Consider the following 288,358-nt stretch of genomic DNA (forward strand, 5'->3'; position numbering starts at 1 on the left):
TGGGATAAGCATAGCTTAGTATCTATTCTATTTATTGCTGGATTCAGTTTGCATATATTTTTGTTTTATATCTGTGTTGGTGAGTGAGATTGTGCTTAGTTTCTTTTTTTAAAAATCCTAACCCAAGGATATGTTGTTTGTTTTTATATATTTTATTGATATTTTACAGCGAGGAAGGGAGAGGGATAGAGAGCTAGAAACATCGATGAGAGAGAAACATCGATAGGCTGCCTCCTGCACACCTCCCACTGGGGATGTGCCCGCAACCAAGGTACATGCCCTTGACCGGAATCGAACCCGGGACCCTTCAGTCCGCAGGCCGATGCTCTATCCACTGAGCCAAACCGGTTTTGGCTGTTGTTTGTTTTTAATTGCCGAGAGAAAGAGAGAGAAACTTTGATATGAGAGAGAAACATTGATCAATTGCCTTCTGTATGCACCCTAACTAAGGATTGAACCTGCAACCTAGGTGTGTGCCCTGACAGAAAATCAAACCCACAACCTTTTGGTGTATGGGTTGATGTTCAGGCCAACTGAGCCACTTGGCCAGTGCTGTGCTGTAACACACTCTTCTTGTCTGTTTGCCATTTTGTATGAGTTATAAATATATTTACTATAAGAAAAACTAGCGGGCAGGAGATCTTGGTAGTGAGGTTCTCTTTACCCTTTACCCAGTTTCTTTCAATGGTTACAAAGTATGTGCATAGTTTTATGCCATTTTATCACATGTATTGATTTGTACCAATGAAAGTTTCCTGATTTTGATATTATACTATGGCTAATTGAAAATCTGTTTGCCATCTCTAATTATGTATTTTGAGAATGTAAATAGACCCATACACTTTGTAACCTTTGAGATTTGGCATAGCACCCTTAATATCCATTCAAATCGTTTCATGGATAGTTTGTATAAGTAGTTTGTTCTTTTTTGATTGCTGAGAGGGAAGTCCACAGTTTGTTTAACAATTCATCTATTGAAGGACATTTTAATTGTTTCCCGTGTTTGACTATTACAAATAAAGCTGCTATGAATATTTATCTATATATTTTTGTGTGGACACAAGATTCCATTTCCTTGGGATAAAAGCCCAGGAGTACTTTTGCTGGATAATATCGTAAATATATGATTATTTTTAAAAAGAAACTGCTAAATTATTTCCCAGAATTGCTGTAACATTTTACATTCTCACCAGCAATGTTTGAGAGATCTAGCTTCTCCATATCCTCGCTAGCATTTTTTTTAAGCTCTTCTAATAGCAGTGTTTCTCTAATGGCTAGTGATGCTGAATATTTTGCCATGTGCATATTTGCCATCTGTATATCCTCTTCAGCGAAATGGCACTTCATGTATTTTCCTATTTTCTAATGAAATTGTTTTCTCTTTTACCATTGAATTTTGAGAGTTCTTTATAGATTCTTGATACAAGTCTATTGTAGGATGTGTATTACAAATATTGTCTCCAGATCTACTGCTTGCTTTTCCATTCTCATAACAGAATCTTTCAAAGCAAAAGCATTAATTTAAAAAAAGTTTTTTTCAATTACAGGTGACATTCAATATTATATTAGTTTCAGGTGTATAACATAGTGATAAGACATTTATATAATTTATGAAATGATCCCGCAATAAGTCTAATACCATCTGGCACCATAGGTTGTTAATGCTGTATTATTGACTATATTCCCTATCTCTCTACTCCTATAAGTAATCAAATGACGTAAAACATTCCGTAAGAGAGCACAAGGCTCTGTGGCCCTAGGCTCCGCCCTTCGGGACTGGCTTTGTCTATTCTGGATTCGGTTGGGGTCTTAGGGGCTAGGCTGGCTGCTAGGGTGTATCTATATTAATATGGAGAAGGTCCTACTGTATACCTGACTGAATAAGCATATTTCCTCTGGAGCATACAGAATGAAACCCATATACTTCTCTGGGGAATTTTATTTTCATTTATGAACTGTTTATTGACTCTCAATAAGCAATACAGGCTTTATTTTGTTTGCATATGTATTTTACCTTACTAGTTGACTTTTTCCCATTTAGTTATCTTGTACCATCATTTATTACAGTATTATATGTTTATCTCCAGTGACATTTATAGATCTGTAAGTCTCTGACTTATAGATTTTTATATAGATCCTTCTCCCTTAAAATTGTTGAAACCATAAAAGGCATCAGAATATAGGTACTCATACTATACCATAAATCTTTACTTTTTACTCCTAAGCAGATAGAATTCCAAACTATTTTAGATGATAATTTATTATCTGAAATGATTAATCTACCCATTCTTTACACATAGCTATCTGCATGAAACAGGTGCAATAGGTGCAACCTCTAAATGCATGAAGAACTCATCGCAACATGATTCCCTTCTTTGGGTCTGTGATCTTAGGATCTTTTGGACACCATTCTCCTCATGAAGAAAAAAAGTGTTCACTCGCAAGAGGCCCTTAGGCATAACATGACATTTATGATGTATAGAATGTGTATTTCATGTTTATTTCTCATGTATCTCTTTTGGTTAAAAACTGATATGCAATCTACAACATTCAAATAAATGATTTGACATATTTTATATAACACATGTTCAAGTAATTAATTTTCTCATGGAAATGTCATACCATTTAACTCGTAGTTATGAGCCAAATATTTGTGCAGTAGTTTGTAATGAATATATGCATAACCACAAATTGCCCTACTTTCTATGTACTCAAATATAATTTAAAGGGACAGACGCAGGGTGCAGTGGACTTCACATTATTTAATGCTTGATGCATATTAGGCTCTCAATAACTCCTTGTTGGATGAATAAATACATGACTGACCAGTTGGGCAGATGTTATCAAATCCTGAGTTTAGGTTTTGGTTAGTATTACTGGAGTCTTATAGTTATACTAGAGGCCCGTTGCACGATATTCATGCAAGAAAAGGCCTTCCTTCCCCTGGCTTCACTCCCAGCCACCCGGGAGCCGGCAAGTCCCCGCTCCCTGGCTGTCCGGAGCCGGCAAGTCCCCAGTCCCGGGCCAACCAGGAGCCAGCAAGTCCCCGCTCCCCGCTCCCCCGGCAGCTGGCAAGTCCCCACTCCGTGGCTGCCCAGGAGCTGGCACCTCCTCGCTCCCTGGCCGCCTGGAGCCACAAGTCCTCGCTTCTGTCTGAAGCACCACTACAGTAGCTCCCTCTGCTGTCCCCTTTCCCCTCATAGCAGGCTTCACTCCGCTCCACGCCTGCATATGCAAATTAACCTCCATCTTGGTTGGGTTAATTTGCATACTCACTCTGATTGGCTGTGGGCGTAGCGGAGTGATGGTTAATTTGCATGTTTCTCTTTTATTAGGTAAGATCACTAACACAATTAATTGTGCTATTTTGAAAATACTTGGTTTGCCAGAAAGCATAGCAAAAATAATTATGGATATATGGTGAGCAAAAGATCACATAAAACCAATCAAATAGGGAACCCCAGTACCAGTCAGATTATTTCCAGTGTCAGGTGACAGAAATAAGGCTCAAACTCGCTTAAAAGTAAGACTATCCATTACCATACCCAAAGGTAATACAAACTCCAGGCACCATTTACAGGGCTCTGCTTTCTTTCTCTCAATTTTTTTTTGGCTTTGCCTTCCTTCATGTGTTTCTTTTGTCCTCAGTCTGACTTCCTTCCTGATTGCAAGGTAGCCGCCAGTAGCAGCAGCCGCTGGGACAATGTGCTTCTTGCTCATTTTCAGTGGGAGAGAAAGAAAACATCTCCCTGCAACCATAGACTAAAAGTCCTTTCCTACAGTGTGATGGGCTGGGCTAAGGTCATGAAGCTACAGTTGCCTAGGGAATGCTATGCAATGAATGCCCATAAACCTGGGTTTTTTTTTAACCAATTGCCGGCAAGAATGATGGGATCACCCGATTACCTGAGACTAATTAAGACCTATTCCTGGAGCTGAGGAATGGATCAGCTTCTCTTGAGTCGGTTGGGCTGTGTGGAAGTAAGAAGGATGCTTGAACAAAACTGATTTCTGTTAGGAAAGGGGAAAAGGGAAATGGATACTCTGTAGGCAAATAACTGTTCATCCTAACACTACACTGAACAAACTTTTATTATTGCTATTTTTCTTTTGAAAAATCTTTAATTAAAGACTTCATTTTTCTGCAGCAGTTTTAAGTTCACAGCAAAACTGAGAGGAGGATATAGAGATTTCCCATATACTGCCCCCACATATGCATAGCCTTCTCCATTAGCAATATTCTCCACCAGAGTGATACATTTTTTACAACTGATGAACTTACATTGATACAACATTATTACCCAAAACCTATAGTTTACATTAGAGTTCATTCTTTGTGTTGTACAATCTATGGATTTGGACAATCATATAAAAAGTATTCACCATTATAATATTACTAGAGGCCCGGTGCACGAAATTTGTGCATGGAGAGGGGGTCCCCTCAGCCCAGCCTGCACCCTCTCTAATCCAGGACCCCTTGTGCTGGCAGTCGGACATCCCTCTCACAATCCTGGACCACTGGCTCCTAATTGCTCATCTGCCTGCCTGTCTGGTCACCCCTAACTGCCCCCCTGCTGGCCTGGTTGCCCCTAACTGCTCCCTCCTGCTGGCCTAGTCACCCCTCACTGCCCCCTCAGCCAGCCTAATCACCCCCAACTGCCCCCTGCTGGCCTGGTCGCCCCCAACTGCACCCCTCCTGCCAGCCTGGTCACCCCTAACTGCCCCCCCTGCCAGCCTGGTTGCCCCCAACTGCCCCTGTCTGCCGTTCTGGTCGTCCCTAATTGCCCCCCTGCCAGCCTGGTCACCCCCAACTGCCCCCCCCTGCCAGCCTGGTCACCCCTAACTGCCCCCCTGCTGGCCTGGTTGCCCCTAACTGCTCCCTCCTGCTGGCCTAGTCACCCCTCACTGCCCCCTCAGCCAGCCTAATCACCCCCAACTGCCCCCTGCTGGCCTGGTCGCCCCCAACTGCACCCCTCCTGCCAGCCTGGCCACCCCTAACTGCCCCCCCTGCCAGCCTGGTTGCCCCCAACTGCCCCTGTCTGCCGGTCTGGTCGTCCCTAATTGCCCCCCTGCCAGCCTGGTCACCCCCAACTGCCCCCCCCTGCCAGCCTGGTCACCCCTAACTGCCCCCCCCTGCCGGCCTGGTTGCCCCCAACTGCCCCTGTCTGCCAGTCTGGTCGCCCCTAACTGCCCCCCCTGCCAGCTTGGACACCCCCAACTGCCCCCCCTGCCAGCCTGGTCACCCCTCATCCCCCCGCACCCCTGCTGGCCTGGCCGCCCCATGCAGCCTGCTATTCAGTCGTTTGATCATCTCTCACTAACCCCCCTGCTGGCCTGGTTGTAGGCAGTCATCTTGTGAGGGCGTGAGGGTTAATTTGCATATTACCTCTTCATTATATAGGATACAGCATAGTATCACTGCCCTAAAAATCCTCTGTGCTCTGCCTATTGATTCCCCCCCCCCTCAACCCCTGGAACAACACCAGTCTTTCTCAAAAGAGGAATTGAAAGAGTCAACGAAGCAGAAGTTTTCCTAGATTTCCATAAAAATTAGGATTGAGTTTCTCCTAAAGTTCCATTCATCAGTGAAAGAAGGAAATGAGGACAGAATGAGAGAATGTAGTCAGTCCCAAGTTTTTACTTTTTAAAAATACACTTTCCCTTTGATTGGTATCTATGAAGATCCCATAAGCTTTGGTTCTTTTTACCTGCTACCTATTCTCTTACTCTCTTTTTCAAGAGTGATCATCTTTTTTATGTTGTCTCTGGAAAAAAGTCTAAGAATCACCAAAATAATCCCTTTTGCATTTCCTACAGGTTTTGTACCTTCTTCAGCTAAAGTTGATCTTGAATAAAAAAAGCCTTTCCATCCCCATCAATGCTTATTAAAAATAATGTGGGCTTATCAGTTGCATTCTATCAGGTCTCAGCACTCTCATGGTCACGTAACTTTTTCTGAAATTAATTAGAGTAATGACTTGGATAGATAACGCTATGCCTACAGCTTGGATATCATGATTGATCACATCTGGTTGAAGAAGCAAAGAAATGGTGGGTTATTGGCCCACTGAAGAGCAGGCTAACAGGGCTCTGGTAACTTGGACAAAGAAACAGAAACCAAATGAGAGGTCTGCTGAATCAAACAGAGGGACTTTGGGAAGAAAACAAAACAGGCTTCCAGGGTTCATTCATTTTCTGTGCAACCCGGTACAGAAAATGATGACCATACTAGACAAATAGGTACAGCTTGTGGTTTTCTGAAAGAATGTTTATCTTTTATTTACAGTCCTGCTTTATGTAACAATCAGGACCAGACATCAGGGAAGGCAAAATCTCTTATGTAGAAAGAAGAGCCTATTGCCTTTAAAATTTTTAAAAATATATTTTTATTAATTTCAGAGAGGAAGGGAGAGGGAGAGAGAAAGAGAGATAGAAACATCAATGATGAGAGAGAATCATGGATCGGCTGCCTCCTGCACACCCCAGTGACGCCCCACACTGGGGATCAAGCCCGCAACCTGGGCATGTGCCCCTGACTGGAATCAAACTTGGGACCCTTCAGTCCGCAGGCCAATGCTCTATCCACTGAGCCGAACCAGCTGAGGCGAGCCTTTAAAGATTTTTGAAACTTCTTCATCTTATTCCATGCATATGGAAAACATTTCCTATGAAAAACAGGGCCATTCTTATATATAGTTTTGTGACTTTCCTTTTTCACATTTAAGCATTTCCTCATGTTATTAATCTTCAGAAAATTATTTAAAGTAGTCATGTCATAAGCCATGTGATGTAAGTCGCACAGTTAATAATTATCTCCTTTTTATTCTTTAAAACATTTAGTTTAAAATGGAGATATAATTTACAGACTGTGAAATGCACAGATCTAAAGCATAGTTTGATGGGTTTTGACAAATACAAACACATGCTAATCAAGATAAAGACTATTTCCATCACCCTTAAAAGTGCCCTTGTGCCTCTTTCCATTCAATATTTTATTTCTCCACAACTAGTGTTTTGATTTCTATCACCACAGATTCATTTTGCCTATTCTTGAAATTCATATAAATGGAATTATACCAGATACTCCGTTATGTCGGGATTTTTTTTTTTGCTCAACAATTATTTTTAGATTCACCTATGATGTTGTGTTTATCAGTAGTTCATTCTTTAAAATTGTTAGTAATATTCCATTGCATGGATATATAACAGTTTGTTTATATATTTACCAGTTAATAAACATTTGGGTTTTCCCAATTTGGGTCTATTATGAAATATACTAATCTAAACATTTTTTCAAAGTAATTTTAGGGGGGGTGAGAAATGGTAATAAATGATAGATGGATCAGTGATTATTTTCTTTTTAAGGAGAAGATAAAGAGAAGCAGGGGATACAATTGAAAGACGAGGGATGGAGGAGTGATAAAAATGAAACAAAAGGCCCTTTGAGAAAGGTAATCCAAGGGGAAATTAATTAAAAAGAGAATTAAAATGGGCCAGGAGCAGAAGAAACAAATAAATAACAGAAATGAGAAAAAAGCCTATAGAATCAGAAAAAGTAAAAAGAATTAGAACCATGAGACTTCTGTTTCTAATAATTTTTTTGAGGACTCTGGGAGGAAGATAAACTTTTGAGCCCGCTCCATGCAGATTTAGGCCCCTCACATGTTCCTGAAGCTCTGTTTTACACGAATGTTTTCTACAGGCAACACTCTTTCCTTTGCCTGCCAGAGCAGAAGAATGTTCAAAGCAGCTTTGATCAGGGCAGTACACTCAGGACAGCCTGTAAGGGAGGAAGCCAGGAGGCTTTTTAATTTAAAAATAAGTGCTGCTTTGTCTCCCATGTTTTCTTAATTGAGGCAGAAGCTGAATCTAGGACACAGCCTAGTGGGAGATTGGCTATGGCATGATAATGTGAAGATTGGATTATAAGCCAGAAAGGAGATGGTGAGCACCGGAAAGATGTGTGTGTGTGTGTGTGTGTGTGTGTGTGTGTGTGTGTGTGTGTGTGTGTGTGTGTGTTTTGTGTGTGTGTGCATGTGTACAGTTACAGGGAAGTATCCTCAACTGTCAGGCCTGTTAGATTAGGATGTCAGATTGGGTTCTAAGGGAGAGATATAACTGTGCCCACATTAGCTGTGTTATTTGGTTCTGTGGACATGTTGCAGAAGGATTTAAATGCCTTCAACCAGCGATGGAGGAAAGCAAAGAAAGGAAAGAAGGTCCAAGATGGCTGAATTGTTTTTGTCGTAAAGGGACTCTGCAGGCCCGAGAGTTGAAAATTTCTTTTTTACTATGATGTTGCTGACATTTTGACCTGGAATATTTATCTTCTCTTGAAACCAGGGAAAAGGCACAAAAATAATTAGAAGAAATGGTAGAAAAGAAGGATGAGGAAATATATACGGTATATGTGCAGATATTGCTGCTGGAGTTTGATGGTGTTTTATGGCACTTTTATCCTTCCCCCTGACTTTTAAATGGGTTTGAAGGGAATTTGATAGACAAAAGTATGAAAGGCGGGAGGGGAATGGGCCATGGTTGGGTCTGGTCTACAGCCATTGAAAGGTGTTAACCCAAAGGAGGGATTCATTTGGTCTATTAATCCCCAAGGATCATAACCATGAGAAATACAGTGTGGTTTACAAACATTCTGATCAAAAAAGTGAACACTTTTTTTGATATGAGAACTATTGGAGTACAAAATAAGATACTATGGATTGACCCATTTAGAGGAGTAAAAATGCTGCACAAATTCAAGGAACCATTATTATTTAGCCCTTAAGAGAGATGGTGCTAACTCCATCATTAAAACACATCAGAGCAGTAATATAGATAACTGATCCCTCAGTGGCTGCAGATCCCAAAGTACAGGCCTGGGACCAGAGGAGATCATAGTGTGTGTTGGGGTCTCCCGGGGAAGTGAAATATTCTGCTTCCCTGATGTAAATGGCACTTATGTTGAAAAATCTCAAGAGATGTATGTGGCTGAGGACCATCTGCTTAGTTTCAGGTGATGAGTTAGGGCAGACTTTAACCGTTAAAAAACTTGGTGAATTTTCATCTCATAAATGTTAAAGCATGTTTCTTGCAGGAATCAGGCTGGAGTATGGGGCATTTCCATGTGTGGTGTTGTGGTGAAATTGGATCTGTGCATATGAGTGTGAAAAAGAGTTCTCTTTGGGAAGCCACTTCAATAGAGAAAGTACAGTTTCTTTTTCCACTTCATGGTCTGGGGGAGGCTCACAGTAATAACAATCGAATCCACTTTCAAGTTCATCTTACATTCTAGGCCCTTTATACCTATTGTTTAATACTCACAACAACCCTATAAAGAAGGACATTACAAGGAGTAAACTTGGACTCCGAGATAGTATAGAACTTGGCCAGGGTTATAGAATTAAGGTACAGACTTTGGCATTAGAATCCAGCCTTATCTGACTCTAAAGCCCCAGGGGATATTGGTTGCTTTCCTCCTGGCACTTGGCCTCAATGTTTGTGTCTTCGTTTAGGTTTCCCCAGAAGCAACTCTGAGACAAGGATTGGGAAACAGGTGGTTCATTCAGGAGGGGATCCCAGGGGTAGGGAAGAGGGGAAGCAGACAGAGGAGGGAAGACAGCCAATAACTGGTCCATTATTGAGCAAGTTATCACTGTGGGCAACTGGGGCTCAGTCCTGTGGGGGAACATGGAAAAATGAATTATCTTACCTGGGGGGCAAGGAAGCTGGTACATTTTAAAAACTGAGGTTTAATCAACATAACATTACTTACAATAGCCAAGATTTGGAAGCAGCCCAAGTGCCCATCAGTAGATGAGTGGATAAAAAAGCTGTGGTACATTCACACCATGGAATACTATGCAGCTGTAAAAGAGAAGGATCTCTTACCCTTTGAGACAGCATGGAAGGACCTGAAGGGTATTATGCTAAGTGAAATAAGCCAGTCAGAGAAAGACAAGTATCACATGATCTCACTCATATGTGGAATCTAATAAACAAAATAAACTAATGAATAAAAATAGGTCCAGAGACATTGAAGCATGCAACAGACCAATGAATTTCATAAGGAAGGGGTTGGGGGGGGGCAAGAAGAGGTTAGCCAAATAACTTATATACATACATGTATAACACCTGGACAGACAACCGTGTGGTGAAGGCCTGGGGAGGGGGCGTGGAAAGGGTCAATGGGGGAAAAAAAAGGGAACATCTGTAATACTTTCAACAATAAAGATACATTTTTTAAAAAAAGTAGAAGTGGTATATACATATATACAATGGATAATTACTTGGCCATAAAAAAGGAATGAAACCTTATCATTTGGGACAACGTAGATGGAACTCTTTTTTTAAAAAAAATATATTTTATTGATTTTTTTACAGAGAGGAAGGAAGAAGGATAGATAGTCAGAAATATCGATGAGAGAGAAACATCGATCGGCTGCCTCCTGCACACCTCCTACTGGGGATGTGCCCGCAACCAAGTTACATGCCCTTGACCGGAATCGAACCCAGGACCTTTCAGTCTGCAGGCCGACGCTCTATCCACTGAGCCAAACCGGTTTTGGCCGTAGATGAAACTCTTGAGGGTACTATCCTATGTGAAATAAGTCAGTCAGAGAAAGACAAATGCCACATGATTTCCCTTATATGTGGAATCTAAAGAACAAAATAAAACAGAAAAAAAAATCATAGATACAGAGAACAAACTGATGCTTGCCAGATAGGAGGGGTATTAAGGGGGTCTGGGCAAAAAGGGGAAGGGAGTAATAAATACAAATGGTTAGTTACAAAATAGTCATGGGAGTGTAAACTACAGCATAGGGAATATAGTCAATAATATTATAATAACTATGTACGGTGTTAGGGGGTATTAAACTTAGCAGGGATATCACTTTTTAAGTTATATAAGGTCCAACTTGAAACTAATATAATATTGACTGTTACTATAGTTGGGGAAAAAAGAAATGTGGTAAATCTCCACCTGTAATTCAAACCTATGTCTGAGGCACTTATTCATGATGAAAACAGAGAACAACTATTGATCGTCCTCCATACTATTCTGTTTCCTGTGATTTGAAACTACTTAAAAAATATCCCCCACCTTCCATTTTTCTCTCTTCTTAGAAAATTAATTCCGGTTTTTAAAGTTTAGTCCTTTCTTTTAAGTCTTAGGCCTTTGGATTCTAGTAAAGTGCATTGGTATTTTAAGTTAAAGTTTGTTTTTCAGGGAAGTTACCGAAAGATTCATTTTTTTGCTTAAAAGTTGGTAAAGGGTTACAGAATCTTTTTGCTTTGTATGTCTAATTCCAGGTTTCTATCTTGTTGAGAACAACCATACTGTTTTATCTATTTACCCTTTCCCCCCCAAAAAAAATTAACTTTCTTATTGATGAGTTTTTAGGAAAGTTGCCTGAAGTATGGGGCCCTGGGGGAAGGGGGAAGCAAGTGAGGCACATAGGCCCTAGCAGGGGTCCTCAAACTACGGCCCGCGGGCCACATGCGGCCCGCCGAGGACATTTATCCAGCCCGCTGGGTGCCGCTGCCTGTCCTGCTTAGCAGCCGACGCATCCAGGGCCCGCAGTGCGCATAGGAATTTGTTCATAGTTTTGTTTTTTTAAACTATAGTCTGGCCCTCCAACGGTCTGAGGGACAGTGAACTGGCCCCCTGTTTAAAAAGTTTGAGGACCCCATGGTTAAATATGGTTTTGGCTGTAGGCTGGAGATGAAATAGAAAACTTCCTGGGTTCTTCCTGTTCTATGGGCCAGCATTGACTTATTCTTTTGAACTAGGAGATGTTCACAATAAATGACGTTGACTCTGGGGGAAAACTAGTTGCTTTTTGAAGAAAACAGGGTCTACACATATTAAAGGAACATTTTTTTTTCCCTCACAGGGATTACGGCCAACACAACTCTCTCCAGTGGGAAGTGAATTAACTCAGAGCATCAACCTCCTAATTAGAAGAGCCAAGCAATGGTTCTCAAGAGAGGAGGGCATGTAACAAAATCACTAGGGAGCTACACACATCACTTTCCCCCTTTTCCTGCCTCGTAGAGTCCGATGGAGGTGATCATGTCAGGATGGTCCAGCGGGAATGGGCGCAGGTGGTTTGGTAAGTATCCCAGGTAACACCCAGAGGCAGTTCTCTCTCTCACCCAACTGGGAATCACTGGGGAAAGACCTAATGCCATTTATGAAAGTTTGAAATACACACTATTGACTCCACTTCTTAGGATCTATTATGCAGAAACACTTGTAGACACGCTCAGAGATAAATGCACAAGGATGGGGAATTATAGCACTTTGTAATAGTAATAATAATAATAATAACAACAACAACAACAACAATACCTTAAAGTGCATCAGTAGGGGACTGGTTAAATGTCTGGTCTAGCCATAGTATGGAATTTTATGCCTTGGTTAGCACGATCAAGGTAGGTCTTTATGTACTATCATGGAGTTATCCGCAAGGAATATATTTGAGTGGAAAAGCAAGTTCCACAGCAATATGTGTAATGTGATATTTTTGTAAAACTAAAACAAACAAAAAACAGTAAAATCATCTTTGTACATGTTTAAGTGTCTAAAAATTTCTGGAAAGAGATACACAAATTCTTAACACTGATTACTTATAAAGATGGGAATAGAATAGGGGGGAATTTTCAATTTTTAAAAATGGACTTTGCCACTTGACCTTTTTTTTTTTTTTACAATTCACATTAATTAGCATATTTTTTTTCCAATGAAAAAATGATTAAGAAAATAAATGCTCAAACAAGTCTCCTTTGCCTCACATGGTGCTCACTCTCCTCTTCACTGCAGCCTCTTCCGTTATACCCACACCCACACCCACACTGCGACCATGACCATCATGTGACACGGGAACAGAGGGAGTTAAATAAAAATTCAAGATAGGGGAAGGAGAAAGGAAAATGTCCCCAAGAACCTATCATATGACCTGGCCATTCTCTGCTAGACGATGGGTGTGTGTTACTGAAGATGATCCTGAGAGACAGCATTTAAAAAATGTTTTCCAAGTCCATCATAGTCTCTCTGTTTTGAATACAGCTTAAAATACGGACTTGAATTAGGAATAAGTAATTCTATCCTTAGATCAGACCCTCCTAATCCTCCATTGGGATTAGCCAACATCTTCCTAATTGGACTCAATGTTTTCTGTTTCAACACCCTTCAGTTTCCCCAAGAGGTGTTTTTTTTCTAACATAAACCTCACCATATCTCGTTCTTGCTTAAAATTCTTTAAGGATTAAACATTGCCACAGGACAACATCAACATTCGTAAGCATAATTTTCAAGTCCCTTCATGATCTGGCCGCTGACCATCTTTTCAATTCTATCTTTTGCCACATGCCCCACCCTTTAGCAAGCTAGTTTCACTAAGCTACTGGCAATTCCTTGACTAGCCATGTTTTTGTTGTTTGGGTCATTGCATATGCAGAATATTGGGAGTTCTCTGATGAATTCCTACTTATCTTTCAAGACTAAATTCATGTATCTAAAACCTGTTCTGACCCCCTTGAACTATATCACCTCTACTTACGCCATGCCCTGCATACCTTCTGTTTCATAGATATTTGCATTTCTTAACCTGTTTGACTTTCCTATTAGACTTTTAATTCCTTGAGGACAGTGACCTTGTTTTCTTTATTATTTGTATCCTAACACCTAGAAGGCATGTGATATACATTACACAAATGTTTATTCCATGAATAAAAAAAAAATAAATACAGAATCCATTGAAATCAGTTTTGGGAAATAATGAATTGAAGAAGATTGTATGCAGGAGGGTCATTATTTGAAATAATCTCCTAGGAGTAAAAATTGAGGGTCATTGATCTGTAAAATTTGGGCATCAGATGATATAGAATAATTTCTCAGGAAGTGAGAGTCTTATTTAAATAACATGTGATTATCACTGACTTCAAATATTTCCCTGCTTAGGAAGATTTTACTTTGCTTTATATAGGATTATGTGTTATATACACATTAAACAAAGAAAAAGAAGTAAAATTCCGACTGACAAACACAGTACTAAAAATGTAGTAATTGTTCCATCTACAACAGATGAGTTGTGGACCTTAAAGAAAAAAAAATGTGATTGAAGAAGAAATATTGCTCAAAGGTATATTTTTTTTGTTCTCTCCTTGAGTACCTGCATATAGAAAACTGATGTTAAGAGCAGGTGAAGCAAATTTTAATGGCCAAGGAATGATTTAAAAATAGGACATTTACAATAGGCCACAACAGTTTCTTGTAATTACTCATCTATGTAAGGACTTCATAATGTATTAACCATAAAGGAAAGACTCCAAACATTTGCAACTCAAAACATTTAGGCTGTTTCAGGTACAATAACTATTTTAAATACACACACACACACACACACACACACACCCTCAAAGCCCAAATATATGTTGATACAACGCTATTAATAGGTCTTTGCTTTAGATATTAAGAAACTGGAATGATAACACAACTTATGAAGAAAGAAAAAAGCACTCGTGGGAAAAATATTGTTCTGAATTCAGAAAAGAGTTAGCATAGAATGCCTAACTGGTCATCCATAGAAAGGCCTGCTTACAAATTTGGCCCTTGGCTGAAGTCTGGGAACTTAGATTTCAGGAGCATTCTACCATTTCCAGAACTGATAAGTGTGGCGCACTGTGCATAAACTGTTTGTACAAGCATTAGGTTTATGCTAAACACCTGCTTTCCTTCTGGGAGGCTGGAATGTGAGTACATGCCAGGCAAGGGGTGCCTACGTGACCAGCTCCCAGTGAAAAATCCTGGTGCTGAATCTCTAACAAGCTTCCATAGTTGGCAACATTTTCCATGTGTTGTCACACTCCTGATTCTACTGAGAGAGGACTCTTGGAAAAGTGCCCCTGGTGTTCCCTGGACTTCACCCTGCATGCCTTTCCCCTGAGCTGATTGTGCCTTGTGTCCTTTCACTGTGATGAATCTTAACCATGAGTATAATTATATGCTGAATCCTGTGAGCCCTCCCAGTAAATCACTGAACCTGGGGTGATCTTGGGGACTCCCGCCACACCCTCAAACAACAAATGTGGATGGTTTTAGGACCTTACTTGAAAATTATTTCACTTAATAGTCTCAGATCCTCTCCAGCATATCTGCCTCTTTGAAATGCTGCAAATATCCAGTCAAAAAGGTGAAGGGATTAAGCAAATGAAAACAAAACAAAACAAAACAAAAAACCCTCATAGACACAGACAACAGTATGGTGATTACCAGAGGGAAAAGGATGTGGGGGGAGCTAGAAGAGGGTACAAGGGAGGATAAATGGTGATGGACGGAGACTTGACTTGGGACGATGAACACACAATACAATATACAGATGATGCATTATAGAACTATACACCTGAAATCTATATAATTTTATTTTCCAATGTCGCCCCAATAAATTCAATAAAAAATAATAAAACCAATCTCATTGTTATATACATAGTTCTACAAAACAAAATACAGTTGACGCTTAACAGCATGGGTTTGAAGTGCATGGCACACTTACATGTGGATTTTTTTCAATAAATACTGTAAATATATTTTCTCTTCCTTATGATTTTCTTAATAACATTTTCTTTTCTCTAGCTTACTTTATTGTAAAAATGAAGTATGTAACACATATAGCACAAAATATTTGTTAATGGCTGTTTATGTTATCTGCAAGGCTTCCAGTCAGTAGTAGGCTATCAGTAAATTTTTGGGGTGTCAAAGATTATACTCAGATTTTCAACTGTGTGTGGGTTGGTGCCCCTAAACCTTACCTTGTTTAAGGGTCAACTATATAGTTAGAAGTTGAAATATCTTCAAATTAGCCAGCTAGTTCTGTTGAAACTTAAAGTATCTAAATATTGTAACAATGAAAACGTCTGCAGGTATGTGAAGCCCTTTGGGGATATTTTGTTTTGATATCAAGATACCCGACTCACTTTTTCAAAATGTGAGATTTCCTGCCAAAACCGGTTTGGCTCAGTGGATAGAGCGTCGGCCTGTGGACTGAAGGGTCCCGGGTTCAATTCCGGTCAAGGGCATGTACCTTGGTTGCGGGCACATCCCCAGTGGGGGGTGTGCAGGAGGCAGCTGATCGATGTTTCTCTCTCATCGATGTTTCTAGCTCTCTATCTCTCTCCCTTCCTCTCTGTGAAATATCAATAAAATATATTTTTAAAAAAATGTGAGATTTCCTTTTCTACCAGACAAACCCTTGCTCAGCCTTCAAGATTCAGTTCAAATGTTACCTCCTCAGTGCAGCTTCTAAATGGTGTACAGGATGATGCTCCCACCAACTGAGCAACACTGGTCAGGGCTTGATGATGATGATGATGATGATGCTGCTGCTGCTGATGATTAATCATTATCATTGAGTTTTTAGTATTACTATAAAAAATACAAGCCCTGGAATTTTGAAAATGTGAAGTTGAGAGTCACTGTTCTAGCTCTTGCTAGCACTAGTGTGGAGCCAGACAGTATTTCATCCTTTCAGAAACGGATCAAATATTACCCCAGAGGAAGTGGCAAAGAGCTAACGGTTGTAATACTTCAATGTAAAATACAACACAGATGTTAAAGAGAATGAGGTCATGCCTTGACATGAAAACTTGTCCAATATATTTTGAGTTCTAATGGGTTACAAAACAATGTATAGGGTCCCAATTTATGTTAAAAAACAAAACACTCACCTTCATTTTCTAAAATACTGTTTATTTTTTTAAAATTTAATGGCAAAACGTTGACAACTGTTGAAGCTGAGTGGTGGGTACATGGCGAGTCATCACACTGTTCTCTCTACTTTTATATACGTTTAAAATTTCCCAAATAAAAAGGGTGTTTTTTTTTTTCTTCTTGAGAAAACAGAACAAACCAGGTAACAAGAAAGCAATATTGGCCAGTGGTGCTAACTCTTAAAAATCAGCAAGGAGCCCAAACCGGTGTGGCTCAGTGGATAGAGCATCAGCCTGAGGACTGAAAGGTCCCAGGTTCGATTCCGGTCAAGGGCATGTAACTTGGTTGCGGGCACATCCCCAGTAGGAGGTGTGCAAGAGGCAGCTGATCGATGTTTCTAACTCTCTATCCCTCTTCCTTCCTCTCTGTAAAAAATCAATAAAATATATTTAAAAAAAATCAGCAAGGAGCTCCTACTTACCAAGTACAGTGGCCCTTTCTCCTAAAACTCCGCAGTGTCTGAATCTGCTGCCTTCTTGCTTCATGAGACTTTCTTTCTTATCTTTCTAGGACACCTTTCTGTACTTTCATGTCTGGCTTTCCTTTTCCCTTACACCCCTTAAATATGCTCATTCACTCATATTCTATCCATGGCCTTCTTTTCTTTCTATTTCTTCCCTTGGAAAACAAGATACCTAACAATTACCAAGCATTTGCTATTTAATTCAATCCTCAAATTATTATGTAAGTAGTAATATTATCCCCATTTTATTTTATTTTATTTTTTTAATATATTATATTAATTTTTTACAGAGAGGAAGGGAGAGGGATAGAGCAGTGGTCGGCAAACTCATTAGTCAACAGAGCCAAATATCTACAGTACAACGATTGAAATTTCTTTTGAGAGCCAAATTTTTTAAACTTAAACTTCTTCTAACGCCACTTCTTCAAAATAGACTCTCCCAGGCCGTGGTATTTTGTGGAAGAGCCACACTCAAGGGGCCAAAGAGCTGCATGTGGCTCGTGAGCCACTGTTTGCCAATCACTGGAATAGAGAGTTAGAAACACTGATGAGAGAGAAACATCGATCAGCTGCCTCCTGCACACCCCCTACTGGGGATGTGCCCACAACCAAAGTACATGCCCTTGACCGGAATCGAACCTGGGACCCTTCAGTCCGCAGGCAGACGCTCTATCCACTGAGCCAAACCAGTCAGGGCTATTATCTCCATTTTAAAGATGAGGAAACTGAGGTACAAAGAGATTAAATAAGTAGTCCAAGATCACATAGCTCATAAGGGGAGAGGCTAGGATGGAAACTTAGCCTGGCCCCAGAGTCCAGATTCTTAACTACTCCATCACCCTTTCTAGAAAGTATCACAAAGTAAGAACCTTTGGTTCAGGGTGTGGAACTCAATAGCAGTAGAGTGCTGTGGCTGGAAGAAATGAGGATTGGCTGTTTTTGTGTGAATTCCTCAAAGAGATCTCAAAATCAGTCTACTTATAACAAAAACCACCTTTTGCTCTTAAGTTGTGGGACCAGGTAACTGAAAAACATCTTGGTAACACTGCCCCCAAACTAGTTCCCTTATGATTATCCTATATCTGGTATTGATGCTATTACAATGGTGGAGGCTTCACTGATGACATAATTGAACTCTGTACTGTATCTGTCCAAAGTGACCTTTTAATTCTCCATTTACCCTTGGTGTGATGGACATATTACAACTGCTGTGTATTAGCACACTGCTGGGCACATTGTCAACTTTTGTGAAAAATATTACAGAATAAATGAACACATTTCTGCCAGATTGGGTAAGTATCTGAAAAACAGGGGCCATAGCTCTCCTACATTGCATTATGTAAGGTACCCACTAAGTAATCCTTCAATTAGCTGCATCTCTTAAATTGCATTGATTGGAATCAAACTTTTTAGATGGGCACATTTGAATGCAGTGGAAAGCTCATTTCAGGATTTAAGAAATATTTGCATCACTTTTAAGGAGCTTATTAAATTCTAAAAGCAGCCAATTTAAAAGCCTTTTATTGAACCAAGAGCAAAAGTAATGAAAACTAATTTTGCAAAGCTAAAAAAACAGTGAAGCTCTTAATAATAATTGTTTTTGAACTCCCCATTGCTTAATTCAGTACATTTCGTTTCTGAGTAAAACTTTTCTTTCCTCTTGGGAACTCTCTAACCATTCCCAAAGTTACACAGTAATTGAAGTTGTTAACTTCTCTGCCAAATTCACATCATCTTCCTGGGAGCCTGAATCATTTTCAAAGCTCACTAATGCTCCTGGTGCAGAAATGTTCATGGATGGTTTAGAATATTCCTGCAGACTCACTTCAGTTTTTCTCTCAAGTTAAAGTATTATTAAATTTCATCTGTTTTACTAGACATAGTATGTGTAGTCCAACTGTATTGTTATGAAACTATTTCCGGCTATATGGATTGTTATATTCTCCATGTTATATGTCTCCATCATTGCATCAGTTTCCATGTGGTGGGACTCTGGGGGATTTGCAGCTTTCTTCTTGTACTTTAATGTATTTCCTGTCAGTTTTTAAAATAAGGAGCATTTCTCATTTTTTATAAATCAATATGTCATTACTTGATTTAAAGAAATTTTACTTCTTGTGTTTCATACTTAGTTCAAACAATGTCTGCTGAGCTTCTATTCTATGCTAAGACACAACACCGAGTAAGATGGGGTCTCTTTCCTTAAGGAGTTTTCCTCTCAGTTGGAGAGAAAAGCACATTACCTGGACAAAAATATGTATGCTGGTGGTCTGTGCAGGGGACTATGGGAACAGAAGAGTACTCTTGGAAAAGAGAACCTGGGTATGACAAAGAGGACTAATAGTAACTGACCAGGAAGACAGGGGCAGGAAAGGCAAAGGGGACAGCATGAGCAAAGGTATATTGTTATTCACTAGTGATCCCGGTGAGGCCTCTGCTTTAAAAAATAAAATACGCAATATTAACTTTCTGCTCAAGATAAATCATTTTTATGATGTCTGACCTTCGAATCCATTAATTCCATTGGTAATTCAAAATTGGACATTGTAAAGTGGGAGCTGTGTGCTGAATCCTAGCTCCACGTGTGAGTGTTATTTGTGCCTTATGATTAAACAAATGAACCAGTAAACACCAAAGATTTTGCATTAGAATCTGGATTTCCAAATGCTCTTAAAAATTAAAAAAATAAGACAATACTGTATTTCCATGTGGTAACACTCAATTAGATGCGAATAAGTGGTGGCTGCCTGTTTGGTTTATGACTGTTTATTATAAAAACTTCAAACAATTTCAAAGATAGAAGAGCATAATGAGCTCTCAGATATCTATTGTTGAAAATTCAGCAATTATCGACTCATGGCCAATTTTGTTATGTCTATTTTCCCTGACCCTGGATTATTTTGAAGCAAATCCCAGGCACTATATAATTTTATTCATAAGTATTTTAGTATGTATTTCTAAAATATAAGTACTTTTAGAAAACATAGTCACAATGTTATTGTCATATCTAAAACAATTTAACAGTAATTTCTTAATATAATAAAACTAGAGGCTCAGTGCACAAAATTCCTGCACTTGGGGGGTGGATCCCTCAGCTGGCAGGTAGACATCCCTCTCCAGCCTGGGACCACTTGCTCCTTACCACCCACCTGCTCGCTGCTCCTGACCGCTGGGCTTGCTGCTCCTTAGCGCTGCCAAGGAGGCAGGAGAGGCTCCCGCCACCATTGCTGCGCTCGCCAGCTGTGAACCCGGCTTCTGGCTGAGCGGTGCTTCCTCTGTGGGAGCACACTGACCACCAGGGGGCAGCTCCTGCGTTGAGCATCTGCCCCCTAGTGGTCAGTGCGCATCACAGTGTCACAGTGACTGGTCATTCTGGTTGTTCCACTGTAACAACCACTTAGGCTTTTATTATATAGATACCCATTCACTATTCAAAATTTCTCCATTTTCTCACCTTTGTTTTACAGTGTGTTCAAATAAGAATTCAAATAAAGCCCTTACATTGCACATACTCGATACATTTCTTAAATCTCTGAGATTTAATAGTGAGATCTATACCAGCATTATCCAAAAATTTTATCCAATGTGGTAACTACTAGCCATATATGGCTATTGAGCTCTTGAAATGTAACGAGTGCAACTGAGAAAATGATTTGTTAATTTTATTTAATTTTTGTTAATTAAAAATGTTTGCAAACAGCTTTTTTGGGGATAAAACTCACATACCACAGGTACACCTTTTAAAGTATACAATTTGAAGGCTTTTAACATATTCAAAAGTTATACTTTGATCACTATTTATCCCAAAACATATCTCTCCTAAAAGAAACTGATTAGCAGTCACTCCCCATTCTGCCTGCCCCCAACCTCTAGCAACCAACCACTAATCTACTGACTTTCTCTATAGGTTTGCCTATTTTGGATAATTCATATGAGGAAATCATACAATATGTAGCTTTTTGTGTGTCGCCATTTTCACTTTGTATAATGTTTTCAAGGTTCCTCAACTGATGCAACATGTATCAGTTCATTTATTCCATTTTATAGCCAAATAATGCTCCATTGTATGCATACACATAGTTTGCTTATCTATTCATCAATTGATGAACATTTGAGCTATTTCCACTTTTTGACTATTATGAATAATGTTACTATGAACATTCGTGTACATGTTTTTTTGGTAGACATATGTTTTCAAGTCTCTTAACTATATACCTATGGATGAAATTTCTGGGTCATATGGTAATTCTGTGTTTAACTATTTGAGAAACTGCCAAATGGTTTTCCAAAACAGATGCAACATTTTACATTTCCATCAGCAATGTGTGCATGTTCCAAATTCTCCACATCCTTACCAACACTTGTCATTGCTCATCTTTTTGAGTATAAGCTATAGTAAAAAATCAATTGACTATAAATTTAAGAGTTTATTTCTGGACTTGAAATTTTCTTCCATTGATCTGTATGTGTATCCTCATATGAGTACCACACTGCTTTGATTATTGTAGCTTTGTGGTAAGTTTTGAAACTGAGAAGTGTGAGGCCTCTAATTTTGTTCTCATTTTTCAAGATGGTTTTAGACTATTCTGAGTCCTAGCATTTCTATATCAATTTTCAGATCAGCTTTACCATTTCTGCAAAACATGCATTTAGAATTATGATAGTGATTGCATTGAATTTTAGATCAATTTGAAGAGTACTGCAATATTAACTATATTAAATATTCCAATCTACGAAATGAATATATTTATTTAGATCTTCTTTAGTGTCTTTCACTGACATTTTGTAGTTTTCAGTGTACAAGTCTTCCACTTCTTTTGTTAAACCTATCTCTAAGTATTTTATTCTTTTTTATGCTATTGTAAATAAAATTGTTCTCTTAATTTCATTTTCAAATTGTTCACTGTTAATGTATGGGAATAAAATTGATTTCTGTTTATTAATCATATGTCTTGGAACCTTACTAAACTTGTTTATTTCTAGTAGGTGTGTGTGTGTGTGTGTGTGTATTCTTTAGAGTTTTCTATACACAAGGTCATATCTTCTGTGAATAGATAATTTCACATTTTATTTTCAATGTGGATGCTATTTATTTATTGTTTTATTGCCTTGACTAAAACCTCCAGAAGTGGCTTTTCCTGATCTCAGGGAGAAAGCATTCAATATTTCACCATCAAGTGTGATGTTAGCTGTGGTTTTTCATGTATGGCTTTTATTAGGTTAAAGAAGTTCCCTTCTATTCCTAGGTTGTTGGATTTTTTAAAAAAATTAAAACAAGATGCTGGATTTTTTCAAATGCATTTTCTGTGTCTATTGAGATAATCACATGATTTCTGTCTCTTATTCTAGTAATATGGTATATTACATTGATTGATTTTTAGATGCTGAACCAACTTTGTATTCTTAAAATAAATTCCGCTTGATCATGGTGAATAATCCTTTTTACATATTGCTGGATTTGGCTTGCTAGTATTTTGTTGAGGATTTCTATGTTTCTATTCATAAAGGATATTCATAAATTTTCTTTTTTTGTGATGCCTTTGTCTGGTTTTGGTGTCAGGGTAATACTGGCCTAATAGAATGAGTTTGGAAGTGTTCCCTTCTCTTCTATTTTTTGAAAGTGTTTGTGAAGGATTGGTGCTAATTCTTTTAAATGCTTAGAATGAGGACTTGAAATGTGGATGCAACCCAAGTAAGCACAAAATAATAAAGAGTGTCAGCTTTCAGGAGCTTAGAGGAATGGGGCAGTGATATTTATGAGGACATCAGGACAAGGGAGACTTGAAAGACAAAGCTTCAATGGAGGAGTAAAGGAAATTCCCACAGAATTGCTGTCAAGGGCACTCCCTCCTGCTGCCAAGGTCTCTTACATCTTGTAGGAAGGCTCTAGATTGCTGGATGACCTCATGGCTCAAAAGAAAACTTCCAACTGGGCAAATATTTCCTTGCTCATAGGCCAGTTTGAGCTTGTTCAGAAGTGTTAGGTCTGCTGACCTCCCCTGTGCTTTCTTCTATCCATGGGTGTGTGTAACAGATTCTTTGAACATAAATAACAGTGCTTCCTAGTGTTGGTCCTGACATGCCCCAAAGTGTCTTCAGTTATTTCAGGGGGCGTCTAGTTTATTTTCAATTTATCTGAAAAAGAGATAGATACATGCATTTCAGATGTTCCTTTGTGGTAGATGTGTCAGGGGAGGTGAAATGGGAAGATAGGTGTCATGGAAAGTAAACAAAGCAAGAAGATAAATTGCAAGTTACGAAAGACTGAAAATCTCATATCTGGGTTGTTTAGAAGTGTTCAGTCTGTCCTAATCACTGGCTTATCCCTATTTGAAAGAGGTCCTGCTACATCAGAGTAGATGCTCAATAAATATTTTTTAAATGAAAAACTATTGAATCAGCTCTGGCTGGTGTATGTCAGTTGATTAGTTGGTTGGAGATCCGCTGATGTGCCAAAGGGTAGCGGGTTCAGTTCCCAGTCAGAGCATATGCTCAGGTTTTGGTTTCTATCCTGGTTGGGGCCCATACAGTAAGCAACCAATCAGCATCTCTCTCTCTCTCTCTCTCTCTCTCTCTCTCTCTCTCTCTCTCTCTCTCTCCTCTCTCTCTCTTTCTCCTCTCTCTCTTTATCCTTTCCTCTCTCTAAAATCAATGGAAAACATACCCTCAGCGAGGATTTTTTTTAAAAAGAGAACCCATTGAATCAATACCGTATTATAAAACTGTATGTGTGTATGGGAGAATAGACAGTATGTGGGGAGTACCTACGGAAATACAAAGGTGGAAGTATCAGTGCGCCCAAAGGAGGTAGCATGTGTGAACAGGCAGGGTAATAGATGGATGGGTTATGGAAGCCTTGGCTCCCAGGTTTTTCAGACAGCTCTAATTTAAAATATTCTGTTCTATAAATTTTTAAAAGGAAGTCATTTTTATTAGAATTGTTTTTTTTTTCTGTGGGAAGGGGGGAGGGGGGAGAGTGGGAAGACATTAACCAAAGATCTTATATGCATACTAGAGGCCCAGTGCATGGATTCATGCACTAGTGGGGTCCCAAATATCCTCAATGTGGAAGGCAGAGCCCTTGTGTGTGTAGAGTGTTGCTGTGACTGGACAGTAGTCAGTGTGTGATATAGCATCTTAGAAAGGACACTGGGCTAGACATCAGAGGGTGGGAGGCCCAAACTCTACAACTTGCCACATAGGCGAGATCACCAGAAACATTTATAAACACACGAGAGAACAACCTGCCTTGAAGGGAGTCAGAACACAGGAAAGAGGATAAGTGGCACCCTGTGAACATAAAAGAGTAGAACTGTTGGTTAAGGATTCTAATCTAAGTATGTTTAAAATGATTAAAGAGCTAAAATAAGCAAGAGAAATTAAAAGTAAAGAGCAGGATCCTGTTTAAAAGAAAGAACATACAGATTTAAAAGAACAAATAAAACTTCTGGAATGAAAAGTTCATTTTTTGAAATTAAAATTTCAATGTACTGGCTATAATAACTTTTTGAAATGTAATATTACTTGGTAAAATTGAAAATGTTCAATTATTTGAAGATGTTATAATTACAAAAATAAACACTAGAACAAAAACGCAAGCTTTCCTAGATAGAAAAAGAAATTTATAAATTATAATAGCAAAGAATACACATCATGAACAAAAATATCTGTCTTCAATAAATGTGAATGGGCTTAACTCATATACTATGAGGAAAATATTTTCTATATGGCTCACAAAGCAAGAACCAGCTATATGTGGTGTACAGGGGATATATCAAAATCAAAAGGATTCAGACAGGTCAAAAATAGAGGCATGTGCAAATGGAAATTATAAGTAAGTTGGGGCTGTGATTCTTTATATCAGACAAAGTAGAATTCAGGCCAAAAATAATTAAACATGATGAAAAACATTACTTTATAATGCTAGGCCACTTCACAATGTAGGTATAACAATTATGAAAATCCATGCATCAAATGACTGTCTTTAAAAGAGCAGAGACTACAGATGCAAGGAGATACAGATAGAAACAGACTGCTGATAGGAGACTTTAACACTCCATTTCCAGTGCAGAACAGATTAAGTGGCAGAAATATAAATAACGATATGGAAGAAGTAAATGACATAATCAATAGAGTACAACTCATTGATCTATGCCAAACTTAAAACATAATAATAAAGAATACACCATCTTTCTCAACTGCTCATGGAATAGTGACAAAAAATTTATCAAATATTAGTTTACAAAGAATCCTATATAAGAAAAATGTAGTATGCAAATTGTCCCCTTGACCTGGAGTTCTTCTGGGAGTTTGACCAGGGGGTGGGGCTTGCCGGGGGAAGGGAGGGAGGCCCTGGCCGGTGGTAGGTGGCCAGAGGAAGAAAGGGAGTACCTGGCTGGCTGCTGCCAGCCACTAGGGGCCCTACCAGTGCACAAATTTCATGCACTGGGCCTCTAGTGTACTAATAAGTTATATTGGAACAATCTATATACCTGTATATAAAAGCCTAAGTGACCGTTTGACCTGTAGCTACAACATGCACTGACCACCAGGGGGCAGACGCTCAACACACAGGCATAGAAACATGAAACAGACTGATGAATCTCAGAGGGAAGGGGGTAGGGGGGAGAGTGGGAAGACATTAACCAAAGATCATATATGGATACTAGAGGCCCAGTGCATGGATTTGTGCACCAGTGGGGTCCCTTGGCCTGACCTGCAGGGATCGGGCCAAAACTTGCTCTCCAACATCCCCTGAGGGGTCCCAGATTGCAAGAGGGTACAGGCCAAGGGGCCCCACTGGTGCACAAATCCATGCAGCAGGCCGCTAGTGGAAATCTTATATAATAAAAGCCTAATATGCAAATTGTTCCCTTGGGTGGTTGTTCGACTGGGAGTTTGACCAGGAGACCAGGAGTTTAACCACTTGCTATGACGTGCGCTGACCACCAGGGGACAGCGCAGAACATGGTGGCTGTTGGTGAAGCCACTGCGACCTCTGGCCGGCTACCTGGGGGTGAGACGGGGACAGAGGTGGGGTGAGAATGTAGGGTGTCCACCGAGCTTGCTCTCATTCCCCCTGCTACCCTCCCCCGGGACGCCAGGGCTCACGCACCAGGGAAGCCCCCATACTCATGTGCCAGGAGCCCACGAGGAGCCCGCCCTGCACCTACACGGCCTCTTTCAGGTGACCTGGGCTGCGGCTTCTGGGACCACGGGGACTGGTTGGGCTCCCCATGGGTTTGTGCAGTAGCTGGTCTGTGAGGCCGGCTGGGAAAGAGCACACTGCCTGCCCAGCTTCCATGTGGTGCTGCTGGGCAGCCCAGAGGCCCATGCTGCACCCCGGCCCATGGCATCCCACTGCGCTCACCGCATCTCTGCGTGGGGACTCGGGTGCTGTGACTCAGGCAGAGTGGGGCACGTGGGGGCCCGGGGCCCAGGCGCTGCCCAGGGCCCAGAGGTCAGCTGGGACCTGCCCTTCTATGTCAGATGCTCACACTTTGAATGCCAGCCAGGCCTAGGGACCACACCTGTGCACGAATTTCATGTACCAGGCCTCTAGTATAATAATACTTTCTATTACAGTGCAATAAAACTAGAATTAAAAAAAACCAAAGAGCTCTTCCAATTAGAAATTTAAAAATATTCTATTAAACAACTCCTGGGTGAAAGGGAAAAACATGAGTCAAAATTACAGAATATTTACCCCCCCCCCGCCCCCCCAAAAAAACCATACACATGCAAATAATGAAAACACTACATATCAGAGACTACTGGATACATTTAAAGTAGAGATCAGAGGAAAATTCATAGCCTTAAACACATCATGACTGACTTTTTTCACTTAGCATAATGTTCTCAAGGTCCATCCATGTTGCTGCAAATGGCAGTATTTCATCCTTTCTGATGGCTGAGTAGTATTCTATTGTGTATATGTATATTGCATTGTGTATATGTAGATGTACCACACCTTCTTTATCCAGCCCTCTATTGCAGGGCACTTTGGTTATCTCCATATCTTGGCCATCTTGAATAGTGCTGCAGTGAACATAGGAGTGCATATCTTTGCAAATACATGTTTTCAAGTTTTATTTTTTTGGGTATATACCCAGGAGAGGGATTTCTGGGTCATATGTTAACTATATTCTTAATTTTTTGAGGAGTCACCAGATTGCTTTCCACAATGCCTGTACTGGTCTTGTTGTGGTTGCCACAGGAAAGGGGGTGGGGGAGTGGGGAGTGAAGGGGGCCTAATATATACCGAGTGGCTAGATTATTATGATCTCTGAATGCATAATAATCTGGCCACTCAGTGTATATATATATTAGAAGCCTGGTGCATGAATTCGTACATGGGTGGGGTCCGGCCAGCCTGGCCAGGGGGAGGGGACATGGGTGGTTGGCCGGCCTGCCTGCTGGTCGAACTCCTGGTCGAGGGGACAATTTGCATATTAGCCTTTTATTATATAGGATATACACTGAGTGGCCAGATTAGTATGTGTTCAGAGAACATCATCATCTGGCCACTCAGTGCATGGTGATGGAAGAAGATTTGACTTTGGGTGGTGAGCACACAATGCAATACATAGATCTTGCGTCACAGAAATCTATACCTGAAACCTATATGATCCTATTAACAATGTCACCCAATAAATTTAATAAAAAACACATCAATAAAAAGAAAAGAGTGAAAATGAATGAATTATTTCAACTTAAAAAGCGAGAGAAAGAAAAACAAATGAGCCAAAAGAAAGCACAAGAAAGAAAACAATAAAGGGGAAAGCAGAAAAATAATGGACATTAGGCATACAAAACAGTAGGCTCAAGTGAAAAATCAACTTTTGGTTCTTTGAAAAAAGTAACAAAACATATAAATCACTAGTAAAATTAATCAAACCAAAAAAGGAGCGCCCTGGCTGGTGTGGTTCAGTTGGTTGAGCGTTGTCCCATGCACCAAAAGGCCCCAGGTTTGATTTCAGTCAGGGAATTTGCCTGGGTTCTGGGCTCGATCCCTAGTAGTGGGTGTGCAGGAGGCAGCCCATTGATATTTATCTCTCACATTGATGCCCCCCCCCCTCTCTCCTCTCCCTCTTTCTCCCTCTCTCCAAAATCAATAAAAATGTTTTAAAAAGGGATAAACACACCTCCAAAATAAGAAAGACAAAAAGAAATAGATAAGGATGGAGCAAAAAAGTTAATGTGACATACAAATGGGAACAGACTGTTTTTCAAGTGAATAACATAAGCAGCATAAGCATTCTAAACAGGGAGAGAGGAGAGGAGGGGGAAACAGACCTTAGTCATCTGGGAGCACACTGTTTTGATTAAGTACATTGAGACTAAAGAAAAAAACCTGAAAACAAATACTGAACTCTAGCTAGTAGGTTTGTTTGTCACAATGACATGAGTTAGATATTCTGAAACTGTTATTGAGATCTTTTAGTGTGAGCAAATAAGTAAATATTTTGACAGTAATTGGAATCAGGTTTCTCACTGTTTGAGAAGGGCAATATACAGATATGGGAAGGGGAACTGGAGCATGTAGTCTATTGTGTTGATTGGAATTGGAGGTATAAGTATAAACTCATGGGTTTTAATATGCCTATTTCTACATATGTCTATATCTATCTATAGAAAAAAGGAAGATCTCTCTATCTACATATGCATATCTATATCTACCTATATTTATAGATATCTCGAATATCTTGTAGTGACAGAGCACATGGAAATGCTTGAAAAACGAGAAAAGGAGAGAAGAGTCACCATAGAGAGGCTTCCACTGACCAAATGTGGGATAATTTTAGCAGTAAAATTAATAATAACATTATAATCCGCTGAAAAAATAAGAATCTGTAGACCATTCTGAATAAATGAATGAATAAATAAATAGAGAGAAAGAAAAATTTGTTCCTTGTAGAAGAATGCCAACTAATATATATAGAAGGATTAGAGTGAATAAATCACCACTTGGCAGCCATCATGGTAAGAAACGATTTGGGCAAAATTGATGCTAGTAGTTTAATGAGAACTTTGGTATTTACATAGTCTCCAAATATCTCCTCACAAAACTCTTATTAATTGGAAACAATAATAACTTCGACCGCTATGTGAGTGGACAAGCTTGGCATACACCACCACCTTAACTGAGTGGTTAAAGGTTTTACCATTGATGGTTAAAATACACAGTATGTAGCTGCTCCTTCGATGGTTGAGAGGGACACAGCATTCCTCTTGTGGTGTTCCTGCTGAAAAGCCATAAACAAAGAGCTGTTTGGACCAGATTCCAAACTTTTAATTAAAATTTTTTTGCTAAAAAGAACATTTTGGGGATGATCGACAAAACTTGAGTATTTTAGATTAGAAAATAGTATTTCATTAATACTGATTTTCTAATTTTGGTTATTGTATTTCATTTATGTAAGAGAATATCCTTGTTATTATTAAGTATACACTAAAATATTTAGGGGGTAAAGGGGCATGAGGTCTATTTACGCTAAAATAGAAAAAAATGTGTATAGAGAGGCAATGATGAAACAAATGTCGTAAAATAAAAAACAATGGGGGAATCTGGATGAAGTGTAAACAGTTCTTTGTCCTATTCTTGTAACTTTTCTATTGGTTTGAAATGATTTCAATTTCAAAAGTAACAAAAATATTTAAAAATATTTGTGAGAACATGTAGGAGAATCATTTTGTTCTATAGGCTTTTTGAATTCACCAAGTACAAATCATAATGGGAAAGAATGCTCTATTTGAGTAGAGTAAAATGACACATTCATGCACAATAAAGAACTCGAAGCAGAGGAGTAACAGGTGCATTATGAATCATAGGAGATGGCTCTGGAGGCAAGATCAGTTTGAAAAACAATTGAAAAAAAAAGAAAAGAAAAAAAAAGGAAAAGAAAACCAGGGAGGAAATAATGGAGGCTCAACTGACACAGAGGAGGTAGTGACTGAGAGATACCAGCCTACCCAACCGGTAGGACTCAGGGAGGGCTTAGTGGGAGGTGTGGGGAGAGGAACTGAGGGAGCTGCTGGCCTGTGCATCTTGGGTGTATGATGGAGGGACAGGGGCAGCGTTTTGTGCCACCCGCCTCCGTCCCTGGCCAGCCTCATTGGATCAGGAAGGAACACCTTACAAATGTTTAGTTCAAATATGAAATGGACAGAGGAAGGTCGGAGGATGGGCTTTCATTGGGGGGGGGGGGAGAGGGGCGGGGGAGAGGGACCAATGAGGTCTGTGTGGCTTGGGAATTCAGCTGGAAAGTTGTAATTACAAAATAAAACCGGATGGAGATGTAACCTTTACTGGTGTTACATCTCTGTGAGCGCACAGGTGTCATATTTGTCATAGTGTTTGCTGCACTTTTCTGTGCATTTGAACTACATTTAATAACCAAATGGCAAAGCATGTTGTGACAAGATTGTGAGGAGCTGAAGGCCATGGGAAGCTCTGAGCTCTATAAAGGGGTTAAAGCAGAGAGCTGCGGGGGTGGGAACGGTGTGGCTGCAAGTCTTTGTGTGTGCACCAGGCTTAAGGAGAGAAAAGCCTCGGGAGACTGGCACCCGGCTGAGTGGGGGGGGAGCGCGTGGGAGGAGGTGCGTGCGGACCTTTCCTCCTAGCCCCGCCCAAGCCCCGCCCCTTCTCAGGCCCCGCCCAGAACCCCCGACCCGCTGCAGCCCCACCCTCTTCCATGACGTCACCTCCCGTCTCTAGGTAACTTGGTGGTGGGGAGTGGGGTGTCAAACAAAGCGGCCGCAGCGCGGCCGCTCCCTGCTGGCCCCTTTCCTCTCGGACCCTTGACCCTCAGACAGAGCCATGGCCCTGCCGATGCTACCGGGCTACGGCTTCGACCGCTATGTGAGTAGTGAGGGCACCCTGGCTGGGGTCTGGGTCCTGGACGTGGCCACATCCCTGAACCCTAGTGCAGACCTCCCGCCGCTGTTTCCCCGTCTGTGAATTGGGCTCAACTTGGACCAAACTTTGCAGGCTGGTGGAATCCTTACTTTCTTCTTCCCCTTCTCCCTGCATCTCCAACTGCACCTGGATGCGTTTGCTAAATTAGATACATAAGTAGAGTCCTTAGAGGTGGGAGGACCCTGGAGGATAGTAGATGGTAGTGATGATAACAATCATCTGTGGGCATTTAAGATATGAGAGGCGCTGTGCTTCAATCGCCTTACACAACATTGGATGTTCCCAACATCTCTTGGTATTAAGTACTATGTTTGTTCCCATTTTACAGTTGGAGAAACTGAGGCACTGGCCAGAGTTACACAGTCTCAGTGGTGAAACTGGATTTCTCTCAGGCAACTTGTTCCCACAGCCCTGTGTGAAAGAGATAGATACAGTTACTATTATTAAGTTGAAGAATAATAACAAGAATAATAACAAGGCTGGTAGGGGGCAGAAAGGGTTCCTTTATAGAGAGATGCACCCAAACTTGGAAGAGTTTTTCTTTATTTAGAATTGGGAGGGGTTCATTTCAAAACAAGACAAAGGTATAAAGCAAAAAAACAAAACAATATAAAAATCCCTGAGCATGAAAGGACTTTTGCCAATGAATAGCATCTTATTTAAACAACAGCAGAAAAATAATTCAGGCTTTTGTTCACATTAGTTAACTACTTTTACTTAGGTTTTCCACTGTGTCTGTAGGAAGAAGGTAAGTAACATACCAATGGGGGGAACCTAATTGGAGCCATTCAAGGTGTTTGTGTAAACCTCTGGTAAGTTTAGAAAGCAGGTGGTGGATTGCAGCATTGGATTTTATGGATTCTGAACAAAGTTGGGGGCCCTAATGTGCAAGGTTTCTTTGTAACTTCCGCCCACTGCATTCCAACTCCTCCAGGGGGGCTGACCAATCCAGCTTGCTTCTTGAACACTGGTTTGTTTATTTCCTGGCTGATGGGGAAGAGGCTGGCCTTCCAGCCTAGCATTGCCCTTTGGTAAGATTAGGTTGGCAACAAATAAGAAAGACCCCTGAGAGGCAGTGCATAAAAAGATTCCAGAAGTAAACAAGCATGCTGTGTAAAAGTAATGGTAATAAAAATGGAAAGTAGAGCCCACAGCTTTGGGCCCAGCAATACTTCAGATTACCCATGCCTACTTCTTGCGCAAGTACCACAGCTCTCAAATGCAGTGATTGAGTGGGAAGGAAAAACAGTGGTTGGATGAGATATTTTAAGATCTGCAAGGCTGTACCGAGTGTACTTTTTCTTTTAAACTTTTTTTTATTGTGAAGTACAACACAGAAAAATGCACAAAGGATCATAGAATGAGTAGCAAGAAATAAACATATTACCACTTGAAAAGCATCCCCCTTGACTTGAATTGCCATATTCAGCAAATAAAAACACATATCCCCAATATTGCATGGGACCTACTTATATTAAAAGACTAGAGGCCTGGAGCATGAAAATTCATGCACTGGAGGGGGGTTCCCTCAGCCCAGCCTGCCCCCTCTCACAGTCCAGGAGCCCTCAGGGGCAGGAGGCAACCCGGTGATCAGGAGAAGGTGACGCCCCATCACACCTCTGCTGCTGCCACTGCCGGCAGCACAAGCCTTGGCCGGCCCTGGTTACTTGAGCCTCGGGCCAGCCCTGGGCGGCTGGGGGGCTGAGGGGACTGGGCACCGCCATCTTGTGGCTGTGGGTACCGCCATCTTTGAGGGTGGGGCAGTCAATTAGCATATTCCCTCTTTATTAGATAGGATTATTCATTGTTCATCTGATTTCAGAGAGGAAGGAAGAGGGAGAGAGAGAGAGAAACATCAATGATGAGAGAGAATCATTTATCGACTGCTTCCTGCACACCCCCTACTGGGGATTGAGCCCACAACCCAGGTAAGTGCCCTTGGCTGGAATCAAACCTGGGACCCTCAGTCCACAGGCTGACACTCTATCCCTTGAGCCAAACTGGCTAGGGCTATTTATTTATTTTTTAATTTTAATTTTATGTTTCAATTACAGTTTCCATTCAATATTATTAAGTATTAGTTTCAGCTGCACAGCATAGTGGTTGGACCAGTGGTTCTCAACCTTCCTAATTCCACGACCATATAATTCAGTTCCTCATGTTGTGGTGACGCCCAACCATAAAATTATTTTTGTTGCTTCTTCATAACTGTAATTTTGCTACTGTTATGAATTGTAATGTAAATATCTGTGTTTTCCGATGGTCTTAGGCTACCCTGCTAGTGGTTCTCAACCTGTGGGTTGCAACCCACAGGTTGAGAACCACTGCTATAGAGCCTAAGACCATCGGAAAACACAGATATTTACATTACAATTCATAACAGTAGCAAAATTACAGTTATGAAGTTGCAACGAAAATAATTTTATGGTTGAGAACCACTGGGTTAGACAATCATGTACTTTACAGTGTCCCACCTGATATTTCCAGTACTCACCTGACACCATACATAATTATTACAATACTAGAGGTTCGGTGCATGAAATTTATGCACTGGGGGGGTTATCCCTCAGCCCAGCCTGAACCCTCTCCAATCTGGGACCCCTTGGGGGATGTCTGACTGCCGGTTGTCGGACATCCCGCTCACAATCCGGGACTGCTGGCTCCCAGTTGCTCACCTGCCTGCCTGCCTGATTGCCCCTAACCGCTTCTGCCTGCCAGCCTGATCACTCCCTAACCACTCCCCAGCCAGCCTGATCGATGCCTAACTGCTCCCCTGCAGGCCTGGTCCCCTCAACTGCCCTTCCTTGCAGGCCTGGTAGCCCCCAAATGCCCTCCCTTCCCTGCAGGTTCAGTTGTCCCCAACTGCCCTCCCCTGCAGGCCTGGTCCCCCAACTGCCCTCCCCTGCAGGCCTGGTCACCCCCCACTGCCCTCCCCTGCAGGCCTGGTGCCCCCCCAACTGCCCTCCCTCCCCTGCAGGCCCAGTCACCCACAACTGCCCTCCCCTGCCGGCCATCTTGTGGTGACCATCTTATGACCTCATGGGGTGGCCATCTTGTGTGAGGGCATGATGGTCAATTTGCATATTACCCCTTTATCATATAGGATTAGAGGCCTGGTGCATGAATTCGTGCACAGTTGGGGTCCCTCTGCCTGGCTGGCGATTGGAGCCAATCAGGCGTCTCGCCTAGTCCCAATCAGGATTGTTTGCCCCGGGGGGAGGACTGCGGGAGGTTGACTATGGGAGCGCACTGACCACCAGGGGGCAGCTCCTGCATTGAGTGTCTTCCCCCTGGTTGTCAGTGTGCATCATAGCGACTGGTCGACCGGTCGTTTGGTGGTTCAGTCATTCAGTTGCTTTTATATATATAGATTGTTAACTATATTCTCTATGCTGTACTTTATGTCCCCATGATTGTTTTGTAACTACCAATCTGTACTTCTCAATCTTTTCACCTAGTCCCCCTACCTCCCTCCTCTCCGGCAACAATCAATCTCTTCTCTGTGTCTATGACTCTGTTTCTATTTTGTTTGTTTATTCTGTTTTTTAGATTCCACATATAAGTAAAATCATATGGTATTTATCTTCCTCTGACTGACTTATTTCACTTAGCATAATACTCTGTAGGTCCATCTTGATGGTGTTTTTAATGAATAATTTTTCCTTTAGTTTAGTGCTTTTTGTTTCCTATTTAAGAAATAGTTCCTTGCATCAAGGTCATGATGATATTTTCCTGTGTTATTTTTGGAAATCTTGTTATTTTTTGCCTTTCACATTTAGACCTATACTCTAACTAGAATACATGTGTGTGAGTATGTATGAAAAGAGGTCATGTTGCATTTTTTCCTGTATGGATATTCAGTTGACACAGAACCATTTGTTAAAGAACACAATTTAACTGTGTAAATTTTAAAGATCTCGTTGGCTTTATTCAATGATCCAAGAGTGGGGCAGTATCCTATCTAGCAGACAGAAAGGAGCTCTGAAGAGCTATACAAGGCAATATATTTTTGTAGGCAGAGGGAGCAGGAACCTGTTTGACTATTGCAAGATTACTTTCCTTATAGGGGATGGGTTTATCAGGCAGATTACTTTAATGCTGATCAAGAAATTCATGATTGGCTGGTTCAAGATTCTATTTTTGGGAGAGCCAAAACTATAATTAAATTTCAGTTTGGCGACATGGGGCTTAGAATGAGCAACTCCATTTTGGGTCTGTTGTCTTGTCTTCAATACATTTTTGAAGGCCAATCTTTCTCTACTTCTCTGCGAAGCTTGGTTCTCGTAAATTAAATATCTAAATATGTTTGGGTCTGCTTCTAGACTCGTGAGTGTATTTGAAAAATTATTTATTTACTTTATGCCTCAGATCAATAGTCATGTGCACGCGAGACAAAGAGAGAGGGAGAAGGAGAGGAAGGGAGAGGACGAATTAGGGAATGACAGTATACTTACTAGATACCTTGGATGGTCATTCAACAAATCAGTATTTATATATTGAGTATCCTAGTATGTGCCCAAGTCAGGTGGCTGCATTTAAACAATGATTGCTCTTGTCTTGGTACTAAATGTGATATGTGTTGCTACAAAATTAATATTACTTTAAAAACTTGTACCTGGTTAAAAGATTGAATGTTCTCTGGCATAGACTGGTCAGAAAGTCATTAAAGCCAAATCTGGCCTTTTTATCACTTCTCTCCCTCCCCTGCCTCAATTATAGAGCCTTGCTTGCTGAATTAAATTATCAAGTGAAAAATGTTGGCCTCCCGGAGATAGTATAATTACTGGCTGTTTGGGTTTCAAATTATAACACAAGCTAACTTTTACTGCTTTTTCTCAGAAATTAAAAAAGAGTGTGTTTTCTCCCTTAATTAGCTGCTGGTTTCTGTCCACAGCTAGCTGATGTGCAACCTATACTTCTATCTCTAAAATACAAGAAGTATTGTGCTTTCTAAAATATAAGCATGCGTACTTCTGATGACATTACATTTGGCGTGAATTAATTGAAAACCTTTGGGAAAGATCACAACTAAATTCCAGACTCAGTATCTTTCCCCAGCAATTTACATGCTGGATTTCTATCCAGCTAAGAGAATCTCAGGCATATTGTCAAAAACAATAGGATATTAAAGTTAAAAGGTACATTTCTAGTCAAAGCTGACAATCCTTTCTCCAGTATTTTGGACAGATGGTTGTATTGCTGATCCTGAAAGCCTCTAATGAATAATGAGAACACTTTCTGCTTTTTATGAAGCTACCTTGCCACCATCTTTGGAGTATTTATTGTAAATAGCCCATCATTGAATTTATAGTGAAACAACTGTTTGCTTAAGGAGAAAAAAATATTTGAATTTACAACAGTAAAATAAAACAAATTCAGGATCTGTCTCTCTTACAAAAAGGTTCAGGCAATACATTGAAATTTATTTTTATCTAGACTAATATAAGCCTACATATTAATATACTAGTGGCCCAGTGCACGAATTCATGCACTGCTGGGGTTCCTTGGCCTGGCCAGCAATTGGATTGGGGCTGATTGGGGCTGGCTGCCCAGGGAGAGGGACCACGGGAAGTTGGCCAGCCAGGGGAAGGGACCGCAGGAGGTTGGCTGTGGGAGCACACTGACCACCAGGGGACAGTTTGTGCATTGAGCGTCTGCCCCATGGTGGTCAGTGTACATTATAGCTACTGGCCAGTCATCCAGTCATCGGGTTGTCCAGTCGTAACAGTCGCTTAGGCTTTTATATATATAGATAGGGAAAATTGTTCCCTGGGAAATTTACCAGCAATTTAAATGATAAACACCTAAAAGAGAAAAGCACTATGGATAAAATAAAAGCGGCCAGAGAGAGACAGAAAGTTACATACAAAGGAACCCCCATCAGACTAAATTCCTTATTCCTCCATTACCCTCCACCTCCCGTTCATGCCCCCACCCCCCTGTTGTCTGTGTCCATTGGTTAGGCTTATATGCATGCTTATAAGTCCTTTGGTTGATCTCTCCCCCTTACCCCCACCCTCCCCTACCTTCCCTGAGGTTTGATGTTCTGATTGATGTATCTCTGTCTCTGAATCTATTTTTGTTCATCAGTTTATAAGGTTCTTTATATTCCACAAATGAGTGAGATCATGTGGTATTAATCTTTCACTGACTGGCTTATTTCACTTAGCATAATGCTCTCCATCTCCATCCATGTTGTTGCAAATGGTAAGAACTCCTTCTTTTTTACCGCAGCGTAGTATTCCATTGTGTAGATGTACCACAGTTTTTTAATCCACTCATCTGCTGATGGGGACTTAGGCTGTTTCCAAATCTTAGCTATGGTGAATTGTGCTGCTATGAACATAGGGCTGCATATATCCTTTCTGACTGGTGTTTCTAGTTTCTTGGGATATATTCCTAGAAGTGGGATCACTGGGTCAAATGGGAGATCCATTTTAGTTTTTTGAGGAAACTCCATACTGTTCTCCACAGTGGCTGCACCAGTCTGCATTCCCACCAGCAGTGCATGAGGTTTCCTTTTTCTCCGCATCCTCCCCAGCACTTGTCATTTGTTGATTTGTTGATGATAGCCATTCTGACAGGTGTGAGATGGTACCACATTGTTGTTTTGATTTGCATCTCTCGGATGATTAGTGACTTTGAGCATGTTTTCATATGTCTCTTGGCCTTCCTTCTGTCTTCTTTCGAAAAGTGTCTATTTATATCAGTTGCCCATTTTTTGATTGGGTTGTTTATCTTCTTTTTGTTAAGCTGCATGAGTTCCCTGTAAATGTTGGAGATTAAACCCTTACCGTTGACATCATTGGCAAATATGTTCTCCCATGCAGTGGGCTTTCTTGTTGCTTTATTGATGGTCTTCTTTGCTGTGAAAAAGCTTTTTATTTTGATGTAGTCCCATTTGTTTATTTTCTTTTTAGTTTCCATTGCCTTGGAGCAGTATCAGTGAAGAAATAGCTTCGGCATATGTCTGAGATTTTTCTGGCTGTGGATTCCTCTAGTATTTTTATGGTTTCTCGTTGTTTGTTTAAGTCCTTGACCATTTTGGGTTTATTTTTGTGTATGGTGTAAATTGGTGGTCTAATTTCATTTTTTTGCATGTATCTGTCCAATTTTCCCAACACCATTTATTGAAGAGACTGTCTTGACTCCATTTTATGTTCATGCCTCCTTTGTCAAATATTAATTGAGCGTGGTGATTTGGGTCGATTTCTGGGTTTTCTATTCTATCCCATTGATCTATATGTCTGTTCTTGTGCCAGTACCAGGCTGTTTTGAGAACAGTGGCTTTGTAATACAGCTTGAAATCTGGTATTGAGATCCCACCTACTTTGTTCTTTTTTCTCAGGATTGCTGTGGCTATTTGGGGTCTTTTTTTATTTCAGATGAATTTTTGGAGAGTTCTTTCTAGGTCTGTGAAATATGCCGTTGGTATTTTAATGGGGAGTGCATTGAATCTATAGATTGCTTTGGGTAGTATAGACATTTTAATGATGTTGATTCTCCCAATCCATGAACATGGTATGTTCTTCCATCTGTTTACATCTTCCTCTATCTCTTTTTTTCAGTGTCGTGTAGTTTTCCACGTACAGGTCTTTTACCTCCTTAGTTAAGTTTATTCCTAGGTATCTTAATTTTTTTGGTGTGATGGTAAATGGGATTGCTTTTTTAGTCTCTCTTTCTGTAAGTTCACTATTGGTGTATAGAAATGCCATAGATTTCTTGGCGTTAATTTTGTATCTTGCTACATTGCTGAATTCATTTATTAAGTCTATTAGTTTTTGATGGAGTCTTTTGGTTTTTTTATGTACAATATGTCATTTGCAAATAAGGACAGCTTTACTTCTTTTTTTCCAATTTGCATGCCTTTTATTTCTTCTTCTAGTCTAATTGCAATGGCTAATACTTCCAGTACTATGTCAAACAGGAGTGGTGAGAGTGGGCACCCCTGTCTTATTCCTGTTCTTAGGGGAAATGGTTTTAGTTTTTGCCCATTGAGTATGATGTTAGCTGTGGGTTTATCATATATAGCTTTTATTATGTTGAGGTATGATCCCTCTATTCCCACCTTGTTGAGAGTTTTTATCAAGAAAGGGTGTTGGATTTTGTCAAATGCTTTTTCTGCATCAATTTATATGACTATGTGGTTTTTATCTCTCAATTTATGTGATGTATCACATTTATTGATTTGTGGATATTGTACCATCCTTGCATTCCTGGGATAAATCCTACTTGGTGATGGTGTATGATCTTTCTGATATACTGCTGGATCCGATTTGCTAGAATTTTGTTGAGGATTTTGGCATCTATGTTCATGAGGGATATTGGCCTGTAATTCTCTTTCATTGTGTTGTCTTTATCTGGTTTGGGTATTAGGGTGATGCTGGCTTCATAGAATGAGCTTAAAAGTGTTCCTTCCTCTTGAATTTTTTGGAATAGTATGAGGAGGATAGGTTTAGTTCTTCCTTGAATGTTTGGTAAGACTCCCCTCTGAAGCCATCTGGCCCTGGGCTTTTGTTTGCCGGAAGCTTTTTGATGACTGCTTCAATTTCTTCCATAGTTATTGGCCTATTGAGATGTTTAGATTCTTCCTGATTGAGTTTTGGAAGGTTATATTTTTCTAGGAATATGTCCATTTCCTCCAGGTTGTCCAGTTTGTTGGAATAGAGTTGTTCATAGTATTTTTTAACAATCCTTTGTATTTCGGTGGGGTCTGTTGTTATTTCACCTCTTTCATTTCTGATTTTGTTTATTTGGGTCCTCTCTCTTTGCTTCTTGGTGAGCCTGGCTAGAGGTTCATCAATCTTGTTTGTTTTTTTTAAATATATTTTATTGATATTTTTACAGAGAGGAAGGGAGAGGGATAGAGAGTTAGAAACATCGATGAGAGAGAAACATCAATCAGCTGCCCCCTGCACACCCCCTACTGGGGATGTGCCCGCAACCAAGGTACGTGCCCTTGACCGGAATCGAACCTGGGACCTTTCAGTCCGCAGGCTGATGCTCTATCCACTGAGCCAAACCGGTTTCGGCACATGATCAATCTTGTTTATCCTTTCAAAGAACCAGCTCTTGATTTTGTTGATTTTTTGTATTGTTTTTTTTTGGTCTCAATGTCGTTTATCTCCACTCTGATCTTTATTATTTCCTTCCTTCTGCTTACACTGGGCTTTCTTGTTGCTCTCTTTCTAACTCTTTGAGTTGTAGAGTTTGGTAATTTATTACCATTGTTTCTTGTTTTTTGCAGTAGGCTTGTAGAGCTATGAACTTCCCTCTCAAGACTGCTTTCGCTGTGTCCCATAGATTTTGGATTGTTGTGTTTTCATTGTCATTTGTTGCCATGATGTTTTTTATTTCTTCCTTGATCTCTCTGGTAACCCAGTCATTGTTTTAATAGCATGCTGTTTAGTCTCCATGTGTTTGATTTTTTTGGATTGTTTTTATTGTAGTTGATTTCCAGTTTTATGCCACTGTGATCTGAGAAGATGCTTGATATGATTTCTATCTTCTTGAATTTGAAGAGACTTTGCCTATGACCCAACATATGGTCTATCTTTGAAAATGACCCATGTGCACTTGAGAAGAATGTATATTCTGTGGCTTTGGGGTGAAATGTTCTGAAGATGTCAATTAATTCCATCTGGTCTAGTGAATCATTTAGTATTGATATTTCTTTGCTGATTTTTTGTTTAGAGGATTTGTCCAATGGTGATAGTGGGGTATTAAAGTCTCCTACTATGATTGTATTGCTGTCAATCTCTCTTTTGATATCCCCCAGGAGGTTTTTTTTTAATGTATTTGGGTGCTCCTGTATTGGGTGCATATATGTTTACCAGAGTTATTTCTTCTTTTTGGATTGCTCCCTTTAGTATTGTGAAGTGGCCTTCCTTATCTCTTGTTATGTCCTTCACTTTGATATCTAATTTGTCAGATATAAGTGTTGCTACCCCAGCTTTTTTTTTCATTTCCATTCGCCTGAGAAACCTTTTTCGATCTCTTCACCCTCAGTCTGTGTGCGTCTTTTTTTCTGAGGTGGGTTTCTTGTATATGGCAGATATATGGGTCATGTTTTCTTATCCAATCCATTTCCCTATATCTTTTGATTGGGGCATTTAATCCATTTACATTTAAAGTTATTATTGATAGGTACTTATTTGTTGCCATTTTTGTTCTTTACTCCTGTGTTCCTTCTTCGTTTCCTATTTCTTTTTTTTACAGCAGACCCTTTAGCAATTCTTGCATTGCTGGTTTGGTGGTAATAAATTCCCTTAGTCCTTTTTTGTCTGTGAAGCTCTTGATTTCACCGACAATTTTGATTGATAGCCTTGCTGGGTACAGTATTCTTGGATTCAGACTTTTCCTTTGCATGACTTTGTATATTTCATTCCATTCCCTTCTGGCCTGATGAGTTTCTGTTGAGAAATCAGTTGCTAGTCTGATGAGGGTTCCTTTGTATGTAACTTTCTGTCTCTCTCTGGCTGCTTTTAAGATTCTTACTTTGTCATTGGTGTTTGCCAATTTAATTATAATGTGCCTTGGCATCGGTCTTTTGGGGTTCATTTTGCTTGGGACTCTGTGAGCTTTTTGGATTTGTGTGGGTTTTTTTCTTCCCTATATCAGGGAAGTTTTCTGTCATTATTTCTTCAAACAGGTTTTCTATTCCTTGCTCAGTTTCCTCTCCTTCTGGAACCCGTTTTATGCTGATGTTGTTTTGTTTTGTGTTGTCCCAAAGTTCCCTTAGGCTCTCCTCCTGCTTTTTAATTTTTTTTTCTAGAAGCTGCTCTACTTGGGTATTTTTTCCTACCTTGTCTTCTAGCTCACTGATGTGGTACTCTGCTTCTTCTAGTCTACTCTTGATGCTTTCTATTGAGTTCTTTACAGCAGTGATGTCATTTTTCATTTCTTGTTGGTTCTTCTTCATTTCCTCTTGGTTCTTACTCATACTGTCGAATTTGTCTTCCATTCTTTTCAGCCACCTTATGACCATTTCTCTGAATTCTTTCTCTTACAGGTTGCTTGCCTCCATTTTGTTTACTTCCTTTTCTCTATGCCTGCTTTTCTTTCATATGCAGGCTGTTTCTTTGTCTCCCCCTGGTCTCTCTTCTCTGGGTGTCTGGTTATATAGTTCTCTCTCTCCTTTCCATGGTGGACTGCAGAGCTCCTCTGAATCCACGTGTTTGTGCCAATTGGGGACTGGTGCTCTGGGGTTCGCAGCTGTTCGGTGGGTGCTGTAGTTGTAGATTTTCAGGCTTCCGATAAGCTCCACTTTCCCCTTCAAGATGGCGTGGTCTCCATGTCTGAGCCGGTGGCTCCGGGAGGGAACCCAGCAGCAGTGGGGGCTGCCCGATCAGGGGAGCCCCATCCATCAGTCCCCCACCTTTTCCTGGAGTGTAGTTGTCCCTTAACTCACCAACAGACACTCCCCGTGCAACCCTCAGCTGTTCTTTGTATCTGCTCCAGGACAAGGCTCGGGACACGTCTGTCTATTCTGCCGCCATTTTTTCCCCTCCTGGTTATGTTCTTAGTGGTTAGTTCCATTGCCTTAAAATAACTGCATCAGGTCCAAACACCTTAACCTGACAGCCTAGGCCTGTGGTCGGCAAACTGCGGCTCATGAGCCACATGTGGCTCTTTGGCCCCTTGAGTGTGGCTCTTCCACAAAATACCATGGCCTGGGTGAGTCTATTTTGAAGAAGTGGCATTAGAATAAGTTTAAGTTTAAAAAATTTGGCTCTCAAAAGAAATTTCAATTGTTGTACTGTTGATATTTGGCTCTTTTGACTAATGAGTTTTCCGACCACTGGCCTAGGCCATTAGAGTTTGCCACTTACTTTGTGCATGTAAGAAATTTAATGAAGCATGACAAACTTTGAAATTAGAATAGAATAAAAAAATCAGAATGTATTATTATTTTTTTAATAAATCTTTATTGTTCAGATTATTACAGTTGTTCCTCTTTTTTCCCCCAATAGTTCCCCTCCACCTGGTTCCCACCCCACCCCATGCCCTTACCTCCCACCCCCACTGTCCTCATTCATAGGTGTAAGATTTTTGTCCAATCTCTTCCTGCACTTCCCACATCCCCTTCCCCCAAAGAATTGTCAGTACACTCCCTTTCTATGCCCCTGATTCTATTATATTTACCAGTTTATTCTGTTCTTCAGATTTTTTATTCACTTGAGTTTTAGATTCACTTGTTGATAGATATGTATTTGTTGTCACTTCGTTGTTCATAATTTTTATCTTTACATTTTTCTTATTCTTCCTCTTCTTAAAGAATACCCTTCAGCATTTCGTATAATACTGGCTTGGCGGTGATGAACTCCTTTAGGTTTTTCTTATCTGTGAAGCTCTTTATCTGACCTTCCATTCTGAATAATAGCTTTGCTGGGTAGAGTAATCTTGGTTGTAGTTTCTTGCTATTCATCACTTTGAATATTTCTTGCCACTCCCTTCTGGCCTGCATAGTTTCTGTTGAGAAATCAGCTGACAGTCGTATGGGTACTCCCTTGTAGGTAATTAACTGTTTTTGTCTTGCTGCTTTTAATATTCTCTCTTTGTCTTTTGCCCTTGGCATTTTAATTATGACGTGTCTTGGTGTGGTCCTCTTTGGATTCCTTTTGTTTGGGGTTCTCTGCGCTTCCTGGACTTGTAAGTCTATTTCTTTCACCAGGTAGGGGAAGTTTGCTGTCATTATTTCTTCAAATAGGTTTTTAATATCTTGCTCTATCTCTTCTTCTGGCACCCCCATAATTCGGATGTTGGTATGCTTGAAGTTGTCCCAGAGGCTCCTTACACTATCTTCATATTTTTGGATTCTTTTTTCTTTTTGCTTTTCTGGTTGGGTGCTTTTTGCTTCTTCATATTTAAAATCTTTGACTTGATTCTGGGATCCTCTATTCTGCTGTTGAATCTCTATATTATTCCTTATTTCAGTCATTGTAAACTTAATTTCTGATTGGTCCTTTTCCATATCCTTGAGGGTCTCACTAAATTTCTCGGAGGTTTCTAGGAGATTCTCGAGTAACCTTATAACCATGGTTTTGAACTCTATATCCAGTAGTTTGCTTTCCTCCATTTCTTTCATTTGTGATCTGTTTCTTTGTCTCCACATTTTGGATGCTTCCCTGTGTTGATAGAGTGGCTTTGTGTGCTAGGTGTCCTATAGGGCCCAGTGGCTCAGCCTCCCCAATAAACTGAGGTGGACACTCTTGGTGCACCCCTTTGTGGGCTGTGTGCACAGTCTTGTTGTAGTTAAGCCTTGATTGCTGTTGGTATCACTGGGAGAAATTGACCTCCAGGCCAGTTGGCTGTGAGGACCAGCTGTGTCTACAATGGAAAAACTGCTGTGCTGGAGATACCCTTATGGGGCAGGACTTGCTTCAGTGGGACTTTGGTGCTCACTGAGTCTGTCCCTTGAGTGTGTCCCTTATGGATGTGAAGAGTTGTAATCTGGTATGTTCTCACACTGACCACTGGATACACTGGCTCTTGGATCTCCAAGGAGGTGCAAAGTCAGCCACTGTCTGGGGCCGCCCAGCAGGAGCTACAGAGAATTCTGCAGATTCCTCCTCTTTGTTTGGGGTTTGGAAGTGCCCAGATGAGGCCCAGCTGTGAAGCAAGGCAGGCTGCTGCTGCCGGGCCTTGGGCCTTCTTTTGGAAGCTTTGGAGCTCTCTGACTCAGCTGCAGTTTGTTAGGTTTTAGGCTGCAAAAGGACAGGCCATTTATATGGAAAAACCGCTGCGCACAGCTCGGGTGGGGTGTAAATTGGGTGGGGCGGGGTCTCAGGGAATCACCGGGGTGGAACAAACAGCAATGGCTTCCAGTCAGCCTTGCCCCAGAGAGGTCCCTGGGTCTCTGTGTCCCAAGGCCCCATGCAGGAACAATGATCGCTGCGAGCACCTCTGAGAGAAAGCTGCCCTCGCGTTCTGGCCGATGCCAGGCAGTCCAGTTTCTCCCCGTATGAGTCTGGGTCCCCAGAGTCTTGCCCGGAACTAGAGTGTAGAGGAATCGGGAGCTTGTATCTCCCTCTTGATTGAAAAAAACTACAGCGCATCCAGTTGCCAGCCCGTTTCACGAGCCTCTGTACCTCTGCACTTCCGCACCTCCGCACCTCCTACCAGTCTCAATGCACTTTTCTCTTTCCTTCTAGTTGTAGAACTTCCACTCAGCCAGCTTCCCCATGGTTCTGGATGATGTTTGTTTTGTCTTTTAGTTGTAGTTTTGATGTGGTTGTGAGTGGCAGCAAGTACCTATGCTGCCATCTTGGTTGTTCTCCCCAGAATGTATTATTCTTGTGAAGGATAAGTACTGTTTCACGAACTTTGGTTTCTTTCACATGTGTGCACGTGAACTGGGTTGCACCAAATGTATTTGTTATTGTGGTTGTAGTCAGAGTTTGAAAACCATTTCTCATTAGAGCCATCTTACCAATTCTTGCCTCTGTTTTAAATTCAGATCTTCAACTTCCTTAAAAACCAAATGTGGCTGTCATTCTTTAGGAAGCCTCAAAAGATCCTATTAATGATTTCAAAGTGTACAATTCAGTGACATTTAGTACAGTCACAGTGTTTTGCAACTATCAGCTCTAAATACTTCTAAGACATTTTCACTACCCTGAATATCGATCTTTTTACCCCAAAGGAAACTTTGAAATGATTTTCAAGTCTCAGGGAACTCCTGTGTAAAAATGATTTCTATAGCCAATGGTACATTAGTACAACCCATGAGTTGTAGATATATCTCTTTTGAGTAAAGAGTAATAGTTTTCTGTGGATTTGTTGATTTTGGTCAATTTATTCACCTACTATGTGTGATTTCCCTTTGCCACAATAGATATCAATTCTAATGCAAGTGGCAGTGTAGTAGAGGGAACTGTAAGGTGTTGTTTTTTCCTTATGGTAAAATTTCCTACTTAACATTTTCCCCTTATTGGAATAGGTCCAAGAATCCTCCAATAGTTTCTACTATAAAGGGTGCTATTAGATGTGAGATATAGTGTAGCATATGAGCAAGAGTAGGCTTTCCCCCTATTTAAAACTAAAAATGATTTGTAGCCACCTTTTCTTTTTTTAAAAAAACATTTTTATTGATTTTTAGAGAGAAGAGAAGGTGAGGAGGAGGCGGAAGGGGCGGGAGAGAATCATTGATTGGGTTGCCTTCTGTACATGCAACCCACGTATGTGCCCTCAACCAGGAATCAAACTGTCAACTTTTTGGTGCACAGGATGACTCTCAAACAACTGAGCCACCCAGGCCAGCCTAGTTGGCTTTTCTTGAGAAACAAATAAGTAGTTAAGCTTAGGTTACCTTTCTTTTCTTTTTTAATTTTAATTTTTTGTTAATTCTCACTCGAGGACACCTTTCCATTGATCTTTAGAGAGAGTGCAAAGAAGTAGGAGAAACACACACACAGAGAAACATAGATGTGAGAGAGACACATTGATTGGTCGCCCCCTGCACACGCCCCAACCATGTATAAAATTCTTAAGGCAGCATAATACATTTATGTTAAATAACTGTTTTAATCCAAGATAGGATTTACTTTTTCAAAAAGTCAGCTCAGTTGATTTAATTTAAATAAAGATTGTGAATTCATTTTAATTAATGCTGCTCACAACCTGAAAAAATATAAATATTCATAGCAGTATTTTTTATAATAACCAAAAGATGGAAACAACCCAAATTCCCATCAATAAAATATGTTATATCCATACAATGGAATATTGTTTGGCCATATTAAGGAATGAAATACTGGTATATGTACAACATAGATGAACCTCAAAAACATGCTACAAACAATATGCAAAGACTATTGATTGTATGATCTAATTTATGTGAAATGTGCACAATAGGCAAATCTATAGAGACAAAAATACATTACTGGTTGCCTAGACCTATGTGGGGTAAGGGAAAAAATGGGAAGTGACTGCTAATGGTATGGGGTACCTTTTTGGAATGATGGAAGTGTTCTAAAATTAGATTATGGTGATGATTACATAACTTGGTAATTATAGTAAACTCCATTGAACTGGATATTTTAGATGGGTAAACTTAATAATATACTAGAGGCCTGGTGCAAGTAATTTGTGCACGGGGGGGGGGGCTGTGTGTCCCTCAGCCCGGCCTGCACCCTCTCCAATCTGGAACCGTTCGGAGGATGTCCGACTGCCAGTTTAGGCCAGATCCCTTTCACAATCCAGGACCTCTGGCTCCTAACTGCTCACCTGCCTGCCTGCCTGATTGCCCCCTAACTGCTCCCCTGCTGGCCTGATCTCGCCCGAACTGGCCTCCCCTGCTGGCCTCATCTGGCCCCCAGCTGCACTCCCCTGCAGGCCTGGTTGCCCCCAACTGCCCTCCCCTGCCAGCCTGATTGCCCCCAAGTGCCTTTCCCTGCTGGCCATCTTGTGGTGGCCATCTTGTGGCGGCCATCTTGTGGCGGTCATCTTGAGGCAGCCATCTTGTGACAACGTGAGGGTGGCCATCTTGTGGTGGCCATTTTGTGATGATGTCACACAAGGTTGTGACACCACCTAGGCTTTTATTCTATAGGATAAGTTATCTCATTAAAACTGTCTATATCCTATCTAATAAAAGAGTAATATGCAAATTAACCATCACTCCACTACACCCACAAGCCACGCCCACCAGCCAATCAGGAACGAGTATGCAAATTAACCCAACCAAGATGGCTGCAGCCACAGAGTGATCAGGAGGCTTGGGTTTCCCCAGCAATGGAGGAAGCCAAGCTTTCTGCATACCCTGGCAGGCCCAGGCCTCCACTCATGGCTACAAAGTTTCAATTATAGAAGATAAATAAATTCCAACAAAAATGGTGGCAGCCACGGAGCTGGAGAGAGCAGGAGGCTTGGGTTTCCCCGATGATGGAGGAAGCCAAGCTTCCACAGCCCTAGCCTGCCTTTGCCTCCACTCAAGGCTACAAAGTTTCAATTATAGAAGATAAATAAATCCCAACAAAAACAGCTGTGGCCACGGAGCGAGCAGAAGGCTTGGCTCCACTCAAGGCTATGAAGTTTCAATTGTAGAAGATAAATAAATCCCAGATACCAGGGCCTCCACTTGGGTTGCCAGGGGGCGTGGCCGGCCTGCAAACCACCACAGGCCCCTCGCCCAGGCCGCCCCACGCCCCAAGGGAACTCCCACCCTGATCTGGGACACCCTTCAGGGCAAACCAGCCAGCCTCCACCTGTGCACCAGGCCTCTATCCTATCTAGTAAAAGAATGATATGCAGATTTACTATCACTCCAACACACAAGATGGCTGCCCCCATGTGGTCAAAGATCCTGCCCCCATGTGGACACATGATGGCTGCCACAGGATGGCCAGCAGGGGAGGGCAGTTGGGAAGGACCAGGCCTGCAGGGGAGGGCAGTTGTGGGCGATCAGGCCTGCAAGGGAGGGCAGTTGGGGGCTATCAAGCCTGCACAGGAGGACAGTTAGGGGTGACCAGGCCAGCAGAGGAGGGAAGGTGGGGGCAACCAGGCCTGCAGGGAAGGGAGGTTGGGGGGGACCCAGGCTTGCAGGGGAGGGCAGTTGGGGGGACCAGGCCTGCAGAGGAGGGCAGTTAGGGGTGACCAGGCCTGCAGGGGAGGGCAGTTAGGGGCAAACAGGCTGGCAGGGAGCAGTTAGGCATCAATCAGGCTGGCAGGGGAGTGGTTACGGGGTGATCAGGCTGGCAGGCAGAAGCGGTTAGGGGCAATCAGGAAGGCAGGCAGGTGAGCAGTTGGGAGCCAGCAGTCCTGGATTGTGAGAGGGATGTCCGATTGCCCGTTTAGGCCCGATCCTAGAGGGATGTCCGACTGCCCGTTTAGGCCCAATCCTGGTAGGATCGGGCCTAAACGGGCAGTCGGACATCCCTCAAGGGGTCCCAGATTGGAGAGGGTGCAGGCTGGGCTGAGGGACACCCCCCCTGTGCACGAATTTCATGCACCGGGCCTCTAGTATATGTATAAAACCCTCAGCGACTGTTATACCAGTTGTCATGCACACTCACCACCATGGGGAAGACGGGTGCCAGATGCTGGGCTCATGACTGGTGAGTGCAGCTGTAGTGGTGCGAGCCTCTCCAGCTTCCGTCGGCAGAGCTACCAAGTGGCAGGTGCAGTGTGGCCAGGATGAGCGGGAGTGGTGTGGTGCCCGACCCAGGCTTGGGCTCCTCCCCATCCAATTGCTCCTTCACGCACTACTACATACTCCGAGGGTTCCTGGATTTTGAGAGAGCACAAGCCAGGCTGAGGGACCCCACTGGTGCATGAATTCGTGCACCGGGCCTCTAGTTAATAAATAGCTAAAGATAGGAGTTGGTAGGGAATTGCTGGGCAGACAAACAATAGGTATTTATGGTGTTGCTTCACAAAATGGTATTGATTTAAAGTATTCTGTTACTTGTTCCCATTATTATTGAAATGTCTTGAAGATCACATTATTTCAGACCAGGCCACTTCTTTTTAAAAAATATATGTATTTTTATTGATTTCAGAGAGTAAGGAATAGGGAGAGAGAGATAGAAACATCCATGATGAGAGAGAATCATTGATTGGCTGCCTCCTGCACACTCTCTACTGAGGATAGAGCCCGCATCCCAGGCATGTGCCCTTGACTGGAATCGAACCCAGGGCTCTTCAGTTTGCAGGCCGACGTTCTATCCCCTGAGCCAAAATAGGGCGACCAGGCCACTTCTTGAAGCTGCCATTATAGTTTGGAAATGAGATAATATTCCATGGGTTCAGAAATCAGGGTCACTTTGCCTGTTCAGGGAATCAAACACCTAACTTTGCTCACTTTTGTATTCTGTCCTGAACTTCATATCTTTGCCACTTAGGATACTTTTGCTGTAAGTAACAGAATACCTGACTAACAGTGGCTTAAGCCAAATTAATGATCTCATATAACAAGAACTCTAGAGCCCTAACTGGTTTGGCTCAGTGGATAGAGCATTGGCCTAAGGACTGAAGGGCCCCAGGTTTGATTCCAGTCAAGGGCACATGCCGGGATTGTGGGCTTGATCCCCAGTGGAGGGGCTTGTAGGAGGCAGCTGATCAATGATTCTCTTTCATCATTGATGTTTCTATCTCTCCCTCTCCCTCTCTGAAATCAATAAAAATATATTTGAAAAATAAAAAAGAACTCTAGAGGGTGGCAGTGTCAGGTTTAAGCAGTGGCTGATAAATGTCATAAAGGATTCAGATTCTTTTTATCCTTCCATTCTGCCATCTTCAGAACATGCTTTTTTCTTTGTTAGACTTGTGTCTTCATAGTTGCAAGATGGTTGTCCCAGTCCCACATTTCACAATTTCTCATAACCATGTTCAAGATAAGCAGGAAGGAAAGGGAGAGAGAAAGGCTCTCATATCAGAAAACAAAATGTTTCCCAGCACCCCAGTTAGTTTCTGCCTTCCACCTTATTGTCTAAAATTGAGTCACATGGCTATCCTTTGCTATAAGGGGCGTTGGGAACTTGATTTTTCGCTATGTATTTTTGGATCTGGGAAAGAGTAAAGAGAGTAAATAATGGCTGTTGGGAGCCAGCAAACTTTGCCACACCAGCTACAGACTCAGTATGTGAGTCTATATGCTCTTTTCAGCCTTAGCATCCCTTTCTTAAAAACTTTTTGTTTGTGTTTTGTAATTATACAAGTGACGCATGAGTACATTATAATGGAAAACAACCCTAATACCCCAGTTAAACCAGTATGCTCACTGTCTGTCCTTTGAATATATTTTGGATTTTTCCACTCAATTATTGGTTTACTTACCCACTTCCCTGACAGCATGCTTTTCCTCTTTCCATACAGATCTTAGCCTTCCCTGGAAACTTTTCTAAAAAATATATTTACTGATTTTTTTTTTAACAGGAAGGGAGAGGGATAGAGAGTTAGAAACATCAATTGGAGTGAAACATTAATCAGCTGCCTCCTGCACACCCCCTCCTGGGGATGTGCCCCCAACCAAGGTACATGCCCTTGACTGGAATCAAACCTGGGACCCTTCAGTCCGCAGGCCGATGCTCTATCCACTGAGCCAAACCGATTAGGGCAAAAATACATATTTCTTGTTTTAGGAAGAGTGAATATAAAAGAGGAAGAAAGTCATTTGCTTTAGTGGGTTAAATAGGTTATAAGCCTCTCAGGATGCGTGCCTTATCTGAAGTGTCCTGGACAGCATGAAGATGTACCATGTACAATGCAACTCAAACTGTCTTTGGGGCCTATTGTGCCATGCAGAGAGACATCGCTTTTTCCCTTGTTGGTTTACAGTTTGGCTTTTTTTCCGGAGGCATCATATTTTTCTCTGAGCTTCCATCAGACAGGACCCCTTAGTAGACCAGTCTCCCAAGAACAGGATTACAGATACACACTAGTGCAAATGCGAAGGGATTTCTTGGGTTATTTCCTGATTTATCATGTTCCTACAGTTGTAGAAAGGGCAGAACCAGCTGTGTGTGTGTGTGTGTGTGTGTGTGTGTGTGTGTGTGTGTGTGTGTGTAACTCTCCAAGGCAAAGGGAAGGGAGAGGTGAGCATTTTTACTTCCTCATTAATCAGGCCTTAGAATACCTGAATTCCACCTGGTAACTCAACTGTGACTAAGTAACCAGCTTGGCCAGTTATGTATTTGGCATCCCTAAGGAGGGAATGGTCACAATTGCTAGAGTGTGGGGGGTGATAAGGTCAATTCACATGGCTTAATGGTTGATTTAGACCGTGTTTTCTTCTTCACATGAGCTTGGTAATTGAAACAGATGTTTGTTTGACAATTTATAGGACTATTTCCATCAATTTTTTTGTTAAGACTAGTTATTTATTGCTTATGTGTTCATGTTCATACTTAATACTTTGTGAAAGGCACCTGAGTGGGACCTCTTCCTAGTTATCAAGGAAAGTGGAATCTCTCTTTCCTTTTATTGGTGCTTAAAATTTTTATTGAGATCATTGTAAAGTCACAAGCAGTAAGAGATAATACAGAGAGATCCTGTGTATCCTTTATCCAGTTTTCCATTGGTAACATTTTACAAAACTATAGTATAATAACATAACTAGGATATTAACATTAATATAATCCACCAATCTTTTTTTTTAAAATATATTTTATTGGTATTTCACAGAGAGGAAGGGAGAGGGATAGAGAGCTAGAAACATCGATGAGAGAGAAACATCGATCAGCTGCCTCCTGCACACCTCCCACTGAGGATGTGCCCGCAACCAAGGTACATGCCCTTGACCGGAATCGAACCCAGGACCTTTCAGTCCGCAGGCCGACGCTCTATCCACTGAGCCAAACCGGTTTCGGCTAATCCACCAATCTTATTCAGATTTCCCCAGTTTTACTTGTACTAGACTCAATCCCTGAAAAGCAGGACAGATATTAGTACTGTAGAATGCCCTTTACAGCCACCAGCAGTGTGTGTATACTTAGTCTAATTTGTACATTTCACCACATGTGTAGGTTACTGCAACCATCACAACAGTGAAGATATAGAATGTTTCCATTATCACAAAGATTCTTCCTGCTACCCTTTTATGACCATATCTATCTTCCCATCACCCCTACCCCCATTACTCCACCACAACATCCCTCACTTCTGGCAACCACTAATCTATTTTCCATGTCTAAAATATTATTATTTTGTAATGTTATATAAATAGAAAAATAGAATCATAAACTATGTACCTTTTGGGATTATTATTTTTTTCATTTGGCATAATTCCCTGGAGATTTATCCAGGTAGTTGTGTGTATCAATTTGACATTGAAATGGGGACTCAGAACTGTTGGACATGGAAATTGGGACTCAAACATTTTTTGTTATTATATGTTTATTTCTAGTCTGCAGAGGCAAGATTTTTTAAAGGAATTTTTCATTCATTTTTATTGCTGAGTAGTATTCTGTGTATGTACACAGTTTCTTTACTGCAGGTAATGGCATACCTGACTAATAGAAGTTTAAGCAAGCAAGGATTTATTTATTTTTCTTCCCAAGCAGGAAGTCTGGAGGTGGGTGGTTGCTGGCATACATTTAAAGTCTCATCTTGGTCTGAGCCAGCATCCTGCCCATGATCCCAAGGTAGCTACTGTAGCTCTAGGCATCATGTATGCATCTTAAGGCAAGAAGAGGAGAGCGAGGGGCAGCGTCACCTGCATTTGTCCCTTGGCTTGAGAGGACAAAAGCCTTTTCCAGAACAGACTTCTGAACAGGAGGTGAGGACACAAGTGGAGTATTTAGCATTTTCTTAGTTATAAATGGTGACTGGCAATGGAGAAGAAATCTGGGAATGGATGTACTAATCAGCTACAATGAGCCAGTGATTTTAATTGACTCTTAAGGAAGTCTTTAGCATTCTTTTTATTGACTGGTGCTTTGAGTTGAATTATTTAGAGAAAAAAAATCAGAGTTTTTTGAGGAAGGGGCTACATATCTCTCTGGATCTTGTTGATTTAAATTGCATTTTCCACTCTACTGATTGAAGTACATTATCTATAATAATAAAAGGGTATATGCTAATTAGACCGGATGTCCTTCATGATGAAGCCAGGGCGAAGGGAAGCAGCCTGGGTCCCTGGTGCAGAGGGAAGCCAGTGCTGGCAGCCGGGGGAAGGAAGACCTACTCTTGCACGAATTTTCGTGCACCGGGCTTCTAGTTAAATATATAAAATGAATCTTATTGTTATATTTAGTTGATGGCTAAGAATCGTGAGCACAACACTTTTCCAAGTTAGGTTTGGAAAGAGAAGAAAATTAGCTTAAAAATGATTGAAGTTTTCTTTGACATGACTTTTTATTTTTACATTTGGGGTTTCTTTTTGAGTGATTTAGCTTTATTAATAAGTAATGATAGCTTTCATGCTTTTATGGTCCTGAGTTCTAAGATTTCACTTGAAGCAATTTTGTTGCTATTTTCTCTGGGAGGGTCACAGTATTTGCTGAGTGACTTATTTTTTCTCTATAATACGCAAAGGGTAAAAAGAAAAAATGAATTTCTAAAATAAATATGATATAGAAGGAGAAATAATAAACTATTCATGGAACAGAAGCAAACTAGTCCCAAACCTGATCAGGTAAGAGTATCTAAGAATGATAGTTTTAGGTAATTTTACATTTTATTTTCTATTACCTGCAAAAAGTAGTTAGAAATATATTGTTAACATATATTGAAATATAAATTATTACTAGCTCTCTTCAGTCCTCAAATTTTCAATAACTGCTGGTGGCTGTAAAAGGTTTTCTACAGCACTCTCTAATATCTGTCCTGCTTTTAAGGGATTGAGTCTGGGTATACCAGGTCATGATGGTGGTCATTTTATTATTATATTTGTCAAAAGCAAAAGTATTAATTAAACTCTGATGACTTAAACAAGGGAAGGTGTATCATCTCTAAGAGGGAATAATGAATGTGAGGCCTAATGCTTAAGGCTCAGGCATTGAGTTTACACCCTGGATTCATCACTTAAACTAGTTGAGTGAGCTTGGGAAAATTACTTAAACTCTCTGTGCCTGAGTCTCCCATGTATAATACGGGGATCATGAAGAAACATACTCAGGTAATTACTCTGAGAATTAAAATAATTTAATGCATCGAAAGTACTTAGAACAGTGCCACACATGTTAGCTATTATGGCGACAGGAATGATATTCATATGTGTAAAGATAGATCTCTAACTCATGGTGGCTCTAAAGAGCTGTCATGTTCTTAAGAAGCACCTCACTCTTCTTGCTTTTGTCCTTTGGTTGTTAAGCCTCTGAGTTTTGGAGTGCAGCCTAGAAAGAAACAAAGAGACTTTGAATGCTGGAGCTCTGAAAGAGAGGTAATAAATGAATAAACAACTCATGCTGATGACTACAGACTGATTCGCAGTTTGGGTTAGCTTTATGGTTTTCTATAGTGGCCCTGACAACTTATCGATTACTCATTAATCAATCCAAGCATGTGATGAAACTGCTCTTCCAATCTTCATTTAAAAATATATTTTTATTGATTTCAGAGAGGAAGGGAGAGCGAGAACGAGAGAGAGAGAGATAGAAACATCCATGATGAGAGAGAATCATGGATCGGCTGCCTCCTGCACGCCCCACACTGGGGATCAAGCCCACAACCCAGAAATGTGCCCTTGATAGGAATCGAACCTGGGACCCTTCAGTCCGCAGGTTGACGCTCTATCCACTGAGCCAAACCAGCTAGGGCACTCTTCCAGTCTTTAGCAACACGGAAGTGGTGGTTGTATCAGCTATTAATCTGATGTGAAACATCAAGGGGGTCTGGATTTGGCTGCTGTTTTTCCAGGAGCAGTGTCATAATGGGATGAGACCCCAGGGGTTGAGATAACAGGGGGTCCTGGATCTGGGGATGCTATGTTTCTGACATTATCATTTGCCAAGACATTTGCCTATTATCTTTGGAGTGAGAATGACCACCACTTCACAGTCACAAGGGCAAAGGGCAGGTTGTCATATGATCCTAAGAGATTATAATGGCCAGATCTCAAATTTGTGTGTGTGTCAGGAAGGGCAAACATTTGAAACAGATGCCTTATGGAATTTTACATTATACTAAGCAAATCCTCAAACAATGTTTTCAAAGTATAGAATTTTGAATTGAAATTTTTGACTCACTAGTTCTTTTATTCATTTATTTATTTTTAATTTCTTTATTGATTAAGGTATCACATATTTGTCCTCATCCCCCCATTCCCATCCCAACCCCCTCCCCACCCATGCCCCCACCCCCCTGTTGTCCGTGACCACTGGTTAGGCTTATGTGCATGCATACAAGTCCTTTGGTTGATCTCTCCCCCTTACCCCCACCCTCCCCTACCTTCCCTCTGAGGTTTGACAGTCTGATCGATGCTTCCCTGTCTCCGGGTCTGTTTTTGTTCATCAGTTTATGTTGTTCATTATTTCCCCTAGATGAGTAAGATCATGTGATACTAGAAATACACTTATAAGAACTGAAAAACAGACAAGCAATAATGGTTATGCTGAGAGGCAAATGAATCAGTCTGTAGTGAGTTTCTTTCTGGGCCAACAGTTCTTTTGAGTCCCAATTTCAATGTCAAACAGTTCCTTATGTGTACATGTCAGCAATGATATTTCAGTTCTGGATGGTGGACAAATGGTGGTAATGCAGGTCCGACCCTCTCTGGTTTGGTCCTGGGCATCCTGCCACGACGCATAGCTGCTGACTGCTAGTATGGCAAGGCGTTGTCAGCGTCTTCCATCTCTGGACTGTTTCAATTGAAATTTTAAGTTAATATTCTGATAGTGCAGAAATGGAATTTCAGTTCATATGCAGGCTCCACTAGTTACATGAAATTGTGGATATGCTAGTCTACCTCTCTCTGCTTTGGTTTCCTCATTGGTAACATGTCAGTAATAATACCTATAAACTAGTTTTGTGATGGCAAAGTTAGATAATGTATATAAAGCCCTTAGTAAAGAGTCTAGCTCATGGTAAGTGGTCAGAAATGGTAGTCATACTGTTTTTTTTTAAGTTTTAAAATTCTTTTATGTATCTAAATCTTGCCTTATAAGTAAGAATGTAGGTTTCTTCTTTAGGGCAAGGGTTGTGAGTCTTATGTTTATTTTAACTAGTATATCTGGAACAAATCTAGGAATATAGTAAATGCTTAAGAAACATTTACTAGTTTGAACTGAGGTGAGTTTGTGATTACTCCCAAAATACTTGCTTTAAAAGAGGGAATAAATATTGCTATAAAATTATGTATTCCAACATTCATTTTAACCAAGCCAACTTTTGCTTTGCTATAGTGATTTGGGACCAACTTGTGGTAACCTGAGTGTGTGTGTGTGGTTGTGAGTGTGACAGGGGGTGGGGAGACTGGTTGAGGTGGTGTCAATGGATTCTCTAAGGGACAGAACTAGGCTGTAGCTCACCATCCTAAGCATTGCCTCTAGCTTTCCTCCTGCAGCTTGAGCTGGACTGTTTATGTGCTTAGAGTAGCTGCTCGGGCCCTTTCCCATTCTTCTAGGCTGCCTTCACTACAAGAGGAAATGAGATCTTTGCCTTTTAATATTCTTTAGTTTATTTATTATTTTTATTGAGGTCTAATTGATATATAACACATTATGTTAGTTGCGGGTGTATAATGTAATGATTCGATATTTGTATATATTGCAAAATGACCACCACCATGTCTAGCTAACATCTGTCATCATACATAGTTACAAAATTCTTTTTCTTGTGATGAGAACTTTTAAGATTTACTCCCTTAGCAAGTGTATACTTACAATACAGGATTGCTCACTGTAGTCACTATGCTGTATATTACATCCTATGACTTATTTATTTTATAATGGGAAGTTTGTACCTTTGAGTCCCCTTTGCTCATTTCACACACCACCCCAAACCTTTCACCTCTTGTAACCACCAATCTTCTCTGTGTATCTGTGAGCTATTTTTTTTTCAGATTTCAAATATAAGTGAGATCATATGATATTTGTCTCTGTCTGATGTATTTCACTTAGCATAATGCCCTCAATGTCCACCTTTGTTCTATTATATGTACCATGTTTGCTTTACCTATTCACCTATTGGTGGACACTTAGGTTGTTTCCACGTCTTGGCTATTGTAAATAATGCTGCGATTTGAAAATGGGGATGTATATATTTTTCAAATTAATGTTTTCATTTTCAGGTAAATAACCAAGAGTGGAATTGCTGGATCACATGGTAGTTCTATTTTTAGTTTTTTTGAGGAACCTTCATACTGCATGCCATAGTGGCTGCACCAATTTATATTCCTACCAACAGTGCATGAAGGTTCCCTTTTTTCCACATCCTTGCCAATGCTTGTTATTTTTTGACTAGTGGCCCGGTGCACAAAATTCGTGCACATTAAAAGGGGGACCCAGAGTCAAGTCCCCACCCACCCACATGCGCCTCAAAATCACATGAGACCCAGACCCAGCCCTCCCACCCCCATTGGGCTAGATCCAGACCTGGCCAGTCCCACCCTTGTCAAGCCCCGCCAGGCAGGGGGCGTAGCCTCAGGTCCCCTGGCCTGGTGCCAGGACGCGGGGTATAGCCTGAGGTCCCCCAGATGGGGCGGGGGGCAAGCCCCACCAGGTGGGGGACATGGCCTAAGATCCCCTGTCAAGTCCCGCTGGGTGAGGGGCATGGCCTGAGGTCCCCCTTCAAGCCCTGCCAGGTGGGGGGGTGCAGCCTTAGGTCCCCTGGCCTGGCACTGGGAGGGGGGTGCAGCCTCAGGTCCCCCGTCAAGCCCTTCTGGGCAGGGGGCACGGCCTGAGTTCCCCTGACCCAGCACTCAGGGTGCACCTTGTGGTCCCCTGTCAAGCCCCGCTGGGTGGGGAGCACAGCCTGAGGTCCCCTGTCAAGCCTCGCCAGGCAGGGGGGTGCAGCCTCAGGTCCCCTGGCCCGGTGCTAGGGTGGAGTGTGTGGCCTGAGGTCCCCCAGCCTGGTGCCAAGGCAGGAGGCATGGCCTGAGGTCCCCCAGCCTGATGCTAGGGCAGGGGGCATGGCTTGAGGTCCCCTGTCAAGCCCTGCCAGGTGGGGGGCACAGCCTGAGGTCCCCTATCAAGCCCTGCTGGGTGGGGGGTGCAGCATGAGGTCCCCTGTCAAGTCCCACAGGGCGGGGGAGGGCATAGCCTCAGGTCCCTGCTGATTGCTCATTAAGGCTCCTTATGGGAACTTGGCCTCAGCTGTGGGTGCAGCCATCTTTGTGACGGAGTGATGGTCAATTAGCATATTCCCTCTTTATTAGGTAGGATAATAGCTATTCCACTGGTGTGAGGTGGTATCTCATTGTGATTTTAATTTGCATTTCCCTGATAATTAGTGATGTTGAGCATCTTTTCATATATTTGTTGGCCATTTGTATGTCTTTTTTGGAAAAATGTCTTTTCAGATCTATTTTTAACTTGGATTTATTTTTGCTCTTAAGTTATATGTGTTCTTTATGTATTTTAGATTAGCCCCTTATCAGATATATGATTTGCAAATATTTTCTCTCATTCAGTAGGTTGCCTTGAAACAAGAAAGCACAAACAAAGAGACAAAGTCTTTTTGAATTCCCATTCAGACTTCCCTGCCAGTGCATCATGCTTTGCAAGAGGCAATTGCCCTGGCTGTATACAGTCCTGGCAAAGTGTTCAAGTTCAAGCAGCAAATTCAGGATAATGATTACCTCTGAAGATGGAGGCAAGGGCATGAGCTCTGATAGAGGGCTTCAGTTGTATCTAAAATGTTATATTTTTATGCAGGGCTATGGAGTATGTCATTGTTCACTTTGATATGATATAGGCTATTTATTGTATCAGATATTGTATTATCATAGATATATTATCTTGAATTTTCTATTTATCATTTTTATGTCTATATTATCTATAATAATACTGTATTTTTTGAATATTTTCAGGCTTTATATATGAGGAATTATCAGGTTTTATGTTCCCTTTTACTACCTATTTTTTGCTTGAAATTCTTTGAGATTTGTTCATATTGATATATGTAATTTACACCTCTGTATTAATATTCCATTTTATAAAGAGAACACCATTGAAGTATCTTTTCTGCTACTGATGGGCATTTAGATTGTTTCCTATTTTTCACTCATAAAACACTGCTATAACAAATCCAATATATAGCTAAGGCGTCCTCAAACTATGGCCCGCAGGCCACATGCGGCCCACCGGGGACATTTATCTGGCCCGCCGGGTGCCGCTGCCTGTCCTGCTTAGCAGCCGACTCGTCCTGGGCCTGCAGTGCGCATAGGAATTTGTTCATAGTTTTTTTTTTTTTTTAAACTATAGTCCGGCCCTCCAACGGTCTGAGGGACAGTGAACTGGCCCCCTGTTTAAAAAGTTTGAGGACCCCTGATAGCTCCTTGTGCACAATGCAAAAAATATTTTAGAGGTGGACTTGGTAGCCTATAAGGCATATACATCTTTCAGTTTGCTCGGTATTGTCATAACTCAGAGGGATTCTTCTGCTTCACTCTCCTACTAGCAGTGTATGTGAGCTGATGTTGGCCCACATCTTTGTTAGTCCTTGGTAGCATACTCCAGGCTTTTACTTCTCTGCCCAGATCCTCAGAAAAGATGGGAGAGGAATGAGGAAGAGGGAGGGCAAGGTTCTACAATTACGTGGAGAACGTCAGCTCTGAGGAATATCCTGTTACATTTATTTTAATGAGCAAAAGTCTTTATTCTCTGTTTTGGTGAAAATAACGTTAGACTTCTGTGAGATAACTTACATTTTTACTCTGAAGTAGAGGAAAATGTAAGTTATCTCTTCCACCCTGCCCCGTTTTCACTCTTTGCGAATAAGTAGAATATGCCAATTAGCAGACTAATGTTCTAAATGTTCACTTGCTGTAATAGTTATTTCTAAGTGTTTTAAATAGCACGGAGCATTAAGTTTATTCTTATTGCTTTTCTAAGTTTTGAATTTGTTAAAATGAATTGAATTTAAAATGTGACACAACTTTATGGAGAAATATTGATCATAATTATTTGCCACTCTAATATGCATTTTGTAATGGGAAAAATAAATGACAGAAAATGTGTTTACCTTTTCAAACAAATAAGAAAAATCTTAAAGAATAAGCTTGGTCATTTTATGCTGTCTCTTGTGTTCACAGGTGGGAGAGGATAAGTACCAAAGAATTTTGGTGTCTGAAGCTAAACATGGAAGACGTGAAATGTTGCCTTATGGGCCAAAGAAGAAGCCTAATTACAGTTCATATCCTTCAGGATTGGGAAGTGCACTACCATCCTGGGTTGCTTTTGATAAACACGTAAGTCACCCAACATTGGGAGAAATGCAGTCTTAAAATGTTATATGTACTAAATATTAAGTAGATTTGAGAAAATTAGAGTCCTCAATGTAAATGTTAAGGCTAGTTTTTCTCAAAAGCCACACTCAAGAACAAAGTACCCTAAACAAAGAAACAAACCAATGATGCAGGACACCAAATGTTCACCTTTCTTGGCTAATGCTTATCAACCTTTATTTTTAAAAACTAATTTATTGTTTTCAATTACAGTTTGCATCCAATATTATTTATATTATTTGGTATTGGTTTCAGGTGTACACATAGTGGTTAGACAGTCATATAATTTACAGAGTGTTCCCCCTGATATTTCCAGTACCCACCTGGCACCATACAGTTACTACAGTATCATTGACTGTACTTTATATCCCCATGACTGTTTTGTAACTACAAATCTGTACTTCTCAATCCCTCTACTTTTTTTCACCCAGTCCTTCAACCGCCCCCGCCCCCCCCCCCCCCGCCCCGGCAACCATCAGTCTGTTCTCTGTGTCTATGAGTCTGTTTCTGTTTTATTTGTTCATTTATATTGTTTTTTAAATTCCACAAATAAGTGAAATCATATGGTATTTTACCAACCTTCTTCTCATCTCCTCTCTAAGCTTTTCTTCTATAGATACTAAGAGTCTGGTCAGGCTGTCACTTTTGCTTAGTGAGTTGTCATTAACTAAATAATTTTGTTTGACTTTGAATGTCCCTTTAGATAGCAACAGAAAGATGCCTTCTTTTCTTTTCTCCATACTAATTATGATCCCCCATCCCTGAGAACCAAAGGGTGCCATGGCAAGAGTTGTAGATGTGAAAGAAAGAGGACTGTTATTAGAAAAGAGTCTGAACTTCTTAATGTGTATATTTATATACATATCACACATATATATTTGCATATTGACAGTTGACAAATATCCATTTGAATATCTTAAAAAGGGACTAAGATCGAAAGGAAAAAAAACCTCAAGGTGACCAGTCATTTCTCATTGCTTTATTTATTGACAACCCTGTTCACTGCCCCATGTTCTGTTCTCCAAAACAGAGCCTGTTTAGATTATCTAGGTCCTGTAATTAAAACATAATTCAGGACTAGATAAAGAATTCAGACTTTAGTATGCTGTTTGCCGGGTGGTTTTTAACATGGATTGGTTGGCAATACTTCGATTCCATTGAAAATGTTTTCAAATTTGGTAGAAGTGACATATCCTATGTCTTCAGCATTAGGGTCCATCACTTAGAGCACATTATCTTTTTTTTTTTAAATATATTTTATTGATATTTTACAGAGAGGAAGGGAGAGGGATAGAGAGCTAGAAACATCGATGAGAGAGAAACATCGATCAGCTGCCTCCTGAACACTCCCCACTGGGGATATGCCCGCAACCAAGGTACATGCCCCTGATCGGAATCGAACCCGGGACCCTTCAGTCCGCAGGCCGACGCTCTATCCACTGAGCCAAACCGGTTTCGGCAGCACATTATCTTTTGAAAGCCAGTTCTGACACTTATGGAGATCTAACAGACTGCAGGGAAGCTTCTTTCTTGGGAAACCATCCCTACTTTGAACATGGACCAATACTTCTCTCTCAAAAAATTATTTTCAGTACCTGGCTCAGTGCTGGATCCAGAGTTCAGAAACAATTTCCTGGCTAATGTACTTGGGTGGATCATTTATGATTTTCTGTTAATATCAACTTTATAGGTGTTTGCACATCATCATTCTAGAATATTTAATTTGCAAGGGCCAAAGATTATACTTTTACTTCTTGTGTCAAAAAGAGGATTATTTACAATAGTTGAAGCTAATTCACTGCTGATTAAGTACTGTTGTAGGTCACAAAATATTTAACTATTCTCTTGAATTTGAAGTTAAAAATTCCTTTTATGTTTTTCTCAATATGTAATGTGTACCTTTCAAATTTATTTTGCAGACCTTTAGTTACTTACAAAATTATGTAGAATATTTCATGAAGTTGGAATAATTTTAGCTTCCAAGTACTTGAGAAAATGAAGAGCTTGCTCATTTCAGGCCTAACTAAATGCAACATAATTCTTTCAGTTATTTTATTGGTCAACTTCAATGAAATATTCATTGAGTTTTAAATGAGACACTAAGACTATGAAATATTTACATGCTATGATGAGATTGTGAACTACAGACTGGATCCTGGTTAATACCCTTTGCAAATTAAAAAGCACTTTCTAGATTTGTGGTTCAACAAAACAAGTCAACACCTGTTAATCATTTTTCTTAAAAAAAAATGAGACATCGGCAATAGTTTTTAATCATAGCAATATATCCAAGGTTACATTCTCAAACAGTACAAAGTGGAAATAAAGGCAGTTCCTTGGAAAGTGTATCAAAATTAATATTTGTAGTAGATGCTCTTGGCACCCATCCAGATCCACATTAATGGTAGGGCATTTGCCCGCCCCAACTGAAGCAAGTGCTTTGGCAAACAGTTTACATTTTTAACTCCCTTATGGAGTGTTGCTCTTGGCCAATGGGCATTGCAACCCTCAGAAAAGCCTGGGCGGTTACACTGGCCCCTTTACCACAAGAGGGGGCAGAAAATGGTTGACTGATTTGTCAATTGACTGATTTGTCAAGGGTAAAGAGTTTTCTTCTTCAAGGTGGCAACTCTTTATTCTGATACTAGAGGCTCAGTGCACGAAATTTGTGCACTTGTGGGCCAGGGTCCCTCAGCCCAGCCTGCGCCCTCTCGCAGTCTGGGATCCCTCAGGGGTTGTCCGACTGACCGCTTAGGCCCACTCCCCACCTAAGCCGACAGTCGGACATCCTTAGCACTGCCACAGAAGCAGGAGGGGTTCCTGCCACCACCGCTGTGCTCGCCAGCCGTGAGCCCAGCTTCTGGCTGAGTAGTGCTCCCCCTGTGGGAGCGCACTGGCCACCAGAGGGCAGCTTCTGCATTGAGCATTTGCCCCCTGGTGGTCAGTGCGCATCATAGTGACCGGTCACTCCGCCGTTTGGTTGATTTGCATATTAGCCTTTTATTGTATAGGATAGGCTCATAGTCCCTATGCATCCAGCCAAAGCCAAACTTCACATGAGAATGCATCCTTGCTTGGCTGCTCCCCCTCACTCCCTTCCAGGTTTCTCCTATGAGTATGTCCATAACAAATCACATGCACCTAAATCCGTTTCAGGCTCTGCTTCTGTGGCGCCTAGCCTCAAACAACATCCCAGTTTTTATCTATAATTCTAAAAGTGACCACCAAAATGCTCTGTTCAGGCTGACCATCAATTTACAAGCAGAGGAGATACTATTTGCAGTCACCAAAAAGAGCCAGTGTTTATTATCCTACTAGTAGTCCTGTGCATGAATCCGTGCGCCAGTAGCTTGCCAGTAGCTCTCTGCTGCCCTCCAGTAGCTCTCTGCCCACTGCCCTGCCTTCCTGTAGCTCTGCCCGTCCCCTCCCCCACCCCCCTTATAGCTTGCTGTCCTGCCTCCTCCTGTAGCTCTCTGCTGCCCACTTGTAGCCAGTAGCTCACTACTGCCCTCCTGTAGTTCCCCCCGTTCCCCCACCCCCCATAGCTTCTGCCCTGCCGCCTCTTGTAGCTCTCTGCTGCCCGCTTGTTGCTTGCTGCCCCACCGTCCTGCTGATCCGTGATCCGGTTGTTACGTGGTTGGTCGTTACGCTTCACGGTGTAATTACCATTTGCATAGTACATCTTTATTATATAGGATATGGCCCCTATGGCAGACATTTCTAGCTGTTTATCTTTTATTCTCTGACCCCCCTTCATCTCAAAGAGAGAACACCAGTTTTATTCATGCTGGAGATGTGACCACTTGCAAGTATTCACTGCCCCAGGCTACTTGCAGCTAGGGCCGGCCACGTGATTCACTTCTGGCCAGTGATATATGAGTTAAGATTTATTAGGTGTGGCTCCTGGGAAAGTTTTTTTTTTTTAATTAAAAGAGTCAGGCTCAGCTGATCATTTTTCCTGCCCTTTTCCCTACCTTTGTTTTTCTGTCTGGAACTAGGACATAATTCCTCAGGGCACAGCAGCTACCTTGTGAGTGCTACCAATATAAAGGAGATCTAGGGCTCTGCTGCCATCATGGAACCACTATTTCCAGGCCCAGGCTGTCTTTCCCTGGACTTCTTGTTATATGAGAAAAAATCAATCCCTATTTCAGAGATTCTCAGCCCAAGGAGGCCTTTAGAAATGTGGGAAGGTGTTTGGGGTTGTTACAATGACTAGGAGCAGCACTGGACTAGGTGAGGTGAATGAGGCACTTGCCTTGGGTGTAAAATTTAAGGGGCACCCCAAAAACTCAGTAATCAAGCCAGATAATATTTTAATGAAATATAAAAATCAAAATAATGCAAAAAATTCATGATGAACAAAATGCCAACTTAAATATGGTTTTATTGATTTCAGAGAGGAAGGGAGAGGGAGAGGGAGAGGGAGCTAGAAACATCAATGAAGAGAGAGAATCATGGATAAGCTGCCTCCTGCATACCCCACACTGGGGATCAAGTTTACAACCCAGGCCTGTGCCCTGACCGGGAATCAGACTGTGGTTCATACGTTGATGCTCAACCATTGAGCCATGCCGCCGGGAAAAATGCCAACATTTTAAATAAAGACAGGATCAGTAACTGCTATGCTTAGCTATATTAGAGCTGGAGGCAAAAGGAAAAATTAAGTAATACTGATTCTATCTTTATTTAACATTTGGCATCATGGATATTTTTGCATTAATTTTGATGTTTTAAATTACCTTGCTCTAAAGCAGCCATGGGCAAACTACGGCCCGCAGGCCGGATCTGGCCCGTTCGGCTGTTCTATCCGGCCCGCGGAGCCGAAAGAGCGGAGGGTTCTCTTGCTCTCCCCTCCGCTCCTTTACTTTGAATTTATATTAGTTCACACAAACACTCCATCCATGCTTTTGTTCCGGCCCTCCGGTCCAGTTTAAGAACCCATTGTGGCCCTTGAGTCAAAAAGTTTGCCCACCCCTGCTCTAGAGCCAGCCCTAAGTGGGAGGTGCTGCCGCTATTGGGTAGCTGGGGGCCAACTAGGATTTTACATCCTGCAATGTGGGAAGGGCATCTGCACACTGGAGAGAATGTTCTACCTAAAATACCAATTGAGAAACACAGTTCTACTTGATTAAAACTCCTGGCATTGGCAGAATGATGCAAACACCCAAACATAATTTTGCCTGATAACACACCCACCTTCCAAAGACTAATTATTTTATTGGATTCATTTAAATATAAACAAGCACCTATTCACTCACACCAGTTAGTTGCAGTCATCATCTCAGCACCTCCACAAGGAAGAAGCAAATCTGGATTTGTTCTTAATTCTATAAATGAGGAATTTTTTACAAGAAGTGGGCCAGGTGCCAGGGTTCTGAGGTTGTGTGCTGAAGGCCCTGGAACTGTCATGTAATGTTAACCTTAAAAATACAATAGGTAGTTATTTTACCAGTAAAAATGAGTTTATTCAGAAATGGCAGAGCAATTGCAATTTTGGACGTGCAAACTACAGGAAACCATAGGCAAGTCCAGAGAACAAAGGAGGGGAGTGTTGCTTTTTAGAGACAGAGAAGGAAGTTGGGAGGGGAGGTAATAAGCAAAAGTCCACTTGAGGAGAGTGAGACTTCAGGGTGGAGATGGCTTCTTATTGGCTGAATTGTGGCATTTCTCATTGGCTGGGTTGTTGCTAGGCAAGGAGAAAAATCCTCCTTTTTCCTGCTGGAGTAATAAAGTAAGCCTCTTCCTGTTGGGGAGTACAAAGTATGCTTCTTCAGGCTGGAGTCTGCAGAAGGCAGTGGGTGACTGTGTGTGAGAGCTCTCCCTTTAGGGCTTCCCAACTCTGATGATTTTAAAGGAGGTTTTTATTTTTATTTTCACATAGCTAACTAACTGTGATTGTGGCTTAGTCTCTTTATCTCTCTGCGCCTCATTTTTCTTGACTGTAATGTGAAGTTTGGCTAGCTGATTATGAATGATATTTTACCACTTGCAGCTTATGCCTATGACTAAAAGCAAATTAATTTCATCCTAGAACTGAGCCCAGACCCTGGATCTCCTGGCCTGGGGCTCTTTCTAATTACACCAGGCACTTATTGCTTCATTATTAATTTAAATTTGGCATTTCATAGTTTATATGCTGTTGTTGCTATTGTATATGATCTATCATTAGATGCTGTTGTAAAAAGTCAGACTAGTTAGAAATTTTCAAATGACAATGTTTTTATGTGACTTTTATCTAGATGTTAAGTAGCATTTACATCGACTCTACAATTATGCTCTCATTTCTTTTCATTTTTCAATGGCTCCTATTTAGCCTAATTTGTTTGCTGTTTTGCAAATGACTCTATTATAGTAAGTGGCAGGATAAAGGTTGATCCTATGGGATATGAATGCATTTAAGAATGTTATTTTATTTTTTCCATCTATTATGAATATAATTATATAATCAAACCTACTGACCACAGAAATAGAATTTTAATAACTTTGTATTCATTGGCACTGAGCTTATGGTGAGCTGATTATTTATGTAGTATTGTGTGAATCTCTATGCTTTGAACAATATAAAGATAAAATTTTAAAGTATAATTTGATCTCTTAGGTCACCTTGATTTTTTTTTAATTGAACGAGTTGGTTTATTACTCATTGCAGTAAGGGAAAACACACACTCTTAGTAACCACGGGATGTCTAAGTGAGCAGGTGTTAGAAGAGGTTTACCTATAGGATTGGAGCTTTTGTTAGGTAATTTTGGGGAGGGCATAAGGAAGGGGGGCCTTGCTCTGGATTGGTTGCTATTAAGAAACAGGGGGTACATCTCTGATTGTGTATCAATAAAACTCACTTATAGACTAGAGGCCCGGTGCACAAATTCATGCATGGGTGGGGTCCAGCCGGCCTGCCCCAATGGGGGCCCATCGGGCTGGGCCGATGGGGTGGGGAGGGGTTGCAAACGGTTGGCTGGCCAGCCCCACCCCCAATTTGAGTGTTGGGGGCTGATTGGGGGCAAGGCCGGCTGGGAGGAGGGGCTGAGGGTGGTTGGCCAGCTAGGGGGAGGGGCTGTGGGCAGTTGCCCAGTGGGCCTTGCCCCCGATTGGGGTTGGGGGAGTGATTAGGGGTAGGGCCAGCTGGGGAGAGGGGCTCTGGGTGGTTGACCAGCTGGCCACACCCCTGATCAAAGTGTTGAGGGCCAGTCAGGGGCGGGGCTGGCTGGGGGTGCCGATTGGGGCCTGGATCAGGCTGGTTGGCTGCCACAGTGCACATCATAGCCATCGGTCGTTCTGGTTGTTCTGCCGTTCTGGTCACTGGAGTTGCCAACCTTTCAGACCTCACAGACCATCAATGGTCTGAAGACCACTGGTTGGTGACCGCTGTTCCAAAGGTTTCCTTAAACCAGCAGTCGCCAACCTTTCAGACCTCACGGACCACCAGTGGTCCATGGACCACCAGTTGGTGACTGCTGGACTAGAGTAAAGCTACAGCTGTAATTGGGAGAGAAGCAGCTGTCACTCCTCTGAGCTAGGAGAGGGGGATGTTTGACATTTTATGACTGAGACAGTGTTCATGTTCAGTCTTTGTTCAGATGTGGTTACGGAGTGGTCTTGTTTTTGTCTTGATCCATCGTAGTCACAGACTGGCCTTTTCAGAGGTTGGTGTTCTCTGAAAGTATTCATATTCAACAGGAGAATACCAAAGCTTTTCTGTAGCTGCCAGCCCAGCTTGTAGCAACACCAAGGCCAGCTGATAGTGCCAAGTGGGCTCCTAAATGTCAGGGGCTACTTTTCTCTTTCTCATCCCAAACCAGCCAAAATTTTAAATTTTTCTACAGGGGGATCGAGGAGCAATCAAGTACATTAGAATTACATATGATTAGCAAAGAAAAATACATGAATATGGTTTCCTGAAGTTTTGCCTAAAGCCAATTAGGAATGTTATAAAATACTAGAGGCCTGGTACATAAAAATGTGTGCACTTGGGGGGTCCCTCAGCCTGGCCTGCACCCTCTCACAATCCGGGACCCCTTGGGTAGGGTCTCTAGGCCTGGCCTGAGATCAGGGCCTATCAGGGCTTTCCTTTCCCTGGCTGCAGGGAGCTGGCCCCATCCCTGCTGCTGCCATTGCTTGCCATCTGTGCAGTGCTGCCCCCCGCCCCCGTCACCAGTGGCCTCCCTCTGCAGGCAAAAGGCATGGGGTGATGGCTTGGCTGGTCTGGGCCTCCCTGAGCAGGGCAATCACTGGCTGGCTGCACACCTGCCACAGAGTTGCCACCAGTGGCTTGGGCCTCCCTCTTTCTTTGCTGGGAGGCGGGGCCAGCCCCAGGAGGGGCTGTCTGCCTACCTGATCACCCCTAACCACTCTGCCTGCCTGCCTGATTGCCCCTAACTGCTTGCTTGGGGGCAGAGCCAACCCTGCGAGGGGCCCTCTGCCTACCTGATCGCCCCTAACCACTTGCCTGTCTACCTGATCACCCCTAACCGCTGGTCTGCATACCTGATCACCCCTAACCGCTGGTCTGCATACCTGATCACCCCTAACCACTAGCTTGGGGGCAGAGCCAGCCCGGCAAGGGGCCATGGTGGTTCTGGTCTCTGGTCATTCTGGTCTTTATGCTTAATGTGGCTGGCCTTTTATTATATAGGATAATCAGATTGTTAAAGAAGATAGAGTTATTCCCTCTTTTTTAAAACCTAGAGTTCAGTTATTAGACAAAATTTTAAGACTCTGTCCTCAGACCAAACATTAACTAAAAGTTAAAATTGTCTTTTTGAGCTTAAACTTGAGTAGATACCACTACATACCTATTAGGATGTATATAATTTTATTTATTTAAAAAATATTTTTTTATTGATTTTTTTCAGAGAGAAAGGGAGAGGGATAGAGAGTTAGAAACATTGATGAGAAAGAAACATTGATCAGCTGCCTTCTGCACACTCCCTACTGGGTATGTGCCCACAACCAAGGTACATGCCCTTGACCAGAATTGAACTTGGGACCTTTGAGTCCCCAGGCCAACGCTCTATCCCCTGAGCCAAACCAGTTAGGGCACGTTGTATATAATTTTAAAAGACTGGCAAATACTAAGTGTTGGCAAGAATGTGGAAAAACTGGAACTTTCACACATTCCTGATAGGAATGTAAAATGATACTGCTATTTTGGCAGTTTTTTAAATAGTTAAACATGTAATGTTTACAACATGACTCAGTAGTTCCACTCCTACATATCTTTCTAAGAGAAATTAAAATATATGTTCACATAAAACTTCATGGCATCATTATTCATAATAGTCCCAAACAGGGAGCAACCCAAGTGTCCATCAACTGATGAATGGATAAACAAAATGTATTATAGCCACGTAATGGAAATTATTCAGCAATGAAAAGAAACTATGGTATATATTACAACATGGGCAAACCTCAAACACATACCAAGTGGAAGAAAGCAGATAAAGAAGACTTCGTATTGTATGATTCCATCTATCTGAAATCCTAGAAACGGCAAATACACCAGAGAAAGCAGATCCATAGTTGCCTGGGGCTGGCAGCGGGAGAGGGAATTTTTAGGGGGTGATGGAAATGGCCTCAATTGGATTGTGACTATATAAATTTATGAAAAGTTGAACTGTATCCTTACAAGAGGTAAATCTTATGCTATGTAAATTGTAGTTTAATATATTAGTTTACTAGGACTGCCGCCACAGACGGGGTGCCTTAAACCACAGACATTTATTTGCTGACAGTTCTGGAGGTTGGGGAGTCTAAGATCAAAGTGCTGGCAGGTTGGCTTCTCTTAAGGCCTCTCTCCTTGGCTTGCAGATGGCTGCCCTCTTGCTACCTCTTCACATGGTTGTCCTCTGTGCACACTGACTAGTTTTTGAACATAAAAATATTGGTTATTTGCAACATTTTAGTTCACAAATTAGGAACTAATAGTTGCTATTTGATTTGTTGACTTATAGTGTAAACTGATTTATATTATGTTTTGAATTTTTAATCTATAATGTTTATTTATGTACTTTCCCCTTCTAAATTCAGACCAGATGCAAGTTTATTGGGAACATTAAAAAATTATTTGCCTTCCTCAATTTTGTATTTGCAGGATTCTGCCCTATAGTAAGTTTACTCCTTTGATGGTGGGCGAGAGTTCCTATGCACTTTTTTCCCCAGCGTTCCCCAATGATAGCATAGTATATAACCATAGTGAATTATCAAAGCCAGGAAATCCATATTGGTATAATACTAAACTTGCAGACCTTATTTGAATTTCACCAGTGTTTAGATGTACTCATTTTCTCCTTAGTTTATAGTTCTATGAATTTTTTAATCGTCACCTAAGGATATGTTTATTGATTTTAGAAAGAGAGGAAGGGAGAGAGACACTGATGTGAGAGAGATACATGTGTCGGTTGTCTCTCATATGCTCCCTGAGTGGGAACTGAACCTGTAACTTAGCTATGTACCCTGACCCGGAATGAAACCCACAATCTTTTAATGTATAGGATGATGCTCCAACCAACTGAGCCATCTGGCCAGGGCTATAGTTCTATGAAATTTTATTATATGTATGGACTTGTGTGACAACCACCACAGTCAGGTTACAGAATAATTGTATTCCTTTAGGATTTTATTGTTTGAGTCTTTATTTTAATCAACTTTATTTTGGTAAACCTTATTTTAATTTTTCAAATCAACTTTATTGAGGTGTAATTTATACATGATGAATGTGCCCATTTTAAGCATATGGTTTCATGAGTTCCGACAAATGTGTCCATCACCAACGCAGACACCATATAGAATATACCTTCACCATCCAGAAAGTTCCCTCATGACCCCTTTCATTCAGCCCTCTGCCATTGCTGTGACTTTGATCATCATAGATTAGTTTGCCTATTTTGAACTTCATATAAAATGAAATCTTACAGTCTATCTTACATCTAGCTCACTGTTTCAGATTTAAGATTTGAGGCACAGCTTTTATAACATGTATGTATATATGCAAAGTGCAGCCAATTCAGGTAATAATACACCATAGCAGATTTCTGGGTATTTGTATAATTATTTTTCATCCTCTGGATTCATACCCCTTTATTTTTAAACATGCTGGTTTTATTTTTTCAAATAAATTACTCTCCTAAACCCCTTCAGAGGTTTTTAAACTTTTAAAGATGTTAGAATTGTCCATATTTTTCTACTTATTTTAATTATGACCTTCCATTTGAATACCTGTTTTGACTATGAAATTCATTGTGCTGTTTAGTATGTAATAGTTCTTTTACTAAAGAGGATTCTCTAGGGACACATGTCATCATCACAAACCATTTATCAGAAGTATAAATAATTGAAGGAGCATGGTTGTTTATTCTAGGGCATCAGAAATGGGAGATGGCAGGGAGGGCATGAATGCGACAGTATTCAAAGGGAGGCAGACATGCTTATCTTCATTCTTTTTTCAAAGTTTTCCACCCCTCCTCCTTGATCTCTCACCCTCCTTATTCCATTCCCCCATTCCCCTTCCATTATATATATTTTTTAATCCTCATCTGAGGATATTTTTTCCATTGATTTTTAGAGAGAGTGGAGGGGAGAGAGGGAGAGACAGAGAGAAACACTGATGTGAGAGAGACACTTAAATTGGTTGCCTCTTGCATGCCCCAGACCAGGGCCAGCAGCCTGCAACTGAGGTACGTGCCTTGACTGGAATTGAACCTGGGACCCTTCAGTCTATTTATTCTATCTATTGAGCCAAATCTGCTAGGGCTTCCCCTTACATTCTTTTGTTCTTTTCTCTATTTTTCTCTTTTACTGGACTTTGTCTGTCACTTCATCTTCATTATCTTTGCTTTCTCTACTTTTTCTTCCTCTGGTTCAGGCCTGGCAATTGCTGACTTCAACTCTTAGGAGAGTATAACCATCATCATTATCATTATTATTATTACTAGCGGCACAGTGCATGAAATTAGTGCACATTAAAAGGGTATTAATTAGAGGAAATATTTTAATATTGCTATTTGCCTTTTCTCTATAATAGAAGTGTCAGAGATGAAAGAAAATTAGTAAAATGTATATGAAAATCTCCCTCCTGCCAGAGTCTGGGGCATGCTGCAGAACCCAGAGTCAAGTCCCTGCCCACCCGCAACTTGAAATCACGTGAGACCCAGACCTGGACAGCCCCACCCCCGTCAAGCCCTGCAGGGAGGGGGGCGCAGCCTCAGGTCCCCTGTTAAGCCCTGCCGGGCAGGAGGCGCACCCTCAGTTCCCCCGTCAAGCCCTGCCGGGCAGGGGGTGCAGCCTCAGGTCCCCTGGCCTGGCACTGGGTGGGAGGCATGGCCCCAGGTTCCCCAGCCTGGCCTCAGGTCCCCTAGCCACGGCCCCAGGGTGGGGGCACGGCCTCAGGTCCCTCAGCCCTGGTGCCAGGGTGGCTGGCATGGCTTCAGGTCCCCTGGCCCTGGGGCGGGAGGCATGGCCTCAGGTCCCTTGGCCCTGGCCCTGGCCCCAGGGCAGGGGGTGTAGTCTCAGGTCCCCCAGCCCTGGTGCCAGGGTGGGTGGTGCAGCCTCAGATCCCCTGGCCCAGCCTCAGGTCTTTCTGCCTTGGCGCGAGACCATGAGGGTGTGATGACCATTTGCATATTAGCTCTTTATTATATAAGATTACCAGGGTTTTTTCTCTTTCCTTTGCCCATAGTGTTGGATGTTTCCCCAAACATAGTGTTGAACTATGTGTACAGTGGTTGGGATATACCTTGGAAACATGGTCCTCCTGCAGCACCCTCCTAATGTATAAATATTTGGTAAATTTCATATATATTACCAAATATTTCCTCTATATTATAGGTGTTTTATCTGTTGTATCTTTAATGTTTGAATATTCAGTTCTCTCTATTCAGTTTATGAAACTCTATGATTAGCAATGTGATTTCTGTTGGGTAGAATAACTCCCCTTTTCTAGTCCTAATTAATTTTCCAGGAAGTCTGATTTTAAGCAGTGGGTCTGAATCTCTTCTCAGTATTATCAAGTGTTTAATTGCATTGCTCAATAGATTCCACAAGGATGTAAAAAGACTATATATGGTTTTGACAATATTTTTAAGCTTCCAGCTTTGCATCCTACACTGATTTATATGTTATTCAATAGTTTTATATGTTCATTTTCTCTCCAAAGCTCTGTTATATCTGTATATATAATTTTCGTAATCCTGTAAATGGTACTGTACTGTCCTGTAGTTAGCAAGTACTGATTTTCTAATTTTGGCTGAAAGGTTAACTAGCAGACAAAGAGTTTATGTGGTCTGTACCAGTTATATGATTAATTAGTGATAAAACTAAAAGAAGACTATTCTAGCATTTTAGCTACATCTTTCCCCCTTTTATGCATTATAAAATCAGATCTTAAGAAGCAGATAAGTAAAAATAAATTCATTGAATGCTTATACTGTCCATATAGGTGCATTTCATCTTGAACCCTAGGTTTAGTCATGAAAATTTGAGCATGAATTATAGATTAAGGGTGATAATAGTTTGTAAAGCAAAAAATTATTTGGAAGTCATCTTTCTATAATTTGTATTTTTTGTCATTCATTTATTCAACTTACCTTACTGACCATCTCTTATGTTCAGCAAGCTAAATGAGATTCAGATTTGTAAAAACTGAATTTTCTTAAAATAAGATATGCCTATTTAAAGACAGTATCCATAGGAACATAAATTTATCAAAAAAGAGAAGTGAGAGAAAAAATGAGAATTTAGAATGAGATTATAACTTAAGCATTGATATTTAGATGAACCTCTCCACCTTCACAATCCCAATTAAAATGACTGCAAAAATTTAAAATATGAAAAAACCATATTAGTTAGTGTTGGAGGCCAGGAGTTCCATTTTCATGCTGCAAACTTTGAAGAATTTCCACCAGATAGAGTGCAGATGGAATAGTACTGAAGAAATATACCAAAACCAATTTTCAATTTCATTTCCTAAGAAGGTGACAAGAATTGAGTTGGGGGTTAGGATAACCTGTAGGGGCTTCCACTTGGATTACTTTCACAGCTATTGATGGATTAAAAGTGTCACTAGGCTAAGTCATACTGAGGGAAAAGCAGGCCCTGCGTTGAGGCCTTTCTCTGATGTGACAAGCATGCATATGAAGGACTGGCTATATGCGTCCTGTTCCTGGAGTGGTGGTCAGGTTAATTTCTATGGAAAATTTTGAAGTTTTTTCCTGCAGGAGACTATCCATGGCCCCAGCGTCCTCCCTACTTCTCTTGACATGCTGTATGTGAATTTCTATCAAGCAGAATAGATGGTGAAGGAAGGGAAAAGAAATTATCTACCCTATTTTGGGGGAAATACCAGCTTGAATAGACTGCTCTTTGTTCACTAACCCAAAATAGTATTTAAGAGGCAGAGGAAGAAAAAATATTTCAAAAGTATGTTTTCTACAGGAAAATTAATATTTTTGATAAGTTTGCTTTGTGCTTTCTATTGAGTGTAAGGAAGTAACAAAACAAAGTAAGCAGTTAAAGCAGACTCTGAAGTGAAGGCTGGCAGGAGAAAATAGAACAAGAGAATACATTCAGAATATTGCCGAGGTCGCTTATGTTGAAAGCAAGTGGAAGAAGATGACGCTCACCAGCTTTTTCCTGCACCTACTCAGCTATCTCAGGACCAGCTTGAGGCTGAAGAAAACGAAAGATCCCAGAGATCATTACAGACCCCACTGGTCTCCTCTTGAAGAGAACCTCCACCATACAGGCACTGGAAAAGTGGGAGACCTCAGTTATTAAAGGAATTTGGAGATGGAGGTGCTTTTCTAGAGATCATGTGGCCCAATATCCACTGGATACATGATGAAAGAAAAAAAAAGTCAAATGAACTGGCTAGTCAGATGGTTACTGAAGGAAAAATTAAGTATGATGCAAATAAGCCCATGGACATGGGCAACAGGGTAATGAAGACATGAGGGGCTGGAAGGAGGGGTGTAGAGGGAGGAAAGGGAATATATCTATAATACTATTAACAATAAAAATGTATTTATTTATTTATTTATTTATTTATTTATTTATTTTAAATGTATTTTATTGATATTTCACAGAGAGGAAGGGAGAGGGATAGAGAGCTAGAAACATCGATCAGCTGCCTCCTGCACACCTCCCACTGGGGATGTGCCCGCAACCAAGGTACATGCCCTTGACCGGAATCGAACCCGGGACCTTTCAGTCCGCAGGCCGACGCTCTATCCACTGAGCCAAACCGGTTTTGGCAACAATAAAAATGTATTTAAAAAGAAAAACAAATAATACAATTACTTGACAAGGACAGCCTAAAGACAAGATCATTTGCAATGAGTACACTGACCTGGTTCACAAGGAAGTCATGAATGCAGATGATCCAGACCTGTAAAGATCTGATGAAGAAGCTGCTAAAGAGATAACAGAGCCAAAACCGGTTTGGCTCAGTGGATAGAGCGTCGGCCTGTGGACTGAAAGGTCCCAGGTTCGATTCCGGTCAAGGGCACGTAACTTGGTTGCGGGCACATCCCCAGTAGGAGGTGTGCAGGAGGCAGCTGATCGATGTTTCTCTCTCATCGATGTTTCTAACTCTCTATCCCTCTTCCTTCCTCTCTGTAAAAAAGCAATAAAATATTAAAAAAAAAAAGAGATAACAGAAAAGACAAGGGTGGGCTTAGAAAAATAGGTATCACAGAAGGTTGCTGTGTCCACGCCTGTTTGAGCAGCTGATAAACTGGCTCCTGCTCAGTTTAGCTGATACACATCATTTCGACAAGGAGTGCCTTTCAACTCTGAAGCAAAACAGAGGGTTATTTGGATGGTGGAAATGCAGAGAGATCCAATGGCGCCTCCAATGTTCAAGAGTAATAAGAAAATTCCCCGGGGACCACCTTCTCCTCCAGCACCTGTCATGCATTCTCCTACCTGAAAGATGGCTGGGAAGGAATAAGAGTGGAAGATTCCTTCTTATATTTCAAATTGGAAAAATGCAAAGGGCTATACAAGTCCATTAGGCAAACATCTGACTGCTGATGGAAGAGGACTGAAGACAGTTCATATAAATGAAAATTTTGCCAAACTAGCAGAAGCCATCTGCATTGCTGATTGTAAGGCTTGTGAAACTGGGGAAATGCATGCTCAAGTAGACAGCTCAAAAAGAAAAGCAACACGAAGAGAAGTGGCCCAGAAAGCCAGCGAGAGAAGAGCTGGGATAAAAACCCATGTGGAAAAAGAGGATAGGGAGGCATGTGAGAGGGATGAAATCTGGCACGATAGGCAAAAAGAGAGACAGCATGACTGGAATCTTTCCAGGGCAGCTCCTGATAAGAGGTTGATACTGCAGAGAAATAAAAATCGAGATATTAGTGAGGTTATCTCATTGCTCTTGGTGTGTCAAGTCCTCAAACTTCCAATGAAGTTCAGTATGACCAGGCTGTTCAACTAATCCAAGGGTATGGACAGTGGTTTTACAAATAGAGAAGATGAAATTTACAATGTTTATGATTAAGTCTGGAGAGGTGGTAAATATATGCCTCAGAATATTTGCAGGCCCAGTAAAAATCTGGATAAGGACATATGTGGTGATTACCTAGAAGCCAGAATAAAAACCAACACATTTGTTCCCAATAAGTTTTCTGGTTTGAGTCTTAGGCAAAGAGGTCGAAAAGGAACAGTTCAGTTTGAGGAAGATACTTTTGGGTTGAACAAATCTTAGGAAGAAGCCAAACAACACTGTGGCTCTAAAAGATCCTTAGCAGCTGCCCCAGGAAACATGAACATGAAGGCAAGAAGAGCGGGAGTAGATACACCTCTCTTCAAAGTGAATGGACTATTATCCATAATGCGAATGATGCAAGTCATATGGGGGAACATTTTCTAAACGGGCCAGCTAAAAACCAAATCTGGGTTTCAGACCCCAGCACTACCTTTTATTATGGGAGACGGGGTATGGAAAATTCTACTTTGAACTATTAAGTTTTTTTTTAAGTGGGGTGTGTTTGTGTTTCTCTCACCTTTTGGAATTTATAGAATATATTAGAGGCCCAGTGCACGAAATTCGTGCATGGGGGGGTGTCCCTCAGCCCATCCTGCACCCTCTCCAATCTGGGACATCCCTCTCACAATCCAGGACTGGTGGTTCCCAACCATTCGCCTGCCTGCCAGCCTGATCACCCCCTAACCCAGCCGTGGGCAAACTACGGATCCGGCTGTTCTATCCGGTTCTCTTGCTCTCCCCTCTGCTCCTTTACTTTGAATTTATATTAGTTCACACAAACACTCCATCCATGCTTTTGTTCCGGCCCTCTGGTCCAGTTTAAGAACCCATTGTGGCCCTCGAGTCAAAAAGTTTGCCCACCCCTGCCCTAACTATCCTTTGCCAGCCTGATCAATGCCTAACTGCTCCCCTGCCAGCCAGATTGCCCCCAACTGCCCTCCCCTGCAGGCCTGGTCCCCCCCCACAACTGCCCTCCCCTGCAGGCCTGGTCCCCCCAACTGCCCTCCCCTGAAAGCCTTGGTCCCCCCCCCACAACTGTCCTCCCCCTGCAGGCCTGATCACCTCCAACTGCCCTCCTCTGCTGGCCCAGTCACCCCTAACTTCCCTCCCCTGAAGGCCTGATCACCCCCAACTGCCCTCCCTTGCAGGCCTGGTCCCTCCCACACACTGACGGCACCAGCCTCGCTTATATCCACTGACATTGCGGGGCGATTGGGGCCAGTGCCATCAGCAGGTGCAAGCGGCTCTGGTGCCAGCTACAGGTGCAAATGGGGCTGGCACCGGCAGTGGGTGCGAGCAGCAGTTCTGGCACAGGCAGTGGGTGTGAGCAGGGCCATTGCTGGCAGCAGGTGCGAGAGGCGGCTGCTGGCCCCGATTGCCCCTCAGAAGCAGGGGGAGGTGGAGAAGCCCTGAGGAGTGATCAGGGCCAGCAGCTGCCGCTTGCACCCACTGACAGTGCCAAGCGATCGGGCAGGCTCCATCCCTGGCCCTGTTCAGGGTATGTGTAGGAGGCAACCAATCCATGTGTCTCTCACTTTGATATTTCTCTCTCTCTGTCTTTCCCCCTCCCTTCCACTCTCTCTAAAAACCAATGGAAAAATATCCTCGGGTGAGGGTTAACAAAAATAAAAGCAAGTCAGGACATATAGACCAATGGAACAGAACAGAGAACCCAGAAATCAAACCAAGCCATTACGTTCAATTAATATTTGACAAAGGAGGCAAGAGCATACAATGGAGTCAAGACAGTGTCTTCAATAAATGGTGTTGGGAAAATTGGACAGATACATGCAAAGAAATGAAACTAGACCATTAAGTTACATCATATACAAGAATAAACTCAAAATGGATAAAGGACTTAAACGTAAGACAGGAAACTATATAAATCTTAGAAGAAGCCATAGGCAGCAAAATAGCAGACATTTGTTGTAGCAATATATTTACTGATACAGCACCTAGGGCAATGGAAACTAAGGAGAAAGTAAACAAATGGGACTACATCAAAATAAAAAGCTTCTGCTCAGCAAAAGAAACCGTGAACAAAACAACAAGAAAACCCACTGCATGGGAGAACATATTTGCCAATGTTATTTCTGATAAGGATTTAATCTCTAACATTTACAGGGAACTCATACAACTTAACAAAAAGAAGATGAAAATCCAATCAAAAAATGGGCAAAGGACCTAAATAGATACTTTTCAAAAGAGAACATTCAGAAAGCCAAGAGACATATGAAAACATGCTCAAAGCCACTAATCATCCGAGAGATGCAAATCAAAACAACAATGAGGTACCACCTCACACTTGTCAGAATGGCAATCATCAACAAATCAACAAATAGCAAGTGCTGGAGAGGATGCGGAGAAAAAGGAACCCTCCTTCTCTGTTGGTGGGAATGCAGACTGGTGCAGCCACTGTGGAAAAAAGTATGGAGTTTCCTCAAAAAGTTAAAAATGGAACTCCCATTTGACCCAGTGATCCCACTTCTAGGAATATATCTCAAGAAACTAGAAACACCAATGAGGAAGGATATATGCACCCCTACGTTCATAGCAGCATAATTCACCATAGCTAAGATTTGGAAACAGCCTAAGTGCCCATCAGCAGATGAGTGGGTTAGAAAACTGTGGTACATCTACACAATGGAATACTAAGCTGCTGTAAAAAAGAAGGAGTTCTTACCATTTGCAGCAACATGGATGGAGATGGAGAGCATTATGCTAAGTGAAATAAGCCAGGCAGAGAAAGATAAATATCACATGATCTCACTCATTTATGGACAATAAGGAACATTATAAACTGATGAACTAAAATAGATACAGAGGCAGAGAAGCATCGAACAGACTGTCAAATTACAGCAGGAAGGCTGGGGAGGGTTGAGGGGGAAGGTAAGAGATCCACCGAAGGACTTGTATGCATGCATATAAGCATAACCAATGAATGGAAGACACTGGGAGGGGGGGTGAGGGCATGTGCTGGGAGAGGGGAGGGTAGGGGAGGTCAGGGGAAGGTCAATGGGGAAAAAAGGAGACATATGTGCTACTATTTGTAATACTTTAAACAATAAAATAAAATTAAAAAATAATAAATGCCAGAAGACAATGAAGCACAAATGAAGCAGTATCTATTACTTTTAGGGGAAAATGTTTGTGAACCAGAAATTCTAGACTCAGCAACAGAAATATATTTTCAGATACGTAATTTCTCACAAACATGCCATCTACATATTTTTCCTGAGAAAGTTGTTTAAAGATGTACTCCAGCCAATTATAAAGCAAATTAAACAGTTCAGCCATGGGAAGTCATGAAATAAAAGGATTAGTGGTAAACAACGGAAGCAAACTTATAAGTAATTATGAAATAAATTTTATTTAAAGTTCAAAACAGAATGTAAACACTATAAATGGTTAAAGAATAATACTAATACAATGTATCCAAAATGCAAGATAGGGATATAAAAAGGAGAAGTATTTAGGTAAGTTTTAACATGTATTGACTTTTAGAATTAATACTTGAACTGACAAGTCTTTTAAAATTAAAAGTAACAAGAGAAAAAGTTTATATCATCTTTGTCTAGAACCTGTAAATGTTCTTTCTTTAACTCTACTTAATAAACAGATACACTTTGTACTTTTAACTCTATTTTTAAAAATGAATGTAAAACTACGCCAGAATGTGAACATTGTATGTAGATTGGTGGTGGGATTTTGTAGGATGTTAATCTTCAGTAAGTATGGGCGTGAAGCATATGCATTTTTAAAAGTATATATAATTTGGTATAGCTATATAATCACAATCGCAATGGGAAATATATTAACAAAACAGTGGGTTCTGGGTTGTAGAAATACCCTGCACCTCTTTCTGTGCATATTTTCATATCTTTATAATGCATATGCGTTATTTTGACAGTGGGAAAGTAAACTTCGTTAAAATAAAAATTCCTATAGATACAGCAGAGTTACAATTACAGGCAAATTTATGGCATTAAATGCTTTATTCGTTCCCTCTCTCAATGGAAAATAAACTAAGCATTTCATTTAAGCCATTAGAAAAAGCACAAAAAACCCAGACATCTGAGAATTGCAGGGAAAAAAACTCAAACTTAAAGGCAAAATTTTATAAACCAGGAAACAAAATAGATTTGCACAAGAAGTCTAAGAGTTGAATCTTTAAAACAAACAGAATTAGACTTCTAGCTTGTTTGTTCAGGAAAGTAAACAAAAATACACAAAGTGATCCATTTAAATCACAAATTTAGAGACACTAAAATGTAAAACTTATGCTAATTCTGAAGTGAAGTGAATATTATAGTAAATATTATCTAGCAAAACTGACTCAAAAACAATGCTGGGATTAGTCAATAATATTAGAGAAACTGCCAAAGAGCTACTCCTGTTGTTAAAGCGATTGTGTCTAAGTAGTAGGAGTATGGACTGTTTTTTCGTCCACTTTGTGCTCTTGAATAGTCTCAAAAATCTATAATAAACAAGTACTCATTTTAAAGTCATCTATGAATAAACACCAACGGAAACAAAACCAAACCAGAATCCTCTATCTCCCATCTCCCAAGACAAAGTGGGCAGTTTGTTCCTTTTTAGCTTTAAAGGTAGAAACAGCTGCCTTTCTAAAATGTAAGTGAAGCAAAATATTGACCCGCAGTGCAAGGTCTGCCAAGGTTCAGAGAGCCTGTTAATGGGCCTGAGATGCCTTGTGACTCCAGGCTGACTGATGGCCCAGGACCACTCACAGCAAATTGAATTTCTAGATCACCGGCTGCCTTCATGCTCTCTGATACCCCCAGAATGGAGTACACACACTGAGTACTATGCAAAGTACTTTCTCCATATCAAAAGATCTTAGTTTTGGAAATGAAAATTACCTCATGTGCATATACTCTATCTTGTTGAATGTGTCCTTATACATGCAGCCCTTTGCTCACACCCATTTTTTAAATGTCCACTTGGTAATGTCACTTGGTTAGAACCAGATAAATGACATTTAGTCCTCCATGGATCTTAGGTAGTGAGAATATAGTTGGCCTTTAATCACTGCCTTGCCTTTTGAATTAAAGAAGGGTGCTAGAAATAGGATGGTTTATTTCTGCATTCTCTTCCTAATATCGGCCCCCTCGTCCAAATATTGTCATTAACTCTCAGGTGTTAATGAAGTCTGTTATTCATTCACATGTTAATTCAAGAAATCTTTGCTCACTGCCTGCTCCGTTCCAGGCACTATTCTTACATCAGGTATATATGTACAGTGTGAACAAGACTGACAAGCTTATAAACTTACAACCTAGTGGGGAAAATAACCAATGAACACATAAACTAACAACACAGTCTCAGTGTTAAGTGCTATAATTCAATCAAAACCATAAGCCAAGGATTTTTCCCTCTCAGGTGAGAGGAACATTATAGATTGGTAGTCAGGGAGGGCTTCTCTGTGGAGGAGGCTTTTGAGCTGAGAACCAAATGATACATATTTAGATCTCATTAAGAATCAGAGCAATGTGAATGAACAGTTGCTATTATATACTGGTTACCAGCAGAGATTTGGAATTAATACAACTTTTGGGAGCTTGGTTCAGATTCAAAACCAGTTTGGCCCCTATCATTCCAAGCTCCTCCATAGCCCCCCCCCCCCACCTTGGCACATTATGACTATTAACCGACCAATTTTCATCTAAATCAATTTCCTTTTAGATGAAATGCTATTGCCGGTTTATCTTTAGAAACAAGAAATTGAAAGTTGAACAGTCACTGAATTTATGAATGTAACAACAAACCATATGGATTATAGAATTCCTATAAAAATAAATTTACAGAATAAACAGCACAAATCACCTAGCTCACTTTCAAACTTCAACATTCCTCGCTTTCTTTTCTTATTTTGTAAAGACAAGAAGGTGATTTTATTCACCAACTGCTCAAAAACCCTGGCTGCAGAGAACACAAATTTGGATTAGCAAACTCATACCCAATGGAATTCTTCTTCCCGAATGATTACGCTGGCACAATCCGGCTGGGAGGAAAAACCTTGATAAAATCAAGGGGAGATCCCCTTATCCCTCCTCCCATCCCATTGTACTGCATCCTACCAGCCAGAAGCAGAAGTCTTCTGAAGAGGTTTTGAGTTTGAAACGATCATGTCCTGTTTGTTTCTGTGCCATTGGGCTTGCTGAACACATCCTTGAGCTGGGATACAGGCAGAGTTCAAATCAAGTCTATGTTGTCAATGGGTTGGTCTCCTTTTTTTAGGAGACTCCTGACAGTGCTCTCTTTGCTTAAAGATTGTAGAGGCGAACAGCATTCTCACGCAAGGTGGCTAAGGTATGGTAGAGTGGCTGTTCTTTGATTTTGGCCATCTCTTGAATTGTATGCAGGGCCATGCCTGGATTAGAGTACTGGCAAAAGCCTTTGGGAACCCCACGAGGAAGGAAGTAGGGTGCATCAGTTTCCACAATAATTCTCTCCAGTGGGATCTTTTTCAGAGCATCCCGGGCCTGCCAGGCAGAAGGGTAAGTCAGGACTGCTGTGAAGCCCACAGACATGTTGGGAAAGTACTCCAAAAGGGGCTCAATGACTGGGTAACTGCTAGTGAAGCAATGCCTATGGATCTTGTAGTCAGGAGGCACACACTTTTTCATGATGGTCAGCAGATCGTGGTCAGCATCTCGGCAGTGGATCACCAAGGGCTTCTTTAGGGACACAGCCAGCTGCAGCTGTCTCTCAAATACCTTGTGCTGCTGCGGGATAGGTGTAGTGCACTTATAAGAGTAATCCAAGCCCATTTCTCCAAAAGCTACAGCCTTGGGATGCCGTAAGCCTTGCAAAATATTTCTTTCTTGATAGTCATTGTAATAACGTGCAAAATGGGGGTGACAGCCAAAGGCTCCCCAAACCAGATCCTCACTCAACAGCATCTCCCATAGGCCATCCTTCATTGTGCGAGGATCACAGAAATTAGAGACGCAGCCCTGAAATGCCTTAGGGAAGGAATTGCTATATACTTTTCGGAACTTGGCAAAAGTCCCTTTGAAAGACAACTTGGAATACAGCATATCCAAGTGACAGTGGGTATCAATGAAACCCTCCTTTAGGCTTTGCTCCCAGTGCCTCCTTGGCAGGGAACTACATGCATATCTTCCCCCAGAACATGATAGTGTCTGCTCTTGGAATGCTCTTTTCTCCATCACCATGGCTTCTGACCTTCTGGTGAAATGAAATGAGTAAGAATTCTGGACATAACCTTGCCCTGCTGCCTGCAGGTCTCTGGACCAGTTTTGAGAGCACACTGCAGGGTTGGAGGAATAATTCCTTAAGAAGCTCCAGCTGCTCTTCCCAGTCTGGGCTATATTATTGCTGCTGGTGCCCATGGAGGGATAGTGAGAAGGCTTTGGACTGCTGGTCCAGTAGCTGGCATAGTTAAGTAAAGGACCACTGTACAAAGGAGGCTGGTACATGACACGGTTAGCGGTGAAGGAGGAAGGCTTTGAAATTCTTGAGAGACTCAGTGAGCCTCGCCCCTCCTGACAGAATCTGACTATAGAAATGTCATTCACATTAGAGCATTCCCTTTCTGAAGAGGGGTGCTTAATCATGACACCCCTTTCAGTATGCTTTTGGATTTCTGAATGAGAGTCACATTTGCCCAGAAATTTTAAGGCCGTAGAGCCCTTTTCAAAAATGACTACTCTTGAGTCACCAAGTGGCTTCTCACTGGATTGCTCCTGAGGATATATAAACACTTTTCTGTCATTCAAGTTGCTGACATTTATTACCATCTTTTCCTTGACCCCTGGCCCCGACATGTGCTTTTTCTGAGGAGCAAAGGTGACCGCACTAGCTGGTCTTTCACCAGAATTGGGATGCTCTCCTATGCTCGGTTTGGTACTAGTGGCAGCCTCTCCTTTTTCTTTTGATACTGATTTTTCCAAGGTGCTCTGGATAGCTAACCCATAGGTCAGCGAAGAGCCTTGGTGTTGCCGTCTACCGTACCTTCTCCAAGACTTGTTTGGCTGCTCACTGTTACCATTTTGACTCTCAGCTTTGGCTGCAGATTCAGAGTTCATAGACTTATAGGAACTGTATTTGGAATTAGCTTTAAAGCTGTAGGCATCGTCTCGAGAAGCCATTTTTCCTAGAAAGGCGCCGGCAGGGCAGAGCGCGTGGCGGTTAGCGCGTACGGGGTGGGTGGGTGGGTCGCGGAGGGGGCACAGGGGGTTTCAGACAAAAGGAACCCAAAGCGCTCCGAATTAGGCAGTCTTTGGAGGCCGCTCCACCCACATCTGGGCCTGAGGAATAGGAGGAATTTCCCTGGCAGGCTGAGCCCCTGGAAAAACCTCGGCTTGAAGGCCACAAGGTCCTCCTCTGGGCTTTCAGTCACTCAGGGCTGCTAGCCTCTCCTGAATGTCAGGCAGAGCTAAGCGGTGGCCAGCTGGAGAGGGCCACATCAATGGGCTCCCAGAGTCATTTGCGTTTGCTTGGGGACCCTACCTCTGTGGCGTTCCTGTGGTGTTTGACTTTGCACCCGTCCGATGGCTACGGACGGGTCCGCTTTCCTTCACCTGCCCATCACAGTTCTCAGTGTTCCAGAAATGTCAAAGGCCTCGCACTAAATTTGTGATTTAATGCGTAGGAGAAGTCTCAAGGCGGATTCACCGAAGGCTCAGTATGGCGTCCAAGCCCACGGTGTGCTTCGAGATGACTCAGAACCTTCTTCTTCCGGTATATCAAAGCACTTCCAGGACATTCAGGCACTTCCGGTTGGGGATGGGGGTGGGGATGAGCTGGGGTCGGGGCGGGGGGTCCAAAGCTCCATGTGGTTTGAAATAGAAGACTTTTCTGAAATGTTGAATCCCTTGAAAATACTGCAAGGTGCCTTACAGGGCACTCTTAACCTGGGCTTAGAGGTTCAAGCCACCAATGTTGTGAAGGAGGACATTGCAGAATCTAGTTCCCGGAGGGAGGGGTGAGGGAGTAGAGCACAGCTCGCCCCACCCACCAGTCCTTTCCACCGGAAGCACTCACTTCAACCAAGGGGGCAAGGGGGATGGTGGCCTGCGTATGGAAGAATGGGGGGAGTCGGCGGAAGTGGGGGGAGTCAGGGCAGGAGTGGGGTTGGGGGGAGGGTATGGCAGGGAGCGGTTTGCGAGGAACCTTCCCGACTTCCCTCAGGTCAGTCTACCCCAGGAGCTGCCGCCATTGTTTGCCCTTCGTTCCCTTTCCCCCCCGTGTTCTTTTCAAAAAACATAGTTAATCAATAAAGAAATAAAAAAAAAACCCAAAAAACAAACACATAGTTACAGCTTTTAAAACATACGTGCTTTCAAAACCATAGTTTTTGTAGTATGCTGCCATTTTCAATCCTGTTTTTTTCACTCAACATTGCTACATAACCTAAATATTTTTTGTATTGCTGCATAGTCTTTAAAAAAATCATTCTAGTGCTTTCCTCATAATCCAAGAGTACATAGATGTGCCATAATTCACCAGACATTTCATTTCATTTTGGTTAACCATTTAAGTTCCCTCACTCTAGTTTTTTCTCTCTAACAAAAGTAAATGCTGCAAAGAACATCTTTGCTCATGTTTCTCCATATTTTGCTTTTCTTCTTTGGGTTTATGCCCAGAAATAAAGTTCCTGAGAAGTATAGGAATTTTAAATGTCTCTTTATAACACCACATGGTCCCAGAAGAATTGTAATAATTTAACATCCCATCCAGTAATCCTGCCAGGTACATTTAATAGAAGAAACAAACAAAATCAGTGACTCACTGTTATTTTAATTTGCAGTTACCTGATAATTTCTTAGAGTGAATATTTTCCTTTTATTTATTGACACACTCCTATATTTGCCCTTATTGTATTAATCTGTAAACATTTTTTAAATCTGTGAGGAAAATGCTGCTTTTTGTGTGTGTGGGTGGCTTATAACTGTTACGGATTTGAATTCTATTTGCTTGTATTTTAGTTAGAATCTTTGCTCTATAAATCATACGTAGTGAAATTGCTCTGGAGCAGTAGTTCTCAACATTGCCTTGCACATTGTAATCACCTGAGGAACTTTAAAAATCACTGATTCCTGGGCCCACTCTGAGAGATTCCGATTTCATTCTGTGTGTGTGTGTGTGTGTGTGTGTGTGTGTGTTTGTGTGTGTGTGTGTGTGTGTGTGTGTGTTCCAAGCATCAGTTTAAAAAGCTCTACAGGTGATTCTAATGTGCAGCCAGGGTGAGAATTATTGCTTCACAGTTTCCTTTTTTTTTTTTTTTTTTTTTTAATGGTAAGACTATCAGGCACTGCAATTCACCTTCATGCTATTTTATTATTTTTGGTATCCTGGGGGAGTTATATAATGTTGTGGAAATTTTCTTTCTCTTGAAAGTTTGAAAGAATCCATTAGTGAATCATATTGGTTGGAGCCTTTGTTGGGGCAATTATTTGGGTAATTTTTTTCACTTTTTATTTGGTTATTAGTTTATTCATGTGTTTTGATAGTTCACAATTCTTACAGAAATATCATCTCTTTAATTGTGGCTTTAAATTTCTCTTTCATAAAAGCTTGTATAATTTATCATAATAAGATAACTTATAACTTACTGCATCTCTATATGTCATGTACTACTTCATTATTTATATTCTTTCTTGATCATCTTTGTTAGAATCTGATCTATTTCATTTATTTAAAAAACTTGGTTTTGTTTGTTGCAGTTGTTTTTCTTCTTTCAAATGCATCTGTTTGCTTTTATCCTTTTTGCTTTCTGCTTGTTTTCCTTCTGACAAAGTTTTGCACTTTCAAAAATTTTTGTTCAGTTCATTGCTCACTGGTTCAGAACTCTGACTGAATTTCAGAATTACTTGGGGAACTTTAAAAATATACTGATGCCACTCTTACCCACCCCAAGATTCTGATATAATTTACTTAGGCGTGGCTCTGGTTTTTGTTTTTGTTTTTTTTTTTGTTTGTTTTTTAAGTTCCTAATGGGAAGTCAAGGTCGAGAATTGCTGTTAGCACATTTAACTAAGTTAACTTTCTTTTAAAAAATATATTTATATTGATTTTAGAGAGGAAGGGAGATGGAGAGAGGGACAGAAACATCAAAGATGAGAAAGAATCACTGGGGATTGAGCCCACAACCCCGGCATGTGCCCAACCGGGAATTGAGCAGTGACCTCCTGGTTCATAGGTCGATGCTCAACCACTGAGCCACGCCGACGGGGCTAAGTTCAAGTTCTCTTATATAGTAATCTAAATCAAATAATTTACCCAAGATTTATAGGTTTGCCTGTATCTTATAGGTTGGTACGTTTAAAACATTTTAGCCCAGCCGGCGTGGCTTAGTGGTTGTGGGCTCGATCCCCAGTGTGGGATGTGCAGAAGGCAGCGGATCAATGATTCTCTCTCATCATTGATGTGTCTATCTCTCTCGCCCTTTCCCTTTCTCTCTGAAATCAATAAAAATATATTTAAATTTTTATTAGAATTAATACTTGTATTTTTCAATTTATTCTCAGCACAATGATTATGTAAACCAAAATTAATTTTATAGTGTAATAAATAAAAGAAAGCATTTATTTGAACAAAAGAGCTGTAGCCTGGGAGACACAGATTCAGGTAGCAACCTAATTTGTGTTCCACTGAGACAAAAGAGAAGGCCACCTTTTATAGAGAAAGTTGCTGCCTTTTATAGAGAAAGGTTCTGCCCAAGTTGCCAATTCGGTCTGTTTTATGCAAGTTGGGGCAGGTCTCAGTTCATTGGTGAAAAGACAAAACCAGGAACATCCTTGCAGTGGTTGACTCAGAGGGTGTAAGCATGCAGGGGGATAGTACAGGGGTTGAAATCTCAGTCTGTGTCTTTTCCTGAAATGCAGAGGGCATCAGAGGCCTCTGTCAGCAATGGCTGCCACCTGTATACATGGGAGAGACCCCAGGTAAACTGGAACTCCCAGTAATGGTGCAAACCAACACCTTAAATATCATCTCTAGCTAAAAACACAAGGTGTGGAGGGAAGGGGAAGGCCAGTTAGAGGAGGTTATCGGGAAAGGCACAGTAAGCAAGGGGAAAGTTGTTGTGTAGATTTAAGTCATTCTTCTCTAATTGGTACAGAGAGAACACCCTTGCACATGGAGATTTTCCTTATACATGTAAGTGTTTCTTACAAAAGGGTAACTTTTACTCAGTTTTCAGAGCTTCCCCTGTGTCTGCAGTTTCTTAAAAATAACCACCCTAAAATAATCCTTATGCCAAATAGGCATATTTTGAGGTGACAGATTGTGCTCCCCTTCACTTTCATGGTGGAGTTCTGCAGCCCTGTATTCTCAGGGAACCAGAACATGAACTATCAGTATATCCCTCTTCTAGAAATATTGAAGCCCAGTCTAAAATGATGTATTTTTTTCTTTTTATTTCCATTTGGCATCCTTTACTCACTTTTAATTCATCATTAGATTGATGAATATTTAATGATTACATACATGACCGTGTTGTCAATTGATCTATGCCAGTTTGGTCATTCATCAATGTATATCAGTTTGGTCATTCATAAATATATATCATAAATATATATCAGTATATCATTCATAAATATATATTCACTAGGGGCCCAGTGCATGAATTCGTGCACCTTGAAAGGAACTGTGGGCTGCGAGGCTGCAGTGGGCACAGGGGTGGGTCTTGGCCCATCCTCCGCGCCCCCACTTGGCCCCTCCTGCCGTGGCCCCAGTCCCCCTGCTGGCAGCCCCACTCCCACACACTGACGGCACCAGCCCCGCTTGCACCCACTGACGTTGTGGAGCGATTGGGGCCAGTGCCATCAGCAGGTGCAAGCGGCAGCTCTGGTGCCAGCTACAGGTGCAAGTGGGGCTGGTGCCGGCAGTGGGTGTGAGCAGCAGTTCTGGCACCGGCAGTGGGTGCGAGCAGGACCATCGCCAGCAGCGGGTGCGAGAGGCAGCTGCTGGTCCCGATTGCCCCTCAGGAGCAGGGGGAGGTGGAGAAGCCCTGAGGAGTGATCAGGGCCGGCAGCTGCTGCTCGCACCCACTGACAGTGCCAAGCGATTGGGGCCGGCGCTGGGTGCTGGCAGCGGGTATGAGCGGGGCTAGTGCCAGTAGCAGGTGCGAGTGCCAGGCAGGACTGCGGTGCGTGGGAGCAAAGAATTTTCAATAACCACCAGAGGCTTGCCCTGATGACAGCAACCAGCACCCTGTCTTTGTCTGACGCCCCTGCTCACCTGCTCCACCATCCCACCACGGCTGATGCTGGCTATGTTCCGCACATGCCCCCTGGTGGTCAGTGCACGTCATAGTGACCAGTTGTTCCACCGTTCGGTCTATTTGCATATTAGCCTTTTATTATATAGGACAACTATATTTCAGGTCATTAATAAATATATATTCAATACATAGAAGTAGGTGAGAGCTATAAATATTTTCTCTATACTTTCTGACCCAATTACTAAAAGATAAATTTCAGAAAACTTTTCCCTTCTTCCTTTCTAGGTTCTTTGGCTAGTCTAGTAATTAAACTGATTTAAGACAGACTAACAGAAGGAAAACAAATTTTGTATATATGGCAGCCCCATAAAAATATGAGACTTCCTGGTAGAAAGGAAATTGAGGCTTACATCCATCTCGAGCTAAGGAGAAGAGGGTAGGGCTCTGGGGCTTCAAAGGAGATTGGAACAATTCACAGGAAGTTGGGCAGATCAAATGTTTGGTAAACAAATGTTTGCCATGCCATGCAGATAAATCTTTCTGATTTAAAAAGTTTTCTCTGATAATAGCTCTCTTCCTGGTACAGGGCCCCTATCTAAATTCTTTTAGGTAGTTAAGTGGGAAGTAAAAGTTCTTCCTGAGTCTGTTGGGCCCCTATTGTCCTGAGTCTGTTGGGCCCCTATTTCAAGTCTTCAGCTTGAAATAACCCACTTGCCAAAGTGGCACATTCTGGGGGGTGGGGGGAAGGGCACATTTTCTGTTCTCCCTTGCTACATTTACTGAAAGCTTAATAAAACCTCAGCTCTGTTGTCCTTTTAGGTGTTCCGGCAACATCTTCTCACCCCCTACTTTTTCTTACTGAGATATAATTCATACAACATAAAATTCACCATTTTAACATGTCCAACACAGTTTGGTGTCCAATATAATTTTTAATTTTTATTTATTTAAAATATTTATATTTGAAAGTACTAAATATGTTCCCTTTTTTTCTCCCATTGACTCCTTATAGCATACACCCACCCACCTGCCCCCAAATTGAGGTAAAATTTATATACATAAATAAAACATTAGTCATTTTAAAGTGTACAATTCAGTGACATCTAGTATATCCACAGTGTTGTACAACCATCACCTCTTTCTAGTTCCTAGACATTTTATTTTATTTATTTTTTAAATGTATTTGTATTGATTTCAGAGAGGAGGGAGAGAGAGATAGAAACATCAATGATGAGAGAGAATCATTGATTGGCTGCCTCCTGCATGCCTCCTCCTGGGGATCAAGCTGGTAACCGGGGCATGTGCACTGACGTGGAACCGAATCTGGGACCCTTCAGTCTGCAGGCCAAAGCTCTATCCACTGAGCAAAACTGGGTAGGGCATAGTTCCAAGACATTTTAATCACCCCAGAAGGAAACCCTGTATCCATCCAATAGCATCTTACCAGAAATATTCACTCAACATAAATATGACAATATTATAGTCGTGAGTTTAGCTAACGTCTAAATGGAATCAGGCCAGATGAATTCCCCAAGAAAGCAGCTGAACATGGGACCATCTTGGAATGAAGCAAAGGTGCCATTTGAAGGATATAAATCTCTGGGCTTACTAGATATTTAGAATCTGAACTGGTAAAGACAGTGCCTAGTCAATATTTGTAACTGATTTTTTTCATTTTGAATGTAATTATTTCACTAACTAAAACTCACTTCTATAATCCTTTATGGTAATTAACAAAGCTTCCTGTGTTGATCAGAGATAAACTACTGGCGCATTTTATCAGCTCCTTCTAAAGTGTGGGCTTTTGATAGAATTTTGCTCAACACTCCCCAAACATATACACTGAGTGGCCAGATTATTATGATCTCTGAATGCATAATAATCTGGCCACTCAGTATATATATATTAGAGGCCCGGTGCATGAATTTGTGCATGGGTGGGGTCTGGCTAGCCTGGCCAGGGGGAGGGGACATGGGCGGTTGGCCAGCCTGCCTCCTGGTTGAACTCCTGGTCGAGGGGACAATTTTCATATTAGCCTTTTATTATATAGGATATACACTGAGTGGCCAGATTATTATGCGTTCAGAGATCATCATAATCTGGCCACTCAGTGTATTCTTAACTAGGATAACTGACCACCCAAACAGACTCACTCATATCTATTATATTGTCCATTTTGAATTACCCTGATGTTACACCATATGCAGAATTAAATTTTGCAACTTTAATGATAAAAATTGGTAAAAAATGGGAGCAAAGGGAATATTAAAATGGAGCTTTCAAGTAGCCTGTGCCCCAGGTAAAGCTTAAAATGGTAGCCTAAATCTACTGTTCTCTTAGTTGTCCTCAATTACCATGTTTTTCTCAGTATGTGAGCATCTCACCATTTGATAATTATTCCAATCATTAAAGATACTTTACCCCCCCCCCCACCCCATACAACATGGCACCTAAGCCTAACGAAGCTATTTCAACTACTCTTCAACAAGAGGCCTTTGCTTCATTCAACATGGGAGAAAATTGGGCTGTGTTGTATTACTGAATGAGGCACAGTTTCAGTGGTTAAGGGTATTCAAGGGTATTTTTGACTATCTCTGATTTTTACTAACTACTTTATAATCTACCTTTCCTACCTGAGTGTCCCACCCACCCACCCACCCAAACACATAACACAATGTGAGACGAGACTGGGTCTGGCATTGAGCTGGGTTCTTAGAGGTTCCTGAAGAAGTATAAGGTGGGGTTTCTGGTATACTAGAAGAATTTTAGATATGCCTGTTGGAATTGCTCTCAAGGCAAGCAATCAGCAGGACCAGAAGTCAGGATAATTTTATCCTAGAACCAAGGTAGTTTTGTGTTATTTTTAATGGGGAAAAATGACAAAACTTATATTTATCTTATGAGAAAGAATATTATTTTGTTTAAAGCACATACATATAGAATCCCACTGTGAAATTACAAAGACAGACAGTTCAATTTATGGTAGAGATGAATGATGATTTATTGCTTTAATATCATTTACTCATTAAAACCAGATGGTGATGAAAATATAAAATAATGTTTATATATTGAAATCTGGATTGTATATTCATTATCATAGCTGATGTGTAGAATATCTTCTTGCAAAATAGCCTCAACTTTTTTTCTTCACAGTAACAAAAAGGCTATGGACAGTAAGTAGCTTTATTGATTTTAAGTTTGCTGAATTCTTTTATCTCTTAGTTTCTAATTATGATTCCAACAGGTATTATCTTTTGATGCCTATGAAGAAGCTGAAATGGATGATAAAAGGATAGAAGAGTATAGAATAAGACGCTATAAAATCTACTTCTACCTTGAAGATGACACAATTCAAGTAAATGAACCAGAGATGAAAAATAGCGGACTGCCTCAAGGTATCTATTTAAAGCAGAGTTATAGTTCTTTATTTTTAAACTTCTGCCTTTATATACTATCTTTCTGTAGCTTTTTAAAAAGACCTCATGCTGCCCTAGCTGGTTTGGCTCAGTGGATGGAGTGTTGGAGGGTCCCAGGTTCAATTCCCATCCGGGGCAAGTACCTTGGTTTCAGGCTTGCTCTCCAGTCCAGGTCAGGACGAGTGCAGGAAGCAACCAATTGATGTGTCTCTCTCACATCAATGTTTCTTTCTTTCTGTCTTCTTCCTCTCCCTTCCACTCTCTCTAAAAATCAATGGAAAAATGTCCTTGGGTGAGGATTAACCAAAAAAAAAAAAAAAAAAAAAAGACCCCATGCTACTTCTTATGTGTCTAACTTGTTGGCAATGGTGAATATAAATATACACATGCTATTAGCTTGTATTTACTAATAGTGACTTACCAGATTTCTTGCTCCCTACCTCAACATTGGCCACTTCTCTCACTCTTCTGTGACATACTTGTATCCTTTCAGATGATGTTCTAGTATGAGCAAACTCTCCCATGTCTGACTTCTTTCTTTAGATATTTTGGTCTTTTTGCTATGATCATATTACTTCCTTCACAACACTCTCAAGGGAAGAGAGAGGATTGTTTTCTACTGCCAATTCCAGATCGGTATTCACTCTTTTCTTGAATTTACTGCCATTTGCTTCAACTACCCTTTCATCCTCATACCCGTTAACCACAGACTTTGATGATACTTTGACAGAGGGTTATTGTTCTTTCACCCCATGTACGCCAGTCATCTTTATCCATACTCCACTTCTACCAGACAAGAGTTAACTCTGTGATGTGGCCACCTGAGAAGCTAATCCTGGGTGGCATTATTAGAAGCATGGCAGAGATCAAGGGAAGTGACGGATTTCTTCTATTTATGCTATTAGTCAATCACTCAGGACAATACTGAGTGCTTTATGCCTTCAGTGTATAGCAACCATGATGGGGAAAGAACTGAAAATTGTCATATATAAGGCAAATTATTGAAATGGAAAATCTTTAAAGGGAATACTTAGGTGTGCCTGATAAATGTCTTCAGAAATCTAAAGGGATATCATGTGGAGGAGGGGTGACCTAATTTTCTCTATCCTCAAGGACAGGTTCTAATAGATCAGAATCCAGTTCAGTAAGAGGAATAATTTTCTGAAAGAGAGCTGCCAGAACGTTTAGTGGATGGCTCTGAATGAGCATCGTCAGGCTTGGGTGGAGAAGGGAGTCACATATTTGTTTTGGTAATTGGTATAGATGGATGGTCCTGGGAGCAGGTCAGGGGTTATTTTTCACTAACAGTTAGTAGAGCTATAGGAAGGGAGTCACACGTTTGGTGTTTGGTGTCGATGACCTTCCAAGGCCCCTTTGATCTCTGACAAACCATGATTCTTGGGTATATTATTATCTCTTTGTCTTTCTGAGTATTGCCATCTCTAATAGCTTAGGCTCTGAAATTGCCTTCTCTGACTATCATCTCTACTTCATTTACTTTTCCTGTTGTTTATTCCCACCATCTTTGTTCTTTATTTTCATAGCAAAACGTATCTTGAATCTGTTCATGTTTCTCTGTCCCCTTTGCTACCATTGTAACCCTGGATAACCTTATTTCTTGATTAGAATAATGGAGTAGCTGCCTAATAGATCTCTCTGATTCCATTTCTGCGCCTCCTACAAAGCAGCCAGAGTATAGTGAGGGATATTACCTTGGTGCAATGGTGGCTTCCAATAAGCATGCATATGGGCTTTCCAGAGACCACAGAACAGAAGCCTCATGGGCCAAATTAAAATGCCATCAATCACATGATGCATTAAAATGATTTTAAATACATAGCAAGAACCAAGGGGGAAGAGATGAGGTAGATTCACACACTTAGGACAGGGTAAAAGCGAGTGGAATGACCACCTTGCCTGAATCTTGGGGTAAACAATGGTCCTATTTGTCTCTTTCTGCTGCATCAGCCCTTCCTGCTAATTAGTGTGGTTGGGAGACCAGAGTGGAAGTTAAAAAAGGACCAAAGACAGAAGGGATCTTTGGGTAATGGCACATAGTGTATCAGAGAGATGCAGGGACAGTGGGCCTGGCCACAGCTGCAGCTCACCAATACACCTGCTGAATAGTAGAGACTTTTTTTTTTGTTTCTTGGGCAAAGGACACATGGGGCCAGAATGTGTGTCACCAATGGATGAGTGGCCGAATTAAGGCCTCATGAATATTGAGTACTCATGAATATTTACTATATCTTGTAGATTAGTGTATGATGAATATTTAGAACCCAGGTGCCTCATGTATACTTAATATATACTGAAAATTCGTTATCTCTTGGTCCTTCCATACCTTTCTTTCTCTGTTTAATATATACATGCTTTACTTACTATTTATCATTATTAACACATTTTATGATTTTCTGCCTATGTCGAATAAACTTTTTGTTTGCTACTTATTGGGCTTAGTGCCTTCATATTGATATACTATGCTGGGTTCTAGGGGGAGAAATAGAGGAATTTGGGGACCTTGAGAATAAGCTGGTGATGAGTCAGTATGCAAAGGACTTCCTTCAATGCTCAAGGGATTGAGGTTTTACTTAATTTTTAAAAATATATTTTTATTGATTTCAGAGAAGAAGGGAGAGGGAAGGAGAGATAGAAACATCAATGATGAGAGAGAATCATTGATCAACTGCCTCTTGCGCCTCCCCCAATACAGGGCATGTGCCCTGACTGGGAATTGAACCGTGACTTTCTGGTTCATAGGTCAATGCTCAACCACTGAGCAATACTGGCTGGGTGATTGAACTTTTTCTTAGAGCATGGCTTCATTGTGTCTGGATGATGAATTGGAGTCAGTCAGCATTGCCAATGTATTCTCTGCCAGGCACTATGCTTGTTTTGGGGGAAATGGAAAAGGAATAAGACCTGTTATACTCATATCTTGTGGAGCTTATAGGCAAGCAGGTTTAGAGAGAGAGAAGGGAACAGGTGACTAGTCCAAGAGTTTTGCAATTGTTTAGGTTAGAAATGCTGAGTGTTCAGACCAGGACTTTGATGGTAGAAATAGAAAATAGGAGAAAGATTTTATAGACATTTGGTTGGCAGAGTTGATAGGCCGTGAGAAGTGCTTAAATACACAGTATGAGGAAGTGTCTACTTTATCATTATCTTACTTAATCCCCTAACAACCATCTAAAATAGGTCATTGTCGGTTTTTACAGAAAGGGAAACAGGCTTAGAGAGATAATTTGCTCCATCTGAGCCTTAAATGATTGCCTCAGAGCTCACTGTGTGGTTGATGCATTAATAAAGCCCAGGAGCATGGAGCAAGGAGCAGCATTGGGTTTGGGACTGAGGTATGTTTGGGTCATGAGGACTTCGAAAGTGTGTTGGGACATCTGTATGGTGATGCCCACCAGGCAGGTGGAACCTTGATATGTGTTTTCAGGGAAAAAGTCAAGACTAGAGATGTGGACTGTGAATTAGGGGTGTCCAGATCATGAATACAATTAGGCTTATTCCACCATGTTGGAATAGAGCTGCTGTTGAGGTGGTGGAAAGAGGAAGAAGATTTGATTTGGTGTCTGTGCTTTATTTTACTAGTGGAGGGAGAAGGGAGAATTGGTTTGAGGAGGCAATATGAGCTGTCCTCATTATTCATTGTGTTTTAACTGATATGTTCTCTACTCCCTGGTCTTTTCATTTGAATAACTTATGATTTAATGGTAAATCTTTTAGGAAATATTGAAATGCCTTTATATATATATATATATATATATATATATATATATATATATATATACACACACACACACACACACACACACACACACACACACATATACACACATACACACACACACACATACACACACATATCTATATTAATAAAAGGGTAATATGCTAATTAGACTGGGAGACCTTCCAGGAGACCTTCCGGACAAAGCCATGGTGGCAGGGCCAAGGTAGAGGCAGTTAGGGGCGATCAGGCCAGGAGGGGAGGACAGTTGGGGGTGGTCAGGCCAGTGGGGAGGCAGTTGGGGGAGAGTAGGCCAGCAGGCAGGGGCAGTTGAGGGTGAGCAGGCCAGCAGGGGGGGAGGCATATGGGGGCAAGCAGGCTGGCGGGGGGTAGTTGGGGGCAATCAGGCTGGCAGGGGGGGAAGTTGGGGGCGAGCAGCCTGGCGGGAGGGAAGTTGGGGGCAATCAGTCCAGCAGGGGGGCAGTTGGGGGCAATCAGGCCATCAGGGGGGCAGTTATGGGTGATCAGACCAGAAGGGAGGCAGTTGGGGGCGATCAGGTCAGCAGGCAGAGTGGTTAGGGGTGATCTGGCAGGCAGGCAGGTGAGCGGTTAGGAGCCAGCAGTTCCAGATTGCGAGAGGGATGTCTGACTGCTGGTTTAGGCCCGATCCCCCAGATTGGAGAGGGTGCAGGTCAGGTTGAGAGACACCCCCCCCCCCCCCGTGCATGAATTTCGTGCACCGGGCCACTAGTATGCATGCAAGTGTGTGTGTGTGTGTGTGTGTGTGTGTGTATTCCTCACCCAGACGTATTTTTCCATTGATTTTCATAGAGAGTGGAAGAGAAAGGGAAAGACAGAGAGAAATATCAATGTGAGAGAAACACATTGATTGGTTGCCTCCTCCACACGTCCTGACCAGGGCCCAGGCCTGGGAGGAGCCTGCAACTGAGGTAGGTGCCCTTGACCAGAATCGAACCTGGGACACTTTGGTCTGCAGACAGACACTCCATCCACTGAGCCAAACCAGCTAAGGCAGCCTTGATATTTTAAAAAAGGTTTTCACAAATTTTTAACTTTGAAAGTATGACATTTTATTTTGTAAATGGATAAGAGGTCTCTGACTCTTTAGAGTCATTTTTTAACATGTATAAGGCAGTTTTTAAAGATTTACAATAATGTATTAGAAAATGCTTGAAGAATTGTTTCAGAAAAGAAAGAAAATTTATAATTTTTAATTTCCATGAGCATGTATTTTACGTAAGTGTGTATATTAGGTAAGTGACGTATTGTTTTAGTAAAAAAAATGTTTTCTTGTAAGTTTACACTTAAATGCTTTACTCTGATATTCTCTAAATAAGCCTTCCTTATTTTTGATTACCTTCCCTACATGACACCAAATTTACACAAGTGATGGACAGGAAGTCTAGGACATCCCGAACCTGCATTAGTGACTTGCATTGATTTTTATTATTATTTTTAAGTGAAAACTCATATTCCTGGAGCTCACTGGCACCTGTCCAGTGAGTCTTGGTTTTATTAAACTATCCAAGAAAACAAATGAATTGCAAGATCCTTTCTGAGGACCTTGGAAAGGCTTTTATTAAGAGTTTTCAATTTTTCACCCTCTTGATTTCAAATCTCAGATAGGCAGACTCCAAAGGCAAGTTGAAGATAGTCATAATGATTTATTTGAAAGTAATTTTTATGTAAGTAGTAGGGAATGTTATTCATAAACATTCAGAAGAAAAAAAACACCCTGAGTAAAAGACAATTCTAAAGTATCCTTTGAAAATTTCAGAATTTCTGATTGGCTCATTCTGATCAGGTTATTTCCCTGAGTGAAGACACAGCTCAAGGGGTCTGTATAGGATACATAGTAATCATGATATGTAACGAGACCGAATTTGTCAGCAGAGTGAAGATACCTGATGGGCTCTAGCAAGGCCCGTGGAAAGCAAACACGAATAACCAAGCTTTGTTTAGTGAGAAACCAGTCTCTCTTGAAATTTAATATGATGATTTTTGTGAGGGAAAGTCTGTTTGAACAGAGGATACTCTGCAAGATAATTTAAATACCTTCTTTAGGCTTTTCTAAATTAAAAAACCGGCGAAAAGAAAACACACTTAATGAATCAGTGGCTCAGACCTGGGATGGGGTAGGTAGTATTTCTTTCAGTTGTGTCTTGAGTGGTCTGGGACTGCTTTTCATGTGCCTGTGGGCCCTGGGAAGGGGCTAGGGGTCACATTTAGGTGCTGCACACTGATGGTGTTCCTGTAAAGGGTTTCAATATTTTCCAAATGAACTAGGACAGTGGTCGGCAAACTGCGGCTCGCGAGCCACATGCGGCTCTTTGGCTCCTTGAGTGTGGCTCTTCCACAAAATACCACAGCCTGGGCAAGTCTATTTTGAAGAAGTGGCGTTAGAAGAAGTTTAAGTTTAAAAAATTGGGCTCTCAAAAGAAATTTCAATCGTTGTACTGTTGATATTTGGCTCTGTTGACGAATGAGTTTGCCGACTGAACTAGGAGATCACATACACTTGTTTGTTTGCTTGTTTTTTTTTTGTGGAGCAGAACGTTTAGAAATTCGTGCACCTGGATTTAGCCTCCCTTTTAGTTGCCTCTCCTATCATGTAAAGTTTTTAGCCAGAGGGGAGTTTAGAATAAGCCAAAAACAAAGAAGCATCCCTTAGCAAGGTGCGTAATGGGCATTCAGTTATATGCAGCTTCTAATCAGAACTTATTTTTAATGTTCCTGAATCCTGGCTGTCAGAGAGATATATGTGTATTATAAGTCAAATCACTGTTGCACTTCAAGGCTTGCTTTCATTTCTTGCCAAGACATTATTCTCTTTTTGGTTAGGTATGTTATATTTGTAGAATTTGTTGCAATGTAGTTGAAATAATTTACACTAAGCCAAGAATATCAGAGGTTAACCCCAATAGTTTTACCTCCAATTGTCTAACAGAAAAATCATTTGTCAAATACTACCAAGTCCAAACTAATCTATGCTAAAGAAATGATAATGATTAGAAATGTGTTATGATATTCTGATAAGGCTATACCAGTTTTCAGTTGAGAGAGATAATTAGAATCTTCTGGACCTACCACCAGAATTTCTGATTCTGTAGGCCTGGTGTCTAGAACTTGGTTCTTAGTGTATCCCTGGTTAAGAACACTGATCTAGGATGTCCAGTACTATCTATAATAATAAAAGTGTAATATGCTAATTAGACCAGGCGTCCTTTTGGATGTCTTTCCAGATGATCTTCTGGATGAAGCCACAATGGCGGGGGCTAAGCCCCTTGCACAAATTTCGTGCATCGGGCCTCTAGTGTTGAATAAGAGTGGTAAAAGCGGACATCCCTATCTTATTCCTGTTCTTAAGGGAAATGCTTTTAGTTTTTGTCCACTGAGTATGATGTTATCATGATATGTAACATTATATATGGCCTTTATTATGCTTAGCTATGATCCCTGTATTCCCACTTCAATAAGCAATTTTATCATAAATGGGTACTGGATTTTATCAAGTGCCTTTTCTACATCTGTTGATATGATCATGTAGTTTTTACCCTTCTTTTTGTTTATGTGATGTATCACGTTTATTGATATGCGGATATTGTACCAATCTTGCCTCTCTGGAATGAATCCCACTTCATCATGGTGTATGATCTTTTCAGTGTATTGCAGGATCCAGTTTGCTAATCTTTTGTTGAGGATTTTAGCATCCATATTCATCAGGGATATTGGCCTGTAATTTTTTTTTCTTTCTATTGTCTTTATCTGGGGTTGGAATTAGGATAATGCTAGCCTCATAAAATGAGCTTGGAGTTTTCTCTTCTCTTAAATATGTTGGAATAGTTTGAGAAGGATAGTTATTAGCTTCTTTGAATGTTTGGTAAAATTTGCTCCTGAAGCTGTTGGGTCCAGGACTTTTGTTTGCTGAGAGTTTTTATTTTTATTTTTTATTACTGCTTCGATTTCTTTAGTTGTAATTGGTCTATTCAGATTTTCTGATTCTTCCTGATTCAGTTTTGGAAGATTGTATGTTTCTAGAAATTTACCCATTTTACTCAGGTTGTCCATTTTGTTAGCATATAGTTTTTCATAGTATTTTCTTACAATCCGTTGTATCTATGTGGGATCAGTTGCTACTTCTCTTTCATTTTTAATTTTATTTATTGAGGTCCTGTCTCTTTTTTTCTTGATGAGTCTGGTTAAAGGTTTGTCAATTTTGTTTGTCGTTCAAAGAACCAGCTCTTGTTTTCATTGGATATATCCTAGGTCTACAATGTTACTAAAATGAACTCAACATACTTAATTCTGGGAGGTAAATTCCTAAAAACTAAATTTAGTGATATGAGCAAAGATCTAAAGCAAATCCCAACTGAGTGAAATGAAAACACATTAAACATAAAGGGATCTATCATCATTTTGATCTAAACCACAGGGAGATGTTAGAAAGTTAAAGCTTGCAGAGTATAATCAGATAGCAGGGCCTTTAAAAATTGGAAGAGGGATGTAAAATATCAAGATAAGGAAGAGCTTAAAAGGAGGTATCTGAGCCTGGACATCTGCCCAACTTGGGACAGTGCAGAAGGTAAACATCTAAAGATTTAAAGGGCAAATATAGTGCTTCTGTTGTTTTTCCATTTTGTACCATTATTTTTATTTTATACCCTGATGATCTTGAGTGTTTTTCAGTGTGTGCCAAAGACATGGCATCCTGCCCATTTCTTTGATATTCCAGAACAAATTCCTGCTGATGGGGTTTCCGTCATTTATCATGGAAGACTATAAACACACACATTATCAATAAATAGAAATTTCAATTCCCAAAGGACACAGTTGAGAGAACCCTTGAATATATTATTGAAGGCTCTCATGTGCAACTCTGCATTTCAAATGGCCCACATTCGTTTTCTGATTAACATGGAATTGTGACTTTGGATTTCTTGTTATTAAAGTTTTTTTTATTCAGCCTTAGACCTGCCTTCTCTTTCCAACCCTTGGATGGTCAGATCTGCTTCTGTTACCATGAAAAACTCCTGAAAACCATCTGGTGAAAGAAGTATGGGAGCTAAGATAAGAAAGAGTGTGGGGGCCTGGGATATGCAGGCTCCTAAGGGAAGAGCAGCTTGATCATCTCTCTCTCCTTTTCATGGTCGCTGCCAGTTCTCCCTATTTCTGTTCTGTTTTGCCTATAAAACTCCGACCTTCCTTCACTTAATTAATTTGTGGCTTCAGTACAGTGAGATATAGTTCAGTGCAAACTGTGGAAAGTAATGGTATTTACTTTGAGCTTGAAAAACCAGGTTGAAGATCATTTTCTGCCATTTGTTAGGGCGTGACCTTAGGCACGTCACAGCTAGTCCAGCTTTGGTTTTCTTATCCATAAACTGAATATTTATATTTCATGCATTATCTGCCTCATGGGATTATTGAAGATTAAATGAGAAAATGTACGTGAAAGCATACTTTAGGGCTATGATAATTATGATGATGATTATTATTTGAAAGCTCAGTAGGTAGGCTAGTTCTTCCCACCTAGGAAAATACAGGATTTCTATTTAAAATCTTTACTGAACAGAAATTGCTTATTTGGATTTTTATAATAAAGTACAAATGCAAGATAGATGGAATTTCTGAAGAAGCTCCTGGCTACTGAATAAATCTTATGTATTTTAAAAAACTGTTACAATGTAAGTATTTTTAAAGAGGTATATAATGGTTCCTGAAAATACCTGAAATGCCCATGCTTTCAGAGATGTGTAAGTATGCAATTTGTTTTAAATGTCTAATCTTGAATGATTAAGTAATTTGCATACTATTTTCAGTGGCATGAATTAAAGGCTAATTGAAATGTAATTTTTTGCAGTGAAATTATTTCATCTTTTATGTAGTACATTTAAAAATATTGAAGACCAGTTCTAATTTTATAGTTTTATTATTTTAATTTAATGTACCAAGTAATTAAAAATTGCTACAAAGAAAAGAAGATGAAAATGATTTCAGTAAATTTTCTTTCAACAGAGTGAAAAGATGATTAGTAGAATAATGGAACAGAGCTTAGCACAGTACCTGGCACATAAAGATATTCATTAAATGCTCCCTAATAAATTGTAATGAATACTTAATGAGTATTTCTAGACTTGGGTAAAGGTGCCATTCTGAGTGCTATATAAAATGAAGAAGATTGCTTAACATTTTTATACTGAAACACTTCTATACAGAGGTCACACAAGCCAATTTTTCTTGAGCCATTAGAACCTCAGTTTGCTATGCTTGTCTTTTCTCTTTTTTTGTAAAAGTATGTTTTTATTGATTTCGTAGAGAGAGAGGAAGGGAGACAGATAAAGAGATAGAAACATCAATGATAGAGAAACATAATCAATCAGCTGCCTCCTGCATGTCCCCCCCCCGCCGCCCAACTGGGGATGAAGCTAAAATCCTGGCATGTGCCCTTGTCATGACTTGGAATTGAACTGGTGACCTCTTGGTTCCTAGGTCGATGCTCAACTGCTGAGCCATACCAGTCAGGCCTCTTTACTCTTAAAGTAGATTGTCAGGCCTAAGTTAGTCAGCTATGTTGAGAGATAATTCTCTATGGGTATCTTGCAATTCTGTAGATCTTGTAAGCAGATGCACCAACTACTCTCTGTTCAAGGGTGTTTATATAGCAAACAGCTTTGGAAGACAAAGATAGTATCTCCCTCTGGAGTAAGTTACCGATTTGCTCATAACCTTGGAAAATAGAGGTGGTGTTTCATTCCATAACAAAGCGCAGACATGCTTACTCTCTAGTCTAATAAAAGCAACGTCTTCCTCTGAGACAAAAGGCAGGAATGATTGTTTCCCATTATAAAAGATTTGGATTCCCTAAGCTCAGGGTTCCTCTCCTGTAACCCACTGTGTGTTCAGGAGTTACCAGGACCTGGTATCACTTGTGGGAATTGAAGCTCAGGAAACTGGTGCAAAAAGTGCTGATGTTTTTGTTACTAGTATTGCTGTTAATAAACTGCCCTTTGTTTATAACCAAAGCATCTCTTGAATGTTTGGCAGGCTAACTCATTAGCTTTCAAGTAGGATAAAATCGCAAACTGTAAACAGTTCTTGACAACAGGTTTCATCAGTGTTTGGGTAAGTTGCCTGGTATGATGTGGTGTTGATGGACCCTAATCTAGGAAGGGAATCCAGTGGCAAACCGCCATTTTGAGTGTACTTAGGCGTTGGGGGTCCATATTTTCAAGAGGAGAAGTGAAGGGGCATTATAGGGTTGGAAGTAAAATATGGGATGAGATCAGAACCTTTGTCCCAGAGCAAAACTATGAAGCCTCTGATAATGCTCATTTTGTGGGTATAGTTGGGTGGAGGTAGATAGAAGCTATAGAGGAAGAAGAAGAGAGAAGAGGGTGGTAGAGGAAAGAAGATTCTACAAAGCTTCAAAGCAGCATGAAGTCATATATGCTTATAGGAGCTGTAAATCATAGTGTTGTCACCTACCATAATGCAGCTTATTACCTTATATTTTTGAGCCACGAGTATGCTTTTTGTGTAAGCAATCTGCTTTGGGGTCTTATTGCTTTGATTTTTGAAATGATGACAGAATTATTCAACACACTTTTTTTTTGTAAAAGGTAGAAGATGTATATGGTCTGAAAAGAAACCAGAGTATATCAACACATACTTTTGAATGCCTATTGTGTTCAAGGCATTGTACGAAGTGTTTAAGATACTATAGTGAATAAGTGAACAGAACAATTGCAATAGCAGCAGCTAACTTCCACTGAATGCTTATTATAAACTAATGCTAGCCCTAGCCGGCTTGGCTCAGTGGATAGAGCATTGGCCTGCGGACTGAAAGGTCCCAGGTTTGATTCCGGTCAAGGGCACATGCCTGGGTTGCAGGCTCGATCCCCACTAGGGGGTGTGCAGGAGGCGGCCGATCAATGATGCTCTCTCATCATGGATGTTTCTATCTCTCTCTCTCTCCCTCTCCCTTCCTCTCTGAAATCAATAAAAATATATTTTAAAAAATAAATGAATGCTAAGTGTTTTACATGTATTTTACTCAATCCTGGCAACAACCATAAGAGGTATCAGATAATTTGTATAGCAATCTTAGAGTTAAGAAATCTGTCATTAATCACACTGCTGGTGTCACATCAACTTCAGTGGCTTCAGCATTGAATGGCAGGGTACACACAGATGCAGACCCTCAGTTGGTGAGGATGTGAACCCTACACCCAGCACGGCAGGCCATGCAGCACCCTCCAATTCAGTTCAAGTGGATTTCTTCCAGTAACTGCCATTTAAGGTGGTCGGTGCTCACACCGTCAAAGTTGTTGTCTCTTCCTTCCTCTACAATGTTATATCAGAGACCTCCCACACCCTCCATTTCTCACAGCTTAGAACACAAGACCTGAAGGGACACCCAGAAACTGGGAAGAAAAAGGCATCATCGCAAGCTGTTGCCATGGCGAACTCTTAGTGCCTTTTTTAGTGTGCTCACATTGGGTGAAAGTGACCATGCTTGTTCTGGGAAAAGGCATGATGGCAGTGTCTGGTGTATTAGTTCACTTTTTATGCCTTCTTCTTCCCTCCTACCCTAGTCTTTATGGTTTATTAAAGTACTTCCCTAGTACCACTTGGGCAATTCTAATAATATGTAAGACTGGTCAAATAACTCTGGACCTCAGAAGTCTCAGCTTCTTCTGGCTTCCTCAGAGTTTGAACATACTAATGCTGCCTCCAAGAAATAGCCCTTTGCCCAGATCACTGTTGTAGGAAAGCATTCGGGGCTGTTACTGATATGTGCTGTGACCTCTTCCTTGTTAGCCGCATGATGAAACAATTGTATTTTATTTCACACCACAGGGACTTCCATCCGGCGTCACCGGATTCCTCTCCCACCTCCTGATGTTGAAAAGTTTTATACTGTATATGATTTCAATATCAACATAGACGTTGTCTTTTATGGCCGGACTTTCAAGATTTATGACTGTAATCCATTCACAAAAAACTTTTTGAAGAAAGTAGGAGTCAAATTAAACCCCCCGGGAAAGTGTCCAGATGATCCTTACACAAAGTTGCGGAGAGAGGTAAGAAGTTGATGCATCGTGAGTTCTTTTCTTCAGAATGAGTATCCCTTCAGTCAGTAGAGGGTATTGGTTACTTCTGATGCAGATGTGAAAGAACTTTGAGGGCAAGAGTTGCTGGAGTTGTCCACTTGTCCTTTGGGCTGGAGGGAACGCTGGCTGTCAGCCTCAGTGCTAGAAAGACTCACTCACTGCCCCTGGCCGCACTTCTCTTCATGGAGACTTCCTTCCAGGCAGTAGGAGTCTTCAGCGAGCCACCCACATGGGACAATTTCTAAGAGCCCACAATTGGTTTTGTTGTCTCTGACAGTGAATCCACACTTACCTGGCTTGTCTTTTCCCATTTTAGTTCCCTATCTCTGGGAAAAATGTTTGCTTCTTTTCTACTGATTTACTGAACCAAGCCTTGGGTACATCTTTGACTTTTTTCCTTCTTCCTTGGGACTCCCAGCTCCCCTTATGGTGGCATCAGATACAGAGATGTTCTGGAGGAGTGAGAAGGGCCATGATTCTGATGTACCCCCATTATGAAAGAAAAGTATGACCCCAATTAGTGTAGGGAGGAAAGAATAAGTGTTGGTTATATCATTGTTTTCTTTCTAAAGTTTTTTTTAATGACCCCCTGGTCCAAATATTATGCTTTCTAAAATAATCTGAATACCCAAAAGGGCAAGTGTCATGTAGAAGGTCACATACCTAGCCAATGTTCTTTCTAGGATTTGAACTCAAATTTTTTCCTTCTTACTTGATTTTCATTATTGCCATTTGTTCATATATATATATATATATATATATAATTGATTTCAGAGAGGAAGGGAGAGGGAGAGAGAGAGATAGAAACATCAGTGATGAGAGAGAAGAATTGATTAGCTGCCTGCTGCACAACCCCTCTAGGGATTGAGTCCGCAACCCGGCATGTGCCCTTGACCGGAATCAAACCTTGGACCCTTCAGTCTGAAGGCTGATGCTCTATCCACTGAGCCAAACCAGCTAGAGATTCCTTTTTTCTTTTTATTGAAGTATGGTTATACACAGTAAAATTCACAGAAATTAAGTATATAGTTGTATGAGTCTTAAAAAAAATACATACACCCATGTAATCTACACCCAAATCAAGATATAGAACATTTTTACCCTCCCCCCCAAAGTACCCTCATGCCTTTTTCTAATCAGTTGTTCTGCTCCATAGGGTTAACCACTATTCTCATTTCTGCCTCTATAGATTAATCTCATTTTTATTGTTTTTAAAATTTGTAATTCATTTCCTTGCAGAAAGATATCAAAGTTAGAATAAAATTCTCTTTTGATTCTGCTTTAATCTCTTGTTAAAAGCTGCATGTAGAATCATTCATCTGTTCTTGCCTTCTAGCCCCAGCAGAATTACTCTTTAATGTTGTAGGCATACAACCCTCCTGGAAAATATATATTTTTGATCCTGGAGTATCCAAGGTGAAATCTTTGTGGCATTATACCTGTGTACACTGAGTGGCCAGATTATTATGATCTCTGAACGCATAATAATCTTACCTCTAATATATATATATATATATATATATATATATATATATATATATATATACACACATACACACACACACACACACACACACACACACACACACACACACATATATATATATATATATATATATATATATATATATTAGAGGCCCGGTGCATGAATTCATGCATGGGTGGGGTCCGGCTAGCCTGGCCAGGGGGAGGGGACATGGGCGGTTGGCCAGCCTGCCTGCTGGTTGAACTCCTGGTCGAGGGGACAATTTGCATATTAGCCTTTTATTATATAGGATATACACTGAGTGGCCAGATTATTATGCATTCAGAGATCATAATAATCTGGCCACTCAGTGTATATTGGCATACAAGGAGATTAGTGGTTTTGGTTCATTTTTATTTTTTCTAAATGTCCTAGATGAAAGAGTCTAGATAAATACATCTTTAGAACCAACAGTAAGAACCTAAAAGAAATGGATCCATATGAATTATCACCCTTTGTATATAGCTGCATTCTTTCACTAACAGTTAACAGTTGGTATTATATGATAGTGATTGTGAATGATGATGCATTGTATGAAATGCATAGAGCACTGTGCAATTTCATAGGTTTATAAAGAAAAAAATTCTTTTGTGCCAGGAATCGAGAATAAATACCAAGAACATCCTAGAAATGTTTTAAGTAATTTCCTTTCCAATTGGGAGAATCATTTTAGCATTTATTCCCTCAGGGAGAAAGTTCTTTAATAGATAGAGAAATCTGTGGAAAATTAGGAGTTTAATAAGAGGCTTTTATATTGACTTTAATGCTTTCACTTCTCCAGTGTTTGCTGCAGTGAAACATAGTTAAATTTAAACAATTTAACTTGCCCTCGCTGGTTTTGCTCAGTGGATAGAGCATCGGCCTGCGGACCGAAGAGTCCTGGATTTGATTCCAGTCAAGGGCACTTACCTAGGTTGCAGGCTCCTCCTGGGCTCAGGCCCTGGTCAGGGCACGTACAGGAGCCAACCAATCAATGTGTTTCTCTCACATCAATATTTTTCTCTGTCTTTCCCTCTTTCTTCCACTCCCTCTAAAAATCAGTGGGAAAGTATCATCAGGTGATGATTAAAAACAAAACAAAATAATTTAACTTAAACTGAAAAGAGCCCCAATAGTATGTAATCAGTAATGAATGTCTTAGAGGCTTTATAATGCTGAAGAAGTATTCTTCCAATCAATGAAAGTAGAGGTCCCATAATTTCATTTAAATATCAGGGATAATACCGGAGAGCCACTGAAAGGCCATTATGTCTCCCTCCGTTCTTGGGATAAGTCTGCACGTAGACTGCCCTGGACAGGTACAAAATTTTGAGAACCGACACACCAGATTACATAAGTTGATGTGAAACTACATCTCCCTTGCCAATGAGCACTTCCAGTCCCATTTGGTTACATTAAATAGAGTGGAGCACTTTTGCTCCAAGACTGGGCTGGGAACGTTCCAATGGAGAAGAGTTGCACCAGGAAGACTGCAGAGCTAGTGGTTCCTGGGTTGGGAGACAGAGCCCAGGCAGTGGTTCTGTGCTGATTGGGAAGTTTTCCATTTGTTCTGCTTCTGTTTCCATGGTACTTTCAGATCCTCAATATCTAAAGCTTTTGAGCAAAATGAAACCATGACTATATTTCTTCCCTTTTACCTTCACAAAAACCTTTGGATGAATAAGAAGGATGTACAGATATGAATTTTCATTGAAAAGATAACTTTTAATTGGCATATAATGAACAGAGATGTATAGATCTTATGCATGCAGATCAACAAGTTTTGAAAAATGTGTACAATTTAGTAACTAACATGAAAATCAAGATGTAAAATATTTCTATCACCCCCAAAAGTTCCCTAGTTCCCATTTCTAGTCAATCCACTACCAAGGGGCAATTGCTGTTCTAATTTCTGTCACCATGCATTAGTTTTGTCATTTCTTTAACAAGAATTTGAAGTCTGAGAAAAATTAGGTTTTAAAAATATGATAGGAATAAATTTTAGTGCATTAAAATAATGTTTAATATGAAAGCTTCCTAATACTTGATTATATTTTTAAGGTTGAAACTGGTTATATGTACTGGTTATAATATATATATACTGAGTGGCCAGATTATTATGATCTCTGAATGCATAATAATCTGGCCACTCACTGTATGTATATATATGTATGTGTGTGTGTGTGTGTGTGTGTATATATATATATATATATATATATGTGTGTGTGTGTGTATACACACACACACATACACACACATATATATATAATATATATATATATATATATATATATAAAATTGGTTATACATCAATGTTAGTTGAAATAAAAAAATAAATTATAGACTAGTCTATGGAAAATATATCTTTATGTTATTTGATTGCTTGCATCCCAGAGGTGCTTATGCCCAAACCACAACTATTATGAAACTTTTCTTCATTTTCAGATACTAGACTATGTGCAACCTTTACGTCCCTATGATTCCTTCGACACCCTGAAAGAGTTCCTTGAGTATGATGGGAAAGTTTTGCGCTTCTTCTGCATGTGGGATGACACAGCCTCAATTTTTGGGGACTATAGACAACTCATCTTGCATTATTTCTTGTCTGATGGTACTGTTGAAGTCAAAGAATTTCTGCCCCATAACTCAGGCCGGGATCCTATGTCATTTTTCCTCAAGAGGGGAAAGCTGCCCAAGGTGAGTGGTGGACACAGAACCACTTTCTGAGTTTGCTTGTGGGCTGAAAGACTCCGCTCGCTCACAGGAATGTCATGTATTATGACTATGTGATGACAGTTACCACACATTATTGCAAGAGTTTAGAAAACTTTCATTTTTTGTGCCCTATATTAATATACATCTTGGAAAGTAATACAGAGGATATGACAAATTGTATTTGGAATATTCTGGGCATAAGGCAAATAAAGGGAAAATGTCAAATGGATGAGAAATTACCTATTCAATATCGAGTTCACAGTCTTATGAAAGTAAATGACTCTCCAATAAAAAAATTGCTTGTGGCCTTGAATGGGACGTTGGTCTTTGGCCTCTGTATCCTGCTGAGGAGATCCCATGGTATTGGTCTGTGTTGTGAATGTGTACACACACACACACAGGAGTGACTCTTCTGAGAGTAACCACCAATCACCAACTAGCCAATGGCTAGCAGCAGTGACAGCTTTGCATTTTATTTGCTATTAAAAAGGTATCAGACTGATTTCTACACGTATTTATGGCTATTTGAGAGCTAACATAACTTGGGTACAGCCAGAAATGGCACAAATATAGAATACCTGGGTTAGAATTATGGTTATACACTTAATAGCTGTGTGACCTTGGGCAAGTCACTTAAGCTCTTTGAGTGTATTACCTTATCTCTAAAATATAGTTAACAAGGCCTCCATCCTGAGATAACTGTAAAGGTAGAATGAGGTAACATAGTAAAACACACTACCTAAGGACCTATAAACACCTATAAGGACACAAAAACATACAGGCTTTTTTTCACAGCTCTATATTACATTTTATTTCTTATTTGGATAAAATATTTTTAACTTAATTCTTAATGCTACTGAAGAGTTTACTGTGACACTCATTTCTGATGCAAACAACCACTGGTTATGTGGTCTAAACAGGAGGCTCTTCCAGATTCTTTGAGCGCATAGCCAGAAGCCCTGCAGTATTGCCGGGAGGGGTGGTGGTGGTGGTGGTGGCGGTGGCAGGGTTTGTCTCAGAGGGAGCTCTGGAGTATGGATAGCAGGTGGCCAGGAGGTACCTGGGAAGCCTGTTTTTAGAATGGCTTTGAAAAATAGGCTGACTATAAAATAATAATGACACACCTGACATTTGCAGTGTCTCTGGACATCAATTGCTTCATTCATTCATTTAACACATATTTATTGTCAACTGTATGTCAGCTCTGGGCTTACAGTGAGAAAGAAAATGGATCAAGTCCTGCTTCATAGAGCATATATTCTCGTGGGGGAAAGATACAGTAGTGGTAGGTGTTCCCCTGGCACTCTCAACGTCTTTTGAGAAAGCAAGAAATAAGTACTATTGTTGTGGTTACATGAAACTGAAGATAAAAACCTGGCCCTAAGTCCTGTAGCTAGTAAGTGGTGAAGAGAGAGTTTGTGTCCAAATGTACTGTTTTCCTATGTTATGTGGCTTACTTATGCCCCATATATAATTTATTCACACATTTGCACTTACATATTAGGTCACATGTATCAGAGATGATTCACATTTCTCATCTGTATATGATAAACTGATCACTGTGAATCTAAGTTAATTAAGGTATTTCCTGAAGCTTATGCAACTGCTTGGACCACCTCCAGTGTGTGTAGAACTGAGGAGTATTCTGTCTCTCTCCAGGCCATGGTTTCTGTAAGAAACTGACCACACTCTGTTGTTCTTGCTATCTCACCACACTGTCTCTCTCAGCCAGCAAATGCCTCTTGGGTTCAGGATCTGGCGGGGTGCTAAGCAGAGTAAAGAAAATAAGGCAAGGCATTGTTTGTAGCTCAGTGAAGGGGAAAAGATGAAGCAACTAGAGAACCACAAAAAGTGGTTTAATCCTGCGGTAGGTGCTATGGAGCATTGAATTAGGGACAGGCCAGTAGGATGGAGAGGTCATGGGGAAAGATGAGGCTTCCCAGGGCTTTGATGGATGGGCGGAGTGTAGTCCAGCCTGCAGGGGGTGAAGAAGCACAGGGACAGGTAGATAAAGTAAATGTCTTGTCTTCGTGTGGATGGCAGAGAAGAACCATGTAATGCCTATTTCCCACTTGAGCCCCTTTTTGTATTTAGAGGCCATCTGCCACATCTTGCTTTGGTTTTTGTCTTCCAGTATGGCCCACCTGGAGTCCATCAACCCGGAGACGTAACCGATAGAATAGTTCTCAATGTGTATAATGGCTATAACGTAAGCCGAGTGCATGGCTACATGTTGGATAAATTCAAGGTGAGGAACCTTATGTTTTATTACTGTTTCCAATGTGACGTCCCTGGAACCTGAAATGTGGGGTGAGTTACATATTCTTCTCTGGTGAGATTGATTGTGAGTGAAATTAATAAGTGTATACATTGCATTGCTGTTTTTCAATAATAACCATGCTTAAGTGCATATGTAAATATATGCTTTGCATTGCTGTGGGGTAGCACTACATTGCTAAAATAATTTCTTTAAAGTTGGTATTGACTAGTTGTCTTTTGGTTTGATTTTAAAAATTTGGCTATAAATGATATAATTGAGTTTTTTAAAATTTCTTTTTTCCTTTGGGAAGGGTTAGATTTTTGGAGGGTCTGTGGTGCCAGTGTTGTGTTCCTTTGTTTTCATTAGGTGGCAAAATTAGAACAAGAGTTTTACAAAGATACTGACCTGACCATAGGAGCCACCATCAATGTGTGGGGAAGAAAAGTGCTCCTTTGTGACTGTGATGAATTTACAAAGACTTATTATAGGACTAAATATGGAATTCGTAAGTGATACATCTGTCAATTAGAAAATAATATTGAAAACTTAGAATCTTTGTTCTCTAGTTAAGATTTTACTGTATAAACTCATATAAAAAGTAGTTTATGCCTTTAAAGCGAATATAATATGAGCATTATGCATTTGAACAGAAAATTATGCAAATGTAAATTATGATGCATTTTATAGTCATGCTGACTTTTTATATTTCTCATAACATATGTTAAAATCTCCCATTTAGCAGACACTATTATTACACAACATTTCTTGAGTAACAACAGTGTACTTAATGTAACTAATGACTAGAAATTATATGCGTGACGCGGGCTAGGTGGGCAATGAATAAATACTCTCTTATAATCTTTCCATTTGCTTTTCCTGACTTTTTGGTAAGGTTAAATTAATATACTTAATGTTACTTAGTTACTTTTGACAATTTAATTTTGCTTATAATTAATCTGGTTCTAAATTCATAAGAATGACCAAATTCTATATAGTATATTTTGGTGTTCTTGATGCCCAAACCAGGACAAAGTCCCATCAATAATTGTAGTCATATTTCCTTCCTTGTCTGTAATTGTAGCCATTTCTGAACTCTTGGTGCTAGAAACAGCAGGAATACCTGGTGTCTCCACTCTATAATGCCACAGGAAGTCGCTGACAAGCGCCAACAACACAGCTAGGGGCCTCCCTAAGGGGAAGCCAGGGAGAGATTTCTAATGCATTGTGAAACCTTGGTGCTTAGTACTTTCTCTTAACTAATGATACCACAACATACTTGGGGGGAGAAAAAATGGCAAACAGACTAAGAAAAGGAGTTGGCCACAGTCTCAAGAAAGGTACTTGAGTAAGCTTTCTATTTATGTAGAAGCAGAGGGCTTGATAGAAATCCAAGAGATATCTGTACCCCCATGCAAAACCCAATCTGATTATTAAAAAGATAAGATTTTTTCACGCATTTAAGATTTCTAAGGAGAAGGTGATTCCATAGAATTCTTCCACAAAATAGTCTAGTGTGACCTCTCTACCCCCCACTAGGCAGCTTGGTCATCCCACTGGCCCGGGCTTGCCTGTGGGCTATAACATATTTCTCCTTCATTATTTCATGTGGATGAACACGGACTGGCAGATGGAGACCTGTTGGACTTTCCTGTAGCATGAAGGTTGGAAAAGGCTCCAGAGGCTTCAGCAGGTGTTCCTTTCACCGAAGGGACAGGGATTTGAGTGTAAACTGTGCTTAGAATTCTTTCCTTGGGTTATTGTTGTGGTGTTTTTTTTTTTTTTGTTTGTATTTTTTTTTTTTGATCTATAAGAAGACTTTCTTATTATTAATTCTTAGTGGCTGGGATAACCAAACTAGTAACAAGACTATTCATTCCCATTGCCCATCAACTTAATAGGTTGTGCTGACATTAAGGATGAGCAAAAAACTTAAAGCAACTTTGATGTGGAGTCACTTCTAGCCATCTCTGAACTCTTGGTGCGAGAAACAGCAGGACATGCAAGATGAGAGTTTAATGATCATTTGAGCAAATTAGCCACCCCAAGATACAGTGACGGGGATGAAATAGTAGTCTCACCATATGGCCTCAATGGAGTTAACAGTTTTACCACTTTGCCCTCCCTTATGAAGTGAAGAGGATTGAGGGTTAGATGATTTCTAAGGATTTTCCAGCTAGAACTAGAAAACTGTGGGATTTGATAATCATTTGACTTCAAAATGAACATCCCATCAAAATCATTGGACCTAGGCATTGGGTACAAGTAGAGGTGGATTTACCTTGAGGTTAATAAAGTCAATGCATATGAAGTTTTAGGCTTTTTCCTTTGCAGGGGCCCTAGTCCAAAGCCCTGGGCCTAATTTTGTCTTAATAATTTGTCATTCTTTGTCTTGAAGAGCTTCTCCAAATTATTTAAGCTTTAGGCCTCCTTAAACCTGGGTCCATATCTGGGTCATTAGAACATACAAAATCAACTTTGAGGTAATTGAAGGCTTTTCCTAGCATTGTTTCCAACTGAGATGGCAATTAGTAAATCACTGTGAATGAACATTAAGATTCCTTTTAAAAATATATCACATCTCCGTAAATTTATTGGAATCTAGTTATTTGTCAATAGACATTCAATATACATGTTTTTTACAAGTCACTTGGAACTAGAGGAATCAGACTATTTGAAAAACATGTGTGTCTCAAAGATCTATCAGAGTATCAGTTTAAGAAGATATTTGGGAAGATGCTTTGTACAAAAATGTATACTTTTTCATTTATTCACCAAATGTTTTTAATACCTGAAAAATGCAGGATGATGGAAAACCAAAGACAGGAAACTTATTCAGGTGCAAGTACAAAGCATTGTAAGTGATTACCCAGAGAAATTATATCTTGAGTCAGAATATCCAAAAAGCTGTATGTGGTGTTAGAACAGTCAGGCATGAAGGAGTGGAACAGTTCTCAACTTTTATACACTAGATGGCACTGTGGGTGCAGAGGAACACTAAATTGGTTCTTTTGTTACTTAAATCTGTTGCAAAAATTATGTAGTTGAGAAAACAACACTGTGTTATGAAATCTGTAATTATACAGGAAAGTATAGAATGCATTCTTAATTACTTTGCTATTCAATATGTGTCCTCTTTTGGTTAGATTTCTCAGATTAATATGGGGGAGTATGCTTGAGAGGAGTTCACACAAAGGCTGTGAGGAAGTCTAAGGAAATGTGAACTTTTCAAATTAGAATTAGAAATAGCCTCAAACCCTTAACCTTTTAATCAGTATAAAAAATGTCCTTTAATTTAAAGAGTTAGTTTGCCCTGGATGACAAATTAATGCACATTTTCAATTACAGAGGTGTGCACTAAATCTGGATTCTTCCATCTATTAGAACTTTGACAATGGAAAAGGAAATCACTGCTTATATGAATTTCTTTCAATTACAAATGACACTTTTTAATACAATTGTAGACCTTTTGTGGGCAGTAGCAAGAGCAACCTGGAGCAGTGGTTGGTAACAAAAAGTTTTGTTTTTGTTTAACTAGATAGTGAAGGGCTGTGGCCTGGACTTGAGTTGAGGAAAAGGGAGAGGGCTTATAAAGTACATACAGCAGGAGGGGACAGTGGATGGGAAAGGTAAAGGCAGAATAGTGAGGAGTCAATCCTGTTTGGAAAGGAATTTGATTAGTGAGTGTTGACTAAAGATATGAGAGAGCTAAACTACAGCTTAAAATATGGAATGGGTGGAATAAATTTCTAAGTTTGAATTTTCATATCACTGGAAAAATCAGGATGAACAAAAATATTCAGAAATGGGATGTGATAACAAAAGATAAATGTTTACTTATTTGACATAGTTTCTTTTTTTTCCTTTTGAACCAATGACGATTATTGAGTGAGTTCTGTGTTTTTGTAAACATGATTGAAACCTACCCTCACAGGATTTTGCTGTGTTTTCTTTGAAAGAGTTTTAAATAGTCTACAAAGATCTCCATGTTCATCTTGAAAACATAACAAACCTTTCAAAACAGCCATAATCAGAGCAAAAATAATATTGATATTTCATTTGCCTTTGCTTTGTTCTAGAGAACTTTCCCTCAATTCCATGCAAGCCTCCGTCTCCTCCAAAAATAAAAAAGGTATATCCACCTTATACCGGTTTTGGTTCTGAAGAGGATTCTCTCCGCTCTTGCATAGGCCTTGTGCCCGTAGTTCGTCCTGATCTGGAGGCCTTCAAGAAGTGCATGGAAAAAGACAGGTGCTTGACGGAACCATGATTTTGGTTTGATCTTTTCCCAAATGTGTTCAAAATATATACTTTAGTCTCCAAGATGATACAGATGTTCCTCAGCTCATCTAATTTAAAGTCCATGGACAAGTTATAGCTTTTTAATGAAGTCAATTAACATGCAAGTATTAATAGGTTCTTACTTGAGTGGTTATTATATTTTTCCAAGTTTTACTGAGATATAATTTGACATATAACATTGTATAATATAATGATTTGCTATGTGTATGTACTAAAAAACAATTACCATAATGAAATTAGTTAACATTCAACACTTTACATAGTTATAATTTTTTCCTTGTGATGAAAACTTTTGCGATTTATTCTCACAACTTTTAAATATACAGATACTATGGTTAACTATGGTCACCATGTTTTATATTAATTACATCCCCAGAAATTATTTATCATGTAACTGGAAGTTTGTACCTTTTGATCATCTTCATCTAATTCATTCATTCCCCACTCCCTGCCTCTGACAACCACAGATCTGATATCTATTTCTGTAAGTTTGGTTTTATTAGATTCCACATATAAGTGAGATAATAAGTATGTCTGACTTATTTCACTTTGCATAATGCCCTCAAGTTCCATCCTTGTTGTATCAAATGGCAGGATTTCCTTCCTTTTAAATGGCTGAATAACATTCCATTGTATATATGTGACATATATTGAATTTTCTTTATCTATCCATTTGTCAATGGACACTTAGGTTGTTCCCATGTCTTGACTATTATAAACAATGCTGTAGTGAACATGGGTTGCAGATAATTCTTTGGGACAATGATTTCATTTCCTTCAAATATATATGCAGAAGTTGAATTGCTGGATCATATGATAGTCCTATTTTTAACTTTTTTTAAAAAATATATTTTATTGATATTTCACAGAGAGGAAGGGAGAGGGATAGAGAGCTAGAAACATCGATGAGAGAGAAACATTGATCAGCTGCCTCCTGCACACCTCCCACTGGGGATGTGCCTGCAACCAAGGTACATGCCCTTGGCCGGAATCGAACCCGGGACCTTTCAGTCCGCAGGCCGACGCTCTATCCACTGAGCCAAACCGGTTTCAGCTATTTTTAACTTTTTGAGGAACCTGTATAGTGTTTTCTACTGTGGCTGTACCAGTTTACATTCCTACCAACAGTGCCCAAGGGTTCCCTGTTTTCCAAATCCTTGCCATTGAGTGATTATGAGTGGTTATTTTAATAAGTGTCACCTGGAAGCACCTAAAATCATATAGTGAGAGGGATGGCTAACCTGCCTTTATTATACACACACACACACACACACACACACACACACACACACACAGACACTAGAGGCCCAGTACATGAAAATTCATGCACTGGATGGGGTGTCCCTCAGCCCGGCCTGCCCCCTCTCACAGTCCAGGAGCCCTCAGGGGCGGGAGGTGACCAGGTGATCAGGGGAAGGCAATGCCCCATCACACCTGTGCTGCTGCCACTGCCGGCAGCACAAGCCTTGGCCGGCCCTGGTTACCTGAGCCTCGGGAGGCCCTGGGCAGCTGGGCAGCCGCCATCCGAGGCTTGCCTGTGCCTTGGACTGGCCCTGGGTGGCTGGGGGTCTGAGGGGACTGGGTGCCACCATCTTGTGACTGTGGGCGCCACCATCTTTGAGGGTGGGACAGTCAATTAGCATATCCCCTCCTTATTGGCTGTGGGTGCCGCCATCTTTGCGACAGCATGAGGGTCAATTAGCATATTCCCTCTTTATTAGATATATATCTACATCGATATACACTTATATATGTATATAGATAGATATATATATTTCTGTATATATTTCCTCATGATGGTCCCTAGGAAATGGTGTAGAGTAGGGGTCAGCAAACTTTTTCTTAAAGGGTCAGATAGTAAATATTTTTGGCTTTGCTGGTCATATGGCCTCTGTCACAACCACTTAACTCTGCAGTTGTAGGTGAAAGCAGCCACGGAGTCCATAAACAAATGTGTGACTATGTTCCAATAAAACTTTGTTTATGGACACTGACACTTAATCTCATATAATTTTTACCTATTAAAATACTATTCTTTTGATTTTTTCAACCATTTAAAAATGTAAAAACCATTCTTAGCTCACAGGCTATATAAAAACAGGTGGCAGGTTGTACTTGGCTCATAAGCTGTAGTTTGCCTACCCCTGGCATATAGGCTTCCATGATTTATGTGTTTTTGAGAATGTTATTTGGAAATTAATGTGGTTGTTCTTTTTCAATTACAGTTGACATATAATATTATATTAGTTTCAGGTATACAGCATAGTGATTACACATTTATATAATTTACAGAGTGATTACCCAATAAGTCTAGTACCCATCTGACACCATACATAATTATTACAATATTCTTGACTTATATTCTCTATCCTGTACTTTATACCCCCTGACTATTTTTATAACTGGCAATTTGTACTTCTTAATCTCTTCCTCTTTTCATCCCCCCTCCTTCTTCCCATCTGGCAACCATCAAAATGCTTCTGTATCTGTGAATCTTTTTCTGTTACAATTAATGTGGCTTTAATTTGAGAGGTTTAGCTGAGTTCAGTAACCATAGATTGTTCACATGGCTGAATATAATTTCAAAAGATGGATTTTTAAAAGTTTTCCTAATATATATGAGGAAAAATCTGCCCCTGAGTCAGACATATAGAAGGTAGGTACTTCCCTTAGGTACCTTTTGATTTCTCAGGGAGAGAAGGCCCTGGAGAAAGAAGTTGGGAGGATAGTGGTAGGAAAATGTTGCAGATATTTGAAAAGGATGTGGGCTAAATAGTGAAGTCCTGTTTAAGAGAAATAAAGGGTCAGGAGAACCTATGGAGAAAAAATGATGAAGGGAACATGTAGTTAGACCAGGAGAAGGAAAAGAAAGAGACAGCACCCTGAATTGGATAACATTTATGGAGTCAGATGCTGTTGTAGAACATTTTGAAGTAGAGAGAACAATAGTTTTGCTATAACTGTAAAAATGGTGAAAATATATTATTAAGAGCTATCAAGAATGTCTAAAAGGCTGCCTATGATGTCCTTTGTCTTTCAAGAAATGATCTTTTATTTTTGAGAACTTTAGAGTTTTGTTTTCAGTATTAGAATCTATGCTACACAAAATATGGCACCCATACTTGTTAGAAATGTTAATTCTTGTGCCACACCCAAAACCTACTGAGGCTGAAACCCTGGGGGTGGGACTGGTATTGTGTTTAACCAGCCCTCCAGGGGTTCTGATGGGTACCAGGGTTTGAGAAATACTGATTTTGAGAGGGACACTATCCTACCTTATAGACAGCAGTGTTACCATGGGGTTGCAGGGCAGGGTTTTGGATGGATACTTTTCACTAACTGCTGTTTTAATAAGGGCAGCTACCCGAAGGAGGCAGGAAAAAAGAATGTCCCTATTATAAAAGGAGAGGGACATTTTCTTATAAGTAAACAAGATGAAACATGATCCAGGGTGTTTCTTTGGAATCCAGGGAAAAACAGTTCTTTGTGGGTAGTAGTTGCCTTAGTCTCTCCTTCTGTCTACACCGTGGCAACTTGCCCATGGAACATTGACTCTAGACGGTATTCCATGTTCTTGTCATGTTGTTGTGGCTAGAGGATGTCTCTAATTTTGTTTCTTTCTGTCCACTACCCATCTGTGCCAGGAATACACTGCCCTCAAGCTCCTCCTACACAGTGACCTTGTTTCCATAGTAACTGGCACATTCAGCTGGAGACTTATACATGAGTTTGAATAATCCAAGGTTTAAAACTGTGAGAAACTAAGGAAGATGATCTCACAAAGCATACAAAGATCAGTTTCTTAATGCAAATAAACTGAATTGAGACATACAATTGTACATAACATATATTGATTATATGTATTGCTAGTAAAAATTTACTGGGTACTAATTGTTGTATGAGGTTAATGGTGATTTGGTTTGAGTCATTGGAGGAAATAGTTTTGAATTAAAGGATATGACATTTTTGATGGGATGAAGACCTTCATTGTCTGGGTAAAAATTCACTGTGGTGTTCTCTGATTATCTAGTCTGACTTGGAATAACCAGAATAATGTGTTTCTTGCTGCACCAGGCTGAATTAGTTACTTTCTTCTCAGTTTATTCACAATGCTTTGCTGATCACACCCATAATAATAATAATAATATCACTACTAATAAAAATCAATTTGTAGTTATGATGTGCTAACTACTTTATAATACTTGATCTTATTTAATCCTCAAAACAGCCTCATAAGGTACCCATTCTTTACATGAGGAAACAGAGGCTCAGAGAGGCTATATAATTTGCCCAAGCTCACACAGCTAATTTTTAATTGAAGTAGGTTTTGAATCCAGAAGTGTGACTTCTAGAGTTCACCTGATTTGTGTTTTTTCTGTTTTTGTTTTTGTTTTTGCCACAGAACCTATACTTACTGCAGTGTGTGGCAACTGCTTGATAATGTAATTGTGATCTTCCCTTAGAACAAGAGTTCCTTGAGAGCAGAGACTGGCTTTACTGCTTCCCTCAGAGTTCAAACAGTGGGGACTACATACTAGGGACTCAATCAATATTTGTCCAGTAAGAGAAGGAATGATGCCGAAGTGATTAAATAGAATAAACATTCAACCTTCCAATTCTTAATGATGGATAGAAGAGACAGATGGACTTCCCATCAGGATGGTTATTATCCCAAACTTGTGCTATTCATAACCATATAGCATAAGAGAGGGTTAGCAGATCTGTTTGTTACTTATAAATCCAATTATGTACTAGATGAGGTCTAGCTGAAGCCTGGGAAACTAGGGACTAAGAAAACAGCAATGGAGATCTGGGCTGCCCTGGGGCTAGCCTTCCAAACTGCTACTTTCCATCTCAGATGAGGCCTCAAACTGGAAATCTTGATGCCATGCTTTTGCATTCCTGCTTCCTTGGACAGTCTGAGAAAGGGCCAGAGAAACGTACTTTCTGCTCTGCGAATTAGGATTTTTTTTTTTTTGTTTTCTTTCTTTTTTGTAAATCATTGTGACCACAAGGAAAGAATGAGTTTCAACATAGGAAAACTTGAAACCTCCCTGCTTAGAGTTGTGACAGGGAAGTGACGAAGTACATGGTTTATTTTACTCTATGCTTCCTTGGGGTAATGATTTTGATTATCAAAGACCTCCCCAAGGGTTTAGGATTTGTTACATATTCTGCATTTCACTAGCTGATATCCATAGACATGCTTCTGCTGACAGATCATACGTTAATTTCTTCAATGACAAGGCAATTAGCTTTGGGAACTTTGATTCTAGACTTTGATTCCATCATCAGTCTACTAGATTATTCTATTCATGCATAGAATTTTAAGTGCAAATTTCAATCTATATGGATTGTATAGCAACTTTATACAAACGATGTAAAACTGTTATATTAGACAACAGTTACAATGTAAAATTGTTATAGTAGACAGTGGTTCATAAGATGCAGCCAGAAAACAGATTTGTAATGGCTACTTACAATATGGGTGATAAGTGAAATGATATTTAATATAGCATTTGAAAGAGAAAAGGTCATTTTTCCCTGAAAGGGATTTGGGGAGATGCTGAGGAAATGGGGGAATGACTCAGAGAGGATAAGGTGTGGGGCTACAAGAAAGAAAAGAAATGGGCATGAGAAAGTGGGAAGTGAAATGAGGATGTGGCTCCAGGACACCAATGAGGGCTAGGTGCTGTTCTTCTTGCTGACATGATTGTTGTAATTTCTGACTAGCTTTGTGAGTAGGTAACAACTGTTTAACGCAGCTTGTTTGAGTAATGTGTTTATGGCATTTGTTTTGGGTACATTTTCCCAATGTGTTAACCCTGGACATCTAAAGAATAAGTCATATTTTAATAAATGGAGAAATTCCTCTGCATATAAATTTAGAACCTTAGTAAGAAGATGGTTGAACTTTTTCAACTTCAGAGAACTTATCCTACTATCTTAAAACCATAGGGTGAAGGGGTCAAAAGGTACAAACTCCCAGTTATAAAATAAATAAGTCATGGGGATCTAGTGTATAGCATGCTGACTATCCTATATAATAAAAGCTGAATATGCAAATTGTCCCTTTGACCTGGAGTTTGACCAGGAGTTCCACCGCTCACTATGACGTGCGCTGACCACCAGGGGGTGGCGTGGAACATGGTGGGTGTTGGCGACAAGGTGCTGGCAGCAGGTGGCAGTGGAGGCACTGCCGGCCCCAATGGGCCCTGATGAGAGCGGGACCATTGCGGGATGGTGGAGCAGGTGAGTGGGCAGTGCCAGGCCAAGACGGGTGCGAGCGGGGGCCCAATTGCCCCGCCAATTGCTCTGCAGACTGTGACCACTGCCGCCGCCACCCAGCTCCCAGGCGCTGAGGGAGCAGGCACACCGATCACTCCGCAGATGGTGAACAGTGGCCAGCAGGCCCTGATCGCCTGATCGGGGTGGGCCCCGGACTGGGATGGGGAACTGGGGGTAGGTGGCGGTGATCAACCTCCTGTGGTGCCTGGGTGGGGGGCTGTGACCTCTCGCCGGCTACCTGGCGGTGGGGGTGACGGGGATGGAGGTGCGGTGAGAATGCAGGGTGTCTGCTGAGCTTGCTCTCACTCACCCTGCTATCCTCCCCCAGGATGCCAGGGCTTGCACACTGGGAAAGCCCCCACACTCAGGTGCCAGGCACCTGCAAGGAGCCTGCCCGGCACCCATGTGGCCTCTTCTGGGTGAGCTGGGCCACCCGCTTGTGGCGCTGCTGGGTGGTTCAGAGGCCCACGCTGTGCCCCAGCCCACCGTGTCCAGCCGTGCTCATTGTATCTCCGGGTGGGGACTCAGGCGCCGTGACTCGGGCAGAGGGGGGAGCTCAGAGGTCTGGGGGCCCAGGTGCTGCCCAGGGCCCAGCGGTCAGCTGGGACCTGCCCTTCCACGCCAGACACTCACGCTTGGATCGCTGGCCCGGCCTAGGGACCACACCCGTCACGAATTTCGTGCACTGGGCCTCTAGTAGTTGATAATACTGTATTATATCTTAGAAAGTTGCTAAGGGAGTAGATGTTAAAAGTTCTCATAACAAGACAAAAATAACTATGCATGGTAATAGATGTTAACTAGATTTACTGTGATGATCATTGTGCAGTATATACTAATATCAAATTATTATGTTGTACACCTGAAATGAATATAATGTTATATGTCAATTATAACTCAATGAAAAAATTTATAGTACACCTTTTGCAGGTTTTATTTTATTATTATTATTCATTGTTAATCATCACCTGAGGATACTTTTCCATTGATTTTTAGAGAGAATGGAAGGGAGGGGGAGAGACAGAGAGAAACATCGATATGAGAGAAATGCATTGATTGGTTGCCTCCCACAGGTGCCCTAATCAGGGCCAGGGATAAAGTCTTCAACCGAGGTACGTGCCCTTAACCAGAATTGAACCCGGGACCCTTCAGTCCATGGGTCGACACTCTATCCACTGAGCCAAACCAGCTAGGGCAGCAGGTTTTATTTTATATACGTAATGTATTCAAGATTACTTGTGTAATGCTATAGCCCTCATTTCTCTTCCATTTAGCTATGGCAACGAAAGCAATACACTCCGGTTCTTTGCAAAAATGATTAAGCACCAATGTGCTGATGTGGATAGGCTGTTTGTTATTTCATATTTTCTTGGCAATAACACACTTTCAGTGTTTGAACCCATAGAGAGGAATTCAGGTAAGAGACACCTCTCATAGCAATTTCCTTAGAACAACTAACTGTCTCTTCACTTTGAAAATTAGGGAATATGATCTGATTTTATATACTAGATGATCTAAGATGGTAGTTTTCACTTTTTTGAACCAATCACATTTATTTTACAAAGATCTCTAGATGGTAACCTGGACATATAAAATGGTAAAAGAGGAACAGTTTTGGTTGGCTTGGGACTGGGGGACTTGAGATGCCTCCTTTTGGACACTATCCACACTTCTGTGGCTTCGGAGACACCTCTGTGGAATCCAAGGGCTTTAAAATCATGGACTGGCTGCCACCAATTTCACTGGCAGCCAGCAAGAAAAAAGGAAATCTGTATTCTTGATAGCACCGCTTACAAATTTTTTGCTTAATTATAAGACAAATACAGTATAATCTTCAGAGTCCATCTTCTTTCGGTTTTTCCGTTTGGTGAGGCTGTTGGCAAGGTTCTAGCACTCAGGCCCATGGAATGCCTCTACACATTGTGCTGATGCTGTGGCCATTAATGCGGAGAGCCATTGATTTTGACTGACCAAATTATGGAGCTGCATGGCTCTGCTCTTTTTCCTAACATGTTTACAATTTTTATCTGCTGAAGACACATGTTTGGGTAGAATAATCAGTGGTGCGCTCGTTAATAGGCACTCTGAAAAAATGTTAAAGGATCTAATTTGTATCATTTTCCCAATTCCCTGGTATAAATACCCCAACCATGGCCAATTTCAATTTTTTTTCAAATTTTTATTAAGGTATTATATGTGTACATATCTTACCATTGCCCCCCACCCCACTCCCATACATGCCCTCACCCCCCAATGTTTTGCATCCATTGGTTACTCTTATATGCATGCATACAAGTTCTTGCCAATTTCAATTTCAAGAAATCACCAGTTTAACAACTGGCTTGCAAAATCTCTGGTAGTTGAAAAGGCAGCCCTTATGGGCTGGTTTGGCCACTCAGCGCACCAATGAATAACGAATAATTTGTATAATTAAGTCAGGCTTTGCAATGATTTGAATAATGGATAAAATCTTAAAATAGGAAATCAAATATGGGTGAATATAAATCATGCTCTTAAAGGTCAAAAAACAAACTTTATACATCTAGAATGGGGAAGATATGGTCAAGCAAACTGCAGCATAAGTAAAACAGAAAGGGTGCTGATTGTCGACTGTAAGCTTACTAGTAATAATAGCAGCAATGATTGAGTACCCACTATTATCCTCACAAGAACTTTATGAGGTTAAGTTTTGTCGTCTAAGAGGCAAACCCCAAGGTGGGATTAAATATGTAAGAGACTTATTAGGGGAAATGCTGATGAGGTGCATTTTCATGCCCTCAGAAATGTTATTCCCATTTTATGAATGAGAATTCAGAGAGGTTCAGAGATCATCAAGCAAGTGAAAAAGCCAGGATGGACTCCAGCTCTGTTTGGCTCCAAAGCCTAGTCTTTCCACCACCTATGGTTTCTGAATATGGTAGGAGGAATGTGGTAAAGCTGACCCCAAAAGCTCGTCTGGCCTCAGATTTTATTCATAGGTCTAAAGATTTCAGTTTACTCTCAGAAGATACTGGAGTTTCATATTCAACTAACTCTGTTCACTGCTATTCAAGAAGTCAAAAATCAAATAATGCCATAAGGGAGCAGATGAAATAGGGAGAATTCTGGAAAGCAAGAAATATGAGATATTGATAAAAGAAGCAAAGATATTTTGCCCAAGAAAAAAAGTTAATCTGTATGTCAGAATAGGTATAAGACATCATCTGGGTCAAATGAATGGAAATAAGCTTAAGAAAGGAATTTTCTACCTGGTATTATTCAAACATGCACTAAAAATGATTATCTTTCTGATGTCTCAATTCTTAGTATGCTGCTGGCATATAGTAGGAACTTGCTCCTGGTAAGTGTTTATTTAAATGTTTGGATTGGGAAGGAGTAAAGAGAGGAAAGAAAGGGCTGGAATAACATGCCACTTGTTTCTTTATACACTTACCTAGGGAGCCCCATTTCTTCACCTACTTTCCCATTCTTCCTTTCAGTCTGAGAATAATAGGCACTATGAGTTCACAGCTAAGTTGTATGGTCTGTGTTTGAGCACAAAGAAACTCTAAAGGCAAGTTGTGTGGTTCTTTAAAGAATAAAGCCTACTCTAACTTTTCTCTTTTTCTGTAGGGTATACTGGTGGATTGTTCTTGAAAAGAATACGAGTTAAGAGGCCTGGACAAGAAATTTTTAAAAGTGAACTATCAGAATATATCCAGCCTGAGGAGCTGTATATCGGAGCCAGAGTGAACGTGAATGGCTACCTGTTTATTTTGCTCAATGCTGATGAGTACACCTTAAAATTCATGGAGGAGAATTCAGAGAGGGTGAATTTACTTTGTATAATTCTTGACTTGTCTGTCAGCACTCTGCAATCTGTGTTTTTATTTCTCTAGGCCTTTTCTTCTCCATCTTGCCACCCGTTTTATATTGTGCATTCACACATGTGGGCATGAATAATGGATCAGCGTGACTTGGCCACAGGTCCTGTCACAGAGGCCAGGTCCTGGTCTGCTCTGTTTACATGCTGGGTCCTTTGCTGCCCAGCATCACAGATGCCAGGCACAGGCAGGAGGCAGGCCCAGGGTTGAATCAAGTTTCCTGAGTTTTCTGCTGACGCCAACAATGTTTTCAGAAAGAAATCCGGCAACTATAGGAAAGGAAGAAAATCTGGTGCCACACACTATGTTGTCCCAGCTAATTGGCACAGGCCTAGAGGGAAGGCTAAGACCTGAACAAACAGAATCCCCTAGGGAATCCAATAGTTGCTGGGGTTGCAACTTCCCATAACAGGAGCCACCTGAGGCCTAAATTAGAGTTCAAGGACAAATTGGCAACAGCGAACTCAAAGAGTTTTTTCATTTGGGCTAAGATGGCAGATGGATACTGTTATTAAGAGTGCTATTAGGCAGTGCTCTGCAGTAAAAATAACATGTTGACAAAACCTTGATTTTAAGTGTGGACTAGTTCGGTATGCAAAACCAACATTTATATTTAAGAATCATTTCCTAATATTGAAAAATCTATCTAGAAACAATTTATATGAAAAGTCTGCCAATTTTGTTTCACTTGTGTATAAAATGCTCAGGGGCAAGTTGCTAAGATCAGTTTCTCCGTGTGTAGCATATGATCCATATCAGTTTGGGTCCTCTGAGAAGCAGATGCCAAGACAGAATTAGACCTGTAAGAGATGTATTGGAAGAAATTTGTATAAAGGATAAAGGTAGAGGAAACGAGTAGGCAGGGAGAGCCTTCAGAGGTCTGAACCCCGAGAAAGGAGAAGGAAGGAAGGAGGATGGGTCAGGAAGAGCCTCAAACATAGCAAAGCTCTGAGAACTCTTTGGCCAGGTCAATGGGGAGCCAAGAGTAAAGACTGCCCGTCAGAAAAGTCCCATGTCAGGCAGGATGGCCCAGCTCTGGTGCCCCCACCCTGCTCAGTCATTGGTGGGAACAGCCTGGGAAGAGTGTGGCCTCGGTAGGAGCACTGCACCGATCTTGAAGGCACAGCAGCTGAGGGCTATGACCTAACAATGCCCTTCTCTATACAGTCTGTCTGATGGTAAGCCCAGGTAGCGTGCTCCAGGGCTCTCACACTGTCTTTCTATTTGCAGTGTTAAGAATTCGGGTTATTGTTAAACTGCGAACCAGTATCTTTTTAAAAGCACTGAATTCATGTAAGAGGCTCCATAATAGGGCAGTTAGATTTTTGGAGACCAGTAGGCTTGTCTTGGAAACCTGACTCCACACTTAATAGTTGAGGGGCTTTAGACATGTAACTTTCATGAGCTTCATTTTCCTCATCTTTGAAATGGGAGTAGCAAAATGCCTCTCTCTCTCTCTCTCTCTCTCTCTCTCTCTCTCTCTCTCTCTTCTTATTAATCCTCACCTGAGAATATTTTTTCATTGATTTTTAGAGAGAGTGGAAGGAAGGGGAGAGGGATAGAGAGAGAAACATTAGGGTGAAAGAGACACATAGATGGGTTGCCTCTTGCATGGGCCCCAACCAGGGTCAGGGATCAAGCCTGCAACTGAAGTATGTGTCCTTGACTGGAATAGAACCCGGGACCCTTCAGTCCATGGGCCGATGCTCTATCCATTGAGCCAAACCGGCTAGGGCCAGTGTCTCTTTTATAGACTTCCTATGAAGATTAGATGCGGTAATGTGTGTGAAGTGCTTAACACTTTCTGGCCCATAGCAAGCTCAGTCGATGTATAATTTACAGTACCTATTGTAAATTAGGGTTTGATATTCAAACACTGGGCAAGCCTACACCTTTCTATAAAATACAGTTGACCCTTGAACCACACAGGGGTTAGGGGCGCTGATCCTCCCACACACAGTTAAAAATATGCACGTAACTTTTGATTTCCCCAAAACTTAACAACTAATAGCCTAATATTGAGTGGAAGCTTTACCAATCGATAACACAAACAGTCCATAAACATATTTTGTATGTTATATGTATTATATAGTATGTTCTTATAATAAGTAATCTAGAGAAAAGAAAATGCTATTAAGGAAATCATAAGGAAGAGAAAATACATTTACAGCATTTATCTTTAAAAATCCAGGTAGAAGTGGACCCATGCAATTCAAACCCGTGTTGTTCAAGGGTCAACTATATATATATATATATATACACACACACACACACACATATATATATATATTGAATATATATGTATCTATATATGTTTTTAAAATTTATTTTTAATTACAGTTGATAAAAATGCATATATATAAGAAATAATATATATATATATATATATATATATATATATATATATATGGCTTTTCTCCTTTCAAAAAGATAAAATCAGGGTTGGACATCTGGTATGAGCATCCCAAGTGAAAACTTCATTTTAAAACTGCCCTTAACAAGGATATTCTAAGCAGAGAAAGATTAATATACTCTTTAATATCAGTCTGAGGAGTCTTTTCAAAAGAGCACATGGATCCTATCATGGAAATAGATGAAAGGAAATGTAAAGCAAGGAGGGAATGGGGGGCTGCAATAGGTGCCAAACCCTCAGGTGGAAGAGAGAGGACTTTATACTAAATTATCATCCACATTACTTTCATATTTAGTCTTCTAATATTTTAGCTCTTAGCTGTAATTATTTTACAACCTTATGCTTTACTGCATTGACTAAGGAGTATTCTTACAGAGTCAAAACTGAATCACAGAGTAGGAGGCAGAAACTGGGGGATGCCTGGAGAACGAATGAAAGGGGATTTCAGTGTGCGTGGACCTCTAACACCCAGCCTTGTTCTGCTAAGTGCATTGTGTGCTGGCCAGCAGTTTCGGGGGCTCACTCTGAAGATCTGGAGAAAATGGGGGTCCTCTTATCCAATTTTGAATCCCTATTCTCTCCATTAGGGTCTCCCAACATGCTAGGCTAATGTCTAAGGGCTAAAGGGAGGAGGCTAAGATAGAAGTAGCTGTTGTTTTCTGATTACTGTGGCCTGCCATACCTTCAGCTCACTCTTAGTCTTAAAGCCTTAACTGAAGAGGTAAAAATATAGTCATGTCTTCTCTGTGTTGATCTCTATGGAAAGACGTGCCCAGCTAACTTCAGGTTCGCAGTGTGAAGTCTTTTTTCTCGCCATCAGAAAGTTTGGGCTGCCTATGTCTCAGGCATATTTAAATATCTATCCTTTCTTTTCTCCCTTTCAGTTTCCTCATAGCAACCTTGAATGTGCCCTACAAATGCTGAAAGATGAAAAATCAAAATCCAGAGAGATCAAGCAGGTGTTTAGGGCTGTTGATTGTGAACTCACGAGGACGGTGGATTATAATACATTTAGGTAAGCCATACTCTGCTAGCAATAACCTGTTTTTCCTTCAAGATTGTTCAAAGAACAGAAAGAAAAATTTCTTCCCTGGTGTTCCCTAATTAATACTGCATGCTTTTTTTAATTATAAATGGATAATTCTTTGCATTTATATTACTTTGTGGTCAAGTTTTGCTCATTTCTAGTAAATTCTAATGCATTTACATATAAAGAAGTTTATAAGTGAGAACAGAGAGATAAAATATAGAAAGTCATTTGGTCACATTGTCTTGTGAATCATGATGTTGAAGGATCAGAGGAATGCCAGGAAGGGTGCATCTCAGGGAGAAAGGCAAAATAAATGGAGCTAAATGCACCTCTCCAAAATCTGGGCAACAAAGGAGGGACATATCCCTAGGAATGAAAAGAGAGTGGAAACTTTACTGATTATCAGAGAAAAAGTTGTACTATGCATATCACTGTGTGTATGAATGTTCACACACATCTGTGTATTTTGAAAGAAATAAAGAATCTAGAAATTGAGGGAGAATATATGACAGTAATTATAGAAATATTATAAGACATCATGAACAGTAAAGATTTCTCTAAGGTAAAGCTGAATGCTGAAGGGACTGTTCAGTGGCTGACCCAGGCAAATTTCCAAACAGTGGAAACACAGGGAAATTCAAATTCAGGGTCTAGTATAATTGTGAGACTTCCCTTAGTCTGAAAACAAAGTGAATGGAGTGTTCAGGAGAATGTAAATTAAATCATGGGTGGAGGACAAAGGGGACTTTCTCTTTAGGCTGAGAATTCTGGCTCCTGAAAACAATTGTGGCTGAAAGCTCTATAGGAAACTGGGCTTGATGCAGTCAAGATGTGAACTGAGAAATGAGGAAGTGAGCCCAGGAAAGGGTGGCAGGGAGGTCTTTCCAACTTTGTGCCTGAAGTTACCTCTTGCATCAAAAGCTGGTGACCTGAGCCCACCATGAGGCCCCAAGTGTCCCAAAAGCTCATTTGTTCTTTTAACAAAGCTCTTTTGTTTTTCTAAAATGTTCTTTTGAGAGAAGCAGTCAGAGGACATATTTTTATTGTTTAGAATTCCCAACCTTCTGGGATCAATAAGAATTTATAGTTCTTTGTTACTGCTCATAGTAGTACACATGTTCATGGCCTTTTGCAAAATAAACGGAGACAGAATAAAGAACAAAGACAATTGCTCAGGCCATGGACTAATGGCAAGCAGTGGAGGAGAAAAGTTTCCATCAGAAATGAGGGAGTGGTTTTCTTTTATTATTTTGTATCCTTTTACGAAAGCATCCATTCTCCCAACCCTCTAGCAAAGTCTATTGGAAATACTTTAGTGAGTTTATGGGACTTTGGGGGAAGCACTTAGGCCAGGCAGGAGATGCAAGGGGGAAAAGTTGCTCTACAGATGGAGTCCTGACCCTAATTGAGGGTGGAATAAAGGATCACCACACTGTGGTTGGAGCATAGCTTCAAGGTATGCATGCTCAGAAAGAACCAGCTCATGATCTCTAGGCCCTCTCCTGGCCAGAAATTCCTTAAGATGAAAATTAGATTAGGTTGTGCCTTGCTTGAAAAACCCTTCAGTAGCTTGCCATTGTCCCTATAATAAGATCCAAACATTTTACTGCAGCTGGCAAGGTTTTGAGTGATGTGACTCTCTTGTTTACATTTCTGGTGTCATCACTTCTTTTCCTCCAGCACTGTCCTCTGGCCTTCTTGGCCATCACTCAGTTTCTCAAACACATCAAGGTCTTTCCTGGTTCTAAGCCTATGCACACATTAGTTCCCTCTGCTTGCAGTGTCCACACCACCATCCTTCTCATGACTAACTCTAGGACTCAGCTTAAATGTCACTTCCTCAGATGGACTTACTTTCTGACTATTCTACCTAAAGTAGATCACTCACTTATTCTTAGATCTTTGTTTATATTTTTCTTACGGCAACTTGCAGTTACTTTACTTGGATATCTGTACTTGATGTATGTATGCTTGTGTTCATCTTGTCTATATCTATATGAAAGGCTAATATGCAAAGTGTCCCCTCGGAAGTTCAACCAGGAGAATGAGAGTTCGATCACTCGCTATGATGTGCGCTGTGACCTCTCACTGGCTACCTGGGTGTGGGGGTGATGGGGACAGAGGTGCGGTGAGAATGTGGGGTGTCTGCTGAGCTCGCTCTCACTCCTCCTGCTTCCCTCCCCCAAGATGCCAGGGCTCACGCGCCAGGGAAGCCCCTGCGCTCAGGTGCTGGGTGCCCGCAAGGAGCCTGCCCTGCACCTGCGCACCTGCGTGGTGTGTTCTGGGTGAGCCAGGCCCCAGCCACTGGGACTGCAGGGACCAGTCGGGCTCCCCGTGGCTTTGCACAGGAGCCGGGGTCTGCGAGGCTGGCTGGGAGAGAGCACACTGCCTGCCCGGCTTCTGTGCAGTGCTGCTAGGCGGCCCAGAGGCCCACGCTGCGCCCCAGCCTGTGGTGTCCGGCAGCGCTCACCGCATCTCTGCGTGGGGACTCGGGCACCCTGACTCAGGGGAGCGCGGGGGCCTGGGTGCTGTCCAGGGCCCAGAGATCAGCTGGGACCTGCCCTTCCACGCCAGATGCTCGCGCTTCAATCTCCGGCCAGGCCTAGGGACTGCACCCATGCAAAAATTTTGCACACCAGGCCTCTAGTCTGATTATAATATGAACTTTCTGAGGCACAGGGACCTTGACGGCCCTGTTCACTGCCCTATTCCCAGCACCTAGCACTGGGTTCAGTACATATCATAGTTCCTGAATGGAATAACAAAGTTCTAGAATTATTCTTAGGGGTTTTAGTTTGGAGGTGGTGGAATTATTTCAAGACACCTCTATATGACATGCTCGGTATTGGGCACTGTACCTTATTGGTTGGCCTACAACTGTTGGTCCCTAGTTCATGTTCTTCAGGCTTCTCTTTTGTTCCTCATACTCTTCCCTGAGCGAAGGCAAAGGATCTAGTTAGGGAGTTGCTATCACACCACACCCTATAATTCTGTGCTTGGCACTTTTATTAGCTAATAGTTTTTTTATTTATATGTTTATCTATAATAATAAAAGCATAATATGCTAATTAGACCAGACATCCTTCCGGACGACCTTCCAGATGAAGCCGGGCCTGTGAGGGAAGCCCGGGTCCCGGGTGCCAGACAGAAGCCAGTGCCGGAAGCTGGGGAAAGGAAGGCCTACTCTTGCACGAATTTCATACATTGGGCCTCTAGTATATAAATATTCTGGCTCTTCTCACCATAATGTAATATCTACTCACCATAATGTAATATGTTTTCTGCTTTAGCTTTATCACTTTTCATAGTGCCTGGCTGATAGTAGGGTGTTAATAAGTATTTTTACTACATTTTATCCAGTCCTCATTACTCTGATTGTCAGCTGAAGGCCTAGTCCTCTATATTAATTCCTCAAGCTTGGACCTTTCTCCTAACCTAGAGACCTAGAAATACAAATATCTCCAGGACATCTTTCACTTGGATGTCCCTTAGGTATCCAAACATAACTTTTCCTGAATTGACCTCAGTTTTTTCTCCCATAAAGTTGCATCTGGGGACTCTATCTTGGTAGAGGCCACCATACTTCTCCCCAGGACCTGGGCCAGGGTTTGCTTTGTCTCTCTCCTCTCTCCTATGTTGATTGATGTCTCCCAACCTCTATAAATTGCACTTCTTAAACTACTTCTCTCCATCCCAGCTTCACTGTTTCAGTCCAGCTTTTCATCGCCGTTCACTTAGTCTTTCTTGAGAGCTTCGTAACTGATTTTCTTTTCTTAACTCTCATATTCCAAAGTTTTGCTAGAGTGACCTTCCTAAAATCTGATCATGTTGTTCCTCTGCTCTAAACCCTCCATCAGTGCTTTGTTGTCTTTAGGGCAAACCCAACCCTTTCAGTGTTTCATGTGAGTTTGGTGATAGCCGGACCTTTGCCTTTACCTCTCTCCTTATTTCCATCTCACTAGAAGAATGCTTTTGTAGACGTCACCATTTATTGAATACTTACGTTGGGCCAAACATCATGCTAAGTGCTTTTCATCTACTATCCATTGGTAGCCCCTGCTGAGTTATTTGCTTACTTCTCTGCCTCCACAATTGGCTCCTGCCAAATACAATAGATGTTTGTTGAATAATTTAATGAATGGTCCTATTTCTCAAGGAGCATTCAGTCTACAGTTTGCAGCAAACAAGTAAATAATTGATTACTTTGCACTGGGGAAGGGCAATCTGTCTCTGACTGTAGGGGAGTCAGGGAGAGCTTGGCCTCAGCCTCACAAGCCAAGTGATGTGGGCAACTCACTACCTACCTGCACCTCACTCTTTTGTCTAAGACCCCTGTAGGCATTGACATTCTGAAACTCTTAATGTGTAAGTTCATAAATACAATTGTAAAATGTTCCCTTTACAAGTCCTTGCATTAAAACAGTAGTGTAGGCAGAGGCAGCATTGTGGTACAGGCCTCTGGGCCCCATCTCTGGGGCTGTGACTCTCCCCTGATGACATACCTGGCACCGTGGGGACTCAGAGTAGAGGTTCAAGCCCTGGGCATTTTGCTTCTTCTCTGAGATTTTCACATTGTCTTAGGGAAAACCTTGAGAGTAGGAGCTAATAAAGTTCCTCTGCCTGAGGTGCCAGGGTTGATAATGGATTATTGGATTAATCAATGGGCTTTCCTGAGATATTTGCCTCAAAATTGACTTGAGGGAATGCAGGGACTAGAGAAAAGAAGACAGTTTGGGGAGGGAATGTTTTTCTTCTACTTTCTGGAGGTCACTAGTTCTGCCTCTAGGCTGTACCTGTTTATCTGGGACCATTTTTTATGGTCTTTGAGATTGACGTGTATCAGAGCAGCTGATTGTTATCCAAACAGGCAGAGTCTTTCTCAGAACCATGGATACCTGATGGGCAGATTTCAGCAGGGAGCCAGGCAGGGACTAGACTTGGCAGGGCTGGGCAATTGGGAACATGGGCAGGGCAAGGCTTCCCATTGTGGGCCCTGGATTTTGAACCACAGACAGTAGCAGCAGCAGGTAGGGCCCCATGCCAGGGATGATGTGGCCAGTCCCTCCCTCTGGCCACCTCCCTGAGCCTTGATCTATTTATCAGAGATGACAGCCACCCCATGTAGCTTGTGTGTACTTTGGTTTGCTGGTGCTCACCTTTTCTCCCCACCTGGGTAGAGCTCTCAAAGGGCAAGGTCCATGCCCAGTTTACCCTTGTCTTGTGTTTTTCCCAGATACCTTCAGTATTGTGTCTCAGGCCTCAGTGAATACATTGAGTGGCCAGATGATTATGATCTCTGAACGCATAATCATCTGGCCACTCAGTGTATATCCTATATAATAAAAGGCTAATATGCAAATTGTCCCCTCGACCAGGAGTTCGACCAGCAGACAGGCCGGCCAACGGCCCATGTCCCCTCCCCATGGCCAGGCTGGCCGGACCCCACCCATGCACGAATTCATGCACTGGGCCTAAATTCAGTATACACACACACACACACACACACACTCACTGAGTGGCCAGATTATTATGATCTCTGAACACATAATAATCTGGCCACTCAGTGTGTATCCTATATAATAAAAGGCTAATATGCAAATTGTCCCCTTGACCAGGAGTTCGACCAGCAGCAGGCAGGCTGGCCAACCGCCCATGTCCCCTCCCCCTGGCCAGGCTGGCCAAACCCCACCTATGCATGAATTCATGCACCGGGCCTCTAATACACACACACACACACACACACACACACACACACACACAGACACACACACACAGACACACACTGAGTGGCCAGATTATTATGCGTTCAGAGCATTCAGAGATCATAATAATCTGGCCACTCCATATAGTGAGTTATCACACAGTTCTTCCTCAGACCCCCATTATCAATGGCAGGGTCAGGAGTTTTCCTTTGAATATTTATGTAATAAATTCCTAAGATTTAGAGCCTCGAGAACATTTTCTCTTGTAAAACTAAAATTTATGCTGAGCGAGGTAGCATTAACATAAATTCATCTGATTTTGGACTTGCAGACCTGAATCCAAATCTCAGCTCTGTCATTTGTATAGCTTGTTGGCTTTGAGTAACTTGCTCAACGGTGTTTTCACCTGTAAAATGAGGATAATAATATCTATGACATAGAGCTGTTGTGATGAATAAATTTGATACTGTATGCAAAGTTCTTATTTTAGCACACTATAATGCCTAGTGTATACTAGAAATTAAACCCCTTTATCAATAGTTGCAATTTGGTGTCACTGAAAATAGTAGTAGGAATCTATGTTCTGTTTTTGGTATTTCAATTAGTTATGTATTTACCCATGATGAGGTCATTGAAAACATTCTTTAATAAGTGAGGTTGGAAGAAACTCCTTAAAAACTTGGAGGCCATGAAGGTGGAAAATAAACATCATGGTTGGTGGACCAATGTTGGGAAACATTACTGTAATCCACCCTATTACTGTCTTTTGCTTCAAGGAAGAATATTGTAAATTTACTGCTTAGAACATTGTAATGATCTCATCCTGATTTATCTAGGACAATTATCTCTTCTTTTATGTGGTTTTGCTCTATCTTTATTTGAACAACTCTGTGTACATTATTATTGGTGTTTTTATTGTAAGCTATCTAAAATCTTTTAAGGAAGCCACTAGTCTATTAATCTATATGAATAAAAGCAGAGACAAAGACAAAAAAATTCCAAAAAGCACTCAAACATCTACTCTCATCAAGAAGCAAATGGACATTTTGACAGAGTTCATAGCATATCTTTGAGATGGGAGCTTCAGCATACATTAAAACCCCCCCAGCATTTTGAACCTTCCTAAAAGCATTACATGTAAATAGTATGATGTCATAAAAATAATGCTGGTCTGGGAATAAAAAAGACCGAGATCTTAGATTTGATTCTGTCTCTGCCTGATGGTGTTTGTATTGGTGAGAGCTTAGTTTTAAAAAGCAGGATCCTCTCTGGCTAGTTAAGCAGAAAATAAATTTATTAAAAGGATCCTGGATAGTTCATAGGATCTTTGGAAGGGCTGGAGAAATAAGCTTGAGGCTAAATTCTAGGAACAGTGCCCAGACTGGGCTGTAGAACTTGTCTGATGAGAAAATGGCCTCTGTTAGCATTGCACCACCCACGACTCATTGCTACATTTGCACTGTTGCCAAGGGCTCAATTTTACTGCAACCATTACTACCACTGCTTTTGGCAACCTTGAGTCCTTTGCCACTCCAGAAAGCTGGACCGTTCTGACACCAAACATGGCCCACACCTAGCTGGTTTTGTCTGTTAATCCATTCCAAGTTAAAGTGTCATGTAAACGTCTCTCATTGGTGGAGCCTGAGTCACCTGCATGTTTTCAACTGCAAGGAAGGATGGGAAATTGAGCTCTGACTTCCATGTTGGGGTAATGGGGAACATAATGTGAGAATTTCCCTGAATATACCATAGAAGGATGATTTAAAAGGTACCCTTTTTGTTTGCCACTATAGCAAATCTAAGCCAAGATGAGACAAACAGGGAAAATAAAATGTCGATATTGGGGACTAAAGTCCTTGTTTGTAACCAAATCAAATAAAATATTTGCCTAGTTTAGCACTTTGAAGATACTGGTCTGATCCACCAAGCAGTTAAAATACAAAGCCCTCTCCTACAATCTGTTTCTTTGCAATCTCTGATACACCTTTCCGTGTATAAATTGCCTAAATGAAAGTTTTGGATTCGATGCAAGTTCCTGAATTGAAAGCTGACAATTGTATTTTGTTTGGCTTTTGTTTAATGTTTTGAAAATTAGGAGTTTCAATGTAAAAATCTATATACCTGGCACCTCTTGAAAAGTAGAATCTGAGCCTACATTTCCCTGTGGCAGCAACCAGTTGGGGGTGAGTGGCAGCTGTCCAACTCAGACAGAGCCTGTTCTCTGCATTTTTCCCCCCAGTCTCTACAATTCCTCATTGTCTCACACCTTCTCCCAGTATTTTTACCTGCATACCCTAGTAGGTACTTGACTAGGTAACCCTTGGATTAGATCATTAGAAGGTTCCTTCCAGCCGTAAAATCCCATTATTTTCTTACCTGTAGGTAGAGTGGAAATAGGCATTTAAGAATCACTGATTAAAGAGCCCAAAATAGAACTGAAGACTGCTTTTTAAATTGGAACCAGAATATGATTGTGCATCTAAAAATCCAAAAGACTTCATTTAAAAATGATTAGAACTCTTAAAAGTATTCAGGAAGGTAGCTAAATGCAAGAAAACGTCCTAAAAAAACAATAGTGACCAGTTAGGAAATGTTATGTAATGGGGGATACTATTCACTGTAGCAATAAAAAATAATGTAATACCTGGTAATAAATTGGACAAGAAATGTGTGAGACTAAAATGAATACAATTTCAAACTTTTATTATATATATCTCTGAATGGGAAGACACTATTACAAAAATTTTAATCTGCCCAAATTACTGTAGATTTGAAGCAGTTCCCATCAGAATTACAGTGTGAGTTTTTGTTATTGCTGTTAGATTTGATTTGGTTTTGTGGGTTTAGGGGAAGAGAAATTGGCTCATTGAGTTTTTGTTTTTTGCTGGTTATTATATTTTTAAATCTTTATTGTTGAGAGTATTACATATGTCCCCTTTTGGTTCCTCAAGAAAAATAAGGGATTGAGAAATGTTGAAAAAGAAGAATATTGAAGTTTAGGTACTAGAATTTATATAGTTCATAGATATTTGAAAATATCAAAATGCACTAATAGAGAAATAAACCAAAATATCAGTGGACTAGAGTATGAAGTCTATAAAAGACCCATTTTATTGACTTTATTGTAAGATATATATAGAACTTTTCATCAGTGGAGAAAGAATGGATTTTTAATAAAGGTTTTAGTTACAATTGAATGGAAAACACTGAATATACTTTTATGTTATGGTAGGGCACAGTTTAAAAAAACCATAAAGAAAAAGTTGACTGTATTGATGACAGGAAAATTTTGAATTTCTCTATAGAAAAAGATACCATAAAAAACTTAAAGATAAGGGATAGACTGAGAGAAAATATTTATAGACACTATAAGAACCTAGGGATTAACATTCAAGATTTATGAAAAACTCCTATAAAATCAACCTACAAAAATGTGTTAAGGACAGGAATAGACAATTCTCAGAAGAAATACAAATAACTTTTAAACCTATAAAATGAAGTCTAATAATGGTACAAGCTGAATAACAATGAAATATAATCTTCTTGGAACATTATATTGGCAACATTTAAAAAGAATAACATAAATGCCTGCAGGTGAGCACATGGGATAACAGGTATGCTCACTTTCTATTGATATGAATTTAACTTGGTTCAACATTTTGGAGGACAAATGGCAGCATCATGTCTAATATTTAATCCATCTACCTGTTAATTTCACTTTTAGAAACATTTTATTCAGAACAAGATTGAAAAAAATGCATTGTAATAGATGTTTGAGTTTGTGCACACACAATAGTTATTGCAACAAACATTGTAATAGCAAAGGTTTTGGAAAAAATCAAATACCAAATAATAGGGGAAGAGTTAGACACGTTCTGTTGCTTTACTTTAAGACAGTGCTATTTAGCCCCGAGAAAGAGTGAGATAAACCAAATATGCATACCCAAAGGAAATGTTCAATGTATTAGTCAAGATTGACTAGGTAATATTGCAATCACAACTAAACCCCAAATCTCAGGGAATTCAATCAACAAATGATTATTTCTTGCTTACTCTCTATATCCATTGTTCTTGTCAGGGATTATTTTTCATCGTACCTACTCAGGGACTAAAGCTGATGGCACAGCCACTACCTTGAATGTATTGATCACTCTGCCAGAGAAAGAAGAGAACTTTGGAGAGTTGAGCCCAACAAATTATTAGCTGAGAAGAAATACATATCATTTCCTCTCTTAATTCATTGATGAATACTAGTCACATAGCCCCATCCATATGCTCAGAAGAAAGGGAAACCAGATGTTGGTGAATAGCACTAATGGCTACCATATATATGTCATGCTGTTTTGTAGATAAAGCAAAATTCAGGAGTCTGTATAATATGATCCTATTTATGCCTAAAATCTAAAGGTTATATGTGCATGTATATTTATATAAATATTTCAAGGATTGTGTAGCCTTTGAAGATATCCTAGCAGGCTACATGCCAAGCTGTTAATGGAGTATGCCTCATTCTTTGATTTTTTTAACAATAAAGCAATTGTTAAAAAATAAAAAGATAAAAACAAATAAAACCCAAACAAATAAAACCAAAAAGCCTGGGCAAAGAGCACTGAACATTTTTTTTTATTTCTTGCTTCAGTTTCCAGAAAGAGCTAATAGCAAATGCTGGCAGAATGTTCTGAGCAAAAGTCAAGAGTCTTAGAATCGTAGAGCAGTTGTTTCACTTGAAGCTCCCCTCTAATTATTGGTTAGAATCAAATAACTTCAGTCTGTTAATTAAAATTATTATCCTGTGGCCCAGAATATTTTATCTTAACATTATAAAATTCGAGGTCTTTAAAAATAAATTTGGGGATGAAATAGTTCTTATAATTTTCATCAAATTAGCAACAAAGTCTTATCCATTCATTGCCCCCCAGCATTTCATGAAAAATTTAAAACATTCAGAAAATTTGATAGGATTGAGCAATGAACACTCAAGCCCATCACTTAGATTGTATCATTAATATTTTACCATTTAGGCATACCTCGGAGATATTAAGGGTTTGGTTCTAGGTCACTGCAATAAAGCCAATGTTGCAATAAAGCCAGTCACACAAATATTTTGGTTTCCCAGTGCATATAAAAGTTATGTTTATACTATAATGTAGTGTGATAATATTATGTCTAAAAAACAGTGTACCGTATATACCTTAATTAAAAATACTTTATAGCTAAAAAGATGCTAATAATCACCTAAGCCTTCAGAGAGTCATAATATTTTTTTGCTGTTGGAGGGTCTTGCCTTGATGTTGAAGGCTGCTTATTGATCAGGCTGGTGATTGCTGAAGGTTGGGGTGGCTGTGGCAGTTTATTGAAATAAGACAACAGTGATGTTTGCTGCATCATTAGCCTCTTTCTTTCATGAACAATTTCTCTCAAACCCTGCCACTGCTTTATCAACTAAGTTTATGAAGTATTATAAATGTTCTGCTGTTTCACCTTGCACTTTCATTGTGGAGACGGCTTCTTTCCTTAAACCTCACGAACCAACCTCTGCTAGCATCACACTTTTCTTGTGCAGCTTCTTCCCCTCTCTCAGCCTTCATAGAATTGAAGAGTTAGAGCCTTGCTCTGGATTAGGCTTTAGCTTAGGACAGTGGTGGGCAAACCACGGCTCTCGCGAGCGGTTTGCCGCTCTGTTGACTAATGAGTTTGCCGACCACTGGCTTAGGAGAATGTTATGGCTGGTTTGATTTTCTATCCAAACCAGTAAAGCTTTATTCATATCAGCAATAAGGCTGTTAAGCTTTCAGCAATAAGGCTGTTAAGCTTTCTTATTCATATGTTCACTGGAGCAGCACTTTTAATTTCCTTCAAGAACTTTTGCTTTGCATTCACAACTTGGCTGTTTGGTGCAGGAGGCCCAGCGTTCCACCTGTCTTGGCTTTAGACATGCCTTGCTCTCTAAACTTAATCGTTTTCTAGCTTTTGATTTAAAGTGAGAGATGTTCGACTTTTCCTTTTACTTGAACACTTAGAGGTCATTGTAGTTCTTAATTGGCCTAATTTCAATATTGTTGTGTCTCAGGGAATAGGGAGGTCCTAGGGGAGAGAGAGAGAGAGAGAGAGAGAGAGAGAGAGAGAGAGAGAGAGAGAGAGAGAGAGAGAGAGAGAGAGAGAGAGAGAGAGATATGAGGGAATGGCTGGCCAGAGGAGCAATAGGAAAACACGCAATATTTAATAAGTTCATCTTATATGCGTGCGGTTTGTGGTTCCACAAAAACGATTACAGTAGTGACATCAGAGTTCACTGATCACAGATCATCATAACAAATATAATAATTAAAACATTTGAAATAATCTGAGAATTAACCAAAATGTGACACAGAGACACAGAATGTGCAGATGCTGTTGGAAAAATGGCTCCAATAGACTTGCTTGATGCAGTTTTTCAAAACCTTCAATTTTGAAAAAAAACACAAACACGCAATATCTGCAAAGCGCAATACAGTGAAGCATAGTAAAATGAGGTATGTCTGTATTTGGCATACCTCCATTCATACATCTCTCCATTGATACATCCCTTCAATTAGCAGATGATACATCCCATCCATTAATTCATCTTCACTTTGGTCCATTTCAAAGAGAAGCATAGTCATCAGTTATTTTCCTCTAAATACTTCAGCATGCTTACCATTTATTTACAGTTTTTTTCTTTTGGTGTAAAATTACTGTCCAATAAAATGCACAAACCTTAAGTATACATTTGCTGAATTTTGGTAAGTACATATACCTGTGCAAACCCAAATCCCTATTAAGACATAGAACATTACTATCACCCCAGAAAGTTTATCACACCCCATCCCAATCAATCTCAGCCCACATTCCCCATTCAAAAAGCAATCACTATTCTAATTGTTTCACTGTGGATGTGTCTTTCCTGTTCTAAAATTTCATATAATTGGGATTAGACAACACATGCCCTTTGGCGGATTCTCTTGTTCATTATGATTTAAAGATTCATCCATATTGTTGAGTTGTATCAGTAATTCATTCTTTGTATTGGTGAGTAGTATTCCATTATATGACTATACCACCATTTGTTTATTCTTTACCCTGATAATAGATACTTGGGTTAGTTCCAATTTTGGGCTACTATAAATAAACTTGCTTTGAACATTCTTGTACAAATCTTTTTGTGAACATACATTTTTATTTATCTTGCTTATATACCCATGAATGGAATTGCTAGAACATAGGCATATGTTTAGCTTATAAGTAACTTCTAGACCTTTTACCAAAGTGGCTGTGCCAATTTACATTCCCCCTAACAGTGTATAAGAGTTCTAGTAGCTTCCTAACCTTATCAACATTTGGTATTGTTAGGTTTTTAAATTTAATTTTTGGGATATATGTAGTAGAGTCTGTTTCATTGTAGCTTAATTTTCGTTTTCCTCATAACCTATGATGTTGAGCACTTTTTAAAATGTGGTTATTGACCATTTGTATATCTTTTTTGTGCAGTGTCTTTTCAAATCTTTTGCCAATTTTTATTGGTTGTTTGTTGTACTATTGAGTTATAGGAGTTCTTTATATTTTCTGGATGCTAGTCATTGGTCATTTTGCGAACATTTTTCTCCCAGTCTATGGCTTTCCTATTCACTTTCTCAGTGTTGTCCTTTGTTTTTTTTTGTTTGTTTTTTTAAAATATATTTTATTGATTTTTACAGAGAGGAAGGGAGAGGGACAGAGAGTTAGAAACATCGATGAGAGAGAAACATCGATCAGCTGCCTCCTGCACACTCCCTACCGGATATGTGCCCGCAACCAAGGTACATGCCCTTGACTGGAATCGAACCCGGGACCCTTGAGTCCGCAGGCCGATGCTCTATCCACTGAGCCAAACCAGTTAGGGCTCAGTGTTGTCCTTTGATGAGTACTGTATACATTTTAAATTTTGATGAAGTTTCAGTTGCCAATCTTTTGTTTTATGGTTATTGCTTTTTGTAATCTATTTAACACGTTTTTAATATTTAAGGTGTTTAAGATGTTTTTGGCTACCTCAAAGTCCTTGATATTTTCCTGTTTTTCTCTAATAGTTTTATGACTTTAGCTTTCACTTTTAAGTCTATAATTCCTCTCAAATTAAATTTTGTATATGCTTTGAAATAAGCATGAAGATTTATTTTACTTAAATTCTTAAAATGCTTATTTGAAATTCTTATGGGCCGGAATATTTTATATTAAAGTAAAAAACAAAAAACAAAAACTAGTTCCAAAGATTTAAAATATAATGCTGAAATGGAAGAATTTAAAAAAAGTTCAAATTCTTATTAAATTAGTAGCAGTGTCTTACCATTCATTTTTTCTTATTTTGTGGCATAGTTTTGCTTATTAAAATTGCAAATCTTTCTTTGCAAAAGACGCTGAAATCCTAATTTTTAAATAATTTTCTCACATCTTATACTTTTTAACAGTTTCCTTATGTAATAAATTCTCACTTCTTGAGAACTGAAGTATCCTCACTAAATTGATATTCCAATTAACTGAGGAATGCTGCATACCAATAATCTTATTAATTGAAGGAAACTATGTGTCACACAAATATGGCAGATTGTATTTTTTAAATGGCTGCAACAGTATCTCCCATCTAACATGTTAATCTAAAATGTGAACTGGACACTCTTTCCAATGAAGGGTGGGGTTTATGTTATTTCCCCTTAAATCTTGAGTGCCTTGTGATTCTCATGTAACCAATAGAATGTGACAGAAGTGACACTGTGTGACTTCGGAGGACAGGTCAGAAAAGATGATGCAGCTTCTGCATTGTCTGCTGTGACACATGCTTTGGGAGCCCTGAGGCTGCCAGGCTATGAAGGAGCCCAGGCTGTATGGAGAAACCATGTGCAGTTGGTAATTCAGTTGACAGCAGTGTATTTTTATTTCTGACATTTTTTCATCTCTTTTCTTACCTCATCCATCAGTTCTTGCATGCTGTCTACTTTTTGCACTAGAGCCCTTTGCATATTAACTATTTTAAGTCCACAGTCTGATAATTACAACACCCTTGCCAGATCTGAGTCTGATTCTGAGGTTCTGATGCTTGCTCTGTTTCTTCAAACTGTGTTTTTTTCTTTAAGTATGCCTTGTAATTTTTTTGTTGAAAGCCAGACATGATATACTGTGTAAAACAAACTCTGGTAACTAGACCTGTAGTGATGTGGTGGTAAGGTGTGAGGGAAGGGGAATCTCTATTGCTATGATTAGGTCTTCATCATTTAGTGTGCCTGTGTCCCTTGTTTGTGAACTTCAGAAGGAACTTTCAATTTCCTCCCCTCCCCCCTAGATGGGACAGGGTGGCTGGAGGGAGCTAGATTTGGGTATTTCCTTTCCCCACATGGAAGGCTCAGGGGAGCTATAATTGAGTAATTCCCTTGCCCCAGGTCAGTTAGCCTCTAATAAAGGCTAGCCCAATAGGTTAGACTCTGATAATATAGTTTCTCTTTTTTTGTGTTGTTGTTGTTTAGTTTTTATTTCATTATCATAAACTTTACTCTGCAACACAGCTGGATGGGGACGGGGGATAAGAAAAACATGGAACCCAATGAACTGCAGCAAGAACACAAAGATCATAAGATACTCTGAGCAGATGGGGGTTAAAGGGTGCTCTCCTGAGCTACAGAAGAAATGGTCTGGTGGTTAAGATAAAACAAGACAAATGTATTAGAGTTGTCCAAAGTCAGCCATGGTGATCTTGCTGCTCTTGCCATTCCTGGACCCAAAGTGCTCCATGGCTTCCACAGTATTCATGCCTTCCTTCACCTTGCCAAAGACCACGGGCTCATCATCCAACCATTCAGTTTTGGCAGGAGAGATGAAAAACTGGGAACCACTAGTGTTGGGTCCAATATTTGCTATGGACAAGATGCCAAGACCTGTATGCTTCAGGATGAAATTATCATCATCACATTTATCCCCATAGATGGGCTTGCCACCCATGCCATTATGGCATGTGAAGTCACCACCTTGGCACATAAATCCCAGAATAATTCTGTGGAAGCAGGAACCTTTATAGCCAAATCCTTTCTCCCCAGGGATCAGAGCACAAAATTTTTCTGCTGTCTTTGGAACTTTGTCTGCAAACCGCTCAAAGGAGATGTGGCCCAAGGGCTCTCCTGGATGGTAATGCCGAAGAACAAGGTGGGGTTGACCATGGCCGGGCACGGGCAGCATCTGCAAGGCCTAAAATAGCTTGTCTTCAGGGCAGCCCTTGTTAAGAACAGAATGTTCTGGCATATTTTATTTTTTAAAAAATATACATTTTTTATTGATTTCAGAGAAGAAGGGAGAGGGAGAGAGAGATGGAAACATCAATGAGGAGAGAGAATCATTGATCGGCTGCCTCCTGCATGCCCCACACTGGGGACCAAGCCTGCAACCCTGGCATGTTCCCTGACTGAGAATCGAACTGTGACCACCTGGTTCATAGGTCGACCCTCAGCCACTGAGCCACCCAGACTGGGTGTTCTGCCATACTTCAAAATGGTTACTTTCTGCCTCTCCATGCCAGAAGCCAGAGGGGACTTTTCTTCAGTATTCTCTGTGAGAACCTGATTGAGTTTCTGGAGATAAAACTCACAAGTATGGGGTCCCCATGATGACTACCTTCCCTTGGAGTTTTTATCTCTTAGATTTGTCTACACTGAGCCTCCAGAATTTTGTCAGTTACAGCTCAGATTTTTCTACTCCAGTTCCCATGGAGATTTCTGCTTGTAGGTTTCTGCTCTTGTAAGTCATGATTCTCTGTATCTGCCCCTCTGCCTTTTTAATTTGGGGGCAGTGGTTAGTCCTCACTTGTTCGATGGATCTAAGAAGAGTTGTTGATTTTTCATTCAGTTTTTTACTTCGCAAATTATTTTTTAAAGCAATTGTATCATTTTTTCATTTTTACCAAGAGTCTTTGAGAATTTCAGCTCCTCCACATGCTTACTTACTACTCTTGGTATAGTCTGTCAGTTTAATTTTAGACATTCTAATAGTTGTGTAGTAGTTTCTCATTGTGGTTTTTCATGAGCTTATTTGCCATCTATAAATCTTCTTTGATGAACCTTCTGTTCAAGTCCTTTGCCCGTTTTTTGAGTTATTTTGTTGTTTCTGAGTGTGAGAATTCTTTATATATTCTGGATACAAATTCTCATCAGATAGATGATTGCCAAATATTTAATGTTTGTAAGTGGCTTGTGATTTCATTTCCTTAAAAGGGTTTTTGAAGAGTAAAAGTTTTAAATTCGGATTAAGTCAAATTTATTAGTTTTTGCTTTTGTGGATCATGCTTTTGGTCTTGTATCTAAGGAATATTTAACTAATTCAAGGTCACAAAGGTTTTCTACTAGAGGCATTATAGTTTTAGTTTTACATTCAGGTCTATGATCCACCTTGAGTTAATTTTTTGTTCGTGGTATAAGGTATGAGTTCAAGTTCTGTTTGTTTACATGTAGATATGTAACTTTTTCTGCATCTTTTGTTGAAAAAAAAAAAAAAACAACTATGCTTTTTCCACTGAATTGCCTTTGAACTGTTGTTGAAAATCAGTTGTCCATATATGAATGGGCCCATTCTGGACTCTATTCTGTTTCATTGATCTATTTGTCTATCTTATCACTGATACCACATTTTCTTGATTGCTGTATCTTTACAATAAGTCTTAAAATCAGGTAATGTTAGTCCTCCAGCTTTATTCTTTTTAAAAGTTAAATTTGCTATACTGGTATTTCCTTTTGAACTTTGGAATCAGCCTGTCAATTTCTACAGCAAACCCACTTGGGATTTTGATGTCAATTGCATTGAACCTATAGATAAATTTGTCGACAGTATTGACTCTTCTGATATCTCTTCATTTATTTGGGAATTAATTTGTCTCAGAAATATTTTATAGCTTTCAGGGAGCAGATATTGCACATCTCTTATCAGATGTATTTCTGAACGTTTCATATTTTTGATACCTTTGTAAATTGTATTGTTTTTTTAATCTTTATTGTTAAGAGTATTACGGCTATCCCCACTTATTTCTCCCATTGTCCCCCTCTATCTGGTTCCCGCACCACCCCAGGCCTTCACCATCCTATTGTCTGTGTCCATGGGCAATGCATATCTATACTAATAAAAGTGTAATATGCTAATTAGACTGGGAGACCTTCCGGGAGACCTTCCGGACAGGACATCCTTCCGGACAAAGCCATGGTGTTGGGGCCAAGGCAGAGGCGGTTAGGGGCAATCAGGCCAGGAGGGGAAGGCAGTTGGGGGCGAGCAGGCTGGTGAGGGGGCAGTTGGGGGGCAATCAGGCCAGCAAGGGGGACAGTTAGGGGCGAGCAGGCAAGCAGGCAGAGTGGTTAGGGGTGACCAGGTAGGCAGGCAGGTGAGCAGTTAGGAGCCAGTGGTCTCAGATTGTGAGAGGGATGTCTGACTGCTGGTTTAGGCCTGATCCCTGTGGGTCCCAGATTGGAGAGGGTGTAGGCCAGGCTGAGGGACACCCCCCCCCAGGCACAAATTTTGTGCACCGGGCCACTAGTATGCATATAAGTCCTTCGGTTAATCTCATCCCATCCCTCACCCCTTCCTTCGGAGATTTCAGTCTGTTTCATGCCCTATGCCTCTGGTTCTATTTTATTTATCAGTTTATTTTGTTCATTAGATTCCACATATAAGTGAGATCATGTGATATTTGTCTTTCTCTGACTGGCTTATTTCGCTTAGTATAATAAAGATCTGGAAACAGCTCTAGTGCCCATCAGTAGATGAGTGGATAAAAAAAGCTGTGGTACATTCACACAATGGAATACTATGCAGCTGTGAAAAAGAAGGATCTATTACCCTTTGAGACAACATGGAGGGACCTGGAGATTATTATGATAAATTGTATTGTTTTTAATTTCAGTTTCCAATTGTATATTTCAAGTATGATATTTATATATTGATCTGATATCCTGCTACATTGTTAAACTCACCTATTTGTTCTAGTAACTTTCTTTTTATTCCATCCGGTTTTCTACATTGACATTCATATTGTCTGTGAATAAAAGCAGTTTTACTTTTTTTTTTTTATTTCCAAACTGGATTTCTTTGATTTTTTTTTTCTTGTTTTATTTTAGAAGTGCCAGTACATTGTTAAGTAAAGGAGGTGAGAGATAAAATTGTTCTCTTGTTTCTTAAATTAGGGGGAAGCCATTCAATCTTTCAACACTAAGTGTACTGTTAGTTAAGAATTTTTATCATATTGAGGAAGTTCCTTTCTGTTCCTACATTGTTAGGTGTTAGATTTTATCCAGTCCTTTTGCTATATCTATTGAAATGACTGTATTGGTTTACTGTTCAGGTTTGTTAATATGGTAATTTATATTGATTGCTTTTTGAATGCTAATCCATGCATTTCTGGGATAAACTCCACTTGGTCATCATGTTATTTTTCCTTTTATATATTGTTGTATTTGATATACTAAAATTTTGTTTAAAATTTTTACATCTATTTTCATGAAGCCTCATAGAATTAGTTGCCTGCCTGCAATGGTGGCCAGATCACTTTACCTGTTGGGATTTTATTTTCTTATATGTAAAAAGAAGAGACTTGATTGGTCTATTTTATATTATAAGGGACCATGGTCTTTTCCATTATTCATATTTATTTTTCCATTATTTACATTTATCTTTTTAAATCTAATATTATTTTGTATATGTTTTATTAGATATAAAAGTATAATACTATAAGCATATTATTAGTAAGTAATATATGAGGGTGACAGCTCAAAATATTATTTAATGGAGGGGTGATAAAAAAATATTTTGGAAAACAGTCCTGGCAGATGTGTCTCAGTTGATTGTCCTGTGCACCAAAAGGTCGCTGGTTTGATTCCTGGTCAGGGCACAACCTGGTTTGATGCCCAGGTTGCAGGCTGGATCCTAAATCAGGGTGTGTGTGGGAGGCAGCCAATAGATGTTTCTTTCTCATATCAATGTTTCTCTCTCCCCCTCTTCCTTTCCCTCTCTCAAATCAATAATTAAAAAAAAACATTCAAAAATTTTGGAAAACACTGCTGCATATAATTCTCCTAGCCAGCAGGTCTAGGCTTTCTCATAGGTCTCAATCTTTCCCACCTGGAACACTTTACTATTAGTCTTTGAAGTTGTGTTGGACACTTACATAAAACCTCATTTCATCCTTAAAATAAGCCTTTAAGGCAAACTCATTAGTTAGCACAAGGTCACAGAGCTAATTAAAGGCAGGGCTAGGATTCAGACCTAAGTCTGTTTGATTCCAAATCTGATATTTTCTCTTTTCAACGTAAATGAAATTGTAATAATGAAACATTTTAAAGACCAAAATATATAGAATTAGGAAATGTTAACATTTTTCTACATTTTCTTTTTATCTTTCTTTTAAGAAGATAAGAAGTGGATATATAGCTAAAGCCCTCTTCCCAAAATTTCTTTCCCTTACCATTGTCAAGATGTGTATATAATCCCCATACTTAATTTTTTCCATATACATATCCATAAATAATTTATATTGTTTTGTGTTCTTAAAAATGTTCACAATAGTACAGCACTGTATATATCCTTTTGTAGCTTTCTGTTTTCAATCAATATATGATATTGAGAAATTTCCATGTGAATACATGTAGATCTAGTTCATTTATTCTCATTGTTTTACAGTACTCTTTTTTAAAATATATTTTATTGATATTTTACAGAGAGGAAGGGAGAGGGATAGAGAGCTAGAAACATCGATGAGAGAGAAACATCGATCAGCTGCCTCCTGCACACCTCCTACTGGGGATGTGCCTGCAACCAAGGTACGTGCCCTTGACCGGAGTCGAACCTGGGACCCCTCAGTCCGCAGGCCGACGCTCTATCCCCTGAGCCAAACCGGTTTCGGCAACAGTACTCTATTTTACGAATGAATACAGTTTATCAATTTTTTACTTATATTAGTTTCCTGTGGCCACTGTAGCAAATTGCCACAAACTAGGTGGCTTAAAACAACAGAAGTTTCTCTCACTTTCTCTCCCCCTCTCTTCTCCTTCTTTCCCTTCTCACTCCCTCCTTCTGTCCTTCCCTCCCCCCCCCCCAGTCTCTTATAAAGATACTAGAGGCTCAGTGCACGATTGAAATTGCACAAGGAGGTGCCCCGCCTCCCACCGTGCAAGAAGGCATCCCACGGCCGGCCGGGGCCCGCACCTGACTTGCACAGCACCAGCCGCCGTGGGAGTCAGGCCAGACCAGCACTGTGGGGGGCTGGGACCCGCGCCTGACTCGCAGCATCCTCCGGCCCTCCAGCCTGTGTCTGTTCTGGGGCTGCCTGAGCGGACATGCTGGCTTGGGTAGGCCCCCCGGCTTCTGTCTCTGTCTCCACTCGGGGCCTCACCTGTGTGCGCAACCTCCTCCTGTCTGGTCATGACCTGTTACAGAGTCCTGACCTAATTTGCATATTCTCTCTCTCTCTCTCTCTCTCTCTCTCTCTCTCTCTATATATATATATATATATATATATATATATGCCTGAGATGACAATTAGGGCCCACCTGGATAATCCAGGATAATCTAGGGAATCCCTCAAACTCGAGATTAATAAACTAACTACATCTGCAAAGACTCTTTTTAAAAATAGAGTAATATTTATAGGTTTCAGAGATTAGAATCTGTTATCTTTGGGGGTCATTTTTTAGTCTCCTACACTTATGAACAGCTACTTTGCTATTACAGATGGCTTCAAGGGAACACACATATCTCTGTGAATATGTGCAGCTTCTCTAGAACAGAAACATAGAAGTAGAACTGCTGGGCTATAGTTTGTGAATATCTAAGGATTGTTAAATTATTCTTCAAAGTGGAAGCACCAATTTATAGTTTCATATTTTGCATATTGCTCATTTTTCTGTTGGGATTCAAGTGTTATTGCTTTGTTCTTGATACATTTTGGGTATGAGTTCTTTGTTGGTTATATGCATTTCAGATACATTCTCTTTGTGGGCTTCTCCTTGCACTTTCTGCATGGTAACTTTTGCCATATGGCAGTTTAGATTTTTAATTGTAAATGGACTTACTCACTTTTTTAATTTACGGTTTGTGAACTTCGCATTCTCTTTAAGAAATTATGCCCTAGCAGGTTTAGCTCAGTGGATGGAGCGTTGGCCTGCGGACTAAAGGGTCCCAGGTTCGATTCCGGCCAAGGGCACATGCCCTGGTTGCAGGCTCAACCCCCCACCCCCAGTAGGGGGCATGCAGGAGGCAGCCAATCAATGATTCTCTCTCATCATTGATGTTTCTATCTCTCTGTCTCTCCCCCTTCCTCTCTGAAATCAATAAAAAAATATATTAAAAAAAGAAATTATGAATGCTATTTGAATTGCCAGTTCTTCCAGCACCATGCGTTAAGTCTATCCTTTTCCCAATGGTTTATATGGACACATCTGACACATTTCATGGTCCCATATCTATAGGAATTGATTTCTAAACTCTTTTTTTTTTGGTTAAATTTGTCTACTTGTCTCTCCCTAAGTGGTACTACCTGTTTGAATTTGTAACCATATATAGCAGGGTTCTAATTTTTCTTGTTCTGACAATTCCTATGTCTTTAACTTTCCATATCAATTCCATGACTACTTTTTCTAGTTCTTGAAAAAGCAAGATTGGATTTTGACTGGAATTATGTTGAATTTATAGATTATTTGTGGGCAGAATTGCTGTCACAATGAAATAGTGATTTCCTATCCATGAATATAGTATATATTATTTTATAATGCTGTATAGTTTTGTTGCTATTGCAAATATTGTCTTTTTACTTTAAAATTACATTTTCTAATTGGTTGTTTCTGGGGTATATAATTTTTATATTACTTTTTAATAGGTTAATCTTATTTTTTTTCTTTTGAGTTCTCAGATTCTGTCAATTCTTTTGGATTTTATTTTGGACCACATCATGTAAACAGTAAATAATGACAGACTTGCTTCTTCCCTTTTAATCCTTATAATTCAGATTTTCACATCCTTGTTCATAAAGTAAATAAGCTTATACTTTTTCTCACACTGTCTTTGTCTAATTTAGATATCATTGTTTTCTAATAGTCTCTAAAATAAGTTTCAGAATATTCATTATCAGTTTCTTAGAACAATTTGTGGGTTTTATTAGTTCTCTGTAAGTTTTGTAGAAGTTGCTGGTCCTTTTTTATGTGGGTGGATTTTTAACTAATGATTCACTTTTTCTTAGGGTAATACATCTTATTCCAGATTTCAATTTCATCTAGAGTTGGTTTTGAAATTATATATTTTCTAGAAATGTTTCCATTTCATCTAATTTAAAAAATCATCACCGTTTTTAGACCTATTGCTGTTGATTTGTGCCTTTTCTCTTTTTAAAAATCAATTTTACTGGAGTTGTTTATTTGGTTAGTTTTAAAAAGAACCAGATTTCAATTTGCTAAGCCTCTGTTTTTACTTTGTTTTCTATGTCATTAATTGCACTCTTGCTTTTGTTAAACCCTTATTTCTGTTTTTTTCTCTGTGTTTATTTTCTAATTTCTTGAGTTGGACATTTGTTTCATTGAATATAAGTATTTTCTAAGAAATGCACTTAATGCTTTAATTTGCTTTCTGAGTACTGCTTTGGCTTTAGTGTGCATTGTCTTTCATATGTAAATATTTCCTAATGCTGTTATCCTCTGTTTTGGGGCAATTAATTATTTGTTTTACAATTTCCAAATGTGTGTGAGGTTAGCTTTCTTTTAATTCTTTATTTCTCTTTGTATTACATTTAGTGAGAGAGTATGGTTTGCATGATACTGATTCTTGGATACTTATTGAGGCTTGCTTTATAACTCTTGGAATGAACCCTTATTTTCTTTTTTATTAATTTCTTTATTGATTAAGGTATCACACATATTTGTCCTCATCCCCCCATTCCCATCCCAAACCCCTCCCCACGCATGCCCCCACCCCCCTGTTGTCCGTGACCACTGAACCCTTATTTTCTGAAGTGTATTTATTTTTCTCATACTTTTGAAGTTTAACTGGGTAGGAAAATAATTCTGTATTTATAGTTATTTTACCTTGACCTTTTGAAGTTATTATCTATACTAATAATAGCCTATTAGCCGTGGGCAAACTACAGCCCGCGGGCCGGATCCGGCTCGTTCGGCTGTTCTATCGGGCCCGCAGAGCCGAAAGAGCGGAGGGTTCTCTTGCTCTCCCCTCCGCTCCTTTACTTTGAATTTATATTGGTTCACACAAACACTCCATCCATGCTTTTGTTCCGGCCCTCCGGTCCAGTTTAAGAACCCATTGTGGCCCTCGAGTCAAAAAGTTTGCCCACCCCTGGCCTAGGTGGTCATCACGCCCTCATGCATCACACCCTAATGTCGCCACAAGATGGCCATCACAAAATGGCCGTCACAAGATGGCTGCATGCACAGTGGAGTTGGGGCCTGGCGGAGGAGGCGGGTTGTGGCAGGGGAGGGCAGTTGTGGGTGATCAGGCCGGCAGGGGAGCAGTTAGGTGTCAATCAGGCAGGCAGGGGGAGCAGTTAGGGGGCGATTAGGCTGGCAGGCAGGCGAATGGTTAGGAGACAGCAGTCCTGGATTGTGAGAGGGATGTTCAACTGCTGGTTTAGGCCTGATCCCGGCGGGGTCCTGGCATGATTGGGTCTAAACCAGCAGTCTGACATTCCCTGAGGGGTTCCAGATTGGAGAGAGTGCAGGCCAGGCTGAGGGACATCCACTCCCATGTACGAATTTCATGCACTGGGCCTCCAGTCATATTTATTATATCTTGGGCTCTCCATTGTGGTTGTTGATAAGTCTCTTGTTAATATAATTGTTCCTCTGGTTGTCTTTCTCTTTGTTTGGGGGTTCTGAAATTTCATTGCAATGTATCTTGGGACTATGTGTAACCCATTCAGTTTGAGAATTCTTCTAAGCCATTATCTCTTCAAATATCTCTCTTGTCCATTCTCTTGCTTTTCCGGCTCAGACTCTTAATCTGTTCTATCTCTCTTGTCTTTTTTTCCAAACTTCTCCATGTCTTTCATTCATTATTTTTATTTATTTTTTGTTCTGTGCTGCATTTTTGTAATGTTCCTTAAATCCATCATCCAGTTTATTGATTAAATGACTGTATCTTCCAATTCTTTATGTGCTATTTAGATTTTTAAAGAATATTTCTGTTCTTTTCTATGGCATCTTGTTTTATGCTTTATCTATATTTTATCTCTTTATTAATTTTAAATGCAATACTTTCATATTCCATTACTGTTTTGTTATATTGTCCAAAATTCATGGAGTACAATCCTTCTGTTATATCTGCTGACTCTCACTCATAGAGGATGATTTCCTCTTATGTTTTTATTTTGTTTCATCTTATCTTTTTATTTTGAATTAATTATAGACTTACAGAAAAGTTTCCAAAATAGTACAGAGAGTTTTAATATACCCCTCACCTGGCTTCTAATATTAACATCTTAAAATAGTGAAATTCTCAAAACCAAGAAATTAACTTTGGGACAATACTATAAACTAAACACCATATTTGAATCGCACCAATTTCCCCAGTAATGTCCTTTTTCTGTTCCAGGATCCTATCTAGGATCCCACATGGCACATTTAGTTGTTTTTTCTTCTTCATCTTCTGTAACAGTTCCTCAGTCTTTCCTTGTCTTTTATGACCTTGATATTTTTTGAAGAGTAGTAATCAGTTATTTTGTAGAATGTCTTTCGATTTGGATTTGTATGATATTTTCTCCTGGTTGGACTTAGATTATGCATGTTTGGCAAGAATACTACAGAAATGATGTGTCTTTCTTAGTGCATCATATTGAAGGATTCATGATGTTAATATGTCTTACTATTGGTGATACTGACCCTGATCACTTGATTAAGATGGTGTCTGCCAGATTTCTCCATTATAAAGTTACCATCTTTCCTTTTGTAGAGAGTAAATACCTTGAAAGAGATACTTTGATACTATGCAAATCCTGCTTTTCTTCAAACCTTTGTCCACTAATTTTGGTATCCAGCAATAGAACTTTCAGAGTAGTTTTGATTTTGCCTCCCCAAGCAGCTTATACACTGGACCTAATTTCATTTTAATTTTGATGTGAATTTATTGCTTTGGAACTTTCCACAGTAAGTGGGTCAAATAATTTGTATTCTAAATTCTTTTTAGACAGAATATTGGCTTTGAGTTCTCAGATAACTTATTATTATGATTATTATTTGTAATCAGAGACTCAGCAGAGAAAACGTTCATTATCATATCTCTTGGCCAATGGGTAGAGTATATTAATCCTTTCATTTCAGTTCCACAGGTTTCATGTGTAGAAGTTCTAAATTGCTGCCCAACATGGCCAGAGGCCTTGTCTCTTGTGCCTGAGTGAGCATTAAAGTCCAAGCTTTTACCTGTTAATAGTGTTTGATTCCTACCTCCCCCACGTCCCACCCTATTAGCTTGTACCACCTTTCTCTCTGGCTGTCAGATACCTCTTTGCCTTGGTACCTGGGATATTTTCTCTCTCTTGTTTTGCAAGCTCAGCCAGGAGTTTGCATTTTAATTGCTACCTTGTCTACCATTTTGCCACACACATCTCTCTCCCATGCCATATGGACTCTCTAAAATTACACTGGAGAAGATACTGACTAGACACATTATTATTAGGGAATGTCACAGTATTATTAATACCTGTGCTGAAGTGGATTTGGCTTTGCTCATATAGACTTAGTTAAAATCAGCTCCACTATTTAAAAATCTTAATAACTCTCAGGCTTTTCTCTTTCTATTTTTGAAGCATGTCCATTCTTATAGCTTTGGGTTTTATGGGATGCTAGAAAAAATTCTTGGCATTTTAGAATAAATAAATCATATAATGTCGTGCCAAAACAGATAGACTATTTCTTATGTTTCTAAAGAGTAGAAAAAAGACCAACTCTTTTTCTGAGGTTTTATATATACATATATATATTTATACTATGTTACTTTTATTTCTTTTTCCATGATTATATTCTTGTGGGAGTGGGTAAATCATTAACAGTGAAACTTCTATTTCATCCAAAATTTAATGTTCCAATGGTCTCTTTTCTAAATGAAGTTTCTATGAATAAAAGCAAGGCAGCTATGTAGCCATCTAGTTGGGAACAGATGACCAGGTTAGTGCCACCCATGCTTTCTTCTTTCATTAGAGTCCAAATTTTGTTTGAAAAAAATGAGAAATAACAATGTTAATTTTCAGTTCCTCAGAGGGAGAATTATGATGTAAAAATTATGATGTAAAATGAGAAAATACTACAGAGCAGGAGGGGAATGACACTTAGGCCACCACAGGGCAGGCCCTACCTAGCTATTTTTCATTCAAGTAAATTTTGCTACCTAAAGTACTGGGTGTGGAAGGCGTGCCTCATAGTGTGTTTAATCATGTGTGTTTAACATTCATTCATTCCTTTATTCATTCACTCAATATACATATATTAGGTACTTACTCTGTGCCAGATCTCATAATGGGTGATTGAAGTAAATCTGGAGATGAATGAGCTGTCTTGGAGAATATCAGTCTTATCTCTGAACCTCCATCACCCATTGTAAGATGTGGCACTGCTGTTTCTGAGCTGCTCAATCTGGGTCATTCTCTTCCCACACCATTTTGGAAGGGGTCTCTTCTTTGCTATCCAGATTTCTCTTACTCCTGAATACATAGTCCAAATTATATTTCTTCTCGTAAGAAGTTCCTGACCTCCTAGCTCACAGTGTTCTGTGTCTCTTTGATCTCATTGCATTAATGGCTGGTGCCACTCAGCACATCTTTTTATTCCCTTAGGCATGTTAGTTGAAGAATAAATGAACAAAGACAGTGCCTTATGTTTAGATTCAATTTTCACTAACTTAGTAGTTAGGATTTTACTGAAAAGGGACTCCTAGACTGATTTTTGCATTTCCTGAAGGACAATTTATTCTACCGCATACTAATAACTACAATATTAGCTAACACTTCTATGTTGCTTACCATGTGACAGGTCCTGTACGAAATGCTTTTTATATATGAACTAAAGGCTGGTGCATGAAATTCATGCATGGGTAGGGTCCCTAGGTCTGGCCAGTGATCAGGGCTGATCTGCGGGGTGACCGGTGGCGTGATCTGGGCATCCCCCGCTAGCACCTGCCTTGGCTGGCCTGGGGCCTGCAGGCTGGGGGCAGCTCCTGCATTAAGCATCTGCCCCCTGGTGGTCAGTGCGCATCATAGTGACCAGTCGTTCCACTAGTCATTCCGCCATTTGGTCAATTTGCATATTAGGCTTTTTTATATAGGATATACTCATAGCAATCCTGAAAAGTGGGTGCTGTTTTCATTCCCATTTTGTAAATGAGAAAGCTAAGGCACAGAGAGGTTAAGGAACCTATCCAAGATCACATATTAAGTTGCAGAGCTGGGATTTGCAGCAGGCTAACCCAGGCATGTCATTTTCATGGAGGTGGCAGAAGTGTAGTCAGAAAATGAAAAACATGGAAGACCTCTTGAGGCCTAGACTTAGAACTAACACACCTTGACTTCAACATCATTGTATTGTCCAAGGCAAGTCCTGTTGTTGATCCCATTGTCAAGGAGCAGGAAAACAATTGGGCCCCTTTACAAGGTGAAACAAAGTCACATGGGAAAGGTTGTGGATACAGGGAGGGGTAAAGAATTGAGGGTAGTAATACATCATCCCACAGAGGGGTGGAAATAACTGTGAGAAAAGCTCACCATTCCCTGGAGCATGGATCCCCTTTCCTCTCTCCCCCATTCTGGTTGTATCTGCTGTCACTATGCTGGTTATTTTGGCCTGCAGGAGGCTTGGGCATGAAGTGGCTGGGCTAGTCACTGTTGCTGCAAATCAGCTTAGGGCAAATGACCCTGGGAGTGACCATTGCGTGGCCTGGGATGGACTGTGCTCCAGCATCTGCCAGAGTGGCTCTTTCCCACCCAGAGTGGGGAGCATGTCCCCTGAAGTGTCAGGGAAGTGAGGTTTGTGACTGACATGATCTTTCCCATTTTGTTTTATTTTCATTGATTCTTGCTCATTTTTTCATTTTTTTTGTAAGTAGAAATGTCAAACTCTTCATAGATGAGCATATTTACTTTATTTTTTAAAATGTATTTTTATTGATTTCAGAGAGGAAGGGAGAAGGAGAGAAAGATAGAAAGTTCAATGATGAGAGAAAATCATTGATCGGCTGCCTCCTTCACGCCCCCTACTGGGGAGCTAGTCTGCAACCCGGGCATGTGCCCCACTTGGAATTGAACCAAGACCTCTTGGTTCATAGGTCAGTGCTCAACTGCTGAGCTGCACCAGCTGGGCTATTTTTGGAATTAGAGCCACTTATGTTTTATAGATGAGGATATCAACATACGGATTTCATGTATTACTTTTAAAACTGCTATATTTAGGCTTGATGTTCTGTGGCTACACACTAGGATTCATTATATAATTTAAATACAGGGTGGTTCAAACAAGGAGCCAGGAACAAGTTCTCAGACTGAAAATGATTTCTCACTGACATTGTAAAGTTTAAAAGTTCTAGCCGCTGTCAAAATATAGTTGGGTCAATTGCCTAGGTTGTTTCTATGACTTCTGATTCAGATAAGTGATGTAATTTTCATCCCAGTGCTGCCCTCTCCCAAGCTCAGAATACTTCATAGATGACCAAAATAAATCCAAAAGTAGACTGCGAGAATAAAATGTAAGAAATTTTTCTACATCATATTCTGATAAGGAGGTGAATCATTGCATTCATTGATGGGCTTGTTTCTTCCTTTTCTGATTTATTTCTTGGCATAGGAGACCAGTTGCCTCAATGACTGTCTGTCAAATTGAGCAAAGGCAAAGAACCTACCCTGGAACCTATATGTGATTATGTGATCCTAGGGAAGGGCCACTGTATGGGTTGTGCAGACTGTGAACTGCATAAATCTAGGGACACCATGTATAAAGAGCCTCTTTTGGAGTCCCTATCAGTGGTTGGGGTATTGGGACAAAGCTTCCAGCTTTTCCTCCACCACTTGTATTCTTCTTTCCCTACCAAACCCCACACCAAATTGGCGTCTTGGTCGCCAAATCAAAAACTTGTCTACCTCTCTCCTTCCCTCTCTATTTTCATATCGACTTGGGCACATTTAATGAGGATGGACATGGTTGGATCCCTTTTCCCCTAAACTGCCCCCCTCCGTACACTGCCCATCTGTGATAGAGCCTGTGGAGTTTGGTACAGCACAGCCATATGACAGTGCCCAGACTGCTCTAGAGACCTCTTTGAAAAGTTGCACAGAGAAAAACTAAATGGTGCAGTACAGGAGAATCCATGCAGATTCCAAGAGTGATTTTATTGTATGAAAAATTGGGTTTTATTTGTTTTTAGCAACTAGCTATGTAATGGTCACAACTAGATGTATGATGGTCTCAGCAAGGGCAGGCCATTTGGAGAAGAAAACAGACCAAAATAGGGAGAGAATTGTATTAAAATGTATAAAACATATTTTCTGAATTAAAAATTAAACAGGAGACACTCATATGACACTGGAAGCTGCAGACAACTTGGTGGTAAACCAGAAAACTATCTTTAGAAACATCCCCAAACAGAGAAAAACAAGAAATGAATTAAAACAACGAGAAAGAAGAGAGCAGAAATGGAGGCAGAGAGGGAACTAGACAAATGGAACCAAAGTAATAATAAAAAATAATTGTTTTAGAAAAATCCTTTTCAAAGTTACAAAACATGTATCTGGAAATTGAGAGAATTCACTGTTTTCCAAGAAAAATATATAAAAAGAGATCACTAGATATACCCTGGTAAACATTTAGAGGTCATAGTTAAGGGAACAATTTTATAAGCATCAAAGCAAAACATGCACAAAGCAAAGCTTAAAAACAACATCACCACCAGCAAAACCAATGACATAAAAACCAGAAAGATAAGGACTCAGGTAATGTAAGGAGATAATGGATTAAATATTCAGTGCTTTTGAGGGTAAACAAATTGGGGACAAGTTGTTTTTATACATGGGAACAGTAGAAAATGTTTTTAAATCTGCAAGAAAACAAGATGTAATATAGTTTATCTAATAAATTACTCAAAATAATACATTGTTTTATGAAATTACTCTAGAGAATGAAGAGAAAATAAAAATTAACTCAAGGGAGTCATTTTCTATTTTAAAATATTGGAACAGCATTTAACATTAAAAGTTTACACATACATTTATACATCTAAATTCAAAGATAAAACACTATTTCAAGAGGTGAATGCTATTGCTAGAAAAATTGAAAAGGAAGATGACATGGTTTATACCACAGATAAAATAGCCAAGACTCAGAGAGAGTGGGGAATGTAAGGGCTAAATTCCTCATATTCCATCTTGAAAGTAAAATTATATTTCATCCTTATAGTTGAAAATTGGGCAGATATAAGTTTAACATACTTCAGGGCAATTTCAACTAAACCAAGATAGAATTCCAAATAGAATTGCAGAATTCAATCATTCTTTCACAATGTGTATGTGTAGCAAATCATCATGTTATACACTTTAATATATACAATTTGTCATTATAGCTCACCAAAGCTAGGGGAAAATTCTGAGGAGTGGGACTAGAGATTGGGGTGGTGAGGAGATTCATTATATAACTTATACTTTTTGAATTCATACCATGATGCATTTGTTTTATATTTTAAAACATCAGTAGAAAAAATAAAGACAAGTATAGTGCATAGTGCTCTTTTTTAGAAAAAAATTGCAGAACCTAAAAGCAAACCTAGTATAGTCTTTATTGCAAAAGACAAGTAACAATAGAAGGCAATAGCAATATAAAAACACAAAATGAGATGACAGAGAAAAAAAGTCCTCAGAGCTGTTTTGACCTCAAATGTGAACTCTCTGATGACCCCTAGAATCATTATGACACATTCCACCTGCTCAAGGCCAGCGTATGATCCCCTCTCTTTTACTTTCCCATTTAATTCTTGAGCTCCCATGGGCCATATTACCAGGAATTCCTCTTGAGGAATGATCAATATGTTTCTCTTGAGACACCTTCCTTTCCCCTCCTCCCTTAGTTGCCCAGAAACCCCAGGGACACTTACTTTGTCCATAGAGTGTCAGAACATGATCAAACACCACAGTGTAGCTCTTTGCTGTCACAAGGCTGCTGTGAGAGACTGATTCTGCCAAGTTGATGGATGCCACTGGGGTGACTTAATTGGGCAATAGATTGAGGGCTGGGTTTTGCTGCTGTTTTCAGTTGGGAGAGACATAAATATGTCTATAAGCTGAAGGGAAAGGATCAATAGGGACCAAGAAATAAAAGGTACTGATGACAGACTAGGCAATTGATGGATCAGTGAGCAGTTAAGGATAAAGAAGCAGAAAAGGATGGGTCAAGGCTTAGTTATACCTTTTCCAGTTCCCCACAATGGATGTTTTAAACTCTCTCCCTCTTAAGCTCCTAACCTCATAGCATAAAACTTCATGACCAGATTAATAAAGAATATAGAGATCGCAATATACATACCTTACCCAATGCCCTGCATCCACAACTTTGCACTCTTCCTTTCTCATCTCAGTAGTAAAGGTAATCCCCCGCCTGCTGTCCAAAGCTAGCTTCCATGATGGCCCTGTCTTTGAGGCACGCAGCAAGAGACCTGAGACCATACTTGGCCAAACACATCCAATCCTAGTTGATGCTTCTCAGCTCCATGTTTTTCCCTACCAGCTCTCACTCACATAACTATCCTTGCATTACTTCCTGCATGCTCTGTCATCCAATTCTGTTAATACTAGTGGCAGGGTGCACGAAATTCGTGCGGGGGGTGTCCCTCAGCCCGGCCTGCACCCTCTCCAATCTGGGACCCCTCGGGGGATGTCTGACTGCTGATTTAGGCATGATCCTGCAATTGGACATCCCTCTTGCAATCCGGGACTGCTGGCTCCCAACTGCTCACCTGCCTGCCTGCCTGATTGCCCCTAACCACTCCCCTGCCAGCTTCATCGATGCATAACTGCTCCCCTGCCAGCCTGCTTGCCCCCAAATGCCCCCCCCCTCTGGCCTGCTCACCCCCAACTGCCTCCCACTGCCAGCCTGCTCACCCCCAATTGACCCCCCCCCGCCGGCCTGATCACCCCCAACTGCCCTTCCCTTCTGGCCTGATTGCCCCTAACTGCCTCTGCCTCGGCCCCGCCACCATGGGTTTGTCCGGAAGGACATCCAGAAGGTCTCCCAGAAGGTCTCCAGATCTAATTAGCATTTTACCCTTTTATTAGTATAGATTTCTTCCTTGCTTGACATGCTCTGAGGTCTTCATCTGTGGAAGAAAATCTGGATGCTGGAACATGGCCCACTTGGGTGCCTTTCATGATTGGGATAACCTACTAGTTCTCTTAACTTATCTTTTGTTTACATTCCCTATGTTCTAGTCATTCTAAGAACCCTGACCATTTGGGTTCAAATCTTGGCTCTACCACTTATTACCTGTGTGCCCTTGGGCAATTGAGTGAACCTTTCTGGGCTTTAGCTCCTCATTTTTTAAATGGAGATAATCAAAGTTCCTACTTAAAATATTATTGTGAGGATTAAGTGAGTTCATGCATATAAACCAGTTAGAACAATGCATGGCACTAAGCACTTGATAAATGTTGGCTCCTGTTATGAATACTTTGGATAGCTCCTCCGGTATACCATCCTCTTGCTCTCCTTGTATCTTTGAGGATATGGTTCTTTCTTCCTTTTCTCCCAAACTCTTTCCCCTACCTGCCCTACTTCTCTGAGTGGTAAATTGTTTTTTATCTTCGAGGTCTGCTCCACTACCACCTCTGCGGTGAGGCCTTCCTGGATTTCCTGCTATGTGTATATATACATGCCAGACTGGATGAGGGGTACTATCACTGAGCTTTGGGACATAGCCTTATTGTGGCCCTTTTTCTACTTTGTTGACTTCACTTTCCTTTTGGTCTGCGATTAACTTTAGGGTACAGATATTGAGGGTTGGGGGTTGAATCTAGTCTATTTCTCTCATCAGTGTGAGAGAGAAACATTGATTGGCTGTCTCCTGTAGATGTCCTGTCTGGGGATCAAACTCGTAACCTAGGTGTGTGCCCTGACCAGGAATTGAACCCACAACCTTTTGGTGTACTGGACAACACTCCAACCAACTGAGCCACCTGGTCAGGGCTACTACAGCTTTTTACTTACTCATCTACTGATGGGTACTTGGGCTGCTTTCAAATCTTGGCTATTGTAAATAATGCTGCAGTGAACATAGGGATGCTTATATTCTTTTGGATTAGTGATTCAGGTTTCTTCGGATATATTCCCAGAAGTGGAATTGCTGGGTCATAAGACAGTTCCATTTTTAATTTTTTGAGGAAACTCCATACTGCTTTCCACAGTGGTTGTACCAGTCTGCGTTACCACCAGCAGTGTACTAGGGATCCCTTTTCTCCACATCCTCCCCAACACTTGTTGTTTGTTGACTTGTTGATGGTAGCCATTCTGCCAGGTGTGAGGTGACATCTCATTGTGGTTTTAATTTGCATCTCTCTGATTGTTAGTGAGGTTGAGCATCTTTTCATATGTCTATTGCCCATCTGTATGTCCTTTTTGGAGAGCTAAGCACATAATTTTAAATACAGACAAATGGTTATGCATAAAGATATTCATTGTGACATTATTTAAATAAAAATTGAAAAAAAGCCCATGAAATATCCAATAGGTTTAGCATTTTGGTTTCAGAAGGATATGTGATAAAATGAAATCTATTAGTTATATGAGAAAAACAGACTATAAAATATGTTTACAACTATTAAGAAAAAAAAAGCAATTAATACCCATTCATAGAAAAGAGACTACAAAGAAGTATACCAGAATGTTTACTTGGTTGTATTTGCTTGGTGGGAGTGTATGTGGTTTTCCTTTTGTTTCTTTTAAACATTAATTCTGCATAATTAGAAATGTATTCTTTTTATGATGGAGTAAAGCAGATAAATTTTATATTTTAAAGTGTGTGTTTAGAAAGAATTAAGAATCTAATTATATATATATATTTTGGATATGTTTTTATATGAGTAAGTTTTGAGTTTAGTAAGTTGATTGTAAGCACCCAGAGGGCACAGGCCTGATCTTGTGTTCAGCCTATTTAATGTCAATATATTATCTGTGGGCTTATATGGGGTCACCCTCCCTGTAAGCCACACCCTCCCTTCCCTTGTAGTATGGCCTCTAAAACATCTGGCAACCAGTGAGAAAGAGTTAAAAACAGAAATCCAAACAAGTGAAGTTTTCTTGGAGACAAGTAATCTTTGAACACAGGATGGGTATTAATGAAAAAGAAGGTGGTAGAAAATGAATAACTTTGTGTAATGAATATTCATTCCTCTCTGCCCACATTGCAAGTTAAGCACCATCATTTGCTGTTACCAAAAATCTTGACATGATTAAAAAAAAAACACTGCTGTTGTCTTAGCTTGATTAAGTGCATATTGTACCAAATTGTAGAAAAATTATAGGTGAACATTTTAAAGAGTTTCTCTACAAAGAATATTGTTAATAACATACAGCAATTTCTCTTAACTTCATGAGAAAATCTCATTTTGTTTGGCTACACTTAAATAGCCCCAAAGTTGACTACACCAAGACATACCGGATTTCAAACTAAATAAATCAAAATTACCATGTACATTCCACTACATGTCAAAACAGGAAAAGCCATAGTATTTGATGTGAAATGAAGATTAGAGCAGTAACAGAGAAATCTAGAAGCTGCTTACATTTATTTGGAATAAGAAAACAGGGTCAATGATTTTCAATGCCGATGTACTTCTCTTCGAGAAAATATATCAAAAAGTCCATTTACAAAGCAGATGGATTTGGCAGTAATTATTTATACTGCCAAAAGGTTCTTTCATTTCCAAAGGACTTATTTCAGGGTTCAGTGTGCTTCCTTGTCATTAAGAACTTGACAGAAATTAGAGGAATTTAAAACTAAGGTCTTAGGTGCCATTGCCTACTAAAAATGACCAAAGTGAAGATGGAGTATTTTTATATGTAATAGAGAGTAAAAGTGGGCATCTCATTTGATTTCTAAAACTTAAGCATTTGTGCAGCTTCTAAAATATTATCCATTATATACAGGAAGACACACCTGGAGTTTATTACATCCTCATTTCAGACTTAGTCCTCAATATGACTATTTAAAATAAGTGCATCATTTTTCTTTTATATTCTGCTGATAAATTCTATTATTTCAGTCATCAAAAATATTTTATATTTTTTCAAAGTAATCTTGCTTAAGAGAAATAGCTTTCAGTTTAATACAACTTGAATCTCCACTGTGGAATGATGAGAATACTAAAAACTTCTATTATTTATTGAGTGCTTATAATCCAGGTATTACACTAAATGCTTTTCATATCTTGCTAATTTAACCCTCATTTTTTTATGTATTCAGCAAACTAGTTAATATAGAGGGCTTACTGTGTGCCAGGGACTATTTAAGATGTTGGAGATTCAGCAATGAACAAAATAGATTAATAACCCTACCCTTTGTGGAATTTACGTTCTACTCGGCGGGGGAAAGGGGAAGAGATAAATTAGATATACAAAATAAGAAAGTAAATGTTATACTATGTTGGAGAATGATGAGTGCCACTGAAGAAAAGAAAGCAGAGAAGGGGGTTGGGAAAAGACAGACTTGTAGTGGGGAGGGGTCACATCAGCAAAAGCCTCAAGGACAGTAGTCAGCAAACGGCGGTTCGCGAGCCACATGCAGCTCTTTGGCCCCTTGAGTGTGGCTCTTCCACAAAATACCATGGCCTGGGTGAGTCTATTTTGAAGAAGTGGCGTTAGAAGAAGTTTAAGTTTAAAAAATGTGGCTCTCAAAAGAAATTTCAATCGTTGTACTGTTGATATTTGGCTCTGTTGACTAATGAGTTTGCCGACCACTGCTCAAGGAGAAGATGATACTTGAGCAACTGAGAAGATGCATTCCAGGTAAAGGGAGCAGCAAGTGCAAAGACCCTGAAGTTGGAGTGTGCTCTTTCTCAAGACAGTTACATAGTATGCTTGAATTTTAAACCATGGCTGTGGAATTCAAAAGCTCACGCTTTCCCTGCTAAATCACACCACCTCCCAATTGTAAACAGGTTTGTGACATAGGCTGGAGTAGATGATTTTCTTATAGTCTGCAGTGATCTCTTTTCCCCCTTTTCTCTGGATTTTCTTGGCTTCTCTGGTGAGGCTACCATGTCACACAACTCTAAAGGACATCATTTATACCATCAGTCTATAAATGCACTCTCTAGAGGTGGGCAATATCCAGCCTAAGTGGCCATGTGGGCTTTTCTCCAGTGAGGTTGAAGAGCTTTATAGATGGTTTTGAACTATGATCAGTAGCAAAATCCGTTTGGTTAGACCAGTGGTCGGCAAACTCATTAGTCAACAGAGCCAAATATCAACAGTACAACGATTGAAATTTCTTTTGAGAGCCAAATTTTTTAAACTTAAACTTCTTCTAACACCACTTCTTCAAAATAGACTCGCCCAGGCCATGGTATTTTGTGGAAGAGCCACACTCAAGGGGCCAAAGAGCCACGTGGGGCTCACGAGCCGCAGTTTGCCAACCACAGGGGTAGACATTTGTATTGGCCCCACTTTGATGTAGCTTTCTATTTTTCCTTCCTCAACACACATATTCCACCAGTTACCTCTACCACTGTCTGCCATCTGGCAACACATTAGTCCAACAGTATTCCAGACTGGGATGCAAGTGATGGGAAGGCAGGATTTTCTGCTTTGTATTGGCAGCTTAAGCTGACAAATGTAAGAGAAAGCCCGAGGGAGTATAGGATGTGAGTAGGTGTGCCAGGCTTTTGATTAAAGGACATGAAATTCATTTTATTTTATGAATATCATATTGAAGGAAATGATAAAGGGTACTACCAAATTGTATAAAAACTATGACCTGCTTTAATTTAGACTCAACCAGATTTTCTTATAAGCCTTAGAGCCCAAGGCTTCCACTCTTGAAATATTGTTTACATCAAAATTATTTTTTTTAGTTTGTTTGAAAGACATTGCTTAGACTTTAACAATTCAATATGTAAGAAAATATCCTGAGATTCAGAACTTTAAAGTGCAGTTTCAATTTACCATTACTTGACTGGGTTACTTTAATGGGATTATGTCTTGTAAAACTGGTGCATTTCAAGTTTCAAAATTTTGCACAGTTACCTCAATGTCCTAGAGCAGTTTGGCATTGTTTTTTTGGAGTCTTATGACTTTAATAACAAAAATAGAGAAAATCATGGTAGTGTCCCTTATAAGATTAACTAAAAAATATTGTGATGATCTGTAGTGCAATGTTGGGTAAAGGTGAAGATGACTTGCCATTTGAATCTTTAAGATTAACAATAGTAATCACAGAACACCAGTCAATACAATTGCAGCTGCTTTTTAAAAATTGATTTCAGAGAGGAAGGGAGGGGGAAAGAGAGACAGAAACATCAATGATGAGAAAGAGTCATTGATCAGCCACCTCCTGCACGCCCCACAATGGGGATCGAGCCCAACAACTCAGGCATGTGCACTTGACCAGAATTGAACCCAGGACCCTTCAGTCCTCAGGCTGATGCTCTATCCACTGAGCCAAACCAGCTAGGGCTACGGATACTTTTTAAAATGCATTTTTATTTCCCTTAAATGATTGGGCAGGAAGTACCAAGATCTTATTTTAGGTTCACGCTGAAGGTTTAGATGAGGACTGGCTATGGGTGATGAAAGTTGGTTTTATTTTTAGTAGTTGCTGCTAAGTAAAAATGGAGTATGCAGAAAACAAGTTGGCAGGTCTTCAATAGGTTACACGTAGAATTACTATGTGACCCAGCAATTCGACTCCTGCGTATATGTTGAAAACAGATATTTAAACAAAAATTTGTACATGAGTGTTCAGAGCAGCACTATTCATAATAGCCAAAATGTGGAAATAACCCATATGTCCATCGTTACATGAATGAATAAGCGAAATGTGATACATTCATACAATGGAATATTATTCAGCCATAAAAGGAATGAAATACTGACACATGCTACAACATGGATAAACATCAAAACACTATTCTAAGTGAGAAAAGTCAAACAGAAAAGACCATACTGTATGATTCCATTCAGTGGTTGCCAGGTGGGCAGAGAGCTAGCGGCAAGGAGGCAAATGGAGTGACTTCTTCTTTGGGGTGATGAAATGTTCTGCAAGTAGATAGAGGTGGTGATTGTGCAACATTGTGAGTGTACTAAATGTCACTAATGGTAAATTTTATATTATGTGTATTTTACCACCACAACAAAAATGGAGTGTGCACCTTTTCATAAGATTCCTATTTTGTGGTGAAGCCCATTAAAGATTGACAGGGCGGGGTGAGTCCTAAAGAAGGGGTAGTGGCAAGCTCAGGGGACGTGGTGGCGGCCTCGTGAGTCCTGCAAAACAAGACTTGTACTTTCTGATTGGGATCCTGGTGCAGGGACCTGCCACGTGACTAAGAACACTTTTAAGTCTGGGAGAGCTTGTTTGAAATTCTCACATAAAACCATGGAAAGTCATGGAATACTGAGCCATTTAAAACCCAAGCATACAGAAACCCAGCAGATATAATTTTTAACTGCAGTAAGGCCAGGATAATTTCAGTTTATCCAATGAAAAGAAAAATAAACTTTTACAGCCTGGTAGTGCTAGAATAAGTTTAGTTAAAGGTGTGTGGAAAGTTTCTCGTTATTGCCGCATACATCTTTTCCCTGGTCTTTGGGTGTGTGCCACTTCTTCACACCATTTCCTACCCTCAAAAGGAAAAAGCTTCCAAGTGTTTTTTCTCTGATCATGAAAGTAATATTTGATTATTATAAAAATTCAGAAAAAGCATACTGTATCTATTGATATCCATATCTATCTATCTATCTATCTATCTATCTATCTATCATCTATCATCATCATCTATCCATCCATCTACCTACCAGCAATCAGCAATAATGCTGTATATGTCATGGCATGTATCCTTCCAGTCTTTTCTTCTATGAATATATACACTGAGTGGCCAGATTATTATGATCTCTGAACGCATAATAATCTGGCCACTCAGTGTATATCCTATATAATAAAAGGCTAATATGCAAATTGTCCCCTCGACCAGCAGTTTGACCAGCAGGCAGGCCGGCCAACCACCCATGTTCCCTCCCCCTGGCCAGGCTGGCCCTCCCAGTTTGTGGTTGTAAGAGCTCATCAGTATGCTTGGGAAGCCCTATTTGATTATAGACTGAAAATTTCAGATGCCATGTACGAATTCATGCACTGGGCCTCTCTCTCTCTCTCTCTCTCTCTCTCTCTCTCTCTCTCTCTCTCTATATATATATATATATATATATATATATATATATATATATATATATATATATCTGGCCACTCAGTGTATATATACAGTGTGTGTGTGTGTGTGTGTGTGTGTGTGTGTGTGTGTATATATATATATATATATATATATATATATATATATATATTGTATATATACACTGAGTGGCCAGATTATTATGCATTCAGAGGTCATAATAATCTGGCCACTCAGTGTATGTACCACTATCTTCAGTTTCATTGGGATCATACTACATTTAACAACATAGCATGGACATCTTTCATACCAGTAAATACCAATAAACAACACACTGTTCATGGTTGCATAGTGTTTATTTTATGTACATGTCATGACTGATTATTCCATGACCAATGTTCTAAATGAGCCAGGGGATTTCCTGGGAGTGGTTACTTTGTGGTCACTTACCAGTCAGTCAGAGATGGTTGGTGACTCAGGGTTTCTGAAAGTTTCTTTTATTTATGCTGGTCAGTTATAGCCCTCAAAGCAGAGGTAATGCATGGTAAAGGGAATACAGGTCTGGAAACATTATCTCAAAACCCACTGCCTTAAGAAGCTTTCCCTGACTGAGCCCTATTCCATCTGGTCATTTTGTCTTCTGTATCCCAACAGAAGGGGACATAGTATGCAAGAGCATGGGCTTTGGAGCCAGATGGCAAGGGTTCACATTCTGGCTTTTGTGACATTGGGCATAAAAATTAACATTTCTGTGCCTCAGTGTTCTCATCTGTAAAATGAAGATAATAGTAGATGAGATGACCGTGGCAGCACAGGACCTGAATGAATGAATGGCGAGATTTCTTACTATTACTCAGTTCTTCAATTGGCCCTCCCAGTTTGTGGTTGTGAGAGCTCATCAGTATGCTTGGGAAGCCCTATTTGATTATAGACTCTGAAAATTTCAGATGCCAAAGTAACTTTACAGTATTTTACACACAGTAAGCCCCCAGCCAATATTGCTGATTGATGGACCTAAACTAACTTGCTGCAGTTGTAAAGTCTTCTTGATTGAATTTGGCCTCATATTTTATTTGACAAAAGGAAACCCCCAGAAACCCTGAGAAGTGGATGTAGGTGAAATGCAGTTCCTTGAGATAGGTGAACATCATAACTGTGGGCTTTCCTACACTCTAAGGAAATTCTTGACCAGGAGAACCCAGGATTCTTAAATGATAGTGATAATGAGAAGAAATACATAAAAGAACTGAAAGCCATTATTCTGAAAGACCAGTCGACAGCATAAGAGCATATAAAATCTTGTATTCCTTCATTTATTCGGTATTCTAGGGAACTGAATTATTTCCGGCAAGTAAATTTTCTAGATGATGAAAGTTTATTCATTGAACTGCCATAACAGTTTGCATTTTAATGATTTTGATGTAATTCTTTCTAATGCATTCTGCATGGTTTATAGGTTTCATATAGAGAAAAAACAATTCAGCCTATTTGTCAGGCTTTGAATCTGCATCATTATTATGTTGTCATTTTTCAAGCTTTGCCCAATAATCTCAGTGCCATTTGCCTTCTAAAGACTCAGACAACTGTACCCTTACACAGCTCTTTTCATTTTTTTTTTAAAAAATTATATTTTTATTGATTTCAGAGAGGAAGGGAGAGGGAGAGACAGAAACATCAATCATGGGAGGGAATCATCCATCGGCTGCCTCCTGCACAACCCCCACTGGTATTGAGCCATAACCCGGGCATGTGCCCTGACCAGGAATTGAATCATGACCTCCTGGTTCATAGGTTGACTCTCAACCACTGAACCACGCTGGCTGGGTTCTTTTCACTTTTTTCTTTCTTTTTTTCCCTCACTGGCAGGGTGTGTCAGTTTTTACTTTTTACTACAGAAATGTGCTTAAGCTTTCCCCATCTCCAAAACTTCTTTTTCATTTACTGATTTATATATTTTATACCCTGGGAAACCAAAATTCCAAGTCTGTTACTATTTTGTGTAAAGTAAGATTAATAGGCATTTCATGAAATCATGCATTTAGTGATAGGTTTTTTGATCATTTAAGGACTTTAAAATTTTACTTCCTGGTTGTAGGCTATTATCAGGTAGAAGTTTGACTCTGGGAAAAATACCATTTTATTAGATCTATAGTGCTTATGGTTTTCTATTCTAGCACTGGTACCTTCTTGCCATTCATAAGTAGAGAAATTAAATTAAAAAAACATAATCACCTGTCCTCTTTGCAGTTGGTAAAAGTTTGTAAAATGAAATTTGGGTATTTTTAATAGAAAGTGAAGGAAAATATTCTTAGATATAACTTCATGAGTGTTTTTCCATTTTTTTTTATAGAAACATACTGATGGATATAACTGTTGGCGGACTCTCAGAGCAACAATTTATAACCATTGTACGTCACTATGGTGTGCCTGAGAAACCATGTCCAAATGGGACTACCCTACTTGCAATGGCTCATGAACAGTTCAGGAAAATTTTTTATGAGGATTTTGAAAAACTCATTTCTTACTGTGAATACGAAGATCGAAAAAAGTAAGCTTTTATTGATTCTAATAAGTAATTTAAGTTTCTGTGAACCTGACTACTGAAGAAATTTATATTTTATCAAAATGGGAAAAAAGAAAATTGACGTCTCATAATATTCTACTGTTCAGCAAAGCCACCTTAAATCATTTTTGGAGAGTATCTGGGTGAAAATATTTTATAGTGATGGTGAGCTTTGTTTGTTGATATACTTCAAAAGAATAGGATGCTCCTTTGCATTTTGTTTTAATTGGTTTCTAGAAGCTTTCAACTGAAATATAGCAAATTAAGATGTTAGAAGGTTTAATCCTGAGATTTCTTCTTACATTATTTTAGTGATAACTGGGATTTATAAATGAGACTTTTGTAATATACAGAATAAGGAGCTTGCAAGTAAACTTTTTAAAAGAATTTCTTTGAAATTATTTTTTGCTTGAAAATAATGAAGTTCAGCATAATCTATTTCTAGTACATTTATCATGTTTGTATTAAGCTTTATTAAGTCATTGTTATTAACAACTAGAGCCCCACCTAAATGTGTTTTGGTATTCATCTTACCCACAGACCTGATAGATAGAGTGTCTGTGTGGGTATTTATCTGGAGTTAGAGAACCTTAGTTTTAACTCCAGCTTCTAATTTTGTTAACTGTACACCACTGCAATCACTCTTCCTAATGACCCCTTCCCTCAATCCCCAACCCTGAAGTGTGCTCCCAAGTAGCCAGCTGCACACCCTATATCTTTGAAGACCCTAAAGTTCATCTTAATAATGAACATGATTTTTTCCTAATCCATAACATATCCTCGTTGAGTTTTTATAAAAATTGTATTTTTCCTTTCATCTTTAAGTTTCCTTGAACCTCTCAGAGGATGCGTGGCCTGAGCTTTGCATTACTCTGGCCCTGCCTTCTCCCTTGGTGCTACTCCTTCCCCAGGGTGAAAAGTGTGGCCCTCCTTCACTAAAGGAACATCTCTTCAGAATAATGGAGCTGCTTGGTTAGACATCTTTGAGATTTTTTTTTTTTAGGTCTAATAAGCTTTGATTCTAGACATAAATTTTGTCATAATTTTATAACCTCATTGTAAAGAAAGAAGCCCACTTTGTTTCCTGTTGGTCCTAATTTTGCCTGTTGCCTGGAAGAACATTGGCTGAGTGAGAAGATTGGACAGGGATTTCTGTGCCCCCAGCAGGCTGGGGAAAATTACTGTTAGGCTGCTCTGGACAAAACATGTGACAAAATTGAGGTGAATGTTAAGGCCCCTGCTGGGGCTTCCAGGTGGTAAGGTTTGGATCCAAAGAGAAGAGTAGGAAAACACCCTCCACTTGTGTTGGAGGCTCTAGATGCCTGTCAAATTAAGAGATGTTTTCAAATATCAGAACCATTTTTGACTGGTGGTCAAGAATGCAGATCGATTACTTAGAGCAACACTCATGGCTGCAGCTTTAATAGCTACTATCACCAACCAAGAATCTGAATCTTGATGGAAAGACCTTTGTAAGGACAGAATCTGATGAGTTTTGAAATGGAAAAAGTTGATGAAATACAATATGACTGTTTTTCCTTACTGTGAATTCCAATATCAATTTTCATACTTATTTCCATGTGTGCATTTTTAGAATACAATGTATTTTTTCCTATAGCATGCAATTGTTACTTGAAAGACCCAAAGTATATATAAGCTCATTGATTTTGTTTTAATATAGTAAAAAGAAATTGCCCAGCAAAGACATCAGAAAACTGTGCAAGGCCGCCAGGTTGCCTTTGACTAATGAACTTCTGCAATCCTTAGTGTCCAAGTAAGTGAGATCTGCATCCTTCATGGGAATCATCCTTCATGTTTTTCTTTAAGGGACTATTCCTGGTTTTCCATTTACCTTTCATTACCTTTGATTTACCCTTGACTATTTTGATTATATTATTGATGACACACCTCCATTTTAACTACTACAAAAGAAAAAGTTAATTGTGATTTAAATGTTAGAGAATTACTAGAGGCCCGGCGCACAGGATTCATGCAGTGGTGGGGGATATGGCCTGCAGGGATAGGCCTACAGCAGGAGCAGCTGCTCATCCCGGTCAGCCGTGTGGCTGTGGACCCGTGCTCTGAGCAGCTGCTCCCACTGTGGGAGCGCAATGACCACGAGGGGGCAGTTCCTGCGTTGAGCGTCTGCCCCCTGGTGGTCAGTGCGCATCATAGCGACTGGTCGACTGGTTGTTCTGGTTGTTCTGCTATTCAGTCACTGGGCTTTTATTATATAGGATTATTTTATCTTCTTACCATTAAGACACTTGCATATACATAGGATGTGGAGGAAAATGAAAATGTACAACTTAATTGGTTATGAGGGTATTAGATGTAAAATTCAGGGCATATTTTTCAAAGCAGTAGATCTTGATGGCTAAAGACATGCCACAAGAGGACATAGGGTTATTAGCACAGGGCTCTATCTTGCTAGAGCACCAGATGTAAAGCATAGAGCAGGCGTCCCCAAACTATGGCCCGTGGGCCACATGCAGCCCACCGAGGACATTTATCTGGCCCGCCGGGTGCCGCTGCCTGTCCTGCTTAGCAGCCGACTCGTCCCGGGCCTGCAGTGTGCATAGGAATTTGTTCATAGTTTTTTTTTTTAAACTATAGTCCGGCCCTCCAACGGTCTGAGGGACAGTGAACTGGCCCCCTGTTTAAAAAGTTTGAGGACCCCTGGCATAGATTCTAATGTCGCAAAAGGAAAGCATGGTGAACTGCTTTATAAAACAAATCATTTAACCTGTTGAACCTAACTTTTGACTTCCTGGCACCACCTTAAAACCACGACTCTGGTCATCTTTTATGCTTCCTATGGCTTTATTCCAGCCCCTCCTCTGATATAACTTATCTTGATAACAATGACATTTTGGTTGCATACTAGGTATTGCTATCATTGCTTTGAACATATTATCTCATTTCCTTTGTGAATACAATTTGGTGAAATCAAAACTATTACCCTCCTATAGTACATGAAGATGCTGAGGTTTAGAGAGATGATTTTGCCCAGAGTTGCATAGTCTAGAATAAGATCTGTGACTTAACTCCTGGACCTTTCTAACCATTTTGAATTATTGTCTAAATAGCCAGTAGATTAGAATATATTGACAGTTCTATCTCCTTCCTGCTGCTTCTCACTCTCTCATCTCCATTCCCACTATTTTCACTCTTGTTCGGACCCACATTTCTTCTTGACTTTTTCAGGTTTTCCACACTGTTCTTTCTTCCACTAATCTCTTAATTTTAAAATCTATATTTACATACAGCAGCTAAGTACCTTAAAGCAAAAATATCATAATGCAATTCGTCTATTCACAAACCTTCTGTACCATCTCAAAGAAAGACCAGACTCATAGCTTTGAAGTCTTTTTCTCCATCATGGAGCTTAGGGTTGCCATTTGGAGCATTGTTCTCAAGCAGGGTCCGGAGTTGGGAGCCCTCATCTGAGACAAAAGGAGAATGGCAAGAACAGATAAAACTTAATCCTATGTGGGAGAACTAGGATCCAAGGTGTCAGGAGGGGGATCAAGAAGAGGGCCAGCCCTGACTGGTGTTGGGGCGTCATCTCATACACCGAAAGGTGGCAGGTTTGATTACCTGTCAAGGCCCACAATGCAGTTTGATCCCTGCTCAGGATGCATATGGGAGGCAGCAGATCGACGTTTCTTTCTCATATCAATGTCCCCTCTCCCCCTCTCTTACTCTCTCCAAAATCAATTAAAAAACTTATTTTTGGGTGAGGATTAAAAAATAAAATAAAAGGGCCAATCCACTTGGATGTGGGTGTGCTGTGCATTCGATTGATACGGGATTGTTTTGTACATCTGCTCTATTTGCTTATACTTGCAAGCAGCAGGGTGAAGGATAACTAGGTCATCCTAGTGTAAAAGACCTAAGATGAAATAAACAGACCTAGGAGTCAGGGTTCTTCACAGTTAACACATTCCCAAAGCTCCCCTTCCCATTCCCACTGGTCAAGCCAAATGGGCCAGTTAGCATTTCACATGGATACCTCCTGCCTTCCCACTTTTATTTGCCTTTTTTTCTTACTATTTTTTTTCAGTAGAGAGTAATTTCCAATTTTTTTTTCACTTGCTGAAAGCTTGCTTTTCCTTTAAAACTCTTTTCAAGTAGCACCACATCCATGAAGCCCTCCCAGATTGCTTGGCTGACAGTGATTATCTCCTCCTAAGATTTCTCACAACACTATTTATGTTTCTCTTTTTGGCCCTCACCTTGTAATGAAAATTTGTGACTGATGTTTGATCTATTCAGATGCAGACCGACTTCTAACCTGTTTGATTTACCACCTATAAGCAAACAGTGTATTGTTGCATGAGCCTCATATTCCTTATCTCTAGAATGAGATAACAATACCCATTTCCCAGTGTTTCTGAGTATGAATTGAGATAACATACATAAAATACTGCCGCTGGGTCTAAGTATTGATTGGGAACTAGGAGAGTAGTTTAAGTTGGAATCCATAGACCACACACTCTGACTTAGAAATGAACTGGAAGAAACCTATGTACTTTTACATAGAGGAAGTTTTGTTTTTAACAATTGGATCTGAATGCCTTTCACATTTTAAGCTGTTTTGTAGTCAGGCAACTGTGGATGTTTATTAGATTATCTCGATCGCCTCAAGGATGAGTTATCCTGGGAAGTCCAGAATGTGGGAGCCTGGCCTCTGGAGGACCTACATGTTTCTTATCCAATACTGGGGCCACCAAGTCATCATCCTCTCATTCTCTCAGCAAATTGTTTTGTCTTTGCTTTACAATTTGACATTAAAGGCAGAGACACTATTCCACGACTCACTTTGAGGTCCTCCCAGTCTCAGAACACATCTGCCTCTGAGCCCAGCTTAGCTTCAAGGAGGTCATCCCTCTGAGTCAGTAAGCTAACCATGTTCAGTCTAACTTTGCCTCTAATTGTGCAGTGACCCTTCTTGACACTCAGGAGAAACTTCAGACTAATCAGATTAGAAAATGTCTCATTCTCATTCCCCTCTCCCTCCAATATGCCCTGCCACGATTTGGGTCACATGCTTGGTGTTTTGCATCATCTCCACAGATTCCTTTCAAAGACTGCCCTAATTCCTAATGGGCCCATCAGCCTTCAGCCTACATTTATATTCTGCATTCTTATTGTTCCCCATAGACTCCACAGGGCTTTCCAGAGCCTTGACCAGACTCTCTTTTTGCATAGCCCTCCTGTGGCACGCTAGCCAGAGCCCCTCTGACGTCTACAGTCTCCCGTGGGAGGCAGCCGTGGAGTTTGTTGATTTGTTTCAATGCACACTCTGTCCAGGGGCAGTTTTACCTGCCTTGAGATAGAACTGGGCAGCTGTTGAACAGCTGTATAGCCCTGAATTCATAACAGGAGACCAAAAACAATATGGCTAATGGTTTGGATGTTTCTTTCACTCAGTGATCATTACCCGTGTGTTTCTCCTGTCCCTGTGTTTTGGTACTAAGGTTTTACTCTATTCTATTTCCATTTTTCTTGTTATTTAGTGGGTATTTTCCTTATTAGCAAAACTCAAGCTGGAATCAGGACTTCAAAATATTCCACATCTGATACCCCAGCCCCCATTAGTTTGTGCTGTGGTAGGTGATATGAGGTCACCTTACTTACCAAATGAAGTCATTTTACTAATGCACAGAGCATCAGACTTAAATATCTATGTAGTGGTACCTATTACCCATTAATAACAGGAGTAGCACTCTGTATTGACATAGTGCCAAGGGCCCTAGAATATTTTGTAAATCCCTGAGCATATTAAGAGGAGCATTTTAGTTGATGGCAGGTATGATTCCTCATTTCATAAATGGAAATATTGAGGTACAAAGAAGCTCTCTCAATGAAAGAGCATACTTCAGGTCAAGATGAATCTCTAATGGAATAACAACTACGTAAGATACCCAAATATTTGTTCCTATCTGAGCTCCTAGGGATAGGGACTATGTCTCATTCATCTTAGCAGCCTCAGGAACTTGTCCTATGCTACTATGTTGGGCAGAGGGCAAAAAGCTTCATTTCTACCAGACCTGAGTCTGAAGTACAACTGTGCTGTCTCCTTCCCATGTGAACCTTGTAAATTGAGTCAACCCCTCTGAGCCTTCATTTGTATATTAATATTTCCTCAGTACTAACAAGAAATTCTGGTTCTCAAACCATAACAAGTATAGAGTATTCTGAGGTCATTCAATTCTGTGTTCCTTGTGGGACTAGGGAGTAAAGAGGTAGCCTCCTTCCCTAATTGTGGACTTCTGAATCAAGACTTGGAATAGTTGGAAATTCAAGTGCAGCTCTTTCCCCAGCAACTCTGCCCCAAGCTAGTCTTTTACAGCTGGCTTTGGGCTCCATGGAATGCCTTAGAATTGGCCTCCCAAGAGAGCTGCTGCCTCATCCAGAAATATCAGTTAAAATGGAAAAAGTTAACAGGGCTTTAAAATTATCTCATTATACTCTACCCAGCCTCACCCTCTGCCCCCCTTCCAGAGGCATGGTTTAGGCTCAAGTCATTTCACCAACAATACCTGGCATTAAAGCTGAGGGGCAAGGGTTGAGCCATGTAGCAGCTATTGTTTCAGTGTTCAGTACACTGGGAAGTCACAGAGAAGGCGCTCTCTCTCTCTCTCTCTCTCTCTCTCTCTCTCTCTCTCTCTCTCTCCCTCCCTCCCTCCCTCCCTCTCTCCCTCTCTCTCTCTCTCTCTCCTTCCCTGCCTCCCTCCCTCCCTCCCTCCCTCCCTCATCCCTCCCTCTCATGCTTTCTATCTTTTCAAATATAAGGTGATTTTTACTTTAAGCAATTTTTAAATACTCAAAACCACGTGGACCAACAGAACATTGATCGTGTGTACAGTCTGTACTTGGCAGCTGTGACCTGCCTCACTGAGGTGATCTGTGCTGGGATCACAATTGAAATTTAGAGGCCTGGATATTTGAGACAACCAGAGTTACTCATTGACAACTTGGGCAATGCCAATTTTCCAACTCTACATGTTTGTTGGCACAGTTGCCCAGAGCTCCAATTTTTTTTTTCAAGTTTCAGGTTTTTAAGAATCTCACCAGGTGCTTAAGTGAGCACCTCTGGGTTTTCTGGATAATGAATTGAAACCAAACACAATTAAGTGAGTCTAAAGTGTGTCTTCATTGCCCTCCTTCTTTTCCTAGTCATGCAGCTAGCCTGTTCCTCTAAGTTATATGATAGTCTTTGCAGCAGAGGGGAACCCGTATTAGTCTTCAGCAAAATATAGCTACTGCTGCACCCTTTCCCTCCACAGATGGTGGAAATAAAGCAGATCAGCATTATTCCCCATGACAAGTAGATGGGTGGGTTCTACAGTTTTCAACCCATTCATCATTTTTGGGAAGTGGAGCAAGAACAGCCATCAAATGACACATTAGAGTCATTTCTAAGAACTCCCACCTAGTGAGGCATTGGGAATCATGCTTGGGGTCATTATTTTATAGAGAACATCCAGATAAATTGCCTCCTCTCCCTTTTCTTCCACAAACATGTCCCTTAGTTTGTTCAGGGAAGGAAGTGGTGGCTTGCTCAAGTATCAAAGGGAAAGAAGAATTTATGGAGATATTAGGAAAACACTTTAGTGCTGTGAACTGGGAATTTAAAGTATGGAGGCTGACTTTTAACAAGCATAAGAACACTTAAAAACAAGAATTAGTGTTGCCCTTTAGGGCAGTTACCCTGGAACTCTGTGCACTGATTTCAACAATGTTGTCATACAAAGTTCTTCTTTGAAATTGCTTTTTCCAAAGAATTTCCTTTAGAGTGGCAAGTCATTATCCTTTGACCATGGATGAGTCTTAGCAAGAGCCAAATATTTGAAAAAGAGTAAAGTAGGGGACTCAGGTAGAAAATCAGGATCTTAACATTTATGGTCAGAAATATAGTATGTACTGGTATACGAGTCATAATTTGAAAGGATGGGTAGGATTTCACAAATGATGGCCTGTAGTCACAAGGCAGGGAGGATTCCACGATGGATGACTAGAGAGATAATACTCAGGGTTGAATGTAGGCACTGACCTACTTGTTCTCCCTCTCCTAATAGTCAAGCCTTTCTCCATCTCTGAACTGCTTCACCTGTCTCCTTCTCCTCCAACCTGGACTATTTTTACAGCTGGAGCTTCCCTTTGTATCCCAGTCTTCTCTCTCACACAGTGTCATCTAACAATAACATATATTAGACAGAATCTATCCTATATAACAAAAGGCTAATATGCAAATAGACTGAACGGCAGAACAACCGGTTGCTATGACATGCACTGACCACCAGGGGCAGACGCTCAACCCAGGAACTGACCCCCTGGTGATCAGTGCACTCCCACAGGGGGAGCGCTGCTCAGCCAGAAGCCGGGCACACAGCTGGCGAGTGCAGTGGTGGTGGCAGGGCACGGGCCTAAGCTATCAGTCGGACACCCCCTGAGGGCTCCCGGACTGCAAGAGGGTGCAGGTTGGGCTGAGGGACCGCCCCCCTGCCCGAGTGCATGAATTTTGTGCACCGGGCCTCTAGTCTATATAATAAAAGCCTAAGCAACCATTACGGCGGAATGACCAGAATGACCAGTCACTATGATGTGCACTGACCACCAGGGAGCAGACGCTCAATGCAGGAGCTGCCCCTTGGTGGGCAGTACACTCCCACAGGAGGAACCCTCTCAGCCAGAGCCAGGCTCACAGATGGTGAGCGCAGCGGTGGTGACGGGAGCCTCTCCCGCTGCCTCCATGGCAACGCTAAGGAGCAGTGAGCAGGTGGGTGGTAAGGAGCAAGGGGTCCCGGACTACAAGAGGGCGCAGGCCAGGCTGAGGGCCCCCCCTCCAGTGCACGAATTTGGTGCACCAGTCCTCTAGTATATATATAAAAGCCTCAGCAACCGTTCGACCGGTTTCTATGATGTGCACTGACCACCAAGGGGCAGATGCTCAATGCAGGAGCTGCCCCCTGGTTGTCAGTGCTCTCCCACAATGGGAGCACTGCTCAGCTTACCAATGGGTGCCAGACTGAAGGGCTCACAGCTGGCTGCCACAGCCCGTAGACCACAGTAGAGCAGCAGAGAGCCTACTGAGCAGCAGCAGCAGGCATAGTGGGGCCTGGATGAGCAGGAACAGCGGGCAGGAGCTGCAGGCAGAAGTGGCAGGCAGCGTTGGACTGCCGGTTTTGGCCTGTTCCTTGCAGGCCACACCGAGGGAACCCACCAGTGCACAAATCTGTGCACCAGGCCTCTAGTATATTATAATAACAAGTAAGGGCATGAAAAATCTCACTATATCAGTGGTCCACGGGAGGAAGGTATGTGTAGAATTGGACCCAGAATTATTACTCATCATGCTCCCAACTTGTGGTGCTCCTTCCTTTCCAAGTCTGACCTGTATGAGTTTCTATCTTGAAAAGCATGTTTCAAGGTCTCTCATCTACTTTTTACACTTTTAAATTTTTTATTTATATCAAACTGATACACATTCTTAGTAAAAAATAAAATTATTCTAAAAACTTATTCCAACAATAGCAGTTTCCAGCTGCATCCCTCCCCACCCCATTCACAAGAAGCAACCACTTTCAGTCCTTGTAGCTGTTTCTGCAGACATTTAAATAGCATGCACATACTGCTATTTCTGTATTTTTCATTTTTAGATACTACTACTAACTTCCTGTTATGATCCTTGAGAATTTGACATAATATTTTTTCCCATTATTGTTTTTTCTGGGTGCTCTTAGGATCTTCTCCTTATTCCTGGTGTTCTGGATGGGGCTTTGTGGTGTATGTATGTATGTGTGTCTTTGTCTGGCTGTGTATAGATTCACTGTGTCTTAAGACTCTGTACTTTGGTTCTGAGAAATTGTCCATTAATTTTTTCAGAGTATTACTAGTAGCTTTATTTTTTTAAGTATATGTTTCTTTCTTTATTGTTGACAGTATTACTTATTTCTAAAGTTTGTTACACTATCATTCCCATGAAAAAGAAAGCATTGTATATCTTTTATTTTTTTATTTTTTATTTTTTGTCTAAGGCCTCTGGCCATTCAATGGGGGAAAGAGGAGGGGGAGGGGACAGGGGACACAAGGAGCAGGGGAGCCCCAAGACCAGTCCCATGCCCTGCCCTCCATGCTGGTCACAGTCATTGAAGCAGCAGCTGTACGCCCAGTGCCAGGCTGGTGGTGGCCCCCAACTTCAGGATGCCTGCGGGGATGGGGGCCCTGTTACACAGTTCGCCATCGCAGCAGGTGGAGATGAGGCTGTAGGTGACGCCCTGGTAGGTGACAGCCTCCTCATTGCCACATGAGGTGGTTTCTATGCAGCCTTTGTTGATGACGGGGCTGAGGCCGGGGGCTGTCCCTTCGCCCATGAAGCACTCTTCGTCATCGCCACAGGTCATGGGGATGCCAGTGCAGTCTGAGGAGTCGGTCAGATCACAGAAGATGCACTCCTTGCCGCTTGTCATGACTTGGGGCACAGCCATCGTCAGAAGCAATAGCCAGCCAAGGACCATGGTGGCCTAGTGACACTGGGCCTCCTGGAACTGCTGAATGACACTCCGCACACCCACAAGACTTCCCCCCCTGGTTCTGGCCTCCCAGGCTCAGCACCTGGAGTGTCCTTGATTCCCAATGCTCCGTGTCCCTCTCAGGAGTGTCTTCCTGACCACGGCTCCTGAGTCTCAGGATCTCAGAAGCTTCCCAGGGACAGAAACCAGCCAGTGGCTGCTGCCCTATGAGAGTATTTGTGGAGCGGAATGGGGTGACCTCACAAACCCCTCAGGGTTCCACTGGCCACTCTGGGGGTGAGGTCATGGTGGGGGAGGGGTGTCACAATCTGAAGGGCAGGTTGACCAGCTGACTTGCCAGGGAGCAAGGACATTGACACCCCACCAAGGTAAGAACATTTCACCCAGCATATACCATCCTGGCCACTCAGTCTTAGGCTATGCTGGGTGCTGTGCCTGCCCATTGCCCATGTGAGCCCATTTTTCAGATGGACAAACCAAGGCTCAGAGGAGAAAGTGATGTGTCCAAGGCCCTCAGGCCAGAATTAGAGCTCAGGTTTATTTAATTTCAAAGAGGGCATTTATTGAGCACCTGCTTTGTGCAAGACCAGTGCTAGATGCTTTAAATAGCAACTGCTGTGATGACAGGACTCACCACAGCTCACAGGCTTGGGCATGTGTTGGGCACCAGGCAGGGAACTCGACCCATGTTCTCTCCTTTGAATCTTTCTGAGTGTTAGCTCCATCTCTCAGATGAGCAAGCAGGCATATGGAGCAGACACAGCCAGAGCATGTGCTTATCAAATGGAGGTTAATATAGGAAGCAGCTGAGTCTCAAAACAGTCTCCATGGGTGTCAGAAAATGAACTCTCTTTCCAGAAGGGGAAACTGAGGCATCACTCAGTGGGAACAGGCAGAGCCCAGGTTTAGACTCAAGTCTTAAGTCCAGATGATAATTTAAGTATCTTAACATGCTGTCTTCATGGGGTAGGTACTGGTGATTCCCATTCTACAGAGGAGAATGTTGAGGCCAGAGGGTAGTAGCATTTTCTTTATTTAAAACTAGAGGCCCGGTGCACGAATTTGTGCACAGGTGGGGTCCCTTGGCCTGGTCAGTGATCGTGGCCAATCGTGGCCATCTTGCCCAGTCCCAATCAGGGCCAATTGGGGAGAGGGACCGTGAGAGGTTGGCTGGCTGGCCAGGAGGAGGGACTGTGGAAGGTTGGCCGGCTGCAGGAGGTTGGCTGTGGGAGTGCACTGACCATCCGATTGGCCATAGGGGGGAAGGGTCCAGTGCCAGCAGCAGGAGCGAGTGGGGTCGGTGCTGTCAGCAGGTACAAGTGGCAGCTGCTGCCCCAATCATCCTCAGGAGCAGGGAGAGGTAGAGAAGCCCTCATGGGTGATCGGGGACAGCAGTCACCGCTTGCACCCACTGATGGCGCCGAACAATTGGGACTGGAACTGGGTGCCAGTAGTGGGTGTGAAGGTTGGCCCCTGCGCCGGCAGTGGGTACAAGAGGCATCTGCCAGCCCCAATCACCCCTCAGGAGCAAGGGGAGGTGGAGAAGCCCTGTGGGGCAATCAGGGTCAGCAGCCACCCGCTGATGGCACCGAGCTGATGGCACCTGCTGATGGTGCCAGCAGTGGATGCGAGTGGCAGCTCTGTCACTGGCAGTGGGTGTGAGCACCAGGCAGGACTGTGGCATGCTGGAGCAAAGCATTTTCAGTAACCAACAGTGGTTCTCCCTGATGACAGCAACTGGCGCCCCCGCCTTGGTCTGGCGCCCCTGCTGACCTGCTCCACCATCCCACTGCAGCCGACACCCACGTTCCGGGCTCTGTCATCTGCTGCCAACACCCACCATGTTCCATGCACACCCCCTGGTGGTCAGCGCATGTCACAGTGACTGGTTATTCTGCCATTAGGTCTATTTGCATATTAGGGTTTTATATATAGATTATTGTTGATAGTATTACAGATGTCCCCCTATTTCCCTCCCTTTACCTCCCTCCTCTCTGCCCCTGCCCAACCCCAGGCCTTCAGCACACTATTGTCTGTGTCCATGGGCTATGCATATATGTATATAAGTTCTTTGGTTAATCTCTCTCCACCCAGCCTCCAGCCCTGCCTTCCCTCTGAGATTCATTCATCAGTTAATTTTGTCCATTAGATTCCACATATGAGTGAGATCATGTGATACTTGTCTTTCTCTGACTGGCTTATTTCATTTAGCATAGTCATCTCCAGGTCCCTCCATGCTGTCCCAAAGGGTAAGAGATCCTTCTTTTTTTACTACTGCATAGTGTTCCATTGTATAAATGTACCACAGCTTATAAAAAGTCCATTAATTTTTAATAATTTTCTCTCCTCCATTTTCATTTTTTTTCTTGTGAGAACTCTAATTATTAAGATTTTGGGCCTCTTGAATTTAGGTATTTTCTCTCCCTAATTTCCTCGTTGTCACTATGATGTACTCCCCAACCTTTATATTCCACCCCTTTTACTGCATTTGTTGACTGCTATCATATTTTTATTTCAAGAGAGCATTTTTAGTCTGAATTCCTTTTTTTTTTTTAGCTTTCTGTTCTTTTTTCATGGATGCAATATATCCTTTTATCTCACATCTTTCCCTCTGCTACCTGAATTGTCTTTGTTTCTCTGATTCTCTTTTTTTTTCTGTTGTTCTTTTGTCTTCTGTCCTTAATGCTGGAAGCTTTTGGGGGTGGACCTTGTTGATTGGTAGGTTTCACTGCATGAGTCATTTCTTAGCCCTCATTTTTATTGAGTGATTGCCAGAAACTAGAATCTGGGAGTTCTTTCTGGGACCATCAAGTATTAAAAGAAGAATCCTATCTTTTCCTGCTGAATAGGAGAGAGAGAGATGGGGAAAAGGAGGACAAATAGATTGATGAGTCTATTTTTGACCTATAGTTAATGGTGCAGGATAATATTTTTAAATGAATATTGGCTTAATTATTTCTGATTATAAAATTAAAACCATTCAGATTATACAGGAAATGCTAAAGAAAAAAAACCAAAATTTATAAACTCTCTTACCAGAGATAGCTATTCTTAATACTTCAGTGTATTGTTATTAGACCTTTTTCTAAGTCGTTTTATATAAATACTAGAGGCCCAGTGCATGAAATCCTGAGGGTAGGGTCCTTAGGCCTAGCCTCCTATGATCAGGGCCATCTTCTGCCCATTCTCCAGTCCCCAGGCTGAACGCTGCCTCTGCCACCAGGCTGTCAGGCCTGGGATTACCAGCTCATCCCCGGCTGCTCGGGGGCTCAGTCCTGTGGGAAAGTATGTACTGGCGACTTCACCTCCATACGCGTGCACCAGGCTGGCTGCTGATGGACCATGCTGCCCGCTCGGGGCCACTCACTTGGGCGCTGCTGCCGCCACTGCCACTGCCACTGCCACTGCTGCTGGGGCTTGAGGCACTGACGGAAGCTGCAGGGTACACCCGTGACCTACCAGCCCCGGCATGGAGGTGAAGTCCCAGGTACCTGCTTTCCCGCAGGCCTGAGCTCTCGAGCAGCTGGGGATGAGCTGGTGATCCCAACAGCCTGACAGCCAACCACCCACCCCGATTCCCCCATTCACCATTACTGATTCATCGGAGCCTGCAAGCAGGGGGGAGGGACCAAGAGGTCAGCCGTTCAGCCCACTCACAGTCGCCAGTCCCCAGTCCTGCCCCACCCCTGCTCACGGTCCCGGAGGGAGAGACCGAGAGGTGGTCAATGCCACCTCATGGCGACTGGTCAAGCGTTCATTCCGGTCGTGACGCTTATGGCCTCTGGCCTTTTATAATATAGGATAAACCTAAAGTGAGATCACAAGTTTACATGCTATTTTATAACCTCATTTCCACCAAACAATATATCATGAACATATTTTCTTGATAGAATATATAGATTGAAATAATCCCTTTTAATGGCTACATAATAAATGATAAAGACACCTATTATTTTTCCTGAAACATATACTAGACAAAATAAATCTAGGCTTGCCTTAAAGATTTAAAAATCATGCTATTTAAGAAATATAATTTTATTTTACTGACATATAGTATCAACCATTTTAAACTAAGGAGACCTTCAAATATTCTTAACAAAATATAGCAATGGTCTTAGTTACTGAATAAACTAATTTGTTCCTGTGCCAACTGCAACAAATATTTATTGAACACCTACTAAGTACCAGTATTGATCTAGGTACTGGAGATACTTTGGTGAATTAGATGTGTGAGATCTCTGCTTGTAAAGAGTTTATATTCTGAAGGGTTAGAAACAGATAACAAACCAATAATAAATAAGAAAAATATCAGATATTGAAGCATCCCTGATATTATGTTTTCATGGTAGCATTTAAACTGACATTTCGGTCCTGAATTCTGCAGTTTGAATCAAATTATATACTATAATTGTATTTTCAGGTATGAAGACAGTGAAGGACAAATCGATTATAAGTCATTTTTCTCTGCGCTGAACTGGAGAATAAATCCGGTGCCCGAATTAATACCAATATCACCCTTGAAAGAGGTAAAATTAATACCTATTTTAAAAACCAGCTGTGGTATCTCCCTTTCATTTTCCCCCTTTCATTCTTAATAATATCCTTTATCTTAAAGTCATTTTTCTACGTAAAATATTAACATCAATGTTTTTGGAAAGAGTGCTTATGTATTTCTGGGTATTTGTGTTAAAGGATAATTCACTTTCCATGCTGAGTGAACATCTGTTCTATAAGAGGATGACTTTTCTTATGCAGCTGAATTTTTTTAACCTTAGTCACATCCAATTACATGGAAGATAGGATAATAGGTTATAGTTATAAATAGATATAAACACTGTTATCAAGGGATTCTGGTAACATCATCATGAGCCACAAGAGCAAATCTCAAATGGTGAATATGTCAAGAATCCCCAGTGTATCTGCGGATGTACACACAGGTTTGCCTTGGGTCAAACAATACAGTATGTGGATGCACATTTCACAGTGGAGCCAGATTTAAAATGAAAATTTAGTAGAAAAATGCTTGGTTAGGGAAAACAAAGTTCATGTGATCAGATGGTGCTCTCAACATTGTGGAATTGTCTAAATTCTCTAGGATCTCTTTGGACCAATTGTCTTTAAGGAGTGGGTGGGTGGGGGATGGTTTATTTATATTTTAACATGCTCCAGAAATTGATTTTCTTGGGAAAATCCCTTGATAAAGCAAATGTCATGTGTTTGATACTCCCAGAAAAGAGGCATTTATTCCTCCTGATCTCTGCTGACCAGCTCATTCTGGCCTAGACTGGTCTGGTGCCCCTGGGGAGTTCCCTCAGGCATGTAGCTATTCTGGAGTGTCAGGCAGCTTTAGAACTTCCAGATGATTGGGAGACAGTGGTGGCCTTTGGAATTAAACAGAACTAGGGTTGAATTCTGGCTCGTAACTTTCTTAACTAATTCATTTATAAATGTTATTCTCAGACAAATCATGATTAAGTATAGACTCTCAGGAGGTTCTATCTTCTGTGCTGGGGTCCAGAGGAAAGGGTCAGGGGCCCACTATTGATAGGGGAGCCAATCAATACACTCATGATTTGGAGTATGGCATGATACAGCCTGCATGGGATGTAATGGGATGAGGAGGAAGCTCCTTATAAGTCAGACTGGGATTGGGGAGGGACAGGAAGTCTTCTCAGTGAAGGTGATGCTTGAAGTTTCATTGATGAACTAGAGGCCTGGTGCATGAAATTCGTGCACTTGGGGAGTGGGGTCCCTCAGCCTGGCCTGCACCCTCTTGCAGTCCGGGAGCCTTGGGGGAAGTCCAACTGATGGCTTAGTGGGCCTAAGCCACCAGTCGGACATCCTTAGCATTGCCACAGAGGCGGGAGAGGCTCCCGCCACTGCTGCTGTGCTCGCCAACCATGAGCCCGGCTTCTGGCTGAGCGGCGTTCCTGTGGGAACACACTGACCACCAGGGGGAAGCTCCTGTGTTCAGTGTCTGCCCCCTAGTGGTCAGCACGCATCATAGTGACCGGTCATTCCACCATTCGCTCATTTGCATATTAGTCTTTTATTATGTAGGATACTAAAAGTTAGCAAGGTAGGCAAGTGGCACAGTATGGAAAAGGCATTCCCAAAAGAGACTCTGGGATACGGGACAGCATGGTGCTTGTGCAGAACCAGGAGGAAACAGTGTGGTTGGAATGAAAGCAAAGAGGGAAGAGTGGAGAAGGATAAGGCTGGAGATAACTGCAAGTATAAGTTTCGAATATTGTCCTGCAATATATGGAGACCATGGACAAATTCTAAGGAAGAAAGTTACATGATTAGGTGTACCCTTTAAAGGGAGCTTGCTCTGGCTGGATGGTGGATACATTAGAGAGGGAGCATGGAGATCCATTTGGAGGCTCATGACTACCATCATCACCACAATAACAGCAAACAGAACATTTACTATGTGCTAAGCACTATTCTAAGACCTCCAAATCTATTAGCTCATTTAATACTCATAGCAATCCTATGAGGTAGATACTTTTATCATTCCCATTTTAGAGATGAAGTTAGAGAAATAGCAAGCATTTGGTAGAGTCAGAAGTTTAACTCAGATCTGTTTTACTGCAGATAATAAAAAAGAAAAAAATCTCATAAATATAATTGAAGATACTGGATTTAATTAACTAAAATCCAAGATATCATCACAAAAAATGATACTGTCATTTAATAACCTTTTAATTCTTATCTATGTAAATAATTTTTACATAAAATTATAGTTTATATTCTACCTTTTCATTTAACGTTATGGCATTATGTGTTGAATATCATCCATTTGCCCCATTAAGACTTTTCTCCAGCCCCCTCTACCTTTGCTCTGAATCCCAGGCAGCTGACCTTTGCCAGCTGCATCAGTGGGGCTTGAGTCCTCTGGCCTCCAATTGGGTTGGCAAATGGAATGCAACTACAGGAGAGTGGAGGGTGGGTGGAGAGAGAGAGAAATCATCTCCCTCCCTGCCAGTAACAATACATCGACTGCCTCCTTGGACCAAGGTCCACAGCACCTATCCGGAGGCTCTCTCCTTACAGCTGTCCACTCCAGGTTCTGATAAGCACCCTCACATGCCCCTTCAGCCCTGGGTTGTGGTAATGGCACCCCACTGCTACAATCCCTGAGGGACTGGAGGATCCTCTGTTGGTTTCCCTAAACACTTCCAACAACTTTGTAGATATTTATTTTATTAAACTCTTCCCAACGTACACAGTTTGCATATGTGCTCTGTTTCCCATGGGATCCTGAATGAGACACGTACTTATTTTTGCTAGTTAGCAACTGTCTTTGCTGTTCTTTTCCTTACTTTCTACTTCTCTCCTTTTTCTTTTCACCCAATCCACCACGCAACTGTTTACCTGTGTGTTGGGGATTTCATCATCTGTTGTACAAAAATATAATCATACTGCATGCATATTTCTTCAGTGTGTTTTTCTCACTGAATAGTAAATCATGGGAAATTTTTCTAGTTTAATATGTATAGAACTCAGCCATTCTTTAATAAGTGTAGTGTGGATATAGAATAATTTATTCATCCATTTCTAATCTTACACTGTGGCAGGGAACTGACAGGGGAGTGGTTATGCTAGAAGAGGCCATGGAGGAGTTGGACCAGATGTGTAGGCTGGTGGAGCCCATTTGGGCAGAGAAAATCTGTCACTTAGAGCTTTGGGGATCACCAACATTTGGGGAGCCTGCCATAGCACAAAAGTCACATGTGGGACTTTAGGACAAGATCCACCAGGCTGTGAAGCACCCAGCCGAGTGTGATGTGACAATATTCAAGTTTTGTTAAGAACAAGGAATAGCAGGCTTAGCTACTCTGTGGAGGCCAGGGGTTGGGCAACTGTATGCTTCCTTCAGTGTATGAGTTGGTCAGGCTGGCTGTGCTTAAAGCTTCAGAGATGCCATGAATAAGTTCTCTAGAACTTATCGGCACCTACCACCACTTAGAACCTGGATGTCTTTACTCCTGGACTGAATATTATCCTCAAGAGGATCTCATTCCTGAATTTTGGATCTTACTGAGAAATGAAATAGGACTTCTCAACTAATGAAAGCTAAGCAGGACTAGGTATTAGATTGCATCAGTGTTAATGGATGAAATTTGTGGTAGGGTAGGGATTTGAGACACTTTCCCAGTGTAGTCTGTTTAACTGAAGTTAATGAGTTGAACAGGGAGGAGCCAAAAAAGAGGAACAGGACCACAGGTGTCAGCCAACCAGAGGCTGAGTAGGACATGGGATTGGAAGGGCAGGGAATCTGGGAATTTCAGCAGGAGTCTCTCTAAAACAGGGAGTACAGTGGTAGGGAATCCTGAAGTTAGCATTATTCAGCAATCAGAGGCTAGTCAGCAGGCTTGAACTGAGCCTTCAGTCCTGCTCAGGGGGTAGAATAGGCTAAGTCACTATACCAGTGAGGTTTCATCAGGAAATACACACATAATACTCTCAAAGGAATCAGGGATATGGATTTAATGAAGGGAATCTTGACAGAGGAGTGGGTAGGGCTAAGGAGAATCAGTGGAACACTCAGGGACTAACAAGAGTGGGAAGGCTTTACCATTCCTAGGTCTGAAAAAGCAGAAGTGGGTAGGTAGTATTATTGGAGCCCAGTAGAGAAGTTAGAGTATGTCAGAAGGTAAAGGAGTGTAGCCACTGCCAAACCATGGCCAGGCAGGAAGGGAGTAGAGGAAGGGGAAGTGGAATCAACACCCTGATCTCTTGCTACTTCGCATTGGCTGGACCCACCCAAAATCCAGAGAACAAGGAAGCTCAGGAAATGATGCAATCCACAGAGGTTGGCCTCTCAGTGCAGAGAGCTCAGTGAAAAAAAGGAAGGGCACAAAATGGATCTTGAAGGGGCAAATGGAGAATGATCTAGCATAGTCTGTTATCAGAATAAAGACTTGGGCTCAGGTGAACAAGCCACACAGCGAACATATAAAGCCAGATTCAGACTAATAGCTCCTGGATTGGTCTGCTGGATGTCAGGACTGGTCCCCTGGACTCAGATGGGGCTCCCCTACCTGTGATGGTTAGGTGGTCTTAGCTAATAGGGCTGGGGCCCAACAATGAATTAGTAAAATTTATAAGTAGGACTATGATTGTAGCTAGCCCAGCTTTGATTAGTCCTACTGCCCTTTGGTGAGAGGTTTTCCTACATGCATGTGTGTAAGCTGACATCCACTATGACTGTTGACTGTGGCCTATAGGCTGGATTCTCAGGGGCTCCCTTGGCCAGGCCTCTACCTATCCCCCACATTGGGGCTGTAATTTAACTTTCACTCCATTATGTGACTATCTATGGTCTCAGCATGTGGCCCTGACTCTGTCACAGCCTGGAGACCCCATTTCCATTCTATTGTGCTTTCTCACAGATGGTAGCTGTAAAACTTGCAAAATAGGTCCCACTGTTTAGAATCGGTCTGGTTAATCTCAGAAGTCACATTAAAAAAATAACACTAAAATCAGTCCTCATATAAACTTTATAAGTTGCACTGGGTGACTGGTGTCTTATCTTTGGACGTTTCTGAGAAAAATTGGATGTGGCTTCATTTCATAAGCTCTGGAACTGCAGAAGCATTAGCAAATGGCTCTAAAGTTCTCATCACAACAGTATGATACATACCCGTGGCAGTGGGAGTAGGGAGAAGTTGGGTGCACCTTGGGATATATCTTTGGGCACCTTACTTGTTGAGGATCTTCTTTTGATATTTAGAGGGTAGAATAACCTGTGACATTTTATTGTCCCAACAACCTTGTGAGAATGTATTATTCCCAATCCTATCTAATAAAACAGTAATATGCAAATTAACCACCACTCCGCTACACCCACAAACCACGCCCACAAGCCATGCCCATCAGCCAATCAGGAGTGAGTATGCAAATAAGCCCAAGCAAGATGGCTGCGGCCACAGAGAGCAGGAGGGAGGCTTGGGTTTCCCCGGCAATGGAGGAAGCCAAGCTTTCTGCCTGCCCTTGCCGGTCTAGGCCTCCACTCAAGGCTACAAAGTTTCAATGATAGAAGATACATAAACCCAAACAGAAATGGCGGCATCCATGGAGCTGGAAAGAGCAGGAGGCTAGGGTTGCCCCCGGTGATGGTTCAAGAAGCCAAGCTTTCCGCACACTCTGGCTGGCCCAGGCCTCCGCTTAAGGCTACAAAGTTTCAATTATAGAAGATACATAAATCCCCAAAAAAATGGCTGCCGCCTGGGAGCAAGCAGAAGGCTTGGCTCCACTCCAGTCTACAAAGTTTCAATTGTTGAAGATAAATAAACCCCAGATACCAGGGCCTCCACTTGGGTCACCAGAGGGCGTGGTCAGCCTGCAAACCACCACAGGCCCCTCGCCCAGGCCACCCCACGCCCCAAGGGAACCCCCACCCTGATCCGGGACACCCTTCAGGGCAAACCAGCTGGCCCCCACCCGTGCACCAGGCCTCTATCCTATCTAATAAAAGAGTAATATGCAGATTGACCATCACTCCAACACACAGATGGCTGCCCCCATGTGGTCAAAGATCCTGCCCCCATGTGGACACAAGATGGCCACCACAAGATGGCCAGCAGGGGAGGGCAGTTAGGGGTGACCAGGCCGGCAGAGGAGGGAAGTTTGGGGCGACCAGGCCTGCAGGGAAAGGCAGTTGGGAGGGACCCAGGCCTGCAGGGGAGAGCAGTTGGGGGAGACCAGGCCTGAAGGGGAGGGCAGTTAGGGGTGACCAGGCCTGCAGGGGAGGGCAGTTGGGGGCAAACAGGCTGGCAGGGGAGCAGTTAGGCATCAATCAGGCTGGCAGGGGAGTGGTTAGGGAGTGATCAGGCTGGCAGGCAGAAGCGGTTCAGGGCAATCAGGAAGGCAGGCAGGCGAGGAGTTGGGAGCCAGGAATCCTGGATTGTGAGCGGGATGTCCGACTGCCCGTTTAGGCCTGATGGTGGGATCGGGCCTAAACGGGCAGTCGGACATCCCTCGAGGCATCCCAGATTGGAGATGGTGCAGGCTGGGCTGAGGGACGCCCCCCCCCCCCCGCACGAATTTCGTGCACCAGGCCTCTAGTTTCTAATATTTCAGGTTGAATTTAACAATTAAATAGATTATCAATCACTCTCACTGGTAAACACATACTGATTACCTAACACAAAACAACAACATAGTGAGAAATGCTGCTGCTGGAATCCACTTTGTTTTAAAGTGTTGGATGATGTCTACTTGAACTGAATGTCTGTCTGTCACTAAAGCTCAAAAAAATCTGTGTCCTTGAAAACTTTACTTGTCCTGTAATGCATTTTTTTTAAAAAAAATACGTTTTTATTGATTTTAGGGAGAGAGAGGAAGTGTGAGAGAGAGAGCAACATCAATTGGCTGCCTTCTGCATGCCCGGCTACTGAGCTCACATCTCGGGCATGTGCCCTGAGCAGGAATTGACCCAGTGACCTCTCGGTGCATGGGCTGACACTCAACCAACTGGGCCTCACTGGCCAGGGATGTAATGCAATTTTAAGGAGAAGTTTCTTGCTTACAAGTCACACCTGTGTTGTAGTTACATTCACACAGATGGCAACTTTATTGAAGCTTTGTCTGGGCCAGAGGGAAGCAATTGTGAAATATTGTTATTACAGTAAAGACAGAAATGCATAGTAATATAAGCAGATCTCATGGCTTGACATACGAGATTTTCCTTATGTCATCAGAATACTCTTAATTATCTTGACAAGTATTTGTGAACTATCTTTCCAAAATTAATTTTAATTTATTGTACTGAAACTTAACTTTTTATGATTTTGTCAATTTAATTTGATTACTTCCAAAGTCATGTCAACCTATTACAAGGAAGAAAATCCAATAAAACCACAATTTCAATTCCATGCACACTATTGGACTTTTCTACAAATTCATAGATATTTCCTGTAGATATGTCCTTTTTCAAGTGAGGGGAGGGGAGTAGTACGGTGAAATCACTAACATGACTCTATCAGCCTTACATTTGGGAGGAATAAAAATAACCTTGTTTCACTGAAGCGTGGAATTTAATTGGCTCCTGATCTTTTCCCCTCATGCATCTGGTGGCCAGTACTACAGTAGAAAATTTTAAACTAGAAGGAGACATAATCCAATTAAATTTCCTTTTAAAAATGTCAAAGCAAATAAATCCAGGGCCCATGAGTTCTCTCATAGCTTTGCTATTCTCACTGGGCAGCTGCTACTTACTGGGTTTCTATCCAGTGGCATCTTTGCTTCCCATTTCAAGGGTGCATGATTTTATAATTGGCAGCTATATTTTTTTGACCATTGATGAACAAGTAATGTATTGCCAACTTGTTTGACATCTTAAATAGCTCTAGTGACAGCCAGCTTGGAAGATGTGATGGTGTCCTCTGCAAACAATGATTCCCAGCCATTTTAGAGTCATGATTTTGCATTGTGGTTGAGTTTTACTCAGTACTTCATAATTCTTCCTTTTTTTCATAAAATTCTCTGTGGCACATGTCCTTTTTCTTCAGATTAAATTGATTTTTTTTTTTGAAATTTGGTCACTATCTCTTGAGTTATCTGAAAGTCACACTGGAAACTGAATTTATTCACAATTTGTCAGGAAGTTGCTTTGTTCCAAGATATCTTGTGACTTTCATAGATATTTTATTAGTTTTGATAAATGGAAGATTGCATAATGCCTTCATTTGACTTCATTTAGAAGCTAACTTGGAAACAAGGCTTGGAACATAAATAGTTTTTTGGGGGGGATAAAAAAAGAGCACTAGTAAGGGATTGGGGAAGTGAGAAATGGAAGAAAAGGAGCTTATAGGGCATATTATTAAATCAGTAACCAATGTGGATGACTGGAGTTTAATGCCTCTGAGAAACACAGGGATGCAATAGCCAACAGGTTATCCCACCCCAAGTGCAAGGGGTGCAATAGCCAACAGGTACCTCAGAGTTATCCCCCTCCCCAAGTGCAAGGGAGCTGGTGGTTGGAAGTCAGGCTGGTGTGAGCCAAGTGGAGAGGGTGAGGGAATGTGGAAGGGCACTGGCAGAGCCTGCTACACAAAGACATTTAATATTCCAACATGCACCATCAAGGGAGCTCCTTTATAGAAACATAAGCAGGCTCACCCTCATTTTGAAGGGGTAGGGGGTGGACTGTTGTGGATGAACTCTCATGTTGTAAAATTACCATGCAGTTATTTCCACTTAAAATTTACATGCACTGCTAGGAATACAATAGAATCTGGAGGGTTTTTTTTTTTTTTGCATTTTGTGGTGTAGGATAAATAAAAGGTCGATGAACACAAAGGCTATTTTAACTACCTGCCCCAATTGTCCTAAATATTCTTAATGTTTAGAACATTTGTGGATTTTTTAGAACAGTTAGGCATGGTAATATGGGGATTCTCCTGTCACCAAAGATCTATTTATTTTACAAAGAGATTGGCCATGTTATTTCTTTAGATGGATCCAAGTATGGGCAAAAAGTATGAAGAGATATCTTTTCTCTCTACTTTATTGATACCCCCTCTTCCAAGTTGCTTAAGGATTAGCTCCTGCTTCCTACCCTCCTTTGGATTCCAATTTGATTTGTGTTATTTAAACTAGTAACTGGGAAATCTTCCTAAAATTGTGGGTTGGCTATTGTGGGTTGGCTAATTCTGGTACCAATTCCAATATATAGGTTTTTCCCCTACACACCAAGCAATTCTCAACACCAGCTGTGTGTCGTACAATTCAACTCAGTTTGACAATATCTACCCAGTGGTAGCCTCAGATCCCACAGGTTAGTGGTTCAGCCCTACAAGACTGCCTCCCCACTTCAGACACCATTTACATGTCCAGGTTGTCAGCTGAGAATCTGACCAATTGGCTGTAGGTTAGAGGTTCCCTTCTTGGGTTTGATTAATTTGCTAGAGTGGCTCATAGAACTTAGAGAAACATTTTTCTTACTGATTACTGGTTTGGAAGAGCCAGATGGAAGATATGCATAGGGCAAGGTATGGGGCAAGAGTGAGGAGCTTCCATGACCTCTCCAGAAGGGCCTCTATCCCCAAATCTCATGTTTAGCAACCCAGAAGCTTGGAGGTTACTGCAATAATAGGACTTCAACACATTTTTTTTTGACAGGACACAGTTCAACCCATAACACTACCCCTTTCTTTTATGACCACTTCAAACCAGTCACCTTCCAGGTATTATATGTTCTACTGTAGCAAAATCTTTCAGATGTGGCTCTTACGCATCCCAGCTTCCACTGCCCATGTTATGACACAATCATTTCTCCCCAGGATTATTGCAGTAACCTCCAAAGTGATTGTCCTTTATTTCCTTCTTCATACATCCCAGTTATGTAATTAATTTCTAATCAGATTTCTTTGGCTGAGATTCACCAATGACTTTCCTTAATCACAGCATAGAATATAAACTAGCCCTAGTTTGGCCCCATCTTTCCCTTCCAACTGCCTTTCTTGCCTCTTTGCGCTGTGTGCCCCAAACCATTGCGCCACTTACCCTTTCTCAAAAAATCAATTTTTAAGTCTCCAGGCTTTGCTTATGCTGTTCCCTATGCCTGATACAGCCTTCATGACTTTAATTCCCTGCTAAACTGCTCCTTATTCTACAAGGTCCAAGTGAAATATCACTTACACAGGTTGCTTCCACAATGTAATCGCATATAATTATTGAGGCCTTACTTTAAGTGTTTCTGTGATACCTTGTGGTTTTGGTTACTAGTTTAGCTGTAGGTAACATATAGCTCTTATATAAAATAATTATCCTTGAAAATAGAAATTTAAGGAGCCCCAGTTATAGGCTTTTCCTCTTTTGTTGATGTTGATATGAATTGACCATTGCAACATAAATAAAAAGTATGCATGTGCATATGTGCGTCTGTATAGATTTATATATACAAGATTTTTTTGACATCTCTGACACATTTGTTACTTATATAATTTTGTTGCAACTATCTCATAAACTTACTTCTTAAACCTCTCTAGAGTGAAGGTATTTATTTTATGAAATTAGCACACATATGTACCTATCATATATCATATAAAAAGTATATGTGTATATATTTATGCTACATATATATGAAGTATATATAAAGTAGCTTAACCCCAAGAGAATACTGTGAATGATAGTGTTTTTTCCATTGTTAGACTGAAGAAACAGTAACCAAGCAACATGTCTAGCTAGTAGTTTGGCTTTTTTTTAAAAAAATGAATTTTTAATAAAGCATAAGAGGAGCTACCACTGCAGTAATGCTGTCTAACAAACAGACACCTTCCCTCAAATTTTAGTGGTTCTTAACAGCAGGTATTTTTTTTTTCTCCATAGGCCTGTAGGTCAGCTGGGTTTGGCTTCAGCTCTGCTTGCTCCACTTGTGTCATTCTGACCAGCAGCAGCTTCATGGGCCATGGTCTTCTCATGGCTATGACAGAGGCACAGGAGGCCAAACCAGATCATGCCAGCACATTAGGGCCTCTGTTTGGTACATCTGCTAACATTAAATAGGCCAAAGCCAGTCAAATGGCCAACCCCATATCAAAGGGACAAAAAAAAAATCAACTCCATGGAAGGTGTTGCAAAGTCACATCTCAGAGATAATAGGTGTATAATTCTAATACAGGCAGGGATGAAGAATTGCGCACAAGAATCCAATGTACCACAAAGGCCTTGTGATCCAAAAGTGGACTGCAGAAATGTCTGCTTTGAAAAGAAAATATTTGCCAAGAGCTTATATAACAAGAAACAATTTAATGTTGCATTTACAAACCTAGACTTTGAAATGTGGTTTTAATTATATCCCTTTTGTTTTTTTTAGAGATGTGAAGATGTGTGGCTTGGGATGCCATCACCTATTCCTTATAAATGCATTAACTATTTTCAATTTTTAAAGGACGTGTATGGCTTAGAGGTGGAGTAACCATGCCAATTTTGCTCAGCTCCCTTTGATTCCCTGCTCTGATGTTGCCAACTTTATTTCAGTGGGTATAATTTCATTAAAAACAAAAAAGAAACAAGGTTCATATTGAATTAAAATCTGTAGACTAGAATTAATTTCTTTTTGTCTTTAGTTTTTCAGAACATCATATTATATACTGATATGCCAGCACTATTAAAAATGTCATTTAAAGAAACACTGAACGTTTTTATTATATGTATGATTTATTAATGCCAAAGAATCTTATGGTAATTTTGCAACCAACATAATTTGATTTATTGCAACATAAAAAGAAAATGACTTTTGACAGCTATACATAGCAATATAAAATCAAATTATATCAAAGCAATAAATTATGATCGTATTAAACATTTTTGAAATATTTCTTACATGTTTGTTACCTGTATAATCAAACTTTGTAGCAGCCCATCTTATGAAAATAATCCTTAAACCTCTAGAGCAGTGGTTCTCAACCTTTCTAATGCCACGACTCTTTAATACAGTTCATGTTGTGGTGACCCCCAACCATAAAATTATTTTCGTTGCTACTTCATAACTGTAATATTGCTACTGTTATGAATCGTAATGTAAATATCCATGTTTTCCGATGGTCTTAGGTGGCCCTGCTAGCGGTTCTCAACCTGTGGATCGCGACCCACAGGTTGAAAGCCGCTGCTGTAGAGCCTAAGACCATCGGAAAACACAGATATTTACATTATGATTCATAACAGTAGCAAAATTAGGGCATGAGATGGGGTAGGGGAGGCTGGGGCAAGGTCAATGGGGGGAAAAAAGGAGATATATGTACTAATATATGTAATATTTTAAACAATAAAACAATTTTAAAAATTACAGTTATGAAGTAGCAACGAAAATAATTTTATGGTTGGGGGTCACCACAACATGAGGAACTGTATTAAAGGGTCGCGGCATTAGGAAGGTTGAGAACCACTGCTCTAGAGTGAAGATAATTATTTTCTGACATTAGCAAATCTGTGAGAAGAAAAGAACTACCTCATCATTGCAGCACACACTCTTGAGCACGTAAAATGTGGGAGAGAAAACATATGTAGTGTTTAAAATTTAATGCCCCTTTTATATCTAAAGTTAGCTTGTTAATTTAGGAATATTTGCATGTGTATATAATTTTAGTAGGATCAAAATGTATTATGTCTAAAATATGTAAGAATGTGAGTGCTGAAGTTTGAGAGATCTTTTTGGTTCATTCTCCACACACGTATACCACCCACCCCAGAGGTTTAAATATTCTAAGACTATAGCATTTCCCTCTTGCATTTCTCCAGTTCTATTTTTATTTTCCTTCTAGGCCTATACATTTATGAGTCTCAGCAGAACTTTTGTCATGTAGTGTATGTTTCATTAACACTCATAATCATGGACACCTGGGAATTCATTTGAGAGGTTTGTCCCAATCTATCCCAGTCTCCAGTGTTGGGTGCCATGTACCATAATCTACTCACCTGGTGTTCTCAAAGATAATAGAAGCCTATGGAGCGGGGACTGCAGGTACTGATGATATCTCAGGGGCCCTTCTATCTCATTCTTTCACTTCACATTTGCCTAGAAATGAGCTGGCTTCCTACCACTCACACATACTAATTTTCTCAACAACAATGGCCCTTTCAGTTTTTAAAATTAAAGTTGATCAATAAATGATTTTTATATAAACTGAGGATAATTCTACATGTGCCATTGTTAGAATAGACCCCATAGGACTTCCCAATAAACTAGAACACTCTAATTTAATACTAGAACCATTTACCCGCAAAAAAATCTAATTTTGACTACTTGACTTTTGTCCCAGGTTTTTTTTTGTGTGTTTTTTTTAAGACAACTGACATTGCCAAGCCATTTTGTCACTTTAAGATTTTTTATTCCCCAGAGAACAAGATTTTAGAAGGATGACACTTTCCTGGAACTTTTCAAGCTGACATATTTGTCACTTACCTATTCAACTCTTCAGTCAGTTGTCTTTCCCTCAAGATTTTAAATATATAGATAATTTAGCCCTTGCACAGGCTTGTACTAGAATTCATTTGAGAAGTAGTAGGAGAAAAGGAAGCAAACCAATGATATGCTCCTGAATTTGTAGGATGACAACTGCTTATTCTTTTGCATAGATGTGTGTCACTGCCCTGGATATTCGAAGTTCAAGCCTACAACTAGCAATTAAATGGCCATTATAGAAATCATGCCGATAAACATGATATACTGCAGCCATACAGACACTTAAAATAATTATTCTTTTTATAACTAAGCCATATACTGAAGGAGATTTATAATTTCGAGATAATATCCCCATTAGTAAAGTTTATGGCCCAATAAACAGCTCCCACTAGTTAATAAATGCCAAAGCCATAAAAACAAAGACCATTAATGTAATAGAATTTCTGTACCGCCCTCTTTTGCTGGTGGTCTCAAGGCACTGAAGGGAAATGCTATCTTAGGGAAAACATTTATTCTTGTTATGTAAATATCAATGAATTGTCTTATAATCCATCTGGAACTCTCCCAACACACCCCTTTGGTCCCAGGTGGTCCCAAAATGCTGGTGCATTCTGTTTAGGTTTCAAGCAGTAGATAACTGGTTTTCAGCACAAATAAACCCTGTGACTCAAATATTTGGGGGAGTTGGGGAAGAGTTCTGGAATTTCTGTCTTTTCTCTTCTTTCTAAAAAAGAGAAATTCCAACTATTGCCATTATCCAGAGTGATACTTTTTAAAAGTTTTACAACCTTAGCATATACTTACATTTTTAGCTACTAACATTTTCTCATTTTGATGGAAAAGCAAGTGCTGCCTGTAGATGTCTGGGTGAGTTGAAGGTTAATATAGGCAACTCTTTTGTACTAAGAATGAATTGTTTCTTAGTATTCCTGGAACTGTGGGAATGATTGATAAAGTCATTTGAAAGCCCAAATCAAATTGTCTTTTTCATAAGAAACTGGTTAAAAGCTATTGAAGTTCACATTAAATGGTTTGCTGAGTCATTTTTGTAAAGTATGCATGTTCTCGGCAGATGACTAATTTCAATGTTTAATTGCCTTCACTCACCCCCATTTAATCTAACCATTTGAACTATTTGGACCTGTTTGAAGAGTATTGTGGATCAGTTTATGGATCAACTTTAGTGCTTATGAAAATAGTTAAAATTTTAAACAACAGAAAGGAGATGAGCACTGTAACTTTCAAGTTAGAATAGTTTAAGCATTTTGCCTACTTGATTACATTTGATCCAATTAATGTTAAACATACCATTCTTGGTCTTCGTATGCTATGCTCTTTGAAGTTTGTTTTTTTAGGGTTGTAGATGTAACTGAACAGAAAGAGAGTTTGTCCTTCCTGATGCACAACAGAGCCAAACACTGAAAATTTTAGTGGAGAAATTGGAGTCGCTTTATTGCTAGGCCTTGCAAAGAAGATGGGAAAGCTATTGCTCAAAAGCCTAAACTACCCAATGACTTACAATTATAGGGTTTGTTAGGGGAACAGGTATGTAGAAGTGCTGGCTGGGTGAGTCTTAATTAGAGGACTTTGGAACTTGGTCATTTATGGTAAGGGGCTTCAGCACCAAAACTTCTTGGACAACAGACACTTCGTTCTGAAAGGGTTCCGGTGTTCAAGTTCCGGGCATGTGAGAATAGAGGACAGGGGTGGCACATGCGTAGTGCTGTCTCTGTAAATAACTCAAGGGTTGTATTGATCACCAATCTGCTTTAAAGGAGCAGAACCAGTTTTAAGCTGGTCAGTGTGATTTGTGTGCTGTTTCATAGAGTTTCCAGTCTTTATGGGCAACTCAGTAATGTGTTTAAGATACTTAAATTGTCATTCCTTTTTTCAAATAGGGAATTCTTGATGAAAAACTAAAATCTCTCCAAATTAACAACAACAACAAAAACTCTTGTCTTTACAACTTGGATTTATTTATCTTAATTTGAACGATGACTTCTCCATAGTCTTTCCACTTGTTCTTCATTTCCCTGTCCCCTTCTTCCATACGTTATAATTTTGCTATAAGTTTGGCCATTGGAGTCTTCAGTAATAACTTAATGAAATAGTAGAGTTTTCCACAAAATATTTATGATGTTTAATAATACAGAATCCATTGAATAATGAATTGTCATGTTCTCAATTATATATATACTAGAGGCCCCTCAGCCTGGCCTGCGGGATCAGGCCAAAACCAGCTCTCTGACATTTCCTGAGGGGTCCTGGATTGCGAGAGGGTGCAGGCCAGGCCGAGGGACCCCACCTGTGCACGAACCTTGTGCACCGGGCCTCTAACATCCCCCGATGGGTCCTGGGTGCAGGTGAAGCAGATTCGGGGCCTACAGTGCCTCAGCAGCAACATAACCCATGGCCAATTCCGCGAGGAATAGGGCTCCTTCCTCTACTGGTCGAGCGTCTGCCCCTGGTGGTCATTGTGATCCAGAGTGTCTCGCTTCTTGGCCTTTTGGCTAAGATCAAGTATAAAAATGATTCAGAGTGTTTTCCCTTAATAAAGGTCCATAAGACCTGCATTTCACTTGGAGAAAAATTTGGCCTTTACCTCCATCCAAAGTTTCAGTCTTGCCCCATCTCCAGTGGTCCACTGTTCAGCAAGACAAATGCTGACACTGAGACTTACTAGGAATCAGCCTTTCTAGCCCTGTGGGACCACATTATTCAAACAAAAGATTGGTCTAGCATTGCATCCTTCAGATTGACTTATGACAAAAAGGGGAAACTGTGGATCAAAGGGAGCCAATACTAAATCTGACAAGCTCAGGGGAGGCCTACATGGTGGGCCTTACAAACTCAGGGACCTAAAGTAACCACATATGATGGTCTGAACATAAAAATTACTAATTAAAAGTGTGTCATGGCGGGTAGTCATGTCCTAGGTCTGTAGTTTCCTTGACAAAGGTCAATCTCTACCTTAGTTGAGCCTGTCTGTCTATTGTTTGGTTATTTTATTTTATTTTATTTTATTTTATTTTATTTTATTTTATTGCATCTAACATATCTTTGAAATGACAGAGTAAACTTCCTTTTCATCTATCCCCACCAGAGCACAAACCCACAGAACCCAGTATTGTTGTCTTGTTCCCCACATGCCATCTTTGTAAATGTTATTAACTATCCTATATCCACAAATGTAAAAGAACTATGCACATATCATAGAAAGGTACACTGGAAATGTATATGATCCTATTAAGCAATGTCACCCCAATAATTTAATTTTAAAAAAGTATGTCTCTCCATTTTACTTTTTATCCAATCTCAGAATTTTCCCTTTTTTGCTTTCTCCTGACCCCTTAATCTACCACCAATGGGTTTCATGTAACCCTAATTGTTTCCTCCTTTGATTCTAATAAAATAAGCTGCAAAACTGCCACTCTTTGGAGCATTTTCTCAATCCATTGAGATTGTGTTTCTTGGTAATTGTCACCATTTTGGCTCAAATTCTTGTATGATGTTTTAAAAAAGAATATAGATTTCTGCACTTTTGGTATCCTTCAGAATTGGTCTTGTAGGGGTATACAATTTTTTCTTCTAATAAGTTCTTATGGGTGGTCTAATAATCAAATTGACATAAGACAGATTAACAAGAGAAAAAAATATTTGTTCATATGTATACCTCCTGTATACATGGGAGAGACCTATGAAAACTGAGTAACTCCCCAAAATGGCACACACCATCACCTTAAATACCATCTTCAGCTAGAGACTAAAGAAGATATTGGGGCCCTGACGGTTTTGGCTCAGTGGATAGAGCGGCGGCCTACAGACTGAAGGGTCCCAGGTTCGATTCTGGTCAAGGGCATGTTCCTTGGTTGCGGGCACTTCCCCAGTAGGGGGTGTGCAGGAGGCAGCTGATCGATGTTTCTCTCTCATCGATGTTTCTAACTCTCTATCTCTCTCCCTTCCTCTCTGTAAAAAATCAATAAAATATATTTAAAAAAAAGAAGATATTGGGGTGGATAATCAGTTATGGGAGGCTACCAGGAAAAACACAGTGAACAAAGGTAATGTTATGCAGCTTTAAGTTTGCCTTCTCCATTTTATAATCAATTTAATATTTAAGATTGAGGTTTAGGATTAAGATTTAAGATTGCTTTCTCCATTGATAAGAGTTTCTAGAGATTTAGTCACCCTCCTCTTCCTGGGACAAAAAGGGAGACACACAATTGTAGATTTTCCTTATAAGTACAATTATCTCTTACAAAATGGTAACTCCTACTCAGAGCTTTTTCTGTGCCTGCAGGTTTTTTTTTTTTTTTAAATAGCCTCAAATAATACTTACGCAAAAGAGACATAATTTGGAGTCACAAATTCTGCTTCCCTACAGTCTGTAAATGACCTTTCAAACAGCTTCCAAATAATGTTGAACATATAATTAAGTGATGAGTCTCTGCCCTGATACTTGTTTGAGCAAAGTTTGAATTCCATCAAACTTTGAAGGTAGGTTAAGACCTCTTTGAAAATGAGTTTTTTGAAGTGGAATGAGCATTTTCAGACACACAGTCTTTTCAATTCTCAAGAGACTATAATGTGTAGAAATGGAAAACCCACCGAGGCAAGATCAATGAAGCTATTTAGCAAATAAACCTGGAGCAATAATGGAGCAAACATCATTATTACAAAAGGTTGTGCTGACTGTGCAATTAATGTAAGAGAAATTTTAATTCACTTCCACTTACCTTTTTCTACCAGGTTATATATTGGCTTAAATAATGTTTAATATTTTCATTCAAGGTTGATTACATTCCCCAAAACTAAGAGTTTTGAAACTAGAATGTTCATTTTTGCATTCGTTTCTGGTCTCCAGGAAAATTTTTTTTCCAAAGGGACTTTTCTGCCCATTATGTGTCTGGTGCATGGCACAGGAACCCAAGGTTCAGCACTGCTGCTGAAAAGCAACTGGAAATGGCTGAAAATATGCTGGATAAAAAACTCCGTGGTGGCTCTGCAAGTAGAAAATTAATGACTGGCTGGAATCAGTAGGAGCCTTTCCTTCTAAATACTCATTAGTTTAAGCAGGGAGGCCTGATGTTATGCAAGTTACAGAGGGAAAAGGGGGATGCCTCTCCACATTGTCTATTTTGAACAGAATACACACATTTAACTCAAAGTGGTGAATAGTTCAAATATACCAAACCAACATGGCTTCTCATTAACCTCCTAGCTTCCTGAGCACTGCTTTGCATCTGTGTAAAGCCAATAACAGGGGCAATGCTTGTTATGACCCCACTCTAATATTAAAATCCAGAGTGGCTGATGGCTTGGTGAAAAACACAAAATGCATTCTCCTTTAGCAATAGTTCCACCAAACCTGGCTGGTGTGGCTCAGTTGGTTGGAGCGTTTTCCCGTGCACCAGAGGGTCGTGGATTTGATTCCCATCAGGGCACATACCTAGGTTGCGGGATCGATCCCTGGTTGGGGTGCACCAATTGATATCTCTCTCTCTCTCTCTCTCTCTCTCTCTCTCTCTCTCTCTCTCTCTCTCTCTTTCTCTCCCATCCCTCCTTTCTCCCCTCTCTAAAATCAATAAAAATAAAACAAAATAAAAAGTGAAAAAAAGAAATAGTTCCACCAAAGTAATTTTTGTGTTACAGTTTTCTTACTTAAACTATATTAAGAATATCTGACCAAAATAGGAACTTGATAAAATTACTTTTGCCTTCTTTTTTTCTCCCTTGCTACCACTGCTCTTCATTAATGCTGAGGCCACTCATTGAATACAGAACAGGTGCTGGGAAGTCATTTCAAATTGCTGCAGATATCCCCAGTTTAACTATGACTGGAGTGTGGAGAATGACAAAGTTAAGTGGTAAGAGATGACAATTTATAGAGGGGAAGCAGGATGAGAATAAGGATCATCTTGTGTGTGTAACTCGTGTTAAAGAGTTTAAACTTCATTCTAAGGGGCTGAGAAGTTACTGAGAGAATTTTATCTAAAGAATGAAAAGTTCATGTCTGTATTTAACAATCTCTGGCTGCTTTATGTGTGTGAACTACAAGAGTGAGTTTGGCGATGAAGAGGATGGGAGGCTGTTGCCAGAGAACTGATGGGTGATTTGAATTAATGAAATGCCAGTGAGGTTGTGAGGTTGGTAGGAAGTAGATAGATTCATGTCACATTCAGAATGCTGGAGATAAGGAAGAAGAAGAAATAAAAATTGGGATTGGGTCCTTTTGACAACTAAGTAGATGGTGCTGTCATTCATTGTGCTGGGATACACAGGAGTAAAATTCGGTTTGAGGAGGATCAAGAGTTCTGCCTTGGGCTTGCTAGATTAGGGAGCCTGTGGAACAGAAAAGTTGAACTGTTGATAAGGCAACTGGTTTATCAGATCTGAATCATCACAAAATGGCCAGGACTGGAGATAACATATTTGAGATACATCAGAGCATGGGCGGTAATTTTGAACTTAGATCTAAGATTGTCCAGCCTGCAACTGAGGTACGTACCCTTGGCCAGAATCAAACATGGGACCCTTCGGTTCACAGGCTTATGCTCAATCCACTGAGCCAAACCAGATAGGGCTTTGTTTCTGTTTGTTGTGTAGTTTGTCTTATCCTATGTCTTGAGAACTTGCTTTGTGACCAGTGAGAATATCGTCAGTCTCCACCTTCTGGAAGGTGCACTTACTGGGTGTACTTTGGTGGCCAGTAGAAGGACTGGATCCTTTGGTTAATGTATGTTTAACTTAAAAAAAAATTATTTTATTGTTGAGAATATTACAAATGTCCCACATTACTCTCCTCCTTTTGCCTTCTTCCACCCATCTCTCCCTGCCAGACCTTCACCTGTTTTTTGTCTTTGTCCATGGGCTATGCATATCTATATATATAAAAGCCTAAGCAACCATTGCAACTGAATGGACGACCGAACAGTCTGCATGGGGTGACTAGGCCGGCAGGGGGGTTAGTGAGGGGCGACCAAACAACCGAGCAGCAGGCTGCGTGGGGTGACCAGGCCCACAGTGAGGGCAATTGGGGGTGACCAGGCCAGCAGAGGGGGGTAGTGAGGGGTGACCAGGCTGGCAGGGGGGCAGTTGGGGGTGACTAGGCCAGCAGGGGGGGCAGTTGGGAGTGACCAGGCCAGCAGGGGGGCAGTTAGGGGTGATCAGGCAGGCAGGTTAGCAGTTAGGAGCCAGTGATCCTGGACTGTGAGAAGGATGTCCTGCGGATCAGGCCTACACCAGCAGTTGGACAGCCCCCAAGGGGTCCCGGATTGGAGAGGGTGCAGGCTGGGCTAAGGGGACCCCCCTGTGCACCAGGCCTCTAGTATGCTTATAAATTTTTTGTTAATCTCTTTCCACCCTCCTTCCTGCCTTGCCTCTGAGATCTGTCAGTCTGTCTCATGCTTCAATATCTGTGGTCCTATCTTGTCAATTTATTTTGTTTCTTAGATTCCACATATTAGTGAGATCATGTGATACTTGTTTTTCTATGATTGGCTTATTTTGCTTATCATTATATTCTCCAGGTCCATCCATGCTGTCTCAAAGGGTAAGAGATCATTCTTTTTATAGTATTCCATGGTGTTAATGTACCACAGCTTTTTTTTTTATCCACTCATCTACTGATAGGCACTTGGGCTGTTTCCAGATCTTAGCTATGGTGAATTGTGCTGCTATGAACACAGGGGTGCATACATTCTTTCTGATTGGTGTTTCAGGTTTCTTTTTTTATTTATTTATTTATTTTATTGATTTCAGATAGGAAAGGAGAGGGAAAGAGATAGAAACATCAATGATGAGAGACAATCATTGATTGGCTGCCTCCTGCACGTCCCCTTGGGATTGAGCCCACAACCCAGGCATGTGCCCTTGACCAGAATCGAACCCAGAATCTTTCAGTCTGCAGGCCGATGCTCTGTCCACTGAGCCAAACTGGCTAGGGCAGGTTTCTTAGGATATATTCCTAGAAGTAGAAGCCCTGGGTCAAATGGAAGTTCCAATTTTAATTTTTGAGGAAACTCCATACTGTTTTCTACAATGACTGCACCACTCTGCATTCCCACCAGCAGTGCACGAGGATTCCCTTTTCTCCACATTTTCACCAGCACTTGTTATTTGTTGATGGTAGTCATTCTGGCAGGTGTGATCTTCCCTCAGGGCTTCTTTCTCACAGGACTTTTGACTGGGTGACCTCAGAGACTCAGGTGGTGTCCCTTTAAGGACTTGTATGCATGCATATAAGCCTAACCAGTGGTCACGGACTACAGGGGGATGGGGGCATGCGTGGGGAGGGGTTTGGGATGGGAATGGGGGGATGAGGACAAATATGTGATACCTTAATCAATAAAGAAATTTTAAAAAAAAGATCACACCAGAGCCATGAACAGAGGCAGCTCCTTGGACAACAATGTCATGGAGGATTCTCAGAATTCAGAGGAGAAATTCAAGGACACTTAGAAATTTCAGGCAATGAAGAATAGTGATCCACGAGAGATAAGAAACAAATATGGTAAACTCAGTTATTGCCCCAGATTAATACCTCGAGACAATTTCTAGCTTGTGGCACAGGAAGAGGGAAACCAAGAAGAATATGGTGGATTCTCTGACTAGAGGAGATGGGGCTGAGAATCCAGGAATACCAAGGGATCTAGAGTTCACAGTACAGATTACTTGATAGGAGCAAACTGCATAGAGATGGAACTTCAAAGATCCTCAGAAGACACCTTGAATATTCAGCTGAGTTCTGAGAAATGCATGCATTTGAGGAAACTACGCAAGATTAGGGAATCACCTGAAAGTGTTAGAGAGAAGAGTACCTAATGTTCACACAACATTGGTAATTGTGCCTATTCTCAACAACCTGACTTCATAATTAATGAAGTATTGTACTCAGAAGGTACTTGACTCAGTATTGAGGAATAATTAACTCTAGATTAAACATGGTTCTTATCTTACCTAACAAAATTTAAAAACACGACTTAAAGGGTCAGACTGTTTCTAAGTAATTTAGCTACATCCCCCATGCAAAATTAAGAATATCTATAAAAACACATAAATATCCAGCACCGAAAAAGGTAAAATTCACTAGGTCATGTATCCTGTAAAGAATTACCAGCCGTCCTAACCAGTTTGGCTCAGTGGATAGAGTGTTGGCCTGCGGACTGAAAGGTCCCAGGTTCGATTCCGGTCAAGGGCATGTACCTTGGTTGTGGGCACATCCCCAGTAGGAGGTGTGCAGGAGGCAGCTGATCAATGTTTCTCTCTCATCGATGTTTCTATCCCTCCCTCTTTCTCTTTGTAAAAAACCAATAAAATGTATTAAAAACCAAACAAACAAAATTCTTAAAAAAAAGAATTACCAGCCATTGCCCTGGCTTGGTAGCTCAGTTGGCAAGGTGGTAGGTTTGATTCCCATTCAGGGCACATACAAGAATCAATCAATAAATACATAAATAAGTGGAACAATAAATTGATGCCTCTCTCTCTCTCTCTCTCTCTCTCTCTCTCTCTCTCTCTCTCTCTCTTCCTTCCTCTCTCTGTCTAAAATCAAATTTAAAAATTCCAGCCTTGAAAAAAAGGAAACTTCAATTTGCAATGAGGAAATCAATACTGACCCAGATCAAGACAAATGTTATAATTTGGCAGATAATGACAACCAAACTATAATAGCTATTATAACTATTTTCCATATGATCAAAAAGTTAAGGAGAGACACAGAAGATTTTTAAAAAGACCAAAATTAAACTTCTATTGATAAAAACTATAATGTGGGAGGTGAGATGGAAAATATAATAAATTAGGTTAATGGAAATTAGACTTAGCAGAAGAAAGGATTAGTGAAATTGAAGACATAGCAATAGAAATGATCCAAAATGAAATATAGAAAGTAAAACCAATGGGATAAAAATAATGGGAATGGGACATCAGTGAGCTGTGAAACAAGTTAAATCACTCTAATATGTAATTATAGTAGCAGATGGAGAGGGAAAACAGGGAAATGATAGGCTTAAAATTTCCAAATTTTATGATAATTAGTAACACATGGATGCAAGAATCTCAAAAACATGAGCACAAGAAATATGAAGAAAACTACACCAAGGAACATCATAAACAGCTCAAAACTAGATATAGAATAAAAATCTTAAAAGTAGCCACTTAAAAATGACACGTTATGCAGAGAAACAAAAATAAGAATTTTAGCAGATTTTTAATCAGAAAAATGCAAGTAACAAGATAGTGGACCAACATCTTTAAAGTACTGAAATAGTAAAACAAACAATATAGAATTCTATACCCACTGAAGGCAGAATTTTCTATAAAAAATGAAGGCAGAATAGGTAGTCAAACAAATAAACACAAATGTTCATAGCAACATTATTTACACTAGCTAAAAAAGGAAAACAAACCAAATGTTCACCCAAAGATGAATGGATAAACTGTGGCATAAACATACAGTGCAACATTATTCACCCATAAAAAGGAATAGTGTGCTGATACATGCTACAGCATAGATGAAACTCAAAATCATGCTGAGTGAAAGAAGGCAGACACTAAAGATCACATATATTATTTCATTTATATGAAATATTCAGAATAGGTAAGTCTATAGAAACTGAAATACTAGATTTGAGGAAGGGAGGAATGGTAAGTGGATATTTAATGGATATAGGATTTTCTTTTGAGGTGATGAAAATGTTTAGGATGTAGGTAAAAGTGATTGTTATACAACATGGTGAATGTGCTAAATGTGACTAAATTTTATACTTTAAAATGGCTAGTGTTGCATTATGTGAATTTCACCTCATTAAAAATATGTCAGTTGACCATGGACTGGAAAACTCAATATACTAAAAGTATGAATTTTCTCAAATTGATATGCAAGTTTAATGCAGTATCTGTCAGAATTTTAGCAAGAATTTTTTTGATATATAGACAAGATCATTCTAAAATTTATATGGAAAGAGAAAGGAACTAGAGTAGCTATAGCAAAATTTTAAAAACATGAACAAAATAAGAAGAGTCAATATATCTGATTTAAAATTATATAGCTACAATGATCAAGATTTGTCATTGGTGAAAGCATATACACATAGATCAATGGAGGAGAATAAAGAACACAGAAATAGGTCCACACAAATGTGACCAACTGAACTTTAACAAAGGTGCTAAAGCAAATCAATGGAAGAAGGATTGCCTTTCAACAAATGGTACTGAAGTAATTAAACATCCAAAGGCAAAAAAAAGAACTTTGACTTAAACCTCACACTTAATACAAATACCACCTCAAAATGGATTATAGATGTAAAACCATAAAACTTTTCAAACCAAAACAAGGAGAAAATATTCAGGATAAGAGGTAAGTGAAGAATTCTTAGACTTGACATCAAAAGTGTGATCCATTAAAAAAAAAAAGGTAAATTGAATTTTATCAAATCTGAACATTTTCTCTTCAAAAGACCCTGTTAAGATGATAAGAAGACAATCTACAGACCAAGAGAAAACCTTAGCAAACCATATATCCAACAAAGGACTAGTATCTAGAATATACAACAAAATATCAAAAAAATAATAAACAAGCAATCTATTCAAAATGGACAAAAGACAAGAACAGAGATTTCACCAAAGAAAATATACACATGAAAAATCAGGACACAAAAATATATCATTTAGTCATTGGGGAAATACAAAGAAAGTTATAATGAAATATCACTACACTTCTATCAGTGTGTTTAAAAAAAGTAGTGACAACAGCAAATACCAGCTGGATGTGGAGAAGCTGGATCACTCATACATTGCTGGTGGAAATATAAAAAGGTTCAGCCACTCTGTAAAACAGCTTAGAGGTTTCTTTAAAACTAAACATGTAACTACCATAAGACTCAGCAATTTCACTCCTGGGCATTTATTCCAGAAAAATGAAAACATATGTTCATACAAAACCCTATATGTGGATATTTATGGCAGTTTTATTCATAATAGTCCCAAACTGGAAACAACTCAGCTGTCCTTCAATGGGTTGATGGTTAAACTGCAATACCTCAATACAAATACCATTCAACAATAAAAAAATGAACCATTGATGCAATGCAACATCTTGGGTAAGTCTACAGGAGAATTATGCTGTGTGAAAAAGCTAATCCCCCAAAGGTTACATATTATTCCATTTATATAACGTTCTTGAAATTTTAAAAAAAAGTGAGTGAAGAACAGATCAATGGTTCCTAGGGGTTAAAGTGGTAATGTGAATGAGGGTGGAAGAAAGACAAATAGATGTGGCTACAAAAGGGCAAAATGAGGAATCTTTGTGATGATGAAAATGTTCTGTATCTTGAGTTTATTAATGTCAATATCCTGGTTGTGATACAGTACTACAGTTTTTCAAGAGGTTAGCATTGGTGGAACTTGGTAAAGGATACATGGGATTTCTCTGTATGGTGTTTTTACAACTACATTTGAATCTACTATTCTCTCTCTATATAAAACCCTAATATGCAAATAGATGGAACAGTGGAACAACCAATCAATGAAATAACCGGTTCTATGACATGCACTGAAGACCAGGGGGCATGCGCAGAACATGGTGGGCGTTGGAGCAGGCAGCAGAATGTGGAATATGGCAGGCATCGGCCGCGGCAGGATTGTGGAGCAGGTGAGTGGGGGCATCAGACCAAGGCAGGGCGCCAGTCACTGTCATTAGGGTGAGCCTTTGGTGGTTACTGAAAATTCTTTACTCCCGCAGTCCTTTTGGCGCTTGCACCTGCTGCCAGTGCCTGTACCTGCTGCCAGTGCTGGCCCTGCTTGCACCCGCTGCCAGCACTCGGCACTGGCTCAATCGCTCAGTATTGTCAGTAGGTGTCAGCGGCAGCTGCTGGCCCCGATCACCCCTCAAGGCTTTTCCACCTCCCCCTGCTCCTGAGGGGCGATCAGGGCCAGAAGCTGCCACTCACACCCGCTGCTGGCGCCAGCCCCAATCGTTCCACACTGTCAGCGGTGTGAGTGGGGCTGGCACCATCAGCATGTGGGAGCAGTGGCGGCAGGAGCAGAGCTGCTGGCAGACAGGGGACTGGAGGCCGTGGTGGGAGGGGCCAGGCGGGGGCACAGAGGATGGACCGAGACCTGTCCCTGTGCCCACTGTAGCCTCACGGCCCACAGTTCAAGATGCACAAATTCATGCACTGGGCTCCTAGTATAAAAATAAAAGGTTTGCCCAGCTGGTGTTGCTCAGAGGTTGAGCATTGACTCATGCACCAAGAGTTCACTGGTTCAATTCTTGGTCAGGGCATATGCCCGGGTTGCAGGCACAATCCCCACCACACTGCTGTTTGTGCCGACGAGTTTCAGTTTTATATCCCACATATGCATGACATCATATGGTTCTTAGCTTTTCCCTCCCTCCCTTCTACTCTCTCTAAAAATCAATGGGAAAAATGTCCTCAGGTGAGGATTAACAAAAAGAAGAAGAAGAAGAAGAAGAAGAAGAAGAAGAAGAAGAAGCAGCATTATGAAGCATTTTTAATGGCATTGAAGAATTACTTATGATGTAAATACCAAGGGAAAAACCATAGCTCAAAATTTTATATAAAAAAGTGAAAGGAGTAAGAAGTACAATTGGTAGTTACAAAATAGTCACAGGGGTATAGAGTACAACATAAGGAATATAGTTAATAATACTGTAATAATTATTTATGGTGACAGATGGGTACTAGAATTATTGTAAATTATGTGTCTAACCACTATACTGTACACCTGAAACTAATACAAAATAATATTGAATGCTAAATGTAATTGAAAACAATTTAAAAATATTTTTTTGTCTTTAAAAAATTTCTTTATTTTATTATTTTTTTCCATCACCATTTATCCCCCATATACTCTTTTCCACCTCCACCAATTTTTAACTCTTTAAAAATATATGCTTAGAAAAGGGCTTGAAGGAAGTAATGTAAAATGTTCACAATAGTTATCTTTGGGTAATAGAATTGATCTGATTTTCACTGTTCCTTTGCACTTTTATAAATTCATATTTTCTTTAGAATATATGTCTTATCTATCTTCAGAACATTGATAGCATTATTAATAAAAATGAGATGAGATTTGTAAACAACCTAAGTGCCCATCAACAGATGAGTGGATTAAAAAACTGTGGTACATCTACACAATGGAATACTATGCTGCTGTAAAAAAGAAGGAATTCTTACCATTTACAACAGCATGGATGGACTTGAAGAGCATTATGCTAAGTGAAATAAGCCAGTCAGAGAAAGATAAATATCACATGATCTACTCATTTATGGAATATAATGAACAACATAAACTGATGAACAAAAACAGATCCAGAAACAGAGAAGCATTGATCAGACTGTCAAACCTCAGACGGAAGGTAGGGGAGGGTGGGGGTAAGGGGGAGAGATCAACCAAAGGACCTGTATGCATGCATATAAGCCTAACCAATGGACACAGACACCAGGGGGGTGAGGGCGTGAGTGGAGGGGGCAATGGGGGAATAAGGACACATATGTAATACCTTAATCAATAAAGAAAAAAAAAGATAGTTAAATACAAAAAACAAATGAGATGTGGTCTCTGCTCTCAGTTGGGAAAGGAAATGCCTGTACTTAAATTTTGCTTGATCGGCTCTGGGACCACCTTGTTCAGCTTGTGCCATTTATGATTTCCTCCTGTAATATTTCTGCTCAATGATCCCTCATCTGCAGGAACACTTCCAGGGCTAAGGAAAAGAGGAGGGCACAGATACTTTGAGACAATCGATTTACTTGTATAAGTGATTCTGATAGTTTGGAAGTTCTTCTCTATTGAGACAAAATTGGAATTTTGTTAATGTAGTATAGCTTCCCCTCACTGCTCTCTGGCCAGCTAAAGGTGAATGTACTGCTCCTCACCTCCAAATATCCAAAGCCAGCCACATAAATCCCCACCTCAACTATTCTTGCATAACAGTTGCTATACCCTTATGATCGGGGCACCCTAACCACACTACTCAAAGTGTGGTCTGTGGACCAGCAGCATGGGTATCACCTGGGAGCTTGTAGGAATTTAGAATCCTGAATGAAATCTGCATTTTAATAAAACCCTCAGGTGGTTTGTGTGCACATTAGAATTTAAGAAGCACGGACCTTGAGGAGAACACGTTCTCATTTGTCAGCATTTTATTTAAATAGGTGCTCTACCGACTTAAGAATATCCAGTATTCTTGTGATATACAAAGCAATTTTTACTGCTTCTGATATATCCATTCATCATGGAAATGAATATTTATGGAGTGGTTACTTTATGTCAGGCACTGTTAAGTGGAAAACAAATGTGAAAAATGAAATCACTGCAAAGGTCTAAGAATTGCAGGCCCCAGTGAAAGAGTTGTCTTAAGACATAGTGATAAATTGGCAAGAGGATTATATAGATAAGGACAGTTAAGAAGAGGAAGAGATCAACTAAGAACAGAATGGTTACAGAGGAGTGAGCTTGTATTTGGGCTTGTAATGATTAAATGCCCCTGGTAGGGGCCAAGCTGTGGCTGGCCCATTTCTGGATTTGATGATGGTGGATTTGTGTTCTAACACGGGGGTTCTGATACTTTAGCAGTGGTCGGCAAACTGCGTCTCGCGAGCCACGGTTTGCCGCTCTGTTGACTAATGAGTTTGCCAACCACTGACCTAGACTCTCGATTCCAATAATTACAGGCTGTTGTTGTTCCTTGTGATTAAGCCCCTATCTCAGTGGTCGGCAAACTCATTAGTCAACAGAGCAGCAAACCGCGGCTCGCGAGCCGCATGTAGCTCGTGAGCCGCAGTTTGCCGACCACTGCTTTAAGGAATATCAGTATGCCCTGGAGGGCTTATTAAGACAACTAAGTGCTGAGCTTCTGAAATTCTTGCTCATCCAGTAGATCTGGAGCACCACCTGATAATGTACATTTGTACCAAGTTCTCTGATGCTGCTGATTTGGAGAATCACACCTTGAGAACCACTAATTTAGAGGAAATAGCATGTGTCTTAGAGCCAGTTTTAGTTCAACTACTTATTAATTTAGCTTGGCAAGTACTTTCTTTTTAGGTTTCTCTTTGAGAAGTGAGGAATTGCAATACATATCTTACAAGTTTTTGCAACAAGTAAAGGAAATAAAGGTCTATGAAAGCATCTTATTATACTGCCTGGTACATTCCAGTTCAACTACGTTTAACTCAGTTCCTATTTTCTTTCCCAAAGTAATCCTACTTGAAAATGTTAGCTGCAGCATCATCTTCAGGAGTGAAGGAATCATTGTTTTGGTGTGAAGGTCACTTGGCAGTGGATATAGGCCCTTTTTTGAGAATTTGGTGTGAGCCTTCCATACCATTGGCACAAACTGGTTGTGTCTTTTGTGTGGCTGTGTTGTCCATTTTTTACTCTGATGAGAATTATATTGACTGGAAGTGAGTCAAAACAAAGATACCTGAAGGCTTAAAGAGACCAGTGCCATTCCAGGTACACCGCCTAAAGGAATAATTTGAGAAATGGTAACGAAAACTCACATCCTGCCAGGAAAAGATAAAAATCTATTTTAATTTATTAGAACTGAAAATTCTAAGGTAACTCCCCTAGACTTTTTATTTCTAAGAAATCCAAGCAAGCCTATCCATTTGGAAGACTGGGAATACAGACATTTCTCCTAGCTCTAATAGGGCCCCTCTAATTTTATCACCACAAACAGAATTATTTGGCAACTGAACCTATTCATTCCCATCACAGATTATTTGGGAAGTACTAGAATCTTTAAAACATCAAGTGTATTTATTCACTCCAATTTTAGTTTTCACACTCACAGGATCCATTAAAAAAAATAGGACCTTCCTATGCAATACCCAGAATGAAATGGGAAATTGATGTCTTCTCCTTGTACTATCATTAGTTATTGACTCTTTATGGGAATTTTTTAATTAGATTATAAGCAACAGCTAATTAATCACATAGAAAACTTTTGAAGATTAAGACATAGCATAGGTACATTTTGGTTGATGTGGAGGAAAGAAAGGATTGTTCTGGATCAGGAGCAATTGCCCAGTTGAGTTTAGGACATTTAGGGGTAATCCTCAGAACAGTGGGCATCTGAGGGAAGGACATCACGCAAAAAAAAAAAAAAAATGAGATAAGAAAGGGGACAAAGTTTTTCCACTCTGCAGTCTCATTTGAGATTATTATGTCTCTACTGGCTCCATTGGTTGCCTTCTGGATAAATTTAAATTGCCTGTTTCAAGAGCAGCCAGAACCCCTTCACTTCAGTGGTGCATTATATAAATAGCCATCATGGGCAATTAGTGTCTCTGATTGTCTTCTTTCTAAATAATGTGGTTGAGTGACGTTTAATATATTTCGGTTTTTCTCTCCCCAAATCATGTCAAGTAAATTATGTTTTCTTATGCCTTGCAAAGTTCATGTATATATCACTTCAACTGTGATTTAAAAGGATAAGAGGATTACAAAAGGATATAAACCAGCCACTCACTAACATTTTGTGAACGTAAGACTGTTTTGGTCGGAAGATTTTCTTAAGAAAAAAAATCTATTATTTTTAGAGAAGACGTTTTATTTTTTACATAGTGAATATTAAGTTACTATATAACATTAAATGGGAATATTTGTTGTTTATTATTCTTGTCTTCCTTGCCCACCCAAACATACCAATGTTGCACACATTTGTTGCTCTGAATCACTTTAAGCTATCCATAAATCTGCATTCTCATAACCCCAGTAGTAGAACAAGAAGTCTCCCAATCAAGAGAGAAAATACTCTCAACTTGTTGGGTTCCCAAGAAAATAATTTCTGAGGCTCAGTGCCTGGGGCAAAGACTGACTGAGAAGGAGGGGGTTTCTAATAGCACTTGGGAGGGGCAGCACTTCACTTGAGTGTCAGGGTACAGTTGCAGTGACCATACCCTTCTTTTCCATCCTTCCCTCTTTAAGATTCCCATTTGGTCAATAGGATGATTTTATTACACTATTTTCTCTTACGTTCTATTATATTTCATAATCACTACTGCCTAAAGAAAGCAAAAGGACTAAGATTTTCCCCCCAAAAGATGACTTCAAAAAATTGTGCCTGCAGATACTCCCTCAGCTGCTTTGTCAGCACCCCAAGCTACCCTCAGCATCTTTCCCTAGCAGTGTCTGGGTGCTGCTGTTTCAACTCACTACCTGCTCTCAGGCTCCTTAACTTCATTTGGTCACACAGACTTGTGTGTGTTGAGCCAAGGATCACCCAGTCTTCTGCCCACCCAAGCCTCAATGAATCACCTCAGCCCAATCCAAAGCTTTGTCTTCCAGAGAGCCAGAGCAGAAGAGAAGATGTGTGAAAGAGCTGGCATTAAGAGGATAGTTGGGCTTGTGGAGTAGAAGCTGATGGTTCCCCATCCAAGAACCCTCAGCACTCACCATTCCCTTTACTCTGACCAGATGGCTTCCTACTTCAAGTACCTAGGGCTCTGCCTGAGGGCTTTCTCTGCCCTTGGGAATGAGCTAGACTTGTACAGGGGCACACTGAAGTGATGGGTAATTAATAGGTCTGGAAATAGTCTTCAACCAGTGACTGACAAAATTGGTGACTAATACCTCAGGTCCCTCAGCCGTCAAGCATGATAACTCTGAGATGTGCTCTTTGCAGTCATTCAGAGAACCCCTGTGAGATTGAGCTCCAGTTGCCCACAATAGTAATCTTCTCATTAACTCAATTCATATTGGTTTTATTTCTGTTCCTGTCTTACTGCCTCCTTTACTATTGCTTCCTGGAATTACCCTTCAAATCTTTGTCTCAGAGATTGCTTCTGTGGGACCCCAATCTGAGAGCTAGAATATGAGATGTGTGAGGTAGTGGCAATACATACCATCTGGGACCACATTCTGGAGGCCCTAAATGTAATGTTGAGGTGCGACTGTATTCTATGGTGACTGGGTGGTGAGCACTTGATCAGACTCCTATGCTAGAAGATCATTCCAGAAACAGAGAAGAATGGATTAGAGGAGTGGTTCTCAAAGCATTGTCCCTAAACTACAAACATAAGCATCACCTAGAAACTTTGTAATATTACAATTTATTGCTTTATTAAAATATAATATTGTAATCTCCACTATATCAGAAAATCTGGAGGTGTGGCCCAGAACATCAAAGCCCTCCAGGTACATGTGATGCCCCTAAAGTTTGAGAACCACTGGGTTAGAGATTGAAGGTGAAATTGGCAGCATAGAAACCAGTTATCAGGCTATAGTGATAGCCCAGTTGTGAGACTGTGAAGGCCTGAGCTATCAGTTGTTTTTTTTTTCTCCTCCTTCTTTTGGCCCTGGACTGTGTTCTGCATGCATAACACATAAATATTTTGGCTTGATGTCTTTCATCCCATTATCAAGCGAATGGAGTGGTAATGAGAGGGAAATGGATGGAGAGAGGTGCAATCCGGTGACTCAGTTCACATGAGGTTCAGCTACCACTGACCACATGACATTTTGAGCATTATCTATTTCTCAATTCGAGTGACAGAGTCTTCGCCTAAAGAAATTGGAGCATTGATCAAATCTGATGTCTTTTTCAGAAAACATCAGCAATTACTTCCTCTTCAGAAGTCAAGATCCCATGGCTTATGTATATGGAGCTTGAGAAGTGTTGTAAATGTGAGAATGAAATTTCCATAAATCAGGCAATAAAAGCTTTTTCACAGAAATTACTTCCTGAGTATGGACAAGGGGAAGGAATAGAGTCTGGGAAGATGCATAGGAGGTCTTCTGCTAAGTGGTCTAAAATTCCAAATTAGTTAGTGTTAGTTTGAGACCTAATCCATATTATTATTTGCTTGAAACGTTTTTATTTTTTATTTTCAGACTCAGCTTGACCAGTGTCTTTATAAGTCAAGAGTTTCAGAATCCCATAATTATGCCCTGTAACTTTGTCCAATGGCATCCCAGACCCTCAGTGCCTGCTTATGGGGCTGTGGGAACTCAAAGTCCCCCAACAGTACCCAGGGCTAGGGTGGGTGAGGAAGATGTGGTTGGCAATGACCCATCCCACTGGAGTACCAGCTCCCAGAACAACAAAGCCTTTGACTGAGACCTTCACTGAAAACTGGATGACATTCTTGGGGCCAAAAGGAGCAATTGGGAAGGTAGTTTTGTGGGTTGGCTTCTAAGCCGGAGTTGAAAGTAGGCTGCAGCAAGTCTGAAAGAAACCTGGCAGAGGAGGAAAAGACCCTCCCTGTGCCAGGAACTGCATAAACCCATGACCGATCAAACAGAACCAGTGTGGTGAGGAAATATTTCTGACTGGCAAAGATGGTTCCACCATCTAGTAATTTACTGTAAGTGGTGACAACCAGCGTCCTACTTGGTGGACTGTGGTCTGTTGAAGGAGAGCTTGGATGGAATGATTGCTGTGTTATTGTTCTTTGACCTGGGAAAAAAAAAGTATGCCATTTTAAGAGAAACTAAAGAGGGGAAATCTTTTGTGATTGCAAAACTTTAAAAGGGCATCTTATGCCTTTTTTAACTAGATGGATTGAGTTATTGCTTAAGCTATGCTGTATAAAATTAATGCAAATAAGGATGTACATGGACAGGAATTTACTAAGCATATGGATCTTTTCATAAACAAAGAGAGATGATTAGCTTGAAGAGCAGGATACAGTTGGCTACACCAAGGGACTTTTCAAGTCAACCAGGGTTACTTTGTAGATTAAATATGAAGCTATTGTCAAATGAGTAAGTATAAAACTTGTATCAGTTAGAAAGACTAATGGGGCCAGTGTTGGCCGAGGGTTGGATGGAACAAATCTATAGGGCCCACTTAGCCTCCTTAAACCTCCCATAGCAGAGAGGCTTCTGGCTGTGTCCATTTCTCTCCACTAAGTCCTTGCTTTTGCAGCAATGTTTCTGGTTGTCAGAACAACCAGCTGTGGAATGATCAATCAGGATACCGAGTGACCTACTCAGTTCAGTCTTTAAAAGCGAGCATATATTTTAACTAGTTCAGTTAGTTTTATGATTGCCTTGAACAAATCTGGCAGCAATTGGCCTGATTGCTTAGTTATCAAGCTGAGGGTGGTCAGAAACCAGGGAAAGAGCCTTCGAGATTGGGTAATCCAACTTCTTCTATTCCAGAAAGTAACACCTAAGTCACCTGGCTAGTATGGGAATTAGACTCCCAGGCCAGTGTTTCCCACCTCTCTCTGCCATCTTGTCAAACCACAGCAACTACTCTTATTCACAGAAATAAAACGAAGCTATTTTTTAAATTATGCTTTTATTCAAACTGAAATCAATCCCCCCAAGACATCCTAATTAAGGTAGCATAAGAAAAATAGCAGCAATTACTATAAAAATGATGCAAGATAAATACTGTCATGCTTTGCAGCTTAATTTATTATAACTTTAAAAGGGTTGTGAGAGCTTGCCTTGCTTCTGTGAAACATAGTGCATTCTTGCAATTCCCCTCAGTTATAAATTAATATAGGCCATTAGAGATGAGGCTAATGGTGGATGAAGACTATCTCATGGGGAATATGCAGCACCTGAGAAAATGAACAGCTGTGGTGTATGGACCCCCAACCAGCCCTACAAATGATACAACTTGTCACAAACTAGTCCCCATAGAGGCATATTAAATTCTAATAAATAAACCCAGTTGCTCAAAATTTTTTTGCCTTTCTCTGTAAGCACATTCTCATGTCGCTCTACCCAAAAGAGTCTGGTATAGGTATCAAGGAGCTGTGTAGGATCATCTTAAGCCAACCTATGGGAATGCTCTATGCTGACACTTGGCTCTTCCTTCTTGGGAAATCTAAATTCACAGCTGAGATTATGTACTAATGAGAAGAAAAGTTACTATATTTGCAGGCTTGTTAGCCATTATCAGCATATCCAAAAGTTGCTTTTTCATATATATAAAAAGTATCAGAATCTTTTTAATTCCCACTGCAACAAAGTAAAATCTGAGGAGCTTTAGGAAAAATAGGGATTAGATAAAACAATATATCTGAAGTTTCCACCCTCATACAGTCATACAAGGTTGCTATGAGAGGCTTGAGGGAGTTTAGCAATTCATTGGGGAGGCTTGAGATAAATGACAGACTTTATGCCCCTATAGATTTCTAGTTAGAAATGTAGTCACTTTGAAATTGAAAAACCAAGGCCAAGTCTTTGACTTACAATGGCATTACTGACTCAGAAAAGCAAAGTGGTATGTCCGAGGACCAAAGATGTGTGCTGTTTTCCTATGGACTGAGTCAATCTCTAGACAGCCCATACCTGGGTGACCTACTGACTTCAAAGCCCCCATCTCCCACCTGTCATACCCACCCCCCCCAGGGTGGCTTCACTTTCTTCACGCAGGAAAAGAAATGTAGCATCTCTTTGTGTGATTAATAATAAAACCCTGCAATAAATTAATGCAGAAGGATGAACATGCATCTGGTGTTATGGATTTTGATTTATTGCAGTGGCCAGGGGCTCCCAAACAACTCTGGTCGCCTGTGCACATCTGTGCATGTGTACACACACACACACACACACACACACACACACACACACACACACATACCTAAAGGGAAGCACTCAGAGGTGAATGGGTCCTTGGAGAACAGTGCTGTGAGGTTTAGAAAGCTGTAGGTATCACATCACACCAGGTAATCATCTGTGCTGCCCAGAGTCCCTGAGCATGAAGGAAACTGCCATTTGGTATACCTTGCATTGAATGGAAGGTTAGTTTGATTTTTTTTCACTTTATTTCAGTAAGGGAACAATTGACCAGGTAATTAGCTCATGATAAATCATAGTAATGACCAATGTACCCAAGCTCGGTCCAATTCAGAGGTGAGGCAGTTGTAGGACAGAAACAAAGCATACCATTGGGTTACTATAAATTAATTTTTCTCTAAAAAAGGTCAATATCTCCTGGAAGGAATCTCCCTCTTATTAAAGCAACTGTGAACAGCTTTTAGGAAATGGGATCAGGATATAAGTAAACTAGCTAGTCACCATTTATAAGCCCAAGAAACAAGGATGGCGTATTTCAGGGTTAATTCAACATGGAGTGTGGTTTTCTCTAAGTGAGAGGAAGAATGGGTAAGAAGGAATAAAATTCACTGAAGTTTTGTATTAGTCATGCAGGAAGTTGGTTATTATAGGAGTAATGGATTAAATAAGAAACAATCTTGACTGATTATTGGTTTCCTTATATTAACTGAGAGATATAATACATGGAATTTTAGGGGAGGAAAAAGAATTTTCTCTCCACTCTTCTAGGTTCTTGGCTAAGACCCCACCCACACACTTTAATAAGAGACAGATTAACAGAAGAAAAAAACCAGAAGTTTAATAACAGGTATATATCTTATATACATGGGAAAGACCCAGGAAAACTGAGTAAATCTCTGAAATGTTCTAAGCCACCACCTTAAATACTATCTCCAACTAAAGATAAAAAAGGATATTTTGTATTCTATATATGAGTTAAATCATATGGTGTTTTGTACTTTTCCATCGGACTTATTTCACTTAGCATGATACTTTCACCATCCACTGATGTCACAAATGGCAGTATTTCCGTTCTTCTTGTGGCTGAGCAGTATTCTATTGTATATAAGTACCACATATTCTTTATCCAATCATCCCTCAATGGGCACTTAAGTTGTTTCCATGTCTTGGCTATTTGTAAATAATACTGCAAAAGTAACAAACAGTAACAAATTTGTAGATACAGACAGCACAATGATGGTTACCAGAAAAGAAAGAAGGTGGGGGGAGGGTGAAGTGGATAAAGGGCATCAAATATATGGTAATGAAAGAAAATTAGACTTTGGGTGGGAACATGCAATAGAGTGCACAGATGTCTAATAGTCTTGTATACCTAATAATTATATAATGTTATTAACCACTGTTACCCTAACAAATTTAATAAAAAATATGTTGGAGGGAGGGCTGAGCCAGGTATGGGAGGTTATCAGGCAAAACATAGTAAACAAGGCTAAGGTTGTTATGCAGATTTAAGGCTGTGCCTTCTCCATTCATAAGAGGTTTTAGAGATTTGGTCATCTCCCTCTTCCTGAGACGGAGACACATAAATGGAAGTTTCCCTCATAAATGTAACTGTCCATTACAAAAGAGTAACTTCTACTTGTTTTCAGAGCTTCTTCCATGTCTACTGCTTTCTTTTTTTAATAACCAGCTCAAAATAATTTTTATGACAAAGAGGCATATTTTGGGGTGGCAAATTTTGCTACCCTTCAGAATTCATGGTCTACCTCCAAAACAATGACTATTGCAATCTTGTAGTTTTCTTCTCTGTATTATCAGTGTCTTTTCCAGTATGAAGCCCATAGGAGACTTTGATAAATGTGTGTTGAATAAATGGGCCCTTAAATTAATAGAGAACTCAAGAGATAACCCAGGTGGACCCTGCTTCCTAATTTTAGAGGAAAGGAGATCATGGTGTGTATCCTAAGGTAGGGAAGGTGGTTTATTGACATAGTCAAAGCCATCCAAGTGGTGGGGGTAACACTGAGACTAGAGCTAGTTTATCTGGCAGTCTCTCCTGTGTTCTTTCCACTAACTCATAATGTAACCACAGAACCAGCTCAAAATGGTCCTATTCTGTTTCTATCAAGATACCAAGTTGCTTTTTAGAGACAACAGACAAAAACCACAAGTCATACAGTGGAAGCATGTGCAGAAGAGAGAATTTTGACCTCCATCTGCACCTGGTACAAAAGTCTTGTCCTCCTCGTGGAAACAAAGTATCAGGACATGACCAGATCTTGAACACCGGAACTCTTTCAGAAGTGGAGGATCCGTTGTCCAAGAAAATCTGGTGCTGAATCCTCTTACTATAAATGGCCAAACTTCAAGTTCCTCCAATTAAAACTTGCCCATCAGTACTTCTGCCTACCTGTTCCACCTAACCCCTTAAAATGCACCTCAAACCCTGGATTGGGGAGGCACATTTTGGCTTTCTTCCCATCTCCTCATCTGGCAATAAATTCTTTCTTTGTTGCATACATGATGCTTTAGTGATTGGTCTTACTGTGCCTCCAGCATATAAACTTGGGTTTGATTATAATAATGCCTTAACCACCAAGTTCTGTCATCCCTTTCAAACCTGTTTGCTTTGCTGAAATTAGTTAATTCTCTGTTACTTCCCTACTTTATGTCTTCTGTTTCCTTACTATCTCAAATTTTATAGCTCATAATTGTCATAATCAAAACAAGATTCAAGCCCCAGTTGTAGATCTGCACTGATGTGGTGACAGTGTCTGTGGTGACAATGGTGACAATGTCAATGGTAGTGCAGGCATGTGAACCTTGTCTCTCTGACTAGTGGAACCAAGAAAAATGATCTCTCTGTGTTAAGAGTGTAGAAGGAATCATCATTAATTATTTTTTTCTTGTTGCTTCACCCTGAGGGTGACTCTAGTGATGCAGAACTGTATGCCAAGATGGTGGTACTTTGTGTGTGTGTGTGTGTGTGTGTGTGTGTGCACATGACATGCACACACCTGCATGTGTTTGTGTGTAGGGAGTAAAGTCAGAAAAATCAATTTATCTGGATAAAGAAATTGGGGAAAGGGAGACCTCAGGAGCCAGAGAATTTGAAGAAAATCCCAGAGAGAAGAGAGTTAGGAAAGAGAATCCCTCTAATTCTGTGAATGAACTGACAGAAGTCCTGGGCCCACCCCTAAACTGTGCACAAATGCAAAAGAAGCAGAGTAAAATCTCTGGGAACTGAGCTATGATATAAACCACTCCCAAGTCCCAAACACATTCCTGAGTGTTACATATACTGGGACAATATAAACAATGGCACTGAATCCTGAAATGATATTTGAACCACTGCCCACAAAAAGTAGGACAAAACTTGTGATCTTAACCTGTGTTGATTTCCTGTTAAAACAACAAAATCTATTGACATTCCATTCTCAAGATTTTAATAGAACCCAGTCTCATAACATAATAGTCAATATATTCAGCATGCAATCTAAATTGATTCAACATAAAATGAACCAGGAATATCTGACCAATTCTTAAGAAAAAGGAAAATAAACAGATGCCAAAACCTCAATAATCCAGACATTAGCGTTAGTAAAGACTTTAAAACAGCTATCATAACCAAGTTCCATGAAGTAAGGGTGAATATTCTGTAAATGAATGAAAAGTTCAAAACTTTCAAGAAAAAAATAGAAACTATAAAAATATAAAATTTAAGGACTGAAAAATACGATACCTTAAATATTTTTTAAAAATCTCTGATGAGTTCAACAGTAGAGATGATAAAGAAAAAGTGAGTGTGCATGGCTATAGTAGCTCAGTTGGTTGAGCATTGTCCTGTGCAATGGTTGCTGGTTTGATTCCTGGTCAGGGCACATACCTGGGTTGTGAGCACTTATGGAGGTCAGCCAGTCAATGTTTCTCACCTCTCTCTCTCTCTCTCTCTCCCTCCCTCCCTCCCTCCCTCCCTTCCTCCCTCCCTCGTTTCTCTAAGCATGTCTTTGGGTGAGGATTAAAAAGGAAAGAAAGAAAACAAGTGAACTTGAAAACAGACAATTAGAAATGATCCAGTCTGAAAACTGATAAAAGAATTAAAATAAAATAGGAAATGGGGAATGAAAAAAGAACAGAGCTTCCACAAATGGTGCTGGGACTCAATATGCAAAAAAGAAAAAACATGTACCCTCACTATGCCTCAATCCTTAAATAAAAATTTACTCAAATATTTTCATAGACCTAAATGTAAAACATAAATCCCTAAGATGTTTTGTAAAAGATAAAGGAGAATATATTTGTGACCTTGAGTTAGTTCCTGACATCTTGGATACAAAACAAAAATCATGATCTATAAAAGAAAAAAAATAATAAACGCTTCATGAAAATTTAAAACTTTTGCTCTGCCAAAAACACTTTTAAGAGAATAAAAAGATAAGCTACAGATTTGGAAAATATATTTTCAAATCACATATCTGACAAAGGACTCATAGCAGAGTATATAAAGAATTTTCCATACTCAACAATATGAAAACAAATAATCCAATTAAAAATGGGCAAAGTTTTAATGGATACCTCACCAAAGAAGATATTTGGATGGAAAATAACCACATGAAAAAACATTCAACACCATTAGTCATTAGGGAAAGGCAAATGAAAACCACAATGAGATGCTATTACACACCTATTAGAATGGTTAAAATAAATTAAAAATAATTTAAAATATGATATTGCTGGTGGAAACAAAATGGTACAGCCAGTTTGAAAAACAGTTTGGCAGTTTTTATAAACTTAAACATACACTTACTATATGACCCAGCAATCTTAAACCTTGTTATATACTCAAGAAAACTAGAAACTTTTCTTCACATGCATAAAAATGAATGTTTATACCAGTTTTATCATAATCTATATATATATAAAATGCTAATATGCAAAGTGTCCCCTTGGGAATTCAACTGGGAAACTGGGAGTTCGGTTGCTCGCTATGACATGCACTCACCACCAGGGGGCAGTGCAGAACAAAGGAAGGCCTTGGCCGGCAGCCAGGGAAGGGAGGTCCTGTCTGCTAGCCGGCAGCTGGGGAAGGGAAGCCCCAGCCGACAGCTGGAAGGCTCTGATCGGCTCTGATCACTGGCCAGGCCTAAGGACCCTACCCATGCATGAATTTCGTGCACCAGGCCTCTAGTTGCTAATAACGGGAGACAACCCAGATGTCCTTCAATGGGTCAATGGCTGAACAAACTATGGTACTCCCATATAGTGGAATATTATTCAGCAATAAAAGATAAGAAATTATTGATAAACGCAACATGGAATGAGTCTCAAATGATTACACTGACCCAAAGAAACCAGATTCACAATGCTACATACTGTATGACTTTATATGACATTCTGGAAAAGGCAAAACTCTAAGGTGAGAGAACATATCAGTGGTTACCAAGGGCTGGGGATGAATAGTGGGTTTGATTACAAAGGATGTGGCATGGGGAATTTATTGATTGATTTTTTTTAGAGAGAGAGAGAGAGAGAGAGAGAGAGAGAGAGAGAGAAACATCAATCTGTTGTTCCATCCATTTATGCATTCATTGGTTGATTTTTGCATGTGCCCTGACCAGAGATCAAACTGGCAACCTTGACATATCGGGATGATGTGCTAATCAATTAAGCTACTTGGCCAGGAGGAATTTTTTAGAAAAGATAATTGAACAGTTCTGTATTTTGATTGTGGTGGTGGTTACATGAGAAGACTGATATCATACCAAGCATCTTCTTGGGTCACAGTGGCATGAAATTAGAAATCAACTACAATAAAAAACTCAGACACTTAAATACATGGAGGTAAATAGCATGTTATTAAACAATGAATGAGTTACCAATGAAATCAAACAGGAAATAAAAAACTTCCTAGAAACAAAAATGAACCCTAAAGACTCCACCAGGAAACTACTAGACTTAATAAATAAAATTGGCAAGGTAGTGGATACAAAATCAGCATTCAGAAATCAATGGAATTTTTATACACCAATAATGAACTCTCAAAAAGAGAAACTAAAATAGCAATCCCATTTACCATTGCAACAGAAAAATTAAGATACCTAGGATAAACTTAACCAAGGAGATAAAAGATACAAACAAATGGAAGTGTATACCGTGTTCACAGCTTGGTAAGAATTAACATCATTAAAATGTCTATACTACCCAAAGCAATCTACAGATTCAACACAATCCCTATTAAAATACCAATGGCATACTTCACAGAGTTAGAACAAATACTCCAATAATTTATATGAAACCATAAAAAACCCCAAGTAGCTGCAGCAATCTTGAGAAAGAAGAACGAAGTAGGAGGGATCACAAACCGGATATCAAACTATACTACAAAGCCATTATAACCAAAACAGCCTGGTACTGGCACAAGAACAGGCATATAGACCAATGGAACAGAACAGAGACACCTGAGATTGACCCACACCATTAGGGTCAATTAATATTTGACAAAGGAGGAAAGAGCACACAATGGAATCAAGACAGTCTCTTCAATAAATGGTGTTGGGAAAACTGGACAGACACATGCAAAAAGATGAAACTAGACCACCAACTTACACCATACACAAGAATAAACTCAAAGTGGATAAAAGACTTAAATGTAAGCCATAAAACCATAAAAATCCTAGAAAAAAACATAGGCAGTAAAATCTCAGACATCTCACATAGCATTATTTTCACCAATACATCTCCTAGGGCAAGAGAAACAAAGGGGGAAAATAAACAAGTAGAATTACATCAAAATAAAAAAGCTTCTGTATAGCAAAAGAATGGCTATCATCAACAGATCAACAAACGACAAGTGCTGGCAAGGATGCGGAGAAAAAGGAACCTTCATGCACTGTTGGTGGGAATGCAGACTGGTGCAGCCACTGTGGAAAACAGTATAGAGTTTCCTCAAAAAAATTAAAATGGAACTGCCAGTGATCCCACTTCTGGAAATATATCTTTAAAATCCCAAAACACTAATCAGAAAGAATATATGAATCCCCATGTTCATAGCAGTGTTATTTACAATAGCTAAGATCTGGAAACAGCCCAAGTGCCCATCGGTAGATGAGTGAATAAAAAAGCTGTAGTACATTTACACCATGGAATACTATGCAGCTGTAAAAAAGAGGGATCTCTTACCCTTTGAGACAGCATGAAGGGACCTGGGAAGTATTATGCTAAGTGAAATAAACCAATCAGATAAAAACAAATATCACATGATCGCACTTATTTGTGGAATCTAAAAAACAAAATGAATTGCCCAACAAGATAAAACCTGAGACATGGAGGCATAGAACTAACTGACATATCTCAGTGTGTGTGTGTGTCTCTGTGTGTAGGGGGACTAAAAGAGATTAACCAAAGAATTTATATACTTACTAGTGTCCCGGTGCATGGAATTCGTGCACTCGGGGGAGGGTGTGTGTCCCTCAGCCTGGATTGTGAGAGGGCACAGGCCAAGCCGAGGGACCACACAAGTGCATGATCTGGGCCGGGGAGGGATGCAGGAGGTTGGCCAGCCAAGGAGGGACCGCGGGAGGGCTCCAGGACATGTCCAGCCTGTCTCGCTCAGTCCCAATTGGCCGGACCCCAGCAGCAAGCTAACATACCAGTTGGAGCGTCTGCCCCCTAGTGGTCAGTGCACATCATAGCAACTGGTCAACTGGTCGACTGTCTGTCTCCTGGTGGTCAGTGCATGTCATAGCGAGTGGCTGAGCAGCCTTAGCATATCATTAGCATATTACACTTTGATTGGTTGAATGATGACTGGACGACCAGACACTTAGCATATTAGGCTTTTATTTTATAGGATTAGAGGCCCAGTGCATGAAATTTGTGCACAGGTAGGGTCTCTGGGTCTGGCCAGCAATCAGGGCTAATCTGTGGGGCAATCGAGGGGCCCCCACTGGCACCCGCCTTGGCCAGCCTGGCGCCGCCTGCTTGCCGGCCCTGCCCCCCTGCTGCCATCGCCAGTCACCTCCCTCTGCAGGGCAACCGGCGGGGTGATCTGGGGGCCCCCACTGGCACCCACCTTGGAGGCGACCGCAGGGCGATTGGGGGGCAGCGCCACCCACTCACCAGCCAGCCCTGCACCTCAATTGCCCCACCGCTGCTGCCGCCAGTTGTCTCTCTCTGTGGGAGGCAACCAGTGGGGTGATTGGGGGGGCCCCCCACTGGCACCCACCTTGGCTGGCCTGGGGCCTGTAGGCTGGGGGCAGCTCCTGCATTGAGCGTCTGCTCCCTGGTGGTCAGTGTGCATCATAGTAACCAGTCATTCCATCAGTCGTTCCACCATTTGATCGATTTGCATATTAAGCTTTTATTATATAGGACTAGAGGCCCAGTGCACGAAATTTGTGCACAGGGGGTGTCCCTTAGCCCAGCCTGCACCCTTTCCAACCTGGGACCCCTTGAGGGATATTCAACTGCCTGTTTACAAGGATTGGGCCATGGGGGTGTGGCCAGCCTGGGTGAGGGGCTGAGGGCTGTTTCCAGGCTGGCCACACCCCCTTCAGGGCATGTAATTTGCTCAAGTGTGGCATGCAAAGCAAGGTTTCTCACACCAAAACCCATGTTGCTAACGTGATGACAAACCATCTGGTAACCAGGACAGTTCCCTGAGGTAGCAATGATCTCTAGGGGCATCTATTGTCTTAGAGTTGAGGAAACATTTAATTGACTTCTTACCCTTAGACTATCTGGAATACATGAAACACTTCCCTTATCTAAAAATCTTTCCATGCCTTCAATTTCTTTTAATAACACTCTCTGTTAGAGAATTTTTTCCTTCTAACTCGCCTAAATCTTTCATGCTACAGTGGAGGTTTGTTTCTTCTTCTGTCTTGAGTGGCAAGAGAGAGCAGCTGCTATCCAGTCCCCTTGCATTTGGAGATTTTTATCAAGTCACCCTGTGGGCATTACTGGTCCAGACAAAACACTCCAGACAAGTTCCATTAGCTTTTCCAGAAATCTCATTTTATTGTTTTCCCCTCTCTCCCTTCTCCCCTTCTTTGCAATGGTTTTCTGATAAAATACAAGATGAGATTTTTGGCTTGTAGCATGCATTGCCCTTAGGTGATGTTCTATAAATAATGAATGGAACAGAACAACATTTTTTAAAATGCATGTTTTGGCACAAATTCAATTAGTGGTGTTGGCACTTTGCTAACCTAGCAAATAAATGCATTTTCCCTGGCAACCAAATCTGGGTTCCAGCTCTTAATGCCTATTTTTTGAGAGTCCTATTTGCAAACCGTATTTTCATAAACATCAAAGAATGCTCAGAGGGGGAAGGAAGAGGCAGGTAATAGTCTCATCCAACTCACAGGCAGGAACATTGAGGTGGGAAGGGACTGTGCTTCTCCAGGATGGACAGACAGCCTGGGGCTTCCCATACTGGATCACATTGATTCATAGAGCTCCAGAGGCCAAAGGCATTTGCTCATTCCATCATGCAAGCCACTATGGAAAGCAAGGCCAGATAAAATCACAGCCGATGTTTGGACGGACATTGTTCTGTGCTCTGTCAGCCAGATTCTCAGCCTGTGAAGTTTTGTGGCAATGTGTGTGGAGCCTCATCTCAGGCTAGTTGATGGGAATTTCTATAATAAGGAAAACTGAAGCCAAATTCTCAACCAATATAATTCTGTGAATTCCCATAGAATTACGTAAGTTGAGAATCTGGCCTATGTATGCATGCATGTATATATTCTTTTATGAGGTCAATCATAAAGATGATCATAAAAGTAGAGATGACTATAAAAGTGTCTCCATTACATTGCTATTTTTTTGGAGGGGTCATAATCTTAGACCAAGATTCTATAGTAGAATAAATGGGAGATTACATGTGTGTATGTATATATGTGTGTAATATATACATATATGTGTAATGTGTGTGGGTGTGTAGTATAATATATACACATATACAGATTGTACTGGATTCCATACAAGGGTACATAAACTCCATGTTATTAGAATCCACTGGGTGCAGTTGTAACTTATTTTGTTTCTGTCTTTCCAGAATGTTTTGTTTTCCTCCATTTTTGTTTGATTGAAGTGACCCCATTTTTGGGACAGTTCTAATCAAACCTGGACAGATGAGCTCTTTAAATTGTTCAGAAAGCACTTGAGAATTCTATTCAGGAAGTTTCAAACACTAGAGCAATTTAGAGTTGGCTGTCTGTGCCTCCCCCAGTGCAGGTGGCTTTTATCTTTATTATGGATTGTTCAATGAAACATTCTGGTCATTTGAGTTTATTTTCAATGTAACATTTAAACCTGTAAAGAATAAATCCCATATGTGTAAGAGGGAATAACAGCAGAAAAGGAGACATGGAAACTTTTACCTTCTCCCTCTAGCCATTGGTTCAGGGCCAGCCTGGGTCTGCATTGGCAGAACATATCAGCCTTTCAATGAATGCCATTTCTTATGCTGTGTAAAAAGGTTGGTGGTCTTGGTCTGGTGGGCCTATGTGGGTAACTGCCTATATCACTAACCTGAGCCCAACAAGTCAGTACTGACTCCATTGCATAAAAGCTAAAGAGTGGTCGGACTCAGTGGTCGGATTCCCATGTCCCTGGGTCCAGGCTGATGTGCCTGTTCTTATCTGACTGGATAGACTGTGTTGTTGTTGTTTTTTCCAGGGGTAGAGGTGGTGTCTCTTCTGTATGGTTTCAAGCTTTTTTCACATTTCAAAGGCATTAATTCAGCCAGCTACTGAGCAGATTCTACATTATTCAGGCCTCATGTTGGGCTCTAATCTGGAAAAGGGAGTCCAAGCCTTAAAGAGCTCACAGTTTGTCAGGGAGGGGAGGCCAAGGCCATACCCAGCTCATGGCATCCTGGAGCTGAGCAGCAATGCGGTATAGGGAGCTATGGCTTAGCAGACAGGGAGGGTCCCAGCAGAGAGGTAAAAGCCAGGAATTAAGATCTTGAAAGATGAATATTACTTTGTCAGGAAGAGGGCATAAGGGAGAATGTCCCAGTTTGAGAAAACCCCATATGCAAAAGTACAGAATAGTCAAATATGTGTATAGTTTTAGGAATCCCATCAGTGGCTCCCCTTAGCAACTATGCTACAGGCAAACACCAGAGCATGCCTACAAAGCTCTTCACTTGGATGGCTTTTCTGCCTGGAAGATTCTTCTTTTGTGTTTCCCTTCCTCTTACCTTTACCCCAAACATTCTTAACTCCATGAGGTCAAGCCGTCTCACATTCCTGCTTGTTTGCATTTGCTACCTTAATCACCTTTTTCTGGCTATCGCTCTTTCATCCTCCTAAGTTTTTCCAGGATTTAAAAGAATGTTAATGGCTACAACAATATATTGCATATGCCCATATGTTCTTCCTAGTCCACCATTAAGTGTTGGAGTCTATTTCTACTCCCCCATGAATCTGGGAAGGCCATGGTGACTGCCTTGATAAAAAGAACGCAGAAGTGTTGATGTATAGTTTTCTGAATCTGAGTGATAGAAAGGAATACAGCTTCTGCCTGGCTCTCTTGAAAAATGGGCCTTGGGATCCTCAGACTACTATATAAGAAGTCCAGTTACAATGCTAAAGAAGCCACATGGAGAGACCACATAGAAACAGAGAAATGATGGAGGAGCAACAGCCATCCCAGCCTGCCTGCAACTGTTTGAGCTAGGGTTTCCTCAGCCTGGAACATTCTCCCTTATCGCCTCTTCCTCCTCAACACCAACCTCCAGAGGTGTGTGTGTGTGTGTGTGTGTGTGTGTATGTGTGTGTGTGTGTGTGTGTGTGTGTGTGTGTGTGTGTGTGTGTGTGTATGTGTGTAAGCCTTCAAGGGGTCCCAGCTAGTAGGGAGAGCAGATATGTGTTGTCTCCTCTGAGCCCTAGCTATGTTACAGATTTTTGAGCACATTAATGTTTAGGGTGACTAATTTGTCCTGGTCTGACTGGGTCTTTTCTGGTTTTAGCACTGAAAGTCCTGCATCCCAGGAATCCACTCAGTCCTGGGTAAACCGGGATGGTTAATGTTATGGGCTGAACTGTGTCCCCCAAAGTTCACATGTTGAAATTCTAACCCCCAGGACCTCAGAATGTGACTATATTTGGAGTTAGGGACTTTAAAGAGGTGATTATTGTAAAATGAGGTTATAAGGGAAGGCCTTATTTTAATCTGACTGGTGTCCTATAAGAAGAGAAGATTAGGGCACGGACAGTGTTCAGACTGAGTGTTGACCATGAGAGGATATGACAAGAAGGTAGCATTCTGCAAACCAAGGAGAGATGCTCAGAAGAAACCAATGCTTCCAACACCTTGATCTCAGACTTCTTTCTAGTCTCCAGAATTGTGACAAGGTAAATTTTTTTTTTAAATATATTTTATTGATATTTCACAGAGAGGAAGGGAGAGGATAGAGAGCTAGAAACATCGATGAGAGAGAAACATCAATCAGCTGCCTCCTGCACACCTCCCACTGGGGATGTGCCCGCAACCAAGGTACATGCCCTTGACCGGAATCGAACCCGGGACCTTTCAGTCCGCAGGCCGACGCTCTATCCACTGAGCCACACTGGTTTCGGTGACAAGGTAAATTTTTGCTGTTTAAGCCACCCTGTCTCTGGTTTTTGTTATGGCAGCACTAGCAAACTAATGCAGTTGGTCACTGTTATAGACTAAGTGTGTGTTCCCCTCCCCAATTCATAAGTTGAAGCCCTCATCCCTAATGGATGGTGTTCGGAGGTGGGATGTTTGGGAGGTAATTAGGTCTAGATGAGGTCATGAGAGTGGGACCCTTATGATGGGATTAGTCCTAAATTGTCCTAAATCCCAGCCAGTGATGATTGGGTGTGATCCCACACCCATGAATCGAGTGAAGAAAAAGAAGAGAGAGAAATCTCTCTTCCTAGGCACACACAAAGGAAAAGCCACATGAGGACACTGTGCAAACCAGGAAAAGCGTCCTCACCAAGAACGAAATCTGCAGGCACTTTGATCTTGGATTCAGGCCCTCAGAACTTTCTGTTGTTTAAGCGCCCTCCTCCCCCAGCCTATGGTATTTGTTAACACAGCCAGAACAGACTAAGATAGTCACCCTGGTTGTTCTTATATTGAAGCCTTAAATTTGGGGGTGGTTTCTTACGTAGCAGCCAATAGCCAGGACAACTTGATGATGGACTTCTTGAAGCAGGGATCATATCTTTTATTAATATATTACCAGTACTTCACTTCATACATATTCTTTTTTCCCCAAATATCAGAATGACTGGCTCAACATTAAATACATTGGAGTGGGGGGAGGCAGTAATTGTTCCAAACAGGCAGTGCCTTAGGTGAATTATATAACTGAATTTTAGGATGTCTGAGTACATAAAGCTATGTGACAAAATGATTGCTTTTAGCAGGTTAACCCCATCTTTTTCCTTCTGGCAAGCACAGGCAATATGATTGCTTCTACCTCTGCAATTACTCAGTGGCCCAAATGTAGTTTCCAATCAGACCTATTGCTTATTTTATATCCCACCCACCAGGGGCTATCGGAACATATAAAAATCATCCTGGCTTACATCTGCTTCCCCAATCATCACTGGCTGAGATTTAGGACCATTATCTGCCTGTAATGATGTCTCCCTTCTCTCAACTGTGTTCAGATTTATTGAATTTGAAAGTCTTGGATCATACTTGCTGAGGACGAACCTCCCGGGTTTACAATTCTTCACCCAGGTCTCAATTCAGAGTCACCAACAGCTGCTCAGCATACACTATTTAGGCTGCAGGTGTATTCTTCTAGTAAAATAAACACTCGATTCATGGGTGTGGGATCCAGAATATTATGCAGATGTTGGGATAAATACAATGGTATCTGTGGGTAAAACATTAGCTGCTGCGATGGGCAGAGGCCTTTGACAGAGATGACATACAGCTCAGAGTGTAAAGTGCTGGGGTAGTGAATGCCAAAAGGCCACACCAGCAGATCCCACCCTTGAGCCACAGCCTGACTCCATCATTGCTGCAAGATTGTTGATTTAGGCTTAAAAAAACTAGATTAAAGGGAAAAAATATCCCACAGTTCTCTGCCCAATTTGGAGCTGGACTCTATGGTCTCAAGAGGTGATAGTAGCCCTAGCCGGTTTGGCTCAGTGGATAGAGCATCAGCCCACGGACCGAAGGGTCCCAGGTTCGATTTCAGTCAAGAGCACATGCCTGGGTTGCAGGCTCAGTCCAACGTGCAGGAGGTAGCCAATCAACGATTCCCTGTCATCATTGATGTTTCTATCTCTCTCTTCTCCCTTCCTCTCTGAAATCAATAAAAATATATTGAAAAAAGAGGTGATAGTGAAATTGTCTTGGTCCCAATAGGCCATGAGACACTGAGTCCCCTCTCTTCTGTGCTTTCTGTTTCTAACCTATGCAAGACTACCTGAGTAGATGTGACAGTGGCAGGGGGACAATGACAAGGACAAGAGGGGCTTTCTGGGACTTGCCCACCTTCTGACTCATTGGTGTCTTGTCAAGGCCCCCAATCTCCCAACTTGGGAGTGAGGGGCAGCAGCTGAGAAAGATAAGGCCTAAAATTTTAAAGTTTTAAATACTTTATTGAAGTATAATAGACAAATGGAACATAAATTATAAATGTACAGCTCTATACATTTTCTCAAACTGAACACATTCCAATAACCAATACTCAGACCACAAATCAAAGCATGACCTGCAGCAACCCAGGAGCTGCTCCCTACTGACCAGGTCAAAACAGCATTGGACATCTCATCGGTGTGGGGTCCCTGTCACAGTTCAGATTTGTGGGTAAATCTGAGATCAACGTTACTACACGTTGGCATTCCTTAGTAAGTATTTAAAAATCCTGAACTGCAGGCCACAGCTAGACCAATCAAATCAGATACTGGGGGCAAGTCCCAGGAATTAGTGCCTTCTAAAACTCCTCTAGTGGTTCCAGTGTATAGCCAGGAGGTAATTTTGTTTCTCAGGGTAAATTTTGACACCATCCTCCACCCCTGTCCAGAGGACATTTGATAATGTCCAGAGACATTTTTTTTGGTCACAACTGAGGGTACATGTGACTGGTATTTAGATAGTAGAGGCCAGAAATGCTGCTAAACATCCTACAATACTTAGGAGAGTCCCCACAACAAAAAATTATCCAGTCCCAGATGGCAATTCTGCTCTAGGCAAATTCTCATGAAGAGTGGGACCCTGTACAATCTCTTTAAAAGCCCAAGGCTTTGTCCCAGCAGACTCCCTTGATCAGGATAACTGGATGATAAGTTATCAACTTAACCAAGGAAATTTCTTCTCTCTCCTGCTTTCTGGAGACTGAAGATATCTCTTTACCTCTTCACCTCCCCAAATAAGTAATCTGCATGAAAAGAATCAAGAGAAATGAGATGTAAAAGTTCACTTCCCTGCCTATGTCAATAGCCAACCAGTGTCAGAATAAAAATTGGGTGACATGCCATTGTTCTCTTCCCTGAGTTGGGACAGGTCCCACAGCATGGAGAATCAAGCATAATGAGTCAAAGTCACCTATCATATTAAATTTGAAAAGTTAAAAATTTTTTCTCATTGTGTCATAGGATTCATTTGCAACCTGCTGTTGTACATTTGTGTAATTATGTCCTAGGCAGAGAGAGAGTGAAGAAAGTCTTCCCATAATGAAATGCCTTGAAATGATCTGGATCCTCCCAGACAGCTTGACACCTCTAACCCCAAATTTTATAGCACATACTTTCTGAATCAGTCACCTAATTGAGATGCTGACTTAAAATAATATTTAAATGTGTCACATATTTATATTTTGCACTCCAAGGAGAGTGCTCCTTAAGAGCAGGGATTCTGACTTTTATTTTTTGGATAACACCTTCCCCTCTATATATCCATTGTACCTATGTAGAGAAGAGTGCTGTGCGTGTTTTAGATTGGGAAATCATTGTGGAAGGAAAAATAAAAAAATGGAGGAATGGTGGAAGAAAGGAAAAAAAAGGAGGGAGAGAGCAAGGGAGGAAGGGAGGAAGAGAGGGAGGGGGACTTGATGCAGGCCCTGATATATCTGAATCATGTAACTCGTGACATAATGACATTTTACAAGGTGTCTGAACAATTAGGAAACACAGGATAGATTTATTATCAAGCAGTATATTAGCTACATTTTCAAATGTTTATAGACTTTCTGGACACTCTGGAGTATATTTATATATATTTATAAATAAACTATTTTCTCTGTGTTTCCAGATATTTTAGGCATTCTGTAGTATAGTTATTGTCATATATTTAATATATAAAATTTGTTTTCAGATTAACTATTGAACCCATTGCTTTATTTTATTTATTTTTAAATATATTTTATTGATATTTTACAGAGAGGAAGGGAGAAGGATAGAAAGCTAGAAACATTGATGAAAGAGAGACATCGATCAGCTGCCTCCTGCACACCTCCCACTGGGGATGTGCCTGCAACCAAGGTACATGCCCTTGACCGGAATCGAACCCGGGACCTTTCAGTCCGCAGGCCGACGCTCTATCCACTGAGCCAAACCGGTTTCGGCGAACCCATTGCTTTAAATTTAGCAGCATTTCACCTTAGATGATGTCCAGAGTTTGAAGAAAAATGTAGCAAGCATATTATTTAAAATAGAAGCAAACATTCTTTAAATAGATGTTTATCCTGTAGGTTTGGTTTTTTTGATAGTATGTGTTAAACAATTTGTGTTAAAAAAAAATCCAGTCCATTTATTTGAGTAATCAGTGCTGCCTTCAAGGTTTGGGTGATGCTTGTTTTAAGACCATCTGCTGAAACAGAGCTTCCATGGACGCCTGCATTGGAACTACCTGAGGAGGCTTATTAAAAGAGCAGGTTTCTGGGCCCTATTCCAGATTGGCTAAAGCTGAGATTTAGACTCTTCATTTTAAGCAAGCTACCCTGGTGATTCTTGTGCACCCAAGAGTCATTGTGGTAAAAGCAACAGATTTTATAAGTCCCCAGTGCCAGTGCATGACTTGTGCAGATGCTTGGTGAGTAGCAAACTCAGTAAGTCCCCTCGTAACTAAGGCCAACAAATAAAACAGCCAAGTGAAGAGAATTGCCATGGGCACTGGCAACAGCTGGCTCAGAGTCAGGAACATCCTTTTGGGGTTGTTTTATGAGAAGGGGGAATTTGCAGTTTGGTTCCTGGAGGCATTGCCTTTAATAATAAACTATATATATGTAAAAGGCTAATATGCTAAGTGTCCCTCCGACCATCCAACCAGTTGCTATGATGTGCTCTGACCACCAGGGGGCAGACGCTCAATGCAGGAGCTGCCGTGATACGCACTGGCCATTTACAAAGAAACAGCACCATGGACCTGGCACTGACAAAGCAACACTCGGCTTCCCCCAAGTGGGACAAAGGCCCCGCCACCACCCTGGAGCAACACCCCACCAAAATGCAGCCGACGCTGCCGAGACCCCATGGCACAAAATGCGGCCTACAGCCCAGCCCAACCTAGCCTGGAAATGGTCACTGTGGGCGCTGGGTAATGATGTCACGTAGCAACGCCCGGCTTTCTTTCCCTAGCGATGACTAGCCTCCTTGGAGTTTCTTCAGCCCAGGAACACAATTTGCTTTATAGCCAGGTGCAAACATTTTACACTGTAACCAAATGTCTGTGAAGCATTTTCCCGTGCCTCATCTCATTTGATCCTCACAGAAGTCCTGGAGTAGGTAGATAGGAGACTCGGTGGAATCCTATTTTCATTAGCTGGAAAACAGAGATTTAGAAAGTTTAGAAACTTGACCCAACTGAAAAGAAGTAAGAAATGGTGGACCTTGAAAATGACTTCAGATTTTCTCACTGCACAGAATATAGTCAAACACTGCTGCAGTTAAATATTTTACCCTTTGTTCTCCCGGTGTGATCTACAATAATAATCAGCCTCATGTTGATACTTACTGCTGTGTTGCTGACAATTACCTGAAAGAGAAGTTGGGGTGCTTCACTGGGCTGGAAAAAGTTTAGCTAAATCAGAAAGCAGGTCTAATTAAGCAAGTTTATATGTATATATAAAACTCTCCCTGGCACCAATTGCATGTGTGTGTTTCCATCTGTCATTGTTGATTGTGAATTTGGTTGACACTTCTATTATAGAGAAAGGGCGAATAGTGATATTAAAATATTTCTTCTAATTAATTTCCTTTCAATGTGCACAAATTCGTGCACCAGGCCTCCAGTAACAACAACAACAGTAAAATAGCCAGCAGCCATGAGTGCTTACTAAATGTTAAATGGTGTGCAATTATTATCTCCATTTTACAGATGAGGAGAATGAGGCATAGAAAGGCAATTAGCTCACCCAAAATCACACAGCCAGAAAGAAGCAGAGCTGGGACTTCACTTTCAGGCAGCCAACCCCAAAAACAACAGGTGTGACCACTGAGGAATGCACCAGACAATATTTGTTCTTCTGAGCTTAAGGAAGAGCAGAATTTGGAATTATAAAGACAATAATGGAGAGGCTTTACTCACAGTGATCCATTTATAAATGTGTGAAATAACTGAGCTCCTACTGTATACCAGGTACTGCCAGGTCATATGCCAAGCACTATTTTAGGCTTTGGGAAGGTACAAAGCCATGTACCTTAATAATAATCTATATATATATGTAAAAGGCTAATATGCTAAGTGTCCCTCCGACCATCCAACTGGTTGCTATGTGACCTCAAGGAGCACGCAGTCCTTAAGTTAGAAGGCATGAAGCACATTACCATGTACATACAAGTGAACTTGCATCTCTTGTTTATGCTGCTCTGAGCAGGTGTGAGGCAGGGATTCTGGCCTGCACAGGGAAGGCCAGGAGTTTGGACAAGTTATGGTGGGGATGTCTCTGCTCTCTGATGTCTGGGGTTTCGGTTGGGATGGCTAGAATGCTGAGTCTGCAGTCATCTGGAGATTTCTTCACTCATCCAGCTGGAGCCTGGGTGGGGATGCCTTAGCAGCTGGGCTCAGCAAGGTCTGTTAACTGAGGCCCCTACACATGGTCTCTGTATGTGGCTCAGGCTTGCAGAGAAGGGCAGCTGAATTCCAAAAGGGAACATCATGAGAGTGACCATTTCAGGAGAACTAAACAGAAGCTTCACAGCCTTTTTTTTTTTTTTGACCCAGAGTCAAATAGTACCCAGTTCTACTTCTACCTAATCAATTGGTCCAAACAGTCATCAGCCTGTCCAAACTTACAGGGAGAGGATATGGATGTCACTACTCAATTAGTTGCATGCCATGAATATTCATAATTTGAAAGGGGAGTTTCATAACCAAGGGGAATGACTCTTTTAACTCTGGGCATTTTTTTGCTACCATTGGTAGAGAGAGGGTTTTTGTGTGTGTGTCTCCTGTCATACCCATCAACCACTTCAATTGTACAATGGGCTTGATGGGTGGAGGCTGGGAAAACATCTCAGGACTTGCATAACTTCCTCAATCCCCAGTAGGGGACATGCAGGAGGCATCTGATCAATTATTCTCCTCATTGATGATTCTCTCTCTCCCTCTCCCTTCTTCTCTGAACGCAATACAAGTATCTATATACATAAAAGCCCAGCGACCATAATGGAAGAATGACCAGAACAACCAGAATGACTAGTCACTATGACGTGCACTGTGGCTGCCAACCGGCCTGATTTGGGCCCCAATAGCCCCCCGCAACCTCCTGTGGCCCCTCCCCCCAGCCGGCCCTGCCCCCGGTTGGCCCCCAAGACCCCATCGGGGCAGGCCAGCTGGACCCCACCCATGCATGATTTTCTGCACCAGGCCCCTAGTATTATATATGTAAAAAAAGAAATGCCCATCTTCAAACTCTTTGGGAACCCTGATTGAGTTCAGGAGCCTTGCTTACATTGTTGATAATGACCCCTGACGTCACTATGCACAATAATCTCTATCTCATCCATAGAATCCATAGGAACCCATGATCCAACTCTCAATGTGAACCTCAGTCTTAAACTTACATGGAAAACCTTTCCTGTATCTGTGGGAGGCACCTGTCCTGACCCTCTGCTTTAAGTCCAGACCTCATCCTATACAGGCACCTACAGGCCTCACCTGGCACAGGACCCCCTGCCCAGACACTGTACAGGGCTTGCTGACCTAACCCTGGGTTAGCTCCATGGCCCTGACCCTCTACAGGAAGCCTTGTCTATAACAGTGCTGGAGCCTACAACCAGATTCTGCAGAAAACCTTTCCCTGACTTTCAACAGAAATCCATAACTTGACCCATTTCAGGAATCTCTGACCTGATCTTTTATAGGAACCCCAAAACTTGGCCTCTGGAAACACTCTCCTGACCCTGTATAGGAGCCCTGATGTGACTCTCTCTCTGACAGCCTTGTTCTGGAAGCCTTGTCCTCACCTTGTACAGGAGCCACTGTCCTGACTGTGGCTAGTGGCTACCACATGAAACAGCATAGCTCTGGGGAGTCTACAGAATCCTGAAGCAGACACTGCTATAGGGTTTTCAACGCTGTTCCCCTTTCTTCCTGACTCACTCACTTTCCCAGCCTCCCTTACAATGACAGGTGGACATGTGACAGTTCTGATCAATGGAGTGAGCAGAGTGACATACACGACTTCCAGGCCTGGCCCATAGGAACCTCTCATGGGCCCTGGATGGTAGCTCAATGGTTAGAGCATGGGCCTGTGCACCAAAGGGTCTCGGGTTCGATTCTCAGTCAAGGGCATGCACCTAGGTTGCGGGATTGATCCCTGGCCCCATTCGGGGCACATATAGTGCAGTTGCTGCACTGGCTTTCCTGGCAGGGTTCCATGCTGTTGGGGTTTCCATGGAGGCCCTTAGCTAGGGTAGAACCCTTCTAAGAGGCCATCTTGGAAATGGCCGGAAGCCTTTACAAGGCTATGTGGACCACATTTTCTACGTATGTGCAGGCCTGGGAATGTACATCCCCAGACTGCCACATCAGGAATGAATGTTATAAATAGGTGGGGGTGGCCCTAGTTGTTGAGTGGCCCACGGGGCTCCCCACAGTTATGCTCAAAGCCCATTGGGAAATGACTGCAGGTCACTGCAGCTGCCAGGGTGACCAGTGGGGCTCAGATCCAGGAGTCCCTCAGGGCCAGCAGCTGTTCTGGCAACCTATGGGAAGGTGGGAAGGTTGGCCACCATGCTGGGGCTGTTGGGCACCACTGCACCCTGAAAGCAGGATGGCTTCAGATCATTCTGTCCCCTTCTTTCTTCCTTCCCATACCCACCCCCTCAACAGGCTTCCAGGTGTACCCATTGCTCAACTGTATGGAGGGGACCCCAGGGGGCTCACCATACACCAGCTGGGCCTATGGCAAGACTGGGCTCTACCCTCCCTCTACTGTGTGCCCCACCTGGGAGGACACCCCGCCTCAGGTCTCAGAAGATTCCTATGCGAGAGGCACCTTCCTAGAGACCTTAAGGACACAACGACTGAGTCCGGACCTGTTGACACTGGGACCTGCAGTGCCTTCTTCCATCCCTGTCCCCAGCAGTGCCTACGGGGGTGGCCCTGACTTTCCCAGGAACTTCTTTCCTCGGACCAGAAGCCCCCTCAATCTCTCTACAGGAATCCTGCCTTGACCTTGGATGGGACACCTCTGTCCTCACACTGCACTGCAGCCCTGTGGTCCAGGTAGCATTTTAGAAACACTTTGCTCACAATAAAATCTAGTTCTGAAACCACCTACCTGACTCTGTCTGCAGAAACCACATACCTGACTGGTTTGCAAAAAACCATTTGCAGAAACCACCTACTGACTGCAGAAATTCTCTCTCATCATTGATGTTTCTATCCATCTCTCCCTCTCCCTTCCTCTCTGAAATCAATAAAAATATATTTAAATATACCAAAACAAAGAAACAAACCAAAAACCAAGTAAACTCATGGAACAAAGGGACCTAGAGAAACTTCAGCAGACAGAAGAGAGCTTCAATAATAATTATGACAATGAAAAAGCTCAATAATAACTAGGCTGCTAATATATGAAGAGACACTGGATTCATGAAACAAGAACATGACATAATAAAATAGAACAAACAAGATAAGCAGAAGTTCTTGGAAACTAAAATATGGCACTTAAAAGTTCTAGCAGAGGGCTGCAAAATAAAGTTGAAAATAATTTTCCCAGAAAAAACAACAAAAAGAATAAAAAATGAAACACAGGGGAGGTAAACAAGAAAATCAAATGCAAGGCACATTTCACTACTCTCTCCACTTCCCCCCAAGGCAAGTCTTGTATTCAGCAAACATCAAGTTAAGAGGTAGCTTTGATGTGTACCTATATGTGCCATACATCATGCTTGGACCATGTATATCTGAATGATGTAGGACTCTAATACAATGATCAAATCACACAGAGAAACATCTCTGAAAGTGAGGGATCCTGTTTCTTTGGAAGAGCACATTGAAAAGTCAATGGGATCTCAATACTCAGGTCCTAGGTGGGCTCCCAAAAGTGAGGTCAGGAAGAAAGAAGGGCTACCCTGAGATGAGTAAGATGTGAGGGAGCTGGGTTTTGTTTTATTTTCCCCTCCCACCTGCCCAAGAAGAAGAGGAAGAGAGAGACAGACAGAGAGAGAGACAGATGAGAAGGCCAAAAGAGGGCTAACTCACATATTGACAACTCATATATTTCTTTATAAAGAAATTATAATTAACAAAAATGGCTACTGAAGTTTGTAAGTGCAAAGTGGCAAATATTCAATTTTAAGTGTGTGAATTACTGCAAGGTAAATCTCTTGCTCCTCAGACCATTAGTAATAAAATCTGCTGCACACATATGACCTTTTAGGATGTGTGTGAGTATACCAGAAAGAACAGGGATTACCTATGTTGCACACCCACAGTAGGGAACCCATGACAGGACTAATTCAGGAGAAGGAAGACCGTATGGCCAGCCATGGCCAGGACAAACATTAACCACCCCCACCCCTTTATCCCCAATTTCTCTTCAAGTCCCCAGAGAAACTGGGAGTGATCTGAGGTCTTCTGCAAACACTGGATGCAGTGTGAATAAATGTCATTTGAAACTCAAGGGCAGGGTTACCTTAACTGACATTATTGTTACATAAACACCATTCTACTTGATTTCATGACAAATCTGCGAGTTAGTCATTACTGTCATGATTTTAAAGAAGAGGAAACTTAGTTTAAAATGGAGGTTCAATAACTTACCCCAGGTGCCCCGGTTTTAAGTTGCTGAATTGGTATTCAGAGCCAGGCCTCACTGGTTCCAAAGCTTATGCGTCTCTCATTACACCAGGTCCCAGAGCAAGAAATGATGTGTCAAGTTCAAGTCCTTCAACCCTTTGCTGAAGGCACTTCGGAACTGCTGGCTTTTGATATGGCTGAAAAAACCGTAGCGTGGAGTAACTTTTGGTCTAAGGGCAGGTATTTATTTCTATAATGTTTCCTGATTGCTTGAGGCTTTTTCTTTCCTCCTCCCCCTCCTCCTGCTCCTCATCCTCCTTCAATTCCAGAACCTATTCTTTTTTCCCTCTATAAGCAAGCAAGCAAGCATGAGATATAGACAGGCTCATTTATTTTAACTATAAAGAAAGAGCCCTGGGAAGTTAATCAGACTGCCAGGAATCTGGAATTTGCTGATGAATGGACATTTGGCCAAGCATAGTAAATTCTCAGCTAATTGAAAGCAGATAACAAGAGTAATGCATCCACCTTGAAAAACATCACATTCCTAATAAATAATTGGAAATGGCAATCTTTTGACATATGAACTGTGGGGATAAAGTCTTAAATAAATTCTGGACTAATTCCTGTCACATATATTATATTGTATTTAGCAGTTGTGCTATATGAGAAGATTAAAAGCTATAAATCTCTTTGCAACACCATCTATGGCAGTGTTTTAAACTCAGAATAAATAGGATGGGGGTTCTTAGAATGCCTCATAGAAAATTGACTTCCATGGCTTTAATGGTGTGCATGCGTGTGTGTGTGTGTGTGTGTGTGTGTGTGTGTGTGTGTGTGTGTGTTGGAGGGTGTTCTTATTTAGTTTTCCATCTGATTTCAGAATTTGAGCAAGCAGATATTTGAAGAAATCCAGGAGTCATGCCAGTTAGCAGACTGCTTCCACACAGTGCATCTTCTAAGAGGTTTTTGGTAAGTCCAGTGTGCTCCATGGATAAATAAAGCATGGATATCAACCCGGAGTTTGATAGAAATAGAGAATTCCAGGTCTCATACCAGACCTACTGAATCAGAAGCTGTGTTTTAACAGTATTCCCAAGCAGTTCGTGTGCACATTAATCTTTGAGAAGTGTTCTAGTGTTCAACCTAGAACAATTTTATTAACTTGAATGGTAGCAGAGTCAACTCGATTCAATCAGGCTCAATTTCAGCCCAGACTCTGGGACAAACCTGATGCTCAAGCTATGTACTCAGAAAGACCTTTATTTTCCTCCAGCCTTGTCCTAGGAGCTGGATGCTGCCTCCTGTTCAGGCCCTACTTTGACACTGATTTCTAGAAGACAGGTCCTTGACTTGCCCCTCTCCCCCTCCACTTCTCCCCAGACTGATCTCTCTCTGGGGTTCCTAGAAATTTCCTCTGGACTAGGAATCTCTTTCTAACCAGGCCCCTCCTTAGCCAATTGGGGCCAGCAGCCCTGCCCAAGGCTGTCTTAGACCCATGCACCTCTGGGTCCTTGCCTGCTGCCAGTTTCCTCAGACAATACCCACGTGGCTGCTCAGTAAGACCAGGGTGCTGCGGTGGTGGGGAACCCCACAAGTAGGCTACTGAAGGAAGGAGCAGAAAATCTCTGACATCTGCCCCTGCTCTGACATCCTCTTGAATTTCTGGATGACGCATACTTATTAAGATTTCTGAAGTCAGTTACCTTGAAGAAATGTGTTTTAGCTATCATTTCTTGAACACCTACTGTGTACTCAAGTACTCTACCAGAAGACACTTTTCTTATATTATCTCATTCATTTCTCACAACAGCCCAATGAAATATGCATTTTTAAATTTTTTATAGAGACATATAGTAAAATGCACATGTCTTAAATGTACAGTTAGATAAATTTTGACACATGTATACACCTGTGTATGCCACACAACAGTCAAGATACAGATCATTTTTTATCACCACAGAAAGTAACCGTCTGCTCCTTTTTGGTCAATTCTCACCATCCCAGAAGCTACTACTATTCTGACTTCTATCTGCATAGATTCATTTTGGCTGTGCTAAAAATTCATATGAATGGAATTATATGGTGTTATATTCTTTCATATCTGGCTTTTTTCGCTTCACATGAGGTCTGTGAGAGGGATCCACATTGTTGTGTATCAGCAGCTCCGGGTGAGATATTTCAATACCTATGTTACCTGTGAGTAAATGGAAGATTGGAGAGATTAGCTAACTTGCCCTGGTTAAATGAGAAGGGCCAGAGCTGGTATTAGACTCCAGCTGAGTCTGGCTTAGAGCCATCTCAAACTCCCCTTCAGGTTGCCTCACACTGAATATTTTAGATTGTACTTTTCTAAATGAATTCGGTTTTATTTTTCTCTGCATTTGGAGATTCTCTTTAATTCTTACTGATGTTGGTCATATCATGGCTTTTGTTAATGAGTTTGTTTTCATCTGGATAGGCTTGGAATGTCTAGCATTAAATGGGGTCTTTAAAGGGGATTTCATCCAGGCTTCCTTGGAAGGAAGTGTCCTGAGGTGACCACCTGGGTAGAGCCTGGGTCAGAGCAAGGTGGAGACCCTCAGAGGTGAAAACTGCTTCCCTGAGGCGAGATTAGAGGATGTGACGGTTAGTTTTATATGTCAATTTGACTGGCCCTGGAATGCTCAGATATTTGACTAAACATTATTTCTGAGTATGTCTGTGAGGGGTTTTCCAAAAGAGATTAACATTTGAATCAGTAGACTGAGGAAAACAGATGGTCCTCTCCAAAGTAGGTGGGCATCATCCCATCTGTTGAAGGGCCTGAAAAGAACAAAAAGGTGGAGGAAGGGAGAATTTGCCTCTTCTGCTTGACTGAGCTGAGACATCAGTCTTCTTCTTGCCCTTAAATTGGGATTTATACTATTGGCTGTTTGGGTTCTCAGGCCTTCATACCTAAATGCTCAAACTTATGCCATCAGTTCTCCTGGGTCTCCACATGCCAACTATAGATCTTGGGACTTTCAGCCTCCATGGTCTTGTGAGCCAATTCCACATAATCTTTTTGTATCTATAGCTACACCTATCTATATCTACACCTATCTCTATCTCTATCTCTACCTCTATCTCTATCTCTATCTCTATCATCTCTATCTCTGTCTCTATCTCTATCTCTATCTCTATCTCTATCTCTATCTCTATCTCTATCTCTATCTCTATCATCTCTCTATATCTATTTATACCTATATCTCCTGTTTCCTATTGGTTTTGTTTCTCTGGAGAACCCTGATAATACAGGTGACAATTGAATGTCATACTACTTCTGGCCCAATTGTTTGCCAACATTTCCTGAGGTGACAGGGCCTTTATCTGACAGAAAAGAATCAAAATCCCCATGCTGTTTCCCTCACAGAGTTTGCAGGAAAATTAAATAGGAAAAGAATGCAAAATTGATTTATAAACTGTAAAGTACTTTATAAAACTAAGCCATTGTTGCAGTTCTTCAATCTTGGGTTCTGGGTTGCTTCAAAGTGAAACTTAAGCCAAAAGGATAAATTAGAGCTAATCCTCCATTTGAAAGGAAGAATTTCACTACAATGCTGGTGCTCTGTACCGGTAATGTTTTTTTCATTCTTGGGCCTTCCTTTTATGAATAGAAATATCAGCATTTTATTGCTTTTAACTACTACAGAACTCCTCCCAACCCCAAGATATCCTAGCCAATTAGTTTGAACTTTTAGGATGGAGAGGGATAGAATGGAGAATATATTAAATAATGATCAAAGAATTAGTTATACAAAAGGGTTTATTTCTTATATCATTCCAGGGAAAGGAAAGAATTAAAAAATCAATTTGGGTTGAGTAGAAGAAAAACTCTCCTGATGGAGTTAATGATTTAGTTAGAGTAGATTAATATTAGGAGCATGCTTGAAAATTCTTTCCAATTTGCAATAGTTTAATATTTCCAATAAGCTTACTAGGATATCTGTAATTTTTAAAGATACCATTATTAAAGTATTCCTATTTTTCTTTTTGGCTGTTGTAAAATTTTTAGTTTCTTTCACTGTCCTTCGTAAGTTTTTATAGTTAGACTGTTCAATCATCTCTATAACTTTTCAGTCAGACTTTCTATTTTATTTTAACTTTAAAAAATTATATTAAATTTATTGGAGTGACATTGGTTAATAAGATAATATAAGTATCAATTGTACAGTTCTATAATACATCATCTGTATATTGCATTTTGTGTTTGTAAGGTTTGAGGCGCAGGAAATGGAGTCAGAGGCCAAGGCAAGTTAAAAGAGGAAGTTTATTCTGCACTAACAAGCGAGATTCATTACGAAGGAGGGTAGAAAAAACCAGGATTAGAGGAGAAGGAGGAGGACCCAGCCGGGCTGTCTCGCAGGGGGAGAGAACAGCAACACGTGCAGAGGTGAACACCACTTTTGAGGGGAGGAACAGGAAGGGGTGGGGCCCAGGGCACTTGGCACACGCTGATTGGTGGTTCAATGTCTCGGGGATGTCCCGGTGCAGACGCAGGTTACATCATACTCTGCCCACCAGTTGGGGGAAGGGAGGATCTATCAGTGTTCATCACCCAAAGTCAAGTCTCCTGCCGTCACCATGTATTTAGTCCCCTTTACCTACCTACTTCCACCTTCTTCCTGTTTGGTAGCAGACTTTTTGAATTTTTAAATAGTAGAACCAGAAGGGCATACTCTAGAGTGAAGGGATTCTTTTAGAACCTGTATGCAATATTTCTGCTTATATGGTTTCCCTTGGACCTTGATTAAATGACAGCTACTTAGCTAACATGTTTAGGAGTTAAGTCTGCAGGTATGTTTGTAATATATGGGCACGGCTGTATTGGATTTTATTGTATTGAATCTTAGTGGTTGTCTTTGCTGAACTCCTTCCTCTTGCTTTCTAACTGTTTCATGATTTTCACTAGGGGCTTTCGATAATATAGTCCAGGCTTACAGGGAAGCTTCTTCCTTGGAATTTCCCATTCCCAGAATGCCATTATATGTAAACATGTTGAGCAGACTTACTGTTCTGTCTCCCAGGCTACTGATGGAAAGTCTAAAATTTAATGGCTCTGAGGCTGACCTTCAGGGCCAATGTCTAAGTATGAAGTTTCATACTACCTTCCCATTGCTGGTAGAGTATAGCTATTAAGAGCACTGTGTTTATTTGTTGAGCTTCGGGCAAGCTATGTGGTGGCTCTTAATGGACAATTTAAATGAAGATGCTCTATAAATGTCATGTCCTTATGTTGTTTCCAAACTGTCACAAGGCAGAGTATTATAAAGGCTTGGATAGACAGACCTTGGGTTTAAAAGCAGTCTCTGCCACTTACTAGCTGAGAGACTATGGGAAAACCTCTTAGCTTTTTTTGAGTCTCAGCTTCCTTATTAATAAAATGGAGATAATAATAGCAATTTCACAAAGTTGTCACAATTAATTGTGTTTGTAAAGTGCTTGGCATATCCAAGAGACTGCTATTTGGTGACTACGCCATTCATAATGAGTCTCTGGTATGAACTTCTAGCTTGAACCCTTCCCTAAAGCTGTGTGGGTTGGGCCACATGGATTTTTCCAGTTTTCTAATGAATCTATTGTTGCAAACAAAATCAAAATCTCTTTAAAGTCAAGAGCAACTACACATACTGTATATCAGTGATTTAAGATATAAAGCTATGAATATGATTTTTCTGTTCCGATTTTCTTCTTAGAACTTAATAGTTTATCTTGCCCCAATTTTATTTCTATATTTTTCACACACCAGAAATGACATGTGTAGCTCTGTCATTTCTGAAGCCATCCCTCTTCAGTTTTATTTTATTTTATTTTATTTTATTATTTTTAAAATTTTGTTTATTAAGGTATTATATGTGTACATATCTTACCATTGCCCCCCACCCTACTCCCATACATGCCCACACCCCCCAATGTTTTGCATCCATTGGTTATTCTTATATGCATGCATATAAGTCCTTCAGTTGATCTCTTATTTTCCCCATCTCTCCCTAACCTTCCCGCTGTAATTTGATAGTCTGTTTGATGCTTTACTGCCTCTGTATCTATCTTTTTGTTCATCAGTTTATAATGTTTTTTATTATCCACAAATGAGGGAGATCATGTGGTATTTTTCTTTCATTGACTGGCTTATTTCACTTAGCATAATGTTCTCCAACTCCATCCAGGTTGCTACAAATGGTAAGAATTCCTTCTTTTTTATGGCAGCATAGTATTCCATTGTGTAGATGTACCATAGTTTTCTGATCCAGTCATCTACTGATGGGCACCTAGGCTGTTTTCAAATCTTAGCTATTGTAAATTGTGCTGCTATGAACATAGGGGTGCCTGCTGGTGGGAATGCAGACTGGTGCAGCCACTGTGGAGAACAGTATGGAGTTTCCTCAAAAAACTGAAAATGGAACTCCCATTTGACCCAGTAATCCCACTCCTAGGAATATATCCTAAGAAACTAGAAACAGTTTTTTTTTTTAATGTGGGATTTGCATGGGCACTTTTATTATTCCTACACACCATTTTAAAATATTTTTATCTTTATTTTTAAACTTTTTTTGTTGTTGAGAGTATTATAGATGTTTCCCATTTTCTCCCTTTTTGCTCTCCTCCTCCCACCCCCCTACCTCACCCTAGGCCTTCCCCATGCTATTGTCTGTGTCCATGGGTTATGCATATATGCATATATGTTCTTTGGTTAATCTGTTCCTTCCCCTCCCACCCCCAACCAGCACTGAGATCTGTTATTCTGTTTCCATGCACCCATACCTCTGAACCTATTTTGTCCGTCTGTTTATTTTGTTCATTAGATTCCACATATAAATGAGATCATCCCACACACCTTTTTCAGTCCAGACTTCCTTCCAGGTGATGGGCCAGTCACTTTATGTATCCTGGGGTGAGACCACAGGTTGGGCCATTCCCATATAACTAGACCATTATATAATGAACTTGTCCATACAAAACATTGTAACATATTGCTATCATCCTCTCCATTTCAGGCATGACCTGTCCTCATTTCTAGTCTAATAGTCTTTCATTCATGGGCAGTTTGATCTACTCTAGGTTATTAGTAAAGATGTTAAATAAGGGCTTATATGATGATAAATCCCCTTCCCCATAGTTGGCTCAATTAGAAAGCCCTGGAATGGTGTAAAAGGACACTTTATGTTATCACAATGAACTAGCCCCTTTTAGTGAATTATAGAAATTATGGGTCCAGGGAATGTGAAACATGTCACATGTTTGGTATTTAATGATGAGTTTGTTCTAGAGCTTAAGGAAATGTATGTATGCAGAAAGCTAAATTTGATTTGATCTGGACTTTGAGGTTGTTTCAATGGATTCAAGCAGATTGGAAAACCATGAACAAAGGGTGTTGGAATAATACAAAGTATCCTGCTTAAGTTCACCTTTCTTTGGTTTACTAATTTACCAGAGAGTATTTATCAGAGTTGTTGGGGCACTTTCAGATGAGTCCTTATTTAAGATGTTTATTAATGACCTACAGTGTCAGTTTGCAACCCTTAGGCATTGATCTAGGCATTGATCATCAGTGACTATTAGCATTACAAAGAAACAACCAGATATTATTTTCTCTTCCTAATGGAAGAACACACCACCACTTATGAAATAGTTCTGTCAAAAAGAGGAAGCCTGGCCCTGGCCGGTTTGGCTCAGTGGATAGAGCCTCGGCCTGGGGACTGGGGGGTCCCGGGTTCGATTCCTGTCAAGGGCACATGCTGCAGGAGGCAGCCGATCAATGATACTCATCATTGATGTTTCTATCTTTCTCTCCTTCTTCCTTCCTCTCTGAAATCAATAAAAATGTATTTAAAAAAAAAAAAAAAAAAAGAGGAAGCCTGAATCTGATCAACTCTCTAGATCCTACTACCAATTTACAGGAAATACAGAGGCAGAAAACAAATTAAATGATACCAGGAAGATACAATCAGCAAAATTCAGACTTTGGGGAGTCTACACGATAAACAATCCAGCTTCTTCACCAATTGAAAGGAAAAATAGATAGAGGGGGCACGTACAGAATTAAAGAGATTTAATGGATAGATTATTCAATTATGATGTGTTGACTTTATTTAGATACTAGTTCAAACAAACAAATGGTTTAAAAGTATTTATGAGATAAATAGAAATTTGAGCATTGGCTGGGTGTTTAGTGATCTTAAGAAATTATTAATTTTTAAGGTCTGATAATAGTGTTGTGTTTATATTTTCTTAAAGAGTCACATAGCCAGGAAGCAAAGGATCCAGGATATTCACCTAATTCAGTTTGATGTCAGAACATCTTGGAGCCACTCTCAGAACAGTGGAAGGAAAAGTATGTTCAACAGGAAATAATAATTAGTGTGATCATATGGTCCTTGATGTTGACATGTATGTGCTTTAAAGGGTCAGGGAGGATCCTTCCTTCATTTTAACTAGGGATCTCCAAACTTCTGTTTTAGCACAGTCTTTGTAGCAAATGCTTTTGGTGTACCACACTATATCACTTGTGGTGGACAGTTTCCACACACATTGACAGTCTCACCCCAAGTGTCAGCCGCTTCGATCTGTTTTCAGGAACTTAGCCCACACAGGGGAGTCTGGAATGTGTGTGTTTGGGCAGAGTTAACATGAGATGTGGGGGGAGGGACCCTTCACCAATGGGAGATGTCAGTTACAGATAAATTCTCCAGGTTTACATCTTTTGTAGGAACAATTCCAATTAAAAGGGACATTTGGTAGTTCTCTAGAAGGCCCCTAGTAAGACTGAATCTCAGTTGTCCACAGAGGGAATCAGCTCAACAGTATATTAGCTTTTCCATCTTCCCTGTCTCTTGCTCCCTGTTTCTTCATTCTTGCTTCCAGAATCACCTACTAGATGATATGACTACACCAAGGTTTTTGTCTCAGCTCTGATTCTGGTGGCACTTGAACTCCTTATAATAAAGAAATTCTGAGTACACTCTTAATGTATGCATATTGATTTATTTATAAACTATATTAATGATTACTTCATTATATATACTAAAATATACTAAGAAATTTTGAAATGATGAAATATAATCATAAGCAATATTTAAAAAATAAATTTTTGAAAACTTGTATTTTCAATGTATTTGTCATAGTGTACATAATGTAGTAGCATAACCATATTCAACACATAAAATTTATAAATGCAAGTATGCATTTATTAAGGATGCATACTCTAAATGTTTTACTGATGATCTGCACATAAAAAAAATTTGGAAGAGCAGTGCTCTAGACTGTCTGTGGTCATTCTATTTTTATAAGGAGACTTTATTTTTTTAGAAGGGTTTTAGGTTCACAGCAAAATTAAGCAGAAAATTCAGTTTTTATATGCCCCCAAACAACATTCTTTACCAGAGTGGTACATTCATTACAATCAATGAACCAACATCAACACATCATTCCCCAAAGTTCATAGTTACACTAGGGTTTACTTTTGGTGATGTACATTCTATGGGATTGGACAAATATAAAATACATGTATCCACCATTGTAGTATCATATAGATTAGTTTCACTGTCCTCCACTCCCCACCAAACCCTCTGTGTTCCACTAATTCATTATTCCCTCTCCCCAACCCCTGGCAACCACTGATTTTTTTGTGTGTCTCTACAGTTTTGTCTTTTCCAAAATGCCATATAATTGGAATCATACAGTAGATAGCCTATTCAGATTGGCTTCTTTCATTTAGTAATATGCATTTAAGATTCCTTCATATCTTTTCTTGGACTGATAGCTATTTCTTTTTAGCAATGAATAATATTCCATTGTCTGGATGTACCACAGTTTATCCATTCACCTACTGAGGAACATCTTGCTTGCTTACAAGTTTGGGCAATTATGAATAAGGCTGCTATAAACATCTGTATGCAAGTTTTTGTGTGGACATAAATTTTAAACACTTTTGGGTAAATACCAAAGAGCACAATTGCTGAATTATATGGTAAGAGTATATTTAGATTTGTAAAAAACTGCCAAACTGTCTTCCAAAGTGGCTGCACCATTTTGCATTCCACCCAGAATGAAGGAGATTAAGTTCCTCTTCTAATATTCAATCTTAATTACATTAATTGATTTTTGAATATTGATTCAGATTTGCATATCTGGAATAAATCTCACTTGGTAAAAAAAAGATATATTTATATTTATTATTATTATTATTATTATTATTATTATTACTAGAGGCCCGGTGCACAAAATTCATGCACGGGTGCAGTCCCTAGACCTGGCTGGTGATCGAAGCGTGAGCATCTGGCATGGAAGGGCAGGTCCCAGCTGACCTCTGGGCCCTGGGCAGCACCTGAGCCCCTGGGCTCCTGCACGTTCCCCTCTGCCTGAGTCATGGCGCCTGAGTCCCCACACAGAGATGTAGTGAGTATGGCCAGACACTGTGGGCCAGGGCACAGTGTGGGCCTCTGGGCAGCCCAGTGGTGCTGCATGCATGGAAGCCTGGCAGGCAGCATACTCTCTCCCGGCCGGCCTTGCAAACCAACTCCTGCGCGGACCCACAGGGAGCCTGACCAACCCTTGGCTGTGGCCTGGCTCACCTGGAAGAGGCCATGTGGGTGTGGGGCGGGCTACTTGCAGGTGCCTGGCACCTGAGCACGGGGGCAGGGTTGGAGGGGGGCTCTCCCAGCGCGTGAGCCCTGGCATCCTGAGGGAAGGTAGGAGGGGGAGTGAGAGCGAGCTTGGTGGACACCCTGCATTCTCACCGTACCTCCATCCTTGTCACCCCTGCCCCCAGGTAGCCAGCAAGAGGTCGCAGGGCTTTGCCAACGCCCACTGTGTTCCGCCCCACCCCCATGTTCCTTTCTGCCCCCTGGTGGTCAGTGCACATCATAGCGAGTGGTCGAACTCCTGGTCTCCTGGTTGAACAACCACTCGAGGGGACAATTTGCATATTAGGCTTTTATTATATAAGATTATTATTATTATTTTTATTAGCTAAAGGAAAATACCTCTTCTACTTTATAAGTGAAAGCAGTGTGATTGGATGTTCTTTGCAGTTTTTGGAAGTCTCAGTTTAACAGTTTATAAAAATGTGATTTGAAAATCTGATTTTAAGTTTTGTTTATTTTTTATTTTTAAACAAATATATATTTTATTGATTTTTTACAGAGAGGAAGGGAGAGGGATAGAGAGTTAGAAACATCGATGAGAGCGAAACATTGATCAGCTGCCTCCTGCACACCCCCTACTGGGGATGTGCTTGCAACCAAGGTACATGCCCTTGACTGGAATCGAACCTGGGACCCTTCAGTCCACAGGCTGACACTCTATCCACTGAGCCAAACCGGTTAGGGCAAGTTTTGTTTATTTTGATGAAACTTGGTTTTAATGGCTTGACATGGCTGGGAAAGACACTGGAACTGAAGGGTTTCTTAGGGCACCAGAACAGTCCTTCTATCCACTGGGCATATATATCTTTGCTGAATACTATCATGTAGCCCCTTTACCAGAGCCTCTGCCTTGGGGGTGTGGGCCTGAAACTTCAGCTACAAGGCTTGTTGCATTCCCCTAACCACAGATACTGCACCTGGGGATGGGGAGTCCTTGTGAGAGCCAGATCATTGATCATAAACAGGATTTGAGCATTCTTGGGTTCCTGGTCAAATATCAACATTTCATATCAATTCCTAATAAAACACACAGTTATAACCTTGATCCAGCTTCTAAGTCAATATTGTTGTTTTTCTTTTTAATTAAAAAAATGTTTTTGGCAATGTCAGCTTTATGGCCATATAAAAGTTGAGTCCACATAGCAGTTTCTAGATTCCTCACAGGGCATTTGAGGGTTTGGGGTGGGGGAAGCAGATGTAATCAACAGCATACCTTCTCTATCTGTTACATAAAGTTCTTCAAGCTAGAGCCTAGCCCCCTGCCTGAGCCAGTCATGACATTTGGGGTGTCTTCAGTATCATCTCACAATTATTCTGGCCTATAGGTGGTGAAATCACAATGTTAGAATTATTGGACAAGCATAGTGCAATATTATTTTTAGTAACTCATAATTATTAGTTGTTTATATACAAAGATGATTAAAGAACAAAGGAAAAAAAAGCCTTATATGAAACTCAGCTTTTATATGATCTCAGTAGTTTTTAAAAATAAAGCATTTACAAGAAAATTCAAACAGTATAGAAATGAAAAAAAAATTGAAGGTGAACATTTCTATCCTTGCATCTTCAGTCTTTCCCTAAAGGGAACTACTGTTACTATATTTTTGTTTCTCTTTCTGCAATCCCCCAAATTATTTAGGCACATATCAAAAAATTAATCAATGTCTATCTATCTATTCAAATAATTGCTTTTATTTACACAAAAAGGATCATTCCTTACACACTCTTCTGCACTTTGATTCTTGGAGATATTTCCACATTATCACAGACAGACTTGACCATCCTTTCTTGGTATTTGTAAAGTGACAACAGAGTATAGTATGACAGGGAGAGAGGGAGAGGAAATGGGAGGGAAGGAGAAAAAATGGAGGAGAAGGAGAGAGAGAGAGAGAGAATAGGAACATAGAATATACATGTACATCTTGGAGGGTTCTACTCCAGAAAAGCTTTTATTCAGGTAAAGATCTCTATCTCATAGGAACAGGCTTTATTCTAAGATAGGCCTGTGTGCCAGGCCTGATATCCCCACGCTGGCACACACATACACAACTAAGGAGAGAAGAATCTGGGTAGGGTAGAAGGTATAACTTCGTAGATATCCTCAGTACTGTAGAAATATTGCAATTCTTATTTTTACCTAAATAAATCAATTTAGTTTCTATTAAGATCCCATCAGGCTGGATTGATAGGAAATTCAAATCTTTAGAAGATACCCCCACTCCTAGGGTGATGCATAGGTCCTGTGGTTTACAAGTGAGAAGACACACACACACACACACACACACACACACACACACACACACACACACCTTTAAGTCTTTAGGTTAACTGTTACACTGGTTACTATTGAGAGGCCCTTTGTCCCAGCTTGTAATCTACCTCCACTCCAAAGGCTTTCCTGGACATAGCATTCTGCTCTAGAATGGGAGTCCCTGTGGCCAGTGGAAGCCTTTCTAGGGGCATCTCACAGTCTTTATCCACTGTGGTTTGTTTGGCTCACTCTCCAGGGTGCAGATGCATAGATCTCTCCTCAATTTCCAGAAGTCACAAAAGGTAGAACCTTCTGGTTGTCTATCATTCAAGGTCACTGCCTTAAGGCACCCCTTTTCTTTTTCTGTGGCCCCAACGGCACTCTAAATAATCAACTTCAGCTTTCCCTCTGCCAGCTTTCTCTGAGGTGAGGAAGCCCAGGGTCTTATAATCAGCTTGAAACAGAAAAAGGAAAAAATACATAGAGCGAAGGAGAATATAAATTAATACCTCAAGAATTATCTTGTCACATTAAGATGAAACTAGAACAGATTTCTTGGGAGACTCATTTTTATTCAGCAATGTTCTCAGAAGAGAAAGTGAAGCCTCACATATATTAACCCAGGTTTGACTCTGGGAATCCACATAGAGAGGCATACATTCTGTCACTCATATAGTATGACCAGGAGAAGAAAGTTCTAGTTTAATTTTCACCAAACGTCTTCCTCTCTTATACCATGAGGCAGTCTGGAACCTCTTGTACAGTCCAAGCCAGAATAGAAATTCAGTTTTCCCTAAGAAGGACTTATACCACTCTGTGGAATAGAGTGGATTCTTGCACGGGCTATTCTGGAACAATCTAGAATCCAACACTTTCTCTACTAAAAGCCTATTAGGGACAGGCCTGAGTCTTGGTCAGCATTGTATTCTCCCATGCTTTGCACAGCACTTGGTGCATAGCAGGTGTGTAAACAATCACAGCTGAATGAAAGAATAAATGAAGAAAATAATGAATGTGCATGCAAGAGTGAAGCAGAGAGCAAAAGTTTGTTAAAAACCACAACGATCAAAGTCATCTCCATGGGGATGCTATTATTATCACCAATAACCCTCCCTCGCCAGGAGCAAAATAAATTCAGTTCAGGGCGGTGTTCATATTGGGCAGCACTAAAGCCATTCCGACCAAGGGAGGAAGAAACCAGCGTCTTCCGAGTTAGAAGAGTATTACCCAGCCTAGTGGAGTCTTAGCTTTAAATCTCCACCTCTTTCACATCTTGACAATCTTGGCTGATTTATTCCCCTTTGGTTTTATGATCTGAGGCTTCTCACATTGATAATGCATTATTCATGTTAGCTATATAGACAGCAGGGTTGAACTAGTGACCTATTGGAGCTCAGAAGTGACAGACGGCCATGTCGACTTGGCTGCACTCAGAGGGGTCACCTGCTGTCCCACTCTCTTGGGTAAATTTATAACTTTGAAAATTCTAATTTCCACCTTACACCTTCCCCCATTTCCAGTGTCCCTACCACCTCCAACCCTGGGGGCTGGGTAAATTAAATTGTCTACTAATTGAGCATGCTGCCCCTGCTGCTCAGTAATGAGTCAGGAGGATTTGGCTGTGTCTGTTCCTCTAGCTTACCCTCTCTTAAACATTCAGAGTGACAAACTTTTTCTTTGGCCTGGGTCATAAAGAGGGGAAAAAACCTCTTAATTTTCTTTCCAGCTCAAGACTTCAGTGAAATGTTTTCCATCTTCCTCAGTAAGACATAGTACTTTATGTCATGAATAAGTTAATGAGGAAAATATGGATGCCCCCCCCCAAGTCAGATTTTTAGGGACATGTTGGGCATCTTGCCCCTCTTTCTATAAGTCTTTTGGGCTCACTGAGAAGTCTCTGATTTGAGTCTGATCCCAAGGTTGTGGGAATTAGTCTGTCTCTCTCAACAGTCTGCTATTGCATTTACCTTGAACTTGGACACCCTTCCCTACTGAACCACCCTTAGAACTCCCCGAGGAGCTGTTAAGTGGGTGAATGACCCATACCAAGCATTGCCAAGTGCCAACAATCAAGTACTTCAATATGGGCCTTTTCATATTTTATTTCATCTCTAGGTAAAAAATGTGCTTACCTAAAGAAGAGCATCCAGACTCTTTGCTAGGCATTTAGCTGGTTCCCTACCATCTGGCCTCAACCTGCCTTGGCAATCTTACTTTCCATAACCCCTTCCCAGTTCTAAGCAAACAGTACTCTCTTCCTGCCTAAAATGCTCGTCCTTTCAACCAATCTAAACAGTTCCTTAGAGACAGTTGTTGGGGACAACAGGATAACAATTTGGTGCTATTTCATACTGATATTCTTGAAATATTTGCTCAACATTTTTAGTGTGTGATGGAGGAAAAAGCTACTGTGTATTGATAAAAATAATATAAAGAAACAGATTCACTTTCTAATTCTCTTCTAAGAACTGAACAGAGTCAATGTTCTGAAAAATAACAACAAAAATATATCAACAAAACCTTTCTGTCTTTTAAGCAGTTTCTGTTCTCTGTTCGGTTTTCTTTTATAATTTCCCAAGTCACATAACATTTTTAGAAGCATATTATGAGATTTAATTTTTTTATTTTTTAAAATATATTTTATTGATTTTTTACAGAGAGGAAGGGAGAGGGATAGAGAGTTAGAAACATCGATGAGAGAGAAACATCGATCAGCTGCCTCCTGCACACCTCCCACTGGGGATGTGCCCGCAACCAAGGTACATGCCCTTGACCGGAATCGAACCTGGGACCTTTCAGTCCACAGGCTGATGCTCTATCCACTGAGCCAAACCGGTTTCAGCCATATTATGAGATTTTAAATGCAGCTTATGAAGTCTATCACCCTTTTCTGGCAGATAATCCCCACTGAGCACTATTCAGGTTCAGAAATTATTTGATTGCAAGTAGTCTTAGGTGGGTAATAAGAACCTATGGAGGTTGTACTTGCATGTTTGTGTCACAAAATACTCAATGGAAATATATCTGCAAAGATCTATTTATCTAATAAAATATACATATTTAGATATCTTTAATACCTAAAGTCTACTATATCATATTAAGACCCTGTCTTCTTAGGTGGGAGCTAAATTTATTTTACATTTCACCAATTTAGTAAGGGTTTATTTGCATGAGCAAACATGAATTAAGGGGCACCCTGTTTATAATTCACTCTAGGATTCATTCGTACTCCTCACGGAGTCTGAGTAAGTGAGAATATTTGGTGGAACTTTGGCTTTGCTAGAGGCACATTGTTCCAGATCTGGATACTTCCTCTGTAAAGCATTTTTCACCACTTTCACCTTCATTCTGTCCCTCACCTTTACATTCCTACACAAGATTCCAGTATGTTGTACAACTAGAATTTTGCTACTCAAAGTGTGGGCCATAGACCAGTTACATTAGTATTACCTAATAGCTTGATAGAAATGCAGAATCTCAGGCCCCACCCCAGAACTCCTGAATTAGGGATGATTAATATGCACATTAAAGTTTATGAAGTTCTGAACTAGAACACACTGTACAGTCTGGTATTCTTTCTGGTAGCTTACCATATGTGACTTGTGGATTATAAAGAGCAGTCATCATGTTTTCTAAATCTTTTAATTCCCCCACAGCACTTAGCTAAACAAAGAAAAGGTGTTAGAGACAATTTTATTGCAAAATGTGTCCATTTTTTTAGTTGAATCCAGCCCTGGAATAAGAAAGAAAATGTTCCTTTCTTAGTTCTCATTCTAGTTCAACCTTAAGAAGTAAGTTTCACTGTTTTTCCAGAAGTAAAAGAGCTACTTTTCCTTCAAGGTCTATGTGATTTCTATGACTGTAATTGAGTTCCAAGGGCTGTTTTTCATTTGACCTCAATTGCAATTCACAAAGACAATTTTGACAACACTAGTTTCCCATTTGGGCAAAAATACTCCCACTGGAAATTCTGAAAGTGTCCTATTGAGTAAATGCTTCTTAATTTACTGTAAAAAGTGTATTTAGAAAAGCAAATAATCTGTGACAGAACATAGAAATGTTTACTATTATGAAATCCAATGAAGAATAAAACGTAAACTGAGCACTCCAATATTTTTTTTAATAATCAACCCAACAACTCTTGACTTCCTTGGTTGATGTGTTTGCAGCACGTATCAAATGGAATCATGCAGGGGCCTAATCTGCTATTCACCTTAAAAAATGTAGGCTCTCAGTGCAAGACTTTAGTTCTAGTTGCATGATGCCCTCATGGCCTTGTGGGATACTGAGATTAAGGATCAAGACAAAAAGAAACGAAGGTTAAATCTCTCTTTGAATTGTGTGTGGGGAGTTAAGGGTTGTTACTAGGAACTCATTCTGAACAGGGAAAGAGCTGAAAGGTTGGTCATTACTCAAATGCTCTCTGGACATGTTTCCCAAAACTTGCTTCAAAGTTCTCCATAGATTAGAGTTTACTGGTGGATAGATAAAGGTGAGTCCTGAAGACTAAAGAGTTGTGTGTATTTAAACCACCTCAGCTGGTTGCAAACTTGTATTATTCGAGAGGACAATACTTCCCTTCTTTAGGAGTGAAACAAAACAGTGACCTTCCCCTAAAAGTGGTCCTGAACATGGATAAAAAGGTGAAGTGGAGCTTTGGAGGAAGGATGAGGGCATCCAATGAAAAGGTCTATGAGCCATTTACAGAAGAGGGTGCTATCTCAGGCATGGGTTCCTAATGATACTGACTCATCACTAACTTCCAAAGCCCCAGTGAGCTCAGAGACTGATAAGGGATAATAAAATAAGCACAATGAACATCCATTCATTCTTGAGAACAAACATCCATTTATTCATGAAAACAAACATGTATTCATCAATGAAAACAAACATTCATTCATGAGAGATGTACTATGTGCCAGGCATTGTGGTAGGTGTTGGGGATAGAGAAAGTAATAAGACACCATTTTTCCCTTTGAAATTCCCTTGTCTAGTGGGGAGCCAAGGAAAAAGATATATAGATGTTGACATGGTAAATGCTGATGTTGAGGCATTTCCAAGATTATGAATTGGGATTTAATATCTAGATGTGAGATTTAATATATAGGGACATCACAAAGAAAGGCTTTCTAGTTGTTGGACTCAGTCTTCACCCTTTCCTATAGCTACACTTTTGCCATGTGACTTTGTGGTTCTTCCCACAGAATGTATTTCCCCACATTTTGACTTTAGACTTGGCCATCTGACATGCTTCACCAATGGGATGTTTGCAAATATGACTCAAGCAGGGGCTTGAAATGTGTCTGTATGGTTGGGCTTATACTCTTATGCTTCAGATACCAACATAAGAATAACATGCTTTGACTAACCAGTGCTTCCAGGAAGAAGATAAGACATACCTGGAGCTCCTTTGAGCTAGCTAGACCTGCAGCTTTAAGTGGAACTTAGCTCTTCAGCTGACTGTCAGCTTAGCAGATGGGGTAAAGAAAGGAGGAAGAGTTAGCCATGTGCAATTATTAATAACAATCCTGTGCAAAGCACTGTCTCAGGGACTTAAAGATGAAATTAAGAAGACACTAGATCATATTATGTCTGATCAATAAAAGTGCTAACTATAGCTACCATTGCTGAGTGCTTCCTGTGGTCCAGGATCTGTGTTGAAAATTTAATATGTTCTCATTTATCTCTCACAACAACTGTTTAGGAAGTACTATTATTGTCTTCATTTTACAGAAGAGCTCAGAAAAATTTATAACTTGCCTGGGGTCACAAAGAACATAGTGGCATAATGGGGATTTAAACCTGACTCTGACTTGAAAGCCTCAACTCAACTACTTGGCTACCAAGACATGAGGCAGAAGACCCAAGTTGGGACTTTGCTCAGGCCTGAATGTGTCTGTTGGTCCTTGTCAGTCTTATCCTCCACCCATCTGTGGGCTGGGCCTCACTAAGTCCTGGAATCAATAGAGACCTGGCTTGATGGGGAGTCTTCTCACCAATAGTTTGAAGGACTCAATATAGCCTCTTGTTCTATTAGTAGACATGCTGGGGCAATCATTATGTGCCAGGCACAATGTTAAGCACTGGACATGCATTAGCTAAACTAATATCATCCTACCCTTTGAGATGGAGACAATTATTATACCCATTAGTGCTCTAGCTTTGCTAGCTGGGGAACCCCAATCATCTTGTTCATTGCACAAATCGTTAACGAACCCCCAATGTATGCCTGGCTTTGCCCCAAGCACAAGGGAGTGTGTAAATGAAACAGATGGTACCTCTACCCTCATGAATCTCACAGTCTAGAGTAGGTTTTTCTAATCCCCTTACCCAAGAGCCTGGTCTTATCTTTCAGGCTTGTTGATGTCTGTTCAAATAGATCCATTAACAGTGCTTCTTAGAAGCCTCATCACCTCCCTGCACCATGTTTGGCCAGACTTGAATTTATTATGCCCATTTAGATTTAGAGATTTGCTCTGATATATATACCCCTTAGAGAGAAGGGCACATTTGCTGGCCCTAGAGGGTGTTCCCTCCTACTCCAGCTCTTCTTGGCTTCAGTCTTTCTTATAACTAAGAGTTCCCAGCAAGCCCTTGGGTTGAGTCCTCTGCAGAGAGGGCAGAAGCACAGATCACTTTACCATACTTCCTTTGAAAGCAGTGATTCTGATTGGGTCACTTTGTACCTGTGGCAGGAGGAGATGTTTACCTCACTTTGGGTTAACCCATACTAGTCATACAAATGGAAGCAAAGTTGATTTATGGTCCCAAACCCCCAACAAAGGAAATCACTAACATCCACAAAAATGCTGTTCAGAGCACCAGATAATGTACATGAAAGTATCCTCAGAAGAATCATAACTTATTTGATGTGCTCTCTAGACAAAATTCCCTTAAAGTAGCTGAACTGTGAGGCCTTTGTTATGGTGCACCTTTTGGAATTGATAGCCTGCATGTTTTTAAAAAATATATTTTTATTGATTTCAGAGAGGAAGGGAGAGGAGGAGGAGGAGAGAGAGAGAAACATCAATGATGAAAGAGATTCATTGATTGGCTGCTTCCTGCATGCCCCTACTGGGGCTTCAACCCACAACCCGGGCATGTGCCCTGACCTGGAATTGAGCCATGACCTCCTGGTTCATAGGTCGACACTCAACCACTGAGCCATGCTGACTGGGCAATGGGTAGCCTGCTTTTGATTCACAAGATTTCCTAAGACATTTACTCAAGTGTGGGTTCTCTCAGAGTTCTTACAAAGCAGGGCTCTTGATCACATTAACAGAAAAATGTGGCCCAAGCCACAGACTGCTGAATCTAGCTCTTTTCATGAGCAATAATTTAATATTCAAATAAGCAACAATTAAAGAGCAATTCTTCTTCCTGTTCTTCACCCTTCCCTCCTTGGCGCATGTCACTGCTAGAGGCAGGCCATGACTCCTGTGATTGTGAAGCAGAGAGGCTGACTTGATTGCCAACACAGTTAAGCCAGGCAGCAGAAAAGAAAGTACGATACGGCTCACTGGGTCATAATACCTTATAAATCAAATAGATTTTTCCCATAATCAAACAGTCTTGCCACATTCTGGTTTCCAGTTAGATTTATGAGTGTGTTTTGTACAGGAGATACATACCACGATGAACTAATTGGCACCGAAAACAAAGAAACACAGAGTACTAAGGACCCAAAATATAGGGAGCCTGTTGACCCCAGTCAGACTCTCTTCCCTGACAAGTTAGTTATTTTTATTCCCATTTGGGGACAGCTCAGGTCACTAATAGCTTCTCAGTGTCCCAGTGAAAGCAAGGGAGAGAGAAAGTACCCCAGTTGTTGAAGCTATCTTTCATGTGATTTTTTTCCTGGAAAGTGATTTTGGCTGGCTCAATATAAGTTATCCTGGCTCTCATTGTTGAGAAGAGAAAATAACCTTTAAGCATGAGCAGGGAAGCCCTGGCATGGAGATCCTGTGGGCTAGTCTGAGTCTTTCTTACTCCAGCGAGAGTCCAACTCCTACTTTATACAAGTGTTGTAGGGAACACCTGGGATAACACCCTCAGTTTCCTGCCAAGCTGAGTCAGCACTAATTCTTGTCCTATTAGAGTTCCAAGGATTTTGTGAAGCCAAAGAGATGTAAAAATGCTTTGGGAGGGGAAAAAGTGTAACAGTAGTTTGTAGAAAATGGATGCTTTTCTCTTTAAGCTTGGTGAGCATAAATCAAATGCAATCACCACAAAGTTGGAGAGCTTCTTTAAAACAAGTAGGAAAAGGAAGAGGCTTAGATACATTTAGTGACATATCAGCATTTGCTCAGGCTTTTATAATCCTGAATGTCTAATCCTGTATGTTTCACTGAATGTATTTTGCTTTGTTCTCTTGTTTTTGATTTTAAAAAAAGATAATAAATATGGAAAACCTGCTTTATCCCAAGCTGGGAAGCAATTAATGTATTGCAGGGTTGTGACAAATTCTGGACTTATGACAAGGCCAACATCATTCATGTAGCTGTACATTTTGCTAAAGGCTTTTGTAGAGTGAGGCATCTAATTTAATCATTTTACTATCCAGATTTTGCAACACATGATAAAAAATGGCCTAAAAAATAAAGGTGATTCAAGGGTAGGGTGTTTAAACCCTGGGACAAAGTATGCACTCTTCCTTCTATTCTTTCCCTATCTTACAAACATAACATTTTTATTAACTTAAAATGAGGTTAAAACAAACCTCAGATAGCCTTGAAGTATGTTAAAACCACAAAAAGTCCTAAAGGGATGTGCCAAGGGAGAAGGGAGACATGTGCCTATGTTTCCAACTATTTTTAGCATCAGATGGCAGAGCCATCTTCTTCTGCTCCCCTCTCACACCCCCTGAATCATCCTAGCATGAGGGGCACCAGGCCAATCTCCTCAATGCCCTAAACTGGCTCTGTTAAGGCTTCTCTTGTGGTTAGAAAAAGTTTTCCTAAAATCTCTTAAAAGATAGAAAGTTCTCCCATTGGAGAATTTTATGGGTGATTTATGTACCAGAAAGACTCATGTGGCCCCAATACTCTTCTCAAAATATTCTCTTGTTTGCATGTAAAGGGAATATATTACAGGAAAAATCTGGATGAGCCCATCTGTTTTCCTCAATCTGTAACTTCTGCATGGCTGCTGAAAGGACAAGGTCTAACTGGTTTGAAATTTTTACAGAGCCCACATGACCCCAATTGGGTTGAACATTTTCCAGAGACATACAATAGAAAGAACGATATGTTCATTTGGAAGATTAACAGCTCTGTTTATGCAGTGTTTCCGTGAGAAAGGAGTGTGTTTTCTATTCTGCATCACCGTAAATTATACAAAATAACTATCATGTCACAGAAAATAAGCAAATGTTAATGTAGTTGGGTGCATATTATTTCTTGTTGTTACATATCTGGAAAATGCCAAATACTCAAATATAGGGATGTACAGAAAGGGTCTCACCCACAATTTGAGCCCCAGAAGAGACCAGAAGAATTAGTATGAGTATTTCTGAGGGGGGAGGTGATTTCTTTCAACAAAAATAATTTTCCATAATCCTGTCTCATGGCATAGTCATTTATCTTAGGAATTGTGTCCTATCTCATTCCTAAACTTTCACTAGATTTGTTTCACAATAGTAATGATAGACATAAGCTCCATGAGTGCCTTGCTCACTGCTATTAACCAGCAGTGCCTGGACTCAGTAAAATAGCTGTATATGCTGAGTAAAAGAATAGTGATAGAATCACATCAAGTGATCATTATTTTAATTTATATCGGGTTTATTTTCAAAATAACTTTTTTTTTGTTAATCTTCACCCAAGGATACTTTTCCATTGATTTTTAGGGAGAGTGGAAGAGAGAGAGAAACACAGAGGTGAACATCTATTGGTTGCCTCCTGCATGGGTCGGGCAGGAGCCTGCAACCCAGGTACGTGTCCTTGACCCTTTGGTCTGCAGGCTGATGCTCTATTGCCAAGTAAGAACACCAGATCTTCTGATTCTGGAGACCTTTATCTTAACCATTAGGTCTTGCTGCTTCAGACAAATGAATTAATACAATGATGAATTATCTATTTTCCCCCCTGGGAAGTAAAGAATTGTTTTCAATACTGGTTTAAAAAAAAGGAATTTTACAGAATCCTGTAGGAAGTTGTATATACCCTCTCAAAAACAGGATGACATCATTCACTAGAACCAGCATCTGTGCTCATTGGGCCCCAGAGATGTTTGGCTGCCTTACTGATACATATCACCCATGTTTACTCTTACTAGACTGAAAAAAATATTTCGATCATTCAAGATGTGCCCATAACTTTTCATTAGTTGGTAATATTCTCTGAACCCTCAAACATGCATTTTAACTGAAGAAGAAGCATTTAAACAATTTCAAGAGAGTACTTTTCTCTTACTCCTTCTACTAGAAAATAACCTTCCTTCAACTGTTTTCCACTGTCCAGGATCAGTCTTTGCCATCCTTGGTAGAGTAAGCCCAGTGTCAAATGCTGCTTGTTCTTTTCAGCTGGATCTGGCTAACCTGTCAGTACCTCAGAGGGCAGTTTCTGGAAAACATGGTTATCTCTGGATTTACCAGCGCTTCTTAGAATTAGTGCAAGTTAGTGATTCAGACGGGAGAACACACATTCTTGGCTTTTCTTCTTGGCTCAGCCACTGCAGCCCTGAGTCATCTTGTGCAAGTTACTTAAATGTTCTGCTTCTCATTTTCTCCACTATCATAAAATGATAACCATCAGAGTTAGTTGGTAGAGAAGTCTTTTGTGCCTGAGATGAAAGAAACCATTGTAAGTGAAAAACCATATAAAGGCTATGGACTTCAGTGAATAGTCTTGGTCAAAATATCCCCAAGAAAAGAGAACATGGATTGACCTATACCATTATTTTCTCAATTCAAGAAACAAAATTGTCATTGAAGCTAATCAAAATAATCTCTCTTGCTTAAATGTCCTGCTTTTGATAGAGGATGAGGGAAGAGGGAAAGATTTGCAAATGATCAAGATGGGCATTTCCATCATCATGAGTGGAAACTCCTAAAAGGTACCCAGAGGATGCATGGGTCTCAATGGAAAGTGGCATTGTGCAGCCACTATGGAAAACAGTATGGTTCCTCAAATAATTAAAAATAGGATTACTATATAATCTAGCAATCCCACATCTTGGTATATATCCAAAAGAATTGAGAGCAGAGTCTTGAAGAGGTATTTGTACACCCATGTTCATAGCAACACTAGAGGCCTGGTGCATGAATTTGTGCACAGATGGGGCCTCATGGCCTGGCCAGTGATCGGGGCAGATTGGGTCCGGCCTGCTGAGGGGAGGGAATGCAGGAGGTTGGGCAGCCAAGGGAAGTTGGCTGTGGGAGCACACTGACCACCAGGGGGCAGCTCTTGCATTGAGCATCTGCCCCCTGGTGGTCAGTGCATGTCATAGCGACTGGTCGACTGGTTGTATGGTTGTTTGGTCGCTTAGGCTTTTATATATATAGATTATTCATAGACTTACTCAAAATAGTCAAAAGGTGGAAAAAAAATGGCAGCGGAATAGACAGACATGTCCCGAGCCTTGTCATGGAGCAGATAGAAAGAAGAGCTGAGGGTCACACGGGGAGTGTCTGTTGGTGAGTTAAGGGACAACTATACTCCAGGAGAAGGTGGGGGACTGCTGGACGGGGCTTCCCTGACTGGGCAGCCCCCACTGCTGCTGGGTTCCCTCCCGGAGCCACCGGCTCCGATGCGGAGACTGCGCCATCTTAAAGGGAAAAGTGGATGTTATCGGAAGCCTGAAAATCTACAACTGTGGCACCCACCGAACAGCTGCGAACCCCAGAGCACCAGTCCCCAATTGGCGCAAACATGCGGATTCAGAGGAACTCTACACTCCACCATGAAAAGGTCAGATTTTGCCTGGGACAAGGTGAGGTCTCTGGTCCCAGCAGGACAGAGAAACTTGCACACTGTGGGAGCTGGAGGACCGGGGGAAGTCTGCACCTAGAAAAATCCGTGGCTGTTGGGGCTGGCGTGATCTGTGAATGTGGAAGGGGGTCCTCAGAGCTGCTAACAGAGGGGATCTCTAAAAAGCAACATATTTTGATCTGATGCAGAAGGACAGCCTAAAATTTTTAAAAGTGTACTCGCTGCTTAGACACTGGGGGGAAGGAAGGACTGCGCAGACTTGCATGCAGCCCCGGAGTTCGCACACTTGTGCTTTCTCCTCTTTAAATCCTTGCTTCTGATTGCTGAACCCAGTGCATGGGATCACCCAGTTGGGGAAACCCTAGGAGACTGCAGGGGAAATTTGTTTTTCTGGAACCTGGGGATCAGAGCAGGGAGTGACCTTTGGAGAACCAGCTCTGGGGCAGCCCACTCCCTCAAACCAGTATTGAGTGCCACAGGGAAAGCAGGATCTAAGCACAGGCTAGAGAGGACCTATAGACCCGGAGGTCAATCCAGAAACACTGCCACCTAGGGGATGAATCACAAATTGACTCTTGTGTAATCACAAATAAAGGAATACAAGAGAGTAAGACACACTGCCTGCTTAAAAATCAGGACTGGCTTACAACACTGAGGAGCAGTGGAACGCAGGGAACTGCAATACTGTCCTGACTAGGAAACAGGCGTGCCAAACAGAACAATAGAGGAAGTGAATGACCTTCACTACTACACATTTTATTTTTATTTTTTATTTTTTTTATCTTTTTATTTTTTTCATCTTTTACTTAAGAAACTATTTTTTTTCTTTTTTCCTCACTTGAGTTTACTTTTTTAATTATTACATTTTTATTTTCAATCAGTATTATTACTACTATTATTTTACCTTTTTATTTTAAAAATGTGTCATTTTATTTTCTCTTTATTTGACTTTGAGATTAGTGTTCTACATTCTATTTTCATCTTTGCTTTAGCATCATTCTACTCTATCTCAATTCTACCTTTATGCCATCACTCTCTTCCTAACTTTTCCCCTTTTGTTGTCCTGTTTCTCTTACCCTTCTCCTGCTTTAGATTCTCCCTATTCTTTCGTTTTACCCACTGTTAAAATTTCACCCTACTTATATATCTAATTTCCAATCCCCTGCTCCAAGTTCATACACAGCTCTCTCTTCTCTGTCTTCACTATCCAAAAAATTGTTTTTCTCTCTGTCCTTTTGTTGTTTGCTTGAATGTTGATTATATCATTTTTTATGCTTGTTTGTGAGATTGTTTTGCTTATGCTTTTATTGTTTTGTTTTGTTTGTTTGCTTTGTTTTTGTTTTTTTGCTTCTGTTTTCCCTCACCTCGCTTGATATTAGTTGTTGTTTGTAGTTTGTATTTATCTCCTGGTACTTGTTGCTGGCATTTTCTGGGATTGTGGCTGTTCTATTGGAGTTTTCTCCCCATATATATAGTTTGTTCCCCTTTTCTTTCTTATTCTCTTTCTTTTCTCTCTTACTTTTTTTTCCTTTTCCCAATTTCATTTTGGCACTCCTTTCTTTTTTTTCTCTTCTTCTTTCTCTCCTATCCCCTAATTTGCCTTTCTCTGGTGGTCACCTTTATTTGGGGTTATTAATATTGTGAATACATTTCTGTTCAGTGAATCATCTGTTGTGGTTGTGTTGTATTTTGTGCCTTTAAATCAATGCAGGAGAGAGAGAACTACATAACCAGACACCTGGAGAAGAGAGACCATGGGGAGACAAAGACACAGCCCGCATATGAAAGAAAAGCAGGCATCACCAGAAAAGGAAGTAAATGAAATGGAGGCAAGCAACCTGTCAGAGAAAGAACTCAGAGAAATGGTCATAAGGTGGCTGAAAAGAATGGAAGACAAATTCGACAATATGAGTAAGAACCAAGAGGAAATGAAGAAGAACCAAGAAGAAATGAAAAATGACATCGCTGCTGTAAAGAGCTCAATAGAAAGCATCAAGAGTAGACTAGAAGAAGCAGAGGACTGCATCAGTGAGCTAGAAGACAAGGTAGGAAAAAATACCCAAGTAGAGCAGCTTCTAGAAAAAAAAATTAAAAAGCAGGAGGAGAGCCTAAGGGAACTTTGGGACAACACGAAACAAAACAACATCTGATTAATAGGGGTTACAGAAGGAGAGGAAACTGAGCAAGGAATAGAAAACTTGTTTGAAGAAATAATGACAGAAAACTTGCCTGATATAGGGAAGAAAAAACCCGCACAAATCCAAGAAGCTCACAGAGTCCCAAGCAAAATGAACCCCAAAAGACCAACGCCAAGGCACATTATAATTAAATTGGCAAACACCAATGACAAAATAAGAATCTTAAAAGCTGCAAGAGAGAGACAGAAAGTTACCTACAAAGGAACCCCCATCAGACTAATGACTGATTTCTCAACAGAAACTCATCAGGCCAGAAGGGAATGGAATACAAAGTCATGCAAAGGAAGGGTTTGAATCCAAGAATACTGTACCCAGCAAGGCTATCAATCAAAATTGTAGGTGAAATCAGGAGCTTCACAGACAAAAAAGGACTAAGGGAATTTATTACCACCAAACCAGCAATGCAAGAAATGCTAAAGGGTCTGCTGTAAAAAAAAAAGAAATAGGAAGCGAAGAAGGAAGACAGGGGTAAAGAACAAAAATGGCAACAAATAAGTACCTATCAATAATAACTTTAAATGTAAATGGAATAAATGCCCCAATCAAAAGACACAGGGTAACAGATTGGATTAGAAAATATGACCCATATATCTGCTGTCTACAAGAAACCCACCTCACAAAAAAAGACGCACACAGACTGAGGGTGAAGGGATGGAAAAGGTCTTCCAGGCAAATGGAAATGAAAAAAAGCTGGGGTAGCAATACTTATATCTGACAAATTAGATCTCAAAGTGAAGGACATAACAAGAGATAAGGAAGGCCACTTCACAATACTAAAGGGAGCAATCCAACAAGAAGAAATAACTCTGGTAAACATATATGCATCCAATACAGGAGCACCCAAATACATAAAAAAACTCCTGGAGGATATCGAAGGAGAGATTGACCGCAATACAATCATAGTAGGAGACTTTAATACCCCACTATCACCATTGGACAAATCCTCTGAACAAAAAATCAGCAAAGAAACATCAATCCTAAGTGACTCACTAGACCAGATGGAATTAATTGACATCTTCAGAACAGTTCAGCCCAAAGCCACAGAATATACATTCTTCTCAAGTGTACATGGGTCATTTTCAAAGACAGACCATATATTGGGTCACAGGCAAAGTCTCTTCAAATTCAAGAAGATAGAAATCATATCAAGCATCTTCTCAGATCACAGTGGCATAAAACTGGAAATCGACTACAATAAAAACAATCCAAAGAAATCAAACACATGGAGACTAAACAGCATGCTATTAAACAATGACTGGGTTACCAGAGAGATCAAGGAAGAAATAAAAAACATCATGGCAACAAATGACAATGAAAACACAACAATCCAAAATCTATGGTACACAGCAAAAGCAGTCTTGAGAGGGAAGTTCATAGCTCTACAAGCCTACTGCAAAAAAACAAGAAACAATGGTAATAAATTACCTAACCCTACAACTCAAAGAGTTAGAAAGAGAGCAACAAGAAAAGCCCAGTGTAAGCAGAAGGAAGGAAATAATAAAGATCAGAGCGGAGATAAATGACATTGAGACACTGCTGGTGGGAATGTAGACTGGTGCAGCCACTGTGGAGAACAGTATGGAGTTTCCTCAAAAAACTGAAAATGGAACTAGTAATCCCACTCCTAGGAATATATCCTAAGAAAGTAGAAACACCAATCAGAAAGGATCTGTGCACCCCTATGTTCATAGCAGCACAATTTACAGTAGCTAAGATTTGGAAACAGCCTAGGTGCCCATCAGCAGATGACTGGATCAGAAAACTATGGTACATCTACACAATGGAATACTATGCTGCCATAAAAAAAGAAGGAATTCTTACCATTTGTAGGCACCTGGATGGAATTAGAGAACATTTTGCTAAGTGAAATAAGCCAGTCAATGAAAGAAAAATACCACATGATCTCACTCATTTGGGGATAATGAAAAACATTATAAACTGATGAACAAAAAGATAGATACAGAGGCAGTAAAGCATCAAACAGACTATCAAATTACAGTGGGAAGGTTAGGGAGAGGTGGGGGAAATAAGAGATCAACTGAAGGACTTATATGCATGCATATAAGAGTAACCAACGGATGCAAAACATTGGGGGGTGAGGGCATGTATGGGAGTGGGGTGGGGGGGCAATGGTAAGATATGTACACATATAATACCTTAATAAAAAAAAGAAAAAAAAATACAAAAGATCAACAAAATCAAGAGCTGGTTCTTTGAAAGGATAAACAAGATTGATGAACCTCTAGCCAGGCTCACCAAGAAGCAAAGAGAGAGGACCCAAATAAACAATATCAGAAATGAAAGAGGTGAAATAACAACAGACCCCACCAAAATACAAAGGATTGTTAAAAAATACTATGAACAACTCTATTCCAACAAACTGGACAACCTGGAGGAAATGGACATATTCCTAGAAAAATATAACCTTCCAAAACTCAATCAGGAAGAATCTAAACATCTCAATAGGCCAATAACTATGGAAGAAATTGAAGCAGTCATCAAAAAGCTTCCAGCAAACAAAAGCCCGGGGCTAGGTGGCTTCACAGGGGGGTTTTACCAAACATTCAAGGAAGAACTAAAACCTATCTTTCTCAGACTATTCCAAAAAATTCAAGAGGAAGGAACACTTCAAAGCTCATTCTATGAAGCCAGCATCACCCTAATACCAAAACCAGATAAAGACAACACAGTGAAAGAGAATTACAGGCCAATATCCCTCATGAACATAGATGCCAAAATCCTCAACAAAATTCTAGCAAATTGGATCCAGCAGTATATCAGAAAGATCATACACCATGACCAAGTAGGATTTATCCCAGGAATGCAAGGATGGTACAATATCCACAAATCAATAAATGTGATACATCACATAAACAAATTGAGAGATTAAAAAAACACATAGTCATATCAATTGATGTAGAAAAAGCATTTGACAAAATCCAACACCCTTTCTTGATAAAAACTCTCAACAAGGTGGGAATAGAGGGATCATTCCTCAACATAATAAAAGCTATATATGATAAACCCACAGCTAACATCATACTCAATGGGCAAAAACTAAAACCATATCCCCTAAGAACAGGAACAAGACTGGGATGCCCACTCTCATCACTCCTGTTCAACATAGTACTGGAAGTATTAGCCATTGCAATTAGACAAGAAGAAGAAATAAAAGGCATCCAAATTGGAAAAGAAGTAAAGCTGTCCTTATTTGCAGATGACATGATATTGTACATAAAAAACCCGAAAGACTCCATCAAAAAACTAACAGACTTAATAAATGAATTTGGCAATGTAGCAGGATACAAAATTAACGCCAAGAATTCTATGGCATTTCTATACACCAATAGTGAACTTACAGAAAGAGAGACTAAAAAAGCAATCCCATTTACCATCGCACAAAAAAAAAATTAAGATACCTAGGAATAAACTTAACTAAGGAGGTAAAAGACTTATACGCGGAAAACTACAGGACACTGAAAAAAGAGATAGAGGAAGACATAAACAGATGGAAGAACATACCATGTTCATGGATTGGGAGAATCAACATCATTAAAATGTCCATACTACCCAAAGCAATCTATAGATTCAATGCACTCACCATTAAAATACCAACGGCATTTTTCACAGACCTAGAAAGAACTCTACAAAAATTCATCTGGCATAAAAAAAAAAAAGACCCCAAATAGCCAAAGCAATTCTGAGAAAGAAGAACAAAGTAGGTGGGATCTCAATACCAGATTTCAAGCTGTACTACAAGCCACTGTTCTCAAAACAGCCTCGTACTGGCACAAGAACAGACATATAGATCAAGGAATAGAATAGAGAACCCAGAAATCGACCCAAATCACTATGCTCATTTAATATTTGAGAAAGGAGGCATGAACATACAATGGAGTCAAGACAGTCTCTTCAATAAATGGTGTTGGGAAAATTGGACAGATACATGCAAAAAAATGAAACTAGACCACCAACTTACACCATACACAAAAATAAACTCAAAATGGATCAAGGACTTAAACATATGACGAGAAACCGTAAAAATACTAGAGGAATCCACAGGCAGAAAAATCTCTGACATATGCGGAAGAAATTTCTTCCCTGATACTGCTCCTAAGGCAATGGAAACTAAAGAAAAAATAAACAAAGGGGACTACATCAAAATAAAAAGCTTTTTCACAGCAAAGGAGACCATCAATAAAACAACAAGAAAGCCCACTGCATGGGAGAACATATTTGTAAATTATATCAACGATAAGGGTTTAATCTCCAACATTTACAGGGAACTCATGCAACTTAACAAAAAGAAGATAAACAACCCAATCAAATATGGGCAACTGATCTAAATAGAATCTTTTCGAAAGAAGACAGAAAGAACGCCAAGAGACATATGAAAACCTGCTGAAAGTCACTAATCATCAGAAATCTGCAAATCAAAACAACAATGCAGTACCATCTCACACCTGTCAGAATGGCTATTATCAACAAATCAACAAATGACAAGTGCTGGGGAGGATGCGGAGAAAAAGGAACCCTCGTGCAGTGCTGGTGGGAATGCAGACTGGTGCAGCCACTGTGGAGAACAGTATGGAGTTTCCTCAAAAAACTGAAAATGGAACTCCCATTTGATCCAGTGATCCCACTTGTAGGAATATATCCCAAGAAACTAGAAACACCAATCAGAAAGGATATATGCACCCCTATGTTCATAGCAGCACAATTCAGCATAGCTAAGATTTGGAAACAGCCTAAGTCCCCATCAGCAGATGAGTGGATTAGAAAACTGTGGTACATCTACACAATGGAATACTATGCTGCTGTAAAAAAGAAGGAATTCTTACCATTTGCAGCAGCATGGATGGACCTGGAGAGCATTATGCTAAGTGAAATAAGCCAGGCAGAGAAAGATAAATATCACATGATCTCACTCATTTGTGGAATATAATGAACAACATAAACTGATGAACAAAAACAGATCCAGAGACAGAGAAGCATCAATCAGAACGTCAAACCTCAGGGAAGGTAGGGGACAGTGGGGGTAAGCGGGAGAGATCAACCAAAGGACTTATATGCATGCATATAAGCCTAATCAATGGACACAGACACCAGGGGGGTGGGGTCATGAATGGGAGGTGGGGGGAAATGGGGGAATAAGGACACATATGTAATACCTTAATCAATAAAGAAATTTAAAAAAGTCAAAAGGTGGAAACAACGCACGCACCCATTCACAGATGAATAGATAAACAAAATGTGGTATAGCCCTGGTTGTGGGTTCAATTCCTGGTCATGGCACATGCCTAGGTTGCAGGTTTGATCCCCTGTTGGGGCACATACAGGAGGCAATTGATGGACGTTTCTCTCTCACATTGGTGTTTCTCTCCCTTCCTTTCTCTCTATAATCAATAAAAACATATCCTCAGGTGAGGATTAAAAATGTGGTAATCCATGCAATGGAATATTATTCAGCCATAAAAAGGAATGAAATACTGACATATCCTACCTTATGAATTAACCTTGAGGACATTATGCCAAGTAAAATAAACCAGCTACGAAAGGACAAATACTGTATGATTTTACTTATATGAAGTACCTGCTCATACAGACAAAAAGCACTGGGAAGGCAGGGAGGGTGGGAGAAGGGGGTAAGAGATCAACCAAAGGACTTGTATGCATGCAGATAAGCATAACCAATAGACACAGACACTAGGGGGGCAAGGTCATGTGCTGGGGGGTGGAAGTGGCTGGGGAGAGGTCACTCTCCCTGGGGAAAAAGGAGACATGTGTAATACTTTCAACAATAAAGAATTTAAATTAAAAAAAATCTTTTCAAAAGTAGAGTGGTATTTTTCAATGGCTGAGGGGAGAGAGGAATGGAAAGCTGTTTAATGGTTCCAGAGTTTCAGTTTGGGAAGACAATAAGGGTTCTGAAGATGGATGATGGTGATGGTTGTATAACCATAAGAATGTACTTAATTCTACTGAACTGTACACTTAAAATGATTAATACAGTAAATTTTATGTTTTATGTGTATTTCATTACAATTTTAAAATGTTTTAATTTCAAAAATTAAAAATAAATAGAGAGTGGTGGTACTGAAGAGCTTTTGGGTTTCCTCAGGCTGAAGTGAACATTAAGTATGTGTCCAGTATAGCCCAAGGCATTGTTTTTTCTCTGGCCTTAGAGCAATGTACTGAGACTTAAAGGCAGTTTCTACTGAGTCTAGGAAATGTGTACATGGACCATAGAAGTTATTTTGATAGGACAAGCAATCCAGCTTCATCCCTGACATTCCCAAACATTCTTAGGTGCCATCCTAAGGTAACACAGAGTTATCAAGTCTAATGAGAAGAAAAAAAGGTAAGCCCTCATTCTAAGGGATCTACAGTTGATTATGTTCACTGGAAGCCTCAACAGCGCTAAAAAGGGCACAATTTTTCCCACAACTGTACGAGGAGAAGGCACTCAAACAGCTATTCATACAGTTGCTAGAGTGAGCTCCTGAGTCTCCATTTGAGAGGCTGAGGTAAAAGTTACAATATTATGGAATTCCTTGAAGATTCTCAGAAAAAATGCAGGAAGTAGTATTCCATCACTCTTTCTGGACAATTTCCTTTGTTGCCCACAAAGAGAATTAACTATGGGGATGGGTGGAGGACGCACAGCACCCCCCTGACAAAAAATACATAAATTTTACAAACTTCCATTAAATATGAAGAAAACCAAACTAAAGGGTTCCCAAATAGGCTGACATCTAGAAATCTCCCTGGAAGGGGAATGAGGAGGAAGGTGGGCAGTTCTAATTTCTTCTATTACCATGGTTCAGGGCCCTGAGGGTATATGATTCTCTATTAGTGTGACTCAAACGTCAAACTAAACCTTTCCCATGGTTCCACTAAACAGTGTCAAGGCAGACTAGGACTTCTGTAAAAGTTTTATACCACTCTAAGGAAAAACAAAAGGAAATAAACACAGATAGTGGTACAAGGTTCACAAAATAGTTTTTTTGAGCCTGGTTTGGACAGTTTGTATCCAGGGCTTTTAGCCCATGTTCCTCTTCATGTGCTGTGTTGAGATTTGTGTACAGAAATCCAAATAGTCAAGCTCTTGCTTGACCTTTTTATATTTTAGTTGCTGTTTCCATGTGGCTGCTGCCATCATGAAGCCAGCCACTGGAGGCCTTGGCTAGCCTATAAGGCATTTTTGTGTGAATTTGACAAAGGTGCCCTCTCTGGGAAGAGACAGCTCTATAGGGTCTTGTTTTGAACAGCAGATGATGGTCTGAATTTCAGCCTCTATTTACTCCCTCAAACAAATACTCTTTTGTAGTGAATGACCTGGCTGAATGTATGTAGTGGCTCTGCCCATCACCTGGGGATTTTCAAGATTACATACCAATTTCCCTCTACCTATCTAGGACATTTCATGTCTGGCTTCTTGTCTAAATAACTGCTTCTTCTTCAGGTAACTGCCATTAGAAATGACACCCCAAGATTCTACTCCCTATAAAGATTTTCTTGCCAGGCTACCAATATGTCGTAATTTAAAATCATGTCTATGTCATTTATACAGTAATTATATATTTGGGGTCATAATAGGGTTATTTCTGTACTATGAGAAGTTTCTATAAACAAGTTTAAAAGGTCACTGGATAAGAAACAGTTTGAACTCAGTTTGGACTTCTAAAGGGCAGGTCCCCTCCCAACAACCTAGTTCTTTAGTTAAGCAGCATTCATGGGGAGCCTGTGTGGAGTCCCCATGCTGATTGCCATCCAATTCTACAAAAGCTCAGAAATATGTTTTTTTGAGCAAAGCAGATAAGCTTTGTGTCTAGGATCAACATGCTGATATTCACCAAAACACACATCCTGCTGGGTCCTGCTGTACTTACTCCTCACACATTTTGAAGAAATTATCTTACAAAAGCAAAGAATTGTTTCCTTGTAGAAAAGCACATGCCCCTTCAAAGGTCAGTGCCCTGAGTGTGTATTTTTTGTTGTGAATGTGTTTCTTGGGGTAATCTCTCCTTGTCCAGGCTTCCCTGGGGCTAAAAAGACATCCAAGTGACAAAAGAAGCCATAATTTAAAAGACTTTATTGACAGCATAGACAAGGAGTTCTAATTTACAAACAAGTTTTCTCCCATAGAAGCAATGTTATTGGAGTACCCAGGTTCTCAGGTTAGTCTGCATCCACCCCCCCAAAAAAACAATAATAGTAATAATAATAAACATTTTAGTTGGAATAATATCAGAATATTTTTTGCAGAAAAACATTTAGTTGGAATATCATTAGCATAAATAATGTACATTTAGTTGGGAACAAAGGTAGTACAACATTTTTTAGGAAAAATTTTAAAAACACATTTTGATTTTATTGATTTAGATTGTTGGGTTTTAGGATAAAAGCATGCTTGAAAACATTTGAAAAGGAAAAGTGTAATGGTGTGGGTCTTCCAGATTTGTTTAAAGACCTCTAGAGGCTTATTATGGAGTTCAAAATGGGAGTGGGAGAAAAAGTAGGAGAAGGATGGGAGACTAGAGACTAGACAGAGAGCATGTGAACTAACAGAAAGAGACAAGGGAAAAGGAACAATGAGGAGGAGCAAGATCACCGAGGTGGAGTGAAGTAAGATGTACATTATCCACATGGTAAGACAAGAGGCAGTAGTTGGCCCAGGTGCTTGTTAGTCCAGTTACAGGGGTAGAGTGACAAAGGGAAATATAAGGAACACATCACTAGCTGTTCATATGTACATGGCCTTCTTGCAGTTAGGTGTATATGGCTTGCAAAGGACTTTTCTTTTTTCTGGTTAACAATTGAAAGAAAACATGAAGAACAACAATGTATCAGTACTGGCTAACATTTATTAGGCTCTAATTAGGAGTCAAATAGTCAGCTAAGTGCTGAACACATTGTTTACCCCTTTCTTGCAACAATTCTATGAGCTTCATGCTACAATTCTCCCCATTTTGCAAAAGAGGAAGTTAAAGCATTGAAAATACAAAACTGCTCTCAAAGTTACAGAGCTTGTAAGTGAAGTAATTGAGTTCAAACCAAGGAGCCTGAATCCAAAGCCAAATTATACAGCCTTCATGGAAATTCTAGATAGCTAAATAAATGATTGTAATCAAAATGATAAAATCAATTAACACATTTAAATCCTAAGAATCCTTTGTGACTGCTTCAATTCTTTAGCTGTGTTTCTCAGAAGTATTAGCTTGAGGATGGTAAATTAAGGTCCATCTCTCACTTTTTCTCCCTCCCTCTTTGCTTCACTCAATAAAGTATTTGTTAAGTCCCCTAGTCTGTGCCAGGTACTGTGCTAAACTCCAGAGAAATAATGGTGAAGGAGATCAGGTCCTGCTCTCAAGGACTTCCCAGAGCAGTAACCAGCTTCTGACACAGAAAGTTATCTGGGTAGGAACCGCGAGTTGTAAGAGGGGAACCTCACCTAGCTTTGGAGTTGGAAGCCAAGGAAAACTTCTACACTGACCTGAAGGACGACTAGATGTAAAGAAGGATAGGGAAAAGCATTTGACATTCAGGAACCAGTGTGAGCTAAAACCCAGAAGACTGATGTGTCATTTTTCTTCTGAAACAGAAACTGGTCAGTTTCCTATCACTCAGTGGAGTGCCCCATTCAAGCGAAGCATTTGGGGTCGCTGGAGGAAAGGGTTATGCTCTGGCGTCCTGGAGCATGCTTCACATTTCTTTCTAAGTCTGTATTGAATGAGGTTAGGTTGGTAGCTTGAAAGTGACTACGATAGGAATATTTATACCATGGAAATTGATAGCTGCTACAGATCAGGTGTTGTTTTTTTAATTTCCTGGAGATCTGGTTGTTAAACATTTATACCAGTACAACACTGGTTCCGGAGACCATCCTAATGCAAATATATGCCTGTGATAGCGCTTTAATTCTGCTTCTCACCTAGAATCAAACATATTTTCCTGGTCTTCTGCATCACCCACAGGCAGCTGCTCTTGAGCTGAAAGTAGAATTGAGATGAGCAATAAGATGCCACTGCAATGGTTTCATCACCCTGGTCTCCTTTGACTGTGAATCTTGTCACATTCACACATGCTAGCATCCTGTAAGTTTTCTCACCTTCGCAGCTTTTAAACATATGTTAAAAAATAAACTGACACTGTTTTCCTCAGACATTAATGCTCATTAACATGCACCTATACTCCCACAGCTTCATTTTCACACCTGTAATTTGATTTACGTGAATAACTAAGTCTTTGCTTGTATCTGCATGAAGTGATCCGGAAGAAACCAATATTTCACTTTCATAAGCAGATTCCTCCTTCACAAATCCTAGCAAATTGCTCAGAATATTATCATAGTGTAATAATACATTCAAAATATACCTTGCACGCTGACCCAGTTTCCATGGCAAAGGTCATAGTCTATGATCTTACAGAAAATAAGGGATAGACTAGAGTTCAACTAGGTTGAGTATATGATACTTTGTCATTCCCAATCATTTGACCTCCCTTTTCTTCTCTCTCTTTATTGATTTGGCACAGATTTATGTCCAGAGCAGGCTGGGCAAATTCCCTTGTGCTTTCTGGATGGTGTCACTCTGCGTGTCCCTGGAAGGAAAGGCAGCAAAGATAGATCAACTTATATTGACATGGTAGTGGAGCAGGTTAGAAGACGGGATCTGAGAGGTAGAGGGAAAAATTCAGCCCAACTCACCTCATGCCAGTTTATTCATGTTTCACATTCAATGCAAATTAGCACCTTTAACTTTATCCATATGCTTTTTTTTCACCAGGAAGATAAGATTTTTGTCCTGGAATTCATACCAAATGTTCTGGGTAATTACATGAATATCTAAACCATTTTATTTCTGCAGATTTAGATGTCAATGCCTTGATGCACAGGCACTAAAATCACTTCTCAAAACTAACAGAAATGAAGCAAAGCTGTCCCTTTCTAAGAGCCCATCAAGGAATGAGAAGGTGAAACAGAGAGAGGGGTTGGATTACCCAGCTAACTTACTGGGACGAGACTCCCTCCTCCCAAATCTACCATTTTTATGCCTAAATAAATTGTTTGTCTGTAGTCAACAAGCCACTATTAAAACTAATACAGAGTTGGTGTTAAGATCAATAAACAAAATAGATTTTTTTTAAAAAGGAAATATTTAAAAGTTACATAAACCAACTTTCTAAAAATGTCAATTACTTGATTTCTTCAACGCCCCCCCCCCCCCCAATCCTTGGCATTTTTAGAAAGTAGCATAGTTGAAAAGCATGAACTTGGGCTCAAATACAAGCCTCACTGCTTTCTGGTCCTGAGGCATTGAGGCATTGGTCACTGATCCTTCAGTTTTCTTACTTGTAAAATCTAGACAATAATGTCTATTGCTTAGAATTGCTGCAAGGATTCAGGAAGATAATGCATGTACATTTCCTGGTCTATAGCAATATATCTCTGTACTAGAGGCCCGGTGCACAAAATTCATGCATGGGTGTGGTCCCTAGGCCTGTCTGGCCATCGAAGAATGAGCATCTGGTGTGGAAGGGCAGATCCCAGCCTGAGTCAAGGTGCCCGAGTCCCCACGTGGAGATCCGGTGAGTGCAGCTGGACACCCGGGCCAGGGCACAACATGGGCCTCTGGGCTGCCCAGTGGCACTGAACTAAAGCTGGGTGGGCAGCGCGCTCTCTCCTGGCAGGCCTTGCAGACTGGCTCCTATGTGAACCCATGGGGAGCACAACTGGTCCCTGTGGTCCTGGCAGCTGTGGTCCGGCTCACCCGGAAGATGCTGCACAGGTGCGGGGCAGGCTCCTCGCAGGCACCCAGCACCTGAGTGGGGGGGGGGGGGGGGCTTCCCTGGCACACGAGCCCTGGCATCCTGGGGGAGGGTAGCAGGGGGAATGAGAGTGAGCTCAGCGGACACCCCACATTCTCACCACACCTGCACCTCCATCCCTATCACCCCCACTCCCAGGTAGCTATCAAAAGGTCGCAGCCCCCCTGCCTGGGCACTGCAGGAGGTTGGTCACCACCACCCACCCCCAGTTCCCCATCCCAGGCCAGGGCCCAGCCCTGATCAGGCAATCAGGGCCTGCTGGCCACTGGCTGCCATCTTCAGGGCAATCCATCTGGGCTGGGGCCCCCCTCGCCCAGCTCCCTCAGCACCTGGGAGCCAGGCAGCGGCCCTATTCCCTGCCACCACCACTGGTCACCATCTGCAGGGTGATTGGCGGATTGATTGGACCCCAGCTCACACCCGCCTTGGCCTGGCGCCACCTGCTCACCTGCTCCACCATCCACTGTGGTCCTGCTCTGGTCAGCACCTCCACTGCTGCCCACTGCCAGCCTCGTGTCGCAGACACCCGCCATGTTCCACAACACCCTCTGGTGGTCAGCACATGTCATAGTGAGCGGTTGAACTCCTGGTCAAGAAAACTTTTCATATTAGGCTTTTATTATATAGGATATTTAAAGTGTCATTCCCAGTTTCTAGTTTGGAAGTTCTAATATATAGTATGGAAATTTTTAAAAATTCATGATTCAAGACTTTCTTAGAAGTGACTGTGGCATGAGGGGAGCAATGGTAGTAAGGTCATCATACCAAATATTCAAGCCCATATTACTTTGCTATGATGCACATGGGAAGGACATGGCCATGTTTTTAGACAGATATTTTTTTCTCATCTCCTTATACAAAATATTTTTATATTTTCTCAACAGCTTCTTCTTCCTTCCTTCCTTCCTTCCTTCCTTCCTTCCTTCCTTCCTTCCTTCCTTCCTTTCTTCTTTCCTTCTTTTCTGTCTCAACATTTAACAGTATCCTTTCAAATTCTATATCCTGCAACTCCATGTGTTACACATTGAAGTCATAGCAAAAACCAGTTTCCAGAAATTGAACTTGCCTTTTTTTCCAGTAACCACCCATCACTGGGCTTGATGAGATCACTGATATCCAAGTTTTATAATATACTAGAGGCCCGGTGCATGAAATTCGTGCACTGGGGGGGGGGGGGTCCCTCAGCCCAACCTGCACCCTCTCCAATCTGGGACCCCTCAGGGGATGTCCGACTGCCTGTTTAGGTGGGATCGGGCCTAAACAGGCAGTCAGACATCCCTTTCACAATCCAGGACTGCTGGCTCACAACTGCTCGCCTGCCT

General features: G+C 40.6%; 3 protein-coding genes and 1 pseudogene across 4 annotated transcripts; 2 read left to right on the forward strand and 2 right to left on the reverse strand.

Moving 5' to 3' along the window:
• Positions 1–30,952: 30,952 nt before the first annotated feature.
• EFHC2 (EF-hand domain containing 2) lies at positions 30,953–201,320 on the forward strand. Its single transcript, XM_080653503.1, has 15 exons — positions 30,953–31,089; positions 60,779–60,934; positions 93,921–94,071; positions 106,709–106,932; positions 110,912–111,163; positions 113,316–113,429; positions 113,808–113,946; positions 117,518–117,689; positions 125,303–125,445; positions 127,641–127,837; positions 131,189–131,319; positions 173,792–173,989; positions 175,686–175,778; positions 188,966–189,071; positions 200,375–201,320. Exons 1-15 carry the CDS (start codon positions 31,048–31,050, stop codon positions 200,474–200,476), a joined length of 2,220 nt encoding a protein of 739 aa, XP_080509629.1. The 5' UTR covers positions 30,953–31,047; the 3' UTR covers positions 200,477–201,320.
• LOC308239975 (SNW domain-containing protein 1-like) lies at positions 75,579–77,722 on the forward strand (annotated as a pseudogene). The gene is made up of 3 exons: positions 75,579–75,904; positions 76,279–76,414; positions 76,625–77,722. The product of its transcript is annotated as an SNW domain-containing protein 1-like (transcript).
• LOC308239460 (putative deoxyribonuclease TATDN2) lies at positions 83,748–85,598 on the reverse strand (the record flags this gene model as incomplete). Its single annotated transcript, XM_080652265.1, has 1 exon — positions 83,748–85,598. One exon carries the CDS (start codon positions 85,596–85,598, stop codon positions 83,748–83,750), a length of 1,851 nt encoding a protein of 616 aa, XP_080508391.1.
• Positions 184,159–184,530, reverse strand: LOC308240447 (sperm acrosome membrane-associated protein 4-like; the record flags this gene model as incomplete). Its single annotated transcript, XM_080653504.1, has 1 exon — positions 184,159–184,530. The coding sequence occupies one exon, from the start codon at positions 184,528–184,530 to the stop codon at positions 184,159–184,161; it is 372 nt and encodes a 123-aa protein (XP_080509630.1).
• Positions 201,321–288,358: the final 87,038 nt, after the last annotated feature.

This window comes from Plecotus auritus, assembly GCF_963455305.1.
Source record: "Plecotus auritus genome assembly, chromosome: X".
Lineage (NCBI taxonomy): Eukaryota > Metazoa > Chordata > Mammalia > Chiroptera > Vespertilionidae > Plecotus > Plecotus auritus.

What these genes read in the sequence shown, in the direction of transcription:
- EFHC2 (XM_080653503.1), top strand. Translation starts at nt 31,048, where the DNA reads ATGGCCCTGCCGATGCTACCGGGCTACGGCTTCGACCGCTAT. An exon ending in GGGTTGCTTTTGATAAACAC is followed by an intron (nt 60,935 to 93,920) that starts GTAAGTCACCCA and finishes TGATTCCAACAG; the next exon opens with GTATTATCTTTTGATGCCTA. An exon ending in TGGAGGAGAATTCAGAGAGG is followed by an intron (nt 127,838 to 131,188) that starts GTGAATTTACTT and finishes TCTCCCTTTCAG; the next exon opens with TTTCCTCATAGCAACCTTGA.